Source organism: Vulpes vulpes, chromosome 3 (assembly GCF_048418805.1).
Source record: "Vulpes vulpes isolate BD-2025 chromosome 3, VulVul3, whole genome shotgun sequence".
NCBI classification, from domain to species: domain Eukaryota; kingdom Metazoa; phylum Chordata; class Mammalia; order Carnivora; family Canidae; genus Vulpes; species Vulpes vulpes.
In genome coordinates, this window is record NC_132782.1 from 49,285,428 (window position 1) to 49,573,785 (window position 288,358).

Sequence of the window (288,358 nt, forward strand, 5' to 3'; positions counted from 1 at the left end):
AGCATCTGATTCATATCTGCGACCCCATTCAGTTCTAACCCTGGTCTGAGAGCTTGGAAGCTGTTTGCTAAATGAACTAGCAGGACAGCAAGAAGCTAAAGAGTTATCAGAGAAGGCCCCCTTTCACAGTTTGGGCTCTTTTTTCTCCCCAGATAAGATAGAATTTTACTACTACTAAGTTCTGATATATTCACCACATTTTCAATTTGTGGATCCCCTAAACAGAAAATTAAAGTAGGGAATGGGAAAGACAAACCATGCTTTCACCTTAAACAGCCCATATTTGTGTTTCCTACAGGGAGCTCCCTCTGCTCTGTTCTAACGTGTTGAGAATGTGTGGGTTTTGGTGCAGTGGTCCTTAGGGGTGCAGGGGCAAGGCTTGGGTGGCAGATTGAGCAGACGGACGTTTGCTCATATGTGTGAGTCCATATTTCAGATGGAGGATTAGTCATGTATTGAAACGTGAGTAGCTTCCTAACCTCGTGGTTGTTGCAAAGAGCTCACAAGGTCACTGAATCAGATGCATAGGCCACTGCACATCCTGTTATCTGATATTAGGGCCCCTCAGGGATGTTCTTTCTCAGTTTTCAATAACCCAGGCCTTCCTCTTTGCCTTGTATAACGGTCACCTCTACGGTTTTGCCTCTTTCATCAGACCCTGAGTCACCTGAGGAAAAGGATCCAGCCTAATCTACTCCTTTACTCTTCACAGGGTCTGTGTGGGAGAGACTGCTAGCGACCACCAGTTTTATTTCCTCTTCCTCCTGGCACACAGGTGGGCCACATTTCCTGGTCAACTGTGCGGTTAGTCAGATACAGTCATCTGGCTGAGTTCTAGCAAAAGTACAAAGCACCTCTTTCAGGACTGGTCCATAGAGACCTTCAATGATTATCCTCCATGCATCCCCCCTTTTGCATAATCACAGCAGCCTCAGAAGCTACTTGCTGAAGATGATGAAGACATAAGAGGGAACGACCCTAGGACTCAGGGTCACTGCTCAGAGGAGACCTCCTCTTCCCTCCACTGCTCCACCAATGCCCTCCCACCACCACAATCTTAGACCCACTTTTCCACTATGTTAAACCATTGACAGGTGTTATCATCTGTTGCTGTTCAAGCAGTCAGCTTAACAGTCTTGCCATTGTGGACATTCAACAATGTTCATGAAGTGGGATGCTCTAGTAAGGCTCCAGCTGTTAGTAGAGAGAACAGCAAGGGAGCTTTGAAATCTAGATAAGACATCCAAATCCAGACTAGTTTCTCTTTAGGTCATGGGGAAGTGGAGATGGGGAATCTTGTCCATGACAAGTAGGAGGGTGAGGCGTGGTTCTAACATGCTCCACTATGCCCACTACTTCTTCATTTCATAAGCCTCATGGACTAGAGGAGGAGATATCCCCTTTCTCCTCCTAATCCATATAGTTCCCCCACGTCCTTCACCTCTCCAGAATCGGAAAAGAGTTCTAGAGAAAATACAACAGGAGGCAGTATTTCCTAGTAGAAATAAGCTGGAACGCAGACCAGAGACCTGGCTCTGAGTTCTGGGTCTGCCTTTATCTTGCTGTGTAGCTCTGAAAACCTCTCTCCATCTCCATGTTTCTTCCCTGTTTTCTGGAAATTGTGTCCTGAGACAGGGACTGTGGGAGGAGATGAGATACTGTCTTAGTCCTTTACTTCCTTTGGCTTCCCTCTGAACAGTAAAGTCCTATAAGGTCTAAACTACGGTTCTGCGGGAATCAGTTCTTCAGGCCCCTGTGTGAGGTGACCATTTCACTCCTTTTCCTTTGCATTTCTTCATTCTGCTCCTTCCTCCCCTTCTGTCTCTGGAGACCCGACGTTATGGCATATGGTGCTGGCAATTTCTTCTCATTAGTAAGGAGTTTGCCTTCGGGGTTCACCAGGATGCACTGTGTTTTGCTTCCAGTCACAGGAGATCAAGAATCTGGTCTCTTCGGATGGAAGTTACATCCTCCTGAGTGCTGTGGCTGAGCAGCCTAGAGGACACCATTTCCACCAATGCCAAGGCTGTTCCCCCTACAAGAGACCCTTTTCTCCTCTCCCCATCCCCTCACTCTTACATCCTCACCCACTTGCTACAAATATAAACACAATTGGTGATTCTTCCACCTGTGGCCTTCAAAGGGCTGACTAAGCTATGTTGAATGCTGACTGGAATTCACTTATTTATGGACATCTGGAAGTAGATCCTTTGACCTTTAATATCTGTTGCAGATCCTCCAGGAGGTAGGGTTTAAAGCAGATGTTATTATTTTCTCTGCAGAGCAAATCTTCTGGCAGCTAAAGCAAGTGCTCAGTACTTCCAGAACCTCAAGATTTTCTGATACAAACTTTGACCAATGACTTAATTATCTCTATGGTGAATAGTCCAGATGATACCATGCACATCTCTGGGGTTGGGAAGTTCATTACCTGTGAGGCATTTGTGAACAGTTGTGATTATTAGAAGAGTTTATGTTTAACTGAATAAGAGTTGAACAAAGTTTTGATGAGTGTTATATTTTGTGTCTTTTGGCTATAAGCAGTAGAAACCACAAACAGCAACAGTTTTATTAAGAACATCTCATTATACATTGGAAAATCTCTAGAGTTAATAGTCTCAGGCTTTGTGCCATGGCTCAGTGGTATCATAAGGATCTAAGCTCATTTGTCCTTTGCTCCACCTTCATTGGCATGAGTAGAAAATATTCCCTTTCTTTCATCAATAGGATAATTAAAAAAAATAGGATAATCTTTCCCAGAAGACCTCTGCCCCTCATTGTCTTTCCTTTGCATCTTACTGTTGAAAATGGGTCATATGCCCACTCTTAGGTAAATCATGACTCATCCTGGTGCTTTAGCTGAAGTCAGGCCACCCAGACAAAGGACATGTCCTTTTAGCCAGAAATATGAGTGAATAGCTGATGGGTAGGAAGTGAATGAGCACTGCTCCTTGAGTCTTTAATTAGGTTTTATGAACACTCAGGACTCCTTTCTCCAAATCTGAGTCTACCTTAGATTGGTGATGCTTAGAATGTAACATTTGTGATTACATAGTATTCTTCAGTGAAGATACCTCAGTAACCTCTTTGGCATGAAAAATTGTCTGTTTACTTTCACTGACTACTTCCTCCTGGGCCAGAGAGCACATTGAACTATCCTAAACTTCAAGGTGGCACTGGTTCCCCCTCTCTCAGTGGAAAGAGTCAATGTCATTCTCTGTAGTCTTTATTCCCAGTAAATTTTCTTCCATGGTCAAAGTTGCAAGGATTTTGCTCAGTGGATTAGATGCAATAAAAAGAAAATTAAAAAAAAAAAAGAAAAAGGAGAAATCTTTATAGTGAACAAATAAACCAAGCCTTGAATGGATCCCAGTGTACTTTTTAAAAATAAAAGTATAAAATTCAATGGTGGTTATACAATCATGGAAATATACATGATATCCCTAATAATAAGACTTTTCCCTTCCTCCCACATTATATACTAATTTGAAAACTTTTTGCAAACTGAAAAGAGAAAGTGAAAGGAATCAAATTATTATTATTATATTTACTTCTTAAAAACTCTCGTCTCGATTAGTGTTACAATGATGGTGATGATGATTATCTTTTATTGAGTGTAACAGGTGCTTTAGTTGATTTTTTTCAAATATCATCTTAGATCCTCATATCAACTCTATAATTATTATTGATATTTTACATATTAGAAGCCTAAAATTCAGATTTTAAGTGATATGTCCAGGGTCATCACTAGAGCAGGGATTATAATTCAGGTTTTTCTGATTCCAAGATGCTTGCTACATTTCCCATCATAAGCCAACCCCTCTTCCTTACATTCCCATTGTCACCCCAACATGTCCATTACTTTTCTAAAGTCCACAGGGTTCTTATTCATCTCTCACTGTGATAATATTTTTATCTTTTTGTCATAATCTTTTTGTCTTTTTTTAAAAAAAGATTTTATTAATTTATTTGAGAGGGAGAGACAGAGAGAAAGTGGGGAGCAGAGGAAGAATGACAAGCAGACTCTAAACTGAGCATAGAGCCTCACGTGGGGCTTGAACTCATGACCCTGAGACCATGACCTCAGCTGAAATCAAGATTTGGTCACTTAACTGACCAAACTACCCAGGTGCCTCTGTCTTGGATTTTTAGAAAGGTGGCTCATTAGCTGAGACATTTATGGACAGCCTAGGAAAGTATTCGTCTTTCTGGTTCAACAACTTAAGTCTAGAGGCGTATGCATTTAGCTCAGCAAATAAACACCAGGGAGGGGGAAAAAAAAAAGAAAAAAGAAACAAAACAAGCAGATAGATTAATGGACAAATCCTGTGGCTTAGGAGAGTATTTCCTTTCTTTTCTTTGTTAGCCTAATAGGTGAGGTATGTGCTACGGGATTTTAAAAGCACCGAAGAACAGCGGTGACAAGTAGTGACTGTTCTGAGTTCACATAAGCCCCAGCTGGTTTTGACTTTCCCCAAAGAGTTAACCTGGAGGGACACACTAAGAGTTCTGGTTTAAATGGAAGAGAAAAGTAAGGACCACTGGGCTTTGCTCAACCCAGGAGAGGAGAATGAACTGGTGAGTCTTCCCTTTTGTGATTAGTCTTCTCAGAGTCCCTAAGGCTGTGGGCAGGTGCTAGTGTATTGGACTGGCTTTAGGAACTGCAGAGGTTTAAGTATGGTGAGGCTCCTTGAAATCTGAGGGCATGATTTTATAGTTGGGGAAATGGTAAGGGCTAAGAAAATTGTCTTCTAGATGAGTTTTTGCTGCCCTCATATGCATCAGACTGCATTTCTTCTTTCTTAAGACATTTTGTAGAGTATTCAGTGTGTACCCCACATGGTGCTCATTGAGGTGTCTCCCCCTTATCATCTGGGTTTCCATGTAATTGGGCAAACTCAGGCAAAAACTGAAACTTTTTTTTATTCTTATATTTTTGGTATATCTGTAAAACTTAGGCTTAGTATGCTTTGAGCTGAAGTTATGCTAAGAACATATGGTGGTTTTAAGCACCAAGTACTGATAAAACTGTAGTGTGGCATGGGATTTAGTGCATATTTTTTTCAAAAGTTTTCTCTTCTCTTTTTCTCTGTTACCTTTTCTACCAAACATATATGCATCTTGAAAAACTATCATTGGTGCCCCTGGATGGCTCAGTTGGCTAAGCATCTGCCTTTGGCTCAGGTCATGATCCTAGGGTCCTGGAATCGAGCCCCACATTGGGCTCCCTGCTCTGTGGGGAGTCTGCTTCTCCCTCTCCTTCTGCCCCCTCTTCATCGTCTACCCTCTGTTAGTTCTCTCTCTCTCTCTCTCTCTCTCTCTCATGCATGTTCTCTTTCAAATAAATAAAGAAGATCTTTAAAAAAAAAGAAAATCATTAAAAGCTTGAAAACTATAGTGTCTATTTGGGACTGACGAGTTTACATTTGTTATTTTATTTGATCCTCAGAACACAGTGATGAAAGAATTAATCCTATTCCATAGTAAGAAACCAGATAGGTAAACCATAGAAAGTTACCATGTAGGTAAAGTAACTTGCATAAGGTCTTCAGTCTGCAAGGGACAGGCAGGAAATCCAGGCCACTTCCTCCTTCACGCTCCATGATGTTTACACTCCAATCATGTCTAGAGGTAGGCAGTGAGAAAGAGAGAGATGGAGTGTGAAAGCCAGGACAGGGAGGGCACACGGCACAGGGAAAGGGCCCAAGGGGTATGGTTCACATAGCAGAAGGGTATCAGTTTCCTGCTTGGCCTCCCAGTTCCCCATGAGATCTGTGGGAAATCCACACCTACCCACAGATCCTTTTTTGTTAACCTAAAGAAAATAAGTGATTTCATTTACACTTGCACTGTCCAAGAAGGCAGTCACTGGCCACATGCGGTTTTTGAGCACTAGTAAAGTAACTGGACCAAACTGAAATGTGCTGTACGTATAAAATACATAGCAGATTTTGAAGACATCAAAAGAAAAAAAGAGTAAAATATATCATTAGTAACTTTTATATTGGTTATACACCGAAATGACAACATTTGGATATATTGGATTAAATGAAATATATTATGAAAATTGATTTCACTTGCTTCTTTCTACCTCTTTAATATGGCCATGAGGAAATTTAAATTACAAGCATGGTTCACTTCAGTGGCTTCTATTATCACACCACACTGATCCTGACAATGGCATAGCACTTACAATCTTCGGACTAAAAGGATTTAAAGAACTAAAACCTACTTACCTGTGTTCACTGATCAACAATTCTGTGCTGCTCCTGAAGTCTTTTTTAATGTGTGATTGAGTGTTCATGAAAATCTTTGGTTGCTCTTTATTTTTCCCTGTGTGCCATGTTTGTAAAGTTTATAACCTAGTATTTTAATTCTCTTGATTGCGGAGGGAACATAGATATCTCTCCTCAGCCAGGCATGTCTGGAGGCACACTGTGTGCAACGTTAGCCTTTGTTTCACAATCCTCTTTGGCCATTCTTGCTACATTTACTTTCTGGAGATAATCTTGATTCTGCCCTGAGACACAAGAGATGCTTTGTTTACCTAAATTGCAAAGCTCACCATTCTGTTGGTTCTCTCCCTCTGTATAGATACCTACTGACTAAGTGTCAATATTACAACTGGGAGTAGCTCTAAAGGGCAGAATGGCTACTTGGTGTGGAGGACACAGATAGGGCAGGAGAGAACTTCACTTCATGCAAACTTTTTCCTGGGAAACAGTGGAGGACTCCTAGACTCTAAGACAGCCGATGTGGGCTTTAGTTAAGGACCCACTGCTGACCCCATGGTGTGGCTACATTTTGGGACCCTATTGGTTGCCCAAGGACAACATTACTTACCCCTCCTGAACTTAAAAGGTTTGCAAGGGTCACATACGAAGAGTGGGAAGTGCTATGAAAATATAAAGAGTTCATTTACAACCGAGGAGTCAGGACTTTCGATGTGCAAGTTGAGAAATGCGTAACTGCATATGGTAAGTGAAATTGAGGTTGGGACTATTTCCCCTTTCTCTGATTACACTTGGGGAGCGATAATTTTTTGAGGTCTACAATTACAAAGACAAATGGTATGTGAAGAGTTAGTAAGAAAAATCAGGAATTTTGAATGCTTAAATTATTTTAAACAACGTGATATACTCTTCATCTTCCATTAAAAGACACACACACACACACACACACACACAAACCCTACTCAAAGGGTTAAAAGTGAAAATAAAAAATCACGCCCTATTGGCTCTTTCGTGTCTTTTTCAACATTTATATTAACAACTCGGATGAAGACAAGCTTATGTAATCTGCATCTGACAGATGCAACTGACTCTGAGGGAGAGATAACAATCTAGGCAACAGAATCAAGGGTCAAATTTCTAGAATTGAATGTAGGAGGAGATAAATGCAGTGTAACAGGCCTCCATGTTGAGTTGGTGTTTAAAGTTATCCTCAAACTACAAGGTGAGGATCTCCATGACTGGGGCTCAGAAGCTGTACATGAGAAAGTAATTAAAGAGCTTCATTTGGTTGTGGTTGCATTTTAGTTGCCAGGATGATAATGCTACACAAAAATTAGGCCTTGGATGTCTCAATCGAAGTCTAATAGAAGAAGTAATAATTCTGCTATAATCTGTACTACTTAGGAAACCTTTAGGGAGTTATATTTAATTTTAAGATTCACACAAGAAGTATAGCGTATTTAGAGGGAGAGCTAGATGTCACAAATAAGAATCATTTAAAAGACATTGGGAATAATAGCTCCCCAAAGAACAGTCAAGGCACTTGTCTTCCAATAGAGAGGCTGATGTGCGGAACAGCGTAGAAGTTGGTAGAACCCAGACCGATTTATTTCCTTTTTTTTTAATAATAAATTTATTTTTTATTGGTGTTCAATTTGCCAACATACAGAATAACACCCAGTGCTCATCCTGTCAAGTGCCCAGCTCGGTGCCCGTCACGCATTCACCCCCCACCACCACCCGCCCTCCTCCCCTTCCACCACCCCTAGTTCATTTCCCAGAGTTAGTAGTCTTTATGTTCTGTCTCCCTTTCTGATATTTCCTACCCATTTCTTCTCCCTTCCCTTCTATTCCCTTTCACTATTATTTATATTCCCCAAATGAATGAGACAATATAATGTTTGTCCTTCTCTGATTGACTCATTTCACTCAGCATAATACCCTCCAGTTCCATCCACATTGAAGCAAATGGTGGGTATTTGTCATTTCTAATGGCTGAGTAATATTCCATTGTATACATAGACCACATCTTCTTTATCCATTCATCTTTTGATGGACACTGAGGCTCCTTCCACAGTTTGGCTATTGTGGACATTGCTGCTATAAACATTGGGGTGCAGGTGTCCCGACGTTTCATTGCATCTGTATCTTTGGGGTAAATCCCCAGCAGTGCAATTGCTGGGTCATAGGGCAGGTCTATTTTTAACTCTTTGAGGAACCTCCATATAGTTTTCCAGAGTGGCTGCACCAGTTCACATTCCCACCAACAGTGTAAGAGGGTTCCCTTTTCTCCACATCCTCTCCAACATTTCTGGCTTCCTGCCTTGTTAATTTTCCCCATTCTCACTGGTGTGAGGTGATATCTCATTGTGGATTTGATTTGTATTTCCCTGATGGCAAGGGATGCAGAGCATTTTCTCATGTGCATGTTGGCCATGTCTATGTCTTCCTCTGTGAGATTTCTGTTCATGTCTTTTGCCCATTTCATGATTGGATTGTTTGTTTCCTTGCTATTGAGTTTAATAAGTTCTTTATAGATCTTGGAAACTAGCCCTATATCTGATATGTCATTTGCAAATATCTTCTCCCATTCTGTAGGTTGTCTTTTAGTTTTGTTGACTGTATCCTTTGCTGTGCAAAAGCTTCTTATCTTGATGAAGTCCCAATAGTTCATTGTTGCTTTTGTTTCTTTTGCCTTCCTGGATGTATCTTGCAAGAAGTTACTGTGGCCGAGTTCAAAAAGGGTGTTGCCTGAGTTCTCCTCTATGATTTTTGATGGAATCTTGTCTCACATTTAGATCTTTCATCCATTTTGAGTTTATCTTTGTGTATGGTGAAAGAGAGTGGTCTAGTTTCATTCTTCTGCATGTGGATGTCCAATTTTTCCAACATCATTTATTGAAAAGACTGTCTTTTTTTCCAGTGGACAGTCTTTCCTGCTTTGTTGAATATTAGTTGACCATAGAGTTGAGAATACACTTCTGGGTTCTCTATTCTGTTCCATTGATCTATGTGTCTGTTTTTGGGCCAGTACCACACTGTCTTGATGACCACAGCTTTGTAGTAAAACCTGAAATCTGGCATTGTGATGCCCCCAGCTATGGTTTTCTTTTTTAAAATTCCCCTGGCTATTCGGGATCTTTTCTGATTCCACACAAATCTTAAAATAATTTGTTCTAACTCTCTGAAGAAAGTCCATGGTATTTTGATAGGGATTGCATTAAACATGTAAATTGCCCTGGGTAACATTGACATTTTCACAATATTAATTCTTCCAATCCATGAGCATGGAATATTTTTCCATCTCTTTGTGTCTTTGTCAATTTCTTTCAGAACTGTTCTATAGTTTTTAGGGTATAGATCCTTTTCTTCTTTGGTTAGGTTTATTCCTGGGTATCTTATGCTTTTGGGTGCAATTGTAAATGGGAATGACTCAATTTCTCTTTCTTCAGTCTCATTGTTAGTGTATAGAAATGCCACTGACTTCTGGGCATTGATTTTGTATCCTGCCATGCTGCCAAATTGCTGTATGAGTTCTAGCAATCTTGGGGTGGAGTCTTTGGGTTTTCTATGTAGAGTATCATGTCATCGGTGAAGAGGGAGAGTTTGACTTCTTTGTTGCCAATTTGAATGCCTTTAATGTCTTTTTGTTGCCTGATTGCTGAGGCGAGGACTTCCAGTACTATGTTAAATAGCAGTGGTGAGAGTGGACATCCTTGTCTTGTTCCTGATCTTAGGGGAAAGGCTCCCAGTACTTCCCCATTGAGAATGATATTTGCTGTGGGCTTTTTGTAGATGGCTTTTAAGATGTTGAGGAATGTTCCCCTATCCCTACACTCTGAAGAGTTTTGATCAGGAATGGATGCTGTATTTTGTCAAATGCTTTCTCCGCATCTAATGAGAGGATCATATGGTTCTTGGTTTTTCTCTTGCTGATATGATGAATCACATTGATTGTTTTACAAGTGTTGAACCAGCCTTGTGTCCCGGGGATAAATCCTACTTGGTCATGGTGAATAATTTTCTTAATGTATTGTTGGATCCTATTGGATAGTATCTTGTTGAGAATTTTTGCATCCGTGTTCATCAGGGATATTGTTCTATAATTCTCCTTTTTGGTGGGGTCTTTGTCTGGTTTTGGAATTAAGGTGATGCTGGCCTCATAGAACGAATTTGGAAGTACTCCATATCTTTCTATCTTTCCAAACAGCTTTAGTAGAATAGGTATGGTTTCTTCCTTAAACGTTAGATAGAATCCCCCTAGGAAGCCATCTGGCCCTGGACTTTTGTGTCTTGGGAGGTTTTTGATGACTGCTTCAATTTCCTCCCTGGTTATTGGCCTGTTCAGGTTTTCTATTTCTTCCTGATCCAGTTTTGGTAATTTGTGACTTTCCAGAAAAGTGTCCATTTCTTCTAGATTTCCTAATTTATTGGCGTACAGCTGTTCATAATATGTTTTTAAAATCGTTTGTATTTCCTTGGTGTTGGTAGTGATCTCTCCTTTCTCATTCATGATTTTATTACTTTGAGTCTTCTCTCTCTTCTTTTTAATGAGGCTGGATAATGGTTTATCTATCTTATTAATTCTTTCAAAGAACCAACTCCTTGTTTTGTTGATCTGTTCCACAGTTCTTCTGGTCTCAATTTCATTGAGTTCTTCTCGAATCTTTATTAACTCTCTTCTTCTGCTGGGTGTAGGATCTATTTGCTGTTTTTTCTCTAGCTCCTTTAGGTGTAAGGTTAGCTTTTGTATTTGAGTCTTTCCCAGTTTTTGAATGGATGGTTGTATTGAGATGTATTTCCCCCTCAGGACTGCTTTTGCTGCATCCCAAAGATTTTGAACGGTTGTATCTTCATTCTCATTAGTTTCCATGAATCTTTTAAATTCTTCCTTAATTTCCTGGTTGACCCTTTCATCTTTTAGCAGGATGGTCCTTAACCTCCAAGTGTTTGAGGTCCTTCCAAACTTCTTGTTGTGATTTAGTTCTAATTTCAAGGCATTATAGTCTGAGAATATGCAGGGGACGATCCCAATCTTTTGGTATCGGTTCAGACCCGATTTGTGACCCAGTATGTGGTCTATTCTGGAGAAAGTTCCATGTGCACTTGAGAAGAATGTGTATTCAGTTGCATTTGGATATAAAGTTCTGTAGATATCTGTGAAATCCATCTGGTCCAGTGTATCATTTAAAGCTCTTATTTCTTTGGAGATGTTGTGTTTAAAAGACCTATCGAGTGTAGAAAGCACTAGATTGAAGTCACCAAGTATAAGTGTATTATTATCTAAGTATGTCTTAACTTTGGTTATTAATTGATTGATATATTTGGCAGCTCCCACATTCGGGGCATATATATTGAGGATTGTTTAGTCCTCTTGTTGGATAGATCCTTTAAGTATGAGATAGTGTCCCTCTTCATCTCTCACTATAGTCTTTGGGGTAAATTTTAGTTTATCTGATATAAGGATGGCTACCCCTGCTTTCTTTTGAGGACCATGTGAATGGTAAATGGTTCTCCAACCTTTTATTTTCAGGCTGTAGGTGTCCTTCTGTCTAAAATGAGTCTCCTGTAGACAGCAAATAAATGGGTCCTGCTTTTTTATCCAGTCTGACACCCTGCGCCTTTTGATGGGGTCATTAAGCCCATTCACATTCAGAGTTACTATTGACAGATATGAGTTTAGTGTCATCATGATATATATTCAGTCCTTGTTTTTGTGGATTGTTCCACTGGACTTCTTCTTAAAGGGGAATTTTGAGAGTCCCCCTTAAAATTTCTTGCAGAGCTGGATTGGAGGTCACATATTCTTTCAGTTCCTGCCTGTCTTGGAAGCTGTTTATCTCTCCTTCCATTTTGAATGAGAGCCTTGCTGGATAAAGTATTCTTGGTTGCATGTTTTTCTCATTTACGACCCTGAATATATCCTGCCAGCCCTTTCTGGCCTGCCAGGTCTCTGTGCAGAGGTCTGCTGTTACCCTAATACTCCTCCCCATAAAAGTCAGGGATTTCTTGTCTCTTGCTGCTTTAAGGATCTTCTCTTTATCTTTGGAATTTGCAAGCTTAATTATTAGATGTCAAGGTGTTGAATGGTTTTTATTGGTTTTAGGGGGGAATCTCTCTATTTCCTGGATCTGAATGCCTGTTTCCCTTCCCAGATTAGAAAAGTTTTCACTATGATTTTTTCAAATACATATTTTGGACCTCTGTCCCTTTTGGCACCCTCAGGAACCCCAATTAAGCATAGGTTTTTCTTCCTCAGGCTGTCATTTATTTCCCTTAATCTATCCTCATGGTCTTTTAATTGTTTGTGTCTTCTTAACTCAGTTTCCCTCTTTGTCATGAACTTGTCTTCTATGTCACTCACTCGTTCTTCCACCTCGTTAACCCTCATCGTTAGGACTTCTAGTTTGGATTGCATCTCATTCAATTGATTTTTAATTTCTGCCTGATTAGATCTAAATTCTGCAGTCATGAAGTGTCTCGAGTCCTTTATGGTTTTTTCTAGAGCCACCAGTAGCTGTATAATAGTGCTTCTGAATTGGCTTTCTGACATTGAACTGTAATCCAGATTTTGTAACTCTGTGGGAGAGAGGACTGTTTCTGATTCTTTCTTTTGAGGTGAGGTTTTCCTTCTAGTCATTTTGCTCAGTGCAAAGTGGCCAAAGACAAGTTGTATTGGGAAAAGGAAAGAAAGAGAGGAGAGAAAGAAGGAAAGAAAAGAGAAAAAGAAAAAAAGAAAAAAAGAGAAGAAAAAGAGAAAGAAAAAAAAAAGGTGGGGGAAGCAAACAGAAATCAAAAAAACAAAAACAAAAATAAAAACCACGGGGGAGTATCTTCTGATTCTGTGTACTTTAAGTCCCTTGACTTCCCTTGGAACTGGTCCGTCTCGCTGGTCTTCTGGGGGAGGGGCCTGTTGTGCTGATTCTCAGGTGTTAGCACTTGGGGGAGCTGCTCTGCCCCTGCCTGGTGCAGGGCTCAGTGGGGGTTGTTTACCCCGAGGCCCCAGGAGGAACAACCGCAGTGGCGGGGCCGGCTCTGCAGCCCTGGAGTCAGCTCCCGCAGTAGCTCCGGGGCTCTCCGTCTGCAGGGCCTGGAGGCTCCGGGGCGGGGCGCTGATCTGCTCAGCTGGGGCAGGAGCCTCCTTGCTGTCCTGGGCCCTCCCGGCCTCTGCCTGTCCCGGGGGAGGCCGGATCCTGGGCTGTGTCCCGGCGCCCTGTGCTCCGGGGCCTGCGCTGTTGGATTCGCCTCCCGCTCCGCAGCCCCCTCGGCGGAGCCGCCGCCCGAGCCCCTCCGAGCTGCTCCCGGTCCCGCTGTGCGCGCTGCAGCCCTTAGGGAGCTCGGGGCGCTCTCCCGGGGCGCAGGTGCCTGTTAGTGTCCCAGGGAGCCCGAGGGCATCCCCGCCCTCCTGGGTCCTGCTCTAACTCCCTGCGAGCCCCTTTCCACCCGGGAAGGTTGGTGCAGCTCCTGCTTCTCCGGGACGGGGCTCTCCAGTCCTGGGGACACTCGCCCCGGCTCCTCGCGGGGCCCCTCCCCCTTGGAGGCCTTTTGTTTCTTTATTTCCTTTTCCCCGTCTTCCTACCTTGATCGAAGCGCGAACTCTTCTCACTGTAGCATTCCAGCTGGTCTCTCTTTAAATCTCAGGCCGAATTCGTAGATTTTCAGGATGATTTGAGGGTTATCTAGGTAATTTGGTGGGGACAGGTGACTTGGAGACCCTGCTCTTCTGTCATCTTGCCCCTCTCCGATTTATTTCCGTCATGGGAGAATTTAACCTGACAACTCTCCATCGACCCTGCCCTTCGATGATTCCCTTGAGTTGAGTGTAAGGTGGAACCCATAAATATGATGAGCTTTAATTCCTGTGATAATGTTATGTTATGTTATGTGGCAAATGTGGTAGGAACTCTGGGTGTCTCTAAGACCTGAGACCTGAGAGTGACTTGCTGTCCGACAACCAGGAGAATGGGTGTCTCTGTCTCAGAACTACAAACAACTGAATCCTTCCACTAACGATGTGATCTTGAAAGAAGTCCTTGACTTCCAGAAGGAACATAGCCCACATGACACCTTGATCTCAGCTTTTTGAGACACTGAGCAAATGATGCAGCTAATAAGACTCCTGACCCACAGAACTGTGAGGAAATAAATTTGTGCTGTTTTAAGCCACTCTGTCTGCCATGCAGCAATAGAAAACTAATGCACTGGGGCACCTGGGTGGCTCAGTCGGTTAAGTGTCTACCTTTGGCTCAGGTCATGATCCTGGGGTCCAGGGATAGAGCCCTACGTCAGGCTTCCTGCTCAGTGGGGAGTCTGTTACTCCCTCTCTGTTCCCCACTCCCCTGGTTGTGTTATCTCTCTCTTAAATAAATAAGTAAGTAAGTAAGTAAATAAATAAATAAATAAAATCTTCAAAAGAAAGAAAGGAAAGAAAGAAAGAAAGAAAGAAAGAAAGAAAGAAAGAAAGAAGAGAGAGAGAAAACTAATGCACCACAGCTGCCCAACAAGAGAAAGTATACCCTATAAATTAGCAAGTAGCCTGTCTTAAACAGACATTAGGCACTCACTGGCATAAGATGGTCTATACCTATTTTTTTCAGGAAGGAATTTGAACCAAATAATCTCTTAGATACTTCTCTTGTTTGGTGATGCTCTTATTCCAGAAATAAGCTTTAACAGAACATGCTATGTTGTCCCATGTGCTTGATCTGAGGCAAATTCTGGCTCTCGAAATTGTCCCTGCTGATTAACCCATGCATCTCATTACCTTTGGACCCATACTTACTGCTGCTCTCTTGCCCCTGGCTGCATCAAAAGAAGGTCCTTAGGTGCACTTTTACTTCCAGGGAGACCACATGTTAGTACTTTTGTTAGAGTAGTTGATTTTATGGGAATGCGTGTAGCTGAGAGTGATAATATTCCCATCTGCTTGGTACTGGGTTTTGATTCACATTGCTAAAGAGGAAAGGGCCTTTCTTATTCCAGGAAGAAAGCATAGGGGAAGATTTAAGATGTTGAACTATTTCAGCAATTACTTTGAACATCCTCAAGACTCAGTTTTTTGACCTATAAATAATAGTGTATTTAGAGGGATTTATCAATACTATCAATTATAATACTAATTATTATAGTATTATTTAATATTAATTATTATTATAATTATGACATTACTAATAAGTATTTTCATAAATAACTATGCTATTTCATGGAGTAGGTTATGATGACTGAATGATACCTAAATGCTTGAGGAAGGTTAGTTCTCATTGCCAAGTGGACAAAAGTGGAAGCAGTCCAAGACATTTTCTTCCCCTACTCAAAGGACACTCCATGGTATGAATGCAGGAGAAGATATATGAAGCTACACCCACCAATGCTTGGTGATTAGTGATGATTACTAACACAAATGACTCCATGTGGCCAAACCAAAGCAGTAATAGAAGGGTGAGGAACAATGACCGTACTAACGTGATCCATTAACCAGAGACACTATTATTCTAACATTAAAGAAAAAAACTTGATATATGACAGAGTTGTAAGAACCTCCTCCCATGGAACACATTAAGGAACACAATTTGGCACATACAGATAAAGACAACAAAAGGTAGATTGTGAATAATGAATAGAAACTTGATGCTGTGATTATTTGGGAAAAAAAAGAAGAAGAAGAAAACAAACATGATGAACTCTTGCCCCATCAAAGGACTCAGAGATAATATCTCCTTGGCCATGATTCAAGGGACTTTATAAACATTTGATGCTTACCCACAAAGAGCTCACTTCCTCTAAGGCTATTGGAATACCCACCCATGGAAAAGCCTAAAATTTCACAGCAAAAATCTGGCATCACCATTCACAGAAGGCAATTACAGTGCTGAGAGGTATTTATGTCCCATCTTGGTTGAGTAGGTACTTTACAGCCTTGTGCTGCAAGAGTGTTGGTTCGAGTCACTCAGTGTGTTATGAACTGCGCCCAAAAAGATCCACACTACTGTGCCTGTGCACGGTGGGTATGCAGCAAATAGTTAGGTGAACAAATTAAGGGTGAATATAGGAATAAAAAGATTTACAGAAATGCAAAAGGACCTGTTCACAAGGCCAGTCGTGCACAAATGCTAGTGCTGCAATGCAACGGAAATTCAGGAATAAAGACCAGCAGAGTCGAGGAGGTGGTTCCACACAACTAAGAGGATCCTTCTTAAAGAGAATTTTAGGAAGAAACAATGTTTAGCTTAAACTGCACCCTGTAACACCTTTCCTAAGGAATTTGGCCAATCTTAGTTCCATCTCTGATGGTAACTCTTAAGAGCTACCTGTTAACAAAAGAAAGAAAGGAAAATGATTTTAAAATTATCTTAGATACTCGCACTCCATGTATGGATGTACTCAACCGCTATGAGCTAGCAGTCTGATAGCCATTTTACACTGAGAAAATGAGGCTCAGTTAAGTAACAGATACAAAGTCACATCATGTTGGGAGGGAGGATCCCCTATTACACGGTGTCCTTCCTGTACAAGCAAAGATGGTTGTATTGGGGTCCGTGTGTGTGCACGCCCTCTTACATCTATATATAGTTACTAAGCTCATTAATCTTTGAATCAATTTGGTGTTTATCTTAAAGCCCTTCTCCAAGATGACTGGCTGGCTCAGTTAGTTAAGCATCTGTCTTTTGTTCAGGTCATGATCCCAGGGTGTTGGGGCGGTGGGGGGGGGGGGTCGCTGCTCTGCGGGGAGTCTGCTTCTCCCTTTCCCTCTCATTATCTCTCTCTCAAATAAATAAATAAAATCATTTTTTTAAAGCCCTCTCTCAGTGTTATGTATTACAAAGGTGAGCAGTTTTCTTTTTGGCCTGTGTTTGACTTTGATTTTGAAAATTGGTGCTCTGTGGGAAAAGCAAAGATTCCATTTAAGCCATTGGATCAATCACTTTTAGAAATACAACTTACGTTTTTCCCAAATAAGATTTAGTTCTGAATGCTGCCTGTGGTTGAATCGTTTCACAATGACTCTGATGGGACTAGCCACTTTTAATCTACTGAAATTTTGTCCAACTGTATATTAGTCAAGCTAATATTAACTGTTAATGTATCTTGCACACTCAAAATTTATTTCAGGAACTGTGCTAAATGCTTTGCATGCATTAACTCATTAGCTTCTTACAACAACCCTGGAAGGTTCATATCATTTTCATTTATGGAAGAGGAAATCAGATCACCAGAAAAAATAAACTGGATTGTCCAAAGTCTTATATCTGGTTAAGCGGTAGCTGTATGATTTGAACTGGGTTTTCTCATCCCATATCCCCAGCTTTTAACTGCTATACCAGACTACTACTTTGCATTTTACAACCAGCCACATTTTTCACATGAGAAACCTAAAATTTAGTGAATTCAAATCATTTACCCAAATCCCATTAACTAATAAGTGATGGAAGAACAGAACTGAGAGCTTCTTGAAGGCAATAGGGTGGGGTATAAAGAAAAGAGGCTGTGCTGAGGTCTGGATAGGCTCTAAATTGTGACCTTCAGCAACAGCCTCTGTTGAAAGGCATGTGCATATTTTATTATTACTCCTAATCCGAGCAACTTTCTCTGTACTTTGGACCTATGAGCAGACTATTAGAGATGTGGTACCTCTCCTGGTACTGGGATTACTGAATTTTAGCAGGAAACAAAAAAGTAAGGGGACTGTTTAGAGAGAGTACAATTAAAGTCTACGTGTAGATGGTGCAACACCTCTCCAATTTAACTCAACTAATTGGTGGCAGATCGGTGTTCGTCACCCCATGGAACTAGCCTGTTTCTATTACCCACCTTGCTTCAGTATATTGCCACTCAAAACTAAAAACTCTCTCCACCTTTGGCTGAACACATTACCAAGCCACCTGCTAACATTGATTGAAAGCTTCCTTTGTGCACAACACCTTACACCTCTACTTAATCTTCACAACTATGCTTCCAGGTGTATGCTATTATATCTGGAGTACAGAGATGGAAACAGATTTAGAGAAGTTAAATCCCGAGATCACAATAACTAGTAAGTGGCAAAACCCACTTTACTGCAAGGAACCATGAGTAGTGGGTTTGAGATTCTGATCCTCCCTCTCTCTGTTCCCAGTGTCTTTACATCTACAAGACCTCTAGATTCTACTTATCTTCTTACTGTACACATATTGCTCCTGGTTCCCTCCTCTACTCTGCACATCTTGGTGGATCTTACCATGGGTGTTTAATGCTTTGGAGAAATCTGAGTGACTCTTATTGCATCAGAAGAATAATCACTTAGAACACTCAAATTATACTTGAGATTAATTGAGTGAAAATGGAAACATACACTGTGATAAACTCAAATTACACAAATATTGGCAAGCTGACTGAGAGTATTTGAGTAAAAGAATGCCAGATTAAAGAATGATTCTCTTAACCAAAACCTCAAGTCCCTGTCTAGCATGTAACCCTTGGGAAAACTCAGAAATGATGGAAAGGATATGTACCAAGGTTTATGGAGCCAATTTGTCAAGGAAGCAAAAATATTGTTTCTATTCGTCTTTGCTCAAGGAGCTTCATGTTTCTGAAAGCTACTCTGACATTTATAAGTTCTTTTATATCTATCTATCTATCTACTTACTATTTTTTAACAGACGGGGAAAAAAATCTGCTGACATTTTAATTGAGCCGTCCCCAACCATAAGCAGGGTCTTTCACAGAAACCATTTCCCCTTTATTGATTATTAGGGATGTGATTTTTGTCTCTGCTCAGTGGAAATCAGCATTTCCCAATCATCCACATCGAGAGGCTATAGTCTTTCCAGGTTATCAAAACTTCCTTCCATTTCCCACAGAAATTCTCTTGCTCTTCTCTATTTTCATTTACTTCTCAAAATTTACTGCCTTCAGCTCAGGTCATGATGCTAGGACCCTGGGATCAAGCCCCCACATTGGGCTCCCTGCTGGGTGGAGAGCCTGCTTCTCCCTCTCACTCTGCCTGCTGCTCCCCCAGCTTATTCTCTCTCTCTCTCTTTCTCTCTCTCTGTCAAATAAATAAATAAAATCTTGGGACACCTGAGTAGCTCAGAAGCTAAGCACTTGCCTTTCTTTGGCTCAGCATGTGATCCTGGAGTTCTAGGATCGAGTCCCACATTAGGCTCCCTGCATGGAGCATGCTTCTCCCTCTGCTTCTCTGTGTCTCTCATGAATAAATAAATAGAAATAAAATCTTAAAAAAAAACAAAGAAATATATAACTAAAACCTTTAAAAAAAAGTAAAGTCTCTTTTGTCTGACATTAGCCTAGCTATACTAGTTCTCCTTTGTTAGTCTTTGCATTGTTCATTTCCCTTTCTTTCTCCTTTAATCTATTTGCTTCTTTGTATTTAAAGATGTCTCTTGTAAACAACATATAGTGAGTTTTTTATTATCTGATCTGGCAATCTTTGTTTTCAATCATAATATTAATGTCATTTATGTATAGTGTAATTACAGATATTGTTGGGTTAAAGTTACTATTTTTTCCCATCTGTTCTATCTATTCTTTGTCTTTTTCTTCACTTAATATCATATCGTAGAATGGCCCATATTTCTACATTGACTTCACACATTTTCTTGTTAATGGTGCCACCATAGCCCATTGTTTTGATATTTCACATCTTGCCGAACCATTAGCTATCATTTGGTTCTTCCAATAACTTTGCTATTACAGACCATACTGTATGAAACATCATTATACACATCATTTTCTACTTTGTGTATTATTTCCTTAGGGTGTATTTCCAAGCGTGGCATTACTGATTCAAGAGATAGAAACATCTTTATAAATCTTGATATAATTTTTCACCTTGCTTTCTCTAAAGAATTATTCCAATTTATGAGGTTATTAGCAGTATGTAGTCGTAGTGATTTTATTGCCATCTTGCTGGCACTGTCAGTTCAGTAAAAAAATATTGTATAGAAAAGAACTGAAAGGGCGTCAGAATTATGATTACCCATGCCATTGTGGTATGTAAGTTAACAAAAAAAAGGGGGGGGGAGGCATTTGCAATGTGCTTTTTCAGCTACAAGCTGGCCTAAAATTCCAAACGATTTTGCTTCAATTTTGAACACTTTGGCTATAAGCTCCCATGAATAACTTAGTAAAATAATGCATATTTATAACATAATATGTGAACTGGCATATACAGTTTATTGGAGTCTAATAAAACTATCATTCAGAGATAAAACTAAAACTGGTTTATAGAATCAGAAGGAAAGTAGGAAGGGAGAAAGGAGACCCAACTGAAAATGTGCTTTAGAACCAGAGTGAACACATTGTTAAGTTACATTTAAACCTCATCATGAATAATCTCAAAATAGAGTGGCTGCATCAGTAAACTTAATGAACATTTTTTCCCAGGTGTATGATAATACTGAGGAGCACTGGAAAGGAACTCTTAAAATTGTAATTACTTTGCAGAGCACTTAAGGAGACATTATCTCATTTGAGCACAAGCACCCTGTAAGGCATGTATTTCTAATTGTTTTGTAAAGGAATAAATTGGGATTCTCTAGAGGTGATATGATTTACTTAAGGTCACATAACCGATAACTAGTAGAGCAGTGACTCAAATTTACATTTTTGCTGCCTGTGACCTTTTCATTATGCTTAAGGATTACTTTCAACAACTATTATTAAAATCTTAATCTACCACAGAGTTCTTTACTAGAAAAAAACTAATGAAAATGACGATCTCAAAAATGAAAACTTTTCAAAAATATTAAGCCAAGAGATTTGTTATAACATGTTCTAACTTGGCATTAAATTAAAAAGATTCTATCATTCAAAATGCCATAGAAACTCAGAAAAAAAAACTTTTTTCTTGACATTGCATCTCTGTGATCTGGACATAGGAATTCAGAATCCGAATATATTCAAAAAATGCATAAACAAATAACAGCAGAACGTAAAAAAATAATATAGTAATACTATCATTCATAATCAACATTCTTCTGGGTCTTTCAAGTACACTAAAAGTCTAGTTTTTGAAATTTAAAAGCCAGTGCTATGAAACTTGATTTTGGAAGATGGATGGAAACTAGAAATTGGCTTGAAATAAAAGAATCAATTGTTTTTGGCTATGTGGTACCCCTAAAACCACACCTCAAAGTCTTCACTCCATTCAGGATAACACCAACTACATTTCAGCATGTTACTGTCAGGGTAAATTCCTATCAGTGGTCTTTTGAAAGTACTTCATGTCCACAGATAATCTCTTGATTTCTATTATTGCACCCATTGTATCATCTTCCTCCAGTAAGTTTACATTAATAATATTTTTGAGACCTTATACCTAGAGACGCCTGGGTGGCTTAGCAATTGGGCGTCTGCCTTCGACTTGGGTCATCATCTCGGGGTCCTAGGATCAAGACCTGCATCGGATTCCTCACAGGGAGCCTGCTTCTCCCTCTGCCTGTGTCTCTGCCTCTCTGTGTGTCTCTCATGAATAAATAAATAAATCTTAAAAAAAAAAAAAAACCCTTATACCTAAAAAAAGTAAATCTGGTCCAAAACATGGGGTGACTCTTGACAGTATTTACAACCAAATAAGTCAACTTGGTCCTTGCTCCTCCTGTCTAATGTTTTAGTTATATATGCCAGGGTAGCAAAATGAGTCCTTTTTTTTTTATGATATCAGCTGACAGCTGTAAGCAATCAATCTGATTCAACTAGCCAAAACCAGATTTCCTTCCCAACTAATATCGCTGTGTTTAAAGCTTGTGTTTCTTGGAATGAAATAGTGTGTTTATGTGAAAAAAGAAAAATAGAGTCATGTTTTATTTACATTACAGGAGGTGTTTGGTTACCGGACCCAGAATCTACGCAGAGCCCTCTGCCTTGTAACATCCATACTGACTTGTGGGTTTCTTCTGCTGGTGTTCTACTGGAAACCCCAGTGGAGGGTGTGGGCCAACTGTATCCCATGCCCCTTGCAGGAAGCAGACACTGTTTTGCTAAAAACAACGGTGAGAGCCCTTCAGCATTGCATTGGTGGCACAACCAATGACTGGCTGGCATTCTAGAGTAGATCTTTCTTTAAGTGTTTTCTTGTCCCCAAATTGGAGATGGCAAAACTATATGTGAACCTACTTGCCATCTCTTAGTTTGACTCAAGAAGAAAGGACATTCCCTCCGTGTCACCCTGGGGAAATTTCTACCATGTCAGACTAATTCTCAATGCCTTTAGCCATTATATTAGCAGGGACTGTCAGTGTTATAATTCTTAAAGACGTAACACAGGAAGGATAGTTCAGGTTTTTAAGAATACATATTTTGAGGGGAAAGTAGACATTTTAAACACCTAAATGTCATTTTTAAGATAACTGGAAAATATTTTCTGGATATAAAACTTTCCTGTAAAGCATGCCTTTCTCTTCATGCTCTAGCACAGTGGTTCAGATTTTAGTGCAAATCAGTTACCTGGAATGATTCTTAAAACATGGCCTGCTGACCTCACCCCAGAATTTCTGATTCAGTAGGCTTGTGGTGGGGTTGAGAATTTGCATTTCTAGCAAGTTCCAAGATAATACTGATGCTCTTGTCTATAGCTGAAACTTTGGGAATCACTGGTCTAGGTAGATATTTGGTTGATTGTCTTATTAAATAAATAACATTTGAGAATTTCATTGGCTAGATTGTTTTCTGTAGGATAAATTTCAAAGGTATATGAGGAAGAAGGTTGTATGCCTCTACTTATCCACACTAAAGTTTCCTATAAGCAAGAATCCAGAAGAACCCCTAGTGGCTGACCGCCACTCTGTCATTAACCAAGCCGTACTGAAGCCAGAATTAAAGGTAAGTAATTTTGAGTGCAATGTAATGGCATTTTTTTTTTTTAAAAAAAGGGATAATGTAAGTGTTCACTGGATGGAAGTTCTGAATGTCACAGTGCTGGGCTGGGAATTACAACAAGGTATTAAGGAAAGTGAGCACGACATAGGGACTAGTGCCAAATAGCCCTCACCTCCCCTGATGGGCTTTACTTTGTGAATAACACCTGTTCTATCACATTTGTAATTGCAGCTGCAATGTGTCCAAGTGCAGAAAATCAGGTATGTTTGGAACTACTCTGAGAAGAAGTTTCAGAAAGTTGGGTAAGTTTGACTTCTTCTCAGCATTCATCAAGATATGAAGGAAAAACACTGATTTGTTGAGTGCCATGAACTAAAGAAGCTTCCTGTCCTGACATTCTAGGCTACTAGAAGACAGCAACTCCTGCCACGACATCTACCACACATTTGGACTGGGCCTGACCAGTGAAGAACAAGAGGTCAGGTAGGGTTTGCGACACTCCCTGAGAGTGAACTCTGCCAGAAGAAATTGAGATATCAAATGGCTTATGATCAGTGAACTGTTGGCATAATGTTTCATCAACCTCATATAATTCCAGTTTATTTACCAGACACAAAGACATATTTTAAGTTGTTTTAATCTTAGGCAAACTTATTAAAAAGGAAAACCAATCAGGTAATATCTGATCTTTTCCCTCAGGACTGTGAAACGGTCTCCTCTGTGTTGCCTTTTTTATTCTTTCCTCAAAAAATCTTGAGTCATTTCATAGACATCTGCTTCATCATCCTCCAAATCCTCTGAGAGACAGAAAGACAATATTATGACTGCATTTCAGATGCAATACTTAATACGCTGGAACACAAAATGTTTTCAAAGTCACTAAAAACATACTGGTTTGATAGCATTAAGCACCAGACAAGCAAAGGATTGATCTAGTTAGGAAATTTAGTTGGTTACTGTAGATATACTTGGCTTTTGCCTAGGACACCATTTCCACAGGAAAGATTGCCCATCAGTGTGACTACCTCATGTTTGTCCTTATTTATCAAGTGCCAAGCTTTAATAAACATCATACATAATTAAATTTAAATCTAGTCCATGCAATAAAGAGCTTGGCAACCTAATAAGCAAGACAAAGAGTATAGTTTCCCAAATATGAAGAATAGAGGAGATAATTTCCTTATAAATATATAGGCAGATTTTATTTATGGGCTTTTTTAGTTGGACAGTAAAGGGAGCAAGTAGAATGTGAACTATTCCCACACTCCTTAATTTTTTAGTGTAAGATGAGGGCTTTTTTTTTTTTTTAAATAAATGTGATTGATGGACTGGTTGGTTGCATGGTATTGGATTAGTTTTCTAAATAGATTTGAGCTTGCCTTCATGAAAAGCATGAAGAAATAAAGGGAGGAGAGACACAAAACTCTCTCATAATGAAAAGCCACAAAATCTAAATACAGTGTTCTCTTTAGGCTTCCTATTAGCCAGGCAGAGACGGAAAATGCACGTATTTATGTCACTGTCACTTTTCAGTAGCAAAAAGGCAAATCAGGACATGAGGAGAGATAACATTATCCTGAAGAGGGATTTTCAGAGGGCCTCAGGAATAAAAATGTTCTAGAACGTTCCCTACTCCTATCTTTATTCATTCATAAATACTAATGGGAACTTTTTCTAATTCCATAAGCCTGCTCTCTAAACATTCCACGGTTCATGGAAGTGGGTCATGCCAGAACTCCCTGGCTTAGCATTAACTATTTAAAAGACTTCAGGTGTCCCTCCCTGCCAAGGACTCCATTGGTGGCTTATCAGAATGGAGTCAGAATGGTCATGTGTGGTTTGAAAAAGCTCACCAGTGATTCTGACATGGTCCTCCTACCTCCTTGAGGACCCCTACTCTATTCTTCACTATCTGGAGTCTAAAGTTCCCAGCACACAACATATTCTCCACCATTGTATCACAAATAAATTGTTAAATGAATGAATGAACAAATAATCAAATTGAAATGTGACATAGACCATCCCAGATGAAAGTATTCCTAGTCATTCATGTTTGATTTTTCAGAAATAAATATATCCCAGCAGATTTACTATTATGGAATGGTTGCAGGAAAGCTCAGTGATCCTTCAACTGTAGGTCATAGCCAACCCTGAAATGCCCTCCATAGCTTCCCTGTTAAGATATATTTCAATCTCTTTTAGAGAGGGACCTTCTGCCTCCAAAGAAATTATCCCCTAAGGGATAGTTCTGAATATTAAGGCAAGTTTACATAATTTTGTTCAGCCTATTTAGTTCTGAAAGGCCTCCCAGAAAAAATCCAGGGCCTCTTTTCTTTCCTCGAAAGCTTATCAGATTTTTAGTCAGAATGTGTTATCTCCTCTGTTCCCTGGAACTTTCTTCATGTAACCCAGCTTCAAGCCTTCCATTACTTCTGGTTGCTCAGCCATTGGTCAATGTCCCTGAAAATCCTGCTTGGCTTGCGTTCAGATTGAGATGAGTACATGATCCTAAACACCCAATACCTTACAGCAAGAGATAGTGGAAAAGACCAACCAGCAAGGAGCATGCCAGGCTCCTGCGATCCAAACGTGGCCCAGACAATTCCTAAAAAGGATAATCTATAGTCATGTATTAATCTGCTGAGTCTGTCCTCACAGGAGCTGAGCTCCCTTTGATGGTAACACTGGGAACCATCTGACCAGACAGAAAGAGATGAAGAGCATCGGGCACTGGCCTTGTTTCTTTCTAAACTGACTTTCCACAACCGTGTGCTTCTGTAGTTCTGTAAGCTGGGTTTTCAGCCTTGTTAGGGGAGAGGTAATTGTAGACATGGGTCACAAAGGTCTTCATTAATTAATTCCAATACTTAGGAAACATTCTCTGTCATACAGTGTGCCTCTAGATGCTAGAAAAAAAATTGAAAAAGCTCCATCCCTGCCATTGAAGAGGGTCTAGGAAACTTGAGAAGAAACACGTATAACTATATGCTCTAATTCAAAGAGGTGCTTGCTATCACTGAGAAAAGGAGGCATGTCAGAGGAGAGAAAAACACGGTTAATTGTGCCTATGGGACGAAGGAAGACTTGTAAGATAACTGGCATTTATTGAGAACTTGCCATGTCCTTGGAACTTGTGCTAAATGCTTTTCTTGTTTATATTATATACTACTGATAGCAATTTTACCAGGAATGTATTATCAAACCCATCTTATAGATAAGGGAATGGAAGCTCACCCCATATTCATTCAACAAATAATTATTGAGTGCATTATATGTATTAGGCCCTGTTTTAGGCATTCAAGATGTATTAGTGTCCTCTAGAAGTCTATATTATAGTGAATGATACCGTCTCTTATTTGTATGCCTACTAACATGTAAAAAATAAAGTGCAAATTCATATTACCAGCACACTATAGAGAAAAATGAAATAGGGTAAGGAGATAAAGAGAATCTGAGTTGGGTATCAGGGTGGCTATTGTCAATAGAATTGTTAAGGAAAATTCCAACAAGGAAGTGCTATTTGAACAGAGACCTGAATGAAATGAGAGAGTAAGCCATGCAAAGATGCAGGGGAATCTGGCTTCAGGTCCAACGAGCAGCAAAGGCTTAGCTGGATTCAAATCCAGGTCTGTTAGATCTCAAATTATGCCATTAGGCTTTATCATCAGATTTGACTCTCACAGGCTGAGAGGGCCTTTATAAATTGAGAAAAGTGAGAAAGGCATTCCAAGCAGAAAGAGAGAGAGAGAGAGAGAAAGGAAGAAAGAGAGAAAGAAAGAAGACCAAGTTCAGGATTCTGAGAAGTTCTGACACTTTAAGTTCTGACACTTTGCCAACAACAGGTTATTTCCACGTATTCCAGAGAAGATCCTGAGCATCAAAGTGGCCTGGGTTATGTTCTCTTCCCAGTGTGAAATTTGGGGACACATGATATCCCCAACCCAGCAGCGTATGCTGTTTGACCTTTCTGTCTTCCAGCATCCTTGCACCTCAGTGTTTCCACACATGGAGTCAGAAAATCTTGGTTTGAGTCCTCTCAGACCCATCCATGCAAGCAGGAATTGTACTTGGAAAGATGTGGCTTGGAAGTCAGACAAACCTTGACTCAGCTATGTTATGCCTTAGTCCAAGGACCCCTCATGCACATTGCAGCATTGATGTTCACTGAGTGTGAAGTGGAGGCATGGAGACCAGGGTGTGAAGCCTGGATTTACGTCTTTCCAGCTCTGAGATTCTGAGACAGTTGCCAACTTTATCTGAACTTCAGCTTTCTTTATAATAAAGATGATACTAGGAAATCTTATAGGGGTCATACATATAAAAGGTTAAGTGCTATTTCTGACAATCATCTCTGCTTAAAAGTTGTATTGTCACAATTAATACTAGATCTGCATACTTTCGGCAAAACACCCAAAAGGATAGTTTTTCCCATTGGCAAAATGGGAATATTGGCCCTTTCCTGTGGACCATTGTGACAATTAAATGAGATAATTTTGCATGTAAAATGCTATACAACATTCTTATTGGAACATGCATATGTGTGGAATTACAAAGGCTTAGCTGTGAAGACCATATATCCTCTTCCAGTTCATTGGCTCACTCATTCATGTATTTATTTTCATATTAAAGTCCTGCCCCAGGTACTGAAGAGACCAAGGTAAGATGGAGATGATATTTAACATCAAGAACAATCTAGAATGCCTGAGAATTCTAGGAAATATCTTTACATCTGTGTCTTTTTAGCTGTTCTTAGAATACAATTACTTCAAAAATAACTCAAAATGCTTTACTAACTTCAGTCTGATGCTTGAGTTGCATTGTACTTAAGATATTTTTTTAACTGAAAAAACAACTTTGTCCATCATGCACTTTCATTTTAAAAAATGTTAATATTTTAGGATTTGTGCATTAATTTTTGATTAAAGGCACAAAGTGCTTAACGGGTAGAGCAGTGACTTTTGCTTAGTGTGGCTTATACTCACTTACCAATGAGATTTTAGATGTGGCACTAATAGGTGATCAATCTCCTACAGAAGATTAGTGTGCGGGCCCAATGCCATTGAGGTAGGAATCCAGCCCATATGGAAGCTGCTTATTAAACAGGTAACTATTTTCATCTGTTTTTGAAAAAAAAATGTTTTTTGGTCCTTTACTTTTTACTTCCTGGTACTCAGGGGAATTTTAGGCAACACATGGATACTTTGATCTGAACAAAATCTGTATTTCATATAACTGCTTTTTGTTATTCCCTGTTGTCTTTAGTCTATGCTTTTCTTGTCCATAGAGGTTTTCTTTTCTTTTTGATACTTCAATAAATACATATTTTTTTTTATTCTGGGATTTTTTAAAAAATAGATTTTATTTACTTCTTTATTTGAGAGAAAGAGTGAGAGCAAGAAAGCACAAGCAGGGGCAAAGGAAGAGGGAGGAGCAGACTCCCCAGTGAGTAGGGAGCCTGATGTGGGGCTCTATCCCAGGACCCTGGGATCATGACCTGACCTGAAGGCAGCTGCTTAACCAACTGAGCTACCCAGGTGCCCCTTATTCCGGGATTTTTAAAAATATTGATTTATTTATTTGAGATAGAAAGCATGTGGGGGGAGGGACAAAGGGAGAGAGAGAGAGGATCCCAAGCAGACTCCCCACTAAGCGTGGGGCCCTTCTCAGGGCTTGATCACATGACTCTGAGATCATGATCTGAGCCAAAATCAAGAGTCAGACACCTAACCAGCTGAGCCACCCAGGTACCCCTATTCCAGGATTTCTAACTGGTCTTTTTCAATAACTCCCTATTTTAAAGTAAATCCACTTAAAAAAAATCCCTTCCCAGTGTGAGAGACAGGTTTCTGTTTTATAATTTTCCATTTGTTTTGTTTTCTTAAGTTTTTGATGATGGTTATAATGGTGGTGGGGGTAATGTTATTACTTCTATGATCTTTTTGATTATTTTAAATGTATTAGTTTGGTCTTTCTCATGTTACTCTATCGATTTTCTTAAGGATGACTTTTTGCTTTGTTAGTGGGTTTATTTATTTATTTATTGTGGGATATTTTCTTAGTGTACTCTGAAGTTATTATTAGTGGTGGTGGTGGCAACAGTGAGCTCCCTGAAGCAGGACTTCCCCTGCCATCACTTCTCTCTTTCTCTTTGTCTTCACTTGCCATCCTGTATGGCTCTGAGTTTGTCTCTTAACAGTCCCCATAGCTCCCATTTCAGAACCAGGGCCTCTCCTGGGTGTCTGGCTCTGTTCCCCGATGTTCTAGGAGATATAGGCCTTGGGCCAGCTGCATTGGCCAAGTTCACAGTTGCACCATGAACTCTGTTCTTTCCCACTCTGCCCTCTGCCAGGGAACAGTCGCTGGTGGTGATTTCTCTTGGCCTCTTCTCTGGGGCAGGGGAGCAAGCCTGGTTTGGCCTCTGCCAATTGTGGAGCAACTGTTGGTCTTATTCCCTGTGGCACCAAGCTCCTAGCCATCATTGTCTAGTACTTGTGTGGAACCCAGTGGGCCAATTGTGCTAGTCTTCACTCCATGCTGCATGTTTCTAGTCTATTGCTAATTCATAATGATGGACATTTTGTTTCTTTAGCATGGTTATGTTTTTATTTTTGTTTTTTTTAAGACTTTATTTATTCATGAGAGACACACAGAGAGAGGCAAAGACATAGGCAGAGAGAGAAGCAGGATCCTTGTGGGGACCCGGATGTGGGACTCAATCCGAGGACCCTGGGATCATTATTTGAGCCAAAGGCAGATGCTCAATCACTGAGTCACCCAGGCATCCCAGTCATGTTTTTCAAAATAATGTTTTATTATACTTTTTTTTAAAGCAATCTAAGGTTCACAGAAAAAATTGATTAGAAGGTACTGAGATTTTCCCATTTAGCCCATGCTCCCACATACACACAATCTCCTCCACTACCAAAAAGCAGGCTGCTTTTTAAAAATTTTATTCATTTTCAAACTGCCAAAGATTCCCCCAGGTGTCAATTTTGTCTATTTTGAAAGGAGTGGTAATATTTTCTCTACCTAGTTACTGGGCCTTTAGTAGGAAAAAAAAAAGCACGTAAAACTATTCTGTATTTGGTTTCAAAAGAATATTGAATAAGGGAGCTAAATTAATTATGATTTTGTTGTTTCCTATACAAGAAGTATTTAAACAATTTTCTACTGAGTTTATATAAACTCAAAATCATATTATCATTAGTGCATAATCTACAATTAGAGCATTTTATGCCAAACAAACAGAAGAGCTATAATTTGTAAGGAAAGCATGTTGCAATGGAAATAATAAGAAACATTAAGGAACATGAGCTTTGTTAATGTACAAAATATATCCAAGGGTATATATATCCAAGTATTAACTTACTAACCGGATGCCAGTTCATCTTGGAGACTAAAGGAGAAGTTTATTTAACATGTTAGCAAATTATAAGAAGTAGAGGTAAAAATGAATGGTACTGGTTTTAGGTAATATTTCATCTAATTCATAATCATCATAAAGAGCACTTCACCAAGAAAATAATCCTTGTTTTTTCTCAGATGGGCTCTTTGATTCACACTATGTGTATACATCATATGACTCCATCTAGCTCCTCAGGTTTGCTCTCTCTGCCATCATTATTAATAGTGTCAGCAAGACCAAAATGGGGAAAATTGAGTGAATAAAAAAAGTTAAAGATATTATAAAGAAACCCAAAACTACATGCACAGATGGCCCACTCTGGCCTGGGAATACATTCTGCCCATGGGTTTCACCAGTTTTGGGTACCATGTCCCTTCTTGCTCAAGGTCAGGCCCATGCAGACTTGCCTGACTCTCAAAGCATCTTGCTAGGACCTGTGACATGAAGAGTCTGTAATTTTTAAATGACCTGGATACAAGTGCAGTCTTGTATTTTCCTCACATACCTTGATTCAATCTGTGGCATGAGATCACATGAAGAAGGAACTGCAATAAAAATGGTCAAAGTTGAAGTTCATTTTAAAAAGAGACTAAATCATGGTTCTCCTCCATTATGGGTAAATATTGGTTAAAAAAATAAATTATTAGTTTTTTTATTGATAAAGTATTTTTTTCTTTTTTTTTTTGTTTTTAAAGATTTTTTATTTATTCACACGTGTACAAAAGAGTGAGTGAGAGAGGAGCAGCAGGGAAGAGAGGGTGAGGGAGGTGGAGAAGAAGGCTCCCCACTGAACAGGGAACCTGATGCTCCATCCCAGAATCCTCGGATCACAACCTGAGCTGAAGGCAGACATTTAACCAACTGAACCACCCAGGGGCCCCTAAAATACTTCTCAAAATTTAAAATAAATAAGAATGATCATTTTGTGGCCAGGCTCTGAGTGCTTAACACAACTTGGCATCCACCATGGCATATTCTCTGTGCTTGACCTTGTCTCTACTGAAATTGAGTTCTAGGTGAATTCTTAAATATTAGAGATTGTTGTGTGTTGTAAAAAATGGGGAAAAAATTCTATAAAGAAATATCATCCTGATTGCCCCTAGGGTCCATGCAAGTAACTCAAATGCTGTTTTTGTACCTGCAGGTTTTAAATCCATTCTACGTGTTCCAAGCCTTTACCCTAACTTTGTGGCTGTCCCAAGGCTACATAGAATACTCTGTGGCCATCATCATCTTGTCTGTTATCTCCATTGTCTTAAGTGTGTATGATTTGCGACAGGTAAGAGCTGAAATCACAGTGGGATTCTATTTAGCTTCTGGAGTTTCCACTGAGAGCAGAGTTGCTTTGTTAATATGTCATAAAGGAAAAAGCAAGGACTTAATGAGGGTTCTCAGGAGGAGTGCTTCAGGACTAGCAGGTGGATGAAAATGTCATTGCAAAGTCCAAATTATCAACTGAAAGCTCAATGGCATACTATGTTCAGAAGGACTCTGAGGCTGTTGGTGAGTATAGTGGAAGAGAAGACTCTGATGGATTAATGATGCCAGTGTAGAACCTTTCCATTATTGCTCATCGTATAGCCATTTAAAGCTTTTTTTTTTTTTGAGAAAAAATAAGCCTTATAAATGATATAACAAAGCATTCTGAAAAAGAATTTTGCTGAGTATCACTTATAACTCCATAGCCTCTGCAAGTCTCAGCTTCCCACAGCATCTTTCTAGAAAATGTTCTACTTTGCTTAAGAGTCATTAGACTGAATCATGAGGCCACCCCAAAAAGATGTCTTGCTGTATTTATTATATATTTTTGAAAACTTGAGTGTGGAATTAAGCTTTGTATATATGGGTTGGGGCTGGGGGGTTGTGGGCGGTGGCACAGCACAATGTGTCATTCTGTCAGCACTACTGAACTGGCTCAAACTTCATCCCTCATCTAGAGGGAAGGAAACTAAGATTCAAGGGAGTTAGTTTCAGGTCAGAACATGGGTTTGTGAGAGAGTCAGGGCTTCTGGCTCCTCTTCAAATGATATTCTACTGTATGAGCCATATTTCCTCAGTATAAAGCTAATAGCATAGCTGAGGATGGAAGTCAAAACCATAAGCGTGAGAAGAGAGATGATTCTAGATGGTGGTAAAATAAGCTCTGGGCACATGTCAGTAAGGCAGACATGGAGCATTGGCACAAGTCCCACTGAAAGGGATCTTTTATTCCAAGTCTGTTTCAGTCACTCAACAAGTATTAGGTCTAATATTGGCTCTTTATCTGGTTTTAGATCCCGTAAATTTTGAGTTATGAAGTTTTTAATGAGAAATGAAAGAAAGGCAATAAGTATGTAAAGAGTGAGAAAACAGAACCTAAAAATGAAAAGTTAAATAAATGGAGATACTTTGAACTCAAGAGTGAGGACGACAAGGGCTTTATTTTGTTTCTGGGTTTTGTGATTTGTTCCCCCCTCCCCTTTTTAAAAAATGAATGCCCTGGTGTGTTTTTTCACAAACTAATTTAAATCCCAAAAATATTAACAGTGACCAGTAAACTGCCTTTGGTGGTGGCAAATACTTTCTGCCTGGGCTGCCAAGTCAGGGGAAAGAGTGACATCCTTCTGGTGAAGTCTAAGCATTTGAGCACAAAAATGAAAATAGACACCAGGACAATAAAAGATCTGTCACATCCTTCCAGCCACAATAAGAAACTTCAGTGTCCTAAGTTTTTACCTTTGTTATATGATAAATGTATGTATTGTGAAGCCCACAAATAGAATTTCTAGTTCCTGGATTTTGAGAAATCTTTGCTTGATAGAATATCTAATGATTCCTATAAGCCATTCATACGCTTTCTGGCTTAAGTTAAGCATCAGTGAGTACAATGCTCCCACTATGTCTTTCATTTCACTGGGGAGACATCTACAAATACTCACCTGAATGTATCATCATGAACCATCTAAATGTTCTCAGGAAAAATAGAGAACTCTCTGAGGACTTTTGGCAGGAAGATCTTATCTAGTCAAGTTAAAAATACCCCCCTTACCTCTCCTATTCCTGTTACTTGACGCTATTATAATCAGCCTCCTTATCAATAAGAGGTGTGTATGTGTAGGTTTCAAATGAGAGAATTAAATGAGAAATTAAATGAATTTGAATATTATATTCCTAGTACACAGTAGACACTCACCAAACGCTAGTTCTTATTATCAGTGATACTACCATTGCTGCTTTTATTAGTTTGTCTGGAGTTGGGAAATTTGGCAATGGACAGATGGGAGGGGACATGGAGATTGAAGGGAGGAGCCCTATAATGTGAACCAGGAAGCAGCACAGGAACAAGGGGACAGGGCTGCTAACGACCACTGACATACTCATCGTGCATCTCTTGGGACTGTTTTCTCTGGATTCACTTTCTTCATCTGTAAGTAGTAGAAGCTATACTCTATTTTTTTTTTTTTAGGTTTCACCATTTCAGGATTCTATTATTTTGCTTGGGCCACAAATAAGGAATGAAAAAGAGTCTTTGAAAACTTTAGAATACTAGTAAGAAATTTTCTGGCCACTGGAAATCTGGAAACATGTGTTGTAGACTGGAGTCAATTCCCATTGGACCCTATTAGGTGTTAGCCTACATATCTAGATGAACAACTCAGGTCAGGATGTGTACAAATAATAAAAACCTATTTAAACTACCCTAATCATCAAAGGGATATATATTATAAATAGGTGCCAGTGGCTCTTAGAACCTGAGGACATAAAGTACAGCAGACTTTAACAGGGCCTGGACCTATGAACCTTACTCTATCCAACCTCTCAATCTTTGGGGCAAGTGCTCTACCTTTCTTTTCTTCTCTGATAATTGGGAGCACCCAGAGCTCTAGCAGCCTGCAACTAGTTTGTTTCAGGTGTCGCTCTCCTTTCACTGGCACACATAGTTGCAACAGGGGTCACCTTACTCTGTAGAAACCAGTCCATCAACAGGAATGATGCCAACATATCTTACATATCTTTCTGCCTGGGATCTAAGCCTAAAGGCTTGAAGCTGTCTGTTACATTCCATTAGGAATGTGATCTGAGAAATGAAACCTAGCTAGGACCACAGTGGCTACCCTTGATCCCTGTGTATGGACAAGTAGAAAAAACATTTGTGTAGATAAAGAGAGCAAAAGAATGAACCAAACACACCGTGAGATGCAGAGGTGAGCAATATGGAGTCCAGGGAAAAGAATGAATGACCTGCTCCTCATAGCATTTCCTGTTACTGTCACCTGTAATGCCCCAAGTAAATGTGGTGTTACCACTTGATGTGTTACGCCCCCTCAATGTTTCCACATATTTCCCCCAACTTAAATCCTGTGTTTGTTCCACACATTTCCAATCTACACATTTATGACAAATTTCAGTCTCTCTTTTAAAGTTTCCTTATAATGTCCATTTCTTCACTTGGAACTTAGGTGTAACTGTCTTTAGGGAAATGTAAAAGGAACACAGAGACTCCTGTGTGGGAGTTGGGGAAAGGGTTACAGAAAAAATAGGTTTGATTCTTCACTCTAGAGGGCAGTGTTTCAGTGAGAGAATTACTCAAGATTCCTAGGCTCTTGACCTATTAAATCAAAATATCCAGGGTAACAACAGGAACCTGTACTTTTTCACAGTTTCATAACAGGTGATCGCTATGCATGCTAAAAGCTTAAGAGCTGTTGTTCCAAAGGAATCCACCAAAAGACAAATTCAAATACTAGGATCCCAAATACATCTATTTAGTTATTTATTAATGTCATCATCAGCTGGACACATTTTTCACTCTTTCTAATCTATAAGATGCACAGAAGTACTAGCTTATATGGACTTTCATTTATGTATTTATTAATTTGTTTTATTAAAATTAGAATGTACTTTGTACATTAATCCGGAGCTTCTGGTTTTCATTTTATAATACATATATTGGCCAGCACCAAGTAAATAAATAATTCTAAACTATGTTTAAAAATAGTAGTGTGACATTCCATGGTATATTATAATTTATTCAACCATCCTTTTATTTATAGAAAATACGTATATTTTCTATATATTGGGCTTCCTCTCCAATTATTGCCACAAGTAGGCTGAATCACATACAACCACAATATAGATGTGTCTTTACATATTAGTGTTCACAATTTTTTTTTTAGCAAAGCAACCAAAAACTAGGTAGTTGAATCAAAAGATAAGTATATTTTGGATGTTAATAGATACTGAGATATTATTTTCCTCAAATAAAATAACAGCAATATATAAGATTCTCCATTTCCCCAGATCTTCACCAGCATGTGGTGTTATATACTATGTTTTAAATTTTTCAATCTAACATATTTTTTAAAAATTGTGTTCCACTGGTGTTTTAATTTACATTTTGCTGATTATTAGTGAGATTAGATACATTTTCCTCTAATGGATATTTGCATTTTTCTTTTCTATATACTATCTCTTTATATCCATCATACATGTAGAAAAGTTTCATTTTTTTAGTCTTGTTTTTTTTACCTTGACTTTTCCCAGATATTTAAAAATGTGTTAGTCAGATATATGTTTCTCTTGTCCTTTTCTGAGTTTCTGGGTTTCCTGTTTTGCTTACAAAGTTCTCTTGAAAATGAGTGAAAATACCAGTGAGGGTGACAAAACATGAGAGACACCTAACTCTGGGAAACGAGCAAGGGGTAATAGAAAGGGTGGTGGGCGGGGGTTTGGGGTGACTGGGTGATGGGCACTGAGGGGGGCACTTGGCGGGATGAGCACTGGGTGTTATGCTAAATGTTGACAAATTGAACTCCAATAAAAAAAAAAAATTTTAAAAAGCTCTCCTCTTCCAAAAGTAAGTATGCTCTGTTCTTTCTACTTGTAATTTTCTTACTATTCATTTTAAAATCCTTAAAGAATCTTGAACATTCAGGTTCTTCATCTTAACAAAATGCCTTTGGTTAAAATAGTTACTGACCTGGGAACCTAACTTGATGACAGTATTGGGAAAGATTTCTTTAACAAGGAGATACTAATCCCATTAGCAATTCATAATTGTTAACAAAAGCTTATCTGACCCACCCTGTAAGGCATCTTGTAACACCATACAAAATAAGCCAGTTTCCTGAAACTATATCTTTGCAGTTTAAATCACAAATCCTCAACAATCAATATTTCTTTAGCCTTTACAATTTGCAATGGGCTCCCACATCCGTGACAGATGTGCTTGTGTGGGGCACAGCAAACTCTAAAATGATACACTTGTAAGTGTTGTATCCTCTCACCGCCTCAAAGGGAGGGGACAGGAACTATCAGGGAGGTGAAGTGACTTGCTCAGGCCTGTGACATAACAGTGTTTACAGATCATGGCCCTGGGTTTCCTGACTCCAAGTCATGTACTTCACACTGATCCATGGAGCAAAATTTCAAAGCGACTTATGAGTCTCCTTGCAGGGAAAACTGATTGTTTGATCATTTTATTACAAAGAGATTGAGGAAGGGGGTTGCAACGAATGGAAGGAGCATCTCCTGCCATCTCCAAATCAGGCTAAACAAATACTAGCTTTTGAAAACTGCAAGAGGGGAGGGTTGGCAGGAGGGGCATATATTATCTTCATGCATCTACTCTAGCCCTGAATCATGTGAATCATGCCACAAAGAGAGAATAACTTTGCCTAAGCCAAGAAACACCCCATGGCAGCCCCTTTGTAACAAGTTTGGTGCAGGTGTGAGTGCAAGTCGAGTTGGCATTCAATGGTGTTTACCCGGAGCTGAGCCCAAGTGCCCACTCCATTGCGGGCACTGCAGGGAGCTGCTAGAAATAGCACAGTGTCTGACCCACAGTGAGTTGCCTTCAGTCATGACCGAGCTGGGCTCAAAAGATACCTGAGTTAATGCCCTTACCACTCATCTCTGGAGGAAATCCAGCCACAGCAAGCACAAGGACACACAGCAACAGATGCGGAATAATAACAATATGCAAATTAGTCTTGGAAACTGATCCTGGTCCCACTAACCAGGGCCTGGAGAAACCGTGGGGCACTTAATGAAAATCAGGCATGGAGCTTCCAAATCACGGCAAGCAGCACAGTGACTTGCTTTCTCCTAACTGGTTGGTTGTCATGGAAACCTGTGTTTGTGGAGTTTCCTGGTACATTAGCTCAAAGAAGATGCTTACATTATCCTTCTCCAGGGCTGTTAAGAGAAGTAAAATAATTCAGTTATATTAAATAGATGTTTGCTGAGGGCCTACTATGTGAAAGACTCCAGGGGTACCTAGTTGAGTGCTTGGCTCTTCTTTGAACTGTCGGCTTCACAGGGGAGACCTGACAAGAAAACAGCTGTAATGGAATGTGATCAGTTCACTAATGCAGGTGGAAACGCAGAGAGCAGAACAGTTAATTCTTTCTGGGAATGTTAGTGACTTATAGAGTGGAGGTGACATTTGAGCAGGGCTTTATGTGAAGGATTTGAAAGAATTTGCTAGAAGAAAACCAGGGTGAGTCTTGGTATAAGCTTAAACAAAGGCGTGGAGGCATTGCAGGTTTCACAGACTGCTGAGACTGATGAATAAATCCAGCTTGATGCTATAATGAGTTTTGAGAGCTACAGTCAATCATTATGAACTCATACTTCACCACTTCCAAATGTGTGGATTATCATCCTCTTAAGCTAGGTTGAAGTTATTATGGCATTGACTAAAAGAGTTTGCTAAGCAAGAAAGTAACTTAAAGAAATTTATAAGGAAAGTTATTTATCTTCTTAAAGGAAAAAAGCTATTTTCAAGCACTTTAGGAGAACGTATTCATCAACAGAAAAGGCTTTAGAGTCGGATGAATGTGGGTTTCATTGTCAATCTTAATACTTAGTAAGTAAATAATTGTAGGCAAGTTATTTTAACATTTTAAGCCCCTATTTTGTCTTGTGTTTAGTTTTGAGTTTTATTTTGTTATTTGTATATTGGAGACAACATTTTCATTGTAGGATTATTTAGATGAGTAAAAAATAAATAAATATATCAAGTAATATATTCCAAGTGCTTACAACAGTGTCTGGCACAGAGTAGTTCCTTAGTCTTCTAAACTGTTTAAAAGGGGATCCCTGGGTGGCTCAGCAGTTTAGCACCTGCCTTTGGCTCAGGGCATGATCCTAGAGTCCAGGGATCAAGTCCCACAACAGGCTCCCAGCAGGGAGCCTGCTTCTCCTTCTGCTTCTCTGCCTCTCTCTCTCTCTCTCTGTGTGTGTGTGTGTGTGTGTGTGTGTGTGTGTCTTTCATGAATAAATAAATAAATAATCTTAAAAAAAAACGAAAAAATAAACTGTTTAAAAATAATAATAATGTGAGCCATTATAAATGTTGGGTATTTCTTCTATGAAGTCTTAGGGGCTTTGGATAAATCTCTGATATGTAAAATAAATCAGCATCAGACATACTGAGTTTTGGAAGGTACTTGAAAATGATTCAATGCCATTTGTTTCTTGAGAGGAAAAAACTAACTTATAAAGTGAAATTTCTTATATATGAGTACATGGCTGGTTAGTGGGTAAATCTGACCCACAACCTGGGAATCCTGACTGAATCCACTTTTCTTATCATGGAGCCATGACTGACTTTCTCAGTCTTCTCCATCATTAAAATGGATGCCCCAATAGGCAACCCTCAGGAAGTCAAGTTAGAGCACTGAATATGTACCCAGCAGTCATACAACTCTTTCACTCAATTGGTCCAATGTTTGAAATGTAGCTTTTCATAAAAAAAACTGAAGGAAATAATACATTGTTCTGTATAAATAAAAATACAGAATTTATTATTATTTCCCAAGAGGAAAGTTGTATAATTGTGGGTAATGCTTGTCTTAGTCTGCTGACATTGGCTAAAACTCATCAATTGGACAGATAAAAATAATTCACCCTAACATCTAAAAGGAAAAGTTTTATACTTGAGTGAGGTGAGGCAGTACTGTTTAAGTACTGCTGACAGTATTCAGATCTCTTCTACTTAGGAGTATCCAGGTAACTGACATCCCTGCAGAGGGGGGCCCATGCCTTCCAGGAATGCCCAGTTGATGGCGCCCCTACGGTTCATGTAGGGAACTGTGTGGACCACGTGTCCTCTCATCTCTGCCTTTTTGTCTCCTGAGTTGTTATCCCAGGAGACTTGCCTCCTCTTCTTCAGGCTGCTTCCATCTCCTCCACTTTGCACAGGGTCACATCTCAATGAATTCTACTCCAAGTGAGTCTTCCCAGTGGATGCACTTAGACAATTGTTTTTCCAGCAACTACTTTCTTATTAATCATTAACAGTTTTGATCTCTTACCATGGTAATGAGTACTATCCAAGGGGATAACTAGGACAAGCATCAACTATATATATATTTTTAAGATTTTATTTATTTATTCATGAGAGACACAGAGAGAGAGGCAGAGTCATAGGCAAAGGGGGAAGCAGGCTCCCCATAGGGAGCCCAATGAGGGACTAGATCCCAGGACCCCAGGGTCACGACCTGAGCTGGAGGCAGACTAAACCACTGAGCCACCCAGGCACCCCACGTTAACTTAATTTTAAAAGCCACCTGAGGGATCCCTGGGTGGCGCAGCAGTTTGGCGCCTGCCTTTGGCCCAAGGCGCGATCCTGGAGACCCGGGATCGAATCCCACATGGGGCTCCCGGTGCATGGAGCCTGCTTCTCCCTCTGCCTATGTCTCTGCCTCTCTCTCTCTCTCTCTCTCAATCTCTCTCTTTCTGTGACTATCATAAATAAATAAAAATTTTTTTAAAAAGCCACCTGAAACAGATACTGCTACTATCTCCACTTTCAGATGAAGAAAAGGGAGATAAATAGGTTGAGTAATACCTTAGTGGAAGCACCAGGGTTCCAAACAAAGCAGCGAGGCTCCAGTCTGCAGACTTACCCAAAGTGAAAATCCAACAGTTCATAAGGGAGGGTATGGCTGTTCCTAAAACTAAAACACAACCCAAATATTCACAGGCTCTTGCAAAGGAAAGATCAAATTCAACTTTGTTGTCTTATAGACAGGGAAACAGGTACCAATAGGGAAAGTCACCTGATCATGGTCTTCTTGTTACTTTCCCCCTGATTCATCATGCGCCTTCTGGAAGCGCGGCCTCAGGGCTGTGGAGTTGGTCCTTGGGGACAATGATTGTGCATCACGTTCCCTGCACCTGAAATCATAGCATATTTGTTGCTATAGGCCGGGGGGTGGCTAGGGTAGGGGTCGGGACAAGGACTCAGAAGCAGCAAAAGTAGAACCTGAGTCTTTGCCTGCTGTCGGTTTGGCTGTGATGGCAGGCTTGGTATTTACCACATTGAGATCATATGGTTTTCAAGTTACAGATGATCTGATACTTAAAAGTTGGTTTTGCATTGGCAGCAATCAGTTAAGCTGCACAACCTCGTGGAGGATCACAACAAAGTCCAGGTTACAGTCATGGTAAAAGGCAAAGGTAAGTGATGTGTTCTGCATCCTAATATTTCTGGGGAGTCAGTCTCCTTTGTTACTGATTGTTAGTTGAGAAGTCTTCTCTGATTAAACTGAGGACTGGGGCTAAAGGAGGCAAATAAGGCTTCTAAGATGCAAACCTTAAGGAGGAAAGATCATGCAAATGTTCACCTGCTTTTGCAGGACTCAAAAGGTGAGCACCTCACTGAATTTTGTACCCTGGGTACCCTGTGTCCTCGTCCTGATTGAACCATTTCCAATCAGTGTCTGGGTGGCTTCCAGGTCCCTCTGCCTTCCGTATTTCATTCATTTGAATGTTACTGGGTAAGCCTTCTTGAGGCTTTTGATTTCCCCTATTAACCATCCCAAATAGAACCTGAATCATGACATTTCAATCTGTCATCCAGAATTCAGGCCTGAATAATGTTTGTAAATGGCTGGCTGGACATTGGGCATTTGCTCTGGACTCAGCCTGGGGTAGGGTGGTCTTGGTTCTCAGCAAGGAGTGAGGCGCTGCACCCCAGGGCTGCAGAAGCTGTCTGAATGGTTTACATTAGGCCCCAATCCAAAGACAGAATGTGCCACGGGGTGGGGTCAGGAGCCCAGCCCCAGTAAGTAAGAGGCAGTAAAGAGGCATCTTTCAGATGACCAGTACTCGGGATGATCTCCTGTGGGCAGAGCTCAGTCCTAAGTACTAGGATCTAGATGGGATCGTGTTGCCCAGCTAATCTTTTGCTATGTCCCTGGAATCAAATCTCTAATCCTGTTTTCTATGATTTTGCAAATGAGTTGGAAGGAGCTGGAGCAAGTGACCATGTAGGGTAGTCCTTGGTCAACAGTTGGTTAAGAGTTCTCAGCCACTTGCGTTCTTCAGTAAAAATTGGAAAAGATCACCCAGTCATGGAAACTTTGCTGTTGTGTAGGTTTGCAGGTACTGGAATCCCGTCTCTTGGTTCCTGGAGATACTATTATTCTTCCAGGAAAATTTTCTTTGCCATGTGATGCTATTCTGATTGATGGAAGTTGTGTGGTGAATGAAGGCATGCTAACAGGTAAGCCATTATCATGAGTTTCTTTTTTCCTGTCCAATATCTAGGCTGAGAATTAGCAAAGTAGATCAACATATCCTTGCTTCCTTTATACCAGCCTGATATTAAAATATGGAGAGATAGGTGAGGGAGACACAACCAGGCTATTCAACCAGATGGAAACTCCATATAGGCAAACAGGAAACATTTAATAATTTAAAAATCAAATACAACAAATAAAAAATGTATAAATAGAAGAAAAGTCTAATACATGTGGTTGGTTCATTTCCTGATGGGTGGGGTGAATAGGGTGGTTTGGTCCAGAGGAGGGTGAGTGCATTAGGCTGCTTAATGAACAATGTCTTCATAAACGTGAACATGCTTTACATTCCTGTCCAAACACAACACAACACAACCAGAAATGACCATCTCTCACAATTGGTGTGGTGCAGAAATTCTATTGAACCCTGCTCTCTGTAGATAGAAACCCAAGCCCCAGTTTCAAGGAAGCCCCTTCAAGGAAAGGCCATATAACAATTCTGTTCTTTAGAACTGGGTTTCCAGTTGATTTTACTAAGCAGAAAGCCAGTTTTCTTGTAATGATTTGAACTGTCATTCTCATTTGTACTTCGTAAAGTTCACTTGGATTTATGTGATTCTCAAGGCATTATGTATAAAATATCTTTTAGTCAAAAAACCCAAAAATACACAGCATGTTATAATGAGAGAAGGAGAAACTATACAATAACACAAAAATAGAAAGCATTTGTCTTCTTTCAGTGCCTACAAACTGTTCTATTTTTCTGCTTCCAAGTTGCTAACAGAAAAATGCACACACGTGCGCACACACACGCACACTTTTTAATATCACTTAAATGTAAAGAGAATCATTATTGATTCCTAAATTGTTCAACACAAGCAGATTTCACATTAAAAATGGGTCTGCTTAATTTAAAATTGAGATAGGAAAATGTAGTAAACATAAATATGCTCAGTATAATTACAAAATACCCCTTTAGTGTGTTGAAATCTAACTGCCTTATAATGATAGTGATGAGGGTTTGCATACTGATCATGCCTTTCATTCAGAATGTTGCCATAGTACCCGATGCACCAACCTCAAGCCCAAGAAAAACTGTCCTCCTCCCTCAAAGACAGCAACTGTCTCACATTTCCCAGCAGCCTGTCCATGAAGAGTGGCTTCTCTCATTGGCAATGGAACATGACTGTGAACAAAAAGGGGAGGACCGATCCCAATGTTTACTATCCTGGGTCTACTAACTTGGGTGCACAGTTCTTGTCTTGATTCTAAGGAACCCTAGAGAGTTCCAGAAAAGTAGAGATGGTAAACAATGCTGCCTTTCAACCATATGCAAAACCGACCTAAAATGATCTTAAGAAGTGGCTTTTCTTAAGTCTGTTTCTGGAAAAACAAGGTCACCAGCATTAATGTCTATGTCACCTAAGTACTGATAAATGTTGATTTTAGAGACAGACACATAAAACAGAAATACACATATTTCTTTCTCATTATTTTCTTCGGAAATATCTAAGTACCATCATGCTCTAAATACATTATTACACAGTCTACGTAGATCTGCCCACTCGTGGATGCATTTGTAAAAAGGATCCTGATTGAACAATCATGTTATGCTTAGATTCTTGGGACCATATATGTCTTCCTAAAGCATTTGTCCGTGAATGTGACTCGGGTTTTGTTTTTGTTTTCGTTTTCATGTGCAAACCAGATCTTGGCATATATAGAAGTTTTTATTTATGTCTTTATTTGGAAGAAAAATAGCACATACTCCTAGTGGCTCTATAGTTATTTACATTTTATAAAAAAAAAACTTTTCTATTTCACTCTGTCATAATATAAAACAAATTAGGAGCTATGATAATACTCAATTTCCAGATAAGGAAACCCAAATGAAAAAAAATAGATTGTTCAGCAAGCAAATATCAGGGTCAGAGTGGCATTTGCTTCTAGATAAGAGGGACCACAGGAGTGAGGAGGAAGAGGATTCTCAGGGGCATAAAACTGTCATTTCTTGTGCCTCTCACCCATAGCACATGCCCATTACAATGTAATAAGGATCTTCCTTCTCCTTATCTCCTTAGCCTCATCCTATTGCCATAAGCTCAATTATGAAAGAAATTTAATTTTATAACTACATTTCATATTTATTTTTGCTTCAAATCTTATCATCCTTGAGACTAAACAGTGGCATAAGTCAGACAGTTATCCCCACCAGTTGGCAGGTCCCCTGACCCAAGTCTGACTACTTGAGGTTGTGCAAGGTTTTGAGATGGGTCTTGTCTAGGGCAGCTCTTCTATCTGAGGCTCCCCACTCCACTCTGGGCTTTGGGAAATATCCCAGGCCTGTCCCCCTGCAAAACCTTCTCTGAGGGACACACAATATCTAATTTTCCTTTGGATTTTCTTACAGCCTCCAATCCAGGGATTTTTATTTAGCTAGAAAAGTAGTAGAGGGAAGGCATAGATATTAAACAGCAAAGCTCTGTTTTTATTCTCAGGTGGTCTCTAAAATTCACTGTCGAACTTATGAATGACTTCAGAAAACTAAAAGCCAGTTGTCCACTTCTCTGTCCTTTCTGTCTCTGGAGGCAATGGGCCCCTTCATTATGCTCCTCATAAAGTGGTCAAAAGGCAAAAGGGAATAAATATTGTGGGGGAAATTCTGTTAATATTTTGAAATTTTCTCTTGGCACATTAGTTCATTCTTAATTCTTATATGTATTAGGTATTGTGCTAATATGTTACATATATTATTTTGTTCAATCTACGAGAGGATAAGTCATTTTCCTAAAGTCACAGAGCTTAAAAGTGGTAGAGCTGCTGTTTGGGTTCATTTAATTTTTTCATTCATTCATGCCACAAATGTGTTTTAACTCCTATTTATGGAACACTCTAGTAGGTGCGGGGCAGAGACACAGGCAGAGGGAGAAGCAGGCTCCACGCAGGGAGCCGGACGTGGGACTCGATCCCGGGTCTCCAGGATCACACCCTGGGCCAAAGGCAGCGCTAAACTGCTGAGCCACCCGGGCTGCCCTCTCTTCCTTTTTCCTTTCCTCCTCTCACTTCTCCCTTTCTTTCATTTATTCATTCGTCCATCCATTTATTCACTCAAGTTCAGAAATACCTACTCTGTGCCAGGCGCTGTGTTGTGTCCTGGAGTCACAAGGCAAATGAGAAATGGCCGCTACTCTTGAACAGCCTACAGTTGAATGGTCCCAGAAATATAAGTGAACAAGGACGTGGCATTTCAAACACTGCTCCCATGAGGAGGCACCTGCTCACTGGGGACAAGGGAGAGGACTGCAGTTCGCAGCAGCCAGGACTTCAGGTCTCAGAAGCCCACTGAAGTTGGTGATGAGTGTTCTTCCTTCTAAAATACTCTATGGCCTTCTAAAATATTCTTGAAATCCCAAGAAAGGCCAAGCAGGAGACTCCTTATTAATATGTGAACAGCATCAAAGAGACTTGAAAGTCATTTCTGTGTAAAATCATATCCAATTTGAATGTTATCTTTGGAACATTATCTCCAAATGACTTCCATCTCTGGTTGATTGAATGCCTGCCTGCCACCAATACTGTTGGTTGTGTGTGCAGAAGCTCTTCACTAATATTAGTCTAAGAATATATTGTGGATTAATATTCTATGATTCAAAGGCAGAAAAACATTAGAACTTATCTCTAAGTATCTGCTTTTACAAAGGCTGTTTTCAAAACAACGGGAATACAACAATTTGGAGATTTGTCAAAAAGGTTCCATCCCTTTTCCAAAGCCACTTAAAACACAACTGATAAATCCAGACAAAGGATAAATACCATGATTGTTTTAAAGAGAATGAATTGGGGACAGTGCTTGGGTAAAGGAATTTCCTGAGAATATTCAAGATCACTAATAAAAATTGTACAGCTTCTTGTACCTTAGGACGTAAAAAATGCACCATGTAGAAAACAAGCTTTGAAAAACCAATCATAGAAAAACGTGGGTAATTGTTTTTATTCAATTCACCCAGGTATTCAGCAAAAATACATCTTTTGAACCTATTACATGCCAGCAAGGAAAATGAGCAGTATAAAAAGTTATACATGTCAAAGTCCTTGCCCTCAATTATTACCTAGAAGAAGAGATAGAAACTGAATTTGTGTAACTATAATCAATATGATTCCAAATTAGAAATATGACATGTTATTTTGCTAATTGAACATTTAGCAAAAGACTGATGGAATTTTAAATTCATTCTAGTGCTTTTTAAATATGGGATCCAGGAAGTATTATTAGCATTTGTATTTTGTCTCTGAAATGTATCCTTTTGAACTCTGAGCTAATTTTCTTTGTTATCTTAAATAATCTGTCTTCCTGCCATAAGGAAAAGTAGAGGAATGGTACTGGCAAAGACTGGCAGTCAATAATAGGATATGCAAGTGGCCTCATTTAGCTGGAGTGTGTAGGAAAAAGAGCCAGGGATGCTCAGTTTGTGGTGGCTTTGAAAATCTAGTGGGAGAGTTTGCCTTCGGGACCCTTCCAAACCTCATCCTATATATCTCTTCATCTGGTTATTCATCTGGCTATCCTTTATCATATCCTTTAACAAATTAGTAAATTTAAGTATTTCCCTGAGTTCTGTGAGCCACTCTAGCAAATTAATTGAAACCCAGAAGGGGTTTGTGGAAACTTCAGATTTATTAGTCAAAAGCACAGGTGACAATGTGGATTTACAATTAGCATCTGAGGTAGAGTACAAGCAGTCTTGTGGGGCTGAGTCCTTAACCTGTGGGACCTGATGCTAGGTAGATACTGCAAGAATTGAAATGAATTGGGCAGCTGGGGTGGCTCAGCGGTTTAGTGCTGCCTGCAGCCCAGGGCGTGACCTGGGGACCCGGGATCGAGTCCCACATCGGGCTCCCTGCATGGACCCTGCTTCTCTCTCTGCCTGTGCCTCTGCCTCTCTCTCTGTGTATCTCTCATGATTAAATAAATAAAATCTTTTTTAAAAAAGGGAAAATTGAGTTAAATTGTAGGACAACCAGCCAATATCACAGAATTGCTTGTTGTGGAGAAACCTACCCTCCATCTGGGGATCAATAGTGTATGTGGTAGTAGTGTCATAGCAAAGGAGACACATAGGAGGACTGAAGGGTTTTCCCAACTTGGGAGGACAGGAAGATTTGAGTGAGATACTTATTCATAAAAAAAGAGGTATCAGTTCTACCATAGTCTCAAATTATTATTATTAAAATGTATTTCATGTCACGGAGCTAAGCAATTACAGGTAATCCATTGATAAGGCAACCACCATGAGTCAGCAATTGCCAATGAAGCCTTTGGGACCCAAATGCAAGAGTCCAAAGAATGAGTCAGTGAGACTCAATCGCACAGAAAAAAGCAGTAGAGTTGGAAAATCAGTCCATGAGAGGGCAGAGTATGGGAAGAGGAGGAATCAAAGGTGATTCTGAGACTATAAACCTGTCACTCAGCAAAAGGGTGGTAACCATAAAAAGCCAAGAGGACACTTAGTGATGAATATATTAATATGGATTGTAGATACGGTGACTTGAGGATGCTAGTGGGATATCCAGGTTGGGATGAATAGCCCATCATTGAAAAATATAAAACAAGAACACAGGAGAGAGTAAAGATGAAGATACACGTTATTGATCTAACTATTTGTAAGCATTAATTAATGAGATAAAGGAGATAAAAGAAAGATAAAAGAAAGATAAAGGAGATGTACTGTCTTGCTGTTTTGGTTTCTGTCTTTCGCTACAAGCTCCAAAAAGATCATGAAGAATATTTTATAGATTTTATGATGGCATAATTTCTCATTCATCTCTGTACTTCCAGGACAGCTTACCTCTACCCTCATGCTCAATGTCCCAAACACCCTCAACCATCTTTGGTGCCCAGAGCATAGCATGCTCTTGCTCTCACTTTCTCCAAGAACACTTTCCTCTTCTCTTTGATCTAGTTGGCTTCATTTCCTTTTGAGTTGCCATTTGTTAATTGTCCAGGACCTCTTTCCTGGAACCCTGGGCTAGATCTTCAGATTACCTGGTGCTACTACCAAAATATTTACCTTACTGTATTTTTATTAATTATTTACTACTGTTTAGTGGCTTGGCTCCTTGGGTCTCTGAGGGCAGGATTTCTATCTGTCTTGTTCATTATTATATTCTCAGCACCTAGAGCAGAGCCTGGCACAAATCAGTACTTAAAAATATTTGTTGAATAGACAGATAAACAAGTAAATTACTGGCAAATAATAATGGCTATACAGCTCCTTCATTGCCTAGCATAGATCTGGGCTTAAAGAACACTTAAGGGGACAATTAAGTAGCAACTCTCTTTGCTAAAATGGCCTGTTTTTCAAAATAAAGCGGCAAACCATGCAGATGGAAATATGGAAAATATAGGTGGGCCTTAAGTGAATATTTTAAATATAACCAAGTATGCCACTGTTTGCATCACTAGCATCCTTTAAGAAATCATCTGACTCAGGGTGTATGTAGTAAGTAAGACCTAAATAGCTGTGGTTTGTATACTTTCTTGAAATTAGAAAATATCGGCTCTGAACGACTATCTGAGGTCACATGTCACACAGAATCAACAAAAGATAATCTTTTTTAGGAGAAAGTATACCTGTCACAAAGACACCATTGCCTCATTCAGAGAACACCATGGCCTGGAAATCCCACAGCTCGGAAGATTATCGGAAACATGTCCTTTTCTGTGGGACAGAAGTTATCCAGGTCAAGCCATCTGGGCAGGGGCCAGTGAGAGCAGTTGTTTTGCAAACAGGTTGGTAGATTTCACTTTTGTAAATTTAGTCCATTTTAGAGGTAAGGGAGTTGGATTGGGAAAATTGTGTTTAGGAATGTGGACTTTGTTATATTCTGATAATAACAGCCATACTCATTTCCGGTCAGACCCTTCTTGTTCTAAGTTGTCACCATTTTCAACTGAATGGTTTGTTATTAAAATAGATCTGCCCTACGACCCAGCAATTGCACTGTTGGGGATTTACCCCAAAGATTCAGATGCAATGAAACGGCGGGACACCTGCACCCCGATGTTTCTAGCAGCAATGTCCACAATAGCCAAACTGTGGAAGGAGCCTCGGTGTCCATCGAAAGATGAATGGATAAAGAAGATGTGGTCTATGTATACAATGGAATATTACTCAGCCATTAGAAACGACAAATACCCACCATTTGCTTCAACGTGGATGGAACTGGAGGGTATTATGCTGAGTGAAATAAGTCAATCGGAGAAGGGCAAACATTATATAGTCTCATTCATTTGGGGAATATAAAAAATAGTGACAGGGAATAAAGGGGAAAGGAGAAAAAATTACTGGGAAATATCAGGGAGGGAGACAGAACATGAGAGACTCCTAACTCTGGGAAACGAACTAGGGGTGGGGGAAAGGGAGGTGAGAGGGGGGTGGGGGCAACAGGGTGACAGGTACTGAGGGGGGCACTTGATGGGATGAGCACTGGGTGTTATTCTATATGTTGGCAAGTTGAACACCAATACAAAATAAATTTACAAAAAAAAAAAAAACTTGTCTAAAAAAAACAAACAAAAACCTTACCTAGATGAAGCATGTACAGAAATGAAGTACATTTCCTCAAAGGCAAGACTATGTTCTTGTGAGTTTTTGTTTGTTTGGTTTTGGTTTTTTTATGTTCACAAGCTTCTTTTCTTTTCCCTCTACATCCACTCTAAGTGATTACCAAGAAAACACTTCCAGCCATTATTGCTTGAGGATTTTTTCCTTTCAAAGTGCTCCTTGCTGGGTTATTATTTCGAGGTCTCTGCTGGATACCTCCACTTGGGTTCCCTACAGACACTTCAAAGTCAAAGCATCTAAAAGACTCATCCTCCTCTTTCTGTTGACAGTATTGCCATCTAGCCAGTCTCCACATCACCTTTAACTCCTCACTTTCTCCCACACCAAGTAGGTCACCACATTCTGTCAATTCTACAAATACCTCCCAAGTCCTGTCTCCCTCTCCTTCATCTGCACAGTTGGTGTTTTTTCCAGGCCCTTCATCATCTCCTGTCTATTACAACAGAAATATTTTTTTGACTGTTCCCTTTCAGTTTTGGCCTGAAATACTTTGTCTTTTCCTTTGCTCTACCTATCCCTTGATCTGTCACCAAGTCATAATTCTAAAACATATTTTGAAGTAGTTCATGCACACCATGCTCAAAAATTTTTCAAAACTACTAATATTACTCCTAATCTTTCACATGACATGATACAGCCAACACCTTCTGTGAGCCAGTCCTAGCTCACCATATTCACCCCGACCTGTGTTTCACCAGCCCATATATGCATAAGTTCAAAAACATACCTTGCACTTTGTTATCTCTATGCTTTACTTAGCCTATGATTCAATTGTTCCACTTGATTTTTTTAATTAAAAATATCAAATTTTGCTTCAAAATAGTCAGTGGGCATGAGAATGTCTCTCAGCCAGCTGATAAGCAGGAGCAAATGGATGGAAATCATGGAAAACACCTGATCTGAGCTTATGAAATGCTGAGGTAATAGGTTAGAGACAGCTCTGTTCCTTTTCTGTAAAGCCTGCAAAGCCATATTTGAGGAGACCAGAGATTCATCAAGCAGTGAGATTAAGGCATGTTTCACACTTAACAATAGTGACTTATATCAAGTAGTACATTTTTTCACCAATAAGTTAGATATTTATGAGTATCTATAAAGTGCTATGCCCTGAGGACTAAAGGGAAAAATAATTGTGAGATACTTCTTGCCCTTAAAGAATATTGTGGTCTGGTGCAGGAGACAGATGGATTCAGTGATAGACGTCATGTGATTAAATGTTAGAGGGACTCCAAAGAAGAGGAGAAACTATTTTTGATATGAAGTATGGGAGTAGAATTCTGGAAACATTTCTTTGATGAGGTGGCATTTTGAGCCAAGCCTGATAGGATGGGAAAGATTTAGCCAATCCTATCAGAGAGACACTAATCTGTTTCTGCAAAATTCAAAGGAAAGAATGCACTGGAGTCTTCTGAGAACAGTGCATAGCTAAAAGTCTAGCAAAATAGAAGTACATCAGATTGATGGGACTTGGAAAGTCATGCCTAGGAATTTAAACTTTATTATAAAAAATAGAGGCTCTGGAAGGCTTTTGAGCATAGGAATGATGTGATGAAAGGCACATATATTTAAGAAATTATTTGTTTATGCTTTCCTTTTCTCTTAATTTTCTACTATTTTCGACACATATTTGGGCTTTAAAGTCTTCTTCTCTCAGCACCTCATCTTCTCTGGTGACTGCGTCTGTTGGTTCCTTAGGCTTCTTTTCCCCAGTCTCATGTATGAGTGAGAAGCTGCACTTTGTGAATCACTGAAGCACTGACTCAAAGCAAGAGAAATTGAGCAGGACTAAGTGAATGCCACTTATTGTTCCTGGAAACTTGTAAGAATAATAAATGTAAATGTACTGTTAACAATGGTGTTTTCATTCCATATTCAAATGACATTATTAACCAATCCTTAATTCGATGCAAACCATTTTAGGTGTGGGGTAAACTGCATTAAAGGACCTTACTCCATCTGCAATTATCTTCATGTAGGTTACAATACTGCCAAAGGGGACTTGGTGAGATCCATCCTCTACCCTCGGCCTCTGAACTTCAAACTATACAATGATGCCTTCAAGTTTATAGTGTTCCTGGCCTGCCTTGGAGCTGTGGGTTTCCTCTATGCCCTCGGTGTATATATGTACCATGGAGTAAGTATTGGGGGTAAGATTTTTAATAGAAAAGCTTTCTCAAGGAACTTGGCCTAACTCAAAATGGTTGGATAAGGTTACCTTTTAGCCCCATCATTTTGTGAATCAGCATTGTCCAATGGAGCTTTCTTAGGTCATGGAACTACTTTATACCTACACTGTTCAAGTTGGTAGCCCTTAACCATATGTACTTATTGAATGCTTGAACTGTGGCTAGTGGGACTTAGGAAAACAACTTTCGGGTCACCTGGGTGGCTCAGTGGTAGAGCATCTGCCTTTGGCTCAGGGCATGATCCTGGAGTCCCGGGATCGAGTCCCGCATCGGGGTTCCTGTATGGAGCCTGCTTCTTCCTCTGCCTGTGGCTCTGCCTCTCTCTCTCTCTCTCTCTGTATGTCTCATGAATAAATAAATAAAATCTTTAAAAAGAAAAAAGGAAAACAACTTTCAATTTTACTTCATGTTAATTATTTTCAATTAATTTAATTTAACTAATTTGATTATTTGATTGACTTCAATTTAAGTAACCATATGTGGTTAGTGAAAATTGTATTGGATGGCACAGCTATGAAAAGCTGCAAAGTTCATAGCTCATTTCACCACTGGGATGGGAATGAGAGGTTACTGCATGTGTGGCATTTGTAATACCCAAGCCCAAACAGCTTCAGAGGAAATACATGTTTCTCAAGTCTGATAGGATGGAGAGGATGTAGTCAATTAGATCAGAGAACAGAAAGGACATACTAATTAGAGTGAGTAAGGGACAAAGGAAGAAATGCAGATGGGTCTTCTGGAACCAGTAAGCAACTGAGAGATTAAGTCTAGCAAGGTAGAAATAGGTTACATTGAAGGGGCTCTTGAATGCCATGCCCAGAAATTTGGATTATTTGAAGATGTTGAGATATTTGAGTGTGTATATTGTCCAAGGCATACCTGACAAATCACATAGGCAATGAGTTGCTCTGTGTTCTGTTAGGTTCTGAAATGGAATTTATTTTTTTTTTTTGAAATGGAATTTAATGTCCACTTTTACAGGGCCGTGTAGGTGGCTCAGTCGGTTAACCATCGGACTCTTGGTTTCAGCTCAGGTCATGATCTCAGGATCATGAAATCAAGCCTTGTGTCAGTCTCCACACTAAGGGCTTGAGATTCTCTCTCTCCCTCTGCCCCTTCCCCTTTCCTTCTACCCACTCACATTCTGTCTTTAAAAAAAATAAATGAAAGTAAACAATTATAAATGTGCATTTTTACAGAATTGTATGAAGCATGGATCTCCGCTTTCTTTTAAGCTTCGTGGTGTCTGGTTTCATTTGAATGTCCCTCTTAATAGTTGTGTTGGCTGGAGAGAGACGCCCATCACAAATGACCTCTGAGGTCCTTTCTAGTCCTGAAAGTCGGATTCTGTTGTAAACCATGTGGTCTCTTCTGTAAGACATATTAGGATCTTAGCAATGTGGGCTCATAAGGAAGAAGAAAAATTGTGAATAAAAGTGTGAAAGCATAGATATGAAACTAGATATGGGTGGCCTAATCACAATGCCCAAATTGGTGGCTTTAGTGCATTCTATATTTGTGTTATTGGGGAGAAGGGTAAACATTGTGGAGAGGGGCAAATACTGATGAACAGTCACAAGAATTTCCAGGCAATATTCAGGCTCACATTTGCCCTCTGAGTAGTCATTTCAGTCTGATATAAGCCCCCAGGGAGCATTTCTAGGTCAGGTGAGGACAAAGGAGGCCAGAGTATATTGGCACCAGTAGAATGGACCCTGAAAAAAGCTCCACAAACTGTTAAAGCACATTGAGGCAATGTGCCAGGCCAGTTTCATCTGGGGTGCAGGAGTATTGAGCAGGAAAACAAGCAAAAAGCTCTCTTGTGTGGACTAAGAAGCCCCTGCAGTGATTGGGACTGAAGGTTTCCTGGGCAGAACTTAGCATCCAGTACATCCTCTCCATCCCAGAGCAGCAACCCTAATCACAGAACTGGTCTTCTTGTGGGTCATAACCTGTGGCCCTGTTGGCTGCCTCTGTCTGTACTGGCTCAAGATTTGACAGGGCTGAGGCCTCAGAGTTAACACTCTAGCTGTCGTTGGGAAAAGCAAGGAATGATGGATTTTGTAATAAACTGAGATTGAACCAATGATGTACCTAGCAGGCATTGTTACTGAACCTGAATCTGTGTTTCCAGGACTCAGAAGAGAACTTTATGGCTAAAATTATGGTTGATTTCATAAAAATCTAGGGCAAAGCCATTAGTTTCTAGAACATTTGAAAAATAAAACAAGCCACCCTGTGATTTGATCTTGGCTCCATTCTTATTAGTCACATGAATTTCTGCAGACCTGACTGAGAGCTTGACTCCATGAGAACCGACTTCGTAGTAGAACACACTGGTCATGTATTTGTAACCTGGAGTGGGACAGACCAGGGTTCAGATCCTCAACATTTAATTTGCAAGCATGTGGCTTGAGGAAGTTATTTAATTTTTAAGCCTCAGTTTCCTTATCTATTAAATAGAAAAAAATAGCAGTATTTACATTGTAAGGGTGTCCTAAGGTGTCACTAAATAACATACGTAGCCTAACACAATAGCCCCAGAACATGTGCAGTGAGAAAAAGCTATTTTTACTATTGATTTCCCTATATTAGATAATCCACGCTGAGATCTTAGCGGAATCTTGGTCATCATTTTTATCAAGTCACCATTCATTTAATACGTGTGCTGGGACCTCCTCTGTGTTAGAAACTGTGCTAGGCTCTGTATCTGAAATGAATGAGATGAACTTGAAAATGACTTCAAGGATGTATAAGCCACAGCTGCTGCACCCAAGGAGTTTGGAAGCTATTGGGGGAGATTTATAACCCAACTATCAAGCCAGTGTGTAAAATATTACAACTCCATAATGGTCTCAGTTCCTGGGGAGTCCAAAGAATGTGTTACGATGAGCAGAGGAGGGACGGTGCTCTAGGTGGAGGGAATGCTAAGTAAGCAGAAACAGTCAGGAAAGGGCAGGATGGACATGGAATAGGGATCAGAGTCTCCTTTGTTCTCAGTGGGAGACAACTTGTCCATTCTTTAGGTACACCCAAGAGAACTCTCAGCTCCACCAAGAGAATTGGCTCACTTTGAATAGTCTGAGCTTCTGGAACTCCTGTGGTGTTACAGAAGATGGTGCCAGAAAAGGTGCCAGCCTGCTCTACTGGGCTAACCTGTATGACCCTCCCTCCCCAGGTTTCTCCAAGAGATACTACAACCATGGCCCTGCTCATCCTCACCGTAACCGTCCCTCCTGTGCTGCCAGCTGCCCTGACCACAGGCATCGTGTATGCACAAAAGAGGCTGAAGAAAAAGAAAATCTTCTGTATCTCCCAGCAGAGAATCAATATGTGCGGGCAAATAAACCTCGTGTGCTTTGACAAAGTATGATCTAAACTTTCCGGGTTGGAGGTAAATGATTTCAAGGCACAGCAGAGCTGGAAAAAGCCTCCAAGAAGGCCTGGCTCACGGTGCTCCTTTTACGGTTGGGAACACAGAGGCTAGAGAAGGTCCCAGAGTGAGCTAGTGTGAGACCCTGTTCTAGAAGCCCACTCCACTGAGTTTTAAGGAAGTGGTTTAGCTATCACATCGTGAATTTCTTTCCTATGAAATTTAATACTTTTGTGCTTGTGTTGGATTTTAAAACAATCTCTTATTGTAATAACTTCTATGACTGACTGGCTTTTTCAGGCAAAAAAAAAAAAAAAAAAGGTGTGAGAAACCTTTCTGTCCCCAGAAGTGATTTTTCCTCTGCTTAATGGAACATACTCTCTTCTTCTCTTCTGCTTCTTTTAAAAAAAGAGAGGAAGGGGACGGTGCCTGTGTTGATATACTGGGTCCCTCCTTTCGCCTTTGATCCCCAGGCTATCAAAATTTTGGACTAGAGAATGTGTCCCTGTGCCTAGGGTCCTGGAAGTGGCAGGCGAGAAGTATGTCCAAATGGGGAGGATTACTCCCCTGGAACAGGTCCTGAGACCTCTTCCTGTGCCTCTCCTATGGAGGGACCTCAGCCTCAGCCACCTGCTATTCAGATCCTACCCTCTGCTTGGGCAGGCCAATCTAACTGCTACAACACAGTGGGTCTGTCTTCACTTCATTCACATTTGAATAACTGATAAAGGCTTTGGCACTTTTTTTTACTAATCTACATTGGCCAAGAGCCCCATAAATGAGACATTCCTTGCTCTGCACATGACTTAGCTGAGGAAGCAGGTAAAATGGAAGTGTAGACAATGATAGTGCAGTGAAATGCATGCTTAAAAAGCTATGAACAGAACATCAAGGTGAAGTTACCTGCTGTGGATGGGAGATCACCTTTGAGCTGTGGCTTTGGTTGTTATACAGAATGGGCTCTGGGGTCAGAGGCAAGCAGTTCAGAAGCACAGGGACGTCAGGGCCTATGACATGGGGATGCAGCTAGACTGAGGGCTGTGTGGTAGGCAACGTAGCTGGAGAGAGGAGTCCATTTGCTCAGGGCCTGATGTGCCAAGCTAAGGTGTGGAACCTTGTGAAAGAGAATGGGAACAGCCCTACCATTTTTTTTTAAGAAGATGGGTTATATTTTTATAGGTGTGATTTATTTATTTCATCTGGTGTGATTGATTTATTTCATGGAGATAGGACAGAGATGGGAAGCTATCTGGGGACATTGTCTTAGGCAATGACGGCAAGAATGGAGACTAGAGGACCAGCTTGAGCAATACCATGAGTAGACTTGATGAGTCTTGGCCCCCAGCTGGAAGTAGAAGAGCTCTAAGATTATTTCCATTCTATTCTTGTTAAGTTTCCTTTCCTCAATCCCACTCATCAGGAACCACTAGGGTTAAATTAACAGTAACTTCCTTTTAGTTTTAGGGCCAGAGAACCACCCCTGGGAAGTTTTCTGGTAGAGATTTCCAGTACTTACCCAGGAACCTCACTAGTGTCTATAATATAGGAGGGGGATTTAGAAAATATGTTCATTACAGATTCATCTGTTTCTAAAGCTAATTTTTCCAGAGAGTGTTATTTTCCATCTCCTATAAAGCTTTTTCCTCCACATCCTCATGTGTTCCTCCACCAGAACGACTGAGGGACTGTACACATGGCCAAACCCCAGTGGCATGACAGCATATAGTGCAAAGAACTCTGGATTAGGAATTAGCAAAATGAGAAGTCAAATCCTGGATTTGGCACTAAGTTTCTGTGTGACCTTTTAAGAGAAGTTTGAACTCTAATGATCTCTAAGTGTCTTTCTAGTTTTCATATTGTAAAACTCTACCAATACGGTGTTGGAATAAAGCACCCCACAATTAATTGAAGCCCCATCTACTATTATTTCCATTTAGAAGACATTCACCACTGGGCTTCTGAGTCCGTTTGTTGTCATCTATTTCTAGTTTATGTTGGTGTGTTATAAAATAAATTCTCTCTTTTCTATCTGCTCAACCCAAGCCTGGGCTAGTATTTATGCTAAGAAATTTGCCTTTTCCATGGGATCCCTGGGTGGTGCAGCGGTTTGGCGCCTGCCTTTGGCCCAGGGCGCGATCCTGGAGACCCGGGATCGAATCCCACATCGGGCTCCCGGTGCATGGAGCCTGCTTCTCCCTCTGCCTGTGTCTCTACCTCTCTCTCTCTCTCTCTGTGTGACTATCATAAAAAAAAAAAAAAAAGAAATTTGCCTTTTCCTTTTACAAGTGCAACTGTAAGTTAGTTTTCTTTCTGTTCATGGCTAGTTTTATTATATAAGGATCATTTTCACATAGAGAAAATAGCACAGTCCTATTTCTGTTTTTGTTGTGGTATCAGTTCTGCTTTCATGTTCAAAATATTGATACTTAAAAATATAACCTGATCATCAGGAAAATATTTCAGTTTGAATTAAGCTGCTAACTTCTTTTGAAGTGGAACAAGTCAAGAGGATTTGAAATCTAAGCACACAGGTTGAGACCCTTATAAAATACAGGAGAGAAATGAAGCAAAGAGATTTTTGCTATTGTTCTTCAAGGAATAGCTCACACAATGCGTCTTAGCTTTCTATGAAGTCCAAATGAATTCATTAAACAGATCCCTTCATTCTTTAATTGGAAGTCGAGTCTGAGTTTTGCCTTTCTGCATGCTTTGCAAAATTTATTTAACATTTGTCATCTGGTGGGAGACTCTAGACAGGATGGATTCTGGTTCTTTCTCTTCAACCTGCAGGCCACTGAACCTCAAGGCTGTTCATTTCACCACTAACCCGAGAAGCTCCTTTCCCTATTTACTCGGTTGTAAGAATTGGAAGCAATGGAAGCACTTCATTGTAAAGCATTATGCAGATTTAATGTCCTGTAATGACAGAAATGTCATCTGATAGAAAACTAGAAAATTCAGTGTCTTATACAGAAATGACTTTGAAGAGTGATGACAGAGACCTGGATGTCAGTATTGAAAAGGGATACACCCCAGCGCTTGGTAATACTCTGCTTAGCCTTGACAGTGCTGAAGTAGTAGGGCTTTGTGCTTATTGGGGGCATTGACTTCTTGCATAAAGACATGGGAGTCTGTAATTAATGGTGTACTTGAAGCAATGAGCAAATTCAAAGTGCTGTGACAGTACTCAGTTCCATGTTGCTTTCTCTGTTACATTATGTGACAAATACTTATAATACGGCAAATCAAATCTCCCGACCATTTTCCTCTTGATCTAACAATAAAACTCATTCATGGGCATTAATGAATATTTATTATTAGCACTTCATTTCTTTCTAAATTCTCAAAGCCCTTTATCAACATTTCATTATCAGTCTGGACAGTCACCATGTCACCCATATTTTAGAAAATTGCTGTGGACCAGATGGCAGACTATGAAATAAATAGTCTTGAAAAGAAAGAAAAATTCTGAGCTCTGCTTTAGAAAGACTGCAGGTGCCAACTGAAAAGTCAAATTCACACTGGTTCTTATTGGATTTCCATTCACTGAATGCCTCTCGTTTAACAACAGCAAGTGCAACAATAAACATACAAAAACAAAACACTAGCATTTAATTGTAATGACTAGTATCTAGAGTCATTTAATTATCAACATAGGCTTTTGGGGAATCATTTGTCACTTGCTGAATCTTTCCTTCAGGTACCCTTCTCTGATTTAAAGTTTGATGCTTACAAACAAGGGCTATGGACAACTAGATATACTTTAATTTCTTGGGAGCTTGTTTTGTTTAAATCATGCTGTAATTAAAAGAACTAAATAATATGTTAACACTAATTCTAATTTCTTCCAGACTGGCACTCTTACAGAAGATGGGCTGGACCTCTGGGGGGTGGTCCCAACTGCTGACAACTGGTAGGCACTTTGGTAAAGATGGAATGTGGGATTGGTGTGGCTACTTTGGTATTACTCAGATCCATCTGAGGGATGAATGTCACATAAAATATATATGATAATTTACTAGAACTAGTTTCCAGTTATTCTAACTTATTAAATGAGTTCTAAGTTCAGAATCAGACAGGGAAAGTAGGCCTTCAAACTCCACATGAAAAATAAAATGAGCTGGATGAGTAGGGAGCTGAATGAATAAAATAAAAGAGCAAAGAGTGAAATAAGAACCCTGCTTAATTAAAAAGTGCAAGGACTCACTGGGGACTAGTGGGATGGGGGTGGGGGGTGTCCAAAAAGGAAAAGCTCCATCCCCTCCCTCATGGAGCTCATATCTCATGTGAAAAAAAGGGCACAAACCCACCTACCTTCTATGTACAATATGAGCTGTGGAAAGGGCTATGATTAAAGCACACATATCAGAATAGAGAAGAAACAGTAGTGATAGCTTGATATAACACACAGTCCTGAATTTTAGAATAACATAGTAGATAAAATGTACAAATTAATTTTGAAAATGAATGGAATGAGGAGAACCACCTGACAGAGATACCATTTGAGATAGAATCTTGAAGCATGTGTGGCTAGAATTTTTATAGATATGGGCTAAAATCTGGCCATGGGAGGGGAGAAGGCGATCACAGTTACAACCCCAGAATGCAGCTAAAGACAGAAGAGCCTTAGCTCCCTTCACTGCAGGACTGAGGTATGCCTTCTCCATCCAAGTGCAAATGTCTTGGCTCTTAAACTCTGGATACTCCTAACAGTGATTGAAGCTCTGTCATTGAAGGATTCATGCAGGGACTCCCCAAAACAGTGATGGGACCAAACACAATCCTGGCACATGATAACATCAGACAGGCAGTGTGGCATTGCAGAAGACACTTGGGTTCAACCCTACTCATGGTGGTTCAGCTCCTGGTTGCTCAGACGGTCAGGCCAGGCTTTTGTCCGGACAGGCACTGTGTTGTCCTCTATTGGCCAGATCAGTGAAAAGGGAATAGAATGTTTGCAGTTTTCACCTCTCTTTTCCTTCCCTTCCCCTAAGTAAGCTTTAAGTGTGTAGAAACAACTGGACACAATTACTATTTGGCTGTAAGATGGGAGGAGAGGAAAGTAAACCCAGTCAGTCTACTGTCATAGAGGAAAATGGGCTTCAGATGTTGGATATACATGCTAGGGGTTTCAGCGAATAAGGCAAAGGGCTGAGTCATGAGGAGTATTTCAGAGTCTAGGTGTGCTTTTACTTGAAGGGATAAGAAACCAGCAGGCAGTCTTCCTTTCTAACTCCACTACTACACTGGCCCAGAGACTTCTTGCAAGGGGGTGTGGTTTCTAGAGCCCACTCTGCAGAGCTTGCAGGTGTCAGTCAGAGCCTTCTACCTACTATGTAGACGCTGGCTGCAAGTAATCTGACAGAGGTCTCTGTGCTTATATCCAAGCACTCCAACTTTATTATATAGGGTATGAGGAGCTCTGGAAGGATTTGAACATAAGGGTTAAGTATTATTGAAACTCTATGTTGGTAAGGTTTCAGAATGTGTGAAATGATTTCGTCGAAAACCCTCACTTATTAATCATCTTCTATACCAGTTTTCAGGAAGTCCATAGCTTTGCCTCAGGCAAAGATTTGCCGTGGGGCCCTCTGTGTGCTGCCATGGCCAGTTGCCACTCTCTGATCCTTCTCAATGGGACCATCCAGGGAGACCCACTGGACCTCAAAATGTTTGAGGGCACTGCCTGGGTAAGGCAACAGCTTTTTGGTTTGACTCAATGAGAAAAACTTAAATAAATCATTACTGGGACTGGTAAACTTTTTCTAACTTTGGTTGAAACCCAGAGATTTATAACACTATGTGAATGAATGCCTGACTCTACCTGAATTTCCCAACCTCTGCTTCAAAAAACTCTATCAATGAGTGCAACATGAAATAGGGTTCCATGATCAAATAATTTTGAGAACTGCTGTTTTAAGACAGTAAAATTGATTTAACTGTAGGATTTCTTTTTTTTAAAGATTTTATTGATTTATTCATGAGAGACACAGAGAGAGGCAGAGACACAGGCAGAGGGAGAAGCAGGCTCCATGCAGGGATCCCAATGTGGGACTCGATCCCGAGACTCCAGGATCAAGCCCTGGGCCAAAGGGAGGCACTCAACCACTGAGCCACCAGGCGTCCCTATAGGATTTTTTTATATATATACTGTGATACACTGTGAATATTCAAGAAGGGGTATGATATGTAGCAATTACCAAACCTACTCGACCAAAAAACCTAGACAGGCCAAAACATGGTACAAGTAACCCCTGTAACACCCTCAGAGAAACAAGAGTCTAAAGCAGTGCCATGCAGCATAACAGCCACTAGTCACATGTAGCTATCAACTACTTGAAATGTGGCTATGCAACCGAAAATTGAAAAATTTTCAATTTTGTTCACATTAACTAATTTAAACGTAAATGGCCACAAGTAGCTGATAGCTACTGTACTAGACAGTACAGGTCTAGACACCAAACTGAAGTCCCCCAGTCCAATTGGTTTAGTTTTCTGAGTTGAGAATGAAGAGTGCCTAGTGATATTAGAAGAGTTGAGACTATAAAACATTCCTGGTTGCTGTCATGACATGGTGGCGGACCTCTCGACTCCACCACTTTCTAGCTGTGTGACCCCAAATCCAGAACCAGGACTCTGAGTCTATTACCTCGTGTGTGCATTTGTGATAATGATACCTCATATACAAACTTGTGGTAAGCATTGAACCTATGAGCCTACAGGGCCTGCTTGCATTATAAAGTGCCCAATAAGTGGGGGGAGTCGACTCATTCATTCACTAACTATTTAATTCATTACATTATTCTGCTCTCAAAAAAACACACACACACTCACACACACACGTTTTAAAGCTACTGACAATGATATATCAACTGCAGGACAACATTTAAACAGAATGGTAAAGAGAGGAAAACAAATGATTGCAGGGACATGAAATACATCTCACAAAAAGGCTAATTTAAAGATGTATAGTGGCAAAGTTGTAGTTTTCTAGAAGCCAAAGTAATGAAAGAGGAGTCCTGTAAACAGGGAAATTTCTGATATCAGTAAGTGAAAATTCTAGCATTTGCTGTGGAGAAATTTCTGACATAAAGACAAAGCAGTAATCACTTTCCTGCATCTTAATGGAGAGGAATCAGCATAATCATTACAAACAATGTCCTTACTAGCATCATTAATGTTGACATAATGATGAGCTGCTTAGAGTAATTATTACTATATGTGACTTTGATCCTGGTTCTGACAGTGCCTCTTCTCCATTGGGGGTAGGGAGGTGGGGGGTGGAGTTTCTTCTATTTGTACAAATAATGTACAAGTTGGGGTCTTGCATAAGAACATAAATCTTGTATTAGCTCTGTAAGGACTGTCTTTAAGAACAGTGGTATCCACCCCAAACAAAGCATGAAAGTGCAAGATGATTCACTGAGTTTAAAGCTAGGTGAAGGGGCAGCCCGGTGGCCCAGCAGTTTAGGGCTGCCTGCAGCCCAGGATATGATCCTGGAGACCCGGGATCGAGTCCCCACATCAGGCCTCCTGCACGGAGCCTGCTTCTCCCTCTGCCTGTGTCTCTGCCTCTCTCTCTCTCTCTCTCTCTCTCTCTCTGTGTGTGTATCTCTATGAATAAATAAATAAAATCTTTAAAAAAAAAAGTAAAGCTGGGTGAAAAAGTCTCCAGTTAAATATCCTTTGGTTTTAGTCGCCTTTCATGAAACATAAGGGGGGCGGGGGGAATGCCCTTGTAGACTCTAAGGGTTTTAGCGATAGAAGTTATATTAGAATATTAAAAAAAAAAAAAAAGGAATATTTTTCAGAAGAAATTTGAGATCTGGAGAAATGGAGTAATGTCCCCAAGGTTATAAACAAGTAACTGATAAGAGCAGAAGCCAAATGTTGCCTCCTATTTTCTGATTTGCATATCTGATGGCCTTTCCCATGTTTTCTGTTAATATTGGTTTCTCAGATATATAATTTATACTGTTGTAACATCCAAGGAATACAAACCATTTTCAGATATGCTTTCTAATTTGCTAGCAGCTAACTTGCTGATTCTGTAGCTAACCAATTAGGTATAGTAACATAGATATAGAATAAGAAATAATTCCATGTTTATCTCAAGACCCAATCCTAACTCACCTGAGGGCTAATGTGCTCAGCTATATTGGAGAGTAGATCTCTACTTAAACTCACCTCCAGTTACTAGACAACACCATTCAAGAAGAGCCATTGACCTGTTACTAGCATTTCTTCCACCAATTACTATTTAAATTGTAGTCACAATATTTCTGACTTTTTGACATTCTACAATAAGGTCCTTAATATAAATCCACATAATAGAAATTTGACAATGATGGTATTCGGATAAAGGTCTAGAAGAGAAAATATGTGAAAGGGGCTTTGAAGAGATTCTGAGAGCTATGCAAATGAGAGGTATTTCTTCCTTATTATTTTTCTCTAAGGAATCTTATGGATGTTTTCATTTTAAAACAGATAATGGAAGATTGCAGTGCAGACTACTGCAAATTTGGGATGTTAGATTCAAACACCGTAATAAAACCAGGACCAAAAGCCAGTTGGGTATGATTTGCTTTTTTAAATCAGATGGCTCTTTCTCCTTGAAACTGGTAAATCTCCCCTGACTTTCACAGATTTTTAAATTCCTATTATTTTGCCTTACCCTAACAGTGTCCATAGGTTTGCTCATTCCTTCATTCCTGAATCTATCCTTTAATTTATTCATGAGTCTGTCCTTTAATTTATTCAACAAACACTCATGGAGTGCCTAAGTATGTTAGATCACTATACTAGGAGGTGCTAAAGGATAGTGTGATTTCAGAGCTAGACATGCTGGGCTCTGTGTGGGAGGATTACATGGGTGGGTAGAAAAATCCATATAGGTGCAAATAAGTGCAAGACAATGTGCCAAGTGCTATAATAAAGGCTGAAGAAAAAGCTGCAGGAGTCCAGAGGTGGGAAAGAGGAGCACCACAGAGAGAGTGACCTGTGAACTCTGCCTGGAAGATAATTAGGCTTTCTCCAAGCAGCCATGGGGAATGGCTTTGCAGACTGAATGACCTGTTAAAGGAATCGCCTTAGAGTTGGGCAGAAAAATATCAATATTGTGACATACACCACTTCATGATCTCCCTGGGTTTGTTGCAGAGCAAACCCTGTTTTTTGGTATGCACCTGGTAAGTCTCACTCACAAGCACCTTAAGCCCCCCCTTTCTTGGTGCTCTCGCAGAGTCCTGTAGAAGCCATAGCCATCTTGCGCCAGTTTCCGTTTTCCTCAAGCCTGCAGAGGATGTCTGTGGTCGCTCAGCTGGCAGGGGAGGATCACTTCCATGTCTACGTGAAGGGTGCCCCGGAGATGCTGGCCAAGTTCTGCAAGTCTGAAACTGGTACTAATTTAGTTGACCCTGTTCTCTTTCAGGAGCTTAAATATTTTAGAAGCCCAAATATACAAAGCACACGAGTCTAAATCAATGAATGTGGACATGATTGATTTCTCAGTGAGTGAGAAATGGGCCCAGTAGATCTGATAGGGTGGAAGTGGGAATTTCAAGGTAGAAAGGCAGAGAGTAAATATCTGACTTTGGTCCATCCAGAAAAGTCGAACCACAATGGGGTCTCCGGGAAGGAGATGTGAAGCAAACATCAGGAGCCAGAACAGGAAGCTATGTAAGGGTCACCGGGAAGGGCAAGAATGAAGAGTATGCACTGGGAACCAATGGGACAGGTCTGGACCCTGCACTCATCCAGCAGCTGGGGCGCTCCGCCCGTCACCTCTGGGGGCTGGCACCACCTAAAAAGCTTTGTGCATGCAGAGCAATGGAGAGAGAATATAGACAAGATAAATCTTTTAGAAAAAAAGTGATTAGAGTAAATTAGACTTTATTAGAGCAATGTAATTGATCATTTTCACAGCAATTTCATCTTTCTGGGCCAGATTTTGAGCTGATTTGTATTGTTTCTTAGTCTTATAAACATATGCACCCTCTAAGCAGCAGCCCAGATTTGTAAGAATATTGTTGCATTCAAATGAGTTCATTTGGATAAAATTGGTCTTTTTCTCCTGATTTTCATCTATATTCTTCTTATGATTGCTGATAGCCATCAACTTGTGCACACAATTCTAGATTTGGCAAATGATTGCTTTAACTTCTTCCTCTACTTAGAGCCATTTTTACCTTAGAATCGGCCCCTTTTTTTCTGACTTTGATCATTCTCAGAACTCCCATTACCTCTATCACTCTATCCTTCACAGACTGATGGCCTATATTTTCCTGTTTAATTTTTTTTCAGCCTCACAGATACAAGTGAGTATCTTCTTGGTATTTCAACGGGTGACTATTGCTCCTGCTCTATTGTAAAGATATGGGCCTGCCACTTCTCACCTCTCATCCTTGTGGTAGCACTTCCAATTCTTATTGTCCTTACCTCAGATCTTTGACATATGCTAATAATGACTGCAGTGATTTCCGCCCTGGTATTTAATAGAGAGCTAGGAGCTTCCTTGATCCCCACCTCCTGGAACATTTTAGAATTACAGAAAGTCTGAGTGGAATGGGGACACAGAGTTCTTCTCTTTCTCATTCTATTGAGGTATGGAAGACAGACCTAATAAGCCCAAGAAATCAAGTTGGTAGTAGAATAGAGGCTAAAAATCAGGTGTTTTGCTACCTAAGCCACTATATACTTCCATTATGCCGTGCTTCCTTTTAATACCCTTATAGGCATTCTACAAACCATAAAGATTTTATAAATATTTTAATATTACTTATGACCACTATGCCAAAATACACAAATGTTGGCATTGTATCATCTATCATCTAAAGCAGGGATTGGCAAGCTTCTCTGCAAAGAACCAGGTAGAAAATATTTTAAGTTTTACAGGCCACCATGGTATCTGTCTCAAGTGCTCAACCTTGCCATTGTGATCCCAAAGCAGCCATAGATGGTAAACAAATGGGCATGGCTGCATTTCAATAAAACTTTATTTACAAAAACACGCAATTGTCCAGATTTGGCCTGTAGTATGCTGACTCCTGATCTAGAGGATCAGCTGTTTTCCTCATTTTATCCATGTAGACACAGTCCTAAGGCCAGTCCTTATTAAACCCAGCCAGTGGATTTGACACCCAGTTGATGCCAGTGCATCTCTGGCATTTATTTCTGTCAGAATAATAAAAGCACACTGATGAAGTTGTTTGTGTCTTTTAGATGGAGCTATAGTTTTTCTATCAAAGTATTTTTGGAGTTTTAAAATAAGGTACAGTGTAGGGATCCCAGAGTCTAGCTTAGGAGCTAGGCAGCCTTCAATATGACCTTACCTTTACCTCTTTCCTCTCACCTGACAGTGCCAAAGGATTTTCCACAGAAACTGAGGAGTTATACAATACAAGGTTTCCGTGTCATTGCCCTTGCCCATAAAGCCTTGAAGATAGAGAAGCTTTCAGAAGTACAGAATTTAGCCCGGTAAGGAACTCAGAAATCAGCACTAAGGCAGGTTATGTGTGCATCAAGTAAATGAATACTGGAGATGGACAGGACAGTTCAAATCACAAGAAGCCTCCTGGAGATGAAGACTCGTCTCATCCAATCTCCCAATTTGGAGATGGACAACTGTAAACCACACTGGGGAAGACTTGCTCAGGTCACAATGATCGTTGGTGATAGAACAAGGATGGCAGTGCAGATTTCCTGACTCCCAGATGTCAGTGAGCTATCTCTGCCCTGCATTCCATCATCCCATCAAAAATAATCAACATTCCTTCAACCACATTATGTGGCTGACTGTCTAGGGGTTCGCACATACAAAGAGGTTAAAAGAAGGATACAATGGGCGATGTGACAGACCTCCAGCATCCTTCAGATTGCTTCTTTCAGCGCTCAATAGTAACCTTCCTCAGATCTGGAGAGGTAGTGAGTGCAGGCTGAGTTACACAAAATAGAACTCAGTATTCTTAATTATATTAAGGGTATAAATTGTCCTTAGTAGAGGATGATCTGTGAATTCTTGTTTCTTTTAATGTTTCTCAGTTTTTAAAGGTTATTTTTGAATTGTCTAAGACAAAAGAGTAGTGAGATACTGTGGAGCATTGAATAACAAGTTGTCTATGCATTATTATCTTTGATTTTGTGTCACTGATAGAGACCTTCACTTACACACAATTAGCACCTTTGCATAAGATGTGGATATCCTTGGCTCAGTGTAACTATTTACAACCTCTGCCCATCTGCTCTAGTGGAATCATTGTCCCTTCCTTACACTGTTCTATTTCCCTCATCTCTAAAGTATAGGATTGGATGGTCTTTAAGGACGCTTTCAGCCATGAAATTTTAATCTTCTAAATAGAATCACAAAGCTCATTTTGAAATAGATGAATGGCACTCTCAGATTTAACATTCAAGGTGTTAGCTATTCTTGAGCAAGCATGAAGACGCATAACACATAGGATTTTGTAATTTTTCAAGACAAAAATCTAGTAACAAAAGCCAGGTATATGTGTGAAGAAAAAATTTATGTAGCTAGACAAGGAGGATAGCCACCAACCTGCTGCCACATAGTAGTGCAGCTGTGATGTTCTCATTTAAAAGTCTCTAGTAGGCACCTGGGTGGCTCAGCAGTTGAGCGTCTGCCTTTGGTTCAGGTTGTGATCCCAGAGTCCTGGGATCGAGTGCCACATCAGGCTCTCTACAGGGAAGCCTGCTTCTGCCTCTGTGTGTGTGTGTGTGTGTGTCTCTCATGAATAAATAAATAAAATCTTTCTTAAAAATTTACTAGACATTATTATAAATATAACAAAATAAAGTGATGTGTTAGATTTCCAACCATCTCAGATTTTCTTAGAGAGTAGCAGGAGCCTATTATGCTTCTTAAAAATTAGTTACTGTTTTCAAGCAGAGAAAAGGAAAACACTTTGAGTTTTATTAGAATCAAATTATATTTAGCAAAGCTTCCCAATCAGGAAAATCAAAAACTTCTTAAAAACTGGTATCATAAAAGGGAAATAGAAGAGTTTAATTTTTTTTTAGAAAATAAACATCCCAAACTAGAAAATAGAAGAAATACTTTATCAAAATTCTCCATTTTGTTGGTTTAGCAAATTTCTATTGAGCTTGACTCTGTGAGATGCTCTTCAAGACACTGAAGATTCAGAAGCGAATAAAATAAAATCTTTGCCCTCAGAAGCTTATTCCTAAATTGGGAAGATAGATAATAATGCCCTTTTACATGAGGTGATCAGAGAGTCCTCTGGAAAGTGACATTTGAACAGAAATATGTGTAAAGTAAGGGAGCAAAGCATATGGGTATGCAGAGGAAGAACATTGCAGGCAATAGGAATAGTGAGCACAGAATTTTGCTGAGAATGTTGCAGAGTAGCAAGAGGCTTAAGTGCCTGAATTGGTGAAAGAGAGGAAGAGTTGTAAAATAGAGACCAAAAACAGAATCAATTGGTGGGAAGGTTTCTGGATCTTTCTTTTAGTTCTAGCTCATTAGAAAATATTAATCCAATTTATAATAGAAAGTCACGAAGATAAATGATGGGAATTTAACACATTCTGTATTAGGTAGATCTTCTTTTGTAATATTCTCTGAGATTACTAAGGCAAGATTCATATCTAATTATCTGAGTATTCACCAAAGTGCCTACAATAAGGTCTAAAACAGACTAGTTATTTGATGAATGGACTTTTGAATGAAGATGTAGTAACTTGTTCTCTACTCCAGAGAGAAGTTTCTTCACCAGGTTCCCATCTATGTTTGAGTTATATCTTTCATCAGGAAATCCAACCCTGACCTTTCTCTTAAAGAAGGTTTACTGACCACATGTTTATTTCCTCTCCTTCCCAAGTCCTACCAACATGATAGAAAAGAAACAATATCAAAGAAAACAAGACAAGTGATAAGTGCAGATGAGAGATTTCTATACATTTCTGTAAGATGTAAAGTAGGTGGAGGGAGTGGCAGCTAAATCAGCAGGTGGAAGAAGCATAGTCTACACCATGTCAGAGAGAGAGATAGCAGAAGACAGAAGTTGCTTCACCCCATGGAACCCGAGAGACTGAGGCTTAGCTCTGTCACATACTATGGAAGGTGGAGGTGGTGATGGGACCCAACATCAGGGTTGACTGACCATATGCATCAAGGTTAGATCCCTAGATCTCCCTCTCTTCCTGCAATCTTAACTCCTCTCTGGACAGAAAAAGGAAAAATGTGAGATTAAGAAAGAGATCTTGGCCCTCATGTTTACTATTTAAAAAGTCACCTGAGATTTATTCCAGAAGAGAGGCCCCACATAATGAATGTAACCCAATTAGACTTCGAGCTTCCAATTTTAAATTCTGAAAACTTTTCAAATGCTTGGCTGATGTCCTGTATTTTTTGGAGATTACAGATGGAGGTGGAAATGAGTGATTCTATATGCAACTATCATCATAGTATCCCGTATGCAGTGCATACTTAATCAATGTCTAACTAAAATGATTATAAGGTAAAAAAAAAAGTCTTTGAAAAAATAATAATACAATTAACAAAAGTCTAAAAAACCAACAGAAGAGTTGGTAGATAAGTACATTTCTTTAAAAATGGTGTTGAAACTGGGAGAAGTTGCTAAAAGACATAGAAGTGGTTGCCTCTGGGAAGGAGAAGGGGTGGAGGGGTATGGAGAGAAGGACTATGGGTTTTTATCATAAGGTTTTGGGTTCTTTTTGATTTTGAAAACATATGCATGTATTACATTGATAAAACTTAGAAATAGTTTTAGGAGGAAGAAATAAAGTTCAACTGTCAAGACTTTAATAAGCTTTAATACTGATTTTTTTCTGAATCCAAAGAGAGAAGGTGGAGTCAGAGTTGACATTTCTGGGACTTCTCATAATGGAGAATCGCTTGAAAAAGGAAACCAAACCAGTCTTGAAGGAACTGAGTGAAGCCCACATCAGGATGGTGATGATTACTGGTGTGTGTTTCTTGAGGCCTGATATATTTAATGTATCTCAAGCCTCAGAAAAAGACCATATGAGCTGCATGGGTTCATGTGGCTGAGGTAGAAGGAAAAATCCGTAACTGTCATCTGTTACCTTGGGTTCCCATTACCAGGCATATGTGCATCAGCCTTCACATGTCCATGAGCTTTGGGGGCGGAGATCATGCTTCATTGTCTATGTCTAATGCCGCCCTCTCCCTACCCAGGCTTAGCACAGTGCTAGTAGGCTCACAGTAAATGTTTAAACACAAGAGTAAATATGTGCTCATCAGAAGCCTCAGTGAGACTTCTGTGCACAGACTGTTCAGACTCTGCTAGACTGTCCTCTAGGGCTGTGGGCAGGCATGGCATGTGCCGATCCAATCCAAGCATGGCTCAGCTTTCAGTGTTCTATTCTCTGTTGACTGCAATCCACATCCCCAGGATGGTTCCATGCTATCAGAGAACCATCATTTTACCTTCACCACTAAGTGCTTAACCATGTCTTTATTCATTTGTGCCTGTTTTGTAAATATGCAATGTTCAGGACATGATGCTATTGTGGGAGGGAGCTACAGACATAGTTTTTGATCACTAGGGACAGATAGGCTTGGGCAAGAGGTGCTGCCAAATGGTAATAAAATAGGGCAGAAAGAGGGAAATGCCCCCTCAAAGAGCACCAACAATGTGGTATAGCCACTCAGAGGAAGCAGGGCTCAATTCTGGCTGCCAAGAGATTTATACAGAAAGCAAGCTGACTCTCTTTGTCATCTAGGTGACAACCTTCAAACAGCCATCACTGTGGCAAAGAATTCTGAAATGATTCCTAGAGGAAGCCAAGTGATCCTTGTTGAAGCCAATGAACCAGAAGATTTTGTTCCTGCCTCTGTGACTTGGCAGCTGATCGAGAACCAAGAGAACGGATTGGGGAGGAATGTGAGCAAATGTTAGAAGGATCCTCAGTGGCCTGGACTGATGACACACAGCCCTGGCCTCAGCAGCCTTCTCTTGGCATTGGAAGGCACCACAGTCAAATCCCCTCACAGCTGTCCAGAGTTCTGCAGTTTGAAAAGCATTTAGTGTTTCTACCAGCACTTCTCAGCCCTGGCTGCACAAAGAAATCACCTGGAAGAGGTTTCAAGCTTCCAGTGCCAAGGTTTTATTGATTAAATCCAAATCTCTGGGTTGGGAGCTGGCATCAGCCCTTCCTCCCCGAGGTTCTGATGTGCAGTCATTGTTGAGAACCAATGATTTACATCCATATTTCCCATTTGATTTTTCCAGTTAGGCTATACAGCTGACAAATTGTTCATTTTGCAAATGAGAGAACTGAGGCCCAGCAAAGTAAGCTTGCCCAACACACACAACTGGCAAGTCGCAGAGCAGGAAATCAAATTTAAGTCTATCTGATGGCACCCAGATCCATGGGCATTAAGATTGCGCTGTGTCCATGACATGAGGTTAAGAGGTTTCAGGCTTCTCTACATAGCAAACTTCCTGTGCTTTTGTGAAGAAAATGGGTTGCAGCCTGACATCCCATCACTAAATGTGAAATTCTGCCTATGTGTGAATTCAAGGAGGTGGTCTTTCAGGCGATAAGTCATAAAATTTCCCTTCCTCCAGGCTGATAGCCCTTTGGCTTATTAAGTGTAGAGTAGACCTTGTTCAGTATACAAACTGCACAACTGTACAGAGTGACTTTGGCTCAACCAAAGTCACTACTTGGCTCAACCCCGTTGCATTGGCTATGAAGATGAAAGCTCTCTATGTTCTCTCTGAAATCACCAGAGAGATTTCTGGTGCTTATTTCCTTGCAAACTCACTTGCTTCTGCATCAATGCATGTTGCCTCAATTACGCTGTATGATAAAGCTCAGGTCTTCACTAATTTTTAACAAACAGTCCACTCTCATTACCCATTCACCAGTTTAATACCTTTACTGAAGTTTTGGGTGTTACTGTCACATTACAGTCTCAGGCTTTCTCCTCTTCTCTGCCTCCCTCCCACCACACTTTCCTTCTCTAACTGTCTGGTGAAAGCAAAAGGAGCTCTGTCCTTACCTCCTATGGAATGCTTTAAGCATACCTTTTGTTGGCTATTTTGCAATGGGGGTTGCAAAGGGAAGGATGTATCACCTAGCCTCCCACATCAAAATATTTTTCTTCCCAACACAATGCTTTCCCTAAAATGGATCTCTCTAGTGAAAAAAATGTTCTTGCCTTCTATACTATTTGTACTCAGAGTCCTAGACTAATGTAAGGAACTCTGAGAAATGTTGCATGAAAAACATGATCAGCTATCAACATGATGGGTGCTATCTCTTTGGGCTGAGCCAAGTGGGTCTAGAATGCAGTGATGGGACACATTGATGGGTGGAGGGCAGGACCGAAAGGGTTTCAGCAAAGGAGTTGAACTGGTGCAATGGAACATAGGGTATGCAGGAGGAACTGGGAACCATGAGGGAACGTGTCACCTGTTGAGGTGGGGACAAGGCAAGTACTATAAGGAGTAGGCCCGAAAGAAGGATTCTGCCTATTTTAAAGGGAAGAAATTGGGGCATGATGTATGATGAATGAATGGTAAAAGATCTTAGGAAATAAACACCTGCATGAAGAGGAGAAGAAAGAGGAGAGACAGATGTTATCTAATCTTCCTTGGAACATTTCCTTAGTAGACATACATCACTGTATTATCTCCTAAGACAGGATCCTGAGCATTATGTTGTCAACATCTTATATGTTCATATAATTTGGGGAGGACATTTTGAGTGTTTCCTTCATCTGAGTCTAAGTTCCATGGACAAATTACACATTATGCATTTGCTGGCCCTCTCCCTGTTATGTAACTTGAACACACTTCCTTCCATAAAACATAGGAAAGCAGAGACATTCCTTAAGAACCCATGTGGAAACCATGCCCTTTTGAATTTAGGAAACCTACCTTAACATTGGGAACAGTTCAGTGCCTGATGGAACAAGAGGGAGCTGTTACCATTTTGCAATGAGTGGGAAATCATACCAAGTGATATTTCAGCATTTCAACAGCTTGCTTCCAAAAGTAAGTACTGGTGAAATGAAATGTTTTGTTTTGCTCTCAAATTAGTGAGGCAAAAAAGAAGAGCGTAGTGAAGGCGATGATCAGTGAAGTTGTCTCAGATTTGGGGAGTAAACATCCCCAAGGGGGCACTGCTCCTTCAGAAGTTGCCCAGCCCAACCTGGTCCTGCACAGGTACCTGACCCCCTCTCCAGAATCTAAGCTCTGGTACAGCTCTTCACCCCCGTAGCCAGCCCGATCTCAGTCTCCCTCCATTTCTTCCTCCTCAGCAAGGAGCACCCCAAATAGTTCCAAATGAGCTACCTACTTTGTGGGTCAACGTCTCTCTCTGAAAGCCACCAACTCATGCCAGGTTGAGCACTATTCCCCTTCCTGTCAGGATTCTTAAGTTACAGCAGCAGGAAACAAAGGCCCCATGGTTTATTTTCAAAACCATTTGTTATCTTGTCCTCTGTGTGTCTATTTAAAAATAGTGCTGTGCAGGGTTGTACTGTCAGTGTGAAGGAGATAAGTGGAGCACAAGCTGAGGGCAGCAACCATCTGTTAGCAGTTTCTTGAAAATTCGCCTTACCAGTCAAGGACCATTGAATCTAGACCCCAGAGGCTCCTAGAAAGTTGTTAGTGCAGTTCCTCCTTGAGGAGATGGGGCAGCTGAGACTCAGAGAGGTTAGGTCCCTTGTTGAAGGTTTGCCCCACCTACTTGGACCAGGGCTGAGAATAGAACTTTGTTCTCTACTCCTCATCTATTGCTTTTCCTCTACCTATGCTACAATTGTAGAGATGGTGTTTAGTAAAAAGAACTTTATTTCCTCAAGCATTTTTGTCCCATATTCTCTACCACTTTCCAGTTATTAACTCAAGGTTATCCCATGTCAGAAAGATGGCCTGGAAGGAAGTCATAAAGTTGTGATGGGGGATGAAAGTGAAAGTTGAAGAGTAAAGCGTTGAGTCCCCTTTCTCCTTGTCCTGACATTTGGGCTAATGACACACCGCCCAAGGCTGTATTCAAACGATGGCCAGGAATGATTTTCAGGGCTGTTCTTTTATTTAAGAGGTGTTCTTCATCCTGATATTATTGCAATAGTTGTTGTTCTCTTTAGATTCTGGTGAATGGAACCATTTTTGCAAGAATGTCACCTGCACAGAAATCTAGTCTTGTCGAAGAATTTCAGAAATTAAAGTAGGTATTGTTGCATGAAAGGAGAATGTATTCACTGTCTGTTGCTGTGTAACAAATTACCTCTGAATTTAGTAGCTTAGAATAACACTATTCATTATTTTTCATTCCTATGGGTCAGAAATCCAGGTGTGCTTAATGGAGTCTTCTGTCTTGGGGCCTCTCACAAGTCTGCAATGGGGTGTCTACAGGACTGCAGCTCCCTCAGCGCTGCAGGAGGAGAGCCTGCCACCAGCCTCCCTCTCATGTTGTTGGCAGGATTTAGTTCCTTGTGGGTGGTTGGGCTAAGAGCCCCAGTTTTCCATTGGCTGTTGGACAAAAGCCACCCGCAGTTCCTTGCCACACAGCTCATTTCATAAGGCAGCTCACAGTCTGGTAGCTAGCTTCCACAAGAGTGAGCAAGCAAGAAGAGCAAGTGAGAGAGAGGTATCACCATTTTTTATATTCTCATCTCAGAAGTGATATCCTATCACTTTTGCTGTATTTTCTTTATGAGAAGCAAGTCACTAGTGCAGCCCACAATCAAGGAAGGGCTTTATACAACATTATGAATACTAAGAGGTGGCAGTAACAGAGAGCCATTTTGGAAGCTGCCTACCCCAGACAGAATTTCTTCTGAGGCCCGTACAGCCTAACTTAAATGAAAATTCTCAGCTTGAACATGGAGAATAGAAAAATAGGAAAAAAAAGAAAAAAAGAAAAAAAAGAAAAATAGGGACTTGTGTAGTTCAGAACAGGAAAAATGGAGAAGTGTGTGAGTTGTCCCCTGGGATTATTTGAGATTAGTCCATTAGAAGATATATGAATGATTTCAGGTCCTCCAGGAAAGAGGTGGAGAGATATTTTCACTGTATCTGGCCCTGGCAGGGGTTTTGGTATAGAAGCCAAAGTTAAAAAATAAATAAATAAATAAAAATTTTAAAAAAAGTCCTTCCTTCCATCCCTTAAAAATATAGATGACCAGGTCACATCAGAATGAAGTAGTTTTTGAGACCAGACCTACCTACAGCTTTCTAGGAACATTACAATGTCTGGACTATAGATTTCTGGAAAGTGAAAAGAAAAGGAGAATGGTGAAACTTCACATAATTGATGATAAGCAGTAGGTAACACCAGGAGACTGCCTTTCACTATTATTTTTTGTTGCCAAAGCATTTTTAGGGAAGTTTTAAGAAACTGCCTATCAAATCCCATAATGCCTTGAGGCTGGGTTAGTAACTAGTGTCTAAAATGACTATTTCACTTACATGGTCATTATATGATAGTGGCCGAGGAAAGTAATTTTACTCTTCTCAAAAGCCTAAGAAATTTTGCCAATTTATATGCTTACTTTTGAAAAGCTATATTCCCCTAAAGAAAAATCAATTCAGGAAGATAGATGTTGCCTCAGAATGAACTGTCTTCTCAATTTCCCCATCTTACACCTCCTGCCTTTATCCCTGGCAATGCACATAAGGCTATCCGAGTTCTCGCCTGCATTCAGGGAACACTAACACATTTAAGATTCTTCGTGTGATGTAAAGACTAAACATGTGCTTTAAGCCTGAAGAAAGGAAGCCACTTTAGCAAATGTGCATAGTCATGACGTGCACGTGAGCACATGAAACATCCACAGGGGGATCTTCACGTACAATAGCCAAATATTAGGTCGAACCTCTTGAGTTTATTTACATTTGATCATTTTTGACTTATAAAAATGACCATTTCTTATATGCCAACTGGTAATAAGGAAATTGTCTGAGAACTTCGTTTTTCCCCTGTATTGATTTTGTTATTTTGTGTGTTTTTGGCAAATTGTCCTTGAGCCTTTAATAGTATTTGCCATTAATCAATACCTATGGTGTATTATTTACCTATAAGAGAAGACAGAGTGTGTCCTGCATCGGAAATTCCTTTTCTTTGTCAATAGCTTTATATTCGCTCTTCTGTTTATGTTGTTGTCTTTGCACATCAAACCAGTATCGATGGGGGCATATTATCTCCTATTACTCCAGGATGCATCAAGATTATATGTCTCTGTCTCTGGTTCTATCTGTTCAACCATTTCCCAAGTGTTTCTCCTCCTAGTGTATACTAAACTCTAAACTCTCAATGACGTCAGCCACCAAAACACAGATGGATTAGGTTATATCTGTGTGTTAGGTGTGGGAAGTGCTGTGATTATGGCTGCACGTTCTTCAGCTTAGTCCTAGTCGATACAGTCACCCAGGACTTCTTTTGAAATGTGTGATCATCTTGGTGGATGTCTTTGGCAGAATCACTATCACTTCTGTGTGATTGAAACAATTTAAATAACACAATGGCCTTATTCTTCCGCGAATATTTCTCTCCAAGTTATTTTCCATCAGCCTCATTGCATGTGTGTTCAAGACACAAGACACACACACATACACACACACACATCACATGTGAGTTGGTTATGATGGAAATTATACAAGTGAGGCATTAAGGCATTAACTTCTTTCATGCTTTTTCCTGCAGTTACTATGTGGCCATGTGTGGAGATGGGGCTAATGACTGTGGGGTAAGTAGAAATTACTTCAACCAATGCAGGCAGTTCCCTACTGTCCCTCTTGAGGGCCCCACGGTTCCCCAGGGTCTGTCTCCTCACCCCTGTGCCAGGAATCACTTCATCAGTTGGCTGTTTATATGCCCACATACACCTGAGTGTGGGCTGGATGCCAAGAAGAACAAAGTCAGATGAGCCACTTCTGCTGTTTTCTGACAACTCTCAGAATAAAAAAGACAAGGAAAGTTCAGACCCAGAAGGGACTTTACAAGATGAGCTGGTTTAAATCTCTCATGTTATTGATACAAGAGTGAATCTCAGGGATGTGAATTCTTTTTTTTTTTTTTCCTTTTCTTCCATTTTATTTTATTTTTATTTATTTATTTTTACTTTTTTATTTTGTCTGAAGTCACACAACTGGTGAAGGCTTAGTGAAGAAAACATTTGAAATGGATGATTTAAAGTTTTAATTATATATAAACTACATTTTTTCCCTGCCAAACTTCTCTAGGGTTAGTTTCTAAAAGTTGGCTTTAAACACAAATCCTTACCATCAGTGAACTCATAGACCAAACTACTTGGCCATTACAAACTATAGCAAGCCTACATTAATGATTCTCAGAAGATGACTTCCCATTTACAATAGAAGGCAGCACATGTTTTAGATTCTGTTTTTTTTTTTTTTTGAGACTTTATTTATTCATTTGAGACACACAGAGAGAGAGAGAGAGAGAGAGAGAGAGAGAGAGCAGCGGGAAGAGGCAGAGGGAGAGGGAGAAGCAGACTCCCCACTGACCAGGGATCCTGACTTGGGGCTTGATCCCAGGACCCTGAGATCATGACCTGAGCCAAAGGCATCTGAGCCACACAGACATGCCTAGATTCTGAGTTTTGAAGATATGTTGAAGCAGTAGACTACCTTGAAGATTTTTGTAAAATTTTATTTACAAATATTTTCAGTACAAAAGTTTTAGTATAAAACTGAAGAGAAGGGATCCCTGGGTGGCGCAGCGGTTTGGCGCCTGCCTTTGGCCCAGGGCGCGATCCTGGAGACCCGGGATCAAATCCCACATCAGGCTCCCGGTGCATGGAGCTTGCTTCTCCCTCCGCCTGTGTCTCTGCCTCTCTCTCTCTGTCTCTGTGACTATCATAAATAAATAAAAATAAATTAAAAAAAATAAATAAAATAAATAAAATAAAACTGAAGAGGATTGCTTTGTATTTCCAAAGGCTGTTAGATACTTAAGATCTAGGTAGCTGTTTTACTTTCTTTTTTACATGTTTTCTTCAAAGTATTGTGAAAAACTGTGCTCACATTTAAATATCTATTATAAATTTTCCTAACTTACACTTCATGAGAAGCCAGTTGTTAATCTGCTCTTCAAAACCTAAAATGAGCACCCATTCCCATAGTTATGTAGAATTTATAACAAAGGAAATAAATATGTTAAAAAGGACATAGTCTCTGCCTCCCTAAAATTCATTATCTGGTTAGGGAAAGAATCACACATCATATTAACCCAAACATAAAGTAGATGGCCCTAAAATATGTAATAGAGAAACAAAATACTAAGAGAGAAAAGAGGAAGAAGGAAATATTCTAATATTTACTGAACAGAAATTTAGTATGTACCAGCCATGGTAACAGATTCTTTGCGGTGCTGCAGAACTATAGAAATATGAAATCCCATTTTATGGTCATCCAATTCTTGTAGGATCAAGAACTTGCTGACCTGCTTATTAGCCACTGTCAGCTCTGTGACTCTCTTGGCTGCTTCTAGTCTTGGTGACAATGAATTCACCTTTATTTAGTGAGGCAACACATGTCCTAGAATGATCTGTGACTCATATGATCTGGTCCCTGTCTGCAGTGAAGATGCTGTACTTCATCCAAGCAGTTAGCCCGTTGTCTAGATCAAGCCACCCAGGAAAAGGTGAGGGTTAGATATCTTCTCCTTTTGTTCATGAAGATGGCCTGCTGAGTGATAAGAACCGATGGGGAAGGCCCTCACAAATGTCTACTCAAATGCTGTTATCTTTCTAGTGGACTTCTTGAATAAATGCTTCCATTTTCTTATCACATCTACATCCCACAACCAATACACACACACATGGATGTGAACACACCCACCACTCTTCTACCTCAGGGTCATTATTTAGCTGGTGCCTCTTTATTGATGACTTTCTGGATCAGGAGAGGGAGGGTACTCCAAGTGAAGGGACAGCATAAACACAGTCTTCGGGCTGGAAGGTTACAGTGTTATAAACTCAACAATGTGAAGAATTGCTTCATGGTGTTTGAAGAGTTACAGCCTGACCCAAGGAGTCCTGAGTATGATGTGGATCTATCATTCTAGGCTTTGAAAATGGCTCATGCAGGCATTTCACTGTCAGAGCAGGAGGCATCGGTGGCTTCCCATTTCACGTCGAAAATGGCAAACATTGAGTGTGTGCCTCAGCTCATCAGGTAAGCCACTACTTCCCCTTCCACCCCCATGACCAAGAGGCTCATTGTCTGACTCGGGACAGAATTCAACCATAATTTAAAGTGATAAATGTGACAACAGAGGTATGGGGTAAAGTGCTATCAGAGCACTAATCAAAGAACCATTAGTACTGGTTGGAAATGCTGGTAAAAGCCACCAAAAAAGTGACTTTTGCTGAGGCTTACAGGGTAAAAGCCTATGTCATGGGGATAGTTGAAAGGTAGGGTTGATATTAAAAAAAAACAGTTGCCATTTCTTACTTCTCCTCTCCCTTATTTTATATGTCAGGTACATACTGGAAACTTCCTCCCTGGGATTGGGGTGGGTGAGGAAGCATGAAGGGAATGTTGCATCAGATAGCTTCCCCAAATACTGTTACATTTCCAAGATACAAATCAGCAAATATCCAAAATGATCCCATGAAAGACTACGATAGAGGGAAGGGGAAGGAATTAAAAACTTGATTATTTTCTCAGTATAGCTCCCTCACTTCCACTCTATTCTCATTGCTGATTTTGTCTCTACTCATATTTGAAATGTAGTTAAGAATAAAATGTTAGGTTTCATCTTCTTTTTCACAAACCTTATTCCCCTGTAGCTTCCTAAAATACCATGGGGAATCTTCCATCTATCTTCATGACCAGTCTGAAAGAGATCACAAAAACTTGAAATTTATTTAAAAAGGATGACAGTGAAGTTCTCCAGCATGCCCCTTGGTGCGTCTGTGTAGCTGAATGGGCAACTACTAGTGGGAATCACTCACCCAACAGTGCCACTCTTGAAATTCCACGCCTGTGTCTGGTTGTGGAGCAGGGACACCTTGACGCATCCCCCTGATCTCGGGGGGCGTGTACCTGTATTCTTCTGCACCCCGAAACATCAGCACCTCCAGAGAAGCTCCTCCTCCTATTCCTGTGTTCTCTTGTCCTTAAAGCCCTGAGAAGCTCAAAGTGCTTTGAACTCTTTCCCTTCTTAACCTGTAGCCTAGCGGGCATTGTGTTTTACTGGTTTTGTCTTTCAAGACTCCCTCCAAGCCCTCTCCTTACTCTCTCTACTGCTTTAACTCCGGTTCACAGCATGACAACCACAAAATGAGAGTGCCCAGGACCCTCTCCCTAGGTCACGCTTTCCATCATCAGCACAACTCATGGAGCTTTTTAAAATATTGTGCTTGGAAATGTGTGCGGTGGAGGAAGGTCGAAACAAATCTTTGCCTGGTTCCATAAAGGTACAGATATAGCTCAAGCCAGGAAGGAAGGTTTCAGCAGGGGAGCTGGAACTTGAAGGATGGATGGTACGTGTGTAAACAGGAAGGAGATGGGAGGATACTCCAGGTGGAGGAAGTGGAGAGCCATGTTTAGAAATGGGGTTTAAACTGGAGAGTTAACAAGAGCCCAAGAGCCCAGTTGGGCTAGGAGGCTTCTCGGGTGGAAGTTATGGAAGGTAAGCGGGATTGGCAGGTGTGAAGGGAGTTTAAACTCTTGGACAGTTGCACAAAGTGCCTATTTGACCCATCCAAAAGGCAGTGGCATTTGAATTTCAGATGCTCTGTCTCACACATGTGGCCTAATGCACTTGTGAGTGCGATGCAGTGTTTTAAGATCCAAGTCATGATGTAAAATTTCTCCAGTGGCAGATGGTTTGGTAAGACTTCAGGGTAGAAGCTCTTTGCTTTTATACTTCATAGATTCATAAAAATTAGATATGGTTCAGTACTGTTAGGCTCATTTTACCCTTGCCATCCTTGATGCATGCTTATTCCTGAGAAAACATCCTCCAGAGGGGCAATGAGGTACAGTTTTAGATGCAGAGGCTTACAGGTTTTCATGTGTATCCTTTGAAACATGGTTGACTTGTTGCTCTAGTTGAAGCCCTTTAGGACAAGGACTGCACCTTAGTACTGACTAAGTACTTAGTACTTATCCAGTACTAAGCTGGATACATCAGAGCATTTGATGAATGTTTGTGGAATGCATCAATAAATGAGTTAGCTTCTTAAAATTCAGAATCATTAAGAATAGTGGTAATTTTGGAGGCCAACACAAACCTCCTTTATGTCTTCCTCAGAATAGTTTTTTGCACTTTCCCTTGAATCTGGGTGTTTTCATTTTTCTGGAAAGGAACACAAAAAAGGATAAAGAGGATGAAACCACAAAGTTTGTGTGAGGAAATGGTCCAGACTTCACATGGTTGCCGTTCCTCAGCTTGTCTGCTCCTCCCCTCTCTGTGTGGAAAACAAATGGCTGTGTCTCACAGCCTTGTAGAAAACATCTGGCCTGCACATCCTGGCCTGTCTCTCCCAAATCTTCTCATCAGGCCTGAGGCAAAGTGGTTACTAGTTTGGCTTTAAGAGTTTCCTTCTCGGGTACCCCTTCCGTTGACAAAGTCTTTGAGCAGCACAGATGTCCATGCCACCAGGGAGGACGTGGGCTGCCCCCCAAGTGAATTTGCTTCTGCTTTGACAAGAGCAGTCTACAGAAGGGGTTGTTTGTCACATTTCCCACTCCTCCATCGCAAGCTCCTTCCCCACACCATCTTCTTTATCAGTCATCACCCACCAGAGAACCAAACCTCAGTTAAGGGAATAACAAACAGCTCAAACAGAATTTTTTTTCAAAGAGGAGAAAATACTTACTTTTTAACCTGTAGTTTTTCCTGTTGTCTTTATGTTTTTTGAACTCCACACCAGTTCAGATTATTACCATAGGTTCTTCCTGGAGTATTGGAACCAACAAATCCTCATTCATCTCATATGTTGGAGTCACATCCACACTGTGCACAAATGCCTGCCCTTTAGTTTGAAGTTCCTGTGGGACTCCAAACATACACAGTTCTGTTCGCAGAAGCAAGTGTTGTTAGGATGAGACGAGTCACAATCGAGTCAATGCTTGACATTTTGCACCTTATCATGATGTGTTATGTTTATAATATCTGTGTTAATCTTTTTAATTCACTGAAAATAAAGACTGTGCCTAATTCATTTATATCCTCCATGACTCTAAGCAGAATACTGGTACCTCATCAGCTCTAAATAAATTTGTGTGTATGACTCAGTGAGTGAGGTCATGATTGAAGCAGAGGATGAATGAGCAAATGAGCACTTCAATAAATAATTGAGAGGATGAATCATTGATTAAGTGAATGTATATCAACAAGCTATTAAACTTGAACTCTGTTTGAAATATAAAAGAGACTGGGAGATGTATATCATGCATAACCAGTTATTTTTATTTTTTCTCAAACAGAGAAGGCCGAGCTGCTCTGGTTTCATCCTTTGGGGTATTTAAATACTTGACCATGTACGGCTTAATCCAGTTTATTGGTACATCACTGCTCTATTGGGTATGAACCTAAATAATTTATTCCCAGTTTTAATTGCATTTACATCCTTGGTTTATTCTTTGGGGTGTGGTTCCTACACAGGATTTAATGTTTTATAAATAAATGACATTTCTCGAATTAGATGTCTGCAAACTTGGGAACTTGGCATAAATGCACATGACACATGGAGCTAGAAATAAGGAGCTAGGGATCAGTTTTCTAGGAGTGTTGTTTTTTTTCTAGATAACCTGAGACACTTGACCTCTTCAAGCATCTATTTCTTTACTTGGAGTATGAAAAGAGCTTCAGAACAGCCTAAATATAAGTGAGCAGGAAATGCATCAGTCTCCAACTATGGAATATTTTTGACAAAAGACTAAGAAGAGATAAAAAAGAAAAAGAAGTATTTGAATTTGACCTTGAAGGACTCAAAAACTAGAAAAGCTCCCATATTAGAACTTTACTGCTGAACCTGCCCAGAACTTACAGACTTAGACATGTCATTAGTAAAGGATTTTCATTTAAAAATTTTTTAAACGGACTTCTGAAATTAAATGATAAAAATAATCATTTAAAAACCAATTAGCTATATGGAAGAAATATGTATAAGTTGAAAGTAATCTTCATTATTTCAGTCATAACTTGCTCAAAAGTGAAAGGATCTAACAGGCTCAGGTAACACTTCAGGGAGGCAAATATTATACTGCTTTTCTAAGACATTTGAGAGATTAAAGAAAGGACCACAGGACTCTAGCATCTGATAGGCAATTGCATGCAAGAATCACACATGGAGGGCTAAGGAGCAACCAGGTGGATAGAAACAGGAACTGGGTTGAGAATTGGGAAACCTAGATTCAAGTTCTGCTTCTATAACTCAGAACGCATTAGATCTCATCCTTGGCTAAGTCTTTATGTGCCTCTGGGAGGTCAGGATGGTGGATTTCCAAAGTTCTCTATTGTTCTAGGAAAGCTGTTTCTAGAACAAAAACTAAGGCTGCCTTTGAAAATTTATCCCTGTTCCATCTCATCTGTGTATGTATAACTATACCGTTCTGAGAGAAGAAAGAAAGGATATGAGGAAAAAAAATGTAAAGAAGACAGAAAATTGGAGGATGAGAACCTTGGGGAACCATTTATGGAGGATGAGGAACAATTTTGTCTTCTGAAAAATGTGAAAGACTTCACAGGTCCAAAGTCTTCATGAATAGAGTTGTGTCTACACAGAGATAGGACACTCTGAAGCCATCCATTCTGATGGTCTAGACCTGAATAAGAGTGTCCCCCACAGACCTTTGATCAGAAACTTCAGGGCCTTGGGTCCACACTCAAAATCCAGAAATATTTCTCATTTACATAAATGTCTCAAATGGTTCAGACCAGGTCATAATTTAGTGCTTAGTCAACAGCTATGAAGCAGAGAAACAGAGTTGGCTGCAACAGGGATTGCAAAGCAAGTTCCTGGAGATAACAAGTTGACTTTTACATATGACTCCATAAACATGAACTTCAAACAAGCTCTGTGTCTACACAAACCTTATAAAGTCAAGCATACCAGACTGAAGTCTGAAATTGGCTTACTTGGGGTAGAGGTGTTCAGTTTGTGAAAATGAACGGACCCCAAGAAAACAAAATTGTGTTCTCAATCTATGGTTAAGGATGGAAAGAAATACCTGTTGAATGATTTGAGGCTTGGATTTCAAAATTTTAAACTTGGTGTTACCCATGGGTATCTTATGTGGAGAATTCAACTGTCCAGGCTGAGACTCCAGCTGCCAGATTACTGTGGCCCAACTGACTAACTCTTGTTGCTAATATGGAATTAAGTTAAACACTGGGAAAATCATGATCTGGTTTTGTTCTCTCCAATGAGATGCTAAAGATCACAGGTAAATTATTTCCTTTTTAAAGAGGAAAGAAAATAACTGTTGCTTTCTGATTACTTTCAGAAGGAGTTTTGGCAATGATAACAATGGCAGATGCAACACTTGTATTTACTTTTTTTTTCAAGATTTATTTATTTATTTCAAGAGAGAGAAAGAAAGAGAGCATGGAGAGGGGGAGAGAGAGAGAATCTCAAGCAGACTCTGTGCTGAGCATGGACTGCAAGGCGGGGCTCAGTCCCAGGACCCTGAGATCATGACCCGAGCCGAAACCAAGAGTTGAACACTCAACCAACTGAGCAACCATGCACCCCCTTATAGTTACTTGTATTTCCTTTTCAGCAACTACAGCTCTTTGGGAATTACCAGTATCTTATGCAAGATGTAGCCATTACCTTGATGGTCTGTTTAACAAGTAAGTGTTTTAGTAAACAGAATTATTTGTGTTTATCCATGGCATTCTAGAAATGCTCACACAAATCAAAGCTTCTGAAAAGGTGCACCTTTATTACTAAAACCACATTACCTGTGAGTTTTTTGAAAGAGGTGTTTGGAGCAAGTTGAGGCTTGAAGTCCTTAGATTTGGCACTAAAATGTCCTGAAAGCAGATAGATCTTAGCCTCATAAAATGGTCAATGTATTCTGAGTTCTTCATAGGTGTCTGTCTTGCACATAGAAAAATGTGCAAGAAATCTAGAAATGGAAATCTTTAAAACTCAAAGGTTACTTTCCATTATTCAGCTATACTTCGCATTGACATGAAACCAGATTTTTGCTAGGCCTTTGACATGTGAGAACAAATGCTAGCATTTAATTCTAGGAATTCTCTCAAAAGCAAGGTATGGCTCACAGTAGCTATTGCTCATTTCCTTCCTTTGAGATGACACTGATAAAGAATTTTCTATCAAAGAACTTGGGGCTTTATACTAACTCTTAATAAGTGAGAAAGGTGACTGCCTCAACAGAGGGCAAAGAAAAAGAATAACATAGTCATCTCTTTTCCTTGTTCAACAATAGAAGTGTTATGAAAACACATAAAACATCAGGTAATGCAGGATATTAATAACCTTGAGAATTTCATGTAACATCTTAAAACATGAAACTGATATTGAAGTCATTTATTTTATCAACCCCATGACAGGAGTTACCAGCATCAGAGATGTAAGTAACAACAATTTTCATTCTTCAGGCTGAAATATATATTTGTAGTCCATTAACACATTTTTCTGTACATTCTTAATAGTCAGATGACAGAAACATTTTGAATCAATGATATTGCCTTTGCAGTACTGGATATTTTTAAGCAATTTGTATGATTTACTTGTGAACATGGTCAATGATGCTTTTTTTTTTAAAGCTTTTATTTATGTATTCATGAGAGACAGAGAGAGAGGCAGAGACACAGGCAGAGGGGGAAGCAGGCTCCATGCAGGAAGCCTGATATGGGACTCGATCCTGGGTCTCCAGGATCAGGCCCTGGGCTGAAGGTAGCACTAAACTGCTGAGCCACCCGAGCTGCCCATCAATGATGCTTAAAAAGAGAAAAAAAACACCAGGAAGCTCCAGGAGCTAAACTATCAGGCAGTGGCATGAAAGTGCAGGCATGGCCATTCTCTACCATTCCTTATCTCTGAAAGCTTTTACAAACTATTTATGAAATAATTTCCTGGTATGAAATGTCCTCATAGGGTTGTGAGGATGAGATAAAACAATACATGTGACATGTACAGCAGTGCATCACACATTGTAAGCACTCATCATAAGATGGATGATATCACCTTGCACCTATTCTTTCCCTTCTTTTGAAATGACTGGCTAACTCAATGAACCCTTGAACAGAATAAGACTGCACACAAGTAGGCTGAGTAGAAATCCAAAAACATGGGTAGTAGTGTTTGGTTAGATTTTTTAAAAAGATTTTATTTATTTATTTGAGAGAGAGACAAAGGAGGCAAAGAGGGAGGGAGGGGCAAAAAAGGGAGAAGGAGAGAGAGAATCTCAAGCAGACTCTGAGCTGAGTGTGGAGCCGGATGTCAGGCTGGATGGAACTCATGACCCTGAGCTGAAATCAAGAGTTGGACACTTAACTGACTGAGCCACCCAAGTACCCCAGTGTTTGTTTTTTTATCCTCTGCTTTCAAACCTTATTGTTTTTCTATCACTGAAAGCTCAGTCATCCCACAGGCAGACCATTTCCTGGTCAGTATCAGGTACTAAAATGATTTCATCTTTAGGCATTAAAAACCTAGGTATTATAAACTAACATTTCATGTTTTCATCCAGTTCAGACTTCTTCCTCTAGATCAAGCCTGACCTTTGAGCAAACAGTGGGAGAGAAGGCCATGGTCCCTACTTCCTTGTGTTGCCCACTCACCACTTTTGCTTCAGGAAATCTGGGAGCAGTAAGAACAAAGGCCTTTTTACTTATATGGGCGTATTGTAGTTCTATCCTGTCAACTGCCCTTTAATATGGCAGGCATCTAAAATGTGTGTTCAGAAGTAAATTATACAAATTGCTTAAAAATATCCAACATTGCAAAAGCAATATCATTGATTCGAATTGACATGGGACTCACTGATGGTTCTTAGGCTCTTCAGAGATTCCTGTGAATTGCTCTGGACTAGGCTACTCCTTGACGTGGGTAGTGCTCTCTCCCTCTGATTCTTCAGAATTCCTCTCAGCAACTGCCTTCCCATGATATACACTATGAAGCTTTTCTCTACTGATCTAGCCCCAACTGATTGCTCCACTGAACAGATTCCTTCCAAGACAACTCCAGCCTAATTTCCATAGTTTCTACTTGATCTACCTGATAGTGGATATAGCCTGCTCTCACTGCTGTCCCCTGTCTCTTCCCTCTGATATTGCAACTGGAATGAGCAAGCCAATCTCCACCCACCAAAATTCTTCTGGTCTCTCCTGGAGTGGCTAGTTTGTCCTCCTTCATTGGGTTTGAGTGATGCTGGAAAAAAAAAAAAAAAAACACAGTTCTTGCTACTCAACAAACTCCCTTTAAGGAATCTTTTAATGATTTCTATGGTTTTATGTATTCCTCACATAGACAATTGCTTGGAGTTAGAGGCATGTTTACAGGTGAAAGACCAGTATGGATCCCTCTGAATGGGTCAATGGAGATATGGCAGTCATCTCTCTTTCCATTCAGTTGCCATTTACCATTCATGGTCTTCAAATATGAGGCCCAGCAAGGAAAGTCCCAGACAAAGGAAAAGCCCCATTTAACATCCTCTTAGATGTGTTCATCTCCTACTGTATGTTAGACACATCAGTGCCCAGGGCATAAAAAGCCTGATCACTGAAATTTACAGTTCAGTGGGAGATTCACATACATGAATGAAGGAAATGCACATCAAAAGTAGTGAGTCCCAGAAAACAACAGGTGCTTTGGGAGTTCAGAGAAAGGAGAGATTATTTCTGAAAATCTGGGGTTAGGGAAGAGATAGCAGTGGAAGAAATAAATAAATACTAAGGATGGTTTCATGGAAGAAGTAATAACATTTGCATCAAAATAGAAAAGATGGACAGATTTCAAAATTATTTTCCCAAAAGAAGGGCACTTCAAATAGAATGAAGCAGCATGAGCAAGAGAAGGCTGGGGCATGAGTTTTTCAATTTGACCACAGTGTAGCATATGTGAAAGGGAACAGCAGGAGATAAAATGTGAAGAGGTGAGTTGGGTCAGATCACAGAGCTTGGCTTTCGGGTTGAGAACTGTTGACATTCATCTGTGAATGTTAGTAGTCATTGGCAATTGGACCATCAGTGTCAAATCACTCTCACCAAGGTACCTGCCTTTCTAGGTTCCCAGATTAGGGCTTTTGACTTCAAGCCTGAATTAGTATGGGACAAAGACAACACCATCATGTATTTAATTTATTTACATACTTGCTTATCTGTATACACCTTGTCTTGTTCCCATAAAATTTTGAGGCAACACAAAAGCAGCTAATAAAACAAGATATAATATATTAAAGGGAAATCAAGGAGGAAAATAAAATGAAGTCGGGGAAGTCAATAAGAAAATGTACATCTCAAAGCACAATTTGACCCTAAGAAGTACAGAAGCCATTCTGAAAAGAATTTGCTCTAGCTGCATCTCTACTCTTTTTAACACAACCTACTCAAATTAGATCAGGAAAATAGAAGTAGGGGGATGTTTAAGAATATAATTCTCAAAAAAAAAAAATCTAAGAATAGAAACTCAGAAGCACTAGGGGCGAGGACAGGACTAGAACACTAAAGAATAGAAAATAGAGGCCACTTTTTTTTTTCCAAGAGACCATCTTATCACTTTCTTCTTCTTTCTATTCTTACTGTTTTTGTGTGACTTCTACTCATTTGCCTTGCAAATGACCCTAAATGGTGACTCTACTATTGAATATCCATAACCTTTCTGTTTGCCTTTGCACAGCTAATTAGCTCAGCCTTTCAGTGTCTCCTTTGCAAATATTTTGGAGAGAAAATTCATTGACCCAACTTGTGTAAAATGTCCACTTCTAAGCTAGTCATTTCTGTAAATAAAGATGAGGTCATGTAATTTAGCTCTATTTAGGCCAACTACTTCAGCATATGGAAGGAGGCAGTGTCCAGAGAAGAAGACTGTAGGAGGAAACCCATCCATTATATAAATGCCTCTCTTACATAAATTTCATCAGTGCTTCAAAGACTCCCCACCTTTTTTGGGTCTTGGTCCCTTTGGAGACTCTCATGGAAGATATAGATCTTTTCACCTTCAAAATCTCATGAGGCACATTCAACAGTTTGCATGTAGTTAGGTGAGTTCAAGAGCCTCTGGAAATTTGATGTACATGATTTCAAATGTCCTCAGTATAAAGTAAGCCAACTATTTAGAAGAAGCACATGTACATTATATCCAAATGATGCTGAACAATTAAAAAGTATACTTTGACAATAAAAATTTGCAACTGCTAAGAATTCCTACATAGCAGGCCCTGTACTAGGTTCAGTGAGGGACAGAAAGTGTGATGAGACAGGGTTTCTTCCCTCAGGTTGCTCATGGTCTACTGAGAGCATGTGCAAATGACTGGATTTGATGCAAGACATCCTCACTACATAGCAGCAAAATGAGTAATGGTCTATAGAAACTCAGAGGAGGGAATGATTAATTCTGAATGAAATATAACACTTCACAAGCTTACATTACCCTACATGCAATATGATAGCATATACCATCACCATTTTAAGGAAACCTGGACAATTCGGAGAAGTTCTGGCTGCTGAAAATAACATACTCAAATTTTAAGGCTCCTCATATCCTTTTTAATTTACAAAATCCACACCACTTCAATGTGCTGTAGAGCAGAGAATGAGGGGCTTTATAATTAGACAGATATATTACCACCCTGTTGCTCACAAACTGTGGGTCTTTTTTTTTTTTTTTTTTTTTTATTTTTTATTTATTTATTTATTTTTTTTTTAAACTGTGGGTCTTTAAACAGGGACCCTACTTCTCTGAACCTGTTTCTTCACCTATAAAATAGAGATGAAATATCTATTTTGCATTGCTTTTTTCAGAAAATGGTGGTTTTTTTTTTTTAATTTTGAGAGAAAATGAGTGGGTGAGAGGGTCAGAGAGAGCATGGTAAGGTAGGAGTGGGGAGAGAATCCCAAGCAGGTTCCATGCCCAGCGGGGAGCCTGAGGTCACAACCTGAGCCAAAATCAAAAGTCAGATCCTTAACCAACTGAACCATCCAGGTGCCCCTTGCATTGCCTTTTAAAGAAATAATGTTTATAAGACACTTAGCATTGTCTCTGGAACATGTCAGGGGCCCTAAAATCCTGGCCATTTTTTTATAATCAGATATGTAGATTCTTTATTAGAAAACATCAGAATTTCTAATATGGAAAAAATTAAAATATTCATTATGTAAGGACTCTCCATCAGTCAGCTGTTGCCACAATAACACTGTAAAACAAACCTCTCCCCAAAACTCTGTGGTTTATAATACCCACTCTTTCTCTGTGGATAAACTGTCACTCAGCTGATCTGGGTAGCTGAATCTAATCAGCTTTAGGATGTAGATCAGTTGGTCTTGGTCCAAGCTATGGGTTTTATTCAGGTCTGCTCCACATTTTTCATTCTGGAGCCAGGCTGGAATGACAGACTTGGGCATGCTCTCATTGCAATCACAGAGTGAGCCTGGCCATGGAAACAGGCCTCAAACTTCTGCTACCATCTCTTTGGCCTGAGAAAATCTCACAGTGAAACCAAAATTAAAGAGTAGTAAAGTGCACTCTACCACAATGAGGCCAATGATTCAATCTAATACAGTCTCTGGGTAAAAGAAAAGTCAGAAACTCAGTGAGCACCTGAGAAAGAGAGGAGAGGTAGATACAAATGCACAGAGATACAATTATACCTCCCTCCATCACCCACAGCATCTTCATGCTCTCTGTAGCCATCTTCTTCCTTGAGATAGGAAAGTGGAAAGAACTCTAAGTACTGCAGCCTCTGCCTTCTGTGCCCCCAAAGCACAATCTGTTTGTCTTGACAACAGGCCACATGGTATGCCCCTTCCTTGCATGCCATGCAATGATTTCTCAGACCAACTACCCAGAACAAGGCCAAACGTCACAAGTTAAGGGCACAGCCTCTTTAAGACTGCCCTTTCTTCAGACCTCAGCCATAAGTTTGGGCATCCCACTCGCACTTCTGACCAGCTGGCTGCTAATTTAGGGGTTCTCATTCTCCCTTCAATTTTAGTAATTCATATCAACGATTATAGTTTTATTGTAGCACAAGGATATAAATCAGAACCAGTCAAAGGGAAAGACACACAGGGTGAAGTCTTGTGGAAGGATCCCATGGTGGGAAGATCCCAATACTTTCATTGTCCTCTTCCTGGGGAGTCAGTTTCCCTTATTCTCCTGGCACACCCACGTGTGGCACAATGCAGAGTATTGCCAAACAGGGAAGTTTACCTGAACTTTGGTATCTTGTCTAGAGTTTTTATTGAGGTTTCCTTACATACACATGATTTGTTGAATCATTGGCCATGAAGTTGATCCCAATCTCTAGCTTTTTTGCAGCATGGCCAGCTCCATATTGAGTCATCGCTTTATCACTAACTTTCTTTGGGCCCATCATCTGTCCTCTTGTTTGTATAAACCATCAGGGCTACCATGCATAAAAGGACACTCCTATAAACTCAAGAAATCCCAACAATTTAGAGGATACATCCCAGGAACTGGGAATAAAGATCAGTCAAATTCTTTATTGCCCAACCCATCTGTGCTTCCCATTGGACTTCAAGCTCTTTGGGGCAGATGGGGTGTCCTCCTCATCTCTGCATACCCCAACAACCTGTAGCCTAGCATCATCCTGGGGAAACATTGATTACATTAGTAAAGATAAAACCTCAGATAATTATGGAGCTTTAGAGTAAATGAGTTGGAAGATTTTGGAGACCATTGTTTGAGACATTCCTACACTTATACTTTATAGATGAGAAAATGAAGTACCAGAGATTTCATGTGATTACCTGAAAACCCATTGAGCAAACTGAAGACCTACTTTAAAGTTTATCATCCCAAACTGGATGCTTACTCCTACTGTCTTGCCCCTACATGCATGAACAGAAGCCTAAGCATATGTACCCTACTTTCTTCCTTACATCAAAGAAACCAGTGATCAGCTATAAAAAAGGGGAAAAAAGGCAACAGATATGAAGACAAGAACTGAAACATGACTATAATGTTAACCTCTGAATGTACTGTATCTAATTCCTGACCATTCCATGCTTCTTTCCTGCCCTGCCCTAAACAGTAAAGTACATTTCATTTTCATCAACTTGTTAGAATATATGGCTTCTAAGAAGAATGCAGTCATCTTTTTTGTTGTTGTTGTTGTAATTGTTCTGTTTAATACCTGCCCATTGCCAAGCCTTTAAATTAAAAAAAAAAAAACCTAAGATCAAAACCATAATACATTTTAACACTCTCATCTGGAAGCAAGATTTTCTTATGAGCTATTTTTCCTAACCGGGTCTAACGTGCTCTAGCAGTTTTCCATTTATGCACTTATCCAGGATAGAACAGAACATACCTCTAGCATCTGTCCTGGTACACTGAAGTACTCAGAGAACGTTGGCTGAATGAATAATGAAGTGAGTGCTTCTTTTAAAAAATACCCAGCGTATGAAGATGAGTCTAGGCTGATGCCTTTTACTCTCCTCATCTTAACTTTCCACCTTCCCACCACCACTGAGAGAGAGATCATAGTACTGCTTTTCCATGTGGAAGGCCACCTTTCTATTGTCTATGGCATTCCTGGTCAGTCTGGTTGTTTAAAGAAAATATTTGCATCATATAATATGGTAAATGTATTATTTACAAGATTTTTAAACCTATTACTTTTAATTTCTGAAGGTGAAACAAAAGTATGGGAGAGGTAAAGTCCAGTAGCACTGGATATGTACCTAGGCAATGTGCTTACCTAGATGTAAATCCTCATTTGTGTTTCCTGAATCTGAACCCTAATGCCAATCTCAAAATAATATGCATCTCAATCTTTTATTGTCAATAATGAAATTGCAATAGTGGAAAATGCATTTGTTTTTCAGTGAGTTCAACTCATGCCTACCCGAAGCTGGCTCCTTACCGACCTGCAGGACAGCTCCTCTCTCCCCCTTTGCTGCTCTCAGTCTTCTTGAACACTTGTTTTACCTGCATTGTGCAAGTCTGTGCATTTCTCTATGTGAAGCAGCAGCCCTGGTATTGTGAGGTCTACAGATACAGGTAAAGTTCAGTTTTTTTAAATTTTCCTTTCTGAAGGTGAGACAATGAGTACCCAATGCCATTGTACAATTTGGTTTGCAAATACACACCAAATTTTTAATTAACAAAAGTTGTGTCTCCACACTGCAAAATACCAATGACAGAGTAGAACACAGAACACAGTTATTGGGTAGAGTCCTGGAGTGAGCCATGTGGGTGGGAAAAGATCTTCACATTGGTTGTTGATATGTAGATCCAACCATTGGTTGACATTCCCTGGTGATTTGGAGATCATATAGACCAGAAGTCAGCAAATATTACTTGTAGAGATCTCTGTGGACCTGACAGTCTCTGCTGCAGTTATTCAATGCTACTGTTGTACTAAAAAGCAGCCATAGACAATACAAAAAAAGGTAGGTGTGACTGTGTTCCAATAAAATTTTGTTTACAAAAAGAAGTATTGAGTTGGATTTGGCCTGTGAACTGTAGTCAGCTGACCCCTGACTTAATAGATTTACTTAAATTAGTTTGAGTTTTAAAACTGAATGTTTAAAATATTAGTTGATGGTACCATTGTTCTGATTGCATTGAACACTAGACTCAGGGCAAGGCTCTTTACCTCCCTGGGTTTTAATTTCTTTAATGATAAATTAAGGGTAAAATGAGGTGAACTATACCAAAGATATTGAAACTTTATTTTTTCTGACAAAGCTTGTCTGGCCTCCAAAAGGGAAGGCAGAAAGGATCTGCTTTTTTTGAAGGAAGGCTTGTACAACACTCCACTGTGATCCTAAAAGCAGCAGAATCCCAGGAATCAGTGAAAGATTAAAAACTTTCAAATGATGTCTAAGATAATCATTTAGATCCTAAATTCAACAATTCAAGTATTACTTGGAGTGTAGAATTCATTTTTGCCTCAAAACCAGATTTTTCTCCTAATTGGAGTACATATACTTAGAGAAATAAAATTCAGATTGAATCCAAGAGCCAAGTTGGTATAACCCAAAGGGTGATGGATATAGGTAGTCCTGCCTCTCTCACTAACTAATAGCTATGCCCTACTAGACCTTAACTTTCTTATCTGTGATGTAAGTATAATGGGGTACACTTTCATATTAAACTCTATAATTCAGGCCTTCTGTCTGTCTGTCCCCTTTGTACAAAAACACTTTGTGACTACTGATTATTTGTTTCTTTTTTTTTTTTTAAAGAGATTTTATTTATTTATTTGAGAGAAAGTGAGTGAGAGGCAGAGCATGAGTGGAGGGTGTGGGGGCAGAGGGAGAAACAGACTCCTCACTGAGCAGGGAGCCCAATGCGGGCTTGATCTCAGGACCCTGGGATCATGACCTGAGCTGAAGGCAGGTACTTAACCAACTGAGCCACTCAGGCATCCTGATTATTTGTTTCATTAGTGCATTCAGCAAACATTAACTGAACATCTACCATATGCAAAGCACATTTCAGGACCCTAGGAAATCCAGGATAATAAGATTTACATCTATTTATTTGGAGCTAATTTCATCTCTAACCAATTATAAGGTAAAAAGTTTCAAGCGGAACAAGAAAGCTGATAGAAACTAATTTGTGAGTTTGATTATTTAAAAACAATAAACATTGCAAATGGATCAATCTGGACTGAGAAAACCCATCTCTTAAATATTTTTCTGAGCAAATATTCTGTGGCATTTCTGTGTTAGGTGCTAAGGATTTGTAAATTTGAGTAAAATAATAACAAAATAAAATCAAAAGAGAAATTTCATATTCAAGGAACTCTCATCCCAGAAGCAGAAAATAGAAATATGCAAATGAATAATTGCAGAGCAATGAGCTAAATGCAGCACTAGAAGTGAGAACGGAGGGCAGTAGTTAGGCTTGCCAGTGAATTAAAGACAAAGACATTCAGATAAAGGGATGCAGAGAGAATAAGGCCCCTGATGTGTACAAACTGATACTTGAGGAACAGAAAATATTCCTATATGTTTGGAGTATAAGGAACATAGGAGAATTGGCCAAAGATAAAGGCAGGATGGCAAATTGAGACCAGAGTATGAAGGTCTTCTGAACTTGCCTGAGAAGTTGGGACTTAATTAGCAAACTAGAGCCATAGACACTCAGAAGCAAGATTCAAAGTTAGGGCCTAAATTAGTAGGCTTACATTAGTCCACAGAAGAGAAAATAACAGGGATGCCTGGGTGGCTCAGTGGTTGAGTGTCTGCCTTTGGCCCAGGATGTGATCCTGGAGTCCCAGGATCGAGTCCCACATCAGTCTCCCTGCATAGAGCCTACTTCTCTCTCTGCCTATGTCTCTGCCTCTCTATCTCTGTGTCTCTCATAAATAAATAAAATCTAAAAAAGAAGAGAAAACAACACACACAGGCACACATGTGCACAACACACCCTGCCATGCACACAGATGCGTGCGCACACATGCATACACAGGCACTCATGGTCATTTATTCTGAATTGAAAGGAACTCCATAGAAAATTATCATTCAAGCCCTTTCAAGACAGGTCACTTGTTCTAAATGGAATGCTAGACAAAGAATAATTTTGACTTGTCTTAAATTTTATTTCATTGTAAGAGGTGAACAAAATATGTCTTGGTAGTTACTGGCTGGAACAATTTGAAAGCTGAGATCTCATGGTAATGATAAACATTTATTTACCACCACCTGGATAAAAATAGAATAAAAAAATCCCATAAATGCTGGTAATTCTTTTGTAGTAAATGCTTTCTGGACAGCCAAAGTAATTTCTCAACAAATGTGAGTTTGGAGAGAAATGGGACTGGAAATGCAACTCTGATTCCTGGTTCAATTTTAAGTTTTGAGAGTACCACACTGTGGCCCATCACCACCATTAACTGCATCATGGTGGCATTTATCTTCTCTAAGGGAAAGCCATTTCGAAAACCCATCTACACAAACTGTGAGTATACAAAGTTTAATTTTCTTTTCATATTTTTTTTCCATTTCCTCACCCTCCCAGAGTTACAACTCAGTGGTGAAAGGATGGCTGAACTCAACAAAATTGAGTACTGAAATTTTTATTGGTTATATAATGCTGTCTTGACTTGATCTCATTCTTCTAAGTTCTCTGTCCAGTTATCCACCTTTTTCATTATTTTGTTCAGCTTTCTCCATTTTCTCAACTTTATCTTGTAATTAAAAATATAATTCTGTTTCATTTTAAAAAAAAACAAAACATTGAGTATTGAAGGACAATTTTCATAGGGGTTAGAAGCCTGGGCAGAAACCTCCTCATTGGCAGATAAACATATGCATGCATTATTAAATGGTCTCATGAGTCCTGTCCCATTGTGAGTCATCAAGAATGATTTTAAGCACATACAGAAATGTCAAGGTACTTTGTAAAAGACCTGCTTTAAAAAAAAATAATGTATTTGAGAGAGAGCGTGTGAGAGCACATGAGAGAACAGGAGTGGGAGGGAGGGACAAAGGGAGAAGGAGAAGGAAAAGCAGATTCCCCACTAAGCAGGCAGCCCATGCAGGGCTTGATCCCAGGACCCTGGGATCACGACCTGAGCCGAAGGCGGACACTTAACTTACTGAGCTACCCAGGTGTCCTTGTAAAAGACTTTCTAATCAATTCAGATACTCAACCTCTTCATAGCTTTACAGCATTGGGCAAGTTACTTTAACCATTCTGTGCATTTCTTTAATCACCAAAGAGGATGAACATATTCTCATATTATTAACCATCTCTCTTCTTCTCTGAATTGCCTATTTACATTTTTTATCCATTCTTTTTCAACTAGAAGCTGTTATATTTCTTATTTATTTGTATGAGCTGTTTATCCCTTTGTGATTTTACTCACATTACCTTAATGCACAGTTTTTTCTCATTTATTTATATGAGCTGCTTATTCCTTTGTGATTTTTCTTCTCGTTGCCTTTATGCACAGAGAGTTTTTTCTCACAGAACCAGGTAATCAGGTAGATTAATTTTTGTCTAGCTTTTTACATTTCTTTTAATGCTTTTTAAATCTAATGTTAATATTGATATGTAGTATAAGGTAGAGATCAAAGTACTTTTTCCAACTAGTCACTAGTTTTGTCAGCAGATTTTATTACTTAATATTTCTTTTGATCATTTATTTCTCAACTGAATATAATGCCACCTTTGACATACTTACATATTCATGTATATTTATGGCTTTATTATATACACAATGTATATTATGTGAGTTTCCATATTATATCTAAATACTTTTTTAATTTATTTATTTTAGAAAGGGAGAGCATGAGGTGGGGAGGAAGAGAAAAGGGGGAGGGAGAGGGAGGGTGAAAGAATTTCGAGTACACTCCCTACTGAGTGCAGAGCCCATATCAGAGCTTGAGCCCAGGACCCTGCGATCATGACCTGAACTGAAACCAAGAGTTGGTGCTTCGCCAACTGCACCACCCAGACATCCCATAATATATGTGTTATATATTTACAAATTAATTTTTATGTAATTAATTAGTTGCTATGCTATTTTTTCTGTCTCATTAATATACCATTCTCTTCTTGATATAGCACTATATTTTAAAAATCATAGTTTCACTTATTTAGCTATAGTTTTTTTATAATATATGTTTTTTAAGATTTTGTTTATTTATTCATGACAGACACAGAGAGAGTGAGAGGCAGAGACACAGGTAGAGGGAGAAGCAGACAGGGAGCCCCACGTGGGACTCGATCCAGGGTCTCCAGGATCACGCTCTGGGCTGAAGGCGGCGCTAAACCGCTGGGCCACTGGGGCTGCCCTAGCTATAGTTTTAGAATACATTTTAATAAGTAGTAAGATTGGTATATCTTCATTAGTCTTCACTTTTCAAAAATGTACTTCTGTTGCTTGCTCATCCTTCCAGATAAACTCTAGAACAAATTGTAAGGCTTTTTTTTTTTTTAAGATTTTCTTTATTTATTCATAAGAGATACAGAGAGAGAGAGAGGCAGAGACACAGGCAGAGAGAGAAGCAGACTCCATGCAAGGAGACTGATGTGGGACTCGATCCTGGGTCTCCAGGATCACGCCTTGGGTCAAAGGCAGGCGCTAAACCACTGAGCCACCCAGGCATCCCTATAAGGCTTTTTTTTTTTTTTTTAATCCCTTTTTGAATTCTGATACTTTGGGAAAAAATTATTCGTTTATACAATTTAGTTCTCCTCACATTTAAAGACATGTCATCCTTCTCCATTTGTTCATGCTTTCTTTTTTACATCTTTTATTAAATATTTGTCACTTTCTCCATTATAGATCCTAAACATTTAAGAAACTTATTTTATGTTTTTAAATACTTTTGTTTATATTGTGAGTGACTTTTTTCCCATTATATTTTTTTAACTGTTTATCACTAATACCAGTAAAAGCTATAGTGTTGTTTACCTTTATTTTCTATCCAGAACCCTTTCTGAACTTTGCTATTCATCCTTGATTCTTGAGTGTTTTAGAAAGATAATATCATCTGCATGTAATAATGTTCCCTCTTCTTTTCCAATAACTAAATTGCTTATTTATATTTTCTGACAGTATGCAGTCCAGAATTTCTAAGATAATATTAAATAATAGCCATGGTAGCAAACACTCTACTCCTTAACAAAAATACTTCTAATAGTTTTCACCTATAAATATGATTTTGAATATTGGTTCCAGGTAGATTTACATCACGTAAAGAAAATACCCTTTATTTTCATGAAATCAAGAGTATGTTTTTAAATTTTTTTTTTTATTATTATTATTTATTTATGTAGTCATACAGAGAGAGAGAGAAAGAGGCAGAGACACAGGCAGAGGGAGAAGCAGGCTCCATGCACCGGGAGCCCGATGTGGGATTCGATTCCGGGTCTCCAGGATCACGCCCTGGGCCAAAGGCAGGCGCCAAACCGCTGCGCCACCCAGGGATCCCAAGAGTATGTTTTTAAATCAGGAATGGGAGATGTATTTTATTCATCTACTGAGATGAGTATGCCTTTTTTTCATTTTATTCATATTCTTGAGCAAAACCTACTTATTTCTGATGGATTATACTTTTACTAAATTGAGTTTTATAGTTTTTTAATACCTACATTTTATATTGGATTAGTCTGATTTTTTTTATAGTGTTTGTTAGGTTTCAGTATTAGACTTGAAAATTCTTTGACTTTTTCTTTCCCAGGAAAAATATTTTATAGATAGAAATAATCTATTCTTGACAGTTTGCAAGAACTCAGTAAAATCATGTCTCTAATTCCTTCCTTTGAAAGATTTTTTTTTAAGGATTCATTTAAGATATCCTCTTTTTAAACTTTTTGCAATAATTTTTTTACAGATAGCTCTATTTCATTGAGATTATTGAGCCTTAGCATCAGATTTTGTGTGATATTTTCTTGTAATTTTAATTCCCTCTATAACTCTTTTAATATCTTCTCATCCTGTATGCATTGTGTATTATTTATTCTTAGCAGAAATGTATTTTTGCTGGCTTTCTTTAAAAATTTAATAATTCTCTATTTTCTAACTTATTAATATTTGGTTTTCCCATTCTTTCCCCCTTATTACTTTCTCTGAAAAAAAAAGGAATGTTTGAATTGACTCTGTAATGTATGTGTTTTCTTTTATTTTGTGAAATTGGAAAAGCATTCAAGATGAATAATTATAGTTTGGTTTATATTCTTTACATTTTCGTGTGTCTCTACTTATGACTGAATTTCTTCTTTGACTCACTAATTTCAGAATAGTGATTTTTCATTTTCAAGTGGGCAGGGATTTTGTTTTCATTCTCCTACTACTCTTCTTCTCAATAGCTTATAAATAAAATGGACTTGATTTCTTTTTGACCAATAGATGTTTAGAATTTTGTTTTAAATTTGTATGTTGGAAGGGAATTTTCATTTAAATTTGGTTAATAATTTCTACGTTTATTGTCATGATCAGAGAATCTAGCCAATAAAATTTCTGCTTTGGAGAATTTACTACTGTTATACCATCTCATTGCATAACCTGTAATCTCTAATTTTCTAAGTAAGTTGTAGATATTAGAAAAGTAAGCCCCACTCCCCTTACTAAGTTAGAAAGATACATTTACTACATTAAATTTGCTTTAATAATTATTTACATTCTTTTTTCACCACCACCCCTTTTAATAGATAGCTGTTTCGTCAAAGATTTTGAGAGCGTGCTAAGATATTCCTTTAATTTTATATTTCCTATAAACTTCTTCTTGAATTTCTTATATTTCTAAGTTTTGATTCAACGTTTGATAATGCCCTTGGTTCTTGTCACAACAAATCAAGATTTCACTTTCTGTTTTAAGGTTAATTACTGATAATTCCTGTTTTAAAATTGTGAATATATTTTATAAGGAGGATATGATATATTGCACTGGCTAGTACTTTAATTTGATTAATAGCTACAAAATCTTTTTACATAAATTGAAGTAAGTGAGAATTGGATTAGTTACATCATAGTGACAGAGCTTGTGGGTGAACTCAAGCCCTATGTCAAATATGACTGATAATTTTAAATAAAAAAGTTTTATAAACAAATAGTCTAACAATATAATAAATAATGTACTCTCAAAAGTCCTTAGGCCTACTATTAAAATACCGAGAGATTTTATTTTAATATAATGGACAAGTCTGTATCTTTCTTAGTAGCCTTTGACAGGAGATCAACTTTATGATGATGAGATATAAAAAAAATACTAATTTAATTTTTATGGAAACAGGTGTGAATATTTGTGATCCCTTCCCCTTCTTTGTCTGAAAACAACCTGTAGTGGCTTGCCCAGGGCCTGTCTTTCCAAATTACTTGTGCAAAAGGAGTCCCACTCTTTCGTTTCCTCATCAATAGCAATTGATCAGAGGAGGCAATATTCATTTAGTTCTTCATTGTTTTCCAGTTAAAACTGAATTAAATGAGGGCCTTCTAGTTTTGCTTCCATAATGGTCATTTGTGCACCCACATGGCCTGCTTTTCAGATCATTAGTCTAAGGACATTGTGATGTGCTTAGCACTCAGCTCAGTTGCTGTGACAGCCAGGCCTTCATCAGCATGGACATTTGAAGCATCATCTTCTTCCCAGCAGCTGGGTCCTTGGGACATGAAGACAATGAAATAAATGAAAAATCTATATAGCCATCTTCAGGCTCTTCTTATCACTAAGTTGCTCAGATCATTTTATTTTGGGAGATACCTGATCCTGCTGCTCCTGCTTTTCTTCTCTCTGCCTCACACCCCTCCCAAGCAAGCCTGGGTATTCTTCTGGGAGGTGTTGCATCTGGTTGTGTGTGTGTGTATACATATACATATATACGTGTGTGTGTGTGTGTGTGTATACATATACATATATACGTGTGTGTATGTGTGTATATATATATATATATATATATATATATATATATAGTGAAGCTTGGAAGAGTATGAAGGAGTGTGTTGGTGCACAAGAGTGAAAACAGAACTCTGGTTCCTTCAAAAAATAGGGCCAGCTATAGAGGGGTGTAGTCACCTCTGATTGCTGATTGGTATAGACATATATATCGAGTTGGGGACTGGCAGACCATAAACACTGGAATAAAGGAGGTAGGGAGAATATATGAGAAATCTACTTTGTAGAAATCTAGAATATACTAGAAAATCTAGTTTGTTCATGAATTTTAAAGCTCCTAAGAATCATTTATATCATAGTGACACAGATTAAATGCTATTGTTTTGGTCTGAAGGTGCTAATCTTATCAAAAATATTTATAAGGCCCCATCTACAAAGTGCCTAAAAGCTCTAAAGACACAAGCAGGGGTGAGGTTGGAGGGCTAAGAGCAGTGGTGTTGACACAGTGCATCCTGGGAAGTTTAGCTCCCCAAAACAAAGCCATTTGGGCGGGTTGGAGAGAAAGAACCCAGCAGACATACATGAGAGTTCCTCATTCTTTAACTTCAGAGTCCTAAACAGGACATACAAAGTCATTTTTAAGAGGTTACAGTCTAGTAGATACATAAAGGAAGATCTTGCAAAGCAGAATGGCACATAGCCATATGAAATAAACTTTGTAAGAGAGGTTTAGAAGTCTTTAAAAAGAAAATGGTATTTGAATTGGCCTTCTAAAGAAAAAATGAAACTTGCCAAGACAGGAAAATATTATCTACACAGGGTATGTTTTCAACAAAGGCCTCTGTGGAAGTGGCAGGTTTGTGATTTAACTTCCCTAAGACACCTAAGGAAGAATGATCAGAGAGCAGATCAGAAATCAGACTGTGGAGGGCCTTGAAAGTCAAAGACCCCTGGACTTTATTCTCTAGACAACCAAAGAAGAATGAAGTGGTGCCAAGAGGACCGACTATCCACTCACGCATGATTCACTAGACGTGTAAGGGCCTAGAGAGTCAGGCTTCTTTGGTGACCAATTACATGGGCTGGTCCCTGCAGGATGTCCCAGCTCCCCCGGACTTCTCAGCTGAGATGCCTCCTTTATGGAGTTTACTATATAGTTAATTGGCAGTTTTCTGCTCCCCGCCTTTGAAAGAAAGATGTTATGATTCTGCCTTTGTCTTGTAAGCATTAGAACATATTTTAAAGCATATGAGGATATATCAAAACATCTGAAGATGTATCCGGTATTTGCCCAACAGAGATCATTGATTCTGCAATGTGTGCCAAATTATATGAAACATTCATTTAGCATCTAAAAATAATTTTGGTGTTTCTTCAGATATGTTTTCATTTCTGCTGATGTCTGCCTTGGGCCTCACAGTTTTCATTCTGTTTTCTGACTTTCAAGCTATATACCATGGAATGCAGGTAAGTGCTATTCATCATCTCATTTGCAGTGACTCATATGTATGATGGGACCATATCTGCACCATAATTTGCAAGTTAGTTATTACCATATTCTCTCTGATGATTTAATATTGTGAGGCTCTTCTCATTTACCAGAGCAGCAGTTCTCATTGACCTGACTCTCACATGCTACTCCTTGATTGTTTTCAGATGATCTATATTATTAATTGAGAACATTTATCCTATTCACACTTAAAAATACTATGTGTGGATAGTTTATCCTTCCATGTTATACTAACAAAACAAATTAATGTATTAATACAATAACTAATTCTTCAAGTTTAATTTTTTAACATATAGTAGAAGTCCTTTATAATGTAGCTACAAATGGAATAAGAAAAGGCAGGACTTACAGGCCAATCCTGTTCTGTCTGTCAGACATCAACTATAGGGAGTTTTATTTCAGTGGACATCACTTAATCCAGGGTGCAGTGGGTTAAAATAAAATTTATGAAGAAGTCATTGAACCCATTCTTGGAGCCAGCATTGTGGGAGAAATAAAAGAAAGAGAAGGATTGGCTTTTGATTTGCAATCTATAGTTTTATTGTGAGGATGAGCCACCCTCAAGAGAAATAGTGGCATGGTTACCAGAGACCACCCATGCTTGAAGAAGGTATAACATAGAAATGGGAAGAATACAGGAGGGAGGAACTCTCGTAGGGCCTGTGGCTATCATGGGAGGCTTCGTGGAGGAGGTGCAACTTGATCTGTGCCCAGAGGATAGGTTAGATTTTGCTAGGTAAGACATAGGGATCTGTCCAACCTGGAGAACAGCCTAAGCACAGAACTGCTGAAAGAAACACTTTTGTCTTGGAAATGCAAAAGAATGTAGGGTCGCAGAGATAAAAATCAAAAGCCAGGCTTGTTTCACAGAACACTTGAAAGACTGGCAAAGATGGAGGCAACATGCTGTGGAATGTGGGGAAGGCATGGCTAGATGAAGGCAGCTGGGGACAGTTGGGATCTCTCCTGAGAGCAACGAGGTCATTGAAGACATCCGAGCAGTTTTTCAGCAGGGCTTTAAAGACTAATTAGCCAATGGTAGGAAGGCTAGAGCAGAGAGGCTGTGGGCAGAGACACAGTTAGGAAATGAAAACCTAGACCATTTAGTCACTTACAAGACATCATGAAGCTTTAGAGTATATTTGGCACTGGAGCTCCATGGATGAGTAAGATTGGACACCACTTTCAAGTCATTCAGGGGCTAGGAGGGAAGACCATCCCACAAGCAGATAATTCCAAAGTAGAGTGGCAAATGTCTTCTGGGCCAAGAGATGGAGAAGAGACCTCCCAGACCAGCACGGGGTGAAGGGCAGCAGGGAGGGCAAGGGCCAGGTTCTCTGTGAGGATCTGACCTGCTGCCACATCTTGCAGCCTTCTCCATACAGGCCTGCCCACCCAGGTGCTGTGTCACAACCTTCAGAAAGGCTGGCTGTACTTGCGGAAGAAAATAACATGTTACTTTGAAATAACCAGCATCAGACTAGGGATGAGAATTGTCGGTGAGCATTTAGACGCTGTGAAGGGCCTGAGGCTTTAGTCCTAAATGCAGCTAAGTCCCTGTCCTTTACTTTGGGTCAGAAAGGGCACGTGTGACTAGTCTTTTGCTATTGATGCAGCATGGGAAGTTGTAATGTTCACACCTATTAAAATAATCATAGTTGGTGGTCAGTATGTACCCTTTATCCTTAAAAGGAAGTGGGTTGGGTGGGTTCAACTTTCATCAAGCTGTTAGATTTAGGGCTGCCAACCCTTGTTCAGAAAATGTTCACCTAGTTTCAAAAGTAACTTGAACCTCTGTCCCCTTAATGTTTTACTCATGTATCAATTTTACTGAATAAATTCCAAGTAGATCTTACTTTGCAAGGATTAGAAGCAATAATATTATTAGATGAATGATCTAATCTTGTATTCTCTTCCCTCTATTTGAAAGACAAAAATGAAGAGGAACACACAGGTTCCAAAGTGTTTTGTCTCATGTCTGTGACCCAGAGCACATTTACCAAATGTCTATTGTCAGGCAGTGGAGGGAGCACAGGCCAAGAGGCAGCTGGTTCTCAATTGAATTCTGGCTCTGCCATTTATTGATTGGCTTTGAATCCTTGGCCAAGGTTCTGACCTCATCTGTGAAATGGAGAAAGTAATGCCTATCCTCCAAGCTCAGAGGATTGTTACAAATATATAAATTAAACAAGACTTTTTTTTCTTTTCAAAATGTAAGGTATGCAACGTATAAAGGTATTTCTTTTTTAACAGCTTATCCCAACCCTGACATCATGGAGGGTTTCGATTTTGGTGGCAGTCCTCACCCAATTCTGTGTGGCTTTCTTTGTAGAGGTAAAGTGATTTCTGTATGCTTCTTATTCTCTTTCTAGGGAAATAAATAAAGGGTCTTATTCCCAATACATGCTTCTTTTTTAGAGCAACCTCTTTTATCCCCAAAAGTGATAGTTATTAATGGTTTGTAAAAATTGTACATGTTCACTTTGGGGGAAATACCTTGGAGAGTGATTTAAAATTCTCTAAAGACTACGTAGAAGTGCTCTCAGGATCCGTAGCATAGAAAACAAAACATCAGATTAACTCTAATTTTATTTCCCATGAAGGCATTGTATTGTATTTTTCTAGTATTCTCATAAGCTAGTAGAGACAAGACCAGGTGACCTACCAGCTCTAAAATTCAATGAGACCTTTCGAGTGAAGAACTGTCTTCAGAAGGGCTTCTTTAATTAAGAGAGAAAGGAAGCCATTGCTCATTCTAGTCAATTCTTACCCTTGAAAGTCTTCCCCTATAGCATTTTTCTTCTACTCAGTGTCACTAAATGACTTCATCTACTCAGTGAAAGGCTTGAGTTGAGCACTAATTTTTTTAAAGGGAAAGTTAAAAAAAGATTCATTTATTTTAAATACCTTGGGAAAAGGAAGCAATCAAATTTAAAAATATATATATTTATATATAATAAAATATATAAAATAAAAAATATATATACACACACATATTGTATACAAGGAGTATAAAATTTCTCATAGTTTTTAAGGAATTCAATTTTTGAGACTATATACATTTTTAAATAATCTAAAAGAAGAGAAAAAAACATACATATGAAGGTAGTCATTATAGTATTATTGATGGTGGTAAAATTTTAGACTCGACTCATGTGTTCAAAAGTAGAGATGTTTTTTGTTTAGCTATACAGCAATTTGAAAATATGGTTTATGATCATTAAAAGTAATAATTAAGGGACACCTGGGTGGCTCAGCGGTTAAAGTGTCTGCCTTCAGCGCAGGGCATGATCCTGGAGTCCTGGGATCGAGTCTCGCATCGGGCTCCCTGCATGGAGCCTGCTTCTCCCTCTGCCTGTGTCTCTTTCTGTCTCTCTCATGAATAAATAAAATCTTTTTTAAAAAGTAATTATTAAGACCATAGCTACAAATTATGACAGAAAGTCTAGCATCACCAAAAGTGGAATGCAAAATTTGACCATTTCTATTATAAAGAAAAAAAGAGGAATCCCTCCCCCCTCCCTGCTCCCCCCACCAAAGGAAAGCAAAACCATTTGATTCCTGGAGTCCATCCATTCATTCAGAGAACCATTATATGGCAACTCACATGTGGCATGTGGCAGGTAGCAGTGATATTTTTTTTTTCTTTTCATGATTTTGAGTACATTATTTTGTTATTTCAGTCTGGCAGTAAAATACTTCTAAGTGAATCGCCAGCCAGGATTTAGCTAGGACATCTGTAGAAATGAAAGGCTGTAAGCTTTGGGCGGGTTTCTATGAACACAAGTACTCTTCCTTCTCAAGGGGAAGAATCAGGGACTTCGTGGGGATGGCAGGGAGAAGCTGCCACAGAAGCAGCAGTGATGAGTAAGTCTCAGAGGAAGGCCTGGGGGAACAGAGCACAGTGGTGAGCAACCTGGCTGCAGGGGAAAGTGGAATCATAGTTTGATGGTTTTCTCCGCCTGATTTCTCAGGATGTCATCCTTCAAAACCGAAAGCTCTGGCTATGGATCAAAAAAGAATGTGGATTCTCTTCTAAAAGCCAGTATAGGAACTGGCAGAAAAAGCTCGCAGAAGATTCCACCTGGCCTCCCACACACAGAACAGATTATTCGGGTGATGGTGAAAATGGATTCATCAATCCTGGCTATGAGGACCCTGAACAGATTCCAAGAGCAAAATCAGAATTGGGAGGCCAAACCCCGGAAGAGCATTTTTGGACGAGGCTGTAATCAGAATTGTTGTCATACATGCTTCACATCTCCTTGTTCCTTGAAACGGAACCATTGTGGAAAGGTGACGATAGTCTACCCTCTTCTCTCTCCATTCCAGTGGAGAGGAAGTGCATTTCTCAAGGTATTGAACCTTGCAAAAGAGAACTTTATGCTTATTTGGACTGTATCCTCCTCTGCTGTTAGGGAAGAGAATGCACTTGCTCGATGATCTTTTTCTTCCCCCTAATAAATTATTCAAATTGCATAGCATTATCCTGGCTCAAATGCACAAGTTTTCATGTAACTGAAATTAGGGGTATGAACATTGTAGAACAAAGGAAAATTGAAGAAGACTTTGATCTTTGAGAGTTTCACCAATATATTTGCATTTGCATCTACAGAAATAAAAGAATTTGGGGGTGGGGAGGGAGCGTATCTCTCAATGAATTGTCACAAGTTTACTTAACCTTATATTCAATTTAGAAGATCATTTACATACATACCTTTCCCCAATGTTGCAAAATTTCTCTTTTTGCTTCTTTTGTATTGCTTTCACAGAGAAACAAGAATTGACATTTACTTCAGAAAAGTCAGCTCTAATTGTAGTAAGTGTGGGTGTGGAGAGTGATGGAGGTGTGTGTTAATTGCATATAATCTTGGCTTGGGCACAGTTTATATCTAAGCAAACTCCACCAATGTTGGCATCTCCCAAAGTATATTGTTTTGAGGTCAATGGGCTAGAAAATCCTGAGTAAATCATGGAGATAATGGGATAAACTGTTAAAGTGTACTTTTTACTTAAAAAAGCATGGCACTTCTATTTATTCTTTGCCACTGACAGATGAAACCTCAAGTTCTAAGCTGAAAAGTTGTTTCAAACTCAGCGTTGCTCATCTTAAAAAAAACCAGTGAAGATACCCATAACGTATGTATCTACAGCATGACAATCATCGGGCTGCTAACCAACCTTAAGTTCCCTTTCATCTTTTTGCTATCAATTATTGCAATCAATTATTTGCAATCAATTATTTGCAATCAATTATTAATGGCCACATTAATGCCACAAGAAAACTTACATCCTCTGCAAATATATTCGGTACACAATTATCTCTAATATATCAAGCTCACTGTGACCTTGAGAGGACATATATCCCTAGTGAACATTTTAAATTAGCTACTAGTCTTTCCTTGTAACAATAAATCTGATTTTGCCAATTTAAGATCTTCATTGGTGCCAATTCCATCCCATGAGTGCCAATGATGTGTCTACTGCTGTGATGTATGGATTCATAATGCCTTTACAATTCTCGAATCTTTAGGATTGAAAAAAATATTTTTAACATTTCTGCAATGCTTTGCTGTAAATAATAATACATATTATGTTATACAAGCCAGCAGCATAAGTGCCAATTCGTATAAAAATAAACCCTCTGTATTCACATTTTATTTGCTTTTTTAACCTTTTCTTAGATGCGCAGCTTTGAAGAGTGATAATTTTAAAGTTTTAAAAATTTTAACTTAGTGACTACCAATGAAAGATCAAAGGATGAAAAGATTTTTCGATTATTATTAAGAAATGTATGTCAACTTAAAATATCTGGCAACTCAATTTCCTTGAACTGGCATATCTGTATTTAGTAATTTGACCTTTAGAATCAAAGATTTAACCGATACACCATGACATTTAAATAACATAAAAATATTTTTAAAAAATCATTATTCAATAAATACACAGCTTCCTCCACCCAGTTTTTCCAACAACATATTTGTTATTTGATAGATGATATTTATTTCACACAACTTTGTATGTGTGGGGGGATACATGATAAAATTGAACTCTACACCTGACTTTGCTAAAAGTACTCTCAGAGAAAGGTTTAATAGTCTTGGAAGAAATATGTGACAAAAGCACAATGAGCATGACCACACATCAAATGATTACCTACAGGAAACACAAACTGTACAGTTTTAATCTGTGCATCACCAAGAATGGCCATTTTTATGGGAAGACTAATGACTAACTTTGTGAACTTTCCTCTCAGGCTGAAAAAAACCACTGTAGTCTGAAAACTATGTGTAAAATGTATCCTTGAATTCAATGTAAAAGTGCATTTGTGACATAGCATAGAGAGGACTATCTCCTGGAGTGGAAATGTCTAGAGTTCTCTAGAAAGGTTCTGCTCCCTCTCCCATTGGCTGGTATGGTAATTCCACCATACTTGAGTCTCCTACCTTAGGTAAGGTTTGCCATCTGCAGTCATCCTTTACTAAAAAAACAAGTACACCTTGGGAAAAGTAACACATTAAATTGGCTGCCATCTTCATCCTTATTTGTTAATCTTAGAAAAGTGGTTTATTATTATTATTATTGCTTGAAAGCAGAGCATAAAAGGAATAGGAAACTTAATTTAGAATAAAAATGAAGGGGTCATTTTGGATCTTGGTATCTAGTAGAAATATACTTCCCAGAAGACCAGTGGAGAAAGGGGAAGTTTTGGGGTTATCTGGAGACAGAACTGGTATCATAAGAAAGAGAAGAGATTAGTCAGGGAATGAGGAAGAGAGATAGGGTCTCTACTGGCCCTGAATCTAGTACATTATCCCTTCTGTCATCATTCTTAACCCTGTAATTAGACCGTAGAGTATTTCTGGCCCTGGGGTAAAATCTAAATCAGTTTAACAGGTCCAAGACGTTCACTGAGTCATCTGTTTACTTTGTCTACCACATTCCTAGTTCCTAAACATAGCCTCCTACCTCCATTTATTTGAACATCTTCTTTATTTAATGCCATGCTTTTAATTATGGCACAAGAGGGATATCATTGGCTAGTAGTGTGGTTTGTAATGTAATGTTATAATGTCTGATACAATCCTAGGGTATAGAGACCTGCATTCACTTTTCTCTACCTGCTACCAACAAGAATTCCACTGGGAAGGTATTAAAAAGTAATTCGTTTCATTCAACACATAATCAATAAAATGCAAGAATAAAATCATGACACTCCTTGACTTACAGTAAAAGTCTTAAACAGTAACACGGGATATTGTTTTCTAAATATGGTACTTTAAACCTGCCTTTAATGATCTCTTGCTAAGGTTAAAAGGGTCAAATCCTTGAAATACTTCAAAATCCAAAGGGAATATTGTAGCTCTGTAGAAGTAACTGCTCACTTTTGCTTGTCACATACTCCTGACAAATGAGTCACTTCCAGGGAAATCACTGGATCTGAAACACTGGAGCAAAGAACCCCATCTCCCACCCACCCCACCCCCATCTACACGGGAAGGGAGATGGGAGTGCACTCTCAAACGGATTGTTAATCAAAGCCACTCAAACTGCCTAACCAAATGCTCAATTTCCCAGTTTCTTTTCTGACCAGAAAAGGAATATGAAGTTAGATGTCAATCCCAACAATGTGGGGCTCCTAACATTTCTTTTGAAATCAAATATAAATGGTTCTTCATTCCTCTGGCAAGTACAAAATAACCACCCTCAGGAAAAAGGAAAACAATATTTATGGCAGAAGATAAAATATGATGTGATTTTGTTAAGATCCTCTGCTGGCTTGCTCAAAAGGCTACTGCTTCTTGTTTAAGCTGCCACAGCAAATCTTTGCTAGTAGGGAGAAAAATTTCCATGGCTCAATGATGAGATAATATCAGTAAGCAATTTATTAAAGAGCCTGCCATCCATCACTGGAATTTGGAACAATAATGATGCATTGAAAATAAGTATTCATCCCAGTTTTTTTTTCTCCTCCTCACAAATTCCTTCAGTTCCAATATTTCTTCAGTAAATTGTTAATAGTATTTTGCTCTTTGTCTTTTTGGAAACAAGCCCAGGAGTGAGAAGGCACAAGCAGCAGCTGTCATAAACCCAATGGTACTTACTGCTTGGTTGGCCTATAAAAAAAACAAACAAACAAACAAACAAGAAACAAACAGAAAGCACATTTTATTCTAAAGGCATTCCAGTATCCTAAACCCAACTTTATCTTGTTTCCTAAACTGAAGACCCTTTTAATGTACAAAGGATAAATTTCAAACTTCATCCAAAATTAAGTATGTATGAATAAATAAATTTATAATTTTTATAATTATGACAAAGATATAGTTAAATATACATAAGTACATACTCCACATATTTTTATGGCCCCCAACAATTTTAACTCATTATGGCACAATTCCTAACAATCACGATAGTATATATGGGTAGTATTACTCCTGTTTTGCAAAACTTGATAAGTTAAGTGATTTGCCTGAGGTCATACCACCAAGACATTTAGTTATAGGTTGAGTCGTGAACCATATGTTTCCCCTCTAAACAATCCCTACCTCCTAAACACACACTGGTTTGGTTGGGTCTATACCAGGGTGAATATCTGTGTGTGTGTGTGTGTGTGTGTGTGTGTGTGTGTGTGTGTGCTTGCGTATGCGCGCGCATGTGTGTGTGTTCCCTGAACTTGAGTTTGTCTACTAGCAAAACAATTCAGAGATGTAATCTAAGCTAAATATCTATAAACTCTTATTTGGAAGATACAATTTCTACTTTTATAAACAAATGTCAAAAGAAGTCAATAGTGATGTTAACTATTGTGTCAGAAATTAATTTCTCATGTAGACAAACTAAAATAAACCACTCTCAAGCTCAATTGTCCATAAAGGAGTTCAGACATTTAAAGCTTTAAGGGTATTAATCATCATCATGATGAGGGAGCTAATGAATATTCATGATTTTCATGGCACTCGGCTAATATTGCCTTCCATCTGCATGAGTTTGAGTGCAATTTTATGACCCAAAGGTCACATTCAGATGCTTCAGAGTCATCAGGTATTCTGAAAACAACAGTTCTCAGGGATTTAAGAATCAGGCTTTCAAATAAAGCAAAACAATTCTCCCAAATGGCTCTAGAGACCAACCCAAATGCTGAAAATCTTGACTCAGCTCACGGCTGATCATGCCTTCTGTCTAACCCACAGGCCTCCACCACATAGTCTGCACCTTCACAGGACTGCCACACACTGCTGCCTCCTTCCAACATGGAAAAAGACCACCAGGGTCAGGGCAAGAAAGAAGCACAATGACAGGAACATTCATTCCATTATACCATCCAGTGGTCTGCAGGTACAGGGCTTGGCATTGTAGCTCCCTGCTCTGCCACCATCCCCAGATGCCACCATCTGCAGGTACAGGGCTTGGCATTGTAGCTCCCTGCTCTGCCACCATCCCCAGATGCCAGGGGTAATGTCACTGCCAAACAACTGACAAATCCTATGTTAGTTTACAATTCTACCTTTATTTGTTTGGTTGATTATTTGATTCATAATTTTTAATGAGTCACCACCTAAGTTATTTCCCAGGGAAGAGTCAGACTTTGTGGTAGCATAGAACTATCCACTTAGCACATGGGGAGACAAAGGGACAGGAAGATATAAGATAAAGGACAAAATCCCAAAGAGGAGTAAAATCAATAATCTGACAAAGATCAAGGATTATAAATCAAGCCTAATCCCCATATGATTTTGGGAAGATGCTGAGATTCCCAAGAAGATGTGATACAGGGAAATGTGGTAGGCAATTAACAAATAAGAAGGTTCAATGGATGTTTTTAGAGAAAAGTCAAATGGCAGCAAGATGTAACCTTGGGAAAATGACAGGATCCTGTGGGTAGGGTGGCCCCAGCTAAATGCAGACCTAACTCACTGGGTCTCTTTCAGCCACTAGAAACACAAGAGGTGAGGGAAATCCCACAAATCTAAGAGGCCTGGGAGAGCAATGTGATCCTAAACCAAAATCCCCCAAAAACACATAGGCCAGATGCAATGACAAGGAAGCTACTTCTGGCAGTGTGTGAAGTTTCCCAAATTCCAAACACTTATTTCAAGTTGTATTCTAGATGGCAAAATTCTATGTAATTTGGACAATCCCTTGGAGTTACGTGTAATGGGATCTGGCCGGCAAGAGTATAACATCCCAGAATATTCTCAGTGAACCAGTATGAACAAGAGCTTTTATTTTACAACTTACTTAGGATTATAAAATCACCTAAGCCAACTCTTCAGACTTTTTCAGGGCTTTCTGACTGTGGGCCATAATAAAGGCCTCATTCTGAAGATCTATACATGCCCAGTGAAACATTAGCTGAATCTGGAGCATTGTGTCCTGACACAGTGTAGCTGGGTCACAGATGACTGCAGGGCTTATCAAAATTCCTCTTCCCCTGAGACTCTAAGGCTACAGTGCTATGCACTGAAGCACAGTCAGAGTGTATGGTGGGTCTGCTTGTTCAAGGGCACTGCCATCTTCCACAAAGAGAGGAACATTTTAATACCTTGTTAAGACTGTAACAGTGGAAAATGTCTACTTAAATTTTTTTTAAAAGAAAAGACATGCCACAGACTAGAAAAAAAAATGTTTCCAACAGACAAATCTGTTAAAAGAACTGTTATTCAAAATTTGCAAAAAAGCTCTTAAAACTCAACAAAAAGAAAATGAGTAAGCAACCCAATATAAAAAATGGACAAAAGATCTCAAGAGATACATAATCAAATATGATATGCAGATGATGAAGAAGCATATGAAAAGATCCTTAACTTTATACATATTTAGGGAACTGCAAATTAAGACAATGAGATACCACTATGCACCTAGTAGAATGGCCAAAACCCAAAATGCTCACAATACCAAATGCTAAAGATGTGGAAAAAATAGAAACTCTCATTCATTGTTGGTGGGATTGCAAAAGGACAGCCACTTTTACTGTAAGACACTTTGGTGTTTTCTTACAAAACTAAATATAATCTTACCATACAATCCAGTAATCATGCTCCTTGATATTTATCCAAAAGAGCTAAAAACTTTTATCTGTACAAAAACCTGCACACAAAATGCTTCTAGCACTTTTATTCATAATAACCAAAACTTGAAATTAACCAAGATGGTTTTAAGTAGGTGACTGTTCATCCAGACAATGGAATGTGATAAAGAAAAATGAGTTACCAAATTATGAAAAGATATGGAGGAATTTTATATGCATATTGTTTAGTATGCATACTGCTCAGTCGTTGCCAGAAGTTTAGAGGGAAGGAAAGATGAATAGACAAGCAGAACATTGAGGAATTTTAGGGCAGGGAAATTATTCTGTGCTACTGTAATGATGGATACATGTCACTATACATTTGTCAAAATTTATAGTATGCATTACACTATGAGTGAACCCTAATGTAAACTATTTTAGGAGAGGCAAAATTTTTCCTTTAGTTTCTCAGCTAAGGCTCACTAATACAAGACAAATTTACAAGAGAAAAATAGAAGTTTATTAATACATTCATCTCATATATACGTGGGAGAAACTCAGGAAAGAGTAACTCAAAGAGGTGGCTTAGAATTCAGGCCTATATAGCATCTTCAACAAAGAACAATGAATTTGGAGACTAATGACAGGACAGAAGAAAGCAATTTTAGGCTGCCCAGGGCTGCAGACCATGGAAAGGTAAATATATGGAAAACTAATGACAAAGGCTAATTAATTAATTATTAATATTATTTAGACTTTTATGGTGCCCTCTCCAGGCTGATAAGAGTCTTAACAATAACCACTGGATGATTAATTTTTATCCTTCCTGCTAGAGAAGGGAAGAGGGACACCTTTGAAAATGTATGTCCCACTTTTAGGGTTTGTTCTCAACTGCCTTCAGTTCAAAATAATCCTTATGCTACATATGTTGTGGGGTGACACAGTCTTGCTTCCTTCACTATCAACTCTCATAGGTAATGTGTCAGTGTTGGTTTGTCTTTTGTAACAAGTATACCATGCTGATGTGGAATGCTGATGGTGGAGGAGGCTGTGTACATGGCTGATGGGGAGAGATATGAGGGAACTCTAAACTTCCAGCTCAATTTTGCTGTGAACTGTATATTGCTCTGAAAAATAAAGTCTATTAATTTTTTAATACAAAAAGGCACAAAGAAAAAAGATGTGGCCACAATCTTCCCACTTTTCTAATCTTTATTAATGCACTTGCAGTTTTTTAAATTTGAAGAAATACATATGTATTCCCCCAAAAAACAGTTCTATGCTCAAGACCTCAAAGCCCTGAGGAGACCCAAAAGTGAGCCCAATATTAGCTAATACTAGTAATAATGCTATTAATTATTGGTAGTAATGAAAAACAATACAAGTGCTATAGTTTCTATCAGATCAATGTAAATCTTATTGAAGAATACCAATAAAGATCTATAAAACTCTTAAAATATTGTAATTAAAGGAGTATTGTAATACTCCTCTAAGTTACACTGGTTTGGGGATGAATAATTTGTAGTACAGTATGCTAATAGACTTCAGATATCTCCTAGAATCCTCCAAACAACCTCAGTTTATAGATTAGGAAACTGATAAACAATGTTCCCAAAGCCAAACAGCTAACACCTGGGGAAAAGGAGGTTCTAGTTCAGGTCAGCAAAACTCCAAAGTTTAGGTGGCTTCTTAAGGCTGTCACTGCACTGCCTTCAACAGAACCTGCTAGAGAACAGTCCTAGATGTTGAAGAATTATTAATTTTTCACAGGTCTTGATTCTGGGTATGAAAGGTAAAAAGATGAAGGATTGTAAATTAAAGTCAAAGCAAAAAGAAGGTTCTAATTCTTTTTTTTTTAAAGCCACATTAAAAAAAAAAAAAAAAACCTGCTTCTTCGACACGGTGGACAACTTTATCATTTACAAAGGAAAGGGATGGACTCCATTTCCTAGCTATGCCACTAGTTTTCAATGTAAAAGTGAGCAGGAATTTGTGTAGATATCCTCTGTGTTCTGGCTCAGAAGCAATTTATTGTTACATGTGAATAGAGCATTCATTATGTTAATGTATTTCCTAATAAAAATGAATTTCCAATTAAATTATTTCCTAATGAAAACAAATGTATCCTTTATGTTCCCTCTCCTATCTTCCCAAGCCTCCGTGAGAAGAATTGTAAACTCATTCCTTTTAAATAATATTTTATGACATATTCAACAATTTCAAAATACTGGGAGCCTTTATATATTCTCTTATATCACTTTAATGAATCTTTAGGTTAAAACATCAATATTGGAATTGGACTGATGGCATGATAGGTAGAAAGAAGGCAAATTAATCAAGCATGCTTTTAGTTAGGGATCTGCTACACTTCAAAATAGTGAGAGAGATGTCAACATTGCATACTACTTTAAAAATAATTGATCCATCTTTTATTTTTTTTAAGATTTTATTTATTTATCTATTTGTGATAGAGAGAGAGAGAGAGAGAGGCAGAGACACAGGAGGAGGGAGAAGCAGGCTCCATGCCAGGAGCCCGACTCGGGACTCGATCCCGGGACTCCAGGACCGCGCCCTGGGCCAAAGGCAGGCGCCAAACCACTGAGCCACCCAGGGATCCCTTGATCCATCTTTTAAAAATCATTCAAAAGCTCAATGAATCAAAGAATCTGCTTAAAAGCACAAAATTCCTTCAAAACTAGAATTGCAAAACTAGATTGACAGAAATCATTTTCAAACCCACCAAAGTATGTCTGTCATTAGTTGGCCTCTCTCAGCTAATGGAAAAGAATCACAGAGTGACCATCTATGTTTCTGGCGAATGAACTCCCACATAAAAACGTCAACATTCTTTGCAGAATGTTTCTTTCAGTGTGTGAGGTTACTGATTTGAGACTGCTATGAGGAAGGAAAATGGGAAAATGAAACAAAACAAAACCCTGAAGGATAGGCAATAGGACTGAAAGAAAAATTATCTATGGTCTTGATTTTGCTTCAAGTTCTTTCCAGCAATTTATGATGACTACGTTCTAGCTAGACTATGTTCTAGCTTTAATCTGGCCAGTAACTTGCTCCATGACCTTGGACAACTCAATTCCTTTCTTTATCCTTTGGAGTTTTCATATTTTCTTGTCCTTTTCATTTTGTTTGTGGCCTGGGAATCTTATGGTCAGTAGTCACTATTTTTCCAATGTAAGAAGCTGCTTATAGGCAGCCCGGGTGGCTCAGTGGTTTAGCACCGCCTTCAGCCCAGGGTGTAATCCTGGAGACCCGGGATCGAGTCCCGCATCAGGCTCCCTGCATGGAGCCTGCTTCTGCCTCTCTCTCTCTCTCTCTCTCTCTCTCTGTATGTGTGTATGTGTGTCTCTCATGAATAAATAAATAAAATCTTTAAGTAAAAAAAAAAAGCTGCCTATGTATCTTCTAAAGAAAACTCACCTGCTCTGAAACTCCTTCTCCATAGCGAAGCAAAGTCACAAAATGCTCACAGTTGTTGACAAGAATGTCATATTCCACCTCCTGTCCAATAACCATCTCTGACCGTTGCATGACTTCTTCCACAGGGAGAGGGGAGTATGTCCCATCGTATTTATTGTTTATTCTGTAGGTATCATTTCCCACAACATCCTTCAGCAGTTGCATCTTCACCAGGGCCTTCTTGCTGAAGACAGACTTGGCACTTGTAAATGATGCAGAAATGCCATCCTCTAAAAGGAGAATTTTGGTTAGCAAGATCGAGTGATGCAGCCCCGTGAACCCCAATGCCATATAACTGCAAAACCACACCTTTGTAAGTGATGGAATCACTGAAGCCAGCTCTGTTAATTTACCACCAAACTAGAAGCCACTTAATAGTGCCAGGCTGAACAACTCATTCTGTGTTTATCAATAACACTTAATACTATAGGAGTGAGAATATAAGGAAGCCCTTTGTAAATCTGTATCTGCCCACAAAGCATATCGGGTGAGAAAACTACCCATTCTTAAAGAATAAGATCTCTATCAGGTGGCATTATTATTAGAGATCTTGGCATATGTCCCTAGCATAGTACAGCAAAGATTATTGTCCATTTTTTTCTATAAAACAGGCTCTTTTTCAGCATCTGAACCCTTCCAAACTAATATTTGTGGACCTCAGCACTTGTACATTCTGATTAGTAAGCTTGTCCTAGTGTTGAAACTGTGCTCCTTATCCTTTCCTCTGCTTTTACACTTGGATTCAATTTGGGTCCAATTTGAAACCTGCAGGGTACCTCAGTCCTCTAACAGGTCAGCTAGGATCAAGCTGGGGTCCTGCTTTTATCTTGCCAGCTCCTTTTGGCCAAGAAACTAAGTCTTGAAACTGAACGTAACCTAGTAGGCCGTCCTACTAGATGTGGCCCTGTGCTATGCCCCACCCCCTGCCACTCCGTATTAGCTGCCTTAATTGGCAAGGATCTGCCTTAGACTGCCAGGGACCTATGTCTCCTGGCCTGCCACTGTCAGTATCTGAGGCTGGACAGATGATTGTTCAGTGTCCAGCTCCAATGCCTGGCCCTGGTACCTGTCCATCTGCCTGAGACTGCTATGGTTGACTATTTGTTCAAGTAAATCATAAGAGGGAGAGTCTCCTTGTAACCAGTGTTTAGACACTCTTCCTTTTAGTAATGACCAAAAGCAAACATTTTTTTCTACTCCTCTTTTTTCCTACCTCCCAAGCTTCTTTTCATTCAAGCAGCATTTCCAGTTAATATCTTACACACTGGAAGTCCTTATATGTTACAAGTTCTTAAAGCATGTATCTCCTAGTTAGAATTACTAAACGTTTTAGAAACCAGTCTCATGCAATCAATTTACAAATGAGGAAATCACAGCTTGGAAAGGTAAACTGGCTTGCAAAATATCATGCAAATAGTTAACAATAGAACCAGAAACTGGATTTCAGTCTACAGGATCAAAGCTCTGTACTAGAACCACATTAATATGGAGTTAACACATGAAAATGAGGAAAGAGCAAAACAATCTTTATTATTTTCCAGATGTGAAAACTGCAGAGAAAATATAGCTTTGCTTAATGTTAATCACTAGACTCTGCAGAAACTAATGGCTCTGTATCGTAAATGTCACTTTATTTGCCATTTCTATTTCCAACCCTCTATAACAGGAGGCAAATATCTCAAAATGTTGCGAAAACTACTTCATTAAAAATTCTCAGATGTTTCCAAGATAGTAAGACTAGGATTATTAAAGCTTCTTTCTAAAGGTATCTTGAAGAAAAAAAAAAAATACTCCAGGCTACTTGAAAAAATAATTTGTGCTTATTTCCAAACATTTAGGAAATACAGAAAAAACTATGTAAGTATGTAAATATGAATCACCCATTACCTACCCACCAGAAATAATTATCATTTTGATGTACTTCTATTATGTGTTATTAACACATAATAATGTGTATATATTATTTCTTTGCAAACTAAACATCATATTATATACCACACTTTTAATCTGGAAATTTCAAATAAATATCGTGCGATATTATCTATCATGCAATTAAACATGGCCAGAAATATGATTTTCAATAGCCATTATAGTAGCTGTTGTTTTGGCCTATCTAGCACCCCATCCCATAATTGCCTTTCTTTCTGGAAAATATTTTGTGTGGGCCAATCATAGTATCTCATTCTCCTGGGCCCAGAATGGTCCAGTGATGGGCAAGGGTCCACACTAAACCAATTAGGATAGTTCTCCATGCTATTTCTAACTTCAACAGACAGGGATTAGCTCTCTCCTACTCAGTCACAGGACTGTAAGAATGAGAGCCTAAGGATGTTGACAGTTATCATTTCAGCTTCCTAGAGAGAAACAGTCTAGGAGAATTAAGACAATACATAGAAAGAAAATGCAGATGTGAGTCTTCATAATCATGTTCAAATCCCTATATCCAGGCATCCCTGAAGCCAGTACCATTTTTACCCTTTCTGTCGTTTATCTCAGGGAAGCAATGAATTTGCCTTTTTGCTTACACTAGTTTGTGTTTGTTTTCTGTTACTTGCAACTAAAGAATTCTGCCAAACAGAGAATATTCTAATATTCTGTGGCAAAGTCATAATTCATTTAACTAGTCCCATATTGAACATTAAGCCACTGTTGACTTCTTTTTTTGTTTCTCCTAATCCCCTTCACATATTTCACCCATCTCCCTATCCCTCCCCTCTGGCAACCACCTATTGCTCTCTGTATTTATGAGTCTGTTTCTGGCTTGTTTATTTGTTCATTTGTATTATTGTGGGTAGGGTATTTTGAGGGGGGTTGTTTGTTTTTTTAGATTCCACGTGTAAGTGAAATCATATGGTAATTGTCTTTCTCTGTGTGACTTCTTTCACTTGCCCATTACCCTCCAGGTCCATCCATGTTGTTGCAAATGGCAAGAACTCATTCTTTTTTATGGCTGAGTAATATTCCATTGTGTATATCCCACATCTTCTTTATCTATGGATGGACACTTAGGTTGCGTCGGTATGTTGGCCATTATAAATAATGTTGCAATAAACATAGGGGTACATATATCTTTTAGAATTAGTGTTTTCATTTTCTTTAGGTAAATATCCAGCAGAGGAATTACTGGATAATTAGGTAGTTTTATCTTTAACTTTCTGAGGAAACTCCAGAGTGCTTTGCAGAGTGGCTGCACCAGTTTGCAATCCCACCAACAGTGCAGGAGGATTCTCTTTTCTCCAAATCCTCACCAACATTTGTTATTGCCATTGTCTATTTTTTAAACTGTCATAAATGACACAGAAGTAAACACTTATAAAGAATGTTTTTCTACATCTCTATAAGTATTTCTGAAGAATAAACTAATAGAAGTACAATTCTATTGGATCAGAGCACATGAACTCTTTTAAGACTCTTAATACATATTGTTAAATTGTTTTCAGGAATGATGTTCTCAACTTTCATTTCTTTCAACAATATCCTTGTTTTGATTTCATTATACCCTATCCACACTGACTGTTATCATTTTTAAATCTTTGCTAAGTGATAGGCATAAAACCTGTTATTTTATTATACAACTCCTAGATTACTACCTTTAAAGATAAGATGGTTTCTGCTCTTCTTCTTCTACAAACTGTTCATAATTCTTTACCCATTTGTTTTTTGGGATTTTGGTGTTTAGTATTCCCAGCATCTAGAATAGCATTTGGCACATACTGGGTAATCTGTAAATAAATGTTGAACAAATTGAAATAATTTGTGTGAAAGACACTGATTCTTATCATTTGTTTGTGACAAATATGCTCCCCAGGCGAATTATTTACTTTTTAATTGGGTGCGTTTCTTTTTTTTTTAAACCAGAGGTTTTCAATCTTAATGTTAATTGGCCTTTGTGATTTATGCAATGCCCCTTTGGTCTTAGCATGTCCTTCCCTAAACCTGTCTCAGATAGATTAATCTACTTTCTATGTTTTATTTCTATTTTGTCTTATTTCATTATTTCATTCATGATTCCTTCTTATAACAAGAAAACTCAAAAGCTTTCAGATGTTGCTGGAAACAGACCTTACCTAGAGGTGCTATGTTGATAACATAACCATCACCCAAGTACAGTGCCCAGTGCTGATAGCCAGAACGAAATACTTCAATCAAGTCTCCTTGCTGGGGGTTACCAGGATAGCTCAAACTAAAGCAATCATTAAACGCCATCTGCAATGACAGAGACAAAGAAGATCTAGCTGACATGACTTGCCAAAAGAAAATTGATTTAAGACTTCCATACAAGTATAGGGACACAGAATTTATTAGGAATGCATTCCTTATTAAAGACTTAAACTCATGCCACTATCCTTTTCTTTGAATGATCCCAACACTGAATTATGTGTACATAAGTGAAAAAGATGTGAGAAAGAATTTTATCTGCTAATTGCTTAATTTTCTATAGCAATGCTTCTCATTCTGATCAAACCTAGGGCTCCTTTACAATAATAAGCATTTTAGAATTCTCTCCTTAAATCCAGAAATTCAGGGTTGCCTGGGTGACTCAGTCAATTAAGCATCTGCCTTTGGCTCAGGTCATGATCCCAGGGTCCTGGGATCAAGCCCCCACGTTGGGCTCCCTGCTCAGTGGAGAGCCTGCTTCTTCCTTTCCCTCTGAAGAGGAAGTCAAATAATAAATAAAATCCTTAAAAATTAAAAAATATATCCAGAAATTAATAGATAATATAACTTAACTATATACAAAAATTTCAAAAATATTAATATAGTGCCCTATTTGGAAGATAAAGGGGAAATCAATTTACATGTCAATACGTGTCTTATATAGTCACAACTATACTAAAAGATATAATAAAGTGTCCACGTACTTGCACTTACTTAGCAGGAAAAAGTCAATGTTCAGAAGCAGAAGATGAGAAATCTTTTGGCCTTTCATATATCAGCACAGTAAAATCAAAGAACAAGGCATAGGTGGACACTAATGTTTTGCGCAAAGAAATACTTTGTATTGCAAAACTTACTCTATAATTTAACTTAACCATAGATAAGTTCCAGGCTCAGATGAGTGTCCATCCAGAGATTCAATCATACTGCAGGATACAGGACATTTATTTCTTGGGCCAAGCTGTACTGTGCAGGTCTAGGCACTGCAATCTCTACCCACTAAATATCAGTAAATGCTCTTTGTCATGTAACAACTACAAACATCCCCACAGATTTCCACCATTCCCCTACTGCTTCACTTACTGTCTGATTTCTTACTTACTCATTCCAGAAACAGGGTAAGGTGCCATCGTAGAAGTGAGACAACTTGGAAGGTTGGGGAGTTCACCATGCTGATGAATATGTCTGAAAATTCTAAGTTTGGTGAGGCTTTTTTTTTTTTTCCTTTTAAGTCAATACTTTTCAGAAAACATATAAGTCTCTGACAGTTGGTTTTTATGGAAGGTTACATTTCCTATGTATGTATGGCACGGAAGTAGAATGACTCAGCAGGCGAAAGTTAGAGACATTCATCAATACTCAGAAGGAGATTTAGTGCTATATCCATGTTGAATCTCTAATTGGCAGCAGAGTTTCTCATCATTTCTAGATCTAATATAGATCTGTATGCTCATTTGCAAGATAAATCCAAGGGCCAGAAAGGGAAATTTCCAAGCCATCTAAATTATAATCATAATAGCATAGGCTAAGGACTTGGGAATACAGACTATCATTTTTTTGGCACTCTAAAAGTCTTTTCTACAACACTTAATATTGGGAGGGTGTTTTCCCAAGTATTTGTGTGCCATCTGTTGAAAACTTCAATCATCACACTGTCACAGAAATGCAGCCAAATGTAAGCTGTCCATCTGTTGAAAAATAACTATTAAAACAACTTTATGGAAACCATTAAGTCTAACCACTCTGTCAAATATGTTTGAGTCTTAAGATGGAGTTCAGAATTTGGCCACATGGGTACTAAAAGGAAAAATAGATAATATACTATGAAATAAACAAACACATTTCCCATGAATAGGATTCAGCAAGCACACACAGCTGCCTACTAGAATTCAGAGACCTAGCCAAGCTTACAATAATAATCACCCTTTGAACAGAGAGCACTTTGCAGTGTAACATTTTTTTCAAACGCACTATTTCAATTAACCCTGTTTAACTTGTTAAACAATGATTTGAGCTTATTATGTTATTATTCCATTTTATAGGAAAAAATATACAGTAGCTAATGCCAGCTTTTGGAAAACACCCATTGAAACCTTCAAACAGATCACTTACATTAGGGTTATATCCCAATAAACCCATTGTTAGTTGAACATATCATAGGTCAAAATGCATTTAATTCATCTAACCTACTGAACATCATAACTTAGCCTAGCCTACCTTATACATGTGCAGAACACCTCCATTAGCCTACAGTTGGTAAAATCATCTAACATGAAGCCTGTTGAATAATAAAGTGTTGAACATCTCATGCAATTTATTGAGTATTGTATGAAAATGAAAAATGTGGTTACATGGCTGTATGGGTACAAAACAGTTCCCGATACTAGGGCACAGGGGTGAGCTGCAGTAACCAGGCTTTGTGAACTGTCCAGAACTAAACAGGTGGATGGTAAAACAGAGGTGGCTGTTTATAATTGTTGAGAAGGTGGCTCTTGGTTTTTGTGTGATTTCAGCTCCTTATCCTTTCAGCCACAATAATTCTGTGGAACAGATGATTCCACTGCACAATCTTAATATATTTAACACGCTTTCAATTCTGGCATATAGTTTGTAAACTGATTTATGAAACGTAAGTTAATTGATTTCATGAAGCCTATCATATTTATAATGAAGGATGGCAGGATAACAAGGAAAACATCTCATATGAGTAACCACTCAAGAAACTAAGGGAGGAGATTGGAGACTAATATGTAAGGGGAAAGTGAGTTCTAACACCAAGTGCTTAGAATTACAGCAATTTATTGCAGAAAAGTACGTCAGACATTACCTAATCCACTGCTCTCCAAACTTGTTTTTAGCAGCACGGCCCTGAATTAAACCAAATATCAGATGGACCCACAAAAATATAAAACACAAAAGTAGCTCTGCCCTGGATGAAGTCAGGAAGGAGCATGAGAGTCCCATCTGCTCCTCATTGCTGCTGCTACCGAGGTTCTCTGGGTCCCCAGAAATTCTAGGAATGGAGCTTGAATAACACTCATTTAGTTATAGCACAAGCCCCCTCATTTTCAAGATAGAGGAAATAGTAACAGGTAATTTGACATGCCAAAGGTCATATGCTATTTTACAAAAGATTTCCAACAAATGGTGCTAGAGCAATTGAATATTCATTGCAAAAAAACAACAGGCAAAAATACAACAAAACACAAATCTCCACCTAAGTTTCATGTCTAATACAAAAAATATTTTAAAACAGATCATAGAATTAAATGTAAAACTATAAAATATGGTGGGGGGGGGGGGAGCACATAGGATTTAGGGTAGACAAAGAGTTCCTGGTCTTAATACTGAAAGTACTATCCACAAAAAGAAAAACTGAAAAATTGTCCTCAAAATTTAAAACTTTTGCACTGCAAAAGATCCTGTTAAAAGTTCAAAAAGACAAGCTACAGAATGGGAGAAAATATTTGCAAACCACACATCTGAGGAAGAACTAGTATCGAGAACATATAAAGAACTCTCAAAACTCAAGATTAAAAGAGCAAAGAATACAATTAGAACATAACCAAAAGACACAAAGACATTTCACCTAAGAGACACCGATGTCAAGTAAGCCATGTTAAACTCATTAGCCATTTGGGAAATGCAGATTAAAACCATGAAGGGATAACATTACACACTTATCTCAATAACTAAAATAAAAAGTAGTGACAACAGAAAATGCTGGCAAGAATGCACAGGAACTGTATCACTCATTTGCTGGTGAGAATATAAAGTGGCATAGCCCCTCCTGAAGCAAACTCTTTAAAAACTTGTAACTACCAAAAACTTGTAACTACCATTTCTCTGATAACTCCTGGACATTTACCCAGGGGACTGAAGACAATAGACACTGAAGACTTATATGTACACAAGAACCTGTACATGAGTGTTTAGAGCAGTTTATTCATATTAACTAAAAACTGGAAACAGTCCAGGGTGACCTTCAGTGGGTAAGTAAATTGTGGTACAGGCACACTATGGAATAGTACCACGGAATAAAAAGGAACAAACTATTGATGCATGCAGCATCCTGGATGAATCTCCAGAGGATTATGCTGAGTGGAAAAAGCCAATGCCAAAAAGTTACTGTATGATTCTATCTATAGAACATTCTTGAAATGACAAAATTATACAAATAGAGAATAAAGAGTGGTTGCCAGGGGTTAAGAAAGTGGTGAAAGGGAAGTGGGTGTAGCTATAAAAGGGCAACATGAGAGATCCTAGAGATAATGGAAATGTTCTGCATCTTAATCATGTCAATGTCAATAACCTGTCTGTGATATCACAGTACAGTTTTGTAAAACGTTAGCACTGGGGGAAACTGGGTAAAGGCACAAGGGATCTCTCTGTGTTATTTCTTATAATTGCATGTGAATCTACAATTACCTAAATATAATAATAGAGATCAATGCTTTTTTTTAAAATACAGGACCTAGAAGAGGACAAATATATAGACGTTATATGGTGACAGATTTCAGCTGTATATGAGGAAAACTTCATTGCAAGTGATCCAACAATGGAACAGAGCACCTTGTGCAGATCACAGTCTGTCACTGGGAATGTTGAAATACACTCAAGGTTGACAAAAATAACATCTCCAGCGTGGTGGTAGGAGGCGAGGCGAGAGTAGTTAGGGGAGGAGGCCTTGTAAGGTCCCTTTCAGCTCTAATGTTCTCCCCTTCTGTTTCCCAGTAAGTGTGCTAGGTGTAATCCTCAGGTCAATACCAAAAAGTAGAGATCATTATTTCCCCCATTTTAAAGATGAGGCATACAACATTCACAGCAGTTCGGAAACTTACCCAAAATCACACAATGGAAAAAGCCAGAACCCACAACTGGACTCAGATTAGCCTACCTCCAAGATCAGGCTTCTGATCCTAACTGCTTCTCCCCTTCACATTGTACTGCCTCCGCTGCTGACATTTCTGCAGCAGCCCTTCTAGCGCACTGTTGGACCAGTTAGCAACTGTGAGCTGATTATTAAGATCACCATTTTACAGATGAAGAACCTGAGGCTCTGAGGAGTTAACTGTCAGACCTAAAGTCACAAAGGTAGTAAGTGGCAGAGACAGAATTCAATTCCAGATCTGTCTTCTTATTCCAGACTGCATGCTCTTTATACCACAGATTAACATTGTGAACCAAAGGAATTGCTACTAAACAATTTTCTCAAAAACCCAGACACCAACAGAGAAGGGAAGGCAAAAGAAAAATATAAATTGTACCTAATCAAACTAAAAACTTTTGTTCTTCAAAGTCAAAAGTGAAAAACAATGGATAGAAAGGAGATTTGCAAATGTTTTCTCTAGGTGTCATAACTTGCATCTATATAAGTAAAGAACAGGTACAAGTCAAAAGATAACTTTTTAAAAATAGGTAAAGGATCTGAATCAATATTTCTCTGAAGAAAATATAAAAATGATCCATAATCACATGAAAAGTTACTCAATGTTATTAGCCATGAGGGAAATGCAGAGTAAAACCACAGTGAAATACCACTTCATACCCACTAGGATGGCTAAAATTAAAAAGGCAGATATTAAATGTTAGCAAGGATGTGAAAAATCGGAACCAACCCTCAAACATTGCAGTATAAATGTGAAATGGTATAATCTTAAAAAAAAAAAAAAGTGGAGAAGCTGCAAAAAACACATGGAATATATATTTCATGTAACAACACAGAAAGTTTTTAAACATTTCTATGCAGAACCAGAGAGTAATGGGAAATGAATCTTGGGGTATCCCTGATCTTCTCATACAGGAGAGGTGTCAAGGTCGGGCTAGAAGCATCTAGAAGATGCCTAGACTTAGACCCTAGGCAAATGGCTATAACTTGATTGGGTAATTTGATCTGCATGGACCACATCTACCCATCTCATTTGGGAACAAGAAAATAATTCTGTGCGTCATATCCATGAGCTAACACAGAACCAATGAAACATACATTTATAAAGGCCTCTATTACAGTCTGTGTGTCACCTTGAAGATAAAAAATAACGCTTGATGTGCACAGAATTGTCTAGTCTATAATAAAGAGTGGCATGAAGGTAAATCTACAATCTTTGTAAAAGAAATCTCCTGTTTCAACTACCAAAACAGGCTGCCCTGTTTAGAGCTCCTTGCTGGTCCCTCCCCATGCATGGAAAGATGGAACTTCCCCCTGCACAGACAGGGGCAGGCTGATTACCTGCTGCTCATGTCCATGAGGCCACCTGTGTTACAGAAATCCTAAGAACCCTTTTTTCCACAAACTACTTCCAAGAATGCTGTTGGAAGTCTGAAACACAACCACACACCATCCCTAGTCCAACAGTCTCCCTGTTCGATTTGGACCTTTTCTCGTCTCAGCTGCATTTTTTCATCCTTGCTTCTACCACACTGAGCTGGCTCCATGATGCCTCACACCCCCAGAATGACCACTGCACACCCCCAAGGAGGTGCAAGGCTTTTGGTCCCACATCCTCCCTACAGCTGAGGGTTCCATCTCCCCATCAGATGAACTGACCTCCCTACTGGATGAACCATCTTCCACTACTGATTTCTCCATCTTGCCCCCCGTGTGCTCATCTCTACGTTCTAGGAAAACCAACCTAACCGTGATTCCTCACACTCACCTGGAATTTCGTTGCTAACACTGAACCTACTACCTGGAACACAGCTGCGCCTTTCCCAATGCCCCCAAAGTCCCACTCCTAGAGATCCAGGCCAGAGGCCCCCTCCTCCCCAGGTCTTCTTGCAGCCAGCCTGCGATGCCGTTTCCAGGGTGTGTTTATATTGCACCCTTGGCGTTTCCCACACCTGCGTCAGTTACTGGTGTCCGGGGAGTAATCTCTTCCGCTCGGTACGGAGGGCTGCTTCTCGTTTGTCTCTACACCTTCAGCTCCTGGCAGAGCCCCTGGCACAAATACCTGCGGAGCAAGTATCTAATGAACGAGGGAATGAGAAGTCCAAGCCCAGGGGAGGACAGAGTAGCTGGGTTTATCCAGCACATAAATCATATTGTTAGTCCTGAATGCCAAAGCAATATCACCATTCCCCAAATCTGATATTCTCTGATACTAATTACTTGTGTTATTATCCGTATTCATGGAGGACGGTGGGTCTAAGAAAAAAAAAAAAAAAAACTTTTAAGCAAGACCAGTTTTCTAGTCCTGGTTCTGCCATTTAATAGCTTTGTGACTTGGGGACCGAGTCTCTCCCTGTAGACTCAGTTCCCCCATTTGTAACAAAGAAGGGTCTGGATGGGGGGGATCGCCGGGTAGCTCAGCGGTTTGGCGCCGCCTCCGGCCCAAGGTGTGACCCTGGAGACCCAGGATCGGGTCCCACGTCGGGGTCCCCGCATGGGGCCTGCTTCTCCCTCTGCCTGGGTCTCTGCCTCTGTGTGTGCGTGTCCCCCATGAATAAATAAATAAATAAAATCTTTTTTAAAAAAGGGGGGGGGGGTGGATGCTCTCTATTGGTCCTTCGAGCCTCCACACGTGACAGGTGGGGCCTACAGGGCTGCCTGTCCGGGAGCCTGGCGGTCGTCCCCCACGCCCACCCCCAGCACACCTCGCTCAAGCCCGGGGCGGCCGGGCCTGCGCACCGGGGGCGGCTGCCGGCGTCCTGGGGTCGCCCTGGGGTCGCCCTGGGGTCGCAGCCGCGGGCCTCCGCTAGCGGCCACCCGCCCGCTGCATCCGCGCTCGCGGGAGGTCGAGGCCGGGGCCGCTCAGCGCCGCCCCGCCCCGCGCCCGGGGCCCCGCCCCCGACGCTGCTGCGCATGCTCCGCGGTCCCGCCCTGCCCGGTGCGCGGAGCTCGGCTGCACCCCCGCGCGCACACACACGGGGGTCAAGGCGCGGACCCCGCGCGGAGCCTGACGCCGACTGCACCCATCGCCCCTCGTCCCCACCCCACCGCCCCCGCGGCCGCTCTTCCAAACTTCTGTGGCATCCACGGTTGTGCCAGGCGCTGCAGTGACCAAGGTTCGCGGCCACTCGTGAATGTGCCCCGCCCCGCCACACGTGCACACCCGTCTAGCGCTGCACACATCCCTGTGCCCGGGAAAGAACCCCCCGTGCCTGTGCCCCAAGAGCGCACCCCAGTCTTTATTTAGCTCAGCAAAGGTTGGAGGGAGGGGATGACCTTAGAAAACCTCCCTGTCTCCCACCACACACACACAACTTGACAGGACGAGTACTTGTGAGCCTGATCCGGAGCCCAAATTAGGGCTGTGAGGTCGCACACGCCCTCCCCCCGCTTCCCTCCCCCCCCCCCCCCCCACCCAGTCGCTCCCTTTGGAACCTTCCCTGTCACCTCCCTCTAGCCTAAGATCAACTTGAGAGTGGAAAGATTAGGGCTGTGAGGTCGCACACGCCCTCCCCCCGCTTCCCTCCCCCCCCCCCCCCCAGTCGCTCCCTTTGGAACCTTCCCTGTCACCTCCCTCTAGCCTAAGATCAACTTGAGAGTGGAAAGAGGACAGAAAGGAGAAAGGAGAGGGGAAGGGTGTGCCGACCCCTCCACAGCCAGGTACTAGTTTCTCCCAGTGGCAAATTTACCTGGCTCTTCTTGGGATGGGGCCTTCCTTAAAGAAAGACACTCTCCGCCGGTGCACTACCCCTCTCACCTCTCCGGCCCTTCCCCTACCAAAGGCCTGGTTCTGCCGATCCCTTATTCAGCATGACTTGGGTGCATGTGACAGAGCAGGGTGGCCAGGTAGGCCAGCAGAGGCTTCCAGGAATAAAGCCGTGTGAGTTTAAAAATAAAGCTGGGGATGAAGAGTATCCCTTGTCTCACTGCTAAACTAGAGAGGCCGGGCCGCCTAGCCAGCCAAGGACGCAAAGCCTGGTGGACAGCTAAATGAACTTTTTGGAGCTCTGCACAGGCCTTTCCTTCAAACAAGTCATAACCTAGATTTTTACTCTGATTTAAATGGAATCTCAGCTAAAAGGAAGGATTCAGAGGCTGAAATAGATTGCTAATTTTATGTGTTTTGTCACAGTGGGATAAGAATTATGTAAAGATGCAGCTGCCTTTATAAAGGAATCAGGTTCTGTTATGAAAATTAAGGGTGAATCTGCATGGTTTGAAACTGGGTCTGGCTTTGACAACTTTGGAGACAGAGAGAACCGTAGAAAGACATGAAAAGCATGAAGGATCTACAATTACTGGCAAAGTGGAAACTAGAACACTTGCTTCGGGTTGGCTTTTGGTTTGTTTTGATCTTATATTTTTATTGCATGTTGCCTATTTAATATATTTTTAGAGTTCTACGCTGAATCAGATATGTCTTTCAATACTCATTGAATGTCTCAAAGAGAAAGCCATAAACATGCCTTTGCTTTATGTTCCCCAACTATTTCAATTGAGTCATCACTGAAGGAAGTGGTTCATGATTTTCAACAGGAGAGTTATTGTGAGTATTTATAAAGCCATCCTGCTTATGAGTTAAATTTATTATGTTTGCCAGGTTAATCTGTTTTCTCTAATCGGACACTTAATCATCCAGTCTCCTCTCTGTATTATGGATTCATGAACGTGAACCGAGGAGGATTGCTCAGTTAGGGCAAAATGATAAATTATCATTTCGTTTTGGGGGTATTTGTGATTAAATGCATCATAATAGAATTAAAATGAAATAAATCTTATGATTTTACTTCTAGATCCCTGCCAGGTATAGATAAAATGCATTCGGTTAAGAGTAAATTTAATTTAATGCCTGAGTGAAATTTGTCGGAAAAATAGAGCGTTGTAGTTCTCTCTTCCTTTCTACAGATTGGAGTGATAGTTAATCACTCAGTGGTACTCTATGGATGAGCAGCACAGAATTCAAATTTCCAGTCAGAAAGAATGAGGAATTAACGTCAGGTAGTTATAACCAAAGTTTATATGAATCTAGAGTCATAATCCTGGCATCTCATGGGCTGCACATGTATACACTGAGAACATATGACAGATTACAATGAAATAACCATTTTCCATTATTTTAGCTATTATATGAAGTGAAGCACCACATGCATAGCACCCTCAGTTGTTGCCTAATTAGGTTGAAACAGTTGAAACATGTTGAAATAATTATAATGGAGATGATTTAGTCATGTTTTTTGTTCAATGAATAAAGTCCACATTCTAGCAAAAAGCCCGGTGATATAACGAATCATCATTTGCCTTATTAATACATGGAGACTAAAACCAATTGGCATTGGGTAATGTCAGAGTGTGCAAGCCACTTTTTTGTGTGTGTAGATATTTTACACACACACACACACACACACACACTCAATCAGCAAAGTACTTTCATATCCTTGTTCTCATCTGACCCTCACAACAAACCCATGACTACTCAGTTCCTGGCAGTTGCCCTGAAGCCTGAGCCAGGCCGCTCCTCATTCAGTGCCTGTGGGGATTGGATCAAGATCAGGCCTCTTAATGGAGAGTTCTTCCTTTACCCAGACTCCCTTTTGTATTAGACGGTGAAAGTGAAATCTTCCTTTTAGATTAAAAACAAAAAACAAGAAAGACACCCACATGCAAAAACACCACAAAAAACAAAAGGCCTGTATAAATTTGAGGTGAATGAGGCCTAGCACAAAAAACAATCTTAAAAAGATCTCCTGGCCTCAGCTATTTGCTGAGGTGACACAGAGTCTGCTGGCTACATGAGAATAGCAAGTGAGAGTGGAGACAGTCACTCAAATAGTTCCACCCCTGTGCCCCAAAATCCATGCTATTAAAGTAAAAGCCTTTTTCCTGACTGCAATTTCCAGGTTCATGTCTGCTCAGACTAGATTTTTACACAAATTGCTCGAGCCTCTCATTCTGTCTGCTTTGTACATTCTTGGCCAGTAGGATCAGATCTAGAAATTTGTTTGCCTAAAGAGTCTTCATGCAGTACACATTCAGGCTATGTGATCTCTCTAGGATTACTGCTTCTGGATGGTCATGTGCTTTTGAAATTACTGAACTTGGTGAATTAGGCTGAACCAAGTGTCTGGGGCCACCAAGAGGATAGAGATAAAGAAAAAAGCTATTGAATGGGGCCCAGGTACTCAGAAACACAGAAGGAAGGAAATGGGTGTGCTTTCTAGAGAAGAAGTTGCCTGTATTCCACCCAAGAAAAAAGACTTAGACCACTAGTGCGTCAAGAGTCTTGGGTTCCAATTCCAGTTCTGCTACTTGCTAGCTGCACGACACAGCACACATTCCTTAAACCTTCTAAGCCTACCTGTGTGAAATAGGAAAAATAACACATAGCTTGCCATCCTCATAGATCTGTGGGAAGGTCTTTAAAATATACAAAAAGCTTACTATGAGTAAGAGAATAAGTTCAAATTATGCTTGGTCAATAGATACAACATCAGGATATCTTGGAAATGACATTTACATTTCACCGTATTCAGGAAGAGAAATGGCTAAATATATATATATTTAATATTATATGTATAGTATATATATTTATATATTATATATATTTAATATTAAATATATATGTAATATTCCTATGTCTGCTTTCCCTATTTGCCTCTTCCCATTTTAAATTCAGAGCAAGTTGTCTTATTTATTAATTGTAACATTTATATAGTATAAATACCTGCCACTTAGAAGTAATACTGACGATGTAGTTAAGCCTTTATTGTCTTTTATTAGTCTAATAAATGAAAGCACATCACTAAAAAGAGGCCACAAATATAAATGATTTCAGGGACTTTGCCCTAAGGGAAAAATCATACAATGCATCTGGGAAAAGGTAATTCTGACTTGGTCCTCTACAAAATGCTAAATTTCTGCACAAAATCTTACAACACAAGTGTTTACAGGACTCTTGGTGACAAGAAAAGCGATAGTAAATGTGCCTTAGCACTAAAATTCCTGTATCCATGGAAACCTGTGAAGTTCTCTAAGCACACACGCACGCAGCCTACGTATTTATTGAAGGGCTGAGGCAGCGATCAGTAGGTTACTACGCTGTGAAAAGCTGACAGATTGCTGGGAGCTGCTCAGCACAGGCATGGATGTTTTTCTCCTGCTAAATGTAATTACAGAGAAATTCAGAAATCTCAGACATTATGCAGAAAAAAAATATATGTTTATATATTTATAGGTACTTCTATCTCTCAGAATATAGTGTCCTTAAATCAGATATTTGACCAGAAAACGCTTGAGAAACCATCAGCATTTTTCTTTCCCCCAACCCCCATTTTTAGCTACATTCAGAAAGTCTTTAGATTTTCCACGTGTGCAGATTCAGATATTTCTTGATTGGTGAGAGAAAATGCCACAAGTTTTTATCAGACTGATTATTTCTGGGAATTTGAATGTGTTTATGGTCAGTGCTTCCAAATGTATAATTACTTTAAAAGCAAAGAGCATAAAAATATCAGAAGGAAAGAATCATCTACAGATATTTGAAGTGTTTACATAGCCGAGAACCAATATTCTGATAAAATAAAAGAAATACAATTCATAGAGGCATATTCACACACTGTCCTATTTTTAAGAACGTACATATCATCTCATTTAGGACCAATATCAGTGTTGATGTGTATTATTATAATACCCATTTCCCCATCATTGCCAAGTCCTGGATTCTTTCTCAAATATTATTCTAGATTTTAATGACTTAGAAATGGTCTGTGGTTTGGTTGAAATACACTGAAACAGGTAACATTGTTAAGTTCTTAATAAGACATTGTGTTTTGGGGCACCTTAGTAGGTTAGGCATCTGACTCTTGACTTCCAATGGGATGGTGATCTCTGGGTCATGAGATGAAGCCTCAGGTTGGGCTCCACATGCTCAGCATGGAGTCTGCTTGAGATTTTCTCTTTCTCTTTCCCTCTGCGCCTCCCCCAACGCATGCACTATAAGTACATACATACATACATAAATACATAAATACATAATCGAAAACCTTAAGAAAAAGAGACTGTTTTATCCTCATGAAAGTTTTCTCCTTAACTATATTTTTTATGTTTAGTTCTCTGAAAATGTGCCATCCAATGTGGTAGCCATTAGCCCCATGTGACTACTGAGCATTTGAAATGTGACTCATCTCATTTTGAAATGTTAATATTTGAATATATTGAGGTAAGCTAAGTATATGACTTTAATTCATCTGTTTCTTTTTACTTTTTAAATTTGCTTGCTAAAATATTTTAAATTACATATGTGGCTAGCATTATATTTCTATTGGACAGCTCTGCTCTCATGAAGCTGTCCAAAGCCTCCAGAAGGAGTCTTTCTCATTTCCTGTATACCAGATTGGTTCGTTCCCGCAGCTGGCCTGCCTACTTTTCACTAGAATAAAAATATTAACAACACTGATTGCTTTCACCTAAAAAAAAAAAAAAAAAGTCGGGGGGTCTTTATGTTATCCTTTTTCTGGGCTGGGTTTTTCTCCTTTTCTCCCATCCAAGTCTCCATGGCAAAATTCTCGTAAGAAAATTGGCCCCATTCTTTTTCTCTGCTTCCAGAAAGGCAATGAGGCAGAGCACTTGCCCTGGGAGACCCAGGAAACTCTGCCCTTGCAGGGCGCACAGTCTGCCCTGTCTCGCACTGGATGCGCCTAGCAAGAGACTGCTGCTCTGTGTTGAAATTGGCTCAGCCACTTCCAACTGTACTGGAAAAATAGGTGAAACTATTTTGTATTATAATCTTTTCTTATTGTAACCCGAATGCAGATTACAACCTGAATTGCAATATCAATGCTCATTAACTGGCTGTGTGACTTTTGTCAAATTACATAAGCTCTCCAGGCCTGTTTTTTTTTTTATTCTATTTGTAATGGACTTTAATAATGAACTAAATTTTATAGGTAAACCCTTGCCTAAGAATCCATAATAGCTCAAGACTCTAATGACTCTCTTTGAACTTGTAAAACTGGGAAGAAAAGAACATCTGAAGTAATAGTAGTTTTGCTTCCAGCTATATGAGGAATACTTTCAGCTGTTAAGTAAGAGGACACCACATTAGTAGCAACTTAAACAGGAGGCATTTATTATTTCTCATGTATTAAGTCCGAAGATAGGCCGTTGTTGGACCAATACCCTGCATGGTACCCCATCAGCAAATCCTGGTGGCTTGCCCTTCAAAATATATCTAAAATCGAACCTATCTGTCCACTTCACCACTTCCACCTGTGGCCAGCCACCATCATCTCTCACATAATATTTTTCTGTCTCCCTATTTCCTCCCTTGCTCTTTTTTTAAAACATTTCTATATCCACTGGCCAAAACCTTTTTTTTTTTTTTTAAGCACCAGAAAAGTAAGATGTAAGTACTATGCTGCTTTCCTGCACAAAATCTTCCAAAGATTTCTTATGTCCTTCAGAATTAAATCTAAAAGCTTTACCATGCTTCTCCAGCCTCTAAATGATCTGGATGCCTGCTATCTGTCTTATCTCATTCCTCCATTCTCCCTGTTGCTCACTCAGTTCTGGCCTCTCTGGCCTTCCTGCTGCTCAGGGCCTTTGCATATGCTTTTCCCCCTTTCCTGAAGTACTCCTTCCTATGCCCCAAATATTTGCATGACTAGCTCCCTCACTTCCTCAATTGTCACTTTATCAGACTTTCCTTTATCAACCTATATAAAATTTCACCCCATCATTCTCCAGATCCCTTATTCATCTTAATATTTTACATAGCTCTAATTCTAGCTGGTATGTATTTATTATTGGCTGTCTTTCCTCCCACTAAAATATAAATTCCCTGTAAACAGGGATTTGGTTTATTTTGTACATATAAACATACGAATTCCCAGCACCAGTACAGTGCCTGATACAAAATAAGCACTCAGTAAATGGTGATTGAAGGAATACTTGAGCAACTGAATGATATTAAGCCCCTCTTTGCAATCCCCTTGGTGTTCTCCTCCTTGCTGCAAGATGGCTGCAGCTGCTCCAATCATCGTCCTCAGAGGTAGGAAGCAGTGGAGACAACCTTTTTCTTTCTGCATATCTCTCTTAACAGGGAGACAAGTATCTCCCCTAGAATCTCCCAGGAGACTTCCCTTTAACTTATACTGACTAGAACTGGGTCAAGGGCTACCCTAGTCTGAAAGAAAGGTAAGAAAATATTCAACTCTTTCAACATCGAGAGAGAGAGAGAGAGAGAGAGCGCGCCAAGGGAGAAAACAATGATTAATAAAATCACCAGGCCAATAAAACACCATGTTTAGTATTACCCCAGTTATATCACATCGTTGATTGATAAACCATATGATCCAGAGGCAGTAAATAGAGTGCTTTCACTCTGTAATGCTCCGACTTTTTCCACCCTTCACATCTTGAAAGTGTAGCCATTTATAAGACTTATCTTTCCAATTTAATTACTGTTTCATTAAAGAAAAACATTTTCAAATGATTACATGGGGAAAAATACTTATGTAATTCTACTAGAGAAGGTTGATAGAAGAGTATATCAAGGCAGGAGGTGGGTAGACAGATGAAGGAAAATGATCAAAGGCATGCATACCTCAACAGGACAAAAGGAAAAAAGCTGAGGAAATTTCATTTTGCTGAAAGATTGACACAGCTATATTGGTAATGGAGCTGGAGGGTGAGATTGGGGGGTGAGGCCAGGAGCCAGAGGGGATACTTTCCTACTTGATTTCACTTCCTTATTCATGCTTTGCAAAAGAAGCAAGACCAGCTTTTTAAGTAGCATTGTAAATCACACACTCAGAATATTGGATAGGAATTCATTTTTCCTTTTAAGTTACCAAAGCTCAGTTCTAGGCAGGTTGATGCTGTAGGCTGTGAAAATGTCCTCCTAATTCTAAGGGTATCTGGAAGAGACACTAGAAAGACTGTACCCAAATAAACTCTCTTCATGTCTTTCATGAACTACCAATAGCTTAATATCTCAGCTGCAGGGTGAGAAAATATAGTTCAGGTTTGATGCATGGGAAGATAGATGAAAAAGCGACCTGTACAGGACTGTAGATCGGGAGAGAAGAGGCCAGAGAGCCTCCTTACCTTCTAATCCCAAGCATTCAGGCACAGAAGAAAATAATGGCTTAGAGTCCCAGAACCCTAAAATCAGAAGGTCCGAAAAACCTTACAGTACAGATGCCAGCACTACTAGACTTTCACATCAGCCCACCTGATGTGATCACACAGACATTATGGGATCTTGCTCTTTCCTCCTAGAGCCATTCAAGGAGGAAGAAGAGCTTTTCACGTTTTGTCATGACATTTAGGATGACATGTGAGGCAGACATTTTGAAATAAATGACATTTGAATGCCAATCACTTAGGTATCTTTTGCAACAAAGCATGGATGAGAAACAGGTAAAATAGAATTAATGAAAATCACCACTGGCTATGAAGTCTTTTGTCAAATGTGGTATCTGGGATAAGGACACAGGCTTGTTGCCCTTTATTCACACATAGTGCATATTAATATCAAATAGGAGCTTTCTCCAGTCTATTAAAAACTGGCTTTCGGTTGAATTATCAAAAAGAAAATCAGAAGAGATTGGACAATAAAGGTGAACACATTGCCTTTGAGATCATCGATTCTCCACCAATCTCTAGTGCTTGTCCTATATGAACCTTTGACAAAGCTGTGATGTGAGAAGTCAAGACACATTCCCTGGTTTTCTACTGCAGCTTGGCCATGGGAGCACTGTGACTGTACCAGATCTCTTTACCTGTCTGTTCCCCAGTTTTCCTACTTTTTTATGAAAACAGAAAATAGAATATTTTTTTGGATAATGTGAGGATTAAACAAATTAATAAGCAATAAATACTTGGAATAATGCTTGGTAAATGCTATGTAGATGTTAGCTATTCTTATTATTATTGCTACTCAAAGTAGATACGTGGTCAGAGAGTGGACACTTGAACGAATATGGTAGAAATGAAACTTTGACAGAGTAGATTTAAGGACACAGAAGAAACAAATATTTTCTAAGTAAAAAAGAATGGCAAAACCCATTAATAAGACATTGTAGATTGTGATTTATTTCAAAAGTTATAAAAGACATTGCCTTGCATAAAATGGATCACAGATGCCCATTTCTCTCTGGTTTGTACTGTACATAAAACTTGGCTCATCACTGAACTGGCTGGAAAATTGAGTCAGAAATTAATCATTCCATCCAGGACACTAAATCATTGAAACCAAGTTTTTAGCTCAACTGACCTTCTTTCTTTCTCTGCCCAAACTGATTGATTCCATTGGGCCATAGAAACAGGTATCTTCTATCTTCTAGGCTGCTTGGAACAGCCTTTTTTTTTTTTTTTCTTTTTTTTCTTTCTTTTTTTTTTTTTTAGCAGATAGCTAATCATTACTCTTCCCAGGGCAACCTGAAGCACAGCTTCTTAATGTTCAACTTTAAATAGTGATTCTCTGTGGCTTATTACTATAAGAAATGTCAAGAATCCTTGGGCTACCAATTCTCCATATCTGTCTTAACAGAGCTAATACTGTCAGCTTAGAGGCCAGAGCCTAGGATTTTGCATATAAAGTACAGTGAGATTATCTGTGGTAAATTGGCTAGCACTGGGCTCCAGGGCACAGACATACTTGAGAGTGCTATAGCTCCGTGGTATCACAGCTGCAAAGGAGTCCCCCCGCCCCCGCCTTGTGCATGTAAGCAACTCTGTAGTGCATAGCCTAGTCCTCTTTGCAGTTATGTTTAATGGACATAGTATTTCATGAATATCCAGGTAAACTATTGGACATAACTCCTGGACTGGTTAGAAAGAGCACTAATATCTCTAGAATGCCTAGAAACTACTGGAAAAAAAAAGTAAACAAGCCAAAGCAAATTTAAGGGAAAGAAAATACAAAAAGAGCTCTACTACCAAGGAGGCATCCATATTTTTGCTGAGCTACTTTTCCTGTCCATTCCAGACCACCCACCCACCTCAGTTTAACCCCCACAAAATTATTTCTGATGCAAATGTGATCACATCCCTCCCTTGATTAAACCCTTCTCTACCACCTGTGAGTCAAGTGTAAATTCCTCAGCCCTTCATTTCCGCCTTGATATTAGATCCCATTACACCTTTGCAAATGCACCTCCCATTTCTACCTCTCTCTCCCACCAGGCCACCTCCAGGCCTACACCATATGTTCTCACTGCATTTGAACTACTTAAAATTCCCTGACCATGACAGATGTCATCTTATCTCCATGTCCATTATGCCCTTTTGCCTCCTGTGTCAATGGAAAAAGCTCCTCATATTTCAAGGCTCAGTTCAAATGTTACCACTCTAAAAATGAACAGCATTTCCCCCTTCTTTCATTGCACTTTATTCATAACTGTCTAGAACAATGCTTGTCATAGCTGCTTTCCTCTCTTCTGTGACCTCCTCAGCATCAAAATAATTGATGGTTTCGTGACCTATTATTCACAGGTGTGTCCCTAATAGCTAAGTCAGGATTGCAGGTGTAGGGTGTGTGGTGGGTGGTTAAATAATCTTAGAGGAGTGAAAAAGTGAATGAGTTTGCCTTTGCTTTATTTTCTGTCTCCCTACCATCATTTGGCACTTCTCACCAGGGAGTCATTTTGCTAATCACAAGTGCCAATTCTCACTGCTCTGGTACCTTGTCCTTGCAAGACCTCAGACACGAATGAAAGGAAGGTGTATCTCACTCACTCCTTGAGGGTAAATGAAGGATATTCTATGGACACTTCTCACACAAAATTGTAATCTGATAACAACAGCTGCCCTGTGTCACCTGCTGTCACCAGTACTGCTTCAGAAGCCACTTGCAAATTCTGCTTTCTGACAACTCAGAAGCTGTTCAGCAGCCTCCCCGCTGATTTGCTTTCTGGCAGAGCTGGAAAGGCACTGGCTTGTAGTCAGAAGGCCTGAATTCTGGTCTTGGCTCTGCAGCTTGAAATCCATATGACTTAATGTAGGCCACTTAGAGCTGAGTCTGTTTCCTCGTGTGCAAAACAAGGAAAATGATCCTTTCTACAGCTTTGCTGACCTTGCTGGATTCTTATGAAGTTCAGAGGCTGTAAAGAATTTGAAATCATTTTACAAAACAGAGAATTCACCAGAGGGACAAAGGGTAGTGATATAGTATTATTTATTCCTTAATCCTGGGTGTCTGAGGTTTTCTTCCCTTTTTTTTTTTTTAAGATTTTACTTATTTGTTTGACAGAGAGAGAGAGGAGAGCAAGCACAAACAGGGAAACAGCAGAGGGTGAAGCAGAAGCAGGCTCCCCACCCAGCAGGGAACCCGACATGGGACTCTATCCCAAGACCTTAGGATCATGATTGAGCTGAAGGCAGATGCTTAACGAACTGAGGCACTCAGGCACCCCTGAGATTTTCTACAACTGTTTCTTCTTCAGGAAGATCAAATTAAACACAGTCTAAAATGGAAGAATTTCTTCAGGAAGATCAAGCTAAATAAAATGCCTAAGACATATTCTGTTATCTAAGTGAAAGACCAACCTCTATGCCAATAACCTGGGACATTTCTAAGCTAGACCCCAAAGTACATTGACCAGTTGTCACCATTGGTACCATTTATAAGTGAGACCACATGTCTGGACTCCATTTAGCTGCATGAGGATTACTGAGAATTGACTATAGGCCAAATGAAAGCTGTGTCCTAGAAATGTGTGCATGTACCTCCCTGAGAGGTTAGTAACTAATCTGCACGGGTATTTCTGGTTATATCCCTTGAGCAATGCAGTGGCTTTATGTCATCAGACACAGAATAGGACACACATTCTTGTTCTGCTTAAATTAGGACTCTACATCTATTTTGATTAAAGTCATTAAAAGCCATGTGGGATAAATGACAAAGAAAACTGTAGAGGAGAATAAGAGTAGCTAAAACTTCCAACATGCTCACCCCATACTGGGCACAGTCCTTGGGGATTATCTTGCATTCTTTTCACCCACAACAGTTCTTTGAGGTAGGTTCCCTCAATAGGCCTATTTTACACTGAGAAAAATTAACTCACATACCTATAGAGTATACCTATACCTACCTACAGAGGACTCAAACTCAACTCCGCCTGACTCAACAGCTTAGGTGCTTAACTCTCTCCATTGAGCCCTGGCTTATGTGAGGTCCACCAGCAGCTAAAATTTCCTTGAGGTTATTGAGAGAGTTATTTGGGGAAAAAGTCTGAGGTGTAAATATTTTGTATGGTTTGGCTGTACAGGCAACTTCAATAAATTCAGGTGGGAAGAAGCAAAAGTATGGATGATCGTTTTTGAGATTGTTGTACAATGGTTAATTGCCTATCCAAAACCCTTTACTTCTTTCTCAATAAACGAATCCAACTTTTATTTGAACTGTCAATACGTCCATCTGAAAAGTATTTCCCAGCCTCACCAATGCCACGTGTAGCTATGTAACTATGTTTTGTGAGATATGTTGCTAGTGCAAGCAGTGCCCTATCATAAATTTTGTGGTATTTCCAGAAAAGGGAATTCATGCAACTGGCAGTTGCACTTTTCATTCATTATGCTGTTTTCTTTTCCTTATGTGAGTTATAGACATGGTTGGAGCTCCAGTAGTTGTATTGGATCATGAATGGCCTTGAGGATGAAAACCATATGCAGAGAGAGAGAAGGAACCTGAGCTTCGATTTTTTTTTTTTTTTTTTGGAGCATTCATGTCAACATTGGACCACTTCCTCTACCTTCTTTCTTTTATGTTAGAAAAAAATGAATCCCAAGTGTTTAAGTAGATGTTATTTTCATTTTCCTCTTACATGTAGCCAAAACCAATCCTAACTGGTATAAAGATTGCTTGGGGGGCAGCCCCGGTGGCGCAGCGGTTTGGTGCTGCCTGCAGCCTGGGGTGTGATCATGGAGACTCGGGATTGAGTCCCACATCGGGCTCCCTGCATGGAGCCTGCTTCTCCCTCTGCCTGTGTTTCTGCCTCTTTCTGTGTGTGTGTCTATGAATAAATAAATAAAAAATCTTAAAAAAAAAATAAAGATTGCTTGGAAATTTTTTAGTTTCATAGAAATTTGATTCTGGATTAGTGCCCCAATTCTAAAAAAATAAAAAATAAAAATAAAAATAAATTGTATCATTAATTACATTCATTTTGCTTGATCTCTTAAAAATATTTATTTATTTTGAGAGAGAGAATGTGTATGAGAGCAGGGATGAGGGTGTGAGGGAGGAGCAGAGAGAGAGAGAGAATCATAAGCAAACTCCATGACCAGCATGGAGCCCAACACAGGGCTCAGTCTCATGACCCTGAGATCATAATGTGAACTGAAATCAAGAGTAAGATGCTCAACTGACTGAGCTACCCAGGTGCCCCTCAATTTGCTTGATTTTCAATAAAACTCAGAAAAAATAATTTTTAATTTAAAAAAACAAGTTGAACTCATTGATGATTAAAATAAAATCTAGAGATTTTTTTTCTAGCTCTGATTAAAATTAACTAGCCAAGAATTGGATTTGAATCCAATGAAAAGAAAGGGAAACAATCCTTTTTCTTCTTCAATGCTCTCCAAGATAGACATACAATGGGAGATTTCTATAATAATAATAATAAATTACCTGAATCACCTACACGGAGCCTGATTGTATAGATTGATTACTGAAGACCAAAAACTCCAGCTGGAATTTGTCTGTGTTTGAAATAAATCATGAAATTTATAAAACCCTAGTTTATTTCTTAAACATCTTCAACTTTTGTATGTCTCAGAACATTGTGAAATATACTTGATCCTTGAACAACATGGGTTTGAACAGCTTGGGTTCACATATATGCAAATTTTTTTACAAATACGGTACTGTAAATGTATTTTCTCTTCCTTATGATTTTTGTACATTTTCTTTTCTCTGGTTTACTGTATTGTAATAGAGTATATAATACATATAACATGCAAAATATGTGTTAAATGACTTCATGTTACAGTAACCTATTGGTCAACAGTAGACTATTAGTAGCTAAATTCTGAGGGAGTCAAAAGTTATATGCATGGGGGGTCAGTGACCCCGCCCCTGGATTGTTTTAGGGTCAACTGTATATCCATTAAAAAGTACACTAATGAGATTGATTTCTGGCACAACAGCATGAGGAACTTCAGTGATACACTTCCCAGTGCTACTTATACAAATTATTAAAAAACAAAAAAATTAAAGCTCCTGGAAATTATTGTTTTTTTTTTCCTGGAAATGATTGTAAAGGCAAACAGGAAGTGAAGAAATATCTATTCAAAAATATCTATGAAAATTCAGTAACAAAGGAGAGAGAGTCTGTGGTATTTGAGTCACATTTAGGCAGATCGTTTCTTGCCACAAATTCCAATTCTGTTTTTAGATTTCTAAGTTATATTCACCTTTGGCCTAGATCATATCCATCCTTTGACCTGGACACAAGAATCTTAGAGTTTAATAAATATAATGTTCAAATGTAGGCCTCTTTGAGGTAAAATTCCTGGCATCATGACTAGCCACAATAAGACACTAAAAAGTAATAGCCACCATCTCCATGAGTATACCACCATTATCAACTCCATGACCACTCAGATTCTTGGCATCTCATCTTTGCCCTCTTCTACCTGGTACTTTCTGGTATTTTCATCTGAATTTATTTTTAGCTTCTCCATGTTATTTGTGTATGCATGTTCATATATATGAGTACTTGTGTTTGTCTTTGTGTGTGTTTGTGTGTAAACTGAAAACTTCCTAAATCCTACTTAAAGAAGTAGTTAAATATAGTTAAATAATCTTGTTGAAGAATACTACAGAGGCCTGTGATTAACTACCAAAAGTTATAATAACTTCGCTAAGGAGCTCAAATGTGTTCTTACCCCTTATAGCTGTCAAGTGTAATGGCTGCAAATGTCCACCTTTCTGTTCTTTTATTCCCAGGCAATTGTGTTAGCTATGTCTGGTAGGCCTTACAGTGATTTTCAACTCCCTGTTAAAAGGAGAAAGGTAGATAAGAGGGAAGTTTATAGCAATATAGGCTTCCCTCCAAAAGCAAGAAAAATCTCAAATAAAAAACCTAAACTTACACCTAAGGAGCTAGAAAAAGAACAACAAAGTCTAAAGCCAGCAAAAGGAAGGAAATACTAAAGGTTAGAGCAGAAATAAATGATATAGAAAGTAAAATAATAGCAGATCAATGAAACTGGAACTAGTTCTTTGAAAAAAATCAATAAAATTGATAAACCTTTAGCATACCTTATCAAGAAAAAAAAAGGAAAAGGACTCAAATAGATAAAATCACAAATAAGAGAGGACATATAACAACCAATAGCACAGAAATACAAACAGTTATATGAGAATATTATGAAAAACTATATGTCAACAAATTGAACAATCTAGAAAAAACAGCTAAATTCCTAAAAACATACTCCCTAGGGATCCCTGGGTGGCGCAGCGGTTTGGCGCCTGCCTTTGGCCCAGGGCGTGATCCTGGAGAACCGGGATCGAATCCCACATCAGGCTCCCGGTGCATGGAGCCTGCTTCTCCCTCTGCCTGTGTCTCTGCCTCTCTCTCTCTCTCTGTGACTATCATAAATAAATAAAAAAATTAAAAAAAAAAAAAAAAACATACTCCCTAACCAAACTGAAACAGGAAGAAACAGAAAATTTGAACAGCCTGATATCCAGAAAAAAAAAATCAGTAATCAAAAACTCCCAGCAAACAAAAGTCCAGGGCCAGATGGTTTCACAGGAGAATTCTACCAGACATTTAGAGAAGAGTTAATATCTATTCTTCTCAAACTATGCTATTAAATAGAAAAGGAAGGAAAAACTTCTAAATTCATTCTACGAGGCCAGCATTATTACCCTGATACCAAAGCCGGATAAAGACACCACTAAAAAAGAGAGCTCCAGGCCAATATCCCTGATGAACATAGATGCACAAATCCTCAACAGAATACTAGCAAACCAAATCCAACAATACATTAAAAAATCATTCATGTGGGATTTATTCCTGGGTTGCAAGAGTGATTCAATATTTGTAAATCAATCAATGCGATATATCACATTAATAAGAGAAAGGTCAAGAACCATACGATCATTTTTTTTTATTATTTTAAATTTTTTTTTATTTATTTATGATAGTCACACACACACACACACACACACACAGAGGCAGAGACATAGGCAGAGGGAGAAGCAGGCTCCATGCACCAGGAGCCCGACGTGGGATTCGATCCCAGGTCTCCAGGATCGCCCCCTGGGCCAAAGGCAGGCGCCAAACTGCTGCGCCACCCAGGGATCCCCCATACGATCATTTTAATAGAAGAAGGAAAAGCATTTGACAAAATACAATATCTATTCATGATAAAAAAACCCTCAACAATGGGATGCCCGGGTGGCTCGGCAGTTGAGCGGCTGCCTTTGGCTCAGGGTCATGATCCCTGTTCTGGGATCAAGTCCTGCATTGGGCTCCCTGTATGGAGCCTGCTTATCCCTCTGCCTATGTCTCTGCCTCTCTCTGTGTGTGTGTATCTCTCATGAATAAATAAATAAAATCTTTAAAAAAAAAAACCCTCAACAAAGTAGGTTTACAGGGAACATACCCTAACATAATAAAGGCCATATATGCAAAACCACAGCTAACATCATGTTCAATGATGATTCAAAAATTGAGAGCTTTCCCCTAAGGTCAGAAACGAGACAAAGATGTCCACTCTCACCACTTTTATTCAACATAGTACTAGAAGCTGTGGCCATAGCAATCAGATGACAAAAAGAAATAAAAGGCATCCAAATTGGTAAGGAAGAAGTAAAACTTCCACTATTAGCAGATGACATGATATTCTCTATAGAAAACTCAAAAGACTCCACCAAAAAACTGCTAGAGCCTAGAAATAAAATCAGTAAAGCAGTGAAATACAAAATCAATGTACAGAAATCTGCATTTTTATTGGATTTTATACACCAATAATGCAGTAGCAGAAAGAGAAATTAAGAAAGCAATCCATTTATAACTACACCCAAAATAATATCTAGGAATAAACATAACCAAAAAGATAAAAGATGTCTACCCTGAAAACTATAAAATGTTGATGAATGAAATTGAAAATGACACAAGGAAATGGAAAGAAATTCCATGCTCATGGATTGGAAGAAAAAATATTGTTAGAATGTCTATACTAAGCAAAGCAAGCTACACATTTAATGTAATCTCTATCAAAATGCCAAAAGCATTTTTCACAGAACTAGAAAAAAATATTCTAAAATTTGTATGGAATTACAAAAGATCTCAAATAGCAAAAGCAATCTTGAAAAAGAAAAACAAAGCTAGAGACATCACAATTCTGGACTTTAAGTTATATAACGAAGATGGAGTAATCAAAACAGTATGGTACTGGCACCAAAAAAGGCACATAGATCAATGGACAGAATAGAAAACTCAGAAATAAACCCACAACTATCTAATCAATTAATCTTTAACAAAGCTGGAAAGAATATCCAATGGGAAAAAGACAGTCTCTAACAAATGGTGTTGGGAAAATTTGACAGCTATTTGGAAAAGAAAGAAACTGGACCACTTTCTTACACCAAACAAAAAGAATTAATTAAAAATGGATTAAGAACCTAAATGTCTTCTCTTCTGTAAAAATCGTAGAAGAGAACACAAGCAGTAACTTATTTGACATTGGCCATAACAACTTCTTTCTAGATATGTCTCTTGAAGCAAGGAAATCAAAAGCAATCATAAACTACTGGGACTACATAAAATAAAAAGCTTCTGCACAGTGAAGGAAACAATCAATGAAACTAAAAGTAATCTGTGGAATGGGAGAAGATATTTGCAAATGACATATCTGATAAAGGATCAGTATTCAAAATATATAAAGAACTTATAAAATAAATAATCCAACTTAAAAATGGACAGAAGACATGAATAAACATTTCTCCAAGGAAGATATACAGATGGCTAACAGGCACATGAAAAGCTGTTCGTTATTACTTACCATCAGGGAAGTGCAAATCAAAACCACAGTGATATATCACCTCATCTCTATCAGAATGGCTAAAATCAACAACACAAGAAACAACAGGTGTTGGTGAAGATGTGGAGAAAAATGAAATCTCATGCATTGTAGATTGGGAATGCAAACTGGTGAAGCCACTGTGGAACACAGTACGGAGATTAAAAAAAAAAAAGCTAAAAAGTTAAAAATAAAACTACCCTAGGATCCAGCAATCACATTACCATATATTTACCCAAAGAATACAAAAACACTAATTCAAAGGGATATATGCACACTATGTTTATAGCAGCATTATTTACAATAGCCAAAATATGGAAGCAGCACAAGTGTACATCTACTGATAAATGGATAAATTAGATGTGGTGTGTATATACAGTGGAATATTACTCAGGCATAAAAGAATGAAATCTTGCCATTTGCAAAGAAATGGTTAGAGCTAGAAAGTATAATGCTAAGCAAAATAAGTCAGTCAGAGAAAGACAAATACTCTGATTTCACTCATATGTGGAATTTAAGAAACAGAACAAGGGGGCTGGGGGAGAGAAAGATGAAGAAACACATTCTTAACTATACAGAACAATATGATGGTTACCAGAGGGGAGGGGGCAGGGAGAAATGGGAGAAATAAGTGATGGGAATGAAGGGGTGTGCTTGTGATGAGTACCAGATGATGCACTATTAAATTCTACACCTGAAACTAATATAACACTGTATATTTTCTTAAAGGAGAAAAATAAAGAATAGAGAATTTGTTTTTCTTTTTACTTATATAAAATTTAGGTAAGTTAAGATTGTCCATTTTGGAATATGGCACCAATGAGACTATTTTATGGTCTACCTAAAATTTCAAAGTATGTATGTATATGTATATTCCAGGCTTTCCTCAACTATTATATAAAAGTCACTAGTCGAGGAAGACCTGGAATTTCTCAGAAAAAAGGATGAAGTTTGAAACAATTAGTTTTATTTTTCTCACCTGATAATAGTCCCTCCTTCCCTCCTCTGATTTTCCAAAACAAACAAACAAAAATACAATGAAAACTTAATTGAACATTACTATTAGATACGTGTAGTTAAACAGGATTTTGTTGTACCTGAATATCATTGTACCCTTAACTCAGGCATCTGAATATTTTCTACATTTGTGACTCAATTAAGTGTGACTAACTTCACATTGAATTAATCATTAAAACAAAGCTCATTAAAATGGTGACATAAAATGTTTTGTTTTGATTGCTTTTGAACAGTAGGAAAAATTAAATTAATTCATTAAGTATTTAAAAAAAGAAGGTAGTCTGAAAATTTACATGAAGAAACTCAGCCAACCTTAATGTGCCAAAATGAATATCTCTACTTAATAAATATCAGAATCTTTTATAGAGAGGAAAAGAGGAAAGCTTTCCATTCTGAAGAGTAATGGATGTTGCATTTTACTAAACTTAATAGTGTATTAATAATTGATACTATTATTCTGTTAGTTGTAAATGAAGACTAATAGCAAAGAAGTACCTTACATATAAGTAGTACCTTTTACTTCTTTAATTCCCAAACACTATTAGTTTGCTTTCAAACATGACTTTGTAAGAAAAAATAGAGAAGACATTGTTCTACCTTATTTAGATTTCATATTGAAATATGAAACTAGAAGTTATGTACCTTTACTTAACTTTAAAAGTTAACTTTAAAGGTTCTATGCTATGAATCATCCAGGGGTTGTTTCGTTATGATTTCACCATGAATTTGCTGCTTTTCTTGAATGAATCAAGATTTTTATTTGAAAGACTGACTAAACATGTTGACCAAACTCTCCAGATCATTTTATTTTATTTTTATTTTTTATTTTTTCCAGATCATTTTAAAAGTTAGCATTCTAAATGGCTTCTTTTTGAGCTAGAAGGAAAAGTAATGTGTGTGTGTGTTTTTTTAACTTGACTTCAACCACTTCTACATCCTAGGGAAATCGTAAAATTTATCTTAGGGGAGTAAATAGCTTTTTCATTTATGAAAAAAACACATTAATGGAACTTTAGTTACAAAAGAAGGCCCCAGGCTAGTCTTGGGACAAAAAGACTGTAAATCACTGTGCATAGAGGAGTAAAAGACCCACAAGTTTTTCTCAGTTGTGGTGGCAGGGTAGGATGGGGATGGTACTGGGAGGAAGTAATCCCCTGATGAAAGGCACTGCTGAAGAACTTTAGAATGACAATGAGCAGTAGTCAAGTCTCAGCAGGACTCATTCTAGCCAAATGCTCAAGGGAAATTGGTTACAGAGAAGAATATTCCATTTGTTGTTCTTTGGGGAGAAAAAGAGATGGGACTTTGGTCACATTTTGGAAACAAAGGAAGTCAGAGAGGGCTGGCAAATATGGAAGGAGATATTTAAGTAATAAAGAATTGAAAGAGGAATGGTTTAGAGTAGTAGATACCAGACAAGCCCCAGAAATCCTTTGCAGGACTTCCTGCAATTACATGAGATCATGGCCAAGTTTTCTTTGTTGTGAAAGGGAGAGAGGCAAATAACACTAATAAATAATAGCAATAAGAACTATGATGACTGAGTGCTTAAAATATGGCAGATACTCTTCTAAGTTCTTTTCAAATAGAATCTCTTTTCAAATAGAATCCTCACAGCAACCATATGAAGACTAGTTATTCCCTTTCATAGATGAATAAACCCTGCAGCGCACATAGAGGTATTGGGAGACAACTCTCTCCCGGGTCACTCATGTTTCTATACATGTTGTAAACAGATGGACTAGCTGCCATGTTTCCAGACTTTCTTTTCAAGGCTGTTTCTATAGCAAATAGGCTTGGAAAATAGAGATAGTGTCTCCCTCGGGTGCAAAGGTGGGTTTGTTTGTTGTCCGGTATAACAAAAATAACATCTCCTTTTGGGGCAAAGACTGGGAGGCTTATTGCCCCTTATAAAAGATTTGGGTTCCCTACACTGGAGGTTCCTCTCCTGTAACAACCCACAGCACATGCAAGCATCTCTTGCTCTCTTTGCATCATTACCCCATAAGGACTGGGGTTCAGGTACCTGACACAAAAGCTGAAGCTCTGGCTACTGCTGCTGCTGAGAGTAATTGATGTTGTTTTGGAATATAGGTGAGATTTGGTCAGGTGAGGTCTAGAGCTGACAACCAAGAAATGATCATCGTTGGTGCAAAATGGTGGTTTATTAAAGCTTGGGGACAAGACCCCTGGGCAGGAAGAGCTGCTGTCCTGGGCTTGTGAGGGGTGGCTGATTATATTCCTGAAGAGTTGGGAGAGATAAGGAAAAGGGAGATTTCCAAAGGATTTTCATATGTTGAAGAGGATCTACAAGACACTGGAGGCCATTGTCAAGTTAAAGGTTGTTTCTCCCTTGAGCAAGGTATTAACATTAAGACATTGGGAACCTCCTGAGGAATATCACACATATCCCAACCTGGGGGTGGGGGTCCTTTGTGGGGTGGCAGCTTGTGCTTTGTCCTTAGCTAGTCCTCTGTTCCCCATGATAATGATGTCCTTTGTCTCTAATCCACAAGTCTCGTGTCTTCTGCTAGAGTCCAAGAAACTGTGGTAGACTAACTTGTTAGCTTGCAAGTAGGTAAATATGCATACTCCTCACAATTCTAATAAGAGATTAACAAGGAGTTCAAGGCCTCTCAGCTAAAAAGTAGGGAAGCCAGGAAGAGGACCAGCCCAGGAAGTTCTACTCCCTAACACATGCTCTCCCTCCACCATGCTATAGCAAAAAAATGCTGGCTTCAAGTGAGGCCAGAAGACAGAAGGATACAACTCAAATATGTGATATAAAATCTTTTTAAAAATTTATTTATTTATTTATTTATGATAGTCACACAGAGAGAGAGAGAGAGGCAGAGACACAGGCAGAAGGAGAAGCAGGTTCCATGCACCGGGAGCCCGACATGGGATTCGATCCCGGGTCTCCAGGATCACACCCTGGGCCAAAGGCAGGCGCTAAACCACTGTGCCATCCAGGGATCCCAAATATGTGTTATAAAATACATATGTATCCTCAATTAGCCAATCCAGCTTTATCTGATATAGGCTGCTTCCACTGTAATTATGGTTAAATTCAGAGTAAATAAGATGTATACAAAACCACTGGCATAATTGAATATTGGACAGAAATGCTCTTCATCCTGTCCTAATTCTTACAAACTTCCAAATCTCTGCTTTCATAATTCTTCAAAGAGATAATTTAGAATACTATATATTGAATGAAGCCGTTCCTATTACTTCAGTAAAAAGACTAGTGCTACATTTCTTTGAACTCAAGAGGATTTTGTATTTCTTTCTAGAGTCAATATAGCAGAGTGATTAGGAGTATGGGCTCTGGAACCAGACTGCCCTGATTCTAATCTTGGCTCTGCCACATTTTAGCTATATAACCTTAGGCAATTCACTTAAGCCTGTTGGGCCTCAGATTTTGCCCCAGTAAAATGGAGATAATTTTGACAGCAACTCACAGTTACAGTCATGATAAAGTGAATACATCTGTGTGTACTATATCCCCAAAGTTTTAAGAGAAACATACACTAAAATTATTTTTCTTGGCTTTTGCAACCTGTGATATAAAAGCCCTGTGTTATGAGACCAAATGGGTTCATCCATTTAAATATTACCTGAATATTATCTGATGACCTGACACGTCATTAAGTTCTCAGTAAATGTCTGCTATCATTGTCCATCTCTTGCAGCTCTTTTTAATTTTACCTGAGTCTATGGCTACTTGTATGTGTTACCAAATGTCTCAGGCTTCAGCATCCAGTGAGTATAAATGTAGTCTCATCTATTCCACCAAATATCAATAGCTGACCCTCTCCTTGTTTTAGAAACACAACAGGAAAATCACCATCCCTTTTCAATTGCCCTCTAGGCTGTTTTCATGCTTCCATAATCAAGTCCTGATGAGAAATCATCCCCTCAACCAGCCTGAGCCCAACAGTTCCTCCGTAGTGTCCCTTGGAGTTGGAACTCTGCACCTACCAACAGCACTGCCATCACATGGGACCTGGCAAAGCTGGGAAGGTACCGTACCTGATGTTGATCAAATGGGAACAACTCAACCATAGAGATCCTTGCTATCACTATTATGAAGTGAAAAAGGCAACACATCTTTGGTGTGCTATTTGGGCAAAGGAGAGACCCTTCACAGGATTGCTTGCATACTTCAGTTCTGCAAGCTTCAGAGATGCAATAATTCTCTCCCCTGTGCATATGCATAATGCTAGCAAAACTAGAATAAGAGGAGTTCTGTTTTCACCAACATATAGTCCTCAGGATTGCCAATCTCCTCTCTCTTTGTTTCTAAGTCTGGTTTGCTGTGAAACAGTCTTTTTTCATTTATGATAAGTTTATTTTTCCCCAATTGTGCACTTTGCTTTTCTCTGCACAGTCAGGCATATATTTCTGAAAACAAATGGAAGATGGGATTCAAGGTTTTTGCCAAAGAGGCTACCAGCCTTTCTGCAAATCAATGGGTATAAATGATTACTTTTAGATGAAATGAATTTTTTTTTTTTAGAAAAGCTGAAATTAAAAAGACTGAACATATCAAGTGTTGGCAAAAATGTGGAGCAACTGAAACTCTCATACATTGCTGGTGAAAATGTAAATTGGTATAGGCATTCTGGAGAACAGTTTGGCAGTTTCTTAAAAAGTTAAACATCCATCTACCATACGACACCGACATTCCACACCCTGGTATAAATTCAAGATAAATAAAAGCCTATGTCCCTATAAATAAAGACTTTCACATGGATGTTCATAATTTTATTTGTAAAAGCCAAAAACTGGAAACTGCCCAAATTTCCAGTAGCAGATGAATGGATAAACAATTTGTGGTGGATGCAGGTATAGATATAGATATAATATCATTCCACTGAATAATTTTATAGTATTATATATAAAAATTAAAAAAACATATGTATATATGTATATATATATTCAGTGGAATATTAGTGATAAAAAGGAATGACCTGTTGATACACACAATATAAGTGGATCTCAAAAAAATTATGCTAAATGACAAAAGCCAAACAAAATGAAAAAGAGCTTGATGGTTCCATTTATATAAAATCATAGTAAATGCAATTTAATCTATAATGACAGGAAGCAGTCAGGGTTTTCCTAGGTTTGCAGGGGCGTGGTAGGGGGTGCTGGGGTCATGGAGGGGTGAGAAGGAAGGATTGTAAAAATGCATTAGTAAATTTTGCAAGGTTATGAGTGTGTTCTTCAGCTTGACTGTAGTGATGTTTTCATGGATGCTTACATATGTCAAAGTATATCAAATTGTTTCCTATAAAAATATATATGGTTTATTGTCTGATAATCACACCTCAATGTTTTAAATGGATACATAGGGAAAACATGCCAGCTAAACTTTTCCTCCAGTAACATCAGAGTTTTTCTCTCCTCCTACAGAGTCAAAATACCATGTCTAAAACCCATTACTTAGTTCTTCTTAGCAGACAGAAGCTAGCTTATTGGGAGTAGACATGGCCTTATTTGTCTTTGTGTCCCGATGAACCTTAGCACAATATCTTGCAAATATCACAGGCACTAAATGTCTATATATAAATAATGAATGAAGAATGAAATAACTAACTGAATAATTATCAACTTTAACAGTCTTCACTGTCATTTATGTGTAACTCTGTGATTATTTAAATCCCTCTCTCCAGGATAAATTCCTTCTTTTGATAAGCCAATACTTCTCACCCCAGACTGTCAGGCAACAAATCTTTGTTAGAGAAAGATCTGTGAGTATAAAGGATACAATTCATAACAGAATTCAGGAGCACTGTTTGCTTCACGTCAAACACAGCACAGAGGATCTTTCTTCTGTGTCTTTTCAGCAGTGTTAAAATTTAGAATTGTAGTTAGTACCTACTGAATTCAGCTGATAAAATGTCTACCAAAATTCAGAAATCTGAATGTGAATGGAAAAGTGTCTGTAAACAAGAGAAAAGCTCTGGCCCAGGAGATGGAGCCTGGGGACCTAATCCCAAATCCCATACTTATTAGCTATTTGGACGTGAATAAATTGCTTCACCATCCTTGGACTTGGTTTTCCAGTATTTACAACAAGGGAGGAAGTGAAATTGCTTATGATGCTTTCCTATGCCTATGTTCTGTGATTTTGTGATTCCAGGGAAATTTAGATCGGGCCAGGGTTTAAATGATTTCTCTGGGGGAGGGGACTAAATGAGGTAGTCAGTTGAGAGATGATGTGCAAGAGGAGAGAGTTAAATTTGTAAAATTCTTCTCCTCTTTGAAAAGCCTTGAACATGACTGGAACATTCAGAACCCAGTTCTTTGTCACTGAACTATCTACTCGGAGCATACCTCTCAAATCATAATACACCTCCTCCAGAGAACATACAGCTCTCTCTAGCTTTGTAAAGTTCCACGTACTTGTTGTGGATAAGTTGTATAATAAATGATAATTTTAAAAAGGATAGTCTTGTTCTGAAGAAAACATGAGCCATGCATTTGGCAGCTTTCCTGTGCCTGTTCATGTCCAGGGATACGAGGCACAGCTTTGGCATATCTATGTTCAGTCACTATCAGAGACTGGAATTGTATTTTCTGCCCCTATTTCTACCTGGCAAGAGTCCTTTTTGTGCTGATGCCGAATGGGATGCAGTCTCCAGAAGAGTGATTGATTGCCAGGTGCAGGTATGATTAAGCCAGCACAATTGTGGATCCCATCCCCATAGTGGAAGAACAGCATGCATTTTCTGTGAAGACACTATAGCTTTCTTCGGTTTTATAGCTTATGGTATAAATACCCCAGAGTTAAAAATAAATAACAATCTATGTATATACTGATTAAACTGGATTCCTTCACAGAAGCACAAAATGGGGAAAATAAATCAGTTTCCATAAGGGCTCAGAGTCACATCCTAATTGTAAGATAGTAAACCATAATACCCATTTAAGAAGACTGATTGAGTAATGGTGTCTTTTCCAGGGTGTTCTTAGTTAACCAAATAAATATGATATGTTTAGCACAGCTAATCTCAAACTTTTGCTCCTGCCTTAAGATCCACTTGTGTTTGGGGAAGAAAATAAAAATAAAACCAAGTCCATCTCTGAAAGTTTTGAAAAATATTCTAAGTGTTTGTTGAAGAACTAAAGAAGAGAAAAAGTAGAAATGAATGGGACGTATAGAGCAAAACTCTCTAAAATCTTTACCCATCTGTTCCCCAAAGTTCCACTTGTCTTCTTCCCAAAGGGAGACAATCCAAAGTTCCAACTTACCATTTCCAAGGCCAAGATCCCTTGGTGATAAATGGTCCTTTTCTTCCATTCTGGATATGGCACCTTGTGATTGGGAATATGGGAAAGACAATGTCCTACCACCATTCAGGGATAAGCCTGGACAGAACATCCAAACAAAACCTCCCCTTTGGGCTAAGGGAGTATGGCCAACTCCAGAGGCAGTGGTCCAAGGCAAGAATGAGACACTGATGGATGGATCTTATAAAGAACTCTTGTTCTTTTTTTTTTTCTTCGTTTAAAATTTTATTTCTAGATTCCTATCACTGTTATTTCTACTTTCAAATCAGCCAGTCCTCTCATGTTTATTTCTTCTTTATAAATATCTTATTAACACCACCAACATGCACAATGAACATGCACACATTCTGGCTTGTTCTAATTCATTCCTCCAGAAAATGCAGATTCAGAAGACTCTTGTTCTGGCTTCCAAGTTACTGAAGGTGACAATATTACCAGTTTTGTTGTCGTGAAACATGGGCTATTGTCTTTCCGGCCTCTGCAATGTTTCCTCCCCAGCTGATGTTTGACCATGAAGTTAAATCTAAATATTTTAGGGCTTTATTATATGTATGTCCCACTTCTAGAATCAATTTCTGGTTAGTGATGGAGAAATAATCCAACCCTGACAACAAACAGACCTTTCTATACCAATATAGAAGAAAGAGGAAAACATAATTTATTATTGAGTAACCATTAATAGACTTACACATGCATAAGGTAGAGAAGAGTGACTACCACTGGGCAGCATCTTACTCAAATGTATACAGAAAAGTGGTAGAAAGAGCAATTAAGACTTATTTTATCTCTTTGAGAGACAAAGGGGCTGAAGCTGTGACAATCTCTGTTCATCTCGTGTAAGACCTCTGAGCTCATTTCAAAGATACCCTTTTACCATAAATAGAGGTTATTTGGCTCCTGACCTTAGAAATATCTCTATGGTAAGAGTCCGTTTCTCTATGTTATAAAATCTGGAGACTGGGCTTAATCCCTAGTGAGATTTATCTTTATTCCAAAGGTTAGAGCAAAACCTCTGATTTATTATGTCTCCAAGGAAATACTAAGAGACAAAGTGGAAAATGGTCTCTTTGCCCTTTATAAATGGAGAAAATAATGTTCATTTACCCTTACATCACTTTGGGTCATGATAAATAGACCTAATATAAACAATGGTTCCAAAACCGTGGAAGTTTGTTTCTGATTCACATCATAGTCCAAAGTAGGTGTTCCTGCTCTGCTGGTCAGCCGTCTTCCACACAATCATCCAAGGAGCCATGCTGCCAATGCATTTGCCATCTGCAAGCTATGATATACAAGATTACCCAGGGGTTGCCATCCCAATTAGCCATAAAGGGAAATGAGCAGGGAGGAAACACTCCTGTTTCTTAAAAGCCTTAGTTTAGAAACAATACCCATTACTTATTCTCACATTCCATTGATTCAGTCTCATGGCCACCTGTGCCTGCAAGAGTCTTAAAAATATGCCCAGGAACTCTGGCCAGGAATATTAATTGCTAGAGAAAATTTATTTGGTGAACAGTTAGCCACCTATACCACAGAGATTAGGCAAAGCAATATGAAATTATAGGACCTGTAGATAAATTTGTTAAAAGGCAGTGCCTTTTTAAAGGGGTCACTTTTCCAGTCGCTGGGGCAACTCCTAATCCACCTGGCGCACTCCTCCTAGGGTTACAACCTGACAATGGTTCTGGTACTGCTACTTCAACTGACTCTTTTGAGCTGAGCTCCTCTGCTCATTTAGAGGAAGTCTGGTTGAGCATGGTGCTAAAGGAGTCCCTCAAGATGCTCTATACCCACCTGTTCTAAATGAGTCTGTTCTAAATAAATGGTCTACGCTCATAGTTCCTGAGAGCTTAGATTTCTCTGGTCAAGCCTCCCTCTACTTCAATTACCAGCCTCATCTCATGATCAGGCACTTTATTTCTTTGACATCTCTTTAGTAGACTTCATACATTTGAAATTGCCCACTGCTTATCTCCAGGCATTCATTCCATTCTAATGTAAGAGCACTGAGAGCAAGAGCCTTGCCTGTCTTGCCATATCATAGAGGTTTCCCAGTCCCAGCTACTGAGGATTTCTGTTTGGAGATATGAAGGCCCCCAATCTATTCCATCAGGTTCCCATAGCTTCCCCTTTTCTCACTTGTATTTACCATATGTCTTTTTTTCTTGTATTTTGGTGTTTTGTGATATCTGGGACCTTGCTGATACTGGAGAGACTGCTGTTCCCAGGGTTAGCAAATTCTTAGAGACAGTCAACCACTCACACCCATACCTTCAAATGCAAACCAACCATCCCAGAGCCCACATCCCAGCCCACCTCCTTTATTGAGTTCTCACACTCCAGGCCACTCTCCATCTGCCCCAATCACCAGGGTCCAGGGAATCAGCCTTCAGAAACAGAAGCGAAAGGATATGTGTGTGTGTTAGAGAGAGAGAGAGAGAGAGAGAGATTTTGTTTTAAATTATTAGCTCATGTGATTATACAGGCTTGATAATCCAAACCTGCAGGGCAGGCTGGCAAGCTGAAAACTTAGGGAAGAGTTGCAGTTTTAGTCCAAAAAAAGTCTTCTGGTAAAATTCCTTCTTATTCAGAGGAGCTCAATCTTTGTGCTATTCAAGATTTCGACTAGTTAGATGAGGCCCACCTATGTTATGGAGGATAATCTACTATACTCAACATTCAGTGATGTAAAAGTCAATCTCACCAAAAAAAAAAAAAAAAAAAAAAAATCAAAAACCAAAACAAAAGAAAACAAAAAACAAATGAACAAAACACCTCCAAAGAAACATCCAGAATAAGGTTTTACCAAATATCTGAGTACCATGACTCAGCCAAGTTGACACATAAAATTAACTATCATGATAAAGAACCAGATGACTAAAAACTGTCCCTAAACCCCAGAGCCCACTGAAATTACTCAAACTAGCCAAACTAAGCCTGTTTACCCTCACTCACTTGTTTCTTCCCACAGAAATTACATTAAAATCTCTTGCCTGCATTTTCCCCTTACTCCCCCTGTCTGCTGATTGGCCCTGGTGTTTCTCCATGTGGTTCCCCTGCATGGCATGCTGAGTGTTCTGTTCTAGGGATCTATGAATATAACAAATTTCCTCCTTCATGATAGTCATTTCCATGCCTGTGTATCTTACCATATCTGATTAAAACAAATCCCAGCTATTTCTAAAACATCACTAAATAAGATGCTCTGGTATTCTTCCCACAAAGTTTTGTTCCTCAAAAACCATCTCAGATCTGGAATTTAAAATCCTCATCATTTCTATCATAGATCAACAGCTTTTCCGCCTTGCCGTAATGGGTTAGTTCTTGCCCTTCGGCCTCATATCTTTAATTAGCAACATAGTAGTACCTGATTCCCAAATATGGGGGCAAAACCAACCAGAACATGCTTCTCTTTGTCTAAAAAGAATTACCCTATGAGTCCTTACCATATTCCTATCCAATCTTGAATCCATATTGAGGCTCCCATCCCCTGCACCTTTCTTTTTTTCTTTTTTTCTTTCTTTCTTTTTTTTTTTTTTTTTTTGCACCTTTCAAATATAATCAACTAATTCTTTCAGTGACCTAGTTTTTCAAAAGAAAAAAACCTCTTGGAGGTAGTATTTAGGCTTCATCTTCACTCCAAAGCTTATGTTTTAAATTCCATTGGGTTGGCAGTACAATGTTGGTCATACATTTGAACCTAAAAAATGACCCTTACCAACTCAGCCATCAACTCTCTGTATCTCTTCATCCTTGTATGACAACTTGGGATACATGCTGTTGTCCTCCCACAGTATCTACACCCATGGTTTATAAATTGATTTATGTCTTGGTCATTCTTGGCCCTCTCCAATCCACCCTGCTTTCTCTTGATACGGAATTTCCAGTTATTTTCTCCTTTCTATCCCCACCCCCATAGTGATTGTCTGCTCTTTTCTGCCCCACCACATGCCTTAGAAAGCTCTGACTTCATAATCTAAGCTCCTCTGCAGACCAGCTCTTATTTGAGCAGTGTTAGGCACTAACAGGAGAGAAATGTTTGGATATTTCTTCCCTCAACCCTCCTGCTTCACCAAAGCATTTATGACAGCTGCCTCATGTCTCCAAAACTCTACATTCTAGAGGGCAGCCCCTCCTCTGAGATTGCAGCCTTCACTGGGTTTTGGTAAAAGTATTTACTCCTCTTATCTGTCAGCTCTGGAAAGGGGGCGGGGGGGGGGGGGCGGGTAGTAGTGGTTACACACCACAGAACATCAAACTCCCCTCTCTCCTGGCTAATAACTAATGGTAATGGATTACCATTATTACTGATCTCCAGGTGCCTAATTGTTGTTGTTGTTGTTGTTGTTGTTTTAATGTTTTATTTATCTGAGAGAGAGAGAGAGAGAGAGAGAGAGAGCGTGCGTGAGCAGGGGAGAAGCAGAGAGACAGAGAATATCAAGCAGACTCCACACTGAGCACTGGGCCTGACTCAGGGCTCGATCTCACCACCCATGAGATCAGGACCTGACCCAAACCAAGAGTCAGACACTTGACTGATGGAGTCACCCAAGTATCCTTCTAGGTGCCTAATCTTTACTTAATTTTTTCCTTAACCTAGCCACACCTCTGGCAGTACTTTCATTAAAGTCTCTTCATTGGAAATACTGGAGTGAATTATGCTCCCTGACTCAAACAAGGCCAAACAAAGCAACATTGTGACAAGCTCAGTGAAGAAGAGAAAAACAGCCCCTGAAATGGGGACTTGGCCTGACAAAGTACAGCCTCAGTATTATTAGAAGTTGGCTAACTACTCACGGCTAGGCCATGTGTTCTCCCGTTAGACACAATCTCACAGAACGCCAACAGACAAGGCCACTCTGTGACCATGATCAAGTGAGACTAAACAAGGCCACTTCATAATTTTTTTCCTGGACACAGACAAAAGCAAAGTCACCGTGCACACCGCAGAACATCAAACTCCCCTCTCTCCTGGCTAATACAAGTGAATATTGTTTCTTTACCAACTACAACTATAGCTTTGCCTTATTTAGAGACTCAATCATAGAACTGTGCCCACCTCTGATAGCACATAATCCAAAGCAAAACCACATTTCCTTGGACATTCTCTAAGATTGCCTAACTGAAGCCCAAATCCTGTAAATCCTTTCTGATACCCTTTTACTGAGATATCTCACAGTTCCCCATGGTGGCAGTCTCCTTCATGTCAAGTGATAAACCCAACTTGTTCAACTACAGGTGTGTTTCTGGTGGCCTTTGATGACAGGGCATTGACAATGGAAATGACCTATACTAGGAAGTCCAAGTCCTTTGATTCAAATTCTTCCATCATCTTTGCTCCAAGCAAAACTGGGGGCAGAAACTATTACAAAAGCTCTCAAACTGGAAGGTGGCTGAGATAGCCACACCTAGAAAAATAATGTTTTCTGGAAAACTGTTGTCATCCATCCCACCCCATTTCTAAAAAGCAAGATAATCCAAACCAGACAACCACAATTATATACGTACAATACTTGAAGTAAATGCATAGTTGCTAGAGGCAACTCCAGGGAATGGGGTACAGGAGAGACTGGCCATAAGAGATATCCCCACCTAGAAGCTACGACACTGTACCAACCAGTGTCACTACCAGAGCCCATTAAAGGCCAAAAACATGATCTGGAGTTCTTTTGGTAACTTGTTATGGGCACGCTTCAGAAACACACAAGTATTTGGAATAGTTTCTCTTGTTTTAGAGATGGTCTGGAGGGGCCTGAAGACCCGCATTTCTCATCTCAAACATCCTATGACACCATCAGAAAGATACATTTCAGATACTCTGCCTCCTGGTGGCCAAGAAACTTTCCTGATAATGTTCAATGTTCTTGCCAAAGTGGCACATTTTGTAAGTACTGCACCCCATCCCTACTCATCTATATTAAAAAGATATACCAAAAAGCCCTTCTATTTTCACAGACTGCCCGGCTATCTGATCTCTGACTATGCTTCTTGGTTTGGAAAGTATTCTTCAGGGTTAGGGTCAGGGTTACACATTCATACTAACCTGCTCATCACATACCTCTCTCCTAGCCTAAGAACAACCTGGAGTGCTCACTGGGGCCCTGGAATATTGCAGATAATCAAACCAGACCCTGAAAGCTTTGTCTCTTCTACACAGACTATACTTTTTCAAATAAGTACTATTCTGCCCCCAAACTCCCTATGCCCAGACCCACCACCTCTTCAGGAGCAAAAGGGTTCCCAGTGGGGCACATGGGTGGCTCAGTCAATTGAGTGGCCAACTCTTAGTTTCGGCTCAGGTCATGATCTTGTGGTCCTGGGACTGAGCCCCAAATCAGGTTCAGTGCAGAGTCTGCTTCAGAGTCTTTCTCCCACTTTCCTTCCTTCCACCAGCTCTCTCTCATTCCCTCTTAAATAAATAAATAAATAAATAAATAAATAAATAAATAAATAAAAATTTTAAAGTTTCCTGGAGTAGCCTGAGAGCGTTTAAGGGGATGTACATGATACCCTCCCTTGCATCATAGAACAGGGAGTGTGCCAGCAAAGAATCTCAGATGGCAGATGATACACAAGAAATCCTTACACCTGCTAAATATTGGACGACTGTGACCTCAAGTCTTTCAACTTAACACACATAATAAACCTTATGGTTTTACAGTCAGCTCTAACCACCATCCTATATTATTTTTGTCCATCCATTCTTACCACTTCCTGCTTCCTTTTTCCAGTTAGAACCTGTTCTGTACCTCTTTCAGATCCCAGAATCTAACACGGGTGACCTGAATATATTGTCAAAGACCCTCTGGACTTTGCCAAAGTCATGTTCAGCCTTAGAACTCAGAAGCGAGGGGCAGCCCCCGGTGGCGCAGCGGTTTAGTGCTGCCTGCAGCCCCGGGCGTGATCCTGGAGACCCTGGATGGAGTTCCATGTCAGGCTCTCTGCATGATGCCTGCTTCTCCCTCTGCCTCTCTCTCTGTGTCTTTATGAATAAATAAATAAAATCTTAAAAAAAAAGAACTCAGAAGTGAGAATGTATGGGGTGAGACATGTGATCTGACATTTGGTACCCCCCCCCCACCCCTCACACCTGGGATGAATCTGAAAGATGTTCTGAGAATGAAAGTGTCTTCCTCATACCTGACTCTGTAAAAAAAAGATCCAATCCTCTCAAAAGCCCTGAGATAGACACATCAAATCTAAAAAGACAACAATAGCTGTTTCCAGTAAGTCTACCTTTTTTTTTTTTTTTTTTAAAGCTACAGCTTCCAATTCCAAGTTTAGATGTTGCTTCTGGTTCCCAGGTGGTGACCTATTTGGCCCATTCTTTCTATTCTACTGAACTCAGTCTTCTGACTGGAAATTCTGCCTCTCTCTATCCCTGGGGGTGAGGTTCCCTCAGTCCCAACCTAGGCATTCCTCGTACCTGGTGCCAACCCAGAACATGCTAGGCATAGTAGATTCTTTGAGAGCTCTTACTTAACAACCTCTGCACTCCTTCCTTTGTCTTATAATCTGGTCATCCATCCATCCACTCATCTAATCCCCCATTCAAAAATTTTAAGAAATACTATGTGCCAAAGACTGTTAGCCTCTCTGAATAAGACAGTGTCTACATCATCAAGTCTACAATACAGTGGTGGAGAACAACTTCTAAAAAAAGGCAATCACATAAGATGTGGCGTGTGCTATTATAAGAAGTCAGAACAGTATGTTGAGGAAACTTGCTGGTGACTATAGCTGCCTTTCCTCTCACCTCCTTCATTTCTGTGACTCCTCAGAGCCTGTACATCATTCTCCCCCAGCACAACCTTTGGCTCCTGAGCCTGCTGTTTGCAGCACCACCGACATACCTTCTTTTATTCACCCACCTTTTCTCTCCTTTCTTTGCATATGAAGTGAGACCCCACAAGAGACCTATTAAAATGTGTTAGTCATTCCATGGGAAGGGCTTAAAACAAGATTTCGAGAGGCTGAATCTCAGGGTGGAAAATGTGTGTCAGGATAATGAGTTGTCTGTGTATATATATACTATCCATTACAGGAAAGCGGATGAAGTGAAATGCCTACTGTAATTGCTCTCTTTGGGGAATGATATGAGAGACAGGACAAAGTGATATTACTACTCTATTGACCCAGCACCATGAATTTAAAAATGTTCATGGAGAAATATCCATGTATCCCTCAAAGAGGGATACATACTACACTCCCACCCACATATAAAGAAGATTTGAACCTAAGTGTTGGTGACGATAACAAAAAGCAAAGACATTTGCCTACATAACCGGAGCCATAGAATATGAATGTTCAGGCATGTGTCAGAGTTCCTGGCCCAGCCAGGCAGGGTCAGAGCCCTTCACTTTGGAGGGCCTTGTGCTTGGTGGCTGTATGACCTTCCCTCACAGAGGCTGAGGTAGCCTGTCAGGGACTACTCATCAAAAATTCTTTTGTTTATTCATTTACTCATTCAACAAATATTCATGAAGGGCCTCCTATATGCCAGGCACACTGCTGGGCTGGCGATGCAGGTGTGAACCTGAAGGGCATGACCCAGACCCTCTTGCAGCTTATATCCCGGTAGCTACTAAGGATTGCTGGAAGCAGGCAAAGGTACAAGGAGTGGGAGGTAATCATAGCAGCTCTAACGTTTAAGTTCTGTGTGTTGGGTGCCAAATGCCTTCCTTCTATTCATTCATTTAATACTCATCACCACCTTATGCTTAAAGTTATTATCCTCAGCTCTTTGATTTTTATTAAACCTATTATACTCATCTTACAGCGGAGGAAACCAGGGTTCAAAGGCATTAAGCAACTTGCCCCAGATCATAGAGTTAGTAAATGGCAGTCTTTGACATGTCTGTGTGTTGGGCCCCTGTGCTCTATAAAAGTTCTGCCATAAGAAAGCTGCACCCCATCACCCAGCAAAGGCAAAGCACATCTCTGCCTCCCCTTCTAAGGCCAGGTAAGTGGTAGGCGAGTAAGGAGTGGAAGGAGTGGTGGGTGGTCCCATTTCAGCCCCATGACTAGTCAGCCAGGGCAGTATATAAAACTGGGCATCATGCCCCTGCATCTTCCTCACAGTGCACTTCCCTCACTCTCCTCATGTCCCACTTTCCACTCTGTTCCTCAGCTTCCTTGCTTTAGATCTCAGGCCTCCTTTCCCCTTTATGGATTTGCCTTGCCCTTAAGCCTAACCCTATTGCTGTATCTCCACCTGAGCATCCAAGTCTCCCATCTAGACCTCCAGCTGGTACTGCTCTCCACAGCTCTAGGTGAATGAATTGCCTAAGGTAGTATAACCCCAGGAACTATATATACACTGCAACTTTCTCGGTTCACCTGGCCCTTGGGTAGAACGAGAACACAAAGCCTCCCATGGGCGTCCATATCTAATGGCCCCTAGATGGATGCACTATTGGATGCATTTGAAGCTCCAGGGAAAACAAAGACTTTGATCTTTGATTCTTCCTTTCTGCTATAATCTAAATCAATAATGCAATTGAAGATAATGTAGAGCTGTACCAGGAAATCCTTTTTCATTTTATGTTGAGCTTGGCTTATGAAGAAATAACATAGCAACTGTTTTTTTTCTTTCTTTCTTTTCTTTTTCTGCCTTTGTTAGCAACTAAACTCAGAATGACTTTTTTTTTTTTCTTCTGGTTTCATGTAGAGATTTGAAAACTTTTTGTTTTGGTCTCTGCAAAATTGCATTGTATCTTTGGGGAGAAAGTCTCTCTCCTGCCTTACAGAATAAAGTTTCAGGATAAAAGTCATCACCTTTGTCACTCGACAAACTAAAATGTGAAGCTTTGACAGATGACAAATGGATTGTGATTAGGGGAATTATTTAAGCCATGAAGGCCAAATTTCAAGGGTAAAAAATTTTTCGGTTTACAGGCTTAAAACTAAAATAAATTTTCCATTGCTTTTCAGAACACATCTCTTCTTCTCCCAGCCCAGAGAGGCAATGTTTTACAGAAATGGTATTCTTACCACTTTTTCGTTAATGGGGTACTATTTGACAAGAACCGAGCCAGAAGGAAACTGAAATTACTCCGTGCAAAGAACTCATTGTCCCATTGGAGAAGCCAAGGTTCAGAGAGGGTTGCTGGTGGGCAAATATTAACAAAAGAGCCACATGGCACCCTGTGCCCGGAGACTCACTCAGTCCATTGTCTTCCCTTCTGTTGCCTTTCTGCTGGTTCCATATAATTCTCAGACATGTGGTAGTGGGCAGTTGCCCCCAACCAGCTGTACCCAGAGCTTTGGGTGAGTGTGTTGAAGGAGGAGGACTGCTCATAAGAAACACTTAAAATAATTGAATTATTAGTGGTAAAGACAAGATCCAACAGCTGCAGCTCCTACTGACGGCTCATCATTCTCGCATCCTTAGTGACATCTCATTTATCAAACAGCATGATAGGATGATAACTTCACAGACTGAAAAGTGCTGACTTTATTTTACAGTGTCTAAAAAAAAAAGCCTTTTTCTTTTGGGAAAAAAAGTCAAAATGAAATACACGTTTTCATAAAGTTTCATTCCTCCCTTTAAAATTCTCTTCTTTTCGTATTACATAAAATATGGAAGGGCCCAACTGCGAACTAGCTGTTGGGAACCTATGTACATGAACACATAGATCTCTATACATTTCTTGAGGACTTCCTGAAATAATTTTGGATAGAAGCATATCAGAAGAGGAAGGAGAAGCTAAGCTTATTTTCCATCTAAAAATTAATTTAAAAGATAGTTGTAACCATGATTGCTTTTTAATTAGGCATATAAATTTTTAATAAAATTAATAAATAGCAACTGCAGAGCAGCATTACCCAAAAGTGGTCCATTGTCTAGTGCTCCCATAAGACAATCTGTTAAACATGGATTCTGTGGTCAAATGAATTTGAAAAATGCAAATAATATAGTCCCTTGAAAATTTACAGTCCATATTAGCTTTTTATGGCTCTGAGATGTCCTGCTGTCAAGACAAATGCATTCCCAAGCTATTTTAATATAGAGTCTTTTTAATTTTTCATGGAACACATCTTAGAAAACAGTGCCATAGATAATACAGTTTAAAAGATCAATAACAAGTATTGAAAAAATATGAATACATTTAAAAGAGTGGAGTAAAGGCAAGAAAACTAGTCTTCACTACCGATACCGATAGCCTCCTACTTTGAACAGATACAAAACTGAGCATAATTCAGGAGATCCAGAAATCTACCCCATGGTCAGTGGTCAGTCCTATTATGTTGTTGGCCAAATACAACACTCACACACAGGGGAGCTTAGTGTCACCCAGCAGAAAACAGCGATGGGTGGCTGGGGTGGCTGTGAGCTCCTGGGAGGTTGGGGCTTCCCACAGTGCATAGGGCTCAACCATCCTGGGTGAGACACCTTGCTGCATGCTGTAGGCTCTTCATTGAGCACCAGTGAGACTCTCACTCTCAACTTGGGGCTGCACTAGATCCCACCTAACAAAGCTTAAAAACAAGCCTCCAAAGGATCCCTCTGATCTGCCACTCAATCACTTACATAACAAAATTCAACATTCCTTCTAGGAAAAAAAAATGTCCAGACTCCCAAAAATGAAGCATTTCCAATGTCCAGGATACAATAATAAAAAATATATATGGCTTTTTCTTTAAAAGGCCAAAGGGTGTGACCCATAACAGGAGGTGGTGGGTGGTGGTCGGCAACAATAGGAACAGATCCAGAGATGACCAAGGTGCTGGAATTAGCAAACAAGTCCTTAAAACAGCTATAAAACATAATATGTTTACAGATTTAAAGGAACCTGGACATAATAAATGACAAATGGAAATAAACTGAAAAATACAATACCTTATGTAAAACCAAGAAACTTCCAGTAAGCGTGCAAATATATATTATTCCTTTCCAAGACTACTTTAAAAGTATCTAATTATTAATTACTTTCTATAAGAAACTTTATAGTTTTATGTTTAGGTTTTATACTTGCCTTTTGCAGATTCTGAGGATTTGAAAGGACCCCTAGAGCAGTGAAAAAATCCTATAAGCGTGACTGGAAAAGACATAGAAATTATATATAGATATAAAAATTAGAACTTGGCTGTTAACGGCAAGTTATAAATGATTCATTAGCTGGTTCAACCATGGAAAGTCAAAAAGAATAGTTTCCTTAGTGGGAAGCAATGGGAGAAAATATTTCAAAACTAAAATATGAAGCAAGAACAAGTCATAAAGATGGTCACCCACATAAAAGGAGTTTTATACAGTTTTGTCTTCAATCAATATCAGTTCTTCACATTTCCAGGAGACATTTGCCTCCCTAGATTTAATCTTTCCATATTATACTGTAAGTCAACATGGCAAACCTCCAGCTTTTGTGGACTAGCTTCCATCAGAAATCTTGTAAGATCCACTAGATCTTGGGTCAGGAAGGGCAAACAGGTATTGCTAAATGGGGTGAGTGAATGTGTGTGTGTGCGTGTGTGTGTGTGTGTGTGTGTGTGTTTAGTGCAGTTGTATACTTAGCCTGTGGATTCTCCTTAAGGAAGAAGTTCTATCTTTATTCTCGAACAGAGACAGACATAACAAGAGAGGAGCGGGGGAGAGCTGTGGTCCATTGTGAGAGGGGTAATATCTTACCACTAACACGGTTTACAATCAATAGCACATGGTAATAGTAAACATAGATTGACTTCAGTTTGCTTTGAATATTGTTTTAAAATTTTTCTCTGCCCGAGGTTCCTCAAAGAGTTAAAAATAGACCTGCCCTACGACCCAGCAATTGCACTGTTGGGGATTTACCCCAAAGATTCAGATGCAATGAAACGTCGGGACACCTGCACCCCGATGTTTCTATCAGCAATGTCCACAATAGCCAAACTGTGGAAGGAGCCTCGGTGTCCATCGAAAGATGAATGGATAAAGAAGATGTGGTTTATGTATACAGTGGAATATTACTCAGCAATTAGAAACGACAAATACCCACCATTTGCTTCAACGTGGATGGAACTGGAGGGTATTATGCTGAGTGAAGTAAGTCAATCGGAGAAGGACAAACAGTGTATGTTCTCATTCATTTGGGGAATATGAATAATAGTGAAAGGGAATATAAAGGAAGGGAAAAGAAATGTTGGGAAATATCAGGAAGGGAGACAGAACATAAAGACTCCTAACTCGGGGAAACGAACTAGGGGTGGTGGAAGGGGAGGAGGGCGGGTGTTGGAGGGGAATGGGTGACGGTCACTGAGGTGGACACTTGAAGGGATGAGCACTGGGTGTTTTTCTGTATGTTGGTAAATTGAACACCAATAAAAATTTAAAAAAAAAATTTTATCTGCCCAACCCTGCTACATATCCCAAATACATACATATCATATGGCACTCCCTGAATATTTTGCTTTTTACTTTCATAGGCCATCCTCAGTTTAATCGGGCATCAAATAGTCAATTTGCAATAGTGCTCTTACACTCCTAGCTCTAGAGCAAACTTCATTAAGGGTCTGACTTTACCCCAGGGGCTTTAATCTATACTATATAGTCCTATTTAAAATGGTTCTCAACAGATAAGATGTTCTCATACATAGGCTCCAAGGATGATTTTGTAGAAAAAATTGGTAAATTTAATAGTGTTATATTATTATGGCAACTAAATCATTTTTTTATTTTTTAACTAAATCATTTTAAATTCATTTCAATTAAATCTCTTAGTCCTGTTGTATCCTTATAGACACAGATGGATATTTTGTCACTTGACATATGATGAAATTAAGGTCCAGAAGGTGATTGTCTAGAGTCACAAAGTTTGTTGGTGACTGTGCTTCTACTGTGCTCGCCTATTGCACAACCCTATTGTTTTGTTTGTTTGTTTATTGAATCATGCTACATCATTTAATGTCTAATCAAGTTAACTACTTTTTAATAACAGACTATCAATAAAAGTATTTTGTAAATCTATATTTTTATCTTTAATATTCCCCATTTGGCCAGTAAGAAAGCCAAAGATCAAGAATGTCAACCAATTTGAGGAGATAGTTGGTTCAAAAACAGCACAGGAACTAGAACATGGGATCTACACTTTGTTCACTGCACCATGGCCAATCTGGGCTCTGGCCTCTAGGCTCAAGTAGGATCATTGATTTCCATAAGTCTTAGTGAGACAGAATTTTACACCCAGGAATAACAGTCATATGATAAACATTATATAAAATAATTCAATCTTCTGGTCTTTCCTTTGCTTCTTTAAATATTTTAGATCAAACTGAGGCAAAGTGTCCAAAGGCAAGAAGTTAAGCTCTACACCAAAAACAAAGGTTTAGCAACCGAGCCCAAGCAGTGTTTCCTGTGCAGATGAAAGATTCTGGCACTCCAAGAATGGCTAGACGTGTGGCAAGAGTAGGAAGGCAGGAGAATGTGACCTGGAAGAAAGTCTGCTCTTCCCAGACCAGAGGCATGGTGGGTTAGGAAGGTATCAGGGCAGAGAGACAGTTGGAAGTAATGGGCAGGCCCAAGCATCCTGACTGCTTAACTCTAGGCTTCAGGTTGTAGATAGGAAGTGCATTAAGATAAGCAGGGGAAGCGCTGTCCCACTCCCATTTAAGACTCTGGAAAGAGATCTCTGGTGGGCTGAATTCTCCATATCAATCATATCAAAATAAATTTGGCAACATGATTAGATAGGAAGAGGCCTTGATATTTGTTTTCCCTAAATAGCCCTAAATTTCCTAAGTAGCTCTAGAACACACCACATTAATTCTACCTAAATGCTAAGCACTTTTAGATGATCTAAAGAAGCCTGTGAGGCCAGAAGCCCATACAGATATAGACCTGCATTACCTCTTAGAGAGAAATCTCAGAAATGGTTGATGTTCAAGGCAGATGACATATAGCAAAGGGAGGTAAAACTCCACATTAGGGGCTGGACTGCTTGTGCCAGAAGCCAGAGAGAAGACACAGAAGAGATCCAGAAGAGTCTAAAATGCTAATAAGAGCTAAAATAAGGTAGAGGCAGCCAGGGAGCATCATAAGGCTAAACCAAGCCCAGGAAGAGACCAGATGACATAGACATTAACTGCAACCAGTGACCAGAAACAGTGCCTCAGAGACCAGCAGAGGGTCCAAGGGAGACTTGTGGATCTGATCCCTCTGCCTTCCTCAGTATCAGGAGGTTGCATAATCTGGTTCCTTCCATTCACATAAGCCCTTCAAACTCCCAGACAATATTGGAGAAGCAGAAGGGAAAGGCAGGAGAGTATTTGGTCTTAAAGCAGGATGTCATCTGAAGGGACTATCTAAATCGTTGCAACAGATTAGGAGTTTTGTTGTTGTTTAATTTTGAAAAAATCTCAAACTTAACAGAAGCATTTCACATATAGCACCAAAGCTCCCCCTTTGAGCTATTTGAGAAGGAATCATTGACACGATACCTTTTAACCATCAAATAACATGTCATATTTCTAAGAAAAAAAGAAAATTCTCTCCCATGATCACAGCACCAACATTAAAATCAGGAGAATTTACGTCAATACAGGGCTTCTATTTCGTCCTCCAGCTCCTCCAATTCAGATTTCACCAATTGTCACAATAATGTCCTTTATAGCAAAAAGATACAGTTCAGAATCACACAGGGCTGGTATCCTTAATTATTTCCATTTGGAATGCGACCATGGCTTTGAAGACTCTGAAGAGGGCACTTGGTTATTTGGTAGAAATATCCCTCAATTGAGATTTTCCGACGTTTCCTCACAGTTAGATCTCAGTTATTCATCTCTGCCAGGAAGATCACAGAAGTCATGCTGTGTTCTTTTCATTGCATCTGATCAGATGGCATATGATTTTCAATTTGCATTACTGATGATGTTCACTTTGATCACTCAATTAAAGTCTGTAAAGTTACTCCCCCCCCACACACCTTTTAACAGGTGTTTTGTGGGGAGGTACTTTGAAACTATATAAATGTCTTGTCCTTTCCCACACTTTCAATCTATTTATTTATGGACTCATAAATTCCTATTTTTCAGTAGGTTATAATCTTTTACTAACGTTGCCTATTTTGATGCTCTGTGTCCCTATTAACTCCTTTTGATATGATTGTGCCTTGAGCACTTAGCTTCCTGGCACAACCAGATGCTCTAGGCTCTGCTACCTGCCTTGCTCAGGACTTAAATGTTCAGGGGGAAGAAGAAGAGCTAAGTTTCTATTTGAGGCACACAAGTTAACTTCTGTCTTCTTTACCTTTTCATCCAGTGTGTGAGACTTAAAAGGAGACAGAATTAATTGCATCGCCTCTGCTGATATGAGTGGCAGTGTGAGGGAATTAAAACTTCTCTGTACTATCAGGGAGAGTTGTGTTTATACCTATCTGAGACTTTGTCAGTTCCTGGATTGATTACTTAACATTACGCCTTTTGTTCGTTTTTCTATAGTGCCTGGCAACAGATTTGTGAAACAGAGCAATAATGTGGATCTGTGTTAAGAGCTTCTATAATGAGAGAACTGGTGACATTTTAACACTTTCCTAATGTGAGCTGGGGAGATGTGAGCACACACAAAAAGGTAGTCTAGAGAAGTTACCCAAAGGTAAACATACCCCAATTTTGGAAATGGGGCAAAACTAGTGATGAGTAAACCAAAGCTTGTCCAGGATGAAAAGGAGCCCTGGGTTTAAGAAGTTTAAGAAGCAGGGGACAGCATGGCCACAGACAATGCACATCACAACTTCTCACTGTCCTAGAGATTATGGAAAGGTAACAACACGTAGCACTCTCATGCTCTCAAAGGAGCTGCTTTTCTCTCTCTCTCTCTCTCTCTCTCTCTCTCTCTATCTCTCTTTTTTAAGATTTTATTTATTCATTTATTCATGGGAGACACATAGAGAGAGGGGCAGAGACACAGGCAGAGGGAGAAGCAGGCCCCATGCAGGGAGCCCGATGTGGGACTGGATCCCAGGTCTCCAGGATCAGGCCCTGGGCTGAAGGCGGCGCTAAACCACTGAGCCACCCAGGGATCCCAGGAGCTGTTTTTTTATATGAAAATACAACTTGGGTGTAATACATTTATAACAATGTTTTGGGTGGGGTTCCCCCTCCCCCTCACTGGGGAGTGGTACTTGGAAAGATAATCATTTTCTAGGTTTTTACATTTCTGATATGTTGAAATTTTTACCAAATAAGTATTATTTTGTAATCAGAAAAATTGCAGACGTGTAAGAAATAGCAACAGTAAAATACTAGATGAGTAACTACGCACTTTCATTAAAATACTGCATCTTTATTTTCTGAAGTATAATGTCACACTGAGTACAATGTACAAATCTTAAGTGTAGAATGGGGGAATGTCTATCCATTCCAGCAACCACCCCATTCAGTTCAAGATGGAAAATATTTGTCTCCTAAGATAGTTTCCTTGTCCCTCTCCCCAGCCAATTCTCCACCAAGGTAAACTCACTTTGATTTGTATCACACAGAGTAGGGTCAGAAAGCAGGCTCCTACTCTGACTTGATAGTTAATACACAGTGCCCGACTGTACAAGTCTCTCTTCCTCTGCGTGTCTTAGGAAATACACTTAATGACCTTTATGGATGCTTTCAATTCTTTTCAGGAGAGATACGGTAAGTAAGGTATTTTCCTCAAGGGTCCTTAGTAAATGAGCAGTAAGAATTATCTCCCAACTTCCAAGCCTAACTCCAGAAACTAAGCCACAGGGCTTCTGTGTAATTAGTTCCTAAAGCTATAGCAAATAGAGTTTATCCACATCAGAAGGCAATAGCTAATTCTAAAATATTAGATTAATGCTTCATTCTTTCCCTTTTTGGTCTTTGCTACATGCTAAACATGACTTTGACAGATAATACTAGTCACAGCAGTGCCAGCCCCTTGGTCTAGTGAAGAATAAAAACACAGGTCCAATCTCATCATATGTGGAATCTAAAAAAAAAACAAACCTATAAATAAAAAGAATAGTTCGGTGGCTGTCAGAGGTAGATGTGGAGTGTGGGAAAATATGGGTGAAGGTGGTCAAAATGTACAAATTTTGGGTTATAAGATAAATCTTGGGGATATCATGTACAGCATAGTGGCTATAGCTAAGAATACTATATTGCATATTTTTGAAAATTGCTAAAAGAACACATCTTAAAAGTTCTCAGCAGAAGAAAAAAAACAAACTTTTTGAGGAGATAGATGTTGACTACACTTACTGTGGCAATCATTTCATAATATATACAAATGTCAAATCATTATATTGCACACCTTAAATTAATACAATGCATGTGTCCATTATATCTCAACAAAACTGGAAGGGAAAACAGAAATGTATGTGCAAGTGTCTGTAATAGAAAGAAGGAATTCTCAAAGCCACAACAGAGAAACAGAGTTCTAAGAGGAGGGAAGACTCATTTTCAGCTGGGAAGGGATTGACTAGAGAAGTGGGCCTTGAATGATGAGTAATTGTTGGATACACAGAAAACGACTTTATTCCAAAAATGTGCTATTCGTACATGAGAATGGCATGGTCTGTAGATGGAGTATTCTTTGCCCAGCACGATGAATGGTTTTGTGCTGAGGTCCTCATAGAGTCCACCTAAGTTATATCTGCAAGTGAACAGGGTCATCTTTGGGAAAGCTACGTCCGTGTAACGGATTGACAAAAACAGACCTTTCGTATATCATATCAAGAAGTCAAGATACATAGAGAAACTCATGCGTCCACAAAGGCACTGCCAGTTACTGATTCTGCCCACAACATTCTAGGCTATTCTGTGGACACCTGAATGGCTCTCAAGTTTTCTGGTTGGGTTTATGTGTTCCCCTAATGCCACAGGAATCCCTTTTCTCCTGGAGGAAAACAGTGCCTCCCGAGTGAAGTTTTTTCCTTGTACTGCTGGTGTGAGAGCTTTCCTATTGATGTGACATGTGTATTATAGACTCTGAAAACAAGTGACCCAAAACCTCACTTTCTCACTGATTTCCATGTGGAGTACCATCCTGAGATCTTTGGGTTTGAGCTCATATGGGGTGCTCCCCTGAGTGAAGAAAATCCCTTTATGAAGGCAACATACTAAAAACTGCATGACTGTGGGCTCTCAAGGGAAGATTGAGAAAGAGCAGGTCACAATTACTGACTTGCCTACATCTACTTATTTGTCTTAAATAGCATATTTTTAAATTACTTGGTCTAGATTACCCACAATTTGAATTGCATTTTCTTAATTTCTTTATTACTACTAAAAAGAAATCATTTCCTTTTTAATAAACATGTTCTAAGTTCCACTGATGTACTAGGAGTTGATACTCTATGAAGATTCAAAAGACAGAAGATCACAGTTTCTCAGCATCACAAGTCATAATTCTCGGAATGGTCATCAAGCATGCCCTAGGTTCAAGGCACTTTTCTAGGTGCTGGGGAAAGAGACTAGTCAGCCAGAGACCTGCAGTGGTTATCTCTTAAAATTCCTCTCTCTCTCTCTCTCTTTTTTAAAAATGTTATTTATTCATTCATGTCAAACACACAGAAAGAGGGACAGAGAGGCAGAGGGAGAAGGAGGCTCCCTATAGGGAGCCCAATGCAGGACTCAATCCCAGGACTCCAGGATCAGGACCTGAGCCAAAGGCAGATGTTCAATCACTGAGCGTGCCCCAAAATTCCTCTCTTTTTTGGATGAAGAAATTAGTCAGAGGGGTTATGTGATTTAACCAAGGTCACATGGTTAGTAAATTGCAGAGACATCCTCTAAGGGATTAGTAGATTTTCCATTACAAATTTTTAAAATGTTATGTGCCCTTTTTATTGGAATAAAGCAAATCTGACATCTGTTTTCCCAAAAATAGATCTATAGATTGATAAACTGGGATTTGTTGACTAAGAAAATTATATTATCTCTTCTTCTCAATAAAGCAGTGTAGATTACACTAGATTACACTCAATCCACCCAGATTTTTCTCACTGAAGTGGGTTCACAGAGCCGGCTTGCACAGGTTGGAGTGGGAGAGTCTTTCTTAGTCTTACTCAGTTTATTAGGAAAGAATATATACTGCTGGGAGGCAAGACATGTTGCTGTGGGGTTTAATATGCTAAAATTTTATTTATAACAAGTAAAAGCAAAAAGAACTGTAATATGGTTTGCTCCTAAAAGGAACAATTGCTACCCATAATGTAATGGTGATTGCTATAGGTCACCTGCATAACTTGGATCAGAAATAGTTTGGAGTTAATGTGTATTTTGTGTTCTGCTTTGTTTTCTTTTTTTTTTTTAAATGTTTAGAGAGAGCTCTTTTTTTTTTTTTTTTTTTTTTATGATAGTCACAGAGAGAGAGAGAGAGAGGCAGAGACGCAGGCGGAGGGAGAAGCAGGCTCCATGCACCGGGAGCCTGATGTGGGATTCGATCTCGGGTCTCCAGGATCGCGCCCTGGGCCAAAGGCAGGCGCCAAACCGCTGCGCCACCCAGGGATCCCTCTGCTTTGTTTTCTACTCCAGTCTCCACCAGCTGAAATGTGACTGCTACTATTATCTATGCTCTCTGCTTATCTTCTACTTTTCCCAGTTTGGGTCTGCCTTGAAAGAGGAGACTAGCTCTCCTTCCTCATGCAACAGCTTTCATAAGCGTAGAACCATGCATGTGTTCCTTCTCAAACCCTTCTTACAATGTTGTTTATTTGCTCATTCATGAATTCACTTCCCAAACTCTGATTGAGCATCCACTATGTGGTAAGGCACTGAGTTCACTACTGGGGTTATGACAGTCCTCAGAGAAAAGTAAGAAAACTCTTGTGACAAATGTCACCGTAAACATCATCTCAGAGTGCTGGGGGAGAACTTAGGGAGACCCTCTGACCCAGACCTGGAAGTGAGGGAGATAACTTCTCTGTCCTGATTCTGCAACAAAACTCCAAGACACTTTTGACCTATCTCCATTGTGTAGAACAAGAAACTACGTTTCATAGAATTCAAAGGGACCTCTTGTTCATTCATTCGCACAACAAAAAAAAATTTGATGGCCTGCTCAATATCACTGTTCTTGGCACAGGAAATAGAGTACTAAAGAAAAAAGATAAAATTCTTGTGCTCAGAGATGTAGCATTTTAATGATAGAGAAAAGATTATCTTTATATATATAAACATATATATGTATATGTTTACAAGTATACACACAAACACATATATAACATAAGATGTTAGTAAGTGCTAATGAGAAAGCTAAATAAATCAGGTGAAGATGTATATAGAATAAGGTTGGTCACGGGCAGAGAGTAGGGGTTGCTATCCTATGGAGACTAATCTTGAAAGGGCTCTCTCTCTCTCTCTCTCTCTCTCTTTTTAAAAGATTTTATTTATGTGTGAGAGAGCAGGAATGGTGGGAGTCCAGGTATGCTCAATGCATTTGAAGAATGGCAACGTAATTGTTATGACTAACGTAAGGAAATAAGTAAGAAATAGATCAGATTGGGCCTTAAGAACATGGTTCAGATTTTAGATCTGACTCTAAGTATAACTAGAAGCTTTAAGTAGAGCAGTGGTTTCTTTTTTCACTTATGTTTTGAAAGGATCATTCTGGCTATGCTGATAAGATAGTAAGGAGCAAGGAAAGGGGTAAGGGAGTTCATTCAGAAGGCTATTTAACAGATCATGACTGTGAAGGGCATGGACTTGGACCACAGTGGTGGGATGTGGAAGGTGAGAAATGACCTTATTCCGGGGACGGTTTGATGGTGAAGTCAACAAGATTTGCTGATGGAATGAGTATGAGATATGGGAGAGAGAGAGGGGTCAGATGTCTCTTTCAAAGATGAACGGAACAGACAGGGGCCTGACCTCAGGGGAGTTTATCTACTGGTGGGACAGGCAGCCAATAAACTGGCAAACAAATACATGTGATTACAGTTTGTGATAAGTACGAAAAAGGAAACAACAGAGTGCTCAGCTATAAGATAAGCAGGGATCTCTGTTTTCAGTAGGGTAGTCAGGGACCATCTTTCTGAGGAGGTAGGATTTAAGCCAAAGGCAGAATGAGGAGCCCTCCATACAAAGATGCGGGGTTAGAATGTGACAGGTGGAGGCTCCTCTAAGCACAATAGTCCTGAGTTCTCACAGCTGCAAAGCTGGAAAGCCAGAATTTAAAGCAGGCTGCCCCAACTCTTAAGCCTGTTTTGTTTTTTTGTTTTCTTCCTATTCTTTCACATTTTAGCACCATCGTTCCCAAGGTATGATCTTTGGACCCCAGAGTTCCCTGAGACCCTTTCAGGAGGTCAGCAAGTTCAAAATTCCTTTCATATTAATGCTAAGCCATCATATTTTTCTTTTCTATACTATTTTTTTCACGAGTATAGTGTTTTCCACAGTGCATGTGACATGGCAACAGATTGAATCCAAAGCTGATATGAGAATCCAGCTGTCTTCTATTGAGTCAGATGTTAAAGAGATTTAAAAAAATGGAAAGCAATGCCACTTTTACCATTAAATTATTTTTGTTTTGTAAAACCATCCTCTTTCATAACGTGTTTTTATGTTTATACAAGAGGGTATTATTAATATTACTTTAAACAAATTAATATATTTTAAAAATTGCTTGGTATTGATTTCTAATGGTTAATATCAATAGCTATGACTCACAAAAACAAGTTATTTGGATCCTCCATAATTTTTAAGAGTGTGAAGGACCCTGAGGCCAGAAGTTTGAGAACTGCCGTTCTAGCATTAATATTAAAACTCTCTAATTCGGAGGCACCTGGGTGGCTCACTTGGTTGGTCATCTGCCTTCTGCTCAGGCCATGATCCCAAGATCCGGAGATCAAGTGCTGCATCAAGCTCCTTGCTCAGCAAGGAATCCACTTCTCCCTCTGCCCTTTCCCCCTGCTCATAATCTCAATCACTATCTCTCTCAAATAAATAAATAAAATTTAAAAAAAATGCTCCAATTCACACTTGCTCTCTAGATATAAAATCCCCTTTGTACCAAGAATTTTCCTTAAAACTCAACAGTAAGAATTATAAACATTAATTGAGTGTTTTCTACATTTTAGGCATGCCCTAAATACTTTACAATATTTTAACTAATTTAATCTTCTCAAATAAACCTATAAAATGGGTACTTTTATTATATCCATTTTATAAACAAGAAGTCAAAGAACAAAAACATGAAAACCTGTTGAGGGTCATGTGACTATAAGTGGTAATAATTTCTACTAATAAGTGGTAACAATTTCTACTAACAAATTGAACTAGAACCCAGTTGAGTACGTTTTAGATTTTTTCATTTTTCGTTTTTAATACAAATGCCTGACTGTGCTCAATTGTCAAGCTGCATGCATGAAAAACTGGCCAGCCCAAACAGTGTATTAATCATGAGCAAATGGAACTGCAAGCTGGATTGGGATTCAAGCAATCTTGCTCTACAGACACCATTTTTAACCATTAAGTGGCAATTTAATGTGCCTGAACAAATAAGTGAAGATTTATCCTTCATGCTTTACAAAGGTTTACAAACCTCACTTGCAGAGGATCACAGTAGCTCCAACTGGCTGGGAGATCCATGTCAAGCAGGGTGGTGCCCAAAATATCACATACAGGAGGACCTGGAGGCGGGTGAAAGCCTTGGGCTAGGAAGTGCTGAGCGGCAAGCCAAGGAAAGTCAACCTGTATTTAGCTGGGTGTTTAGCTGTCATCAAGTCCCACAGGCACGTGTGAATGACAAGAGTCAAGGCCACAATGATCAAAGTTGTGTGTGTCCTAGGGACATAGGAGACATAGAACTCAATCATCTCTCAGCATGTGGCTCCCTGTCCCTGTGACTCTTCCCCAGACATAACCTATACAGGGGAGGGCTTGGTTGAGATTGGAAATTTTTCCTTTTCACCTTCTACTTCACCCAAACAACAGTGAATGAGTGAGCAAGAGGATTCCAGACAAATAATAGAAGAAAGGCTGGAGTGCCCATGATTCAATTTTATTTAGGATTCAAAGTTCATAGGTAGACCACGTAGTTAAATGGCATCAGGTTAGGGAAAATACCCACACCAGGATAAATTTTACAATAACACACTTTACCTGGTAGATTAAACAATCATACATGGTTGGTAGACTTTAGCTTGCAGAATCTAAATTAAGTCATACAAAAATTCATAAATGAACATTTATTAAAATCAAGTATAAAGACCAAAAGCAATAAAGGATAAAAATCGAATTATATTTTACTGAGCATAAATATAATTTATAATGAGATTTGAAAAATGGTATTTAAAGTTTTTCTGCTTAGCAGAATGAGATACAATTTCCACTTTCTGGATAATGTAATTACAAGGCGAAAGGGAACTTTTTATATATGAGAACCCATAGTCTCATATGTCACAGGCCGCATAACCTCCTTCTCTCTCTCCTTCACTAAGATGAGTTCAGCCTCACAGAGTCTATATTATGCAAATGAAGTAATGGATGAGAGGAGAGGAAACTCAGAGAAGCCTCTTTGGATTATATTGGAAAAAGATAATGTAATATGAACACTCTCCTTAAGAGGTATTTGAAGCCTTCTGTATGCCCTATCCCATCCCTAACATACAGAAGTAGGCATCATCTTAATAGTGTCATAATATATGTATTCATTTTTAAAAATATAGGCATGTTTAGTTTGGCATGTTCTGAACACTAGGTAAATGACATCAGATTATGTGAGTTATTCTGTGACGTGCTTTGGACATTCCACTCTCCATTCCTTTTTTTTTTTTTTTTTTTCTTTTTTTAGATTTTATTTATTCATGAGAGACAGAGAGAGAGAGAGAGAGAGAGAGAGAGAGAGGCACAGACACAGGCAGAGGGAGAAGCAGGCTCCACGCAGGGAGCCCGATGTGGGACTCGATCCCAGGTACCCTGGATCATGCCCTGGCCCGAAGGCGGCGCTAAACCGCTGAGCCACCGGGGCTGCCCTCCACTCTCCATTCTTGAGACTCATCTGTCGGTGGAGTTCATGTATCTTCCCTGTTGTGTAGGATTCTAGCCCAGGCCTCATGCCTATTTTCTTCATTCTCCTTTTGACTGATATTTTGGTCGTCGTCAATGTTTTGCTTTACATACGCTGCTTCTGTGAGCCACCTTGGACATGAATCTTGGTGAATACATATAAGAATAACCTCAGGATACATATCTGGGACTAGAACTACAGAGCTATGCAGGGTGCATGTTTTCAGCTGCACTCCATAATGTCATTTTTGTAATCAATTACTGAGAGAAATGAGCTAAAATCTCCTGCAGTGATGATGAATTTAAAATTCCTCTTTGCAGTCCTAGCAATTTTGGCTTTATAGCTTTAAAATGAGAGATGATTCCCTTCATATTTATTGTGAATTTGTGAATAATGATATGTTTGGATTTATTTATATGCCTTATATTGTCTTATTTTACTTTTTCTGTGGACTTTCCCCCCCTTTTTTAGATTTCTTTCTGATATATTGACATTATGATGGATTTTGTTGTTTCTGTTGTTAAAAATGGGATGCAATTATTTCTCTTCCTGTAAGCAAATCCCTTTAGCAATAAGACTGTATTTCCTTCTATCAAGAGGTGAAAGAGAAGCTAATGCCAGCTCTAAGTCTAACCCAGGAGTCAGCAAACTATAGCCTACTGGCCAAATCTGGCATGCTGTCAATTTTTGTAGGCAAAGATTTATCGTAACATAGCCACACTCATACATTTACAAACTGGCTATGGAATCTTCTTGGCAAAATAGCAGAGTTGAATAGTTGCACCTCTGAGGTAGCATAGCCCACAAAGCCTAAAATGTTTACTGGGTGGATCTTTTCAGAAAAAGTTTGCCAACCTGCGGTCTAGGCCTTTCATTCATTCTATCAGAACTTCCCCAGTTGCCATGTGAACAAGAACAGGCTAGTTCACTGGAGGATGAGAGTCCGTGTGGAGTAGAGATAAGTTGTCCTGGATAAGACCAGTTAGCACTAACCAGCTCCCAAAGACCAGGCACCTGATGATATTGCATAGATGATTCCACTCAAGAAAGCTAAACTAGCCCAGATTAGCAGAACTGTCTGATGAGCAATACATGAGCTCATGAGTAACAATAAATGATTGTTGTTTTAAGTTGCTATTTTAGGATAATTTGTTACACAGCTAATATAAAGGGCTTGGGGGTTTGCCTTTTTTTTCTTTCATTTCATTTCTTCCTCTAGCAACGGTAAATTATACTATTTTATTCTGTTAGTGCCCGCTCTAAAAACTTTAATGTGCGTAGTTTAAAGTAAATCATTATTTTTTTTCCTTCTTCATAAACAGTGCAAGACCTGAGACTTTAACTCTGATCAGCTGCCTCAGTTTACATGCAATTATTGTACAGAATTTTGGTTCCACTTTACTTATTTAATTCTACAAATTAGACATTATTTTATACTCTTATTATCATATATTATATATATTATATATATTATATAAATATATATATTATTATATTATTTTATACTGTTGACTTTTGCCTAGATTTACTCATATATTTATCTATATCTTTGCTTCTTATTTCTCTTGCACCTCAAACTTCCTATCTTTGTGAAAGTCTTTAGTAAGAGTTGGTCATTAGCACATTCTCACAGGTTTTTTTCTAATAGTATTGCATTTTACTCTTATTATTGGAAGATACTTTTATGAGGTATACAATTTTGGATTGGTAGTTATTTTCTCTCAATACCTTGAAGATACTATTTCACTCTTTTATATATATATATATAAACTCTTACAGGAAGAGAAATAATTGCATCTCATTTATATATATATATATATAGAGAGAGAGAGAGAGAGAGAGAAGAGAAGAGAAGAGAAGAGAAGAGAAGAGAAGAGAAGAGAAGAGAAGAGAAGAGGAGAGGAGAAGCCAGATACTTTCACTTTAATATTAATTCCCCTCAGAAAATCTTTTCTTTCCTTATGGGTAATCTGTCTTCTCTCTTTCTGTCTTTGTCTTCTGCAATACTACATCTACTTGTGGCTTTCTTTTTTTTTTCCTCTATATTCTTCAGTAGTTTTTCAGTTTTCTGAAAAAAAAGGACTGGTTTTGTGATACATTTGAAATATTTTGAACACTAACTCCTCACATACTGATTCTCTCCTGCTGCTTCTATGCTCTTCTTCATAGGTCAAATTGTTCACTCTCTTCCATTTCACTTATTCGCACTCAGAATTTCTAGTACTTTTTCTCTCTGAGAAGTACTTTGTATTTTTTCTATCTTCCTGCTTACTGATTCTTTTTCCATTTATGTTAAATCTGCAATTTCTATCCTCCATAGCATCTAGTATCATGCAATGCCTATAGAAATACTTTAAGATTGGGAAAAGAATATGTTGATAAATTCATGAATCAATTAGTGGACATAAACTTAATGTTGAATGATAGGGGCTCTGATCTGACGAGTTGAGGATTTCTGAGGTTCTGGAATTATAATAAGAATCCACACGTTAACCAAACATAGCCAGAGACACAGGTTGCTTTTACCTAAAAGATATGTGGATGATAGTGTGAGGATTTAAAGGTAAATTTTTATGAAGGCATGTATTGCTGAATTAATAAAAAATTGTGGTCCTTCTCCCACTCTTCAAATAATAGAAATGCAAGTATTATTGTATCTGTGTAATATTTTATATTAAAAACAGGTTCTATCAAAAAACTGAAAACACTAACATTAACATGGCATTCTGTGATTATTATTATAAGTGAATTTTAGTAGTTATGCATTTATTGAAATGGCTTAAAGCTAGATCTCCTTTCTGGTCATCTACACTCACAATTAAATGAATGACTTGCCTATACCATTCTCTTTAGGGACTGACCCCTCTTAATAGCACAACACTGGCCAGGCAGGTTGCTCTCTTAAGCTGCCTTTGCAACTCATGGTCATTTCACAGGCATGGCTTCTTTCTCTCCCATTCAGTGTCACATACCACTAAGTCTCCACTGAAACCACCCATAATGGGCCTAAAAACTGTTTCCATCTTGTAATTTTGTATATTCACAAAAGTGGAGATTTATTCATTCATTTGAATGAACTATTAGTCAATCAAGTTAGGGAGTGTTTCACTTTCAGAATGCTCATAAAAATGTGTCAAATATGATAAAAGGTACAAAAGCACGATAAAGAGAAAAGCACTGTAAAAACAAAAGGAATTATTTTCATTATCAAGGTATTAATATTGAAATTGGTAACATTTAATAGCACAATGGGCACTTGGCATTTGCTTTTCTTCCTTTGGGCAATTATAAAAGCTAAGAAAGTAATATTGTGAAGATTTTTCCATAATCGTTGCAGCATTTCTAATTAACACCCTTTCTTTATAGATGGAGAACTAATATATTGCAGTAGCATTCAGAGAAGTAAGGCTTTATTTGGTTTTTAACACTTGGGTAATAGCAAGCTTGTACACCATGAAGAGGCAGGAATGGAACTATGGCATATACTCATGACTCAGAATTTATGCTGGGAAGGTAGAAAAAAAAAAAAAAAACGCTCCCTGGGCCAGAGAATTAAGAAATGACTCATTTGAAAAATCACCTGCCACCACATGTTGGTGTGTAGGTTGAAGTAGATATTCCTTGGATGTAATATGGAACAATTCCCATTGTCCTCATTTTTTAGTAGAAAATAATATTTATTTTCAGATTTAAAGTGAACACAGGGACCCCTGGGTGGCTCGGTGGTTGAGCGCCTGCCTTCAGCCCCGCATGATACTGGAGTCCCGGGATCAAGTCCCGCATCAGGCTCCCTGCATGGAGCCTGCTTCTCCCTCTGCCTATGTCTCTGTCTCTCTCTCTCTCTTGAATAAATAAATAAATAAAAAATCCTTAAAAAAATAAAATAAAGTGAACACAAATAAACATCCCAGGAGTGCATTATATATATAATCAGTAGAGTTACTAAACACAGAAAAATCAAAGCCCTCCGGAAAATACATGTTTACTTTCTTGCAGAGCATCTGGCACATCAGGCCATTTCTGTTCTCACAAATTCACTGATGAGGCACAGCTCACAGTGGGTTTATTCCCAGGTTCATCTGCTCCTACCTCCATGGACTCTCTTCAAAAACCACAGCAACAAACCAACAGGATTCACAGTGGCTGGGATAAAATTCCCATTGTCCACATTAGCCTCTGCAGAAGTTTTGTTGAAAGCTCTCCCCAAGGAGTATTCCTGCATTTTGTCTTTGAGCTCATACTCAGTGGTGGTAAATGGATTAACACAGCAGTCTCTGATAGTATGATAGATGAAGTCAGAAGAGCGATTTTCTAAACACCCTTTCTTTACTTGATGGATGCTTCCATTTCCATCTCTTCCCTCGGGGCTCTTTGTGTGCAAAATCTCTCTTCTGAAAGGAGTTTTCGCATGCTATTAGTACCTAGTGGATTTATGATGTCCTCTCATGCAAACAGTCTTTCTAACATTGTGTAGGTAGAGTCTGCTCTGGTGTTCTATGCAAAATGATATCCTACTACTCTGATTAGCAGCTTCCAGTGGATTGATATTTTAAAGTCAGAGACACAATTTGGCTCCAAAAAACAACACTTATTTGCTCCTAATTATGCCTAAGTGCAGCCAAAACTCATCATCTACCTAGGGAAGCATTTACCTTCTTAGATATTTAGCTGAATCCTGTGGTACTCCGTTGTTATCACCAGCACCTCAACCAAAAATCTTACTTGATTCTATCATAAACCTCAGCAGGAGCCAGAGTAGTATACATTCTGATCACTAATTAGCATGCATTTCTCCTCTATGACCCCTCTCATTTGAAGCTGGAAGCATTTGCGTCCCTATGATCCATGAGAGAGAAGTTGCCAAAAATAATGAACAAAGACATCAAATTTGGGACGGAGGAGGTTTTGGTAAACAGTCTGGTATTTAGATGTGAGATGGAGAATTTGAAAATAGTTATCCTCCAGCTGATCTAATTTTTTTCTCATACTTTTCCTCAATAGAAGGAGAAAGTTAGGTGCTTAAATAACAGAATTCAAAATTGTGGGCAAGTAACGCAGAAACAAACTCTTTTTTGAAATTTGGGGAATCCCAGAACCAGCTTCTAGTCAAAGGTTTTCTAGAACAATTTCCTTCCTGGCAACAGTCCTCCCCGCCACGTGGCCATGGGAGGGAGAAGTTAGGTGACAGAAATAACCACAGTTAGCAGATGCCCAAGGACAGCCCCTTCCTAAATTTTCCCAGTATCTCACAAATGGTGAGAAAGGGATCCAAAACTCCATACCCACACATAAAATATGGAAATTTATTGAAGGTGAGAGCCATTACTTGCCAAAAAGTTCCTTTAAAAAAGTGAAGAAACTTAAACTGGGAAGGATGTGGTATTTCAGCCACTGGCTGGGAAATGAGGAGCTGAAATCTTCTAAGTATCAGTGCAGCACAGAGTCAAGGAAGGAAACCACATTCTCCCCCTTGCCAGAGGAGTCACCATAAAGGGCCCAGGGGAAGAAGGACACTTATGTGTTACGTTAGTAGCAGACACCATGATGATGTCGACAGGGACCACAAGCTCACCTTCACTGCTCCCTGCAATGGACTTCTCCTGGAGTCCCAATGCCATCCCTGAAGGAAGAGGAGAGCAGACTAGAAGCTTGCACTGACAATATTTTAACCTATTGTGAACCTGGAGTTAGTCAAGGGGACTGGAGAGTTTGCTGGTTTTGAGACAGGATATGCAAGGTAAAGTGAGATCAAATTAAGTTGTTGGAAGAAAGTTATCCAGAGTCCTCTGGATTGTGATAACTGATATTTAAGATGTTAAAACGTGTGTTTCTTTGGCTTCTAAAGAACATAATAGGATACCAGGATAAGGTCAAATAGTTGGTCCTTTTAGGGACAATGTATTCAATGTGGGGGATTAGAAGAGTTAGCAAGAGAGTTTTATTAAAATGTTTGTCATTTTTAGAGAATTGGCGGATTCCGAAGAGGGAAAATCTGCATGAAAGCCAAAGGGAACAGGGCCTGGGACGATTTGTCATTGAAAAAGTTATATACTGGAAGATTTTTAAGAGCTGATTCCAGAAAAGAAAATTCCCATGAATTTCAGGACAGTTTTGATACAAATTAAGCCTGGATCTTAGTGGAAGGAAAAGTACTGGCTTTGGAACGGAGAAGAAATAAGGATGAATTAGTAATGGAGTGTGGAATCTTAAAATGCCCAAGTCTACAATTTGCCTAATTTATACTTTGTATAAGTAACACAATTCTGTCACAATACAGTTTGTGCTTCAGCTGACTCCCTAGCAACACATGGCAGGACGATGTTCCATCAACTCAGACAAAGGGTGTTTGCTGGGGGACAATTATATTGGTGTGAGAGAGAAAATCCTCAATGGCAAAGCCAGTACCTTCTTTTAGATACTTCCCAGGATCACATTTTACTGAATATTATCATTTCACCTTTGGCTACCAGGGGAATACTAGGCTTCCAGAATCTTTTCAGTGAACTCTGAATAGTGGAAGAATAATTAGTTGAACATAAGTTTAGCTCTGGATTTAACAACCAGACTCTATTTCTCAACATGTTATATTAGAAAAGCAACTAGAATTTAACAGCTTGTCTTTTTTAAGTTCCTAATTCCAAAATTGAATGCAGCTGCTTGTTTTTTATTGTTGTCTTGAATATCCTCTGTTTTTTTTTTCTCACGTATTTCAATATTTTTTGTTTTCTGAAAACAAAGGAATGGACTAAAATGAAATATATCCAAAATCGTTACCTCAAAGGAACCTCAGTTCAGACATTTCTAGCAAGTTAATGCCATCTGGTACTAAAACATAAAATTTACAAAACACGGGAAGAAAATTTCAGTCCCCATTGCTCTCATTAGAAGGTAAGAGCCAGTTCCTCGAGTACTATTTTATATGCCCTGCTTTTCTGGGCACAAGATGAAAAGCCTTTGGCTTGGGCCCACGTGAACATGTTGTCCAGCCCTTGTGTGTAAACTATTTCAGAGTGCTGAAGAAATCTTTCACACCTTAGTACTCTGAAGACCACCAAAAGGGCTCAGCACCCAAAGGGCTTGGCGAAAAACAAAATACTAAATTATCTTAATCACCATCACTACAATCCTTTCAGATGTATTTTATGAGTCAGCTAGAATTTTTCATAGAAACATCTTTATCATTTATGTTTGTTTTCAAGACTTCAACATATGGTGAGGACGCTAAATCAGTGCTTTATAATCACAACCAGTAATAACAAATGGAAGATAAAGTTCAAAGAGGACTCAAAACGAAACGAGTCGTTGGGAAATGACAAGGCTTGCAAGAGGGTACCTGACCTCTTGGCAAATGGAGCTGCTTCAGTTGCCAGGGGCTCAACACTTCTCCTTCCTTCTGTCCTCATCTCTACTTTCACCCCCTCTTGCTGGAACAAAAACAGCTGCTCCCTACTTGGGCTTCCTGCCTCCAAGCTCTCTTCTTTCTAATCCACTGTATAGCTTATTTGTTTTCCCAAAACATATTTTTACCATTTTATGTTTAAAAAATTATTCATTTAGAGACTTCATACCACTATCTCAAGCCAAACCTCCCCATAAACTAAGGCCCATGACAGTGAAATTAAAGGGCTGTAAGCATAGACACCAGTCTGTTTGCTGAGAAGTTGCAATGGCCCGTGTTCTATGTTACATCTAGAGCTAAATTCTTCCCCTCATTTAAGTCTCTCTGCATGATCTCACCCACACTTCCTTATCTCCAATCTCAATTCCTGGGATCTCAACTCCTATCCCTGGCATTCTTGTTTTTCTAAACTGTAACTCCCATCCAAATTTCCCCAGACCCAGCCAGTAATAACTAATTGGCAGAAATATTCTGTTTATTAACATTATAGGGTTACTTGAACTCAACTTCTATGCAGGGCAAAATAATCTATGCTCTTTCTAAATTTCAAGTGACAACAAATCATGTCTAAAAATCTTTGAATTTTCTTTGTTTTCAATGGAAACAAGGTATCCTTACTATAATATTATAGCTAACCCCCCCAAAAAAGACTCTTTTCTTAGAGTCCAGGCAAATAATTTCTCAACAAAATAAAGACTGTTAACTATAAGTATGTTGCACCTGTTATGCTTTTTGTTCTGTAACAGAAGAACCATGTATCTGGAAACTCCATGAGAACTAAATCTGATTAATGTAATAAAGTTTATTTCAATTCAATAAACGTTCAGTGCTTACTACATGAAAATGATTGTTCTAGCCAAACTGGAGAATACACAGATGGCTAAGATACAGCTTCTGTCCTTCAAGAATATAAAAGCAAATGGAGGAAAGAGACATACACATAAATATTAGTTAATACATCAACTGGAGGAGAAGAGAGATGAAAGAGAAATTTATTTTGGCTGAACAGAGCACTTAAGGATTCTTGAAGGAAGCAGGATTTCAGTTGGACTTAAAGGATTTGCAGGATTTTTTAAGGTAAGGCAGTCCAGCTGAGGCAAATTTGAAAGTGTTTCCCAGTGTCACATCATATGATCAACTATTTCTCTAAGTGTCTTTCCCCTCCACCTGCATATTAGGACCTCTAGCATTGCGATCATGCCTTACCCATTCTACAACATTATAGCAATATATTTTATTAGTTTTTTAGCAAAGACCGGTACATTGTAAGTTCGCAGTAAATATTTGTTGAATTAATCAGTTGATAGCTACTAGGCGTCTACAAAATTTTAATGCTATAAGTCTCTACACAGGAGTTACTTAATGAAGTGTCATTAAGGCTGTACTCAGAGCCATGTTCAAATATTAAAAATTCAAATAGAAATCGTATCTGTTATCTCTGTGAAGGCTAAGTGATTCCCCCATTGTTCTCAGTATTTAATGGGAATAGAGTCACAGTTCTTGGGAAAAACTGTGTACTGGGCTCCAAACATATAAAACCAAGGAAAACCAGTGCCCTATAAATTGGACAACCTCTTTCTTAGGCCAGACTCATCTCATCTAGACTTTACTGCTCAGGGAAGGGTTTCATTCATGCTGATTTAGGGGCTGTCTGAAGCAATGAAAAATGCTGTGTGAGCTGGGACCTCTTAGGAATCATGTGAGGTTAAGGAGGTATTTGTGATACTCATTATAGCCCCAAATAAAGAACTATCCAAATTCTATTCTTCCGTGATCACCAGACAGGATTCAGTGTCCATCTACCGACAGGGTTCCCCAAAGAAAGAGTATGCACAAAGAACATTATTAGATCAAAAACAAAATACTGCTTTCCTAAGGTATGTGAGAGTTCTGACTTGCAGTTCAGGACCCTCTCCTAAAATGTACTAGAGGATATGGTCTCTATTTTGAGATAAGAATGGGGCTTCTAATTCTTTACCTTCACTCTAAATTCTGAGATCAATTTATACTTTTAAGGGGTAGAGTTATACAAGGTAAGCTCTGACATACTTATTATTCAGGTACAGATTTCCAGGGGATGAAAAAGAGGAGAGAGACCTGGTTAGGTCTGTATCAAAGATGCAGAGCCCTTTTATATCTGACAAAGGAAAATGGAGTGCAGCAGAGTTGCTAATCTTTAAAGAATATTGATAAATGTAGACTAATGAATGTTCTAGACTCGGACCAATGTATCAACTCAAAGAAGGGAAGTTAACAAGGTTATGAGTGTGGTAGGAGACTGAGGTGCTTATTATCTCCACAGTATCCATCACATTCATGTGCTTGAAAGCATTTTCGATTATACTTGTCTTCCATGATGTGCATTTTCATTCATTCATTCATTCATTCATTCATTCATTCATTCATCCAGGAAATATTTATCAAATGTGTTTATGTACTAGGCACTCTGGTGGACACTGGAGATGCAATAGTGAATAAGAATCAAGTTCCTTGGCTTAATGGCATTTGTTGTCTATTAAGGAATAATGAGAAGCAAACAGGTGATTATAATGCAAATAAAAGTTCTGTGATAAAGTACAGATAGTAGGGGAAAAAAGAAGAACAGGGGCAACTAGTCTAGAATTGATGGCATGGACATGCCCAAGAAATCCTCACAAGGAAAGTATTAGCCTCGCTGACATTTGAAGGACAAGCAGGAGTGAGGTGGAGGGGACATTGGTTGTCATTTTGTCTCATCAGCATTCATTCCTCCATCTTTGAGGAAACAGCACCCTGATTTCCACTTTTGATCCATGTGGTTCGGACAAGGTTGACATCAACTCCACACTCCAGGGGTCAGAGCATAGTTCAGATCCCATCCATCAGAGCAGTTTACCCTTCTGGACCTCATGACTGGTCGTCATTTGTGTGTGACCTAAGCAAGGCCACTGAGACTGACTCCAAGGGCACATGCCCAAAACCATTTGCTGAGAGGCCCCGCTGATGCATCAAAATTGCCAAGGTAGAAGAATGTAAGACTGGAGCTTTGTAAACGGAGGTAAAGCATCACATTTGTATCTGAGGCACAGGAGAAGTGAGGACGTACATGTACCATCTCCACCTGTCTTTTTTTTTTTTTTTTTATCATGAAAGCAAAGTTTTCTTAGAAGTCCCACAGCAGAGTTTCTTTTGGTCTCACTAGCCAGAACCTGGTCATGTAGTCAACTCTACTTGCAAGGGCCGCTGGGAAAACAAAAAGCAGGATTTTCAGAATTGGCGAAGACCGATGATGGTCCAAGTGCTGGGTAGTTGCTATCCTCTCCAACAACAAAAAAAAACAAACAGTGTATGAAGATATTTTTTAAATGTATGATCTATGTATCCGTTCTCTAGAGCTGCCATAAGAAGTACCGCAGACTGGGGTGGCTTAAACAACAGGCATTTATTCTCTCACAGTTGTGGAGACTGGAGATTGGAGATTAAGGTGTCAGCATATTTGGTTTCTTCTGAGGTCTGCTTGCTTTGCAGACAGCCGCCTTCTTGCTGTGTCCTCAGATGGTCTTTCCTCTGTGTGCGCATATCCCTCGTATCTCTCTGTATCTCCAAATTTCCTCTTCTCATAAAGTCACCAGTCAGGTTGCATTAGGGCCACCCTAACCGCCTCTTAAATTAACCATCTCTGTAAAGGCTTGTGTCCAAATATAGCCACATTTTGAGGTATGAGGGGTTAGGGACATATGAATTTGGGGGGACACAATTCAATCTGTAACAATCTATAATATTAATTTGGTCCTAGAAAGTTTACAGAGTGTATTTCTATTAGCAGTGCAGAGAAAATCTTCCTTTCTCACTACATCTTTAAAACATTAAGAATTGCCGTTTTAAAAATGACTTTAAATTTATCAGAGGAAAAGAGATTCAAGATTGTGGTGCTTTCCTTTGATTAACAGTGAAGGCAAACACTTTTCCGGTGTATTTTTCTCATGTAACTTCAAGTTTTATTGTGCCAGGTGCCTCTCAGCCTCACTCTGATTTCAGATGTGGCAGTTGCAGGCAGGTAACTGGCTCACATGGCATTCAGTGCCCACCATGGTCCTGCCCCCAGGACTCTTCTCACTGTGGAATAGGGTGTTGGTGGAACTCCTCTCTGCCAACAGGCTGGCCCAGTTTAGAAGTATGGGGGGTTTAGCAACCCTGGGATGACTTTCAATCAATGGGCTGTGGAAGACAGTGAATAGGTGCTATTCCCCAACCATCCTTGGGTGGATGATTCTGCACATACTCTGTACCCTTAAGCATAACCCAATGGTATTGAGCCTCAGTTGCCCACGGTGGTGGCCAACTCAACTACACACCATTGTATTGGCTTTTCTCTCCCTCCCCTATTCAATCTGCTCAGCTCTTTGCTTCTGTTTTCTGGGTCCACCCCCTCCTCCCCAAATAAATCACAAAAGTCCTTTTCCAGCCTCTGCTTTCAGAGGCTAAGGCAACTGTAAACTGTTCTTTGGTTGCACCTCTTTGGTTATATCATTTTTTTCATTGTTTTCAGTGAATGTTTTCTATATCAAGGATATTAACCTTTTGGGACACTGTCAACAGAGTCGGTAAAGGAAGATATTATATCCCTTGAACTCTATGCTGCACCAAGCTATATTTGAGGTCAAGAGAAAATATTCTTGTTTTTACCTTCTTACTTTTGAAAGGTAATGTTTAGCAGTATCCATTTCATATTGCTGTTTCCATCACAGCTTTTAATTTAAAAATCATATTTTATACTTCTGTACAATTCTACCTATCAGGTGGTTCCCTTTCTAGTGCTATGTATTATAGTTTGAGACGTAGAGCAACCTTCCGAGCTGTGTTGAGAACACGAACGAAATAGGTTCTAAATGTGTGTTTCTTGCAGTTCGTCTGTTTTGGGTAAGAGCAACCCTCATTCTGCTGTGTGCTCCATTTCCTTTGAATTGCAGCTTTAATTTTGTCTTGCTTCAATGCTTTCACTTATTGTTCCTCATAAATGAAGGTCTCTGCGTTTCCAGAATTAGCTTATATCCAGGAAGAATAGAAGGTACATTCTATCAAAATTGCTGGGTTCTTGCCCAGACCTTTAAAGGCCCGCAGACTCAGATAATTCTGAGAGTCCTAGAGGCATCGTCTGATGTGAACAACAGTCTTGAGGTGGGAAGTCTTAAGCCATTTTACATTGAATTCAAACATAGCAGGCCAAGAAGAAGGAGGTGGGATGGAGACCCGCTTATGAATAGGGGCAGCAGAGGGGAGATAGGAAGGTGAAGCCTGCAGAATTCCTGAGCCAACCAGTATCCAGCTATAGAGACACTGAATATAATTCCTGTGGCAAAAGGAAGGACTTCATAACTGGAGAAAGGACTGGACGCAGGCAACGAGCAGTGCTTCAGATGGATTAATTACCCCTACTTATAGAAGTCAAGGGAAGAATCAACATTATTTTACCCTCTCAGATTATCTTTGTTTAAAACTCAGTCTGGTCGATTTCATTTGAAAATAATTAGCAAACATCTGGTGTTCTATGGCTATTCCCCTCCCCGTGATATAGATTCTTCTCACTTGGGTGAGCATTAATGGCATTTCCCTGCAGTGACTGCTTCTTTTCTGAGGATTTCTGTAAGTGGAAACCACAGCTGAATTGGGTGCTGTTTCTTATACAGTAGGGTGATCTACCTTGTTCATCTGGAGCTCCAGTCATAAAGTTATGGGTTCATTATGCCATTTTAGCTGCCACTGATCATGATAATCACAAGTGTGACTCTGCAAATGTGTTAAATTATTTTAAGGACGTAACAAGGAGGTAATCAATCTTCTACTCATTTTGTCATTTCTTTTTTTTATGACTTTAACTCTCCTCTTTGATAAACACCTAGATATTAGTGTTTTGAGCTGAAGTAGGAGGTATTGAGTCATAGATCCTAAAATTATATGACAAAGAGCATCTTTGCAATACAAAAAGCCATACAAAGTCCCACTGAACAACTGAATTGAAGAATCTAAGTGAAGAAGCAGCATTGAGATAAGAGGTAATGAGGGTCACCAGAGCAAGACTCATTGGACACGTGGTAGGGATTGGACCTTGAGAGGTCCCCTGAGGCTTAGACTGGAGTCTCAGATCTCTGAGAGTTGGACTCCCTGGAGTCCCTGAGTCCCAGGGCCTCAAACATGAGAAGGGACAGGATTATCAAGAGATCCAATCCCATGCAGACATTCCTCTTCTTTCATGGTCCCTTCCCTGCCTCTTTCCAAAAACAGTTTATAGCCTGGAAAACGATGCAGTACCATACATGAGAGAAGAGCGCAGAGTTAGTAAACATTACTATTACCTGGTAGGAGCTAATAACTGTAATTGAGCAAAGAGTTTGGCTTAATTCATTGACAGCTGAAATGAAAAGGACACTATAACCATTGTTGTGGGGGTGGGAGAGTTGGGAAACCACAAAAGAGCTATAAACCCGTCTGGGTGACTTTCCCTTGTGATTATATTTGTTTGTGGGAATCTTATGTGGCACAGTTAGCAACATAATGGAAAATATTATTGATTTTTGTGAATCTGAAACACTTTCATCAATTCCTAAAACCTGTCAGGCTGTTGTCTCACTGAATATCACCTCCCAGCAATGGGGACCATGAGCACCCCAATTGAGATTTTGCATTTATTCCTGCAAGGTCCACAGGGCATTATAGGTCCAGACAAATTTTTAATCTGACTTTTTTATTTGAAAGTGTCCAGACTACAGAGGCTACATGAATTTGAACCAGGTAAGGTCAGGCCACTGGTGACTAAAGCTGAGCGCAAACTTACTTCCACTCAGAGCCAGGCCTAAGACAGATGTTTCTAGTCATTGGGTTATGTTAATGGGCAGATGGCTCCAGTCCACTCTTCTGACTACAGAAACTGTAGTTGTGGCCAGTGGTTGGAGCTGTGGAACCAAGCAAGGAGCAGAGATCATTATGGAGTTCCCCAAATTCACGGGAGTCAAATTCCCTCACCTTCCAGAACAGAAATGGGGCATGTCAGCAAGACCTTGCACTCAGATGAGACTCAGGGGCAAGCAGCCCCCCCCCCAAAACCAGACCCCTGAAAACTTTACTTTGTTATACTTTTCAACTACTTGCTTCAATTCCTCACTCACTCATCTGACTCGCCCGCTTCTGATGATATTGGTTTCTGAAACAGAATAAAATTTCTGGTTTTTTTCTTGAATGATTCCTTATACCTGGTTTTGCTTCATGTCTCCAATCTGATGCTTGTTTCTGCTTCTCTCATTCTGAGTTCTGAATTATTTTCTTGATTGCATTTTGCATTAGCCAACTCAGGTAAACACTTCAATCAGTCTAACACAGTCCCAAGGCCCTGCACATAGGTTCAGGCCCTTAGGTCTGTTTATTTCTGCTAACTCACCTGCAGAATCAGGGAAGGAATAAATCCAAGTTGGGAATGATAGAGCTCCACCACTGGACCATTCTGGACTCTGAGAAAAAGGCAGATCTGCAGACTGAAAACTTGATCTTGTAAGAAGCCTGGTCCTGTGGATGGGAACCAAGCAGAAAGATCACAGAGAAGAAAAAAAAAAGTTAAAATTGGAGTACACAAGGATGCCCCTGAATCCTTCCTGGGAATGGCAGATTCTGCTATAAAGGAGACAATGAAGAGTGAGAGCCCACTAATCCCATCTGGGAGCCTACATCCTGGCATGGAGGAACCTGACAATTCTAAGTTTCATCAACAGCAAAAATTCTAAGTTTTTTGTTTTTTTGGTTTTTTTTTTTTTAATTTTTACTCCTGATTTTATTATTCAATTTCTCTTTTCTATTTAAAGTAGTCTTCGGTGGCTGGGAAGCCTGGCCTCCCAAGACCAGAGTCAGTTGGAGCTGGTTGTTGTTGGAAGGGGTTGGGATGGGGACAGGGATGGGGGCAGGGAGCATCCTGGGTGGCTCAGCGGTTTAGCACCGCCTTCGAGTCCCATGTCCGGCTCCTTGCATGGAGCCTGCTTCTCTCTCCGCCTGTGTCTGCTTCTCTCTCTCTCTCTCTGTCTGTCTGTCTCTCATGAATAAATAAATAAAATCTTAAAAAAAAAAAAAAACAGCAAGTTGGACCATAGAATCCAGCAATTCCACTTCTGAGTATACGCCCGCCCCCAAATTAAAAGCAGTGATTCAAATGGATATTTCTATACCTATGTTCATGGCAGTATTATTTTCAAGTGCCAAATGGTGGAAGCACCCTAGTATCCATCAACAAATGAATGGGTAAACAGAAGGTGGTATATATATATATATATATATATATATATATATATATATATAATCAGTCACAAAGTGGTATATATATAATATATATATTATATATATAAAATCAGTCACAAAAGTACAAATACTGCATGATTCCGCTTACATAAGGTACTTAGTGTTGTGAAATTCAGAGGGACAGAAAGTAGAAAGGTGACTGCCAGGGGATGTGAGGAGGGGGATAGAAAGTTATTGTTTGAGGTGCCTGGATGTCTCAGTCAGTTAAGCATCTGCCTTTGGCTCAGGTCATGATCCTGGGGTCCTGGGATGGAGCCCCAAGTCAGGCTCTCTGCTCAGTGGGGAGTCTGCTTCTCTCTCCGCCCCTCCCCCAACCTGTTCTCTCTCATTCTCTCAAATAAGTCAATAAATAAAATATTTTTTTAAAAAGAGAGAATTATTGTTTAATGGGTACAGAGTTTCAGTGGGAAAAGATCAAGAAGTCTTGGAGATGCATAGTGGCGATGGTTGCACAGCATTGTGATTAAACTGAAAGCCACTGAGCCATGCACTTAAAACCGGTTAAAATGGTAAATTTTATGTTATGCAAATTGTAACACAATATTTAAAAAAGAAAGAGAGAGAGAAGAGAAGAAAGAAAAAAAAAGTGAGTTGGGCCTGGTGGGATGTAGGAAGTATGACTCTCAGAGGTATTAACATCCACCTGATCCCAAAAGGGAAAGGATCATAGCAAGAGTGTAGATAGAGGCTATTGTTGAATCTAGTTGTGGCAGGCAAAGGAAGACAGAGGAAAGTTATCAGGGTTTATTTTCTTATAAATATTGGCTCAAAGAGCCAGCCATAGGTGAAAGGGTTCCACAAATAATCTAAAGCTGTTATATTAATTAGAGCACCCTGTCTGATTTGTTCAAAAATCTGCTACCATGCTTACCACACACACCCACAAAGACTAAATGTGTGTTGCTCCTGCATGCTTGTGCAATCCTAGAACTTGTTAAGCTCTGGGAATTTGCCCTCAGCTCGTTTTTTGCCTTGTCCTTGAGGATGCCCTATGGAATGCCTCAGGTGTGATGTAAGTGAGTGGGCAAGCCAATGGGAGAAGCCGCACTGGAAGCAATCAGAGTGGCCAGCACCGGTGGAAGCTCATAGGATTCAGCTTCAGTGCCTCCATAAGCTCATGTTCGGGGGTCTCCAGATAGGCAAGCAGCAACATAAGACTTTGGCCTCCAAATTTAGCTAATATTTGCTCTTCCCTTTGACTTCAGCTGCAGCCTTCAAAAGCCAAATAGCCAAATGCCTAACTGCAGTATCACTGTTGGTTTCTTCTGTGGTGATGTGTGATCAGTGTTCATGAGATTGCACAAGTTGCCCTAGGATCTAATCAAAGAATCAACTTCAGTAACAAATAGGGCACGCAATTTAGATATCTTATTATTGTCAGAATATTCACTTTCAAATATAGGTAGATTTTAGATATAAGTATGATATAGGTAGATTTCCTTGTGTGTTTTAGTTTCTGAGATTGAGATTCAGTTGAAGTATAAATACATATTTATGAGTGCAGAGTAAGCTGCTGGAATAATTAATGGTGATTGTGAACAACATGTTCATTTTACACATAAAAATAAGTATTTTTCAAATAGTTAAGTACAGAAATATTTATTTAGTTCATGGGATTGCTTTGCTGAAATTGCATCATCATTGACTAAATCGTCAAACACAGGAGCTGGAGAGGAATGAAGGCATCACTTCTGTCATGACTATAAGAAAATGAATCAAGTTTGGGGTGTCTGGATGGCTCAGTTGTTTAAGTGTCGAATTCTTAATTTCAGCTCAGCTCATGGTCTCAGGATCTTGAGATGGAGCTCTGTGTCAACCTCTATGCTCAGTGGGGAGTCTACTTGAGATTCTCTCTCTCCCTCTTCCTCTGCCCCTCTCCCTGCTCATCCTCTCTCTCCTTCTCTCTCTCAAATAAATAAATACATCTTAAAAATTAGAAAATAGATCAAGTTTGACATCTTGATTGCCATACTGCCTGAAATTGTTGCCTCTACTGGCAGAGTTAGCCACAAAGATCTGTGCTCCTCCAATCATTTTGGTTGAGAGTAAACATCTGTCCACAACCCAAATGTGTGGTTTAGTGACCATATATTGTAATCTAGAAGCTGGCAGTGCTGAGAAATTATTCTTCCCACACTAGGCCCCACACTCTTAAATTCTGACTCCTGAAAATCTGAACCATTACAAATTTTGTAATATTTTCCTAAGACATATTATTCTATGCTATTCATTCCATGAAGATTAGGATGACTGGCTTATGCCAGTTTTCCTGCAAATGAAGGTGTTCCTGGGTGTGGGATTTGTGCACTAACATCAGAAAAAAACGGGGCTCACTGGAATGAGTTGGTCACCCTAATCATGGTGATGCAGCCTCGGATTTGATTTCATTTTGACTTTAACATTTAGCCAAAAATCTGTATTTGATGTACTTGTGCCACTAAAATCTTGCAATGTTTGGTAGAGTAACATCTAGTGCAATGCTGACCGCCTCTCCAGCATAAGAGAATGTTGGAGCTCAGAATGACCAGGTCTGGAGGGAAAGTGGAGGCTGTTTAGTGACCCAATAGAGTTGATGTAGTATACTCAAACTCCCAGCACCTCATGGACTGACTCAAAGTTCTGGGCCCCAGGAATGAGCCCTGGCATCCATGTACTTCTCTGGTTTAGTACCCTTTACTCTCCTTATGGTTCCTATTGGACTTCCCTATAGGACAAGGAATCTGCTTATGTTTTTACTTCTCAACCTGCCTGGTACTCCACTTCTCATTTGCTAGGCCCTATTCCTGGTCTGGGTCTTATACACAAATGGTTTTGTTTTGTTTTTAAAGATTTTTATTAATTTATTTGAGAGAGAGAGAGAGCATGAGCAGCAGACGGTAGGGGTGAAGGGAGGGGGAGAAGCAGACTCCCCACTCCACTGAGCAGGGAGCCCAATTTGGGACTTAATCCCAGGACCCTGAGATCATGACCTGAGCTAAAGGCAGATGCTTAACTGACTGAGCCACCCAGGCACCCCTACATAAATGTTTTTGGTAGTTGAAGACAAGTCAGTGTGTTGCTTTGGAGTTCTTAAACATTGCCTAGATAAATGAGCCAGGACCATTACCTAGCTTTCCCAATGTGCTGGAATATAATGCAGATCAGTAGGTCTGTTCCTGTGCCTGAAACAGCTTCTTATTGATATAAAAAGTTATTTGGTTGAAACGCAACATTCAATTTGTGGAGGAAAAAAGTTGGTCAAATGTTCAATAAGATGATTAGTCTATATTTTGGGGATTTAAAAGGAATTCTCTTTCAAAAAAAGGAGGAGGTGGAAGGGATGATGATAAATAGCCAACAATTACTATGATAACGTTCTTATGCTTGTATTAATCCATTCAGTCCTCATAGTGGCTTTGTCAGTTAGTCCTGTTCTCTAAAAAAAGAAAAAAAAGATTTTATTTATTTATTCATGAGAGACACAGAGACATAGGCAGAAGGAGAAGCAGGTTCCCTCTGGGGAACCCAATATAGGACTTAATCCCAGGACCCCGGGATCATGACCTGAGCCGAAGGCAGATGCTCAATCACTGAGCCACCCAGGCATCCCTATTAGGTCCTGTTCTTGTTAGACTCTAAGACTAACTAGCACTGGTACTGATTAAGGGACTTGAGACCACAGTCACAAAGCTAAGAATTGGTAAGGTATGATTCAAAGCCAGGTATTTGTTACTCTTCTATTTTTCATGATGGATAGAATATTGTCTTTAATATTTTGGTAGTACAATTTTACAGCTATAGTATAAAAGATTATTTTTGCAGTTGTAATTTTCATTTCAACTTCATTTTTTCATTACTTAGAAACTAATTTTACTCACTCAAATCATTTCAAATAAAAATTACACATTATTATGGAATAATACTGAAGAGTTGTATTCAGCAATTAGCTATTTATGATTTGAATCAATGTCAGTGTTCTTTTGGTGGTAAAGAAGCATATAACCCATCCTATCAAAGGAATGAAATAGGATAGGAAAGTAAGCAGGGTAGTATGGAAGTAGAACCAAAGACTCCTGAGGTTTTCTGCTTAGAACATTGTTTCATCTAAAAAAAAGAAAAAAAATCATAATCGTATTTTAAAATGACTATTCACCCACACTATAACAATGACTAGAACCTTTCCATTTGAATTGAAACCACAGATCAGCCTTGTAAGTAGGCAAACTCAAAATCATCTGCCTGTAATTCTATACCCAAAGATACTTAGCACAATACAAAAGGCACAATGGTCTCTCAGGTCCCAATAATTTTTTTCTGATTCTGAATCAGACTGCTTCACTGCTCATCTCCATTCTCCTTTCCAAAACAGGGAGGAGATGCAAATATCCAAAGGGTAATTTTCCATGTTCGTTGGGCAATATCTAGCACATAAGATGCTAACCTACACAATGCTATTATTGGTCATAAATAGATCAAGATGACCTACCACCACGAAAATTAATAGTAATATCTCTGACTGTATTAGAACATGCTTGAGATGTGCAAAGCACTGTCATGGATTCAGTCAAGTCCCATAACAACCCTGATAGCTAGGATTATTATCCCCAGCTCATAAATAAAGAAAGAGGGAAATAGAAATACTAAGGATCTCTTCCAGAATCACACAGTATTTTGATTGCACATCAAGCGTACTTTGCATTATACATAGACTAATAATTAGACATAAACAATCAAAAAAAAAAAGAGAGACTCCTCTGTATTTGTGATATTAGAGGGCATCAAAAGAAATAACCAATACTGTAGCTTAAAGCTATTTCAAAAATGACAAGATGAGATTGAAAGAATCCTGTCATTAATTCCTCCTGCTAACACTCTTTATTCCTGGTATGGACATCAATAATAACCTTAAGATTTTGGAAATCTATATCAAGTCGAGTATGTTTTTATTCTATCTCTCATATATATATATGTGTGTGTGTGTGTGTATATAGATTTACATATATTTCATATAAATTACATATATATTCATCTACTATATACCCATTATTTTAAGGTAGGCAGAACAGTGCATGCAGGATATCATACAAATGAATGATGCCCAGGTTCAAACCTGTTGATAATTGAGATGCCGTCTGCATGGAGTATGCTTTACAGGAATGTTAATGCTACTGGGATTGATTCAGTGAAAGCCTGCACTGTCCAAGAACTATGCCCATGTTACCTATTAAAGAAAAAAATTCCTTTTGCTAAAAATGTGGGAAAAAAGCTCTATCCATTTTTCATTATGCCTAGATAACTATTACCAGGGATGTCTCATTGTGTTGACTGCTTTCCTGCACATAAAATGCACACTAAAATGGAAAATTCACAAAACAAATATTTGTTGTCATGTCTACATTTGGGAGATAAAGGCCTACAGCTTGGTTGAGAAAGGAAGATGGATGTGGACACAGCGTCACTTATAGAAATGGGAATTCCCACCATAATTCAGTTTTCCCTTTGTATTCCACTACCAAGCTGGAGTGGCTGGTCATTAGTGTCTGAATTTGGAGCTCTGCTGCACCAGTTTTAAATACACCCTTGGGTTAAAGAGAGACTTTGACTCCAAGCGAAAGTTACCGGAAGCCAAATAAAAAGGAATAAAGAACCGAATTCAGCTATTTTTTGTTATATTTTCTTTATATGTGCTTCTTGAGTTTTTTTGGTTATTATTTCAATTAGGCTTACTCAAATTTCTTTAGTGTTTATACACTTGAAGCAAATACTCAGTTACTGAGAAAAATATTCAGTGGTGTCAACACTAGCCAGCATGTTTTGTTTACTCTGACAAGGAACCTAAGAAATTCCAAAATATTTTACAGCATGGGAAAATGAGCCCATGACCCATATGTGTGGGGTGGGTTGGTTGGCTGTACATACAATTGTGGACTTTTCAATATTTCATGTGATGGATACTAACTCACTAAATTGTAAAATCAAGGTTCTCATTTTTTGTGTGTGTCAGAAATTAGTTTAGATGGGAAAATATTTTTTCCTTGATTACTCATCATTATGATAAGCCTGATGGAGAAACTAGGACATTTTCAAGTGCATAAAAATTGACTGCAGTCATAAGCCCATGATACCTATATTTTAACTTTGAAATTGGTGCTCACTGTTCTTTGTCCTTTCACAAAAAGACTTTTTTCTCTTCTAGAGAAGAGAGACACCCACAAGTCATGCCTCAGTCATATCCATTGGAAAAGAGGTTATAAAGATGGCATGTCAAAAAAAAATCAGCATAGTTCATCATAATAGTGGATTCCATATTCTCAGCTTTGGTGGCCCGCGGACACACATGAGAGATGATTCATCTCAGTACTCCCTGCAAAACTTAGCATAATGATTTGCACACAGCAGGTGCTTGATAAATGTCCGATTATGCATTGAATCTGTAAACTAAAGCTATTTATCCTGCCCATGTCCATACTGCTCTCCAGACAGACTTGGGTAAAGATAACACCTGCTCGTCAAAGACATTTATTCACACGGCTGCTTTTATAATGTTACCCTTGAAAATACAGGGAGTTGGAGTTTGTTGTCATGTTTAGGACAATCTACAAAGACAGAATGAGAATGACAAGTAGCCTGCAGCCCAGGAAACATGAGGGGCCAGGGGTCACAAGGAAAATGATAAATATTGACTCAATAGACATTAGATTTGTCAGGGATCTCCAGAGAAACAGAACCAAAAGGATGTAGAGAGAGAGAGAGAGAGAGAAAGAGGAAGGAAGGGATTTATTACAAGGGTCTTACATAATTATGGAGGCTGAGAAGCCATTCGATCTGTCTGTATTCGGCAAGCTGGAGACCCAAGAATTGACCCAAGACAAGCTGATGTTTCCACTCAAGTCCAAAGGCAAGAAAGGATCAATGTCCCAGCTCAACAGTCAGGTGGGAGAAGTTTTCCTTTATCGATGGGAGGATAAGTCTTCTTAGTCCATGTAGGCCTTCAACTGATTGGTTGAGGCCCACCCACCCAAAGGAGGGCAACCTGCTTTACTCAGTCTACCACTTCAGATGTTAATCTCATCCAGAAAAACTCTCACTGACATCTCTAGAATGATGTTTGGCCAGATGTCTGGGCACCCTGTGGCTTAGTCAAGTCTTAAAATTAACCAATCGCAGAGATGAAGGATTCCATTACTCCATTCACCCATCTTGTTTCATTGATAGTTCTTCAGCTTGACAAGCTTATGTCTAACTTTTAACATAAGCTTTGCCCATTTATTTTCTCAGTTTATATAATATCTATCGCATATTATTGGTATAATATATAGTTATATGCATAAACTTAATGTATAATTAATTAATAATATATATGTACCTCCCTCATACATATATACACACACATACATATATATAATCATTAGTTTCCTGAATATCTCCACACACACTGATTCTCACTCTCCAAAGAGAAGCACTTTTTGATTTTCTAGATCTTTCTTTTATAAATGTCTCCATCTTTCTAAATCACAAGATTAGAGTGATATTTCTGTTTTAACATGTGTTGATTTCCTAGAAGATGAGAATTTCATTCTTTATGTTCTCCTCTCTTTCTTTCACTCTATCTCTCTCTCTCTCTCTCCGTCTCCCATATAAGGTTGATTATAGGACCTGTCTTTTGGTTCAAACTATGTCTCAGTCTGTGTTTCCCAGAAAACAGTACCTAAGGTGAAGTTCACAGGCTAATATTTTATTGAAGATCCCAAGATGCAAAATCCCAAGATGCAAGAGAGGGGAGACAGGATCAAAAGCGAGGGCAGCAAACATAAGGGATGCTGTATGACAGAACACCTGCATCTCACACACACACACACACAAAAACTAGTCAATGGTTTGGCTTGTATACAAAGCCTCCAGAATGGAAGACTAGAGCCACTTAGTCTCACAGCTGTCTGTTCTAGAGGAGGAGGGGTAAAGAATTTGTTAGCTCCTTCACATCTGCTGTTTCTCATGAGTCATCAAAGCTTCTGCAGTGGGGCCTTCACTACCTCACACTTCCAGGTTGTGGTACCCAGACCGCCGGTGAGGGAAGTGATGGAGTGGCGCTGATGCCCAGCCCCCCTGCTCCCCCTGGGGCAGGCTGAGATGAGGTGACAACCTGGTGGTCGTGGCCAGTACTGTCCACTGAGCAAACAGCCAAGGTATGGGGGTGAGAGGAGATGAGGAACAAACCTGGAGTCATATAAACTGGGTCACACATAATCAAGATCGAGTGTTTTTATTTTTGAGACTAAGTAAATTACATTCACAGTGGAGTCCTGTATTATCCTAGATTACATTTTCTTGTAGAATTTAAATTTTCTCTTCTTTTGAGATTTACTTATTTCTATCTGCTTGTTTTTATTTACTTATTGTAAACTTGTTCCCAAACTCTGACAGAATTGTAAATATCTCTTTAAGCATATCAGGTGTTCTATTTTCCCCTTAGATACATTATTTTAGAGCCTTTTGACCTCCTTCTCTAATCTCCAGCGTGCTGCTCTCTAGACCTGCTCAGATCTTGTATTCAGAGTGTCCTTTTGCCATTATTTTGAAATGGTCTTTTGATTCTCTTATATATGGGCTCCTGTTTCCTGAGTCTAATGTCTTCCACTTTCAGAGTTTATGTTCTAATTTTGTTGGAACAAATTATCCAGTAGCATTGTGGAAAAGGTAATATTTTCGAGGTCTTGCATGTCTGATGATAATGATGGGGTTCAGGGAAGGCCTCCCCAAAATGTGCCCTTTGGCATATTATTTTGAATTAAGGTTACATAAGAAATAGCTGATACAAGAAGGACACTCTGATTGTCCTTTTTTTTCCCTGAAAGTAAGAAATAAATTCCCCATGTGAACAGTACCCTCCCTGCACCTGGAGGGTAAAAGGTGTCCTCATCACCAGACGGAGGGAGTGTAGGGCCAAGAAGGTGATAAAAAACAAACCTTGTTATTTTTTCATTCATTTGTTACCCCAAGCCCAAACTTCTTCATCTTGTCAATTCTTCAGAAATGTATTGTTTCTTTGTCTAAAACATATTGAAGCTGACTGCTTTGGTCACTTCTTTGAGCCTTATATTTTCACGAGCTCTTGTATATACAAAATCAAATTGTGTTTTTTTTTCTCTTATTGATCTGTCTTATGTCAATTTAATTATTAGAGCAGCCAAAGAACCTAGAAGGGAAGAAAGGAAGATTTTTGCTGCCCTACACTTTCTTCACAGAAACACAGATCTTTATTCTTCTCCCCACACTTGATGGGGGTTTAGCTGTATATATACTACAGGTTCCCTGGGAATTTTGAAGGCACTGCTCCATTTTGTTTTCTCCCCAATTGTTGTTGAGATAATTCCTGCCATTTGATCCCTGATACTTGGATGAGATCCTCCCTCAAACAGATATTCATTGTGTTGGGAACCCATCAGGTCCCTTTAGTCTGAACACTTGTATCCTTCCCTTCTGGGACATTTCATTGTGTTGTCTCTTTATTTTCCTCCTCTCTGGTATATGTTCTGTTTTCCTGAAACATCTATCTTTTGGGCAATGGTACCACTGATCTGATTTTCTACGTTCCTGATCTTTTCTCTCCCCTTATCCTATTTCTTTCTTTTTGTTTTTCTCTCTGACAGACTTCGACTTCATCTTTCACTTCTCTACTAAATCTTTTATTTCTGCTATAAATTTTTAATTTTTAAAAGCCCTTTTGATGGAACTTTTACACTCTGTAAAATCTTTCTTTTAAAGCTCCCTTTTCTTTTTCTGGATGCAATCTCTCCTCTATCTCTTGCTTCGCCTTTCAACCTCCAAATATTTTAGTCATTAAAAACATGTAACCATTTGTTTAAATGTTTTTGTCTATTTGATTTGTCTAAATTTTTCAACTATTTAAAACAGGACCCCATCCCTCATAGTTCTTCTCTTCTCTAGCCACCTTCTCACCTTCTGTGGTCTTATTTATACCACAGCTTTAAATACCAATTACATGCTGGGGGCTCCACCCTTTCATGATATGCTATATGAGACAGCCCTCCTTGCCCATCTCTCTCTGTCTCACCACTCTCTACTACTTTCCCTTTCTGTATTTTCAGGTGAAAAATTTATATGTAGACACACATGTGCACACAGGTTTATATTAATTGTAACTCCTCAGGAGAAACCAACGTCTACATGATGTTGTAGACAGTGAAGTGAAGGAATCCGGGTCTCTATCAGGAGTTCAATCAGCTTGATTCTAAACAGACTTCATGGGATTGGACAAAGAGTGACATACTCTGAATGATTCTTTTGGAGATTGTTTAAGAGCATAGTGTCTGCTATTCTAAGCAATTTATTTCTGGAATTTCTATTGAATTTGCTTATATTTGTACTATTTATTGCAAGACAGCTGCAATTCAAAACAAAGGGCTATCTGTGTAGTAGATATTTAAGTACTTGGTATCTTGTCGATTTTATCTGCTTGCTTGCATTTTTATTTTTTATTTATTTATTTTTAGCAAGCATGGATTTCTCTGACTGATTGAGCTAAATAGAAATGACCCCAAAACAAAAATAAAGTTTATTGGGTTGGGATTTTGACTTCTCTAATTTTAGGTGTATGCTGATCACCCAGAAAACGTCTTTAAATGGATTTTAAGAATGGTATAAGAATCATTTTGAATATTAGAGATTGTTTTAAAGTCCTGAAAAAATTAAACAAACAGGTAATGATATTTAAAACACAAGGGTATGTCAGAGTTCAAAGAAGATGGTGTCATTTAGAAAATATGCAGGTGGCATAGACAAAATATGTCACATTTTTGGCCAGCCAGTATCTTAACACCTCCCAGTCCAAGGCTGGGAGAATTTCTTAATGAATTTTGAAGGAAAGCAGAGCCAGCCTTCCACTATATAAGCCAGTAAGACCATACAGTAATTTTCCCAGCCTCCTTTGCAGCTAGACTATGAACGTGTAATGTGAGCTGGCCAATCATTCCACCCACATGGGAATTCAAATCAACAGGCAGTGATGCAAAGAGGAAGGCCTGGAGAGGAACCATGTCACAGGCACCAGTGGCAGGCTGGCCAGAGGCTGCATCCAGCATTCAGTGACCATAGTGAAGATGAGTTCTAGTGTCATGTGTGGCCATCATGGCAGGAGATCTTTACCAGACTACTTCTTCCTTTTGTTCTGGTCTGCTTCTCCAGCCTTCTTGTTAACTCCCCCCATTTTTCTTCTTTTGTGAATTATTTTTCTGCTGAAATCAGCCTTCAGTTAACACTGAAAACACTGACTAACACCAAACACACTCTTAACAACAACCCTTTTGACCACAAATAAATTACTATTAGGGAAGACTGATGTTTATCAAAGAGAAAGGCAGTGAGCTATATTAGAAAATGGGCTTAGGGGGCATTGGACATATCAGCCGATGGTGCCCTTTCCTGTACCCTTCAATATAAAACTCTCCAAATGATGACGCTGTCCAAATTCCCTTTGTTTTAGAATATATTACAGCCCCCCTTTAGCAGGGATAGTTAGAAGTGCCTTAGCATTTTTGCAATCCTGGAGTTTGCTGGACATTCATGAAGCGATGTATCTTTGGCCTCAGTGTAAGGAAAGCAGGCAGATTCATACAAACTTTTTCTGGATGTGCTGCCAAACACCCATAGAAGGACACACAAATTAAGGTGAGACCCCCAAAGATAGCCATCTTCAAACTGGCCATCCAGTACAGTTGCATCTGCAGACTTGCTTTTTCTGTTTTGTCTTGTGCCCTCAGGAGATGTAGAATGTTGTGGTGGGGGGAGTGGAATGGGTTGGAAAGGAATATAAATGATGTTTCAATCTGGACAACAGCCTATGTAAATCTTTGTGAAATATCTCTCCTAGAGCTCTGCTTGAGACATTGAACCGCCTACTCCCAGGATACTCAATGAGCACTACGAGGTCAATACAATTTCCTAAGCTTATATAAGCTAGCTATATACTGATGCCCAGGGAGTTGTCAGCTTCTTAGTGAAGGTCCTTAGAGCTCAGGATGGAAGGAGAAGAGCTTAGCAATTGTTGCCAATGGTGTTAAAACCCAGTAGAGCAATATATAAACATAAAATACTTGGCAAAGTCCACTATATATGGTTGACATAACTGAAAAAGACTTGGAGCAAAATTATTAAATGTAGTTCACCATAATCAACTTACTATCCAACCACCAGGCATAGGAACATTCAGCATAATAGCAAGGGTAATGGGGCTTTGGAGCCCAGCTTCTGGCTCAATCCTGGCTTATCTCCTACTCATTGTCTGACCTTGAATAAGTCACTGAATCTCTCTGAACCACTATTTCCTCACTTACAAAAATGTCCTTAAAAATAACTGGTCCGTGGTATTTTGAAAATTAATAAAAAATACTTATAAGTCACTATATACATACATGACATAGAGTAAGAGTACACTGAGTTATAGCAATCACTGTTATGATGGATAGGCTCAAGCCCAGGCCCTGTCTGTTCCATAGCACCTTCTACTGGGCCGGTCTCTGGCTGGCTCTCTTCATGAATCAGCTGCAAGGCTAGGTTATTCCCTTGTTTCGTGCCCTGGCAGTGACTTCCCTTTACTATTTGGCTCTGTCCTCTGCCACTGGTACACATTTTCCCTTCATTCTTAAACGTGCCCCATCGTCATGGCCAGTTCCCATCCCTATGTCAACTAGAATTTAAGTGTGGTGATATTCTGCAGCATTAGAAACAACAAATTAATGTGTGTCATCCCTGTCATTCTGCTTCAGTGGCACCCCTTGACCTGTTTAGTTTCTTACAAATGTCACCCAGCCTATCACAGCAAAGCCATAGAATCAGTCCAACTAGAAGGGTTTCAGGTACTTCTCCACCAGCATGGGCAGACTATAAATTTCCCTTCTTGCTTCTGGTCTGTGAAATCAACAACACTGGCATCATAAAACTTCTAGTTTCCAAGGTACACTGCAAATATCAACTGTTAGGCAGATTGGCATCTTGTTTATTCTCAACACTTTTGTTTTGATGTCACCTTCATCCAACCCCAAACTTGGCATCTTTAGCTCATTTGGATTTGTTCTCTCTAAAGTTTGGTTCTCAGATTTCTCAGGTTGGCCCCATCTTGGCTCACTTGCTTGGCCTCAAGCATTTCTATTAGGCGAAAAAAAAAAATAATAAAATAAAATAAAAATAAATGAAATAAGTGAAATTCCTTGTGCTAGCCTCACAGAAAACATAATCTCTGTCCTAAGTCACTCCCAAGGTGTGCATGTGGAAGTAAAGAACATCATTCTCAAATCAGCTTATCTGGGTTCAAAACCTGATTTTTACACTTTTTAGCTATGTGACCTTTGGCCAAGTGGCTTAACCCAGTTGAATCTCCATATTTCCTCAGAAAATTGGTGTTGATGTAGCTAAAACTATCATATGAGGATCAAATGAAACAAATAAATGAAAAAAATAGAGTACTTTATAAACTATAGGAGTTTTGTTAGCCATTCAAAACTGGAAAAAAAAAACAAAAAAAAAAAAAAACTGGAAAGACAGCTGATCAGGTGAGCAAGTACTAAGAGGAGTTATCATCTCCCTTGTCCAAAACAAAGATCCAGTAAGATATATTTCTTGAATTGGGCCCCAGTGCCAGACTTTTAAAGCAAATGGAAGCAACAGTCTTTAGGCTCAGAAAAATTAGAATTTGTGCCACTTTTGTTCTTGGCATTATGAACTTTCTTGCTTCTAGGACTTAAGGAAATATTTGTTAACATGGCAATTATCAACTGCCTTTTTGTCCTTTTTTTCTTGTTTTAAGAATCAGCACTATATTGAAACCACCTTTTTTTTTTGCATCTTAAATATTTTTTTATTTAAATTCAATTAGCCAATATAAAGTACATACTTAGTCAATTGCCTTTTTGAAAGTTAGGTTGCTGAAGATGTAAGATGGGTTATATTTCTGCATACAAAACTCCTTTTCTTATCTTAATAAGAAAACATGTTTATGTGGAGTCTTTCTCTGGTCATACCCCTAATGACACAAAGCAGAGAGCTTTGGTAATGGGTAAATTCTGCTTCCCATGAAACATGAGACTGCTTGACCTTGGTAAAATAATAGAGCAGGTCACTTCACACCCCACAAACTCACACCCAGATGGAATAGAAGAAATAGCTTTCTGTTTGCAAGTGGGGAACTTGCGATGTTGGAGTCAACTTCTGTTGACTTAGGACTGCCATCGGACATCTGGATTGCCAAGGACAGACCTGTGAGGACATCTACAAAATGAAACTACACCCTTCCTTCAGGGTCTAAGAAGGAAGAGGTTTTAATAATAACATCTAAAGTTTTCTGTGAGACACACTTCTCCTCAAAGCCTAAGGAAAGAATTGATTCAACTGAGAATCAAATGTCTTCTAATTATCCTATTTGATAGAAAAACATAGAACAATTAAGGGATTGATCCAGTTACACCGTGTACACACTCGCACCGGTTACGTAGCTAACTTGACATTTGCTGCTCAGTCCCAGAGCCTTTGTTCTCTCCAAAACCCTTTTACTCATCTCTTCAGGCAATTTGATTTATCATAAATTGTACTGTTGCCAACATTTCCCCGAACATTTGCTTTTCTTTTCCACTATGAAATTAATTCAGACATAATAAATGAATGTTTGAGCCTGCGCTGCTCTGTGTATGTGTGCTAAGAGCAGGGGTCTGTCACTGCAGAATGTCATCTCTATGCACTTGTGCTGCATTCTGTGTGTTCTCAATCTGGACGACAGAGAAGAATGTGGGTCACTTTGGCCAGAGGCCTTAGGGGCTTCGGAGGGATGTCCAATCAGCTCTATCTCCCATGCCCACCCCAACAGTTTATGGTAACTATTGGAAGGTCATGGTGGGGATTTTGAGGTTGGCCCAGACTCAGGAGGAAAAAATATTGTGGTTCATTAGCAATGCCAGCTGCAGGTACAGGAAAGAGAAAAGCTGCACTTGTACCATTTGTATACTTTTCTGGTGACCATTCAGGACCTTTGAGTGTTTCAACCCCATCAACCAAGAGAGGCAACATAATAACTCTCCATGACAGAAGGTTCAGGGATGAAGAAGGACAGGTTTTAAAATGTGGGGCATTTATGTAACACTTTGCCTTTTACAAAGGGTTTGCTCCACATAGGATCTTATTTAATCCCTCCAATAACTCTGTGAGGTAGATGTTAATTTTATCTCCCTTTCACAGCAGAAGGATTAAAGGCTAAGAGAATGTACAATGATTAGCCCAAGATCCCATATAGATCATAAATGGCAGACTCACTACCCAAGCCCAGAATCTTGGATTCCAAGACCTTCATCAGATGGTTATAAATCAAGCCGTCAATTTACCCCAGAGTCAAAGAGTGGACCTGAAGGTTTGAGTTGGGCTCGCTATATCTAAGGAGGCTTCAGACCTCAGCAGAGAAGTGCAGTGTGCATACTCAGATCCAGTATGGGCACACTCATTCTATCTTTCCTTCTTTTCAGACAGTCTTCTTTGTGAAAGCATTAGAACAGCCATTACACAGAGCTAGGAGAGGCAAGGAATTGTTGCTAAATAAAATATAATGTGCTTTGTTTGAAGGGGCTTATCCTGCTTCATTTGTAAATTGATGTTAATCCGACTGCTCAGTCTAATTTCTGTGAGCAACATTGATGCCTTTGCCACCTATCTTCTGCAGCAGAAAAATGCGGTAGCTGTTTTGGAAAGAATTATCTTCTTCCTTGAGGGCAAAAGCCTAAATTCTTTTTCTCGGATTTTTGCCAAAGGTTCTAATTAGGACATGCAAATATACTTATGCAAATGAAGCCACGGATCCCAGATTTTTGATGCTTTGGGGAAGAGTTTGGGTAAAATAAACTCCCTCCTCAATTTCTCACCAATGCCTCCCAAATATCTCGCTTTTTTGAAATAAAAAAAAAGAAAAGAAAGAAGAAAGAAAGAAAAAGAAAGAAGAAAGAAGAAAGAAAGAAAGAAAGAAAGAAAGAAAGAAAGAAAGAGAAAGAAAGAAAGAAAGAATGGTAAGAATTCTTTCTCCTAGTTTAGGATCCCACATTGGAGGATGATAGAAACTTACATGAAAAATTTCAGTGTGCACAGTGCTTTTTGTCAACATTAGATCTGGGTCTCAGAACAAACTAGGAAGTTAAATGCCACTTTCCTCCTTCTACAGTTGAGGAAACCAATGGACAGAAGGGCAGAACAGTGTTTGGTCCTACCCAAGACAACTGAAAAGCAGTAAAGGCTAAATGAATATCTACTGTTCTTTGACTCCTTACCTCTTTCCCCTTTAGTACCCTCTCAATAGAAGTAAATACCCCTTATACGTGCATAGCACTTCATGGTTTATAAATTCCTTTCATTAAAATATTTGAACTCAAACATTTATTCAGTTCAATACTTCAATTCAAATATTTATTGCCATCTACTATGTGCTTGCCATATATTATTCCCAGAGCAAGTGATACAAGGGCTCTGCTCTGTTAGTGTTGATATTATTGGTTGGAGGGAGACAACTAATGAATAAGTAAGCAAGCAAATCAATAAAATAAATTCAAATAATGATTATTACCCATCAAGAAAATTAAATAGAATAACATCATAGGCCATGACAAACTGGTGGTAGGAATAGAGTATATAGGTGTGAAGTATTTGATAAGGTGGATTAAGAGATTTTTGTTTTTGTGGGGTTCTTTTTAAGCATGTCATAAGAGCTGAAACATGGATAGTAAGAAACAAGCAAGGAATGTCAAGATTATTCCAGCCCTAATATAGAAGAGTTCCTGATTGATATTTGAGCAGTAGATAGAAAGTCCATTGAACAAGAACTGAATGAGTGAGGGGAGAGATATAGATGATATTGAAGAGATAGGCAGGGGCTAGATCAAAAGGAGTCTTTTAGGCTACTGTGTTAGGATTATATTCTAATTGCTATGGGATGACTTTGAAGGATTTTAAGAAATTTTATTTCCCACAGTAACCTGTGAGGTGGATGTTATCTTTGTTTTATAAATCGGCAAACTTGGAGATATTTGGAGATTTACCTAAGGATACACAGCAGATGAGCAGCAAGATTCCAGTCTTCAGCGACCTAATCTAGATTTATTTCTCTATCTACTATAGATGGAGCTGGAAATAAACACACAAAGGAGGAAAACAGTACAGCAGTAGGTGACTATTATATGTGCGTAAGTATAATAGATGAGTTCCCTGGGGCACACCCAGAAGGTCCCTTCATTAGGGGAAGTCCTACAACTATTTGGGTCCACTGGAATGAGATTCCAAATCAGTCAGGGCCTTTAGCTTAGATTTAAGACAAATATTCTATTGAAGTTACTATTGAATATTTAGCGTTGAAGGATTTCTCCTGACAGATTGCTTTGGGAAAGTAACCAGGTGAACACCAAAAACTAGGGGATGAGGAAGTGTCACAATCATCAAGCCATGAACTGTGCTCCACTTAATCTTTCCACCATAGCCTCCCACCTCACACAGATCTATGGATGGTAACCCACCACTGTCGCTAAGAAGGAAAAAGTGCCTCCAACATACTCTAAAATCTAAATTATTCATAATATAATTACAGTCAAACTTTCCCTTTTCCTCACCCTCCCTAAGGCAAATTCCATGGGACTCGTTTTCCATTCATTGATTCATGGAGCATTTTACTGTGCTATGCGCTGGGTCCTGAATGAGGTGTGGGCATGACAGTATCACATAGCTGGGGATTTTCAGGCTCTCGCAGACCAGAGGTCACAGATCTCTTAGATCTGCCACCCCGTGACTCCTTTTGTCTCTATTGCTCCCTTTCACTTGGTTCCAACTGTACAAAAATTTTGCAGGTGGGCCACCTGAGTGGCTCAGTCGGTTAAGGGTCTGACTCCCTTAGCTCAGGTCATGGTCTCAGGGTTGTAAGAATCAAGCCCTGCATCAGGCTCTGTGTTGGATGTGGAGCCTGCTTCAGATTCTCTCTTCCTTTGTCCATCCCCCCTTCCACGGCCCCTGCTGGCATTTGCATGTGCACGCATTCTCTCCCACTAAAAAAAAAAAAAGTGTTGCAGAAAAGCAGAATAGTATCATTTGTATCTTTGCCTCATCCCCTTAAGAATATTATTCATTGCCATTCAGACTTGATGATCCTCAGGGGCATCAGGAAGAGAATATAGATATGGTTCCCTAATTGTCCCTTAATTTGTGTATGTTAGAGAATGGCCTGTCCTTATTATCATCTACTATTTTCAGCTAACTACTATCACACCTTCACTTTCAAAAATCTTTCCTCTTAAATTGTTTTCCCTCCTCTTTCTTGCCTACCCTGCTTCCCATCACTCCCGTGGCTCTTGTCCAGATGAGGTCGAGCTCACCTTTCCGACTTAGAATTTCTCTCTTTTTTTGCAATTAATTATGATTCATTGGTCTTTTGATCACTTAGCTTTCTCTCATGAATTAGAAATCCAAAGTGCTTGATACCGCTCCAACAAAATTTATATATACTATGGGTATTTTTATTGCATTATGTGGTTTAAAAAGGGACTGGCAAGAAGCTGTAAGAATGGTTATTAAGGAATTACAGCTGAATGGGAGACACCTGTGAACAGCCAGGACCCATCATGACTGCAACCTTTTCCATACATTTGCCATTAGGTTATGCTAATACTCAGACTCAAAGACTGCTATATTTCAAAGAGCCTTAGAGATTATCTAAACGTGTCATCATTTTATGCTGAAGGAAACTGAGACATGGTGTAGAAATAACCACTAGAACTACTATAACTTTAAACTGTGGAGAAAATTAAAAAAAAAAAAAAACTGTGGAGAAAATCATTCCATATATATGGAAAATTTAAAATAAGAGGTACTTATAAGAGGATTACTCTCATCTGTCTTGCCATCCTAAATCCTACTTATTCATCTTCCCCAAACTATCCTATACCCAGAGGGATAACTCTTTCTTCCTCTTGCTACGTTTGCCCCATCAATATGACAGTGGGATGCTCTCCCCAATGCACTCTACTTCAATGCTGGGAATGACACCATCCCTCAACCCCAGCCCACTTGCTGGAGCCCTGATCAGAATCTATAGTCAATGTCCGGATCCTGCTTCAAAAATGTCCTATTGCTTAGAATCATAAATCAACACCCTCCTCCCTTATTTGATGAGCACAGTTTATCACCTACAGATTGGTTAACAAAGCAAGTCCACATTGTACACAAATTGTCACACTCTAGAGATTATATTTAAACTCCTGTCCAGGCCATCTCCTGCACAAGGACAGCCTTAAGGCTATGTTTATACTTCACTCAGTTCCAACTCCTTCTCCTCTCCCTTGGCCTCATAACTGAAGACCTCCCAAGCTAGCAGGCAGAGGCCATACACGTTACAGTGGTTAAGAAAATATGTGTAAGTTCTAGGTGGAGACTCCTACTTAGCCTTTGCCAAGTTTATTCTTTGTGATATTTCCCATTGTTTTTCTTCGCCCACTTCATAACCCTCAATCAGAAGGCACCTCAGTTCCTTGTACTTTAGCATCACTGGCAGGGTGTGTTTTCTTCAAGAGAGATTGACATTGTAAGCCGTATCCTTTAGTTAGGTGGTTCACAGGCCTCAATGTGCATTAGAATCACCTGGACATCTTTCTACTGATGCACAGGCCCCATCATGCTTCATTAAATCTAAATCTCAGGGTATGGAGTCAGGTACTAGCATCGCTTAAAACCTCTTGAGGAGATTCAGAATTTCAGCCAACGTTAAGAAACACTGTCTGGTTACAAGCTGTTTGGGGTTTGAAGCATTGTGAATATTGAGTGAGTAACATTTCTTTGGGCAGGATCTTCTGGAACCCCTAAAACTATACTACACAAACCAGTACTACATACTGGTATATTCTAAATAAATTTTGCTGGAGGACTATGAGATTTAACATGAAAGACTTCCAATTTCTTCTTTAGGAGTTTCTGAAAGAAGAATTAAATTCACAGTTGATTTTTAAGAGGGAGCTTAAAGTATTCCACCAGTTGGCCCCAGCCAAAGGCAAGGAAGAATTGGCAGGTGTTTGGAATAAACAGAACCAGCAAAAGAAATCTCAAAGGAGGGGCCAGGCATCACCTCCAAAGAGAATTGGTTCATGAATCCTATTTGGTTCAAAGGCATAAGGCAAGAACTAAGAGGAGTTTAGTCTATGGGAAGAGGTTGGGTATAAGATAGACATTTGGGAATATGGGGTAAAATCAGTTCACTCAAAGACTCTCTGAGGATGACAGGGGATGATGGGAGTTGGGGTTCAGGAGCAAGGTGACAGTGGAGGTGCACAGTGACTGGTCTGGGTAGAAGATAGACCTTCATTTCAGGCCCCAGTGCTTTGGAGGGAGTGGAAACAAAACAAAACAAAACAAAACAAATTCCCGAGAGATTAGAATAGAAGGAGGCAGAGGCATTTTTCAGCAGTGGGGAGATTTCAGCTTTGGAGAACTACTGAACTTAACATGCTGAGTAAGACTAATGCCAACTCCACCAATCCACAAGGGAAGGTTATTAGCACACTGATCTGCCGACCCCTAGTTAGCTCCAGGAGAGGAGTGGGAATAGCCAGCAGAGAATCTGAGGTTCATTATCCAGAGCTGAGACATTGTTGAGCGGAGGCAGAGCATAACTTCAAAGATACCAGTGGCCAAGGACCGTGTCGAGCTCGCCACAGTGGGCCAGATGGGAACGACAGCCTTTTTATTCGGATATTATGTGAGAAGCTGACAATGAAGGCTAGAAAACTTGAGGGCACATGGGGAAATAGATATTTAAAATGCTTTGGTATCATGAATGAACGAAAAACATTTTAGTGTTTAGATGAAATAACCAGAATGTCTCTGTGACAGAGTGAATTAGTTCCCTGTCACTGGAGATGTTTGTCTTCAATCTGAGTGTCTAACTACATGCTCTCCTTTCAAGATACCATTCAGCAACTGCGGGATATCCTACCACCAAACAAGGTTGAGCACTGAGAACGAAGGAAAAGAAAGAATTGGGAGATGAACAGAAGAAAATCCCAGGATAACAGTTGCGTAGCAGGCCTAGTGCACCAGTAGTCCATGCTGAGGAAGGATGGAGAGCTCAGAAAGGTGGTCTACAGGAAAAAAAGAAGTGGGGTAAAGGGCTCAGTAGAATGCAATACCCTCCGATTGGGTGTCAATGTTTGCAAAGTTTTTTTGATGTATGGAGTCAAAATTTAAGTAGTCATAATGGTCATTTTTTAACCACAATCTATGATAGAACTACATTACAAAGATGGGGTTGAGAGGAGGTAGAGGGTATATAAGGACACTAAACTCATCTAAAATAACAGAAACTCAGGAGTTATCATTTAAGACAGAGAAATTAAATACACAATATCAGCATATTTACAAAAATAAAGGTCACTACCAGAAAAAAAAACACTAAAAAGAATAAAATTGTTCCTTTTGGGAGCATGCAGCTGTGAGGTAGAGGACAACTATTCTTTATCAAGACTATGTCAGTATTATTTCATTTTTGTTTTAACTGGATGCATGGATTTCTTTGGTTAAAAACAAAACTTAATAATAGTAATTTAAAGATATAAGAAACAGAAGAAATGAATCTTGCAGAGGAAATTCTGACAGACAGCTACATCAGATGAATTTGTCCCCAAATGCCCATGCTTCTAGGTCCTCTCTCCTTTTTCTTAAGCATGTGAGCTAGAGAGGTTGAGGGGGAGAGGAGGTAACACAAATTGCATGGGGGAGCACAGAAATCAGGATTAGGACATAATCTCGCTCTAGTTCACCTCAGTGCTCATGCTGAAATCCAAGTCTGGCTGCCCGGGGAGTGTGGAAGGCTGACCCTAACACCCTGCGTGTGGCTGGAAAGAGTTACAAAGAAATGCCCCCTGGGTGTTCGGGGCATTTGGCCATAGACCAGCTCTAGCATCATGAGGTTGATTTTAATGGCCTATTGATAATTTAAGAGAGCAGCCTTTGTTCTCAAAGTGGTGCCTTTGTGGATTTGGTATCTCTCTCTGCTTCCACAGAGACTTGAATCCAATAACCTTAGCCACATACAGGCCAATGGTCACCCCACGGCAATTATCAGGGACTTAAGTACTTGGGCTTTGGATCAGACATGCCTACATTCAAGTCCTGGCTCTGTCACTAACTAGCTGTGTGGCCTTTGGCATTTTACCTAATCTCTAGTTTCCTCAACCATCAAGTGATGATGGCAACCATATCTATCTCACTGAGATTTGGGGGGAGAAAAAATAAGATAATTCATGTCAAGTGCTCAGCGCAGTGCTTCATAAATCTTAGCAATAAGTACTGGCTTTCCTGTGATTCCAATCCCTTGTTCTTCTGTTGCCTGTCCAGTTAAATGCCCTGACCAGGCAGGGCACTCCTCCAGCCTCCTAGAATGGTACAGAGCACACTGCCTCTATTCAGTACATGCTAATTATGTGATGACCAGCAAGATGATGTGGCCAATAGTCTCTTCTCTGGCACTGAGGCACTCTCATGGAAAAATCTACCTCCCTCTGCATAAATGTGGTGCTGAGCAACATAGCATTCCCAGAAACCATCCTGACCCCTGACACTTGCATGGGAAACAGAAATGCTGATTTCTCTGCATTTGTTAATCATGAAAATACTCTGGCTTGATGAGGCTGAAATGCATGCCACATGAGAAAGAGAAACCTGTGTTGTCTTTGGGAATGCCAATGATGTTATGTCCCATGTTCTGCACAAAAGGAAAGAGAACAAAAAAAGAGGAACCAGCTGCCTTCTGAGTTGCGGAATACCTGAAACATCCGCCAAGGAAAGGGAAAGGAAATCTCTATATTATAGTCATTCAGTGCACAATCTCACCTTTCCAGAACGTCACAAATACATATACTAACTCCGCATACATACCTCTCAGTCAAAAAGACAGTGATTAGCCTTGAAATCCTGGAGATCCTGACTTTTCCTCTGTTTCTGTAATTCCTCCTCATTGCTCCCACCCAGGTTCTTCAAGCTTCCCCTTGATCGCTATAGGTTTTCCCCAACTGTTCTGAGCATCTGTGGACATGCCTTTCTGGACATGCCTTTCTGGAATAGCAGCCTTCTTAGTCACAGTGGGGCAAGTTGTCCCATTTCTCCCTCTCCTCCCTACTCAGGCAACCATCTTTGGAGCAGGAGTGTCACCAAAGTTCCTCCCACCTACCAGCCCCTCTCAGAAGCATACCTTATGTCCTTTTTTTTTCCTAGTCTCCCACAGCCTCGGAACATTCCAGCAGCAGATTTTTTTGTATGTGTAAGACATTACTCTTTGAGAGATTTTATATCATCTTATCCCTTTTGTAAATTAAGTGTCTGCTGCTGGATATCTACAAGTTCTCCAGCTTTCTGGTGTCACTCTTTCTTTTTATATTAAACTAGAAATGCCCCAAACCCCATTCCATTAACTCTGAAAGCCCAGGACATCACACCAATATCCTTCTCGTCAGAAGGGGTTTATGCTTCTCTCAGTATTCTTGCGAGGCTTTCTCTTCTTTGTGTCTTTGGATTTCTTCTGCTGAATTCTTGATTCTTAATCTCATGTCACTCCTGCAAATGCTGTCCCCTTTTTATACCACTTTGTCCCATGAAAGCAACACCTTTCTTCCTTCATCCTCTAAAATCATCACGGATTCTATGTGTATATCAAATTCTACCAAAAGTTGGAAGCAACCTAAGATCTTTATGACAAACACTTAGGAAAAGCTTGGCTGTACTAAAATTATTTTTTACTCTTTTATTGGGACCCTTTCTAGGCAAGATATTCTTAAATGGCAGTTTGTGGCCCAAATACAGTCCATGGACATATTTTGTTTGGATAGCACAGAAATAACATTAAGTTTTAATTAGTTTCCAACATTTTAAAAGGAGGAGCTTTTTCAGATTTTTGCCTTTCCTTGGAAGACTGGGAGATGAGAGGGTACTGGAGCCCCCACCTCAGCATGATGATAACTGGCTGGAGCTGAGTGCCAGGCCCAGGGCTTACCCCCAGCAGAACCATCACCCCTAATCCATCATCTTACCTAGCTCTGTACCAGCATGGGCCCTGGTGGGGAGCAGTTTCTAAATTTCTCTTTCCACTTTCCTTCTCTCTTTTTCCAAGGTCCAGTTTTTTTTTTTTTCTCTAGCAAACAACTCTAGCATTCTTGTCTTCGGCCTTGCAGAGCATTTAATTCTCTTTGAGGCCACCCTGATCACCTAAACTGGCACCAGTCACCCCATCCTTTCACAACCAAAAAGGCCTAGTGAGATCTTCAAGATGTTTTCCTCAATACAATTTATCCACCTTGATATAAATTGTGTCATTCCTGTACAGGGCAGAAGTATCTGTGGTCATTGGGTTTAGGAATTCCTCCTAAATCATATGGCTAATTAGTGGCAAACCCAAGGCTCAAATTCAGTCCTCCTGATTCCCAACCCAATACCCCCTTATGTACCCATTAATGAACCTTGATGCAGTCCATAACCTGGGAGAGCTTTATTTTGGGAGGCAGATTTAGAGAGGAGTAGAGAAGGAAGCATCTCTGCCAGCTGGTGATCATGGACATTTATCAGCCTGTGAATCTTCTCCTTTCAGTAAGGAAGTAGGCAGGCCGCCACTCTTCCTTTTTACACAGTTTTGGCTTTCTCTGGTACTTTTTAAATCAGAACATTCAGGCTGCCAAAGAACCCTAGAGACCACCTAGCCCAACAGTCCAATTTTATAAATGAGGAAATTGAGGTCACTTGCCCTTTTGAGCTTAAAATGTCCTTTTTAAGCAGAGCATGCTCATTTTACCTGTACACAAATTGCTGGACAAGGTACAGTGAGTATTTTGTCATAAATCTTTAAGTAGAGAATTTCCAAGATGGATTTGAATAATGATAGAAAATACAGCAAAACAGCTTAGGTGACAATAACAATAAGGTACACTAGAAACAATTTTATTGTTTAGTGAACTGTGGAGAAAGCACTTTTGCATCTCTTAAAAGTGCTGTCAGGCATTAACTTATTAATCCTCAAAGTAGCACAAAAATCTTATTCAGAAACACCTACTTTCCTAAAGCCACTGAACACCAAGAAAAAGAAATAGTATCACTGTGAATGTCTAGATATGAAAAATAGCTAAAGAGGTTTGCAAAAGACATCATAGGTGGGGTTTAACGCATATGGTGTTAGAACAAATGAGTGAAGCAGAGAAAGACATTAAGGATCTAGTCTCAGCCCACACTCACCATGAGGTGAAGTCATTCTGGGCCCAGAACTCCTGAGGATACCAGAGCAGAGCTTCTCACATTAGCTGTGATGGAGGACAGTTGTCAAGCACCTCCAAATAAGGTTTTCAGATTTAGCAAATAAAAATACAGGACACCTGGGGCATCTGGGTGGCTTAGTCAATTAAGCATTGGACTCTTGATTTTGACTCAGGTCATGATCTCAGGGTCATGAGAGGGAGCCCCACACCAGCTCCACACTGAGCATGGAGTACACTTGAGATTCTCTCTCTCTGCCCTTCCCCCAGCTCATGCTCTCTCACTCTCAAATAAATAAGTCTTTAAACACAAGACACTCAATTAAACTTGCACTTTAAATACAGAAACCTGAGACAATTTTTAGTAGAAATATGTCTCTAAAGATTCTTGGGACATAGTTCTGTTAAAATACTATTCATTATAATCTGCAATGCAAATTTAACTGGGCATCCTGAATTTTATGTGATAACCCCATTTCCGCCTCTAGTCCATCATGGAACAATACCCAAAGAAATGAAATGACTATACATGGACAGAAATAGCTTGCACCTGTGTGACTCCCCACTGAGTAGAACAACTGATCTATTTCCTCTTTATTGAGATGCATCCACTGGTCATATGCTTAGGTGTCAGAGCAAAGTCAAATTGCTATAAACATGTCTAAGCATTTACCCTCAATTTCTATACTTATATACCCTGGACCAAGAACAAATACTTTGCCTACTGTCATTTGTGGAGCAAGCTTTGAGTAACCCTGGGCAGGAAAAGTGGAAGATTCACCTGTTTCCAGCTCTACCTCTTCCCAGGTGAACAAATCCACTTAGGCATGAGTATTTCACAGTCTCTGATGATGCATAAAATGACAATTACTGTAATTGTGCCTAATGTTGGCTTTGTGCCTCATACAGACTCAAGTACCCTATGTACTTGAGATAATAGCAATGGAAAAATGCTTCCACATCCAACAAAAAACACCAAAGAGAAAGAGATGAAAATCTAAATATTTGATTATATCAAGAAACATCAAAGTTGTAATTTCAAGAGGATTCAGAACTTGTTAGACTCTCTTATACCTATTATGTTGTTTAGAAATGCTTTCACAAAAAAAAAAAAAAAATGCTTTCACATTGAAGGCTACATGAAGGTAGGGCCTGGATGAGTACCTTAAATCTTTGAGAGAGTAGTGATTATAAAGATATTAAACTAGCCCTGATTATACTTTTTTTGTTTGTTTACTGTATGTGATTGCTATAAGATTCAAAAAAAAATTATGTGAAATGCTAAATGACTAATCAGTGTCTATTTTCTGTAAGAAAATGTTAGTGTACTTAAAATTTGTCTTTTAAAGGAAAAGGTAAATGTCAATTTTTGCCATTTGACCTGGCAAATTTTGTATGTGTATATATGTGCACATATAAGCATATACATACACATATTAAATTTCCAGAGCTGGAGAGACTGTGGACACATGTACACTTACACAACTTCCTTAATCCTAGATCTCACTTCCACTGCCCTTCTGTCTGCCAATCAAAATCTGTTTCCTGGAAAGGAACTATTAATTTTTTTTTTTTTTTTTTTTTTTGGTTCAGGTGTCTAGATTTTAATAGGTGAATTTGGTGGGAATATTTGAATATTTGATTATTTGTCCTAGAGGTGGGGCAGCAAAGAATGATCTTATTGTGTTGTCTAAAGATGGATAACGTAACAGAGAAATAAAAATTGTAACAAGGGGAACAGAGTAAGTCCAACAAGGCAAAGGCTTAATGGAAGTAGCAAAGTCAACTAACTCTCAGAAGAAAGAGCGTGAAAAACAGGTTAGTTCAAGAAGTTCAGGACTTGTGGAAGATTCTGTCTGAGAGAGCGCCTCTGTCCTGTGGCTACATGCACAGAATGGGAAGGCTGGCACAACAGCATCAGGGAACATATTCTGCTGGATAGCAGGTATGAATGATTGAGACTATATATTGAGATAACTTCTTGAAATGAATCAAGGTGCTTTTTCTTTTGCATTTCCTCATACAAAACCTTCCCTTTATTCATCAGAGACATCCATTACTTTGGGGGAAGATTGATATAATTGTAATAGAAATACAAAGAGAGTTGGTGCTCAGATTTTGAGTTCCAAGACAGATTCTTGATGCCCACTTCACAGGTAATAACTATGAAAGCCAAAGCTTGATGCTTTCTATTTTAAAGGGAAAGAGAAATTTTTGTAAATCAAAAGGCAAAGCCCTAATGGAACTGAGCACAAAATATATCCACCAACAAAAGACTAGAAAAAGAATAGAGGTGGCATCAGTTTCCTATCACAAGAAGGACTGGGTTATTGAGGCTTTCTCTCCTGCTAAAAGCATATAAAAATATTATATAATTTTTTTAAAAAAATTAATATCTAGCTGATCCTGATAAAAAGAAAGCGCACTTTTCAACATTCAGAAACCAAGATGGAATTTAAAATAAGACAGGTATCAAAAGCAAAATGTACCAGACAATTAAAAAGAGAATTTTATTCAGGCTATTGTGATAGAGATAAGGTTCGTTAATGAGAAACATCTCAAAAAAAAAAAAAAAAAAAAAAAAAAGGAAAGATATCTAAAGATTTATCAAGACACATAAACAAAGACTTATTCCTAAATCTTATGGGGATCATGGGAAGGGTGGAGTCTGCTCTAATCTGAATCATTGAGGAAAGGTGGAGGTGGGTTTTATCTTGAAATATGCCAGGACCTGCTACTAGTCTTTTGTAGCTGGCTGGCTAGAGTTTACCTTTCTTTTAGAACATAAAAGAGTTGGGAGGGTTTCTTAACTGTAATTATTTTCTGGCAGCGCAGGGCTAAGATAAAGTTCAACCTTGTCGGCACTCCCTTCCCAAACAACTCAGAGGCAATCAGAAACCTTCTGATTGCGTGAAGTAGGGTCTAACAAATAGTCTCTGGTTGTTGGCATTTTTCCTGCAAATCAATCGAAAAGCTGTTTAGAGGTGATGGCAAAGGTCAGTTGTTTTAGAGTCCTGCTGATCAGGCATCTTAAAAGGGGGATGTGCAAAATGGAAAGGGGAAATATTATCATAAAGGGTTGTTTCAAAGTGAAAGCTAGGAATTCAACCCTGAGTGTCACTGGTACAGTGGATTCCAAGAAGTCAGTGAAGAAAAATCTTTCAGTTATGCAACACCACTCACTGAGTTTCTTAACTCTCTCCAGCTACGAGATCCATGCACTCAGTGACCACGTCCACTTTAGTTCCTAAATAACTGGTAATATCTGATTAAAGGAGCATGATTCTCAGCTATGATATTTCATGCAAGGCCTTGGTGGCAAAACCACTATTTCCAATGCTTGCCACCAAGGAAAGCAGATTTCTGTGGAACTTATGCAAATAACTATATTGGCCATGAAAAAGTATCCTGGATAAGAGTCTCCAAATTGTGGAGCTATCAATCAGGGAGGAAAAGATGACATTTATAAATATTTCATCACTTTACAAAAGCATAATCTACTGAATTGTCATAAATTATAGATAGCTTAAGAGAAAAGATCAAAAGGACTTCTAATATATCCAGAAAATAAAACATTAACACATGAATAATATTCCAAACAATACCCATAGTCATCCTTCATCAAGGCATTGACGTAAATTAGTTCCTTGTTCTGCTTGATCTTGTGTTAGCATTCTCATGAATCTACTTGCTTCTTGACTGAATTTCTAGAAATCCCGACTCAAGTCCACTGGTAGGGTTCCAAAGTTGTTTAAATGAGACGATACCATAAGAAGCCTGGACTTAGAAGTATCTGGCACAGTCTTTGTCCACAGAGCTCTGATAAAGTCCATTTTTGCTGAAGACAAAGCCCCCTAGCCTGTAGCTGATTGCAAGTGCTTTCAGGGAAGCATCAGAATAGAACAAAAAACTGTCTACAGATGACAAAGATGTAAAATAGTTTTGTTTATTACTGATAATTTTCAAAAGTGGAAGATCTGATGAGTATTCATTTCATGAATAATGCATCTGGCCAGGAAAATTGGTTGTTTCTATAGCATGCAAAATAAGACAACAAAATTTTTAAAATTGGACAAAATATCTCTACACATAATGATTAACCTTATTTCTACAGAGGAGTGAATATTGCATCTAATTTATTAAAATGGACAAATATAATCTTTTACAGCAAAAAACAGGTTCAGATGTAACATAGAATAATTCTGAGAAATAATATACAATGAATATACCAAGTGGACATACCAAAACTGTAATTAGAATATACCAAGAATTTCAAGTAAAGAAATTCTAGAAGTCTGGAGTGATTCTAAGTATCTGTATATCCATGAAGTTCATGAGGTAAGTTCATGAACTCCTACTGAAAACCACTAGCCTGGAAGATACTAGATTAAAATTAATGAAGTAAAATTGATACCAAGTTAATATCTTTAAAAATAACTAAAATGATAACTCAATACATTGTTGTTTGTTGACCGAGAAAGCAACACTACAGCTCTGAAAGGAAACATATCATGGACAGTGAGGGCAAATCTCTAGGAAATTTTCATGCAGCATACAATTTATGAAATATTCTTCTTAACAAAATTTTTTTCCATACAAACTTAAACTAAGGAGGGCTAAATATCTCTCCTGATTTGACAGTGTTTCTCATGCAACTTATCAATAGTAACATATCAAATAAGCCTAATTATTTCTAGCACCGCTCTTTTTATAAGATGGAAGAAAAAAGTCCTTTGTGATTTTCCAAGGACCTTCTGGGAACTATCAAAGACAGTTTTAGGTCCAAAAGATATTAGTTAGAATTCAATTTTGGAAAAACAAAATATCAAGATTGTCAGCATATTTGAACTTGATGAAGATAGGATCATGGGTCTTACCACGACAAAATTTTAAAGTTAAAAAAAAAAAGAATCATGCATGATTGAGAAACAATACTTAGCTACCTATTGAACTAAGTGACAATAAAATATTTCAAAAGTAAACCCAGGAGATAATGTGATTGTAAAGACTTTTAGCTTTTTCACATGTGGGAAATTTTTGCTTTCTTAAATAATCAAGAACAAAGTCAATACAGACCATAGATGTGATTCTAGTCAAACAAAGAATCTTCACTATCTAGGCAGATTTTACAGAAAATAAGAAAATAATGATTTACAACCTCTCAGTAAGAGTAGATCAAAACTCCAGGAAAAAGATCACTCCAAAAGAGAGAAAACCAAACTCTAGTAATGCATCAATATAATATTTGCTATTATAGCTTTTTGGAAAAAATTACAAATAAACTCATCAAACTTTAGCTTTGGCTATGGCAAAGTTCTCTTTCTATGAACGTTCTACTTATTTCTATATCCATACACATCCTTTACCGAACAACTTCTCAGGATGGCAAAAACGAACACTTTCATTAATAGACTCAAGTATGTTTGGCCTCTCTGCATCATATAAAACAAGAAACAGAGAGTATAAGCTTAAAATTATGCTTAAGGATTAGTATATATATATAAGTATTCCATCTTATTTAGAAATGATCTAAGTATCTACTGAATATCTATAGATTAATTCAATTTCATTTCAGTTCAAGATTTTAAATTATCTAGATATTTTGGAACTTATCTTCAAGCTACATGCTACAAATTCATAATTACTATTGAAATAAAATTTGTTAGAATAATGCTATTTGGTTAAACACAAATATACATTTTGCATAATCTTAAGCACTAAGTAAAAGTTGTTATCTTATTTGACCAGTAAACTCCTGTAAGTTTAGGAAAAATATATCCAAGTAGAATAAAATATATGTGTATATTATATTTAACACTGATAAATCAGAAGAGACAGCTTTTTATTAAGCTAAAATTATTAAAGTAACTTTATTTGCCAAACATTTTCCAAAATTATTTGATCTTGATTTCTTAAAACTTTTGAGTTAGTTCCTATAAGAATTTTTTAGCACATTTAAAGTGTTGGAAGTTCAATTTTCTTAATTTCTGGGAAATTTAGGTATATTCAATTTATACAAGTATTTACTTACCTTCAAATCAATCAGAATAGAACTCCTTTAAGAGGAGGTATTCATTTATTAATACCACCAAGAGATAGAAAAATATTACACAATCATGAGATGAGAGGTAATGACATTACTGATTTTCAGGCATAGATATACAGACATACACAGGTGAAGTGCAAATGCTTTACTTCTAAAATTTCAGTCCCAGATCAAGAATAAATACAAAGTTCATGATTTTATATCAACAAGCTCTTCTCTTCCTAGTGGATATGAATTCTTCATTGACTTGAGAGCAAAATACACAAATATATAAACAAACAAAAGAGATTAACAAACTAGATTTTTCTATTCTCTTTCACCCAACAGAAACAAGATCTTTATAAACCATCAATCCATTTCCAGAAATCACCAAGTGTTCAGACCACAAAATCAAAACAAATGGCAACAGAAATCAAGTGAGTAATCTAAAATAATCAAAATCAAATCCTTGGTATGATACAATTATACAAGAATCCAGAACATAGGATCAGAAATCAGAGACAACACGGAGTACCCAGATCATCAGTCAGGAACATAAAGCAAAGGTCTCCAAAAGAACCCATTAAGAGGAGGGAGTAAACAGAGATCTAAAAGTGAGGTTCAACCTCATCTAGGTCTCAGTACCAAACTATCAAAGACAAAATGCACCACACATTTAATAAGATGATCTTAATCAAGCTACTCTAATTGAAAGAATGCTCACTAATGAGAATCATCTCAAAGAAAATAAAGGGGGCCTGTGAAGATGCAGGTTTACAAAGGAGTCATCCATAAGTCTTATGAGAATGATGAAGGGTGAAGATGAGTCTTATGTGAGTCACTGAGAAAAGGTGGAGATAGGTCTAATCTTGAAATATAGGTGTCCTTTGTGGATTAGCCATTTATCAGAAAACAAAAGGATGGAGATTTCTTTGTTATTGCTATTTTTCACCCGACCACAAGGCTCAGGTGAAGTTCAGCATTGTCAAAAGTAAGCTTGTAAGCTGTAACTCCAGGCTGGATCTTGATTTAAGTTGTAATTGATTGGAAATAGGTTTTTCATGCTCATTATAGAGAAAGCAACACAGCTTGTATAAGATGGGGAGCTGGAACTGAGATTGAGATAGCACCATCGATGGCTTCTTTCTCAGTGAAATGAGGACTAAAATATCTTCTTGCACCAGTTGAAGGAAGCCATAAGTAAGCTTGTCTGTTTGGAGCTGTGAGAAGAAAATGCCTCCTATGAGTAATCAAAGAGATAACAAATGTTGGCATGGATGTGGAGAAAAAAGGAAGCTTGTGTACTATTAGTGACTGTGAATCGGTACAACCACTATGAAAACAGGATGGAGGTTTCTAAAGAAATTAAAAATAGAACTAAGATATGATTGAGTAATTCCACTTCTGAGAATATATCCAAAGGAAATGAAAACACTAACTTGGAAAGCAATTATTGACAGTATTATTTACAATAGCTAAGACATGGAAGCAACCCAAATGTCCATTAGTGGATGAATAGATAAAGAAATTATTGTATTGTATACAAGGAAATATTACTTAGCCATAAAAAATGAGGAAATCCTATCATTTTTAGACACCATGGATGGATCTTGCAGGCATTAGACTGAGTAAAATAAACTAGACAGAGAAAGACAAATACTGCATGATGTATGATCTCACTTATATGTGGAATCTAAAAACAAAAACAAAAACAAAAACATGCCAAACTCATAAAAAAGAGATTAGATTTGTGGTTACTAGAGGTTAGGGTATGAAAAGGGGAGATTGGAGGGAGGTGGTCAAAAGGAACAAACTTGTAGTTACAAGATAAATAAGCACTAGGCTTGACTATAGCTAATATTGCTGCATGATGTATGGGAAAGTTTTTAAGAGAGTAAATCCTAACAGTTCTCATCACAAGAAGGATTTTTTTTCCTTTCTTTTTATTATACTTATATGAGATGATGGCTGTTAATGAAACCTATTATGATAATAATTTCACAAGATATGTAAATCAAACCATAATGCTGTACACCTTAAATTTATACAGTGATGCATGTCAATTCTTGACAAAACTAGAAAAAAATGCTTTATGAAATGCTGGGGGGAGAGGGGGAGAATCCCAGAAGAAAAGGAGCAAGAACGAGCCAAAGAAAGTATTTGATGAGATAATGAATGAGAATTTTTGAAATTGATAAACATCAAATCATAGATTAAAAAGCACTAAGAAAATGAATCAATTTAAATACAGTATAAATTAAACATATAAAGTAAAGCTGAGGGATACCTGGGTGGCTCAGTCGGTTAAGCATTTGCCTACAGATGAGGTCATGATCCCAGGGTTCTAGGATCAAGCCTCTAGTGAGGCTCCCTGCTCAGTGGGGAGTCTGATTCTCCCTCCCCTGTCTCTCTCCTCTGCTCATGCTCTCTCTTTCTCAAATTAATAACATCTTTAAGAAGAGTAAACCTTTTTTTTAGAGAAAACCAAAGGGAAACCCCTCAAATTAGATGAAAAAAAGAAGCATCACACACACAAAGGAGCTACAGTAAGACTAGTATTTGACTTCTCAGTAGAAATAATGGAAGCCAGAAAGATATGGAACTTTGGGGACACCAGACAGACTCTGCCTTAATCAAGTGATCCGGGCTAACATCACCAATAGTGGGTCTTGATATATTGTACTCCAGTATTATGATGTGAGGAGAGGCACTTCACCTCTGTGGTATCCTTCCTAAAAACTTGTAACACCAGCCAGTAATCATGAGAAAAATATTTTTTTAAATTTAAGGAGTATTTTACTAAATATCTATCTAGTACTCTTCAAAACTGCCAAGGTCATGATAACAAGGATAGACTGAGAAAATATCACAGATCAGGAGACTAAGGAAATAGGATCAAATGCAATGTCATCTCCTAGATCAAATCCTAGAACAGATTTTACAGTAGTGAATAAACATGAAATCCAAATGAAGTCTGGAGTTTTGTTTGGATTTTGCTTTTTTTTTTTTTTTTAAGATTTTTATTTCTTTATTCATGAGAGACACAGAGAGAGAGAGAGACAGAAAGAGAGAGAGAGAGAGAGAGAGAGAGAGAGAGAGGCAGAGACACAGGCAGAAAGAAGCAGGCTTCCTACAAGGAGCCTGATGTGGGACTCAATCCTGGATCCTAGGATCATGCCCTGAGCCAAAGGCAGATGCTCAACCACTGAGCCACCCAGGAATCCTTGGAGTTTTTTCATAGTAATACACCAACTTTAATTTCTCAGTTTTGAAAATTGTGCTTTTTTAATATTGGGAGAAGGGAAAAAAATATTGAGGGGAGGGGAGAATGAGTAATAGGCATACAGGAACTCTATTCAATCTTTGAAACTTTTCTATAAATCTAAGAGTTTCGTCTACGGCCATACCACCCTGAACGCGCCCGATCTCGTCTAAATCTAAGAGTTTCCACAATAAAAAGAAAAACAATGGAATACCACTACATACAAATGCTAATGACTGAAACTAAAAAGACTAACACTCCCAAGTATCGATGAGGATGAGGAACAATAGAAGTCCTCAAATATTGTTAGTTTAAATTAGTACAACTACTTTAGAAAACCATTTGGCAATACTCTTCAAAGTTGATAATAAGTATTACGTTGAAAGTACGCATACCATTTGACCCAGAAATTCTACCCCTGGGTTTATATTCAACAGAAAGGATGAATGTTCCTCAAAAAACATGTATAATGTATAATAATGTTCGTGGCAATTTTAAAATAAAAAACCCTTTAAAAATGTTTTTATTTTTTATTTGTGAAAATATTTTTTTGGTTGTTTTCTTCAGCTTTATTGAGGTATAACTGACAAATGGGAATTGGATCTATTTAAAGTACGCAACTTGATACTTTGATATATGTACACGTTGTGAAATGATCACCATGATCAAGCTAATTAACATATCCATCAACTAACATGACTATTTGTTTTCTCTTCAGATCATATCGATACTTCACTTTTCCTTTTGTAATATTATATCCATTGAACAACAATTCCCTATATCCCCCTCCTCCCATCCCCTGGAGGCCACCATTCTATTGTTTATCTCTATAACTTTGAATATTTTGGATGCCTTATAGATGAGGAACCATACAGTATTTGTTCTTCTATGACTGACTGACGTATTTCACTGTCTTCTACTTTGTTACCATAGCAGCTTTATTCATAACAGTTGGAAACAAAGCAAAGGTCCATTTACAATAGTGTGACTAAATACCCTGTGTTAAATTATTTCATGGAATATTTTACCCAATGAAAATAAATGAACTACAGGCCTATGCAGCAAGAACATAATAACTCTCCCATTGACTTCTGAGTCAGAGAAGTCAGGTACAAATAAATACATACTACATAATTCTGTGTATAGATAGTTAAAACAAGATTAGTCTATAGAACTAAAGCATAGATAATATCTCTAAGGGTTCTGTGAACTTGGGCAGGGAAGTGGTATGATGCAGAAACTAAACTGGGTTAAATTTATAGAATTCTTGATTATTCCTCTTTCTCTTCTATGCCAACGAGTCATTGCTTCTTTCTCAAATGAAAGCAGAATTCTTTGCCTCAATCATAAGCATACTTTAAGATGAAAATAAAATTAGCAAATAAGATTATGGAACAAGTAACTAGTTTTGGGGAAAGTCAGGTTTCAATCATCCAGGATTTACCCTTGGATTCAGAGGTTAAAACTTCTTCATACAAGTCTACTCTACTCACTCATCAGGAAAAATAAAAGATAATTGGATTCAAGGAAAACATTGTGGGTATTCTGTTGTAGTTCTCTAATAGCTGATTATTATGAGAAAGGTTCAGGTGGGTAAGAAGCTCTAATTAAGAGGACTGGGAGAAAATTAAAGTTTTTCATTGTAAGCCTGAGAAAAGAAGTCACACTATCTCAAATCCTCCTCCAAAAGCATTCATACGGAACACATAACATATGCAAGGGTAGCATTGTGCTTCATGAATCCCAGCAAGCATCTTCACCATGGCCTTCATGCTATTAGCTGAGTCTTAAAAATGATAAAAATGATTCTTGTTTCTGGTACTAAACAGATAGCATTAGGAAAGCATCCTAGGACCCTAGGATGTGACACTCCTAGGAGTGTCAACCACTAGTTCTGCAAAGTTTATAGAATTGGTTCACACAAATAAAGGAGTTGAGATCACTACATAAAAGTGCTAGAAATCTGAACGTCCTTTTTGGCTGTGGTCTAGAGACTCGATGCAGAATCCAAGTTGTCTACACAGAGCAGGTGGTCTAGGACAGAACACAAAACATGGCCTGGGACCTAAAATCTAACAGATGATAACCTAGACCTGGTTTGAGATTATATCTGTTCCAGTTTGCTATAAACCAACAACAGACCAAGTGATGAATGAAGATCAAATGTGAATTCAAGTGAGTGGATGTGGCTTCCAATTGTTTCTCTAGTTTTCATGGAAATTCAGTGATCAATGCAGCCAACGCAGAACATGAAATCTGCTGAACAAGATTTGTTCGAAGTCTTGGCTCTCCCACTTTGGGCTGAGGGAGAATCACCTTGGCATCAAAGCCTGTCCAACAATGCATGAGGACATTTTTCTTCTGCTTAGACTGAGGAAGGGCAGTACCAGCATTGAGTTATACTGACTAACACATAAGGAAATTCTTGTCCTACTACATATTTCCTATTGTATCACTGGGGTTACAGCAGGAGAGGCCATAGTCTCCCAAATGCAGCAAAAGAGGGAATTCTTTGGAAGTCCAGTGGGTCTGAAGGACAATAACAAGAACCTATAAGCCTAGGCCCATGGTATTCTTGCTTCTAACAAAAATTCTAACAAATTCTCTTTAGGTAGGAAGTATATTTATGTACGTGACATGTGGTGGGATTGCTACCTTATGGAACCCATCAAGGAGAATTCAACACTTGTAAAAGGAAAAAGTTATAAATATTAAGAATAGGACCAAAGCCATAACTTTCAGGTAGGAATTATAAGAGGAAGCTTCCATCTTTATTAGACATTTTCATAAGAATATTAAACAGGTGGACAAAAAGAAATACACTAATAGTCACCATAAAATAGTTACTATAAAGCAAGTTTACAGAAAATGACTGAATAGTTCCTGTCAGCATAGAAGATACAATTAGAGCAAGGTTATTGAGTTTTGGGACTGGATAATTCTTTGTTGTGGAAGGCTATCTTGTACACTGTAGGATGCTTAGCTGTGGACTTTATGCATGAGATGCCAATAGTGATGACCATCAAAATGGTCTCCAAATATTGCCTGAGAACATTCAGAGTGAAGAGCTCATGGAAGCCACCCACCTAGTGGGTAGGTGCATGGAGTTGTCAAAATGGAGGCATGGAATAGGAAGAAAGGAGAGGCTGGAACAAATCCCAGGCAAAATGGCTCCCAATGGGAAACTACTGTACTAGAGGAAAGATCCAAGAGAATCAAGGAAGAATCCAAGAATAATGATTAAATCTCAAAAGGAATATCAAAAGGAGAGTGGAAAATAAACTGACAATGTGGTACTTAGCCTTCAACAAATGACAGCCCCACCTAGAAGAATAAGAAATAAAATCCCTTTTAGCCCTAACTAGGTTAAGGAGTGGTACTGCCAAAAGAAGGCTTTCAACTATAAAAGACCAGCCGAGCTAAAAACAAGTATTTTTAATAGTTAAATAATATTACAAATTAAAGAAAGAGCAAATCAAAAGGAGGCAATAAAGCCTCATTAGGGCCAATTATGATACAGGCTTCCTTTCTGGAAGTGACCTTTTCCATGAAAGATCAATTTGGGTTATCTAATTATCATATCTACTATGGAATTTTCAAATGAAGGAAACAAGACTTTACAAGTTTTGTGGTTTACATAAAGAAAAGTGATTAACTTACCCAGGGTAACCTGCCAAACTCTTCTACTTCTGTGCTATTATCTGTGAGTGCTTCTTATGGAGTTTGTTCCCACTAAAAGTTGTATCACCGATTCAGCTCAGTTTAACCAGCTGATTTCAAGCCTGGGGTGGGGATACAGAGATTTCTCAATACAGTCTCCTTGTCCTCAGTGAACTTGTAACCTGGTGGTAAAGGTAGAAATACTCTGAACTAAATCATATTAATGTCTTTCCCAAGGAAATTAATAAGTTACAAACAAGGAATAAAACTGAAACCCAAGAAAGGCATTTAATTTCAACAGACTGAAGTTGGGGGATGTGACACAGCGGGGGAGAGGGTTGGGTGCCATTTTACGTAGATTTGGAACTGAGCCTGAAAATTGGTAAGAGTTCAACAGGTGCATGAAATGGTATTAAGGATAGAAGGAACAGAAATGTGAAAGCTGAGAGGTCAAGAGGCACAGGTTCTATTTGCGAAGTGATGAGTCAATCTATTATGACCAGAGTGCGGAAGGTACAATAACGTGGGTGATGTTGCTGGGAAACCAGATTGGGGTCAGCTGTGGAGAGCTCTGAATGCCAGAGTAAGGTGTATATGATGAGGATTTAAAACTTCTGCCTTATTACATTGGATATTTTGGTTTTGAATCATAGACTATTGTTGTTGCTTCTATCTCTAGACATATTCATCATAAATGAAGACTACATCATTACTAAATTAATGTTAATAATCTTTTCAAAAGCATAAGTACATCTGAGATGATTAACTGGTAGCAGTTCCAGAACAAAATGGCATTTCAGTCTTGGTCTTGATATTGAATTTGCATAGCAGACAAACTATTTTTACTAGAATTTTAAATTCATTTTGGGAATGGCTTTGAGAAAGACAGCAGAGATTATGGAGTCATTAAAGTTTTCTGAAAATCTAATTTGGATATTACCATTGTACTTAATTAAGAAGTTGGTATATTACTGTTAAAGAAAAATGTGTTTGTTTAGGCTCTATGTCCAAGGCTGAACCTAAAACATTTACAGCAAAACCCAAAACATTTATTCCACAAAGAATAGTAGAAAGGGGCTCTTCAAATGCTATTGTTGACTTTCTGGAAATGTCCATTGGATGACAGTAACAGAGAAAGCAAATACTTTACATGATTAGATATTATGCACCCTTCAAATAAGTAAACATCTTTATGTTGGCCACTGAACATTTTACCTCCCCAGCAAATTTTGTCCTGTGGAGTTAGGAATCAAGGTTATAAAATAATGTCAAATTTATGTCAAAAACAAACTCACGGTTTTATCAGAACTTTTCCACTATGAGTTCACCTCTGAAAGCCCTTTTGCCAAGAGAGTTTGACCTATCCCAAAATAGTCTGAATAATCACCCCTCTAAGAAAACAAAAATGCCTTTGTGAAAGGTGCCATAAATATATAGTTATGTAGATTTCATTATCATTGCCCTTGCTCTATTAATAGCATATTTCTGAGACACTTCATGTACACAAAATTTAGACTAGAGGTTAAGGTCTACTTGAATTATTAAAGAGAAAACAACATGTTATCAAAGTCAGAGTGTTTAGGTGCCTCGACCAAGTCACTCAGTGACTGCTATTAAAATGATGAAAACGTACCTGTATTTGTGAATTTTAATCCAAAATGTTCTGTGCCTTCTGCTGAAATATGATTGATTTATTTTTATTAATATGATTGATTTAATATCCCTTGTTGAGTGATATTGTATGTCCCATATACAAGTCTTTTCCTCTGATCGTGTACATGCATCTTCATTATACCGTCTCCTATGTGAGCGTTTCTATTACAGAAGCTAGTAACATTCCGTTAAGGTTAACTTTATGTTTAAAAAACTGAGAACTATATTGAAAATAAGTGAAGTAAATTCCAGTTTATCTTCACCGTACAGGAAAATTCTCCTTGCACCCGCCTATCTTTGCTCAGAAAATAGGTCTGCCTTCATTATGAAAGTATTTCTCAGTTACAATTCCTTCTCCCTGGCCTACTCTTAAGTACTGTGGTGTAGATATTTGGTTAGCAGTCTGTGAGATAACCTTCAAGAGAAATACTTTGGAAGTCCAATAAGCTCTGGAAGCTAATCAGATTTTTTTTAAAGATCTTATTTATTTATTCATGAGAGACAGACAGAGAGAGAGAGAGAGAGAGAGAGAGGCAGAGACACAGGCAGAGGGAGTAGCAGGCTCCTTGCAGGGAGCCTGATGTGGGACTTGATCCCGGGTCTCCAGGATCATACCCTGGGCTGCAGGCAGCACTAAACCTCTGAGCCACTGGGGCTGCCTGGCTAATCAGATTCTGATTTGAATTTGGGCTCTGCTGTGTCCTGAGGAAAGTTACTTTAAGTTCTCTGTACTTTGGTTTCCCGGGTTCTGTAATGACTATAATCAGAGCACCTACCCATGGTGCTGCTGCAAGGTTTAATGGGACTGTACACATAGATTTAGTCCATGGTAAGTGCTCAGGTGATAGTTGCAGCGGCTGCTGCTGCTGCTGTTGTTAATACATGGCTAGAATTGAGCTAGGACAAGTCAGCAGTGACAGACCTGAAACGGGTGTTCTTTTCGGGTGACAGCTAAGCATAAGAGAGAACACTGTAGAGGAGCGCTCTCAGAAGCCACCTCTGTCTCTACAAGTGGATGGAGTTGTCCAAGTGGCGGCAGAGAAGAGGAAGAGGGGAAAGGCCAGAGCACCTCATCCCTGAGATGACAGGGGTGGAAATGTCAGAGTAGGGAGGAAAATCAAATCAACATCAAGAATGGAGGTGAGATGGCTCTGGGTGACTAAGAAAGATGGTAAAAAGAAAATTCTTCCTTAGCAGAACCAAAAACTAGGGAATATAGCAAAGCAGGGAAGCCAGCAATAACACTAACCTCTCACATGAGGAATTTACAGTTCATAGCACAGTCATGGCTATGAATTCAGGGTGAGGTAGACCTATCACCAAGCTCATATAACGCCTACAGCCTCACTGTTTAGAAAGTGGAAAAACCTGAAAACCCCACTGACACATAAATTTGTAACTTTCATGTTTTAGAAATCACCTCGCTATATTTCTAACTGTATATTAGAAAAGGAAAGCATATAAGTGCACAGATTTCCAACCTGTGGGAAAAGGGCTCACAATAAATAGCTCTCGCATGTTCTCCTGGAGAGCCTAGAAGTAATAAGCTCCCTTCCTGAGCACTGCTGCACCGTCAGCATGGCCACTTATCAATGCCTGAGCAATCGTAAACCCTAACGCTGGCTCCCTAGCTGCTGGACCAGGGCCACCAGGCAGTGCCAGAGAGGTTAATATAGTGTGCTGAGATGTACTTCCCCCAAGGCTACAAATGCTGACTCTTCAGTGGTTGCTAAGGGGGAGAAATAGCCTCTTTGCTGCCAAACAGGCTTCATCTGGGAAAATTGAGCTCTTGGTCGTCCAGGCATTTTAATGGACTCTGTGAATCACCAATCAGCCAGGAATGAATGTGAAAGAACCCCAGGTCCTGAGCCTGCTGATTGGCTCTTTCAACAAAGACAAATGGAGAGCCAGTCACTCTCAATGAAGCAGGCCACAAAAGAGATCCTTCCCGCTAACTATGGCCTCTCCTGTTTCTGTCCCTGGAGGACCATGGAGGTAAAAGCTGCCATAAACCACAATTCCTTACAGACAGCAGAAGAGAGTATAGGAAACAAGAATGGATGAATCACCCAGCGTCCTTCAAAAATTCTCAGCCTGGGCTCACAGCAGATACGAATATTGAGATGACTGGGGTCCTCATTTTTCAGGAACTACATCAAAATGATTGAGGCATGACACACATTAAAAACAAAGGATCTGGGCAGGCTGGGAGGCTCAGTGGTTTAGCGACGCCTTCAGCCCAGGGCCTGATCCTGGGGTCCCTGGATCGGGTCCCACACTGGGCTTCCTGCATGCAGCCTGCTTCTCCCTCTGCCTGTCTCTCTCTCTCTCTCTCTCTCTCTCTCTCTCTCTCTCTCTCTCTCTCAAATGAATAAATAAATAAAATCTTTAGAAAAAAAAAAAAAAAACAAGGGATCTTAACCTTGGAAAGAAATTCAAGTCCATTTATTCCACCCACTTCCAAAACATTTTATACATGGGAAGTTTGAAGCTGAGAGAGGCAAAGTGTCCAAAGTCAGACTGTGTATTAACGGCAGGACTGGAACTGGAGCCGGTGACTGTGTACTCCCAGCCTGATGCTGAGTAGACCATGTTGCCATGTGGGAGTGTACTGGACAAAAGGCAGAAAGCATAACCACTTAAAGCAAATGTGAGCAATCAGAACGAAGAGGTTTCCCAAACAATACATACTTAAATCAGAACAGAAGGCTTATATGACAAAATGCCTTTAAACCAAATGGTAAGATTTTGAGAAGCCCCAGGGATAAAACCACTTTGGGTTGCTTAAAGGAGATTTAGTTGGAAAATTAGAGAAGTTCCAATTCTGATCCAGTACATGTTGAGAGCACCTTTACTAACATCCAAGATGAAATAATAGAAACCTACTATCTCTCCTAGAAAAGTTAGGGGAAAAAAAAGCACAAAACATGTACATGAAGTGAAGCAATGGTTTTCAAGTAATTGGACAGCAGACAACCAAGAGCAGGGGTTTTTGAGAATGGGGAAAAAATTAGATGAGTCCTGTGATGGCCCCATATTACAATCCAGAGAGAGTTTCCAGGTTGTAGTACAGGTGTGTGAACCCAGGCAGAGTTCCATGAATTTTCTGGACTGGGATTCTAGGGAGGCTCAGGCGGTTAGAATCTATAAAGCAGAGTACTAGAGAGGAGAGGACTACAGAGAAAGAGAACTTAGAGATTTTCAGAAAAGGTCTCAAGAGTCCAGTTGCAAACTGAACAGTGAAAGTATGGGGTAAACAGGCAAATGATGTTGTATCTGTATAATAGCTTCCCTTGTTTGAAAAGCATACTATCTAGTTACCTGATATTTTCCCATTTTTTTAATACAATTGTATTATATTACGTACAATTGTACGAATTGTAATACGTCTACTGACCTTCATGGCATTCTCTCAAATCCTCCAGAAATTTGTCACCAGGACTTTGGGATTCAACATCGTCTTTGAAGCCATGACTAATTTTGGATATCAGCCCGATTTCTACTTGCTTTAGCTATGGGAAGTCACTTAACTGCTGTCTTAGTTCTCTTTCTGGTATATGAGGACAACAAAATGTTGGAGTTTTTGTAGGAACTCAATGAGATAATTCACCTAGCACAATGGCAAGTAAATGGTAGATATTCAACAAATGGCAATAGTGTAGAGGTTCAAAGAGTGGATTCTGGAATTGGAAGACTTGATTTTGTAAAGAATTTACAGTTATATTCTGTGTTTGGGTAAGATTAACCTTCTGAGCTCTGATCTCTCAATTATAAAATAGAAATGATCATAATAGTCACAACCTCATTAGGTAGATTTGAGAATTAAATGAGAAAATACAAAGTAGCTCCTGCTGTACCTGGCACATGGTAGATGCTCCATCAATATTGCGATTGCGAGTCATATTGTTATTCTCTTTCTCACCCTCTTCCTTCCTCCACCCATTGCCTGCCATTATTCTGGAGTGAGTTCCCATTACTCATACATCATCTGTTCCATCAACTTCTCTGGTCTTGGATGATCCTATCACTCCTTCACTCTATTCTCTAGCAGCCCATACTCAGTTCCAGCTGGCTCCAAATCATTTCTTGAATGCAATTATTTTCTACAAGTTTTAATTCTGAAATTTGCCTCTTTAATCATAACTTCATTTCTTCCTAACCTCCCACTTGCCAACCCCAATCTCTCTGCTCCCATCAAGTTCTGCCTGGCCTAGTTATAGAGTAGGATTTCAACAGACATTCAATGGGAATTCAATGGACATGACTGCCATGAGTCTCGTTGGTTTTTATCATTTTTTTTAGCATTTTATTTTATTTTTTTATACATTTTTTTTTTTTTTACTGGAGTTCAATTTGCCAACATATAGCACAACACCCAGTGCTCATCCCATCAAGTGCCCCCTCCCCCCAGCGCCCGCCACCCAGGTTTTTATCTTTTTTGACCTTTGGGTTCCTGCTGGTTGTGCAGTCTTAGAATAAGACCTACAGTCCGGCCAAGCACAACTTGATCAGCCATGGCTTAATCGAGATATTATATCCTTCAAGGGGTTTGAAATTCCCACAGCCCACACAAAGTTTAGCTGATAGATTAGGAAAGCATCATTCACTTCTACAGATTTTACTCTTTGGTTCTGTTAATATTCTTGGCAGGAGGAAGAACTTGAGAGGCTGAATTTAATGAGATCATTTGATGGCACGGCATTGATAGGACTTTGCTACTTTCATCTCTGGCTCCCCATTTAAACCTCTGAAGTGCCCAAGAATTTCTGATTTAATTGAGTTGGGAGACCTGACCCTTGGTGTTTTTGGAAATGTTGCTGTGATGATTTTAGTATTCAGCTTGAGCTAAAAACCCACTGCAATAGAGGGAAAGAATGAGATTATTAGAACAGTTTCATTTATCTAATCCCAAGAACTCAATGATAGGAAACTTACTCTTCTGTACGGTGTGCCAGAGCTGGCTTGTACCAGCTCATGAAAACTGATTGTTGAAATTTCAGAAATTTTGCTAGCCAATTGGTGTTGTATTGGTAGATGGTAAGTAGTCTCATAGGAGCGTTTACACACTGGTGAATACTACAAATCAGGGTGTCCCTCCCCAGCTGATGGTGAACCATTATCAGCACATGATTGCTCTAGTCTTTAGTTCATCTCCTTTCCACCTTGTTTGTCCTTGAATAAAATTATATGTAACTAAAAGCACTCTTCTTTTAATATCATCTCAGGTCAAAGTTTTTTCCTATTGTCACTATGAAATTTCTCTGCTTCCTCTTCTTTAAAATAGAAATTTTAAAAGACTAGTAGTATTGCTGCCATAATAGTTGATGAATACTTTCATAAATAGGAACCAAGAAAGTTGAAGAAGGATCTACTTTCTATACAAGTCTATTTGCTCTCATTTGCTCATTGGTCTGATAATATCTAGTTCTATTGATCTCTTAGATTTAGTGGTCTAATTTTCATAGCTCTCCAAACCTATCAGCAATCCTTCCAGTTTCTACAATACAGGAGTTATTGTTTTCCATATGTTTTATTGCAAACAGTATAAATGAAAATAAAACTTATCTTAAATAAGCATAATAATACAGAATATCAAGAAAGAAATGACCTCAGAAGTCATCTAGCCCAGCCCCTTCATTTTATGAATGGCCAAACAGGCCCAGAGAGTTAAGTAATTCAACTACGATTATATTTCACATCTAAGCTAGTTCACTTTTTCTCTGCCCTTGCACTTCAAAGTGGTCTGCCCACCAGCAGCACTGACATGACCTGGTAGCTACAGAATCTCAGACCTACTGTATAAGAATCCGTATCTCAACAAGATTCCAAGGTTATTTGAGTGCATTCAAATTTAAGAAGTACTAATTTAACCAATAATTCTACTTCTAGGTGTATGCCCAAAAGAATTAAAAGCAGGGTCTCAAAGAGGTATTTGCACACCCAAGTTGATAGCAGCTTTATTCACACTAGCCAGAAACTGGAAACAACTCAAGTATCCATTAATGGATAAAATGTGGTATTCACATAAAATGCAATACTATTAAGTCTTAAAAAAGGAGGGAAACTCTGACACATTCTAAACTAGGGATGAAACTTGAGGACATTATGGATAAAGAAGTCATCACAAAAACACAAATACCATATGACTTACATGAAGTACCTAGAGTCAAATTCATAGAGACAAAAAATGATGGTGGTTTCCTCTTCCAGAGAAGAGGAAATAAAGAGCTGGGGTTCAAAGAATTTCAGTTTTAAAATGAAAAGAGTTCTGTATATTGGTTATACAACAATGTGAATGTACTTAGCTTACTGAACTATACACATAAAATGGTTAAGATGATAAATTTCACATTATTTATATTTCAACATATTTTTAAAAAAAACTTCACTTAAAAAAAAAGGGAGCACAAATCTATATCGATGTGATTCTGGTTTTCTGGAATGTCTGATTCAAAAGCAATGGTCAAGTGGTGATAAAGCCAGAGAAGAAGACTACTGAAAAGAGTTGCATAAAAACATTTTCATTTATTTAGAATTTCTTTCGCTTGGGCTTTCTGCTAGCTCAGAATCCTCACAACAACTTTCAGGTAGGTATTATTTAAGTCTCATGTCATTAATATCGTGACCAACTCATCCTGGCTTGCTTGGCACTACCACTTTTAGCATAAAAAGTCCCATGTCTCTATAAAACCCTCAGTCCTGAGCAAATTGAGAAAGTTGGCCACCCTAGTTATTAATGAATCTTAGAGACATTACGTAGCAAAGTAGAGCTAAGATTCAAACTCAGATCTGATTGAAAAAAGAACCAAAGAACTATAATTAAATGAATAAGAAAAAGAGAAGAGTAACCATAAGACCCCTCTCCTGATGTCATTGTCATCATAAGATAATAGTACTATAAAATCTCTTCCTACAGTCTGGATTTAAAAGAAATTTCATCTCCCATGTCATATCTCTTAGTTAATTGGCTTCTCTGCTATTAAATATGTCATTATGACCGTGAATATTTTGGAAAGTTTGCAGGCTGCTGCTCTTTGAGGCAAATCTTTGATTTGTATGTTATGCTTAGAATGACTTGGAGCATAGGGTCCAAACAACAGGCAATGATTGCAGACTTGGAGTATCATCAGGGCTATAATCAGTATTTGCCCAAACCCTTCTTAATAAAGGATGTGGGAGAAGAGAGTCTGAGCTTTTAAAATCACTGTAAAAAAAAATCACCATAATCTCAAGCAACATTCATAACATAGGCAGCCAATTGGATGGGCAAAGATGTTTGTGCTGCAGTCAGAGAATGACCCTATTTGATTTTTCCTATATTTCACCAGACCAGTAGCAGAGACTGGCAAGGGAACCAATAAAGCCAGAGGGGTGAGTTCACCTGAGATTGTAATAATCCATCTGAATTGAGAAATCTCAAACTAATTCACACATCTGCCCTATCTCTGTCTTCTTCAGTCTTGGGTGCTAAAAGAGAGGAATTATGAAGAAGTGAAAAGCCGGAGGAACAACAGGAGGAAAGGGGTATGTTCAACTTCTGGCAAAAGAGATTAAGAATGAGAGCCCTGGCCCTACATCACCTAAGGAAGTGAAACGGCCTGAGCCCCCAAGGATACTTCAGAAGAGCACAAAAGTGGAATCCCTATCTTTCACTATAGATAAGGAATAACTATGATGATGCTATAAGGCCCGAGGAAACTTCGCAACTGCCACTTGTTGCTTTGCTTTTCATTCTGTTCCCTCCTTGGGATTAGTAATAAAGCCCTGAAGTTATGGGTAGAGAGAGGAAAGCTCCACATACTGCTCCACTACAGTCTCTGGGGGAGGGTGGGCACAGGATCGAGAGAAAAATCTCTGGATATTATCTGTGGAAAGAAGAGAACTGAATGCTAGCTCCCTTGAGCATGTAGAAAGAGAAAATGTATCTCTTAGAAAGATCTGGACTTAAATGAAACAAAGAAATGGCCCAAGAAACTTCACCCACAGCCTTTCCCTTGTAGGTCCACTGAAAAATCCTCTCATCCATTCAGAAACAAACCCAGCAGAAATGGGTGCAGCCGAGTTAGTGATAGACTAGCGCTCCATTCAGCCTTTTCCTTCTAGAGCACACTGGACAAGTGATGTCCTCATGGCCCGCAAATTCCCATGACTGCACACAAGGCTACTCTCAGTTATCGGTGTGATTTTTGGAAATTTTTGGAAATTCAGTTTTGCAAATCAGGATGCCAGTGAGTGGGAGGGATGTTGCATGGATTTCCCTCAAATTTAGTAGATGATGGCCAAAAAAGGCAACTTGGCTGCAAAACTTCACGATGACTTCTCTCACACCAAGATTTGGACACGTGTCATTATTCTCAAGAGTGTCGTTATTCTCAAGAACCAACAGGTGGAAATAGCCCAAATGTCCACTGACTGATGAATGGATGAACGGCACGTGATACTCTATCCATGGATACTATTCAGCAATAAAAAGGAACAAAGTAGCATACTACTGATGGCTAATATTAATGGCTGAACCTCAAAAACGTTATGCTAAGTGAAAGAAACCAGACACAAAAGAACATATATGATTTCATTTATGTAGCATGTCACAAAAAAAGCAAATATATAGAGACAGAAAGTAGATTAGTGGTTGCCCTGGTGCTGGGGGTTGCCCTGGGGCTGGGAGTGGGAATGGGAATAACTCTAAAAGGGCACGAGGTCTCTCTTTAGGTTGCTGGAAATGTTTTAAAATTAGATTTTGGTGATGGTTATAGAACTCTGCAAATACATGAAAATTTATTAAAGTGTACATTTAAAAATGAGATAATTTCATGCCATATAAATTATATCTCAATAATATGCTTTTTAAAAAAGATTACTTGGAAGAAAAACTGGCTCATGACATTACTCATAAGTGATAGAGACTAGCCTGGCATATGTCTGCCAAAATCCCTTACCTCCAAAGCTCTTCTCTGGCATCTCCTGACACTTAACTCAGAATTTTAAAAATGCACCTTGTGTCTCCTCCTTTGTTGACAGAAGTGTGGCACCATCCCCTGTGACACATTACCACATTTTTGTAAATATAATCAACCCCATTACACTTGCAGGATTGCTTGAAACTAAACAATCTATTCTAGAAGCAGAGAACAACACTCCGCATGGGTTACTTTCAAGGACAAAATACAAGAAACAAAATGTAAACCATGCTGTCATAATTTACCCATTGTATATCCTTGGGGCATTTTCCCCACCAGAAAAAAAAAGGATAATATCTTCTGGGCATTAAAGATTGTTTATATTAAAGAATATTTCATATGTGTGAAATGAGAACATAAAGGTGATATTTCCTATTGACACTCGGTTTGAATAACATTGTGTTGCAAATGACTTGAAAACTCAGTTTTAATAAATTTCTGTTACCATACATAGATCTGAGAAAATATGATAAACAGATTACAAGTTGATAATAACTTTTGTAGTGGTGCAATGCTATGAAACCAAGCTTAGTATGTTTAAACTTTACTTAGGTCACATCTCTGATGACAATGAAAAAAAAAGAAAACTAAAATATGCAAGTTGGAAGGGAACTAAAATACCATCTAGCTAATTCCCCCAGCTGAGGGAACAAAGGACTATGATAATCAGTTTGCTCCAAATCGCACAGAATAGAGAAGGCAATTCAGGACGCAGAGGCCAGGTCTCCTAGCTCATGATCACGTGCTCTTTCCGTTATTCCTATAGTGCCCACAGCATGCATATGGAGGTTACATTTTGGATAAATATGAATAACAGAGGGGCTTCGACTCTGAGGACACCTCATATTCAGTTAGAAATAATTAGAGCAGAAGTGGCAAATTGTCCTTCCATGGACTAAATGCAGCCCCACAGACCAGTCTTCTTGACCAACACAGATTTTTTTTTTAAAGATTTTAAATTAATTGTCCAACTTTTAAGATTTTGAAATTTTATATATAAATTCAGATTTCCGGCCTTTTAAAAAAAAAATTGGAACTTTGGCAACACCGGGCCAGCATTCTTCTATGACAGCAGTTGCGGGACGTGAATGGTGGCAGTTGGGTTTAGAAGGGCCTCTCCTTCTGTTAGTGTGTAGTTTTTTCTGGCATCTGATCTATCTCTTTCACTTTAATTACCCAGCCCCTTGTAGGCATTTGAGTATTGAGTCAGGGAATACGGACTCCATAAGTTGTATATATATCAAGGTGGGACTTGTGACAGAGCTGTGTAAAGCCTGGAGGTTGGCTCAGTTCTTAGACTCTGGTTGGCTGTGATTTCTGCAAACAAAATCTGCTGGGACTACTTATCAACAACAGGTTTATTAGGGACATAGTCAGGAATCGGGGTTTTTCTGTTTTGCTTTTTTCTGTATTTTGGGACAAATTTGTTCTCCACATTTGTGTGGCCTTGAGTAAGAATGCAAATAAAGGCCCATGCACCCTATGCCTAAATTTTTAGAAGTTGCGAACTTCAGCTAACAGACTAGTCAACAAAATAGGAATCTAGGTCCCACTGACAAATGTACCCACATTACGCGAAGTCTAGTTTTAAATTTAAAATTCTCAGATACTTTGGAGTTCTAGACCAGAATAAGATCACATGTGGAGAGCCTGCTGCACGACACACCCCATCTCTTCCCATCCCTCGTCCACTCTCTACCACAGTGGCTTCATGAACATTTATGTGGACATCAGCCATCCTTCCCAGCTCTGCCCTCACCCCTCCCCTCACACTGCGTCCTCTGGCCACTCTTTGGCCCTAGAGAATCTCACACAGGTTGGTGGCAAGAATGAGGGAACTATGTGGTCAAATCCAGTTCACAACCTGTTTTTGTATGGCTTTTGAGCTAAGGATGGTTTTCATATTTTTAAAGGGTTTCAAAAAGAATACAAAGAGTATGTGACTGAGACTCTAAGTGGCCCACAAAGCCCAAAATATTCACTAGTTTGCCCTTTACAAAAAAGCTTTGCCTGCCCCTACTCTAAGGCCCAACAGAGGCTTTCTTTTCACTCTGATGGAAGGGTGGTATTATCCAGATCCTTCTAAAACTACCATGGAGACAATTCAAAGCCTACTTGCCTCCTCCAAAATCCCTCCATGACCCTGAAAGAAGCCCTCTATCCTACCTTGTGCTGTTTCCTCCCGATCAAAGAGGATTTGATTGGGGCCAGAGTAGAGGCCATACACTGAACACTTACTCTGCACAGTGCTGAGGCTTCTACACACGTTGCCCTATTCTACTGTCTCAGGCCAACTCCTGTCAAGGGTAGAAACCCAAGCCATGCTGACAAACCCGGGGAGTCAGGACACATGAAGGAATCCAGTACCTTGTGCTTGCTGACATTAGTATTATCATCCACAGCATCATTTTAGTTTAAGTCGACGACGATGACGAGAATGGAAAGGAGAATCGATCATTTCTTAAAAGCACAGTTTCAGTTAAGTGCAAAAATGACTCTTTTCTTCCTCCCTGCAGCAAAGGGATTCAGGAGCTTAGCTGAAGCTCACAAATTGGGAGTTCAGGAGCCTAGAGACCTCAGTGATTAAATTCCACCTCTGTTTCTCCTCTGTATTTCTCTAAGGAGAGAGACAGATGGTGTGTCAGATGAAAGAAGATCATGGGGAGATGAATCTCTGACACTGGCTCACAGGCAGCTTTATAAGAAGCTGGTGGCCTCCAACAGAATCAAATACTTGCATTAAAAGAGACTGTCGGGGAGTTGCCAGGCCCTGAAGCTGGGACACCTCACCCCCCAACATGCCTGGGGGACTCTGGGGCCACTTCCCCACACCACATAAAGCAGCACTGTCCCAGAGGAAAAGAGACTCTTCCCCAGAAAGGCATCAGTTCCGATCCCTGAACGGAGTTAAGAACAAAGAAACCTTAGAGAACATCGATCATGACCTTTGAGGTTTATCTGATTTTCTTATTCACAGCAACACAGACAGCTTTTATTTTTTTTAGAAGCAAAGGCAAAAGCTCCACTGTAATTGAATAAATCAAAGGAGCAGGAGGTTGGTTTTTAGGGGCTTTTTCAGTACGGAATAGTTTTATCTACTGCTAAAACAGAAAAATTTGACTAGAATCTAGAATTAAGTGAAAAATCCCAAAATCAGTAAAGTGCAGAGGATAACATAAAAAAGGCATCACCTCGATAGAGTAACATTTTGTCATCGTTGCTTCAGACCTTTTAAAAACAAAATAAGTTAAATAATAGTTCTAAAGCTGAATTTCTCTTTTTACCCACATCTCCCCACAGCCCCACTAAACTTGTTACCTTAAAAATTACACTAATAAAATTTTAATGCTGAATTATTGTTTTTTAGAAAAAAATCTTATTTGTTCAAATAGGTACATGTGTGCAGTACTAGGTTATATTGTTTGTATGGTATCATCTATAACTTGTGCATTTATGTTCATTAGTAATATTAGACTATCATTATAGTCTTAAAAATGAGTTAGGTAACTTACCTCTTTTTTCTGTTCTCTGAAACAGTTTGCATATGAAAGATGATTTATTTCCATTTAGTTTTAGAGAAATGCACCTATAAAACTGTCTTCTGTTGTTATCATTTTTTACTCTTAATCCATTTTTTTAAGTTTTCATTCTGTTAGCTTTTAAACATCTTCAGGAGGGAATCCCTGGGTGGCTCAGCGGTTAAGCTCCTGCCTTCAGCCCAGGGCATGATCCTGGAGTCCTGGGATCAAGTCCCACATCGGGCTCCCTGCATGGAGCCTGCTTCTCCCTCTGCCATGTGTGTCTCATGAATAAATAAATAAAATCTTTAAAAAAAATAAAAAAATAAGCACCTTCAGAAAAAAAATAAACATCTTCAGTTTCTGGTTTTTTGGTGGGGGTTACTTATACTCTCCACCTCATTCAGATTTTTTTAGTTTATTGGCAAAAATTGCTCACGGTATTCTTTTGGCATTATCTTAAAAATTCAACTGTATTTGTAATAGTTTCCCTTTCTTATTCCTTTCACTATTTGTTTGTGATTTTCTTCCTCTTCTCAATTAATTTCACCATAGTTGCTTTATTATTCAAGTAACGAGATTTTTACTTTTGATCATTTCTCTTTTATTCTTTATTTCACTAATTTCTGATGCATCCTTTTCCTATATTCTTTGTTTTCTCTGACTTTTTCTATTCTTACTCTTGACTTGAAACTTTATCCCAAGGGGCACCTGGATGGCTCAGTGGTTGAGCATCTGCCTTTGGCTCAGGTCCTGATCCTGAGGACCTGGGATCAAGTGTCGCATTTGGCCTCCTGCAGGAAGCCTACTTCTCCCTCTTCCTATGTCTCTGCCTCTCTCTCTGTGTCTTTCATAAATAAATAAATAAAATCTTTAAAAGAAAAAAAAAGAAGCCTTATCCCGTTTTCATTATTCTGTTTAAATAAATGCGGCATCACACAATTTTATATGCAATTCCTTTGTTTTGTTCAAAACAAAATATTTTGTGTTTTCAGTTATGATGACCTCTTTAACTTATGAGTTAAATGTTCCCTTGCTTTCAAATAAATTTATTTCTGAAATCTTTTCAATTAATTTCTTATTTAATTGTTTTTGATAACTGAATGTACTCTGTATGGAATCAGTTCTTGGTAATCTGTCTGGAGTCCCATTGTGGAATTATTGAAGGTTCATTTGGGAAAATGTTTTTTGTGTATGCTTGAAAATAATTTAAGTCCTCTAATTGATGCTAAGTTCTAAACAGGTACTGGATCAAGCTAATTAAATGCATTATTCATATTACTACAGTGCTACTATTTTTTTTCTTCATGAGCTATCAATTTCTGAAAATGTTGTATTAAAATCTCCTTCTGTGATTGTATTAATGTAGTAAATTGCACTGGTTAAATCTCTATTGTTAAACTACCCTTGCATTCCTGAGATAAATCCTACTAAGTTATAATTATCTTTTATATGCAATTTGCTAAGGATTTACTCAAGATATTTGTTTCTATATTTATAACAGAGATTAGCCTGCACATTTCCTTTATTTTAATATCCTTGGCAATAAAATGAGTTAGGAAATGTCTTCTGTTTTTCAGTTATCTGGAAGATAACTGAATCTTGGATTGTTGTTATTTCTGTCATTAATGTTTGGAAGATTTATCAGAGAAATCATCAGGGTTAGTAGTTTTCTCTGTGGGAAGCCTTTTGAAAATGGATTTAGTTTTCTTGATACGTGTAAGAATTCAGATGTTCTCTTTTTTCTCAGGTCAGTTTTGATAAGGTCTATTTTTCAAGGAATTTGTCTATTTCAATGAAATAGTCAAAGTAGCATAAAATTCTTCACAATATTTTTTAATATCTGTAGGGTTCATAGCCATCTCCTCATTTTTTTTATTTCTAATATCAGTAACCTGCATTTTCTTTCTTTCTCTTGATCAGTCTTATTAGAAGTTTATCAATTGTATTAATAATGTTTTAAATAACTTTCAGTTTTTGTTTTTCCTATTGTGCATCTACTTTCTATTTCATTAATTACTGCTGTTATCTTTATTATTTCCTTCCTTCTATTTTGTTTGGATATGATTTGCTACTCTTTCTAGCTGATCAAGGTAAAAAATTATTTTTAATCTTTATCTAATATATGCATCAAAACCCATAAATTTCTCTTTAAACATTGTTTTAACTTTGTCATGCAAGTTTTGATATATCATAATTTCATTATTACTCATTTAAAAATGTTTTGAGTTTCCATTGTGATATCTATAAAATATGAATTACTTCAAATTACATGACCACAAGTAATTGGGACATCTTTTCTGTTATTGACATATAACTTAATTCTACTGTTATATAAAAATACATTCTACTTAATTTTTTTTAATTTTTTTTTTTATTTATATATGATAGTCACAGAGAGAGAGAGAGAGAGGCAGAGACACAGGCAGAGGGAGAAGCAGGCTCCATGCACCGGGAGCCCGACGTGGGATTCGATCCCGGGTCTCCAGGATCGCGCCCCGGGCCAAAGGCAGGCGCCAAACCGCTGCGCCACCCAGGGATCCCCATTCTACTTAATTTTAAACTTTTGTAATTATTGAGACTTGCTTTATGGTATAACCTAGGGTCCTTTTTTAGTAAGAGTGTCACATGCTTCTGGAACAATAATATGTATTCTTCAGTTGATGGGTATAATTTCTACAAATGTCAATTTTGTCAAATTCAAACCATGCTGTTCAAATCTTTTTTAATCTTACTATTATTTTTAAATCTGTTTTTCCTATTAGCTGCTAATTAAAATATGTTAAAAACACCAACTATAATTGCAGATAGTATCTAATTTTCCCCTCTAATAGTATCAGGTTTCTTTTTTATGTTTTAAAGTTACATTATTACATATATAGAGAGATTTTTACTTTTTCTTGTCTTTCCCTGGATAAACTTTGGGTACCATGTAAAGTGGAAATGATTGCAGCATCCTTGTATTGTTTTATATCTCAAGGGAAAAGGTTTTAATATCTCTCTATTAAATTTGATGTTTCCTATAGGCATTTTATAAAATATTGTCAGTTAAAGAAGTTCCCTTCTTTTTCTAATTTGCTAACAGTTGGGTTTTTTTAAAATCATGAATGGAAGATAATTTCTATCAAATAATTTTCTGTGTCTTATAAGATCATATACTTTTTGGTCTTTTTATTAGTGTGCTAAATTATATTCACTGAATTTAATGTCACATTACTTTTAATATCTAAAATAAACTCTACTTGAGTATGATATATACCTTTTTATATAATGCCTAGTTTCATTTGCTAATATTTTCTTTAGGATCTGTCTATAGTCTGTATTTTTATTTTCAAGATTTTTGTCTATGGTCTGCATTTTTCCGATTTGGCAATATGCTTGTCAGGTTCTTGAATCAACATTATGCTGGCCCATAAAGAGTAGAAAAGAATGCGCCAATTTTTAAATCTGGGAGAATTTTGTAAGATTGTATTTTCTTCTCTAAACACTTGGAAAAATTCACCAATAAAGCCATCTGGACCTAGAAATTTTCTTTCAGGGTAGGAATTTAAAAGTAGATTCAATTTCCTTATGAGATACAAGGGTATCTAGGTACATTATTTTTTCTTGATCAGATTTGACAAGCTGTATCTATCAAGAAATTTGTCTACTTCATCTAAATTGTTAAATACTGACATAAGGTTGTTTATGATATCCTTTTACCATCATTTTAAATATCCATAGCATCTAAAAATATGTCCTTTTTTGTACTTTTTATTAATAATTTGTATGTTATCTCACTTTTTCTTGATCACTTTCATTAGTGAATTATTAATGGTATTAATCTACAACAAATCACATTATGGATATAATGATTTTCTGTATTATACATATGCTTTCTATTTTACTGATTTCTGTTCTTATATTTATTATTTTTTTCCTTCTACTTCCTTTGGGTTAAGTTTGCTGTTTTCTTTCTTTTTTTTTTTTTTTTTTTCAAGTTTCTTAGGATAGAAGCTTGGAACATTGATTTTTAGCCTTTCTTTAATATGTATATTTACCCCTATAAGCATTCCCATTAGCACTGCTTTAGATGTGTCTCTTAAGTTTCTTTTGACATGACTTCATTATATTTTAGTTAAAAATATGTTCTTATTTCACTTTTATTTCCTCTTATCCCATATACTATTTTAAAGTGTGTTTTGTAATTTCCAAGTAGCTGATGATTTCTACGTCTCTTTCTGGGACTGAATTACAACTTAGTGTAACTGTGGCCAAAGAAACTATTTTGAATAATTTCAAACCTTTGAAATTTCTCAAGGTTTACCTTATGACCTAGAATATGATCACTTTTGGTAAAGTGCCAAAGTATGGATGAATGTGTACTCTGTATTTGTGGTGTGCAGTGTTCTCTATGTGTTTATTATGTCAAGTTTGTAATTATTTTTAAATCTCTGATACCCTAAGTTTATCTTTCCTTGCTTGTCCTATCAGATGAGAGAAATGTGTTAAAGTTTCCTTTTATGATTATAAATTTGTCTAGTCCTTATTTTTAATTTCGTCCACTTTTCTTTATATATTTATGCTATAATATAGATACATGAAACTCCAAATTGTTGTTTATTGGTGAACTGACCTCTTCGTCATTGTGAAACGTCATTGTCTCTAGTAATGCTTTTGCCCATAAAAATCTCCTTTATCTGGCACTGTTATTTTCACACCAGCTTTTTTGGTTGATGTTTACATGTTTTCCTATTCTTTCACTTTGAACCTATCTGTGTATTTGTATTCAAGGTATTTATCTCATAAGTAGAATACTGTCATGGTTTTTAAAATCTACTCTAACAATACTGTCCTTTAATCAGAGCATTTAATCTATTTATATTTAATGTAATTAATAAAATTAAGTATATTAATGTATTTAGGCTTAATTCCACAATTATTCTGCTTTCTATTTGACTTCTTGCAGTTTCCTTTTTCATCTTCTTGCCATTTTTTAATTAATCAAAAATTTTTGCTATAACATTACTTTTTCCCATAAGTGGTTAGTTGTATATGTCTTTCTTATTCTTTTAAAGATCACTGCATACTTCCTTATAATAATCTAATACAATTTATTGCTTTTTACTACTTCTCCAGTATAGCTAGAACCATAGAATCCCAAACTAATTTCTCCTCCTTTTGCCTTTTATAATACTTTTTTCATGAATTTTAATCCTATATCTGTATTTTTAAGCCCCACAAAACATTAATATTTTTGTGAAGTTATATTCATTTGAATCTGAGACACCTGAATGGCTCAACTGGTTAAGCATCAGACTCCTGATTTGGGGTCAGATCATGATTTCAGGGTCATGAGATCAAGCCCTGAGTCAAGCTCCATGCTCAGCAGGGAGTCTGCTTGAAATTCTTTCCATCTCCCTCCCTCTCAGCTCCTGCCCCTACTCACAGGTCTGCAAGCTCTTTCTCTCTCAAATAAGTAAATAAATAATAAAATCTCTTAAAAATATTCATTTGAATCTACCCATTTTCTCTTTCCACTATTCTTATTGCCTTCTGTATTTCTGTATTTTCACATTATTTCTGTTAGTGGAGACTGCTGTGATAAATTCTGTCCCTCCTTTTCTCTTAAAATATATTTATCTTTCACTTTTGAAGAAAAAATTTTGCTGAGCACAGAATTATAGATTGCTAAGTATTTTCTTTAGGTATATTAAAGCTGTTACATCATTCTTTTCTAGATTTCTGTTGAGAGGTCAATTGCCAATCTTTTTGGTGTTGCTTTAAGTGATATTTCTCTTTTCTATGCCTCTCTTCAAAAAAAATTTTGTAATTGTTCTCTGCCATTTTAGTATGATGTGTGTAGATAGACTGGGGGTCAGAGGGTTGTAGACATTTTTTTAAATCCTGTTTGGAATCTGTAGACCATCTTCAATATGTGGATCAATATCTTTCATTAACTTGAAAATAAAAATGATTGATGTTATCTATTATCTATTCAAATATTATTTGCCTCATTCTCTCCAGTTTTCCTGGGACAGGAACTACATGTAGGTCATAATTTTTTACTGTGTCCCATATCTCTCTTATAGTCTTTTCTTTGTTTTCCATTCTTATTTTTTTTCTCTGTGCTTCAAAGAAATTATTCATCTTTTCATTTAATTCATCCACTTTCCCCCTCTATTTTATTCCACATAACAATAAATAATGAGGTCTTTTTCTCTTAAACATCTGGATGACCTAAGTGTCTGTTGTTTCTCTCCCCACCCCTAACGTCCATATTTGACTTTGAATTTTTGGTTTTATGGTTTTATATCTTGATACATCTGCTTTATATTTGTTACCTTAAGTGAATGCTGTATGTTATATATAAGGAAAATACAAAATCTCTGCATCTCTGCATGATGTTATCTTTCTCTGAGGAAGGGTTAATTTTCTTCTAGCTGGCAGATATAGTACAAGTAAATAGATCATTGTAGTCCAACTGGGGTTTGAGATATTTTGAGGTTGTGTTTCAGGCTTTTTTGATACTTTGTCTATTCTGAGTTTGTCTTTATATCTAGGACATTACTCTTCAGTTATCCCAACCAAAAACTTTGGCTATATTCCAGGCCTCCTCCTCCTTGACAGACACTAAACTATCTTTTTTTTTATTTTTTTTTTCTATCTTAGTCAACCCAGGCTGCCATAAAATACCATGGACTGGGTGACTTAAACAATGGAAATTTATTTTCTTATTATTCGGAAGACTAGAAGTCTGAGATTAGGATGCCAGCATGGCTGGGTTGAAGTGAGGACTTTCCTCTTAGTTTGCAGACACCTGCTTTCCTGCTGTGTCCTTTTTTTTTTTAAAAGATTTTATTTATTTATTCATGAGAGACACAGAGAAAGGCAGAGACATAGGCAGAGGGAAAAGCCCAGGATCACAACCTGAGCCAAAGGCAGACACTCAACCACTGAGCCACCCACGTGCCCTTTTCCTGCAGTGTCTTTATAGCCTTTCCTCTGTGCATCATGAGAAAAGAGACAAAGATTTTTCTCTCTCTTTTTATGAGATCAGTAACCTCATGAAGGCCTACCCTCATGACCTGTCCTAACTCTAATAACTTCTTAAAGGACCCTTCTTCCAATATCAATACATCGGGTCCTAGGGCTTTGACATGAATTTTGAGGGGTTACAAACATCAAATCCATAATGCTCCCCAATCCAATAAGGCTGCCCAGACACTGGTTAGCATTTAAGCCTTGAGCAGTCACTTTGTGACTCATGATTCTCATACATATACAACTTGGCAATCATCAAATTCCTCAGTGGAAACTATGTGTTGGACTTCTCCAAAGTTTCTTTTTCTCCACCATCATGACCCCTCACATCATAGCTGCTTTTGTTGCTCCCTGGTGCTTTGCAACATCTGCGGTTGTGTATTTTATTCAGTTTTTATAGTTGTTTTCAGCAGGAAACAACTATATATTTTAGTCTGATAAAAGCTACTCCTTTTTATCTATAAGTAGTAGTACACTGTTTTCTGAATTGCCTGTGTGAGAAAGAACATACAAATTCAAGAAAGACATTCTGGGAATAAAATTACATAATTAGCAGATTTTTTCTGCATTCTCTAGGAATTCAGAATGTAGACAGTGTTGATTCCTTTCTCATTCACTTTTTAAACTCACTTCCAATCTTTAATTTCATTTGGAAACTATTTGATCAGTAAAACTCTACTTATCCAAACTATACATTTGTTCTTAATTCCATTTTACTGAATGTCATATAGATAGAAATAGGGGGATTGAAAAGTAAATTTAGACTAATATGGCAAAAGATATACTCACTTCATATAGTCATTATGAAGCAAGGAGAAATTAGAAATATATCAGTTGTGAGTAGAATGACCACAGATATTGGAGTTTAGAGTCTTTTTGCACATTGGTATTTCCTGTTTCTGCAACACCAGGATGGAGAGAGAGAGAGAGATAAAATGTAAAGAGAGATACGAACTGAACCATAAAAAGAATATTTCAAATTTCAACTCATTAACCCACCAAGAATGGAAATTTACAAAATTTTCAAGGTAATGTATTTTTTAGCTAATTAGTAATCTCATTAATTTAAATGTCAAACTAGGGCAGCCGGGGTGGCTCAACGGTTTAGCACCGCCTTTGGCCCAGGGCCTGATCCTGGAGACCCGGGATCGAGTCCCACATCGGGTTCCTTGCATGGGGCCTGCTTCTCCCTCTGCCTGTGTCTCTGTGTCTCTGCCTCTCTCTCTCTCTCTCTCTCTCTCTCTCTCTCTCTCTCATAAATAAATAAAATATTTTTAAAAAACCACCAAAAAACAAAACTGAAAAAAAGCTTAAAAAATAAATAAATAAAATAAAATAAATGTCAAACTACTCTCAGCATAATATCAGAGTTCCAGAATGTATATCCAGTCCAAATAGGCAATCTATAAGAAATGGACCATGATGTTTTATTACTGTTACATGTCAGTTTCATGGGTTACTATGCTATTTCTCACCAGATTTCAACAAATTACTGTCACCTACACAGCATTAAGATAATTTCTTATTGAAGATAAGTAGCAAGAGCAAAACTACTTAGCACTTGACTAATGCTTTACATGGATTAATCCGCACTTGGCAAGTATTATCTTGTTCTCATTTAACAATTGGGAAAATGGAGACAAAGAAAGATTAACTCTGTAGAGCAGAATTAGCACAGTAGCTTAAAGAAGAAATTTGCCTGGGATAATCATCCCACCTCTTGGATGCACTTCTTGGGCCAAAGCTAAACCGAATTAGCAAACCAAACCAACTAATGACATAAATAAACAAACAAAATACTCATCTTTTGAAAAGATCTACAGACTTTTTTTTAGCACTTGACAAAAAGGAACAGGAAAAATGTTATTTGTAAGATGCAGAGTTTTTCTACTTTTTAAGGGGTGGAAGCTTGAACTGCCCTGGAGAGTATCTCCTTAGTTGTGGGGAGGAGGTATGTTGAGAATCCACTACCAGACAGGACAGGAATCCATGCCTTATTTTGGGTAAGACTTTTCAAGTGCAGTTTACCAACCCAAACACTGATGCTTCAGATCAAGAAATTAAGGTTCTGGTTAGTAATACAAATGACTTTTTTTTTAACAGACCTTTGTCATTCCAAATTACGTAAATTTGTTTTAAGCTCATATATTATTGCTGGCCTTGATAGATTTGAATGCCATTATTTAAATTGTTGCTCACAGGACATCACATTAAAAATCTCAAAAGTCTTAAAAGATTGTGTAGGCCTGGTCATAGCATCATACTGGAGAGCAGTCTTGAAATGAAAGTGTTCTGTGGCTGAGCCTAATTGCAGAATTAAAGTCTAACAGTGTTGTTGAAGATTAAATAAACTAGGCTTTGATAATTATACTGATGCTGAATAAGCATATATGAGACATATTTGTAAAAATTACAGGAATTACAAGATATCTTATTATTTATTTTGAGACAAAAAGGGTTAAGAGCATGGGAAATGTGTTTAAAGTTGGGATTCTCTCTCGAGGGAAATCACATCCCCAAGTGGTAGTCATCCTGGATGAAGGAAAAACAACTGGGAGATGGGATTTAGATAGAAGGAGGAGGAAAACAATTTTCTTCCTGGGATTCAAGGAGAAAGGGCTAGGATTTTGGAGAAGGGAGTAAGATTATGGGGCCTCCCATTGGGGAAAGCAGGCTGCCTCTTCTCACAACTGCTACCCAGAGATTAAATAGCCTGGCTGACCTTTAAAATAGCAAGACCACAGACAGCAAACAAGAAGTTGCATAGTAGGGGATCAATAATGAGGTCTGAGCACCGTCATCCCTTTTTAAGAGCAGCATATGCCCATGCATGAATTATCGGTGATATAAGTCTCCCCGATTATTGACAAGACTTTAGTAAAGCCCTTTAATTGCTCTAGTGTGGTCTCCATTCTCATGGGTCTGGCTGAAGTGGTGCTAGGACAGCAGCAATGGCCTGAACAACCAAGCAAAGTGTTCTCGGGACTATGAGAAGCAGTGCTCCCGAGAAAGAATCTGACAGGTGCCTGGAGTGCCTGACAACAACCTGGTCAAAGCAGGAGCACCTGAGCACTTGCTGGGGGGTTCAGAACGCCTCGGCAAGGGCAGGTTTGCTGAAGTCTGGCCTTCCAGCAGATGAGTATAACAGAGACTCTTGATAACCTGATTTGGGACCTCACAGACTGGAGACTTCTGGGATGTTTAAAGAATACAACACAAAAACTTTCACAGTTAAAACAGCAAACTACAGAGTAAAAATAAGCAAAACATACTCTGTGCTTAATCTTTTTTTTTGTGATCCTTTTGGAAGTTTTTTTTTTTTGCTTCAGCTGTTTCCTTTTACAACACAATGATCAATTTTTATTTTATTTTATTTTTTTAAGATTTTATTTATTCACGAGAGACACAGAGAGGCAGAGACACAGGCAGAGGGAGAATCAGGCTCCCTTTGGGGAGCCCAATGTGGTACTCAATCCCAGGACCCCGGGATCATGACCTGAGCCAAAGGCAGATGCTCAACCACTGAGCCACCCAGGTGCCCCTCAATGTTAGTCAAAGCATATTATTTCTCTTTGGAATAAGAGGAATTTCCTTTCCTTTGCTAATTATAATGAATAGTAAAAGTTATCAGCTGTTGGTCTTTACACGTTTACTTTCAGCAGACTAATACATGCACACGCAGACACACAGGTACACTTTTGATTAACACTAATTTTGCTTGTTTATTTAAGCCAATGTTTTTCAAAACCTCAAGGATTCAGATTGCACTGTCACAACATGCAGTACACATTAATACAGATCCCTGGGTCGTACTCCCAGAAATTCTGATGCAGAAGGAATAGTCTAGGGCTCAGAAATCAGAATGTTCACAAGCTTGTTGGCGTTTATTGTGTCAATAATGTTTGAGAATCACTGCCAGAGGCACCTCCATATGTTGGACATTTATTACTTTAAAAATTCACAGCTTTCTCAAAATTCATTGTAGATGCTCAAAGTTAAAACAGTCATTTTTTTCAAATGTAAAAAACTCAAAATTTGAAAAATATGAGAAACATTTTTTTTTTACCAAGACAGTAAAAACATCTGAATTCATATTGAATTTGCTGGCCATTATGAAGTGTGTGCCCCAGTTTATAGCACTGTGATCTCACTTGAGATAAAGTCTTAAGTAAACTCTGCTAATCTCCACACCTCATCACTGGCTCCTACCTTCTACCCCGATGCCATCGCTGCAACAGTTCCCAAGAAGGTAGAAATAGGAATTTCTCCACTTTGTGCAAATCTCAAAACTGATCATCTTCATCCACCCCTGTTCTCTGACCCCTCCACCGTACTGGACGCACTCACAATAGGGTAATAGCTTTTCTCTTAGAATGAGAATTTATTGCCAATCAATAACATTTACTAATTACTAATTGTCACTTGTATTTTACTGTGGTGTTTGGTCAACATCTGTTATCACACTGGATTTGCATCATCACTCTGGTTTCTTTTCTCAATGCTCAGCATACATCCTGCACCTTGCCTGATTATGATTTGTGTGCATATCTCTTTCCTCCTTTCTTTCTCTCCCTTGCCTCCCTCCTTCCCTCCCTTTCCCATCTCCTTTCCTTTTCCCTTGGAAGAGTCCTCCCACCCCCAAGCTGTGCAAACTGTTTCAGGATCACCCAAGGTTGGTTCCGCATAGGTGGCACTTCTGGATTCTGCATCTGTGGACACTGATCTTGGAAGTGAGAGGCACAAGTGGGGACCAGAAGCAAGGTCCTGGCAGGCCACACCTGCAGGAAGCTGTCAGAGACCACAGGGTGCCCCTGCAGCAGCTGACATGAGAGACAGGGGGCACTGAGAGATTGTGAAGGGGGTGCCTCAGAGACGCTGACGCAAGTGGCTTTGAAAAGATGCATAAAAAAAAAAAAGAAGAAAGAAAAGATGCATAAGAGTTGCCAAAAAAAACAAGTGGCAGGTCAGAGGACTCCTAGCAGAGAGGCCAACATATGGAAAGAAACCAAGGCACCAAGCAATGGGTTGTGTTCAGAGACCCATCTGCAGTTCTAGTTTGACAGAACATAAAGTTTAAGGGGGTAATGATAAGAGATGAGGCCTTTCCTTGTAGCCCTTTATAGACCTGAAAAGGACTCTGTGATCTGTGTAGTTCCATGTATACTGTAATTTATTATTTGCTTAATTTTATGAGACATTTTATGTCCTATAAAGGCAAGGGCATGACTTCATCACCACAGTCAAGCACACGGTAGGCATCTTGCAGGAGGAAGGGTGAAGCTGTCAAGGGCCTCGTGTTCCTTTCCAGAAATCTCCCATCACTCTCTGAGTTGCTGGAGGACAAGTGTCATACCTAGTTCACTCTCGGTGCCTCGGGGAGAGCCTTCTGCCAGTAGGTCCCCAGTGACTGTTGACTGCAAATGCTGAATTACATAGTTCCTGAATTACACTGATCCAGTGGAAGGTATGGAAAGCGTAGGGATGCTAAGAGAGGCTGCTGTATTGTAAGAGAGATGTCAGGAAGCATGATTTGAATAATTTGAAGGAAGACTGAAGACATTTTTGACATCCAGCTATTTTCCAAGCTAACTTGACTAGTCAAATCATTCAGAATGCTCAATCTAATTCATGCTATCAGCTCTAGCCTCAGGCTTTCTTTCTGGATTCTGGCCTGTGAACTTTCCAGGAGGTCAGACAAAACATTTGCTCTTACTTTACACGTATGTCTAAACAGTAACAATTATCCAAGTGGTAAGATGTTAGGGTGGCTTTAGAACATAACTGCATTTAAAAGACATCAATTGCTCTTTGACATTTGCTTTTAGACATAGTGTCATCAAGTGGGGAAAAGAAAATGAGTCCCAACAAATTCGTGATTCTTGGGTCAAAGCCACAAGACTTCTTCAGGTGCATGCCTGTCAGTGTGACATCTCTGACAAAGATCCAAAGATCATGTGAGTGCTAAATAATATAAGGCATAGCATTTCAGGGTTTGGGTTTTTTTCTCCTTTTCAAATGTCATTGAACATTCACAGTGACTTGACCTAGCCCAGAAAAGTCACCAAAAGTTGAGACGAAAATCTGCGAGTGACTCTGTGAAGGTGCTTGAGATTTGGCAGTTTTTACACACTTAAGCCCATCAGTTGTTCTCAGGGAATATCGTTGTTGTTAGTTTTGTTTTGTTTTTTAATAAAAGCTTCCAATGTATTGTTTACATACTGTCTTGACAATTTCAAGAGTAAGATAGGCAACATCTGGCAGAAAACAAGGAAGATAGGCAACATCTGGCAGAAAACAAGGAAGATTTCTTGCTATTTAATTATGTGCCAGGCCACAGGATTAAAATGTCAGAGTCAGAAGGTACCTTAAAGATCTTGTGGCTTATCTAGGAATCAACAACCTATAGAATTACGTATGGCCTATACATAAGTTTGCTTTAACCTGCACATCTTTAACTCCTGCCCCCCACAAATCTGAAGCAACTGAAAACTCAAGATGTTTCCCACAAATGTGTAGACTTGCATCCTCTCTTTTTTTAGTACAATAATGGGCCCATATCTCCAACCATACCCCAGAGCTATAACTGGCTCTTCCCTTTGGCAAAGGGGTCCCTGCTTCTCCCCTCATAACCTACTGACCCACTGAGAAGCATTTAGGTCTCCAGCCTCGCTTCCATGGGCATGTGAATTTCTGATCCTGTGCAAGTCTAATGCGAAGGAATATTTCAGCTCTCATATCTTGAATATCTGAAATTGAATAATATATGCTGTACTTTTATCTAGCTAATATGGGTAATTTTTCTTCAGTGTGGTATTATCTGACAATAGAAATATTATAATTTAACATGTTACAGTTTTAAACTAATTAGAAATTTACTTCTAGTAAAATTTGCTTATAGCAGTTTAATATTATCTTGTTAGTACAGATTGCAAATATCAAAATCTTTTCAAATATTTTTTCCTTTGAAGTCTCTTTGAATATATGTGTATATATAATATATATAATACATATATACATATACATATACATATATATATATATAAAAGCAGGTTAGTTTTTATTCTGAATGTTTTTCAAACTATAATACCAACTTGAATTAGGACTAATTTTTGAGTGGCAAAATAGTTGACAAGGAACACTACTTGGCTATATAATTGGGAATCCGATGCTCCTCACGGTAAATGATTTGGCCTACTTTATGGAATATTTCTTTAGCAAATGTTTATCATATTTCAAAATCTCTGTGTAAAGGGCAATTAGGAAATATAAAGGTGAATGAGACATGGTCTCTGCCCTCCAAAGAACTTAAATTCTGGTCAGGAATACAAATACATAAATAATTCAAGGCAGCTGGGCAAGGGGAGTGTTGAATGGTCCTTGGTCAGTGGAACAGAGCACTGTCAAGGTCAGAAGTAGGGAACGGGATGTGTATGTGCGAGGAAGCAAGGACATTACTCCAAGGTTCTAACCCAGTGATCTGGTGAGTGTTAGCAAGTCTACCCAGGTTTGGGACAGGACTGCAGCAAATACATGCTACATGCTGCCCCCAAAAGGGGTAAATTCCAGGCCCTGGTCTTGTCAGTAAGAATTTTTTATCAGCTTATATAAATGCTTGTAAAAACGCAACTTGAAGGAGTTAAATGTTGGCCTCAAAAAAATTAGGATACTAGTCTAACAAAAGAGAGGTTAACCATAATCTGCCTTTGTTTGGAGTTGTTTTGACTGGTTTTTCATAAGGATTGGTGTGGGTGATCCAGGAGATGTGGGTTTAGGGTGGTTTTAAGATTTGCTAAGGGGAAAGATAATGCCTTCTTAAACTAGTCCGTGAAGACTCTTGTCTATTAGACAACACTGAAAAAAATCTGGTCTGCAAATGCTTGCCCTATAAGAAGTTTATTCTAGAGGTAAAATCAGCCAGATTTAGTATTTGGTATCATAGGTGTTAAAAAAAAAAAAAAAAAACACCAATAACTAACTGCTGAACTAAAACTTTCCCATTTCAACTTTTGCAAATTCTTCCTTGCGGCTAATCTGGTGACATTAGGAAATCTCACTTTAAATGACCGGGACTCATTTTGAACCTCAAGGGAAGAAGACCAGGATTAAGAGAGGTAGGGAGTATCGCCCATTAATATGGCAGAAGGCATGCTTCAAATTGCAGAGCTGCTGTAAAATGTCATTTCTGATTACACATTATTAGTGTGCTCTCAGTAGTACCAGCTGGCCAAACACAGACAGAGAGTGGATAATATTAACTCATGTTGATAACTTAGAGCTGTCTTGTACTTTTGTTGAATCCATCTTTTTCCATCTGCCTAAGTGCCTCCGGTGGGACCGTGTACCTGATTGCTTGCCTTTTGCCAGCAGTGCTTAGATCAGCTTTTTTTTTTTTTTAATCATTTTTGGCCCTTCCCTAAGCACAGTGAACTAGTCCATCCACGTTTATAGTTATTGAACATAATTGAGGCAAAGCACTAGAGTAGGTGCACAGAACACAGTGACAGCAAGACTCAGTCCCTGCCTACAATACATGGATAGTACGGAAGGAAAGAGGAAGGAGAGGACTTAATGCACCCACATCTTAATTCACCTCATTAAGATCCCATAACTTCCAAGCACTGTCATCTTATTTAAAAAGCCTCACAAAAAGGTGGTTACAGGTGGCTGATGAAAACGACCCAAGCTAGAAAGTGAGGCAACCAGGGCACCTGGGTGGCTCAGTGGTCAAGCGTCTGCCTTCAGCTCAGGGCATGATCCCAGGGTCCTGGGATCGAGTCCCACATGAGGCTCCCTGCAGGGAACCTGCTTCTCCCTCTGCCTGTGTCTCTGTCTCTGTGTCCCTCATGAATAAATAAATAAAAATTTTTTTTAAAAAAGTGACACTACCCCTCCCACTAGTAGTTTTTGTTTGCTCCTTTCTCCTGACACTGGTGGATTTTTACCTTCTAACATAGCGCACTGTATACAGCAGTCACAGAGACTGTGAAACAGATTTCCGAAACACCAGACCCTGGCCGAGGGTCTGGCTCATAATCGGCACTCAGTGAATATTTATTGAATTAGTTGCAATTCCTTAACTCAGAGTACTTGTGGGGAGATGACACTTGGTATTCAAAAGCTCTGATTTAACGTCTGCTCACCACAGGGTTGGAGCACTTCCACAGAGGAAGCAGAACACCTGCCCATTAATCACTGAGCAATTTCCCTGGTCATCAGTTTTCCCCAAGAAAATACAAAAAGTGCAGGTTACTTTAGCTTCGCCTACTGGTGAGTGCTCTGAGTGTATGAACGGGCCTCATTTTAGGAAAACCTAATGCGGAAATGGCTGGATATATAAAACTTTTTTAAAATGAGAATTTTACAGTTGGATTTACAATGCATCCTGAGCAGTCCACTAATTGCGCTGGCCAGAGCCACTCGTGTGGGGCATAAGGGGTAATGCGATAAGACAGAGGGGGTGAATCCGTGACTCTGTGAACCCCTGTTTAAAATGGCTAATTTCCACGGGATGAGCACTGGGTGTTATTCTATATGTTGGCAAATTGAACACCAATAAAAAATAATTTTATAAAAAAATAAAAATAAAATGGCTAATTTCCTAGACACAGAGCCTCGCCCCCACATTTCAACATCGACTTTCTGACTTCCCATTGCATCTAAGCTCAGGGTTTTGATACGCTCTGTTGACTAAGCACATCCTCACCACCATAAACTTCAGCAAAGTTGGCATTGCATCTCTAAAATCATGTGAAAAATGAATCAGTGCTTACACTTTGTTTGGGAATCACGTTGAATTCAGACTACACAGGATTTCCTCCAGCTGTCTTGCCCAAAATCTTCAGGATCCTCTCTGCTTCCTCTCTTCTCCTGGACCCCTCAGGCCCTGATGCCAAACCCCACTCCTCAAAAAAAGGAGAAATAGTGCAGAAGTTAAGGGAGTGAGGGACCATTGCTATAGGCCCCAAGCAAAATGCACGTGGACCTGGTGAGCATTCTGCTGGCTACTGTAGCTAAAACGCTTCTCCGCCAGGCCAGGCCACGCCCAGTGTGCAAGTCCCACTAATATAGATGACCCCAGCTTCAAATAGACCAATGAGTTGCCGAGTTGCTTTCTAACCAATCAGGATGAGGTCCTTCTAACCAATCAATCAGGACGAGGGTGCTTTCTTTATATAAGCAGGGCTGGGTGACCAGGTGGCTCAGTCGGTTAAGCATCTGCTTTGAGTTCAGGGGGAGTCAGCTTCTTCCTTTTCCTCTGTCTACTTGCTGCTCCACTTGTTTGTGCTCACTCTCTCTCTCTCTGTCAAACAAATAAGCAAAATCTTAAAAAAAAAAAAAAATTAGCAGGGCCTCCCCTCTCATCTTGGAAATCTGATTAAGTATTATTTGTTGGTAGTGTCCTTACTTCAGCTTGAGCTGTAGGCCCTATAGAGCTTTGCCTGTGCCTTTGCTTTTCTGGTGTAGATTCCTATCACTGTCAGCCCAAGAACCTGGTAATAAAATGAAGGGGTTAAAATCAAGGTCATCTACTATGTTCTGTGCTGCCCAGAACATCTTCTCTCTCCCTCCCTTCCTCCCTCTGTATGTATGTGTGTATATGTATATACATATGTGCACACATACATGAGTGTGTACGTTTTCCCTCTTGGTGGTCTCACTCTCTTTCTCTCCATTTACTAGTCTACCAAAGTAGGACTGGCCTAGGATTACTCCTGTCTTAGCATTCTTCCCTCCTACTTTATCTGATGTGCTTCTATTAGGCCAGCCTAAGTGGCTTTACCAAGTGCTGGAGGTGAGAGCGCTCTGATGCAGATGCAGATAGTAAAAGTGAATCATCTGTAGAGAATTTAAAAGCAATAATAAGAACAACTTAAAGTCTTATTACCACCACACACCAGCAACTCTAAGCAATGTCTGTACCAAATACTGCTCCTGACCTGGAAGGAGCAAAGTGGGCTGTTGCCTGGCCCAGTCCTTGGTACACCTCTGAACAGGACAGCCTTGTTGCAGAACTTAGAAATTCCTTCCTTTGGCTGGTGTTTCTCACTTTCCTCTCCATGGAGGAATAATAAGCAGGGTGGACTTAAAGCAGCACAAAATACGACCCTCGGACCACTGGTGCCTCTAGTTATTTAGATCTATCAAGTTGGCAGTTTCAAAGGAAAACAGATGAAACAATATCCTTTTCGTATATTGACTATTTTTCTCAGAAATCATGTTAACATCCTTCCAATTTTATCCCCAGCCTCTGCACAACGTACTCTAAAATGGCAAAGTTGGTTGTTCATCTCAAACAGCAGAGTACAGTTTGTTTAAAGGATATTCCCCATTGTTAGCATGTTATTTATTTTAATAAAAGTAACCACTTTGATTATTTTTGCCATGTTGCATTATATCTTTTGAAAGTGACTCAGAATGGGTCACTAAAGCATTAAGATAGTCATTTAAAAAGCATTACAATTACAACTTTAATGAATCTGAAGGTGTGCTAATTTTATACAAGCATCTGGAAAAAGAAAAATCTACATAGGAAGCAAAGAATGGATATCTGACAATCAGTAATTACTGGACAAGTGACCCATTTGCTCCCTGCCCAAAGTTTTGTGGTCTATGAAACTGTCATTTAGTGGCATGAAGCTATAAGATTTTCACATCGTACTAAAACAGAAAAGCAGCCTCGTTGGTAAACCAATCACATTTTCTTGGAATGAGCACAAAATAATGTTTTGGAATAACAAACTGATTAATTTTGTCATTAAAGTTAGACATGAGGTAATATCACTCACGCATCTAAATTACTCAGACATCAAAATGAGTAATTTTCAGTACCAGAGAGCAAAAATAGTTATGTCCCTCTATTTCCAAGAATGTAAAGCAGAGACAAAGTCATTAGCAATATTATATTTGAAGAAGAAACAGAATGAGTTCTTGGCAAACTCATTAAATAGCATCTTTTAGATGTTACATATTGTCAACAGCATGGGATGTGATCGAGTTGTCACATCCCGTGGGCACGTTAAGAGATGCTGCACTTTACAAGGAGATGGAAACATTATTTTGAGCAGAATATAGATCCGCTTTTGGCAAAGGTAATTTAAATGAGGAAAAGTACCCAATAATTTCTTATCATGCTTTTCTCTAAAAACACACACTACAGAGGAGAGATTTCTCATAGACAACACCTGTTTTTGTGAGTCAGGAGGTAGACTGGAAATGGCACAGTGGTGTCAGAAATGAAGATGCCCAGCTACGTGGGCCACAAGGCTAGGCTCTACCATAGGATGGAGCGGACTGCTTCTGGATACCAGTCCATACGCTGGTTTATTCATAAAGAACAGGTGGCAATCACAATATACCTCCAGATCTCGATTCAGTGACTGTGGTTTGATTGTAAACCTTGGGGATATGTCTCTTTGGCCTGCTGTTCAAAGTATGCGACCCTCTTCACAAAAGTTTGCTGACTCTTGAGAGGAAAGGTGAGTGGTTGAATAAGGTATGAAATACAACGTTTTTCTCATGGCTTAGTTCAAATCAGCAAAGACCACCACTACAATTTTAAGAGACTTGCTCAAATGGAATGTTTCAACATTCTAGTCAATAGCTGAATACCTTGACTCTATCATCCTGGAGATAAAATATAATTTTTAATGCTTAAGAAAATATACCACATTTATTAAGAAGACTGAATTATGGGAAGCCAGCTTTGTCATCAGGAATTTGGATCTTTCCCAAAATGCGATTATTCTCTTTCTCCCAGCAGAAAAACAAGTCAATAATATAAAATTGAGCATTTTTTTTAAAAGCACATCCAAATGCCAGAGCAGAAGACTATAAATACATTAAGAATTAAAGCAACTTGGGATCCCTGGGTGGCTCAGCGGTTTAGCGCCTGCCTTTGGCCCAGGGCATGATCCTGGAGTCCTGGGATCAAGTCCCACGTCAGGCTCCCAGCATGGAGCCTGCTTCTCCCTCCTCCTGTGTCTCTGCCTCTCTCTCTCTCTACGTCTATAATATATAAATAAATAAATAAATAAATAAATAAATAAATAAATAAATCTTTTACAAAAAGAATAAAAGCAACTCGAGAATGGATTATTAATCTACTTCCTGCTGTTTCTCAACTTAAAACATTTAGCTTTCCCGTTTAGGACATGATATTCCAAACTAGTATGTGACAGAAATTTTAAAATAACCCTCAGTGAACTCTCTCCATCCTGCCAGGCTCTTCACTGATCCTAATATCCATAATTATCTGACAGAGTTACCAAACACTTGCTCCCATTCCTGCTGACCTATAATTGTAAATTAAGATTTTCTATTTTTAGTTTGTAAAAGAATTGAAAACAGAAACCAAGTAGATATGAAATATGACTGGCAGCTCAAGGCATATTCATCATAGGGCCAGGTATCCATTTACTAGTACTTTGGTGAAAGATAGAAAACTGTATTATCCATTATACTGATACAAGACAATAATAATTAACTTATAATATTTTATATCATATTTACCTTATTTAAAAGATGTTTATAGAATACTATGTATGCCCTGACCCGCACAAATAGCTTTCTGATGCCAAGATGAAAAAGCCATTCTACTTCAACTCTGCATAAATGAAATCACAAGGAATTACCCTGGGTTTGGAATAAAACATTCCTGGTAATAAGCCATGTGACTTTGTTTTCTGCATACAGATCCCTGTCCTCTTCAGAGAGCATAGAAAAGATGAGGGAGAGAGCTATAGGAGGTCAGGATTTGAGGATACTGGGTTTTGGGCCATTTCCCTTCTTGCATCGTAAGTTGTTAGGATGTCTTTAAATTTTGTATATAAATATCAGTATTGTTTTGGAAAAAAATGTTTTATAATAGAAGATTTTGTAGCATTTGTGCTAGCTAAATTAGAATCTCTTTACTCTCATGTCTTAGTATCTATTATTATTGCTTATTGCAATTTAAATAATGACAGTGCCTCCTGCTCTCATTGTCTATTAAAACTTCGAATTTCGTAACCATGCAGTTAAACTCTCACAGTGATAATAATTGTTATGTGTGTATGTTCCTATGCAGAACCTTTTTACAGCATGTGTCTTCATCTCAGTAATGCAAGGGTAAGCACTTGTTTCCTATACAATTGCAAGCTGTTCTCAATGTAAACGTCAGTATTCCATCAGCCTCACAAACCCACAAGCAACAGCACTTCAGGAAGCATCAGCATTCTTATCTCTATTCCTCCAGGGAATACATTTTCACTTTGGTAATTTTGCCTGTATTTTTAGGATTAAATGTATGCTTTTCTCACACTGGAGTGAGGAGGGGCCTGCTCATTTATCATTAAGCAGGCAGTCTATTTTCTAACAGCTGAAAAAAGAGAGAGAAAGGAAAAAACCCTGCTGTCCAACTTGACTTCTTGGAGTAGTTTGGACTTCTGTCCATGGTAGCATCTACCAGATTGTACTGCTTTTAGGTGCTAGAACAAAGAGGAGAGGAGAGGGGAGGAGAGGAGAGGGGAGGGGAGGGGAGGGGAGGGGAGGAGAGAGGCAGTTGTCCCTACTATCAAGTGGCCAATCTAGCTCTTGGTTCTGGCACTAGTTTCGGATCCATTGTTAGGTCAGCATTAAGGTGTTAATTTCTAGAGTGGGATGGGAATGGAGGGAATGGCCAGTATAGGGAGGAGTAGGCAAATTAAAATAGGAGCCATTTGCTTTCTTTTCTTTATTCTGTGTTTTAATCATTTGAGCCTAATGCTCTTTACCAGTAAACCAGGTTACTCATACTACCACTCCCTGATAATAAGAAATATACTTTAATAAATAAATACCATATGCAAACAACTGTGCTGATTATTCTACATATATTATTTCATCTGAGACAGTTAAAACAGCTATAAGGCAGGGGTTACTTCTTCCAATGTTCAGATTAGGTCACTGAGGTATAGAGTTAAATAGTTTGCCTGACATAATATGGCAACTACCTGTGGAACTGTCATCCCAATACAGAAGTCAAAGACTTCAAAGCCTTAACCAATGTAATATGATAAAAAAAAAATTTCCTAAACCTTTATATTATTTTGTCCTACAAAAAAAAAATGTTGTGAGGCTTTCAAGAAGAAAAGCTATATACACTTTCCTACAATCAACATAATTGATTGTTTTATTAGGCTCTCTAGGGAATGTACATGTAAGACATGGATCCTTTCCTCAAAGAACTTGGAATCTAGTGATAGAGATTACGGAGATAAAAAAGTAATCATAACACAGATAAAAAAAAGTGGTAGGTATCACAAAAGAAGTACAGATGAGGTTTGTTTGGTAGAGAATTAACTTGCAGCTGGGAAGATCAGAGAATCTTTATAATACAGGCCAGATACAGCCGGACATCAAAATGTACAAGCGGGGATACATACCAATAGGCATAAATGGATACCTTACCCCAGCCGTGCATTTTCGATATTTCTTCCAACCTCATCATATACAGGGCTAGCAGATGCTGTGTGTCCTTGAGCAAATTATATTCACTCTTTGGCCCTATCTCCTTTATCTATAAATTGAAGGGAAAGGCCTGTAGGACAAACACAAGCCACATTTCATGGCCCTGTATTCAGATTCTGATTGGATTTGTTGCCAAAGGGAGAAGCAATCCAGAGGAAGAAAGAGAGAACTGCTATAGACTCTTTAGTGACCGTTACAGAGAAAGGGTAAGGGGGACTTTATTGAGCTAAGAGATGATGGAATCTCTTCTACAAGCCCGAAGAAATCCCTGGTTCTGGGAAGAACCTGTCCATAGCCATGAGAAGATAATGCTTGATACCCATCTTGTCCCCATCCTCTGGGGGTCTGTATTGTTTTGCCTTTCCTTTGACTTGCTTGGTACAAGGGTCAGAGTCTGGTCTTCAGATTGAGGCTATTTGGGGGTGGGGAGTGCTCGTTAGTAGCCTACCTGGACTCAGATGATTTCCACCCACTATATTTCTCTGTGAAATTTCCATGATGCTACAATTCAAGAAATGTAGATGAAGTACCAAGCACAACATGGGTGCATTGTAGGGATCCAGTAAATATCTTCTGGAAGTCAGGAAAGAAGTGCTTGAAACAGACTGTAATGGTCCCAAATTCATCTGTCCCATGCACACTGAAGACCATCACTGAGACATCCAGTGTGAGGCATGGAAAGAGTTTGTTTGAGAGGTGGCCAACCAAGGAGACCGGAGGGCGAGCCCTCAAATCCGCCTACCTGAACAGGAGAGAGAGTCAGAGAAATTTAAAGAAAAAAGAAAAAAAGGTCTGGGTAAAGAGCTGCAGCAGCTACTCTCAGTCCTGTTAACAATTTGGTCACCTGTTTCAAAGCCAAGGGCAGTTCTCCAAATGATCTTGCACCGCTTTTTCTGGTGATAACAACTCAGATGCCTTGCTAGGGATTTGAGACTCTCTCTCCCATCAACCACCCTTTTCACATTTTATTGGCAAAAAGTTACTGTACAATTTCCAAAGGGAACAATGCCATAAAAATAGGCATCAAATCAACGGACAATTAAGCATCCATTAATAAAAATATGCCGACTCTGTTCTTAGGAAAGTGCAAATGAAATAACATTAAGTGGAAAAGTCAAATAAAAATTATTACATAGACTCTGTAATTACTATAATGGTTACACATGGGAAGATCTAAAATGGGCCAAGGAATGATGAAAATAGTTGCTTAAGCAAAAGGTATAAAGATATAATTCCTCGTGAAACTGGTTTAATAATAAATTCTTTTTCTAATGAGTATATCTTAGTACTTTTTCTTATTGTTGCTGAAAACCCAAACCACGCAGAAAATGTAAAAACCCCTATATTATCTCACCCCTCAAGGAGTAAGATTTCATAGACTTTTAGCAGACGGCTGGAAAACTCCAGATTTCAATGCACATATAAGCACACCTACACATATTTCTCCATAAATGGAACCATGTTCTGCAGTCTGTTTTCTAACTTTTTTATTTTTAATATCAATAGTGTTTTTGATAGGGCAAACAATGTAAGTTTATCAAGCCTTCAAACAATAAAAGACAAACAATCCATTTAAATGCAAATAATTGTAGAGGTTGAAATACAAATGACAAGGAATAGTCTTTTTCTTGATTGCCATCAAGATTCCAATCAGGTGGAGCCCCACAGTTCCTAAATGCAGCAGCCTGGTAATAAGGCTGTGTCCTCCAAGGTCAGGAGGAAGGGCAAGAGAGGAATTCTGATGGTGTGGGGGGAGGGCCCTTTAGCTCCATCTGTCATCTTGCGCCTGACCCATCAAGACAGGGCTCCGTGGAGATCTCCACAGTGAGGAAGGAAGAAGTTGCCTCTTGTGTTAATTAAATAGATGTGAGCCCAGGGAGTCCATAAGTGAGCTGCAAAGAGGCAACTGCTGAAAAGCTGTTCCATATGTGGGAGCCGGCCCCACAGGCTTGGTTTTGATTTTCTGTGTTTACACCCTACTATCCAAGGAGACCTGCTATCCGTATTCTGCAGGTCTCGAGCCCGTGTGCCTTCTCTCCCAAGGGATGCTTCTCAGCTAACGGAGGCTCTTATTCATTATCCTCATGTCATTCTAGCTAATAGGACTGAGGTTTTCCTGAGGTCACATGGCAGTGCTGCTCCATCTTTGAACCAGACAGTCTGGAAAAATGCCTTCTCCTTCTGCTCTGTAACTACTTGAGTAATGAAATAATGTAAGGTTATGCAGCTCAGCATATGGCATTTCCTTGGAGAGCAGAATGGTAGGAATGGGAGCCTAAGAAGTTAGTCTTCAGTTAGAACAGCCTCACTGAAAGCCTCTCAGATATACTAGACCAGCTATTTTTAACACAGGCCCCATAGGTTCGGGGACTTATGAATGCTAGCCACTCTTCGCATTTATTTACATTTTTCTGAGGTGAGAGTCTAATGCATGCAGGAGGTCCTCAAAAAGATGTGTGGCACCCTAAAATGTAAAAACCCCTTCCATCAGATCTTGACCTGCCACAGCATACCCTGTTGTTGCTCTGGCCAGATTCCCTCCGATTCCTTTTGCTATTTTAAGCACACTCTTCCTTCAATCCCACACTGCTTTTGCTTGTAAAGGCTCACACCTGTGACTTTTCAGAGGCTCGTTGCTTACTCATATAGAAAGCTGAATACCTGGAATTTACATCCCCTTGGGGTGGCCCTTGGCCAATGACAGACTGGTGAAGTATGAAAGCCAGCTATGTTGTCTCCAGCAGGGACAATCTGATGTGTGTTTTATACTCCACTGTGCCTGTGGAACAGGATGGAGCTGGAGCTCTGCCAGAAATTGCTTGGCTTCTTCCCCTTCCACATCTTATTTCCCTCACTCACTCCTTGGGTTTTTCTGGGAGCACTTTCTTAACTCCCACAGAAGTCCTGGTCTCAGGGTTTCCCAGGGAACCCGCCCTAACACAACTGTATATAGAATGGCAGCAAGATGAGGTCAGTAGTCTCTTTTCCCCTGGACCTCTTCAAAAAACAACAGATCACAGCCTAGCAGTGAAATGGGTTGTCATGAATAAGGTGGAAGCATTCTCAAGAGGCAAAGCAAATATGAAACAAATAGATGGAAAAAAAGAAAAAAGAAAGAAACAAATAGATGGGCATATAAAGAGGACAGAGAAAAAGGAAAGAGAAAAAAGAATGGCAAGAAATGGCAAGAATCATTCATTTATTCACTTGGTACCATGTTATACTGGAAAAGGTTTTAAGTAAGAATGAGAGAACATAGATTCTTGTTCAGAATCCATAAATTATTAGCTGCTTGGCCTTAAATAAGTCACTCAAATTCCCTGAGCTTCAGTTTTCTGATTGTAAATCAGTGATCATGATACCTAATTCATAGGCTTATTGGAAGGAGCAAGGAAAACAATGGAAATGAAAACATCATAAAGTCAGAAAACATAATGAAACACTGTCTTTCCTAAGCATGTTTGTCTCATACCTTAGACTACGTTGGTCCTTAACAAAGTAGAGAAACACTTAAGCTATGACACTGTCATACGAGAGGTTTTAGTCTAACTGGAGAAACAAAACGAACACAAAGGAAATAGCTAAATAACAGGTAAAGGTGTATCTTTATACAAAAATGTGTACATATCGAGGGCAGAAAAGATTCCAGAACATGATGAGGTCACACTTAACCCTGAGGGAAGGCCTCTTGGCTTAAGTCATTTCTTTCTGGTAAATGCTTCCCTGGCACCTGTTCTCCTTCTTTAGTTCTAATGATGGAGCCCCACAGTTCCTAAAGCTTTTCCACCAGATTGCAAAGTACAAATCACATCTGAATGACCCAAGAGCCTCTGGTGCCTAGCAGGTAGTGGGGGCAGAAGAAATATATCTTAACAAATAAGTCATCTGAGGGGAACATTTTAGGGTACATGGGATTTGATTTGGCGATTGAAAGATATGGTTCAATGTGAATGAAAGTAGAAACCATGGACAAAACTACTTGGAGTCAAGCAGGGCTTGTGCTCAGCATAGCAGGAGAAAATGTGGAGATACAGGGTGAAAGCCACCTAAAATGGTCTTGATGGCCAGACTAACTGACCTTCACCCATGAGGAGTCCCTGCAGGTTTTGTAGCAGAACAAGGTAACAGAATCAGTGCAGGGAGAAGAGCCTTCCGGCAGCAGGTGTGGGCTGTGCCGTGGGGCTACGTGGGTGGGATGGAGCACATAGGCCACGCATGGGGGGCCAAGCAGACTTCCAAGGGCCACCGTTGTCTAGAGGTGCAAATCATCGCCAGGGGTGCCTATCCTGACTCAGATTCCCTTTCATAATTCAACTAGAGATTAAGCTTTTGGGTCAAAGGACATCCAGTCTCCATTCCTCACCATTTTTCCAACAAAGAAATTGGCAAAGAACAGATTTACGTGAAATTAGAAAGTGAAATCACCTACGCATCTGATGCTTTGACCTACGGGGTTTCCGTCCCGGCTGCCTATAGCCTGTGCTCAAGCACCTCCACGGGCAAAGCCCTCACTGCCTTCTAAGGATTGGCATCATTGACATGATGGCTCATTTGTTTCAAGAGACTCCAGAAGGATTATCCTGCCCCTTGGTCTGGGACCGGCAGTCAGAAGACTTAGATCCTATTTGCAGAGGTGTCACCTGCTAGATGAAATTGGGCAAGTCATTGCTTCTAGGTTTACTTCAGTGTTCTCACTTTCAAAATGATGACGTTAGACTAAGTTGTTGATTTTCAAACCTGAGTGATCATTGCACAAGTTCCACTGAGGGAACTTGTTAGGACCTGACCAAAGCTCCTGAATCAGAATCTCTGCGAGCTGGGCTCAGGAATCATATTACAAACAAACTCAAGTGATCTTATGAAGGCAGCCTGGGTTGGGTGCAGGTAGGGGCATCTGGGATCCCATGGACTTCATGAGCCCCTCGGTCTTCGCTGGTTCTCAAAATTCAATTCAAGAACTTTGTTCTATGATTCCCATTGTAGCACTGATACAAAAATTCATGTGACTATAATCTTTTTGTCATAATATACCAGCCTAGGTTTTAAAAGCCAGGGTGGGAGAGATATCACTAACGATGTAAAAAATTTTTATCTGACTCTACTCCTTCCTGCTATTGCAGACACTCCAATTCCCCTTTATTCCAGTACTTTGGGGGGCTCACGGGGCATCAGAAATACCCCATTTCAGGGCAGAACCGGTGGCTCAGCGGTTTAGCACCACCTTAGCCTAGGGTGTGATCCTGGAGACTCAGGATCGAGTCCCACGTCTGGATCCCTGCATGGAGCCTGCTTCTCCCTCTACCTGTGCCTCTACCTGTGTGTGTGTGTGTGTGTGTGTGTGTGTGTGTGTGTGTGTGTGTGTCTTTCATGATTAAATAAATAAAATATTTTTTAAAAAGCACCCCATTTCAATAACAAGAGGATCCTGCCCTTCCACTTGGGTTCTGCTTCTGATGAGCACCCCTCCTCCCTGGAGTGGCATGTCTATCATCTCCGAAACACAAGAATTCCCCCAAAAACCATCTTGGTGCTACAGCTCACTATGTCTTGGTGATTGCAATTATTCTATGCTTGCCAGCAATGTCACCATGAGTCACAGCCACTAAGCCCACTAAGCTGCAAGTAGATCAAATGGGTTTCATCTCATGTGCTGACTCAGACCAATTGAAAATTCCAAGCCTGCAACAAGGTTTGGGGGAAATTCCATAACCAATTAATTATGTCTGTTATGAGTACAAGGTTGAAAAATGATGGTATGCCAAGGATGTACCATCTAGTCCAAATCCCCTCTTTTATTTTTGGCTCTATTTTATTTTACAGATGAGAACGCTGAAGCCCAGGAAAAGACTGACCCAAATTTCCACAGGTACTGCAGAAACACAAGTTCTCCCAGGCAAAATTTTGGTTGGAGGCAGCTGGCCAATATGTAGGACTTGTTTGTGTGTGTGTGTGTGTGTGTTTGTGTGTGTCCCTTTAACAACCCAGGCAATACTCCACATTGTGATGCAAGGCCTCTTGCGCATAGTCTGCTCGGGCTTTCCAGATGTTTATCTGTCCTTTCAAAGTTAAAAAGAAATTCTCTACAGGACTGATCCAAGCAGCCTGATCTCAGGACATTACTTACTGCATTTTCTAATAGTTGCTATTTCCCCTTTGTTAAAGGGTCAGCTATAAAATAATGCTTCCTTTGCTGAAAGCCTGCACTGCCGGACAGATTAGATAACTCGGGGGATTTGCAGCAGACTATAGAGCCTTTAACCCCTGGGTCACTCTTTCATCTCTCACCCAGATTAGGCCTGACAGCTGTTCAGGAGACTCCTTGGAAGGGAATGCCCAACCACTTGTCTCAAGGCAATCAGCACCAAGAGGTAGAACCTTTTCGAATGTCTGGAAATACATTTTGTCATCCCTTTTCCTCCAGTTGTCTGTCATTCCACAAGCCAACAGAGATCCCCGACTTCTGGATGTTTCGTTGGCACAGAACAAGGAGGCATGACCACTGAAACAGGTACTGGTGCCTGACCCCGAAGCTCTGCCCACAGGCCACCTGTCGAAGGATTTCACCACATATGATCCTGATTCCATAGTAGGTGCTAGAAAAGCATCACTTCTTGAAGAAGAGGTACCCCGTCACATTTCAAGAGAGTTTTTTATTCTCCATCATGTCCACTTCCCAGAGTGATGGCCAGTGCTGCTGCACTACATCTTGCAGGTTGGAAATTGTTCAATGTCTTCGCTGAGTTCAACCCACTCAGAGATACAGCATAGAATTCATCTCAGAACATATCAATTTACAGGATGATTATTGTGATCATTGATTCTATGATAGGAATAAAGATGTACTTGGGACAGTGTATATTAGAAAAGGGATTTTTAAATATTATTGACCCAAAGCAATAATTCACAACTTTTCCATTTAAAGGACACCTCATACTCAGGAACCTCTCCAATCAGAACTGACCATTCTTCTGGTATTCATGGAAAGGCAAAACATTTATATATTCACAGATCTCTGGAATTCTTGTCCTAAATTCTTCCAAATTTTCCCTCCACCTTCTCCAAGTTTCTCACAAGTCAGGAGCCTCTGATCAGCAGATCTAGGCATGTGTGCCTTCTTATAGGCAACACTATCTGCTAAAATACCTGGTGGATTCTCTGTTCTTACAATCATGCTTTGTTTTCATTAATGTACAACAGCTGTAAAAATGGGGTGTAGAAAGAAAGTAGGCCAGTGACAATTCTCAACCCAAGTGACTATTTATTTATATGTATTTGTATCCCAAATCTTTCTGTGGGAGACTAAGTCAGCTCCGATGATCCCCATGCAACACTTGCTCTGATACTGCTGCTGCTTCCTGCTGCTGCTGTTTTATTATTTCTACTACTTTCATAAGTATCATTAGTAAATTAGAGATAATCATGGAATATTGTTAGACTTTTCTTTATCAAAGAAAGGTATTATCAAAGAAAGGTATTTTGAAGGACTATAGTATAGTAGAGAGAACATTGGATTAATAGTAAAATGACCCATTCTTATTATCAGACTGAGTATTTGGCCATGTGATTTAAGCCTTCTGAGCTTCAATTTTGTCATTTATAAATTGAAAAACTAATTCCTGCCTCATAGCACAGTTAGAGAGATCAAATACAGGAATGTACATGAAAGAACCTGCAAGCTATGAAAGTTCTGCAGTATTACTTGTAATATATCTTTTATAGTTATAAAAATAATGGTAGTTTATTATGGAAACCTGCAAGATGTAATGAAGTATGAAGTAAGTTCATATAACTCATGATCTCCTGTTAAAATTTTGGCATGTGAATTTCCATACTTTTTTTGCTCTCCATATGTCCATGTGAATGTGTTTACAAAATTGAAGTCTATAAGCATGGTTTTATGATGCATTTCTTTCACTTAAAGTGTCTTGCGTGTAATGGACTGAGGTGTATTTTCCCAAAATTCGTATGTTAAGGTCTTAATCCACAATGTGACTATATTTGGAGACAAGCCCGGTAAGAGGTAAATAAGGTCCAATGAGGTCATAAGGGTGAGGGCTTAGTCTAAAATGAATTATATCTTTTACAAGAAGAGAAAGAGACACCCAGGATGTGTGCACACAGAAAGAAGGCTTTGTGAAGACACAGGGGGAAGGCGGCCATCTGCAAGTCAAGGCCAGAAACATGAGAAATAAACTTCTGTCACTTAAGTCATCTGTTTGTGGTGTTTTGTTAGGGCAACTCTACCAAACTAATACTTTGAGTATTTCACTTTAAATATTCTTAAAGAATTTTATTTTTAATGTCCACGGATTCATCCTTTTGATATAATTATGTAATGAATCCTCTATTCTGATTATTTAGGTCACTCTCAATTTTTGTCATAATATATAATGCTTCTAATATTCTTATATATTGGTAAATATTTTTTTGTGCAAAATGCTCTCCAAAAGGATTGTAGTATAAATTAATGGCACTAAACTATGGGAATTCTTTGTACTATTTTGGCATCTTTTCTGGGTTAAAAAATATTTTGAATAAAAGAGAGAGAGATGGAGGGAGAGAGAGAGAGAGAAAGAGAGAGAAAGCCCATAACAAGGACAGAATATGTCTAGAATATTTATACAAGTATTATCTGCAGCCATTATTATTTAGGTACAAGACAAGACAAGCCTTCCTGGAGATCAATATTCTGATTACACATACCATCAATCAAACAGAGACTCTAACATAAATGCTTTCTGTTAGTAGGAATTTGACAATTTGGTGCACAGAAGGGATGGAAGGGAAGGATGCTCCATAGAAAATGTCCTTCTAAAAATCATTGCTCCTACACAGAGGAAAAAAAAAACATAAGAGTAGAGGTGGGATCACTGCCTTTGGTGGTCTTTTCCTTAATTTTTTTTGAAGATTTTATTTATTTATTCATGAGAGATGCAGAGATAGACACACACACACACACACACACACACACACACAGAGGCAGAGACGCAGGCAGAGGGAGAAGCAGGCAGAGGGAGAAGCAGGCTCCACGCAGGGAGCCCGACGTGGGACTCGACCCCGAGTCTCCAGGATCACGCCCTCGGCCAAAGACAGGTGCTAAACCGCTGAGCCACCCAGGGATCCCCTTTTCCTTAATTTTATCAGTGATGGCATAGGTACTTGTCTCCCTTATGTCCCCCGTATTATGGAAAGATTTACCCTGGTTCCTCTGGGAGTGAGATAGTTCAATTAATGCCAAACATCAATAAGCACCTATTGTACACAAGTTTTGTTAGAGGTTCCAGAAATTATTAAGGATGCATTCCTACCCTCTAGGTGGACAAGCTAGTGAGGCAGACTAATAGGAAAACAACAAGCTCTCATGAAAATGGAAGGAAATAAGCTCAGTTGAGAGCTGGAATAGTACTGACAAAGCATTTAAGAGACTAAGCATCAATAATAGAGGAGGTGGCATTAAGGGACACATAGGATTTTGCTAGGCAGAGTCAGATGGAAAGCTGCTAAAAATACCTCACATCTGAAAGGAATGTCTGAGGGCTAGGGAGGGAGGTATGGTGCATAGGGTGTGTGATGGGCAATGCACCCGGTACAGGAGCCACAAATTCTGTAGTATGGATTTGGGATGCCTAAGGAGCCACTAAGAGCTTTTTTTTTTTTTTTAAGTTCGTTTGCATTTAAAGATTACTGAGGAAACTGTAAGGGATAAAAAGAGTAGAAGAAAATATATCGTGCCTGGTTCAAGAGTGACAGAGGAGAAAAATTTGCTCTCTACCCCTCTCCACCCTACCTCCCAAAATTCAGTTCAGGAGGATGCTGTTGTACTTTGCAGAGCCAGGAAGTGGGAGTTAGGTGTCAGTCACATGCTACAAGGCAAGGATCTGAAATGCTCAGACAAAAGAATCCACACATTTCTTCCAAGTGCTTGGCAGGTAGGTTTAATATTTGTCAAGGCATGGAAAAATAGTTCACTCTGCACTTGTGTTAATGCATAATGCACCTTCATTTCTAAGGCTTCCGCCTGTATCTGCCAATCTTGATGTGACTTTCAGAAAGTTACATACCCTCTCTGAACTTCAGTTTTCTCCTTTGTCTAATCTGGGTCATAATCGTAGACCTCCTAAGGATCTTGCAAGCATTGAATGAGATAATGCACGTGAGGGTGTTTGTTAGCTAGAAAGCGTAGTACATCCATCATTGTTATTATAATAACTGTATTTTCTGTTCGGTGGGAAAGACAGAGAAAATATTCTGTACTATTTTACCAGCAGGTGGCAGCATGTTGTTTGCTAGGAACATCTCTCTTTCAAATCCAAGAGGTATTTTCTGGAGACTTCTTCAAGCAACCATGAAAAATCTCATGGGAAGATAGGTGAGTTCGAAGACCTTGATCCTTCTGTCTTATTTTGTTTTGTTTCAGACTGTAGGGTTTATAGATATAAAGAAAAGTTGCAGGAAGCAAAGTCTTCTTTGCACAATTAAGGAGCACACATTTGTTTTCTGGCCCCACCCCTGCAGGGTGTGTGACATTCAAAGCCCCACATTTGTTTGTGGCTTCTTAAAATGCCCTCATTGTTGTCTGGTGTTTGAAGCAGGGACTTACACGCTTTGGTTTTATGGATCCGATTAATGCTTTTATCTGATTGTCTTGTCTTCTACAAGTTAATCCGCATCAGCATATTCGCGTGCATTAACTGAACACTTCTGGCTGCAGAGATGATCTGAAGAAAATTTCAAAAATAGTCATATCCTTCAGGAATTTTACAGCCAGGCTTATTGGAAAGATGAGGCATGAAAGGGTTTGAAATAAGTCACAAAATTATATGTCAACATGAACAAACAAAGGTGCTATTGGCTGAAATATGGAGGCCCTACAAATACAGAAATAGAGTAAGACAGGTGGTAGTACATTTTGGGGGGAAATGTATTCAACCTGTTATTTCAAATCAAGACATTTTCTGTGGCGTTTCACCAATCTATTCTATTGCACACACCCCCAAAGCAGACCCAGTATACCCCGCACACCACTGTTCCCCAAAGTGCCCTGTTGATGTGGACCAATCTTCTTAGGATAATGTTCTCTTTGGACTTTGTTAAAATATATTATTTCTCATTATTTCTTATAAAGATATAAGACAGTTATCTGGGCATACTGTAAAACCAGGGCTTTGGAGAAGAGGGACCTCTACATCTATCTAAATATCTCTGTAGTGCATCCAGTAAAACTAAATAGCTTGTGGCAAGTAGTTTTGCTAATAATATAGACATGGAATATATGTCAGACCCAGGAACAGCTTTAACCATTTTTAACATTTTTTAAAAATTGCTTTCAGCTCTCTACTGGTATATCCAGTGTTCCCTTGATTTGGTTTTGCTTCCCATCTTGAGAATGATGATAGCACAACATGTAAGTGCTGTATGAAACCCAAGTTGACATCCAACTGACATTTACTGTTTGATTTTGTCAAATGTGGAAATGATGAAAGAAGTTTTCTTTTTCTTTTAATTTTAGGAACTTTTTACAAAGTGGCATGAGGGGCAGAGCATATGCCTATGAACCCAAAATTGACAGCACATCAGATTTGGTTACATTAGGAGAGAGCCCAGGACTCCACTCACGATTCAATCTCTGTGTTCACCATGCCTCAGCGATAGGAACTGGGAAAGTATCCAGGTTTACAAAATTTCTCCTGCAGCCCATAACACTTATAATTATCACTGCCATCATTTTCATTTTCAAGTTTGTTTAAAAATCTATCTGGAGGGCACCTGGGTGGCTCAGTGGTTGGGCATCTGCATTTGGCTCAGGGCATGATTCTGGGTTTCTGGGATAGAGTCCTGCATCAGGCTCCCCACAGGGAGTCTGCTTCTCCCTCTGCCATGTCTCTGCCTCTCTCTGTGTCTCTCATGAATAAATAAATAAAATCTTTAAAAAAAAATCTATTGGATTTTTGCCCAAGATCCAAATGAAGTGGTCTGCTATCAAAGAATAAGAAGCAAAGATTTATCTAGCCAGGCATTTCTTTTGTCTGTGAGATTAAACGAATTAAACTATATCAAAAGAGGTAATTCTAGACCACAGGAGACATTTGCTAATGCACAGGTTGATTTATGCAAGTCATTTCTCTTTCCAGACTCTTATTTTACCCATTTGTAAAAAAAAAAAAAAAAAAAAAGGAGATGGTATAGATTGTCTCTGAGATGCCTGTCGTCCTTGACCTTCCATGATTCTGATAGCGGTCAAGTTGTGGTAGTGACCAGGATTCAGTATCAGGCTTCTTCCACAAGTAGAGAGGGTCTTTTTAATGCAATTCTTTTCACTGTGTGTATCTGTATGGGTACCTGACCTGGCTGGTTGACTGGCCCCTGATCAATAATGGGGCCTAACATGAAAACTCCTTCTCCAGACCAATCTCTTCCCCTTCCAATTTGGAAGCCTCATTCAGGTAGTGAAAACTTCATTTCAGAGCTTCCAAATGTGGAAAACGTGAATGCTGCCTCTAATGATGGATGTCACCAACCTAGGGCAATTATCATCTATGGGTCAGCAAAAAAGAATAACAGCTGACTGCATTGGCTACGTGTTCATCGGGTGACCTAATAGATGTGAATTTTTATGAGGGTGCAACATTAATTGGGACTCCACAACAGGAAAGTGATGTGGTTTTTAAGGAACCTTCAGGGAAACAAGAATGTGGCCAGCATTCAAAAAGAATAAAAAAAAAAAAAAAAAAAAAAGACTGAAACTGCTAAGTTTATAAAAAGAGTACAAAATGGCATGAGCAGAAACAATGCCCATGTAATTCACTGCACTAACAGAGGAAATAAGTTCAACCAGAAGAAAATCTCAACAGGTAAGAAATGAGTATGGGAATAAAATAGCTATTCATGAGTAAAAGCCATCAGAAAAATACCCCTGAAAATCTTGCAAAATTAGAAAGATACCACATGCCAGGAACCTAAAATAAGTATCATTCATAACATTAGAAACATTCCCAGTTAAATACAAAAAGTTAGAGATGTGCACCAATAGTTACTGCTCTCAGAGGTCTTACCCAATGACTTAAGACAAAATAAAGGAACAAAGAAATCTATTAACTATGGAAAAAGAAGTAATAAGAAAAGTTTCATTATTTGAAGATAATATGATCATCTATCTAGAAAAATCCATGAGAATCAATTTTTAAAATTATAAAGATTAGGATATATTTAGTATTTCATTAATATTTATTACTGCCACATTTAATATCAATAGTTTTCCTAAATGTTAGCAAAACCAATTAGAAAGTATAAAATAAAAATTGCAATCACAATAGCAACCAAAACTATAAAATTACTCTAAATGTGAAGACTATATGATTTATTAAACTGCATAAACAAAGACCTAGATAAATGGAGAGATAAACAGTTCTGGAAGGGAAGACTGCTTCTTAATAAGCAGTTCTTGGTGACAATTAAAAGAACAAGGTAGTTCCATGCATGTCAGCATGTGAATACCTTCAAGACATTTAAAAAAAAGTCACAGCATAACATGAAAGGAAAACATCCATGTGTTTTAAAAACCAAAACTATGTATTTTTATGTATATGAATGCAAGTAAATGCCTAGCAAAAATTAATACGGTTTCCTTGGGGAAAACATCTGGGACTGAGCCCAGGAAAGGATGCAGTTTTTCCTATATTCTCAGAATTTCTCCTAGCCATATATATTCAAGAGGTATTAATACCAATGAGGAAAATGAAGGAAAAAGGATGGAGAAGAATTTCTTAGAGCAGCCCTTTGAGAAATGGGGAGGTGCTTGCCAACAGGTGGAGACAGGTGACAAAGGCATTCCAGAAAGGAGGAAAAAACCATGAGGAAGGGCACAAGAGCATAAACATGAAAAGGACAGAAGTTTGCCAATTCCCCATTTACGCTGCGCAAATTGAAGTTTACCAAGCACATTTCACCCAGAATCTCATGTAAGCGGCATTATAATGTAGTGGTTTAAAAGCATCAGTTCTGGGTTTCAATCCCAGCTCTGTCACTAGCTAGCTGTGTGACGTTGGGCAAGTTACCCAGCCTCACTGAGCTTCAGTTTCCTCACCTCTAATGGTGGGCTAATAAAAATAAAATATAATAAAAATAATAAAAATATCTGACCTAGGAAACAAAAAGGCCCTTATAAAGACCTTCTCACCTCTTCTGGTCTACTCTGAAATCTGAATAATTTTTTTCTTCCGTAGAAAAACACCATGTTTTCCAATTTTCTGTCATGAAAACTGTTACTATTTTTATACGAATAATATCTTTAGGGGCCTCTTTTCTCTGAGACGCCATCTGATGAAATGTTAATGGACCAAGTGTGTTTTAGAATCTGCACCAGAAAAACACACATTTCATTGCACAGGGAGATTCCTCTAATGCACAGGGAACTGGTCAAAAAAGATTCACTAGGAAGAAGCTTCCGCAGCATTACTTTTCTTTCTGATTTGCTATAAATTGGGCCCTTCTCCTCTCGGTGAAAGGCATGGGGGAAAAAAGATAAATGAGAATCTGTAAGGCAAGTCAGCCTCCAAAGAAAAAATCATTTCCAGATAAGAAGGCAGACCTTTCCCTCAGTGTGGCTGCAGGTGAGACCCAAGTCAGTAACCATGTTTAATATTTTAACAAGGATGCAGGCATAAATAACAGCATTACCAAATGTGATTCCACAAACCGGTGAGGTTGTGCCTGTGAGTTTATGCATGATTAGGCTTTGGGAGAAGGAAAAAGGAAGGTGACAGAAATGCAGTCAGAATCTGATTTTTTATCATCTCAGAATTACAGGAAAGAAATGGTGAGCCAGTATAGCATAAGAATTCGTGTTCGATATCCCAAGGGAATTCTTTAGGGGTAGAAAAACCCATATGGATTGTACACAATTACAAAAGTACCTTAGATGAATTATGCATGTTGGAACTGAATCTTCCAAAATCTAAATCACTGATCTATAAGAACACAGGTTAAGTTCTGAGTTAGCATCAGTTTGCTTTCTCCATGACTGTTCTCAGGTGTTCTGCAACATCCACTGCTAACTCAGTTCAGGAAAAAATTCACCCTTGTCCACAGCTCCTTTTTGAACTTGAAAATCTCCCTAACAGCCCATCTAGCCCATTATACACATAAGTTGATTAATTTTCAAAATGCTAAACTGAGAATAGTAGATGAGAAGAGAAGCTCAATGACTTAACTTTTCTGCTCAAAATCCCCCGAATGTCTACATCACTTTCTTCTCTTTGACATAAAACCTCGATTCAAAATTTTGCATCAAGCTCTTAATGCCCTAGAACAAAAGCACCCATGTCTGCTACACTTAGCCTGTCCTCCTCATTTCCTCCTCGTTCCACTGACCCTGCGTGCTCAGGCCCAGGAGGTTCTGAATAGCCTCAGACTCCTCGGAGCACCTGGTTCCAGGAGACGCTGGACAACTCTTTCAGCCTGTTTCTCAGCAGTCCTGACTGCTGGCTTCATCCCATCATCACAAGGTCCCCGTGATGCTAGGGCCAATGTATGAAAGTCCTCAGAGCACTCTTACATTGTCCATCATACTTAGCGGCTAATGAGTCACCCCATCACCATCAAAAGCATCTCTGAGCATCTCTTGCCAGAGGCAGTAAATCACCAGAATGCTTGCAGTATTGGTCTGTGTTTCTGTGGCTGGCCTGGGAAATTTTTTCTGGAGCCGAAGGGTCCTGAAAGGAATTGTAGAGTTAAGAGGTTATCACAAGACTGGGTATCACCAAGCTGACTTATGTGATCAATACTAAATCAAGTCATAACACGGAGCGGCTGAGGCTGACCCTATCAGAATTCAGAATTGCTATGCCAGAGGTCAGGTTTGACTCTGCTGGCATCAGCCAAGTTCTGTAACAGACTCAGCCACTCACAGTAACCCGAGGTTCAGCTGGTCATTTGCAGATGCCTATTCTCGTTCATGAAGGGGAAGACGGTACGAGTGTCTGAGTGGCTTCATAGAGTTTCTCCTCACCCTTGGGGACATAAGAGCATGTGCTCTACCAATGGTGAGAAAGAGATCCTGGGGGGACACGTGGATGGCTCATGGAACACCTGGGTGGCTCAGTGGTTGAGTGTCTGCCTTCGGTCCAGGTCGTGATCCTGGGATCCTGGGATGGAGTCCCACATCAGGCTCCCTACAGTGAGCTTGCTTCTCCCTCCGCCCATGTCTCTGCCTCTCCCTCTGTGTCTCTTATGAATAAATAAATAAAATATTTATTAAAAAAGAAGAAAGGGGTCCTGGGTGTGGGAGAAAAGACACGAGTTTGAATGTAGGTTCTCTATTTACCTGCATGTATATTGGACAAAACTGTTGATCACAATGAACTCAAATTGCTTCAAACGTAAAATGAGGATAATGATAACTGCCTTCTTCACAAGATTATTGGAAAGCTCATTTGGTAATGATTGTGAAAGTGCTTCAGAAAATGCCAAAGATTATATACACATATTTGGAATTATTTGCATTATATTATTATCGTCATTATTACGGTTGGTGCTGATGAGCATTCTTAACGTGTACAAGAACCACCTGGAAAACTTGTTAAAATGCAGATTATAATTCAGTAGGTCTGGGAAGAGACCCAAGAGTGGGTTTTTTAAAATAAGATCCCAGGTGATGCCAGTAGTGCTAGTCTAGGGACCGTACTTCACATAGCAGGCATTCAGGACCGCTTAGGCTCCTTAAAAGTGATGAATGTCTACAGTGCTTGCATATGTGACTCTGGGAGTAAGAATCAGAATATCTTAGAATGTTTATTCTATTTTGAATATAAAGGCAGTTTTTACTT

General features: G+C 39.0%; 2 protein-coding genes across 7 annotated transcripts; one reads left to right on the top strand and one right to left on the bottom strand.

Annotated features, from left to right (window-relative positions):
- The first annotated feature begins 4,418 nt into the window (after positions 1–4,418).
- On the top strand, positions 4,419–108,779 carry ATP13A5 (ATPase 13A5). Its single transcript, XM_026016473.2, has 30 exons — positions 4,419–4,578; positions 22,049–22,222; positions 22,905–23,051; positions 23,280–23,350; positions 23,451–23,531; positions 28,082–28,151; positions 31,598–31,732; positions 40,827–40,899; positions 41,819–41,947; positions 48,583–48,753; positions 51,565–51,722; positions 54,953–55,141; positions 58,999–59,060; positions 60,687–60,837; positions 63,635–63,721; positions 64,389–64,545; positions 66,505–66,622; positions 69,986–70,110; positions 70,892–71,052; positions 73,048–73,173; positions 74,271–74,350; positions 76,829–76,871; positions 79,214–79,323; positions 82,588–82,684; positions 84,886–84,958; positions 93,146–93,320; positions 96,028–96,230; positions 102,993–103,081; positions 105,378–105,458; positions 107,099–108,779. Exons 1-30 carry the CDS (start codon positions 4,519–4,521, stop codon positions 107,354–107,356), a joined length of 3,654 nt encoding a protein of 1,217 aa, XP_025872258.2. The 5' UTR covers positions 4,419–4,518; the 3' UTR covers positions 107,357–108,779.
- A 2,208-nt stretch (positions 108,780–110,987) lies between these two features.
- On the bottom strand, positions 110,988–130,608 carry PLAAT1 (phospholipase A and acyltransferase 1). 6 transcript variants are annotated; one of them, XM_026016466.2, is made up of 5 exons: positions 130,345–130,608; positions 128,424–128,717; positions 121,677–121,815; positions 117,571–117,839; positions 110,988–111,241 (listed from the first exon to the last, which is right to left on the bottom strand). In XM_026016466.2, exons 3-5 carry the CDS (start codon positions 121,813–121,815, stop codon positions 111,140–111,142), a joined length of 510 nt encoding a protein of 169 aa, XP_025872251.1. In that variant the 5' UTR covers positions 128,424–128,717; positions 130,345–130,608; the 3' UTR covers positions 110,988–111,139. The 6 variants fall into 6 exon arrangements, with proteins under 6 accessions (XP_025872251.1, XP_072608502.1, XP_072608503.1 ...); XM_072752401.1 differs by having other exon boundaries at positions 128,608–128,717; positions 130,345–130,480; XM_072752402.1 differs by lacking the exon at positions 130,345–130,608 and adding an exon at positions 129,395–129,533 and having other exon boundaries at positions 128,608–128,717.
- Between the last annotated feature and the right edge of the window lie 157,750 nt (positions 130,609–288,358).

Coding starts and splice junctions, on each gene's coding strand:
- ATP13A5 (XM_026016473.2), top strand. CDS start 4,519: ATGGAAGAGAAAAGTAAGGACCACTGGGCTTTGCTCAACCCAGGAGAG. Junction 40,900..41,818: donor AGTCATGGTAAAAGGCAAAG/GTAAGTGATGTG, acceptor GCTGTTGTGTAG/GTTTGCAGGTACTGGAATCC. Junction 41,948..48,582: donor GAATGAAGGCATGCTAACAG/GTAAGCCATTAT, acceptor AATCTTTTTTAG/GAGAAAGTATACCTGTCACA.
- PLAAT1 (XM_026016466.2), bottom strand. CDS start 121,815: ATGGCGTTTAATGATTGCTTTAGTTTGAGCTATCCTGGTAACCCCCAG. Junction 117,840..121,676: donor TATCAACATAGCACCTCTAG/GTAAGGTCTGTT, acceptor TTCTCCTTTTAG/AGGATGGCATTTCTGCATCA. Junction 111,242..117,570: donor GAGAAGGAGTTTCAGAGCAG/GTGAGTTTTCTT, acceptor TTTTTTTTATAG/GCCAACCAAGCAGTAAGTAC.